Below are 288,358 nucleotides of genomic sequence, written 5' to 3'. Positions count from 1 at the left end.
TGGAGGGCCCACCGTTTTTGCGATGATGTGTGGGGCACGCGCCCTCATGACATTGGAACGCAGTGACCCCCCCCCGCGCCACCCCCTCCCGCTCCACGCAAGCACCCCCTACCCCCCCCCCCCCCACTCCCATCATCCCTTTCGTCGATGACTCTCAGCGACCATTCCAGCAGGGCGAGTGCAGTTTGAAAAATTGCTCTCGAATCTCTGTGCCCCAGTCGAAAGGCTTTCAAGGTCAGCGACCTCAAATTCATTAAAGCCTCCCCGTCCTGATGGGCACACTAGGCGTTGTTGATGCCTACGCCGTTAAGTGTGCAGTTACAGGACACAAAGACCCTTAGAACAAATACCTGGCTTACGTATTACAGTTGATACAGTTGAACGCTACTTGGACTCCGAGAGAGACTTTCAATAACAAGCAATATGTCATTAAACGCTAAAATTAATCATTTGGAATGTCCGGCCAGGACGGCGACTGAGGACAGGAGGAGTTTACTGCGTGCAGTGTTGCAAGCACGCTGCTCTGGGTAGCAGTCTACGTTAAACGCACACGCTTGTCAACTAACACAAAACACGAAATCGGTATGAAAACATACCGGTGGGTGACATATCTTAAGTAACAATATTCATTTGGATGGCCGGGATAATGTACTAACTACACCCAAATTATTTTTTTCTTTTGCTTTTAATCAATGGTTTCAGCGGCATACTCCGCCTTTACGTTATCACTGCGATATGCCGGTCGTGAGAAAAGTTTACAACTGAGCGAAAAAAAATCGAGCTATGTTATGCGAGCCCAGCAGTACAGCGCAGAAATCCCACAGAAATAGTGTGCATGCTTACTCTACTTCTAAGAAAATTGAACTTTATCGACAGTATGATAAATGGGTGAGCCGACGAAACACAAGAGCCACTGGAGGGAAATTGAAGAAACCTTCGACAAGCGGATGTGATATATACCATAGACTTGATAAGCCTGTAGATTATAACGACGACGATCATGCTGCACGAAGTCGTGTCACGTCGGTTATCATCGACGACATAATTGCTACCGTCAACTACTTGCTGCCACCTTTGATTAGGCCACTTAAGGGGGAGATGTGCCGATGGATCTTGCATGTGTCAAATGTGCTTGCGAACAAAATAAATGAAATAGAGGCTTCACCTTGACGCGATAAAAATACATTTCATGAGGAGCACCTATCACTTTTTCCTGCTCTCGTCATGATATACCACGACGCTGACTGAACTCGTCACTAATGACATCAGATTGACTACCATTAAGCTTCAAGAGGTTATTGTGCCCATGGCCATCAATGGCGACGAAAAAGTCGGCGTTAAGAGCACTGAAAATTTTTATTGAGGACAGCAACATTGTTCGTATTTATTAACGCATGTAACAAATGTTTTGTTCATGAGAGGATTCTTTAATTGTACTGTCGTCTGGTGTGTTTGTGACGTTGCAGTTTCTGTTCGCATTGTAGCTTTGAAAGCTTGCTTGTAATAACGCTGTGTTGTTTTAATTTATATGTCGTAATTTCTTTGTGCATCACCCGTCTTTCTAAGTCGTTCATCTAAACGAAACAGATGCACAGGTGTACAGAGTTACAGGTGCTAATGCACCACCTATTAATCAATTCAAGGAGTAGCCGAAGCCGTAGTAGTGCGCGAACATCTACCGTGTCTCCTAAAATCTTTTTTTTTTTAAAGAAGTTGTCACAAAGTCCATGTTGTCAGTGTCCATGGCTATCCTTTCGACCCAAGTACACATTCAAAGAACTATTGAAACTTCTGAGAGTGTTACCGTAAGTTAACTCGTTCCTGCGTACGCATATATAGGTGCATCAGGAAGTGCACGTTAAAGGCACCAGTAACTGTCCTCTACTTCATTCAGGGTGTGTCACGGAGGTCTTTGCTCTCTCGAGTGCAAAACTCCCTTCTATGCGCCTGATCGAAGTTGGTGGCATCTTTGTGTCCACACATAGACGCCCGTTCCATGACCTATGCGCAGGAGCCTCTGAAGCCACAGTTCAAGCAAACCGTGCTCCCGCGAAAGGCACGCACATTCCTGCGTCCACACAAGGTTGTCTGACTTGCAGACGCGCACGGAGGTAACAACACGCGTTTATAGAACACTGCTTCTTCGAAGGCATGCGCGTTGCCCATGTGTGCGAGCAAAAGCGTGGCGACTTGTCCAAAAAGGAAGTATAAATAATAAATAAACGCCCTACTGAACACGCTGCTTCTGAGGGAGGCACGGTCACCCTTGTGTCTGCCCACAAAGCGCGGTGACCTGTACGACGAAGGAGAAAAAGGGGGGACAACGCGAGACGTGAGGTCATTCGGGAAAGAACCACGCGCACTGCGCGTGCGCACAGAGTCCCTGCGTCCGGAACCGGACAGCCGTCTTCGTCTCCGCTTATAGCACGCAAGAGGACTAACGAAAGCGCAGTGTCGTCGCCCGTCGGACTGGATCGTCTCTATCGAAGAACGAGCGGCGCAGAACGGGGAATGCAGCCGTAGGGAATCGGGAGGCCACGGAGGAGGAAGCGGGGACGTACAATGGGACGCCTCTGTATCGGCCGGGTTAATCCAGTTGACGCGGCCATTCTTCCGCAGACACCTGGGGCGGCCCCTGGGTGGCGTTGGTGAAAAAAAAGTGTGGGGGGAGGGGTTACCTAAATGGAGTGGCGCACAATGAACAGGCCCAGCGCCGTCATTGTACCCCCAATCCCTACCCCCCGCCAGGGATGGGGGATGCGCTTGATCATTGTCGCCCAGAGGGCTCTGCGGTGTCGGGTTGCGTCGACGCGCCTGTTGAACGCGCTACTACGTATAGGCCCGGCGCCTGCCACACTGTCTCGCACTTCGGGGGCACTGCCTTACACGAAGTATATAGCCCTGGGACACCGAGAATCGAAGCCACCACGGCTGCGTTTTTTTATTTTTATTCTTTTTTCAGCAGACAGACACGGCGTCGTCGGTTGTGCGTTGTCTTTGTCTGCATTATGTATTTCGCTTTGTACGAGGAGGGACATGTCGCTCGCGCCTGCCGTGCTTGTTCAGATCGCCCTGCTTTCTTCAAGGAAGAAGAGCAAAGGCGGGGATGAAGGCGAGAGACAGTTACGAACTTTTGTTGGATAGCTCACCGTTTTCTTGCTCTTCTTTCACGTCTTTCCTCTCTTCGGTTGCGTTAGTAGAGCTGTCAAGACGTTAAGTGACGAAAAATAAGCCCAAATTCGCGTCCTTTTTAGCGAGACTCCTTCAGTGTTGCTTATCGGCTGTCCCGCATCTTTCATTTTCTTATTTTTTCGTATTGCGATGGTTTTATTGCGGTCCTTATCACGCTTGTTTACTTTTGCTGTTGTTACTATTGTAAAGCTCAGATGATTCAGACAAGCTGCATTGTCCGCTGCGCATGCAGGCACGATTCCGCTACATTCTTCGCTATCTCTTCGGGAATACACGTGAACACGCAGACGCCCGCTGTCCACAGGGAGTTCCCAAGCAGGGAGCAGTACAATGGGCATTCGAAGAATGCGCAACGCAGTTTGTACCATTTTAAGCGCATTTTCGTCAACGTTTTAAGAGTCTCTTGACGGCAGTTTCTTAGCAAGTGCATACCTGCGCACGTTAATTCTGCCATCTGAATTACGTGTTTCAGCGTGCATCCCCGACGTTCTGATGTGTTGACAATAGCCGTGTTGGTTCGATTGATCGATTGATCGATTGATTGATTGATCTATTGATCGATTGATCGATCGATTGATTGATTGATTGATCGATTGATTGATTGATTGATCGATCGATCGATTGATTGATTGATTGATTGATTGATTGATTGATTGATTGATTGATTGATTGATTGATTGATTGATTGATTGATTGATTGATTGGAAGCATTTGCCTAAAGTAAAGAGGATTGTGTGCATGTGCGTTAACCTCTGCTTCAGGAGTGGGTCAAAGATCACAAGATGACATTCGGGAGGGCATACAGCGGGGTAATACACCAGGCTGCTGGGACAGCGCACAACACCCTTATTTCCTAAAACCAAGAGAAGCGCGACCACGATTCCTGGACCTAACATCAGATGCAGGCGAGGACGCTATGAATTCACCAATTCATCTAAAGTACGGAGAGTAGTGAGTGTCAACGCCCTGGAGAACTTGAAACTGCTCGTACGGGCATGAGAGATCACACAGAGCTGAAGGGTGCTCCGTTTGTTCGTGACATGGGCAATCAACAACGTACGATTGCAGCGCGGGGTGTTGTATTTCTATCTCAAATTTCGAGGAACTTGATTGCTGACTCGCTGTTATAGAGCCATGCATTTCTCTGCTGACCCTTTCGATATAGATTACTGTGGTAACCGCTACGTGTTCGTTCGAGTTGCGATGCCCATATTAGTAAATATTGGCAGGAAACTATCATCGTCGAGCTGTTGTGGCAAGGACTAATTAAGATAAATATGCAATATTCGGAAAAGTTGAAGGTCCCACACGCTGTCCGGGAAAACACCACTGATGTAGTCCTTTGCCGTCGTCGCGCCAAGTTTTTGAGAAATTAATAAGTTCCAGTCGGCCACGCACCGCAATTTATTTAATCAACCTCGTCTCTTTCCTAAATCTCTCTCTCTCTCTTTCTCTCGCTAGCTTTTCTCGCTGATTTTCAATTTACATCCCTTCAGTGACTTTCATAATACCCAAGGAAATTTTTTATTGCGTGCGTAACATCTATTTTTTTCTCGCACAACAAAGTTTACACTCACAAGCACAACCATTTCCCTCACATTTCACCCTCACCAGCCTAATTAAGCCCATTACGCGAAGAAAGCCTGTAAGGTTACTCCACACACTTCCCACGTACCGACACACGGCAAGGGATCCAAGCCAAGCACCCCGCAGCCTTCCAATTTTCTCACATCACGCACTACGTCTCGTTCAACCAGCAGTGGTTGTATTTTGTTTCCGTTGGTATCGATTGTGGACCGGTTTCCCTCAAAGTGGTTCGCATGCTAAATTGGTTCTCCGGGACAATTAACGCTGGTACGCAGAGAACGTGTCACGATTACCAAACGGCATTGCCAAATCAAAATAGTCCTTGGACACAAAAGGCTTTGTTCGGTGGTTATCTATTCTGCCCCCCACGACATGTAAGTGATCAATCGGACAGCAGTGGCAATGAGGTGTATTGAATGGTGAAAGAGCAAGATAAATCGGACGCTTTTGGTCTTATTTGAGAACCAGACGTTCTGAAATACGACCAGACCTACATGGCCTCTATACTGGCCAACAGCGGTTTATTTCTTTTTCTTCTTCCTATATATGTCTACCGAAGTGTCATCAGCACAAGACGTTAAATCATTTAAGCTATTAGAGTACCTACGTGACATTTTTATGTAAGTCATGCACGTAATCCTTCATATAGTTCCCCATGTTTCGTGAGTATATAAAAAAGGTTCGCAACTGTACCATATGCGACGCTGTTCGGCCTGATTTTTAATGCCCTGTCATGCGAAATTTATTACCGTGTTACTACTCTGCGTTTAAAAGCGCCTCCCGAACTGTCATGAGCAGACATCGATAAATCGTGTAAGCTATTGTTAGTCTACAATGACGCTTTCATGTCGGTTCTGTTCCTCAGCGAGTACTCATACTACGCAGCTACACTATGTCACATGTGATGCCGGTCGCCTGACGCCATTTCAGGACATACGTCTGTGAAACATGCTAAAATTTTCCAGTTCTACATGTTTATAAACGCTCACAACATTTCGCTACTAAAATCATGCATGATAAGGTATGGCCCTGCAGCTGCGGTATATATTATCGTCCGTGAGTTCCGTGAATCAATCCTCAAACGCTGTTTGTTCCACTCGGCCACACATGTAGTTGCACTTGAAGCATTATTTTCCATTCAGAGTTGGTTCTACTTAACTGACAACAGCCCGAACTCAGCTTCAGGATAACGTAAACTATGTCATGAAACAAAATAATTGCCTTCGAATATCACGAAACATGAAAGGGCGATGTGGAAGCACCTAGTTGGAGCGCCCAATAAAATGCTTGCTAGTTTTCGCTTAACGTGCACCTCTAGCTAAACATCGCCTACACTGCTAACATGTCACCATGTTAGCATCGTGTTAAAACAGCTCAAAACTGCAGCGCCATTATGGTGCCTGGTGAAACCGGTTCGGACCGAAGTACATATAGCTATTTCTAACACGCATGAATGAACTCTTTGCGTGCCAGAGTAAGTTACCACAGCTGCGATGTAATCTTGCAACAGTTACTGTTGCTTCATTACCACGAGCAAATTTTCGTGCAGCTCGACAACTGTAGTATAAGCTGCTCTTATCGAACGCAACTTGACAACATGTTGACAACTTGACAATATGATCGCCGTCTCGGAATCACGGTGTGTACACGGTGGTGGTGAGACTCGGCCCAGGCCAAACGCCAATCAATATCGCAAACGTCCCTCAAGGCTTCCCTGTTCACATTACCTCGCGGCTGTCGGGCCCTCTTGACTCCGGAGCAAACTCACTACTCCCTGCTCTCCTATCATCTGCGCACGTAATCTTTCATGGAAAGCCTGGTATCCCACGTCAAGGTCGTCCGGGAGCACTGGACTGCGCTCCGCCTCTTCCATCGCCGATCAGTGCAGCGAATGCTCCGAGTGGCTATAATGGCTCCCCCATTGTCCGCCTCTGATCGCACTCCATGCGACGCCGACTGAATTGAACTGTCACGAAAGGATTAATAGCTCACAATGAACGTGTTCTACTTGCTTCTCTGTAACAAGCGGCCAGCTCCCGCTACTGATTAGCTGACACGAGTCCTTTGGTGGTGACAAGAATTGGGAAGCTTTCCAATATCAATGAACAAACTAACGCATTAGGCATTCAGTTTAGGGAAGTCGGTACACAAGAGTTTTCTTACAGCATAGCTCATTACATATTTTCTGTCAGCAGCAAGCTTGATCCTAACTTTTGTTCAGAATCAGAATCGGTTTTGTTGTGATGGTTAGAAAGATTACAGGATGTTATTATACAGAAGAAGGTCCCGAAGTCGAAGACTGCAACGGGACCTCCTTTACAAACTAAACGTAATAAAGCACAGATCACAGCAGTTTAAAAAATCGTTAACAAAGAAGAATTACAGGTGTAAGTATAAATAGCATAATTAATTAATTAAATGTGCATAAATAAGAGGCATATAATAAAGCACTCTAGGATAATCCCGTTGAACAATAATGAATTAACAGTATAAATGACATGACGTACAAAGCATAATTGGCGAACCCGAATACATATGCATGACAAGGGGCATCCAACGCCAATCGTTTCCAGTAACATTACAGGCGTTTTTATATACATGCAGGTGTGGACCAAGATGATTGAATTTACAGCAAGGGAAAGCAAACCGGATGAACATCAACAAGATCAACCTGCCAGTCGATTCAACAAAGCGACTTGAGCTCACCAAGAACTGGATCCGACTTATCTCTTATTTAAAAAAAGCAGAGGCTTTCAGCTCTAGTTGCCCCGACTGTGGGGCTGTTAGCAATCTCGCACACATGCTCTGGCGATGCCCCTCGTTACAGGGACCCAATCGGATCACAGAACAAGAATGGAGCTCCGCCATCCGGAGCTCAGAATATGCACGTCAAGCTTGGGCTGTCCAGAGAGCCCACGATGCGGCGGTTAGGCTCGGCCTACCAGTCCCCACGTGGGAGCGACCCGCAGCTCTGCCCTAGGGCAAAGCTTCTCAGGACCTTGTCATTAAAGTTCTTTGTCTGTCTGTCTGTGTGTCTGGGTGTTGAATTTTAGGCATCAACAGAACAAATAACCTGCACCAGGCGTTCAAAAATCTCCAGTAAATCGGCTCCTTCGTTGCACGGCACGAATTTAGTGAGATAAGGCGTTAAACAAAGAAACCCTTATTCCTCTCTCTCTCCCTGTGTCTCTTCAAGCGTCGGCAACGTTATAAGAGGGCCTCGATGTAACGAAGCACCACGGGTCACGTGGTCAGGTGCGGCGACCAGCCGGAGCCGGTATACCGAGTCGTAACTGCGATGCAAGCGTACCCGACACGTTTTCCAGCGGGCGCCGATCGATGCCTCCTCGCCCCGGGCGGTCCCTCTCGGGAGCCACTTACGAGCTCCAGGCTACCGCGTTCTCTCGGCCATAACCGGCGGGACAACGGAGCGCGCAATGCGAACGGCGATCCCTCTTGTCCAAGTCGCCGCGGCTCCGCTGAGTATATCGCTACAACAAGCGAGTGGCGTTTTCTGTCAAAGCTTCTTGAAACACGGGGGTTTACGCAAAACTCATTTTTCGCATATGTTCAGTTGCAACGGAAAGCGTTCACCTTTCCTGCGGGACTATGACACAGAAAAGAAAAGAGAGGTGCGAAATGACTGGCTAATTTGGTGAGTACAAGTGCTATCACATTTGATGAGCACAGGTATCATCGTAACAGAATGCGTCTCATGCCATTGATATGCGCAAAGCGAGAAAGGTACTACATTTAGCGCGCCATTATAAGCATAAGTTGCTTGCAATGGTAGGAATCATTCAGAATTATTACTTTATTTCGGTCACGAATAGCTGAGAGAGCATGAATTAACATTTATATATGTCGTATAGTACACTTTTACTGTGTTAGCCAATCACATATCTTGAAGAAGTGTTAAGGGCCGTTTATAGTCCGAAGTAACGCCCGCGCGCGCGCTACGTCACGTCGGACCATAAACGGCCCTTTAGAGGCAGTCAACCGGCTGCCGGCAGTCGCCAGCTGGCGTTGACACTTTTGCGATATATAAGCTCGCTATTCCGTACTGTATATTGTCGCTAATCACCGCACTCACTAATTTAATATGCTTGTGATCACATCTCAATACATTTACTGCAATGCCTGTTCGCACAACGGTTTCATGGGCCGTTGAGTCTACACCATTCCCCACTGCTGCATGCGTGCACGATACATGAAAAAAAAAAACGAAGACACAAAAGCGTAGCATCACATCCGTACACGCTGCGTCATGGTGCTGCTCGTAGGCAGCAATGCTGCGGCTGCGCGTGGCTCTGCACAGACTCGGTTTCGATGGCGATCGAATCACACCTGCGGAACGCGATGTGCGCCAACGAGAATAGGCTTGGCACAATCATTTATGAGTGAGTTTAAGTGTGAGAGAATGCCGGCGATGCATGCGCACCAACGAGAATAGGGTCGGCACGATCATATATTAGGGAGTTTCTGAGCATGCAAGTTTAAGTGTGAGTGAATGCCGGCAATGCGTGCCAACGAGAATAAGGTCGGCACAATCATTTATGAGTGAGTGCCGGCGAGTGAAGGGTGTCAAACGGAAAACGCACTCCCCGTAAGTGTGAGTGAACGTGAGTCCGAGCGAGCGCACGGCCGAACAAGAAATGCGCTTGTAAGTGTGAGCGATTGTGGTTGGAGACGGTGAGCACACAGTAGAGACGGGAGAACACGTGACAACGTGAACGTTGTTAATCTTCCCAGCCAATGACCGCCGCTGTTCAGAAAAGACGAATTGACGCGGCATGCAAATCTGATCGAGAATGTCGCAGAAATGCCAACAGAAGCGAAAGCGACGACGATAATTTGCCAAGGCGTGTGAGGGGAGAAGTAGGAACGTGTGTCTGGCTTATACGCTCCTATACAGCTACAGCTACCTCAGTAAGTGAGCAATTTAAACTGTATGGGGGAGGATTAAAGTTTACCAAGAAATTTCCTCAGCGACGCGTAATTCAGTTTCTTGACATTTCCTTGATCTTCGAACAAAATCACGTTTGTTGGCAGTACTCCCCAAGATCTTCGAAGCCGTTGCTAAACTTTCAATCCAAGCATTCTAAATTAGTAAAAAACGTAATTGCCATGTCGTGCCTTAAGTCTTCCCTCACAAGGTCCTGCATGCACAAAATGAGCGCCAGTTTGAATGCGCAGGTCCGGCGCCTATTAGAAGCAGGTTATCCTAGTGTAGCGGTGGCCACTGTGGCTGAGCGCCTGAAGAAATTGGTTTCGAGAGGGATGGACGTGATTACAGAAAGCAGTAATAGCAACAAAAGAGTAGTGGCTATTCCGTATATTCATTCAGTGTCGCAAAGGCTTAAAAAAGTTGCTAGTAGATATGATGTTAATGTTGCTTTCACTGCTCCCAATAAGCTAGGTAAGATATGCGCTGCCGTACAGAATAAGAAGGAGCGGGTAAAAGGCAAAAAACGAACAAATATTTGTCCTGTGAAGCACAATAAGAACAACAGTTTTACTGAATGTCGTATGGGTGTGGTTTATAAAATTCCCCTTAGCTGTGGCCAGTTCTACGTAGGGCAAACGGGACGGTGTATCAATCAGAGGCTAATGGAGCATAAAAGGTCGTTAACCGGTGGATCGCCTTCTAATCTTTCGCTACATTGCCGAGATTGTAACTGCAAGCCAGAGTGAGATGAATGCGCGATATTGTACAGGCATAAGAATGAAGATACGCGTCTTATGGTAGAGGCATGGCATATCTATAATGGTGGAAGTGCGTGCGTGAGTCAGCCTTCGCTTACTTTACATAAGGAAGAGATTAAGTGCCTTAACAGTTATCTCTCACGTAGACCAGCACGTATACCCGATTGACACGTGGTGTTACCATTCCTCAACATGCGCAGATGAGTTTTGTGTCTTCTTTCATTTTTCGCCTCAGTGCTCCCTTCAGTTGATAGTCGGCGTTCGTGTTGTACACTTCTCTACTCTTGTGTCCTGTCTGCACGCCTCACATCTATTTTGCATAATGAATCCTTACCAACTAGCTCAGCTTTCTGTCGTTCTATACAGGTATATTGGGGCTGCCATAACGCATAGTTTCCGTACTTTAGAGAAATCTACCCAACTCATAGTCTGCACATGCCGCGCGTCGTGAAAATGAGTAAACTGCCGAGTATAAGTGCCTAATTAACCGACACTCTCAGCCTGACGACATGTGGAAAACAAGCCTACAAAGCTTGATAAACTATCGCGGTAGTCTGTCTATAGACGAAGCAATAGTATCTGATGGAATTAGGCCGAAATGCGATAAAATCACTATAAAATGTATCTTCAAGGATGCAGAAGAATTGAATTAACACAGAATTGAATTAGAATGCAGAATAGTTTAAAAAAAACATATATGAACGCTTTCGTAGAAGTATACCACGGCGTAGCTTTTTTTCTGTACATACGCCAGTGGAAATATTTCCCCTGCTGAGTAGGGTGCAGAGATGGCATTTGCATCAAGCAAAGCTTCGACCTTCCTCAACAAGTGTAAGTATTCAAGTATGAATACCTGCTACGTCGATCCCTCGCGTTCGAATTACAATGAGTAATAGGTGAGATGCATGGAAGACCAAGACGTGGAAGTTAGACGGGACGAACATCAAAACTAAAGTGCTCGAGATACGAGAACCATATATACGGAACTAAGAGACCGAGAATGCCAAGGCCGGCTCGACAATATCAAAACATGGACACGCCTTCTGGAAGGAATTTCTCATGTCCAGCTTTTGAACGCGAATAACAGTCAGAACACCTATAGTGAGGTTGTTTAAACCTGTCAGAAGTGCAACAAGCGTTGCTGCTTCGCTGCCGAACCCCTCGATTCAGTGCAAAAAGTGCTATACGCGTGAAAAACTGTTAGTTCGTTTCCTCCGCAATATGCGCAAACTGCCATTTTATCCCTTCTAATTGTGACTACAACAGCCGAGAGGGGTGCGGGGTATCATATATAGTTCAAATAAATACGTTATCCGCGTGTACTGCACAACGAGCAGCTATTGAACGCTTCGCACAGATCCAGCCTACACATTACATCGCAAGCATTATCGTGATAGGCTGACTAAACGTCCATGTTGGTAAACTTAAACTACCAGGTCAGTATGGAAACCGGCAGTATGCCTCAAGTATACAGTGGCTCCGTACAGTTTACCTAAACGCAAGCCTCTGTACAGACGCTGTGCAATTGATAGACTGATTCAGCATAGCGATTCATAGAGGACATGTACTTATCCTTATAGGTTCGGTTCTATGACAGCGGAACGCAAAACAACCGCACAATTATAGAAGTATACTGTGAAGGTCGTTTGACCATAGGCCGGAGCATTGTGTTTGTCACTTTTCTACACGGTTGAGTTGTATAGGCAGACTTATTTTGTAGTTCAACATGCTGCACAATAGACGCTCCACTAGCGCCATTTTTATTGTCTAGGACTCGATGAGCCATTGATGCGCTCTAGAATAGTTTGCATGTGTTCCAATAGATCGTTCTGTGTTCGAAATTTAGCCATGGGAAATATATTGCAGAGACAAGATATATGCACAGCTCCGTGGTGTCTTCGGAATCTCATCGAAACTCATCTCGACCATAAATTTTTTAAACCTGGATTCGAGACCACATCGCCATTGCAATCCCTGAATACCACTATAGAGGTGTTAGAGGCGCTTGCAGCACTTCGAAATTACAAATGGCAAAGGGTACCCGGCTCAAGTAACAAAGTGTCATTATAAACCGAGACCTCCACCATTTGCTTTACACACTAGGACTCAAATCCAAGCACAAGCTTTGATCCTTTTTTACCCCAAGAGTCAAACACTCTTTGAATCCCTTAATTTGAGCTCTCGTTCATGCTGATGCCGTATTTCTTGTCAAAGGTACATTAGTACAGGAAACAAAGTGGCGGTCTGTTAGTGCACGTTCAAATGTAACCCAATGACGGTACCACTTTAGAAGCGCGCTATAATAGCGTGACTATCACTAATTTACTGGGGTAGTGTACAGCGGCACTGCATCGTTCGTCGAATAGATTATTCACTCATAAACTGCCTGACCTTGATGTCAAACCCTCCGCCATCGCAATTCAAGCCCTTCGCGCGAACGAACGAAATTCCTGAAATCAACGCACGATCGCTCGTAGGATTCGGCAGCGGCGGGCGCCCGCTGGCTTAAATTGGCGCGTGAAACCACGGCTTCTCGAAGACCGCCTGCAAACTTGCAGCCCACTATAGCGACCAGTCCTGCGAATGCGACATGACTTAATTAAATGCGGCCGCTGGCACGCGCGTCTCCAAAGGCATTCGAGCACACAGATCCCCGAGAAGCTGGTGCGAACGCAGAAACTGCACGCTATAACCCCAGATCGCATGTAAAGTGCGTGAACGACGTTATGTACTCGATATCGTTGTGTTTATGGAGACCCTATATAGGTATAGGTCAAATTAGACTTTGGGTCAATGACCGAACACGAGAGCGCGAATTTTCGTTAAAACAGGAAGATGTAACGCAGCTTAGCCATGCTTTGCAAGCCCGTAAGAATTGGTTTCGTGAGGTTAACATACATACGCGGAAGGAACGACCCATCAGCAAGAAAACTCTTGCAGCCTTTTCACAATGAGCGGCGAAGGCTGTCTTCATTCGGATTCCAGCCTACTCTCACGTTGGTGCGAGCTTCGTTTGACCGCTGGACGCATTCCGATGCTGCAGGTTTACCCGTCTTGTTTCGGCGAATAAAGCGCTTAAAATTTAGTGCTCGTCCTCTCATCTAGCTTCTGTCCTGTCTTGACGCGCTAATCCGCCAAGCTTAGGCTGCACTCGCCTCGTACCAGTTTGTAGCGACCTTGCCAAGGATGAATCGCACTCGTTCAGTGGGGCACTTCGTTTCGGATTACGGTGATGAGTGACACGCGACGGCTCGTTCCACCAATCATTGCTGGCCTTTGGCACTTATGTATATTATTTTCCAGTTTACACGAGATTTGGTGTCATGAGTGTAGGTAACATTATTGAGTACCTTTGAGCAGCAAAGCGAGCAAAGCGCGGAAGGCGGGTGCGCAAAAAGAGAGAGAGAGAAACGAAAGACAAGAAGGTTGACCAGAGGCACGTCCGGTTTGCTACCCCGCACAAAGGGAGAGGAATATAAGGAAACAGAAACAAAGATACACAAGGCGTCGTGCGTGTCTGCAACCACATCTTCAGCCGCTGTGCTCCTTTCGCCATGAAAAAGCAACCCAAGTTACGCACCTGGTAACGTGTACGTGCAGTTTAAAAAAAATACATATGTCTACTGACATCTTACTCCATGTTTGCATTGAAAACAATGAATAAACGATATAATTAACCTTTTCAGTCTCATAGTACCCGATTGGGGTACATAGCTTTCATTTCTATTCAGGATTAGCTCAGCTGCAATTACGTATATAATATCCGACCCCGATGTAGAGTCTGAAGTATGCTGAACTGCGTAAAATTGGTTTAGGCGACTTACAGCTGTAAAGTATTGTGAAAATTTCCATCATGTCGGTCTAGTGCGTTGTGTCGTCACAGATGGAAAAAGGCTACCATCAAGTACCTTGCAATTAATGTAAGTTGACACAAAAATAGGGGACGCAGCATCAACAAGTCACCGTACCGCGTCACCAAGCCAACGGACCACTCGATGTAAGATTTTCATATATGTATTTAGGCCAATAAAAACGGTTTTTGTGACAATAATGATAAGAAGGCTACGTTCTCCAGTTGCACGCGCATGCTGCCTCCAGCATCTAAGCGGGGTATTTGATCGAAAAAATGGTATTTTCACGTTAATAATATACAACAAAGGGCAAAAATTGTGGCGGTGAAGACTGATCGTCAGATCTTCTCGAACGGAGCAGGCGCAGCTGCTGGTACCGTTTTCTTTTTTTTTTCTTTCAAGCAACGCACACGTGAAGGCGCACGGGAGGCACTGGGCGAAACTTACTGCGAGACTCACAGTGAGCTCCCTGCAACGCGAGTTTCCTCGGCAGGCGTATTCTGCATCTCTTCGCCTCAAATTATTTCTTTCTTTAGGCGTGCACCTTGTTTGCGTTGTTTAAATGGTAAAATGAACTTGAGAAAGGAGCGAGGACAAAAGCTTTCTACAGGCTTTTTGTCCCGGGACACTAAAGATAGATGCAGTATTCGGTCACTACTTCCCTGATGACTCTTGCAATCAACCCACGGCCCTCAGTCCCCAGAGGCTGCGGAGCCCCTGAACAAGGCCGCTGTCAGACGTGCGACGCGGCAAAGTGTGCTAAAAATTAAATTACGGGGTTTTGCGTGCCAGAACCCCTTTCTGATTATGTGGCACGACGTAGTGGAGGACTCTGGAAATTTTGACCACCTGAGGTTCTTTAACGTGCACCTAAGTCTAAGTGCACGGGTGTTTTTGCATTTTGCCTCCATCGAAATGCGGCCGCTGTGGCCGGGATTCGATGCCGCGACCTCGTGCTCAGCAGCCCAACACTATAGCCACTGAGCAACCACGGCGGGTAGCAAATGGTGCTAAGTATCTCAGGATCCGGACAGGCCGCTACTGGAAACTGAACCTGACAACCTTTAATGTACGAACCCTCTCGAGTAAGACTAGCTTATATCAGGGCTCCGTGAGGAAGTATCAGGCACTACCTGGGATATTATTGGCCTTAGCGAACTTAGAAGAGCTGGTGAGGCTTATACAGCACTGACTAACTAACGATCACGTCCTGTGCTACAGAGGTCTGCCAGGTAAGAGAGAATGCAGGGTAGGATTTGTAATACAAAAGGAATAGCGGGCAACATTGATGAATTCTACAGCATCAATGAGAGGGTATCAGTCGTCGAAACAAAGCTGAATAGGAGATATAGATTAAAGGTAGTACAAGCCTACGCTCCAACCTCCAGTCATGATGATAAAGAAATAAAACAGTTTTAAGAAGATGTTCAATTAGCAATGAGAAAGGTGCAAACTCAGTATGCCGTAGTCATGGGCGACGTCAACGCAAAAGTGGGGAAAAGGCAAACTGGGGAACAAGCATTTGGCAACCACGGCATCGATTCTGGGAACACTAGAGGAAATACTCGTATGTTGATAGAATTCTTGAAATGGAATAGACTCCGAGTAAAGAATACAAGCTTCCTCGGGAAATGCAGTAAACTGGACCTGTAAAATCCCTGATGGAAATACAAGAAATTAAATACATTTAATACGCTCTGCCAATCCCAGCATAGTGTAGGATGTAGAAGTGTCAGGTAAGGTAAAGGGCAGTGATGATAGGTTAGTGAGGTCTAGAAGTTCTCTCGATTTCAAGAGTAAGATTTAAAGAAGAAACCGGCCAACCTAGTAGCAGTAAGGCTAAAAGCACACGAATTCAGGCTGGTGCTCGCAAAGAAACAGGCACCTTTAGAACAAGAAGATGAAGATAACATGGAGGTAATGAATGAAACCGTAACTAGGCAGCTTCAGCAATTGAAATGAGAGGTAAAGCACCAAGGCAACCAGTAAGTAAGCTCTCCCAAGAAACTAAGGGCCTATTAAAGAAACGACAAAGCAGGAAAGTGTCTAATTAAAGAGATTAGATAGAATTCGCTGAACTGTCAAAACTGATCAACAAGAAAAAGTAAGGAATATTCGATAGTATAACGCGATAAAGAATGAGGTAATAGTAAAAAAATGGCTGCAGCATGCAATTAGTGAGAAGAAAACTTGGCATATGACAAGAAAACATGCATCATGGTAATGTCATCAACAATTTCGATGATATAGTAGAAGCAGCAGTAGAATTCTATACTGATCTGTGGAGTACCCAGAGCAGCCACGCTACTTTCATTAAAAGCAGTGATGAACAGGATACAAAGGCTCCTTATTTAACTAGCAATGTAGTTAGAAGGGCCTTGCAAGACATGACCCGGGTGAAAGCGGCAGAAAATTGAACAGTCGATTTATTCAAAGATGGAGGATATATTATGATTGGAAAGCTTGAGGCCCTTTATGCGCAATGCCTCACGATTTTAAGTGTACGAGTGAGCTGGAAGAATGCCAACATTATACTAATCCGTAAGAAGGCAGACGTTAAAGGATTGAAGCCCCACTAGCTTGTTTTCAGTATTGTATAGTATACATATTCACCAAGATAATTTCTAATAGAATCAGGGCAGCACTTCAATCAACAAAGAGGACAGGCTGGCTTCAGGAAGGGATATTCTACGATGGATCACATCCATGTCAACAATCAGGTAACTGAGAAGTTTGCGTAGTACAATCAACATATTTATATGACGTTCATCGGTTATGAAAAGGCATTTGATTCAGAATAGACACCAGTAGTTATGGAGGCATTGCGTAATCAAGGAGTACAGGAGGTATACGTCAATAACTTGGGAAATATCTACGAGCAGTCCACAGCTGCCCTGGTTCTCCACAAGAAAAGTAGAAAATGCCTATGAAGGAAGGAGTCAGGCAAACAGACACAATCTTTCTAACACTATTCACTGCATGCCTAGAAGTAGTATTCAAGCTATTGGACTGGGAAGGCATAGGAGTTTGGGTCAACGACGAATATCTCAGCAACGTTCGATTTGCAGATGACATTGTCCTGTTCAACATCACTAGGGACGAGGTTCAACAAATGACTGAGGACCTTAACAGATAGGGTGTAAGAGTGGTGTTGAAGATCAATATGCAGAAGGCAAAGATAATGATCAATAGCCGGGCAAGGGAACAAGAGTTCAGTATCGCCAGTCAGCCTCTAGAGTCTGAAGGAGTACCTTTACCTAGGTCCAGCAGCGGACATAAAGATAGGCTGATGAAGATGATAATAAAATGTAAAAATAACTTGTACAGTATTAATGAATGACCTTTCTACAATACTAAATAAACAAATTCACTCTTATATCGGGAGAAGCGGTATATACGTTCTTATCTGGAGAAGCAGTATGTTGTATAAGCAAGGGAATGATGCAAAAACGAAAGGCACGTTTCGACACCGCCTTGAAGCTGCAGCATCAGCCCTCCATGACGTCATAGGTTTTGACGTCGTCTGCTCGGGCCTAGTTATCGGTACAGATGAACCACTTTGTATTCTATAATATGGCCAAAGACTGAAATGAGCAAGTTTCAAGAGCTTTTTTACTGTGCCACAAGGGCTCAAATGCGAAACAATGCTTTAAAATTCGTGACGTCACATTGACGTATGGGTGCTGGCGTTCTGGCGCGAAATAAAAAGAAATGAAACTGACTTTCACAAATTCTGTCACATGTTCCGCGCCTCACTGAAGTGTAGCCTCACGTGTATTGCTCAAGAACAGTCGGAAATCGTTCCTCTTAAGCAAGGAGCTCGCCGTAATTGTAGCACTAGCATTGAATTGTGCAGTGTGTTGCCTGGCGGACTTGGACGGGGCAACTCATTGCCTATAAACTAGCGCGTAGGCAAACTAGTCGAGTCATGAGAACGCCGAGATGGTCGTCAGAACACCACGAGGGGACCTGCCTCGTGGACAGTGGCGGCGGAAAACATGCGAGCTTGGAACATCAAGTAAAACATATGACATATCAAATAAGTGGAAAGCAGAACTAATCAACGTGGGACGCAAACGTGGGAACTGCATGCGATCGACTGCCCCGTGTATACCAATCGCGAAAATGAATACGCCTTCCCATTAAAGTATAACGGCAAATTAAATCGCGGGCAAGCCAGTGATGAGTGCTCACTGAACCATCAGCAGGACATTATGCAGAGAATCAATGACTCAGATACCAGTAGCAGCAGCCGCAATGACAGCTAGGGCGCTACATTGTCGCGAGCTGCATGCGCTCTTATCGCCACCTAAATTTAAGCGCCGATCCGGCCATCACCAAGCGGTTTAGCAAGCCGTTTCGGAGACTGTCAACAACGGCTGCCTGCGTGACATATCGCAACCGTAAGGGTGCAACCGGCGGTGCACCCTTTTCCAACAGGGCACGTATAGCGTGCAGCGTGTACTGTTCACACGCGCAGACACACACCTGTGGCAGCGGCAACGGCAGGCGGCGCGGCTGCAGCCAGGCGTCCACCGCCGTGCGGCGGCGGCGACGACGTCGTGGACGCCGGCGAGGGCGACCCTCCGCCTCCGGCAGCGACCGCAGCGGCCGCCGCTGCAGCCGCGGCGTCCCTGGCCAGCAGCTGGGCCATCGCCGCCGAGAACGTGTATCCGGCACGGTGCATGGCCAGCAGCCCGTCGTGGCACCCGTACAGCAGGCTCAGCTCGCGGGCCTCGTTCTCCTCCTGCGCTTGCTGTCTCCGGAGGGCCACCTGTGCCGCCATCACCCGCTGTCTCTCGGCGATCAGGGTGCACTTCGCACAGGCGCAGTCCCGCCAGCGGCAGTAGCGCTTGTGCCCCTTCAGCGCCGACACGACCCCGTGGTTGCGACAACGGGCGCACTTGGGCGTCCTCTGGTACCGCTCCGCAATGGGGAGACCCGCCGCCGCGCTGCCGGCGACCCCGACTCGAAGGCCCAGAAGGCCCGCAGCGGCCACCGTGGCCGGCTGGGGGCCCAAGCCCGAAGACCCGCCGCTAGTGGTGCTCATGGCCGACGCGGCCGTCGAGCGCGGCTCGCCGCGCCTCCTCCTCCTCCTCCGAGCGCCCGGAGAAATGCTGAGGCGGCAGAAGCTTCCAGCTTAGCGGCGGACGCGGCGAGCGACGACCACCACCGCCTCCACCGTGCACCGCACCACACCCAAAGCCAGAGCCGACGGAGGTTGCCGCCGGTGTGTTCGTCGACGTCTCGAGACTGTTACGGGGCTCGCCCTGCCGGCGGCACTGGTTTTTGTGACGGCGCCGCGACGTGTATTACTTTTTCATCCGGCGCGCCGGCAAGATTTTCCCCCCGCAACTGGAAGGAAACGCCCGTTTCTGTCCCCAAGCTCCGCCCAAGAGCGGGAGAGCCCGCCTTTCGAACCTTCCGTCCCGCCAATCGAGGGAGCACGATGGGAACGGTCCTCCCTTTCTCTTCCCTCCCCTCCCCCCGTCCATCCGTTTTTTTTTTCTTTCGTCCTCGACGACCTTCCTGAGCGACACACTATACGACGACGCCGTGTATATATACGGCGGCAACGAAAGAATGGTACGAGAAGCGACACTCTTCTCTTTTTCCCCTTATCACGATGTGAGGAAGGTAAGAATGCGGCTGCGCTGGCGGCGATGGGGATGAAAAGGTTGGCTCACGTGGAAATGCGGTGGATGTGTAGGGACAGTGTGGAAAGGGGAACAGAGGGGGAGGGGGCGACGCACCGTGGGCGGAAACTTTGGCGCCGCCGTCCTCGTCGGAAAAGCGCGTTTGTTTTTCTGACTTTGCCTCCCTTTGTTCTCCCTCGCTGCTTGTCGCCTCCCTGCACCCGTATGGCGCTGTTCAAAGGGTTATAAGTGCGGATCGCGGGGGATTAAGGGAAAAGCTAAATCTGAGGCACCTCGTCGCGCCCCGAGCCGCGGAATTTCTTTCATCGAGGGGGCGTTGTTAGAGTGAATGAAGAAGCTCGGGAGGAAACTTTCAGTTTTTTTCGCTTCATCGTTGAGCGATCGGTTTCGTGCTTTCTTGCGTGTTTCGTTTTTCGCCAAGTATTTTCATTCTTCTCTGAATGTGTTTGTTTCGTTGGGCTTCTTTGTTCAATTTTGTGCGATTGAATGCACGGACTAACAGAGTCATAACTTTTAATCAAGGTCACGGTAATCGGAATTCGTTATGTTTTTACAGTAATTATGTTTCTCCACTTACTGCCTTTTGATATATTTTTGTCGATTCTGTCTTAATGCGTTCTTTTTTTTTCCTCTCTTTCCGGCCTAGTAGATCAATCTTCGTTTAGTCTACTTCTCTTTCTTTAGCATAAGCTATACGTGAAGTGCAATAGACGTGGAATAAGTAGTTCACAAAATTAGTAATTAAGAACTGGCAAAGTTACCATACAACAAAAACGTTCAACAAAGTGTAGACGCTTAAGAAGACAATGTTGACCTGCGTGGCCGTTGAAATTATTCGATGATTAAATGATTACATCTCTCTGTTCTGTCTCTTTCTTTATCTTTTTGGTGTTCATTAATCACTCATTTCGTATCTTATTTTACCGTATTTCACGTGCAATTACGTCGACCTTGTTTTATTTAGCGTTCCCTTCTCTTTTGATCAAGAAGCCAAGAGAGGCGATTCTAGAGATATTGCTGTTCATGGTGCAAAGTGACTAATTTTCGACTATATCGGCGCTTTACGGCCGTACCGTTAATTTTACGTGCTCTGACTAACTCGCGCTTCATAATTGTGGGCACCGGCGAAGCCCTCTGCCAGACTTCATTACCTCGCGCAGCCCTGGTTTGTTCAAGCGAACTCGTTCAATTTCCGCACAGTGTGACGTGCGATGGCTTTGCCTCAACATGACTATATCTACGGCGGTGCACCCTTTACAGGAGTATAATGCAATGTGGTTATTTTTGACTATAATGGCGCTAATTACACCTGTACCGGTAATTCTACTAACTTTGAAACTAATTCTCGCTTCTTGTCTCGTTCGGGCCTTCTTTTCTGAGACTAACTACGGCGCTCTGCAGGCGTGAAAGTGTCGTTATTTTTCTGAAAGTGGTTACAATACACTCCGATATGTCAAATGCGTGTGAAGTCAGCTACGAAGGCTTTTATCTTCAAAAAATATAATAAAGTATATGGGGGTCGACAGATGGAAACACACTGTGGGATAAAAGTTGGACAAACATGGGTAAGCGCCTCAGACAGAGTGGCCGACGTTTCGATAGGTGGACCACTATTTGCCAAAGGTGGCGTTGTCACCCTTGGCGTGTTAGTCTTAACGGGTTAGTACAGCAGATAGCCGCCACAGACAGCAACCCTACGTGCCGTCACTCTAACAACCCGTTAAAACAAACACGCCATAGATGACGAGTCCGTCACGCATTAGACACCACCTATTGACGCCCGCTACTCGGCTCAGCGAAGAGGGCTCGGAATCGGAAGACTTGGAGGGGCCGACTCCCCCGGCGTATGACATGGAAGCCTGCACGACTGACGCGATAAAAACAAGAAATTGAGGAGATTCTGGGATAATGACGATAATAATGATAATTACTGCCCAGGAGCCACAAGAGCCAACGGCATGCCCACATGATGGAGCTAATAACCCTGTGAATAGTTTTCAGCACAAATTTCCTGTCCACGCAACAGCTCGCTCGGTGAACAACTGACAAGCCCATATCGGCATTGTTTTCGTCGCCTTCTTTCTCGTCCTTGTCTTTTCGTACTGTTCTTCCCATCGCGACACCATATGTATCAACAAGTACGTTACAATACGCCAAAGAGCGAGTAAAGTTAATAACTGAGGGGTTACTCTTGTTACGGGCTTCAAATGATCCCTTAATATATGCTGAGGTGGGAGAAAATGGAGAAAAACACGCGGTACGCACAAGCAGACAGACTCTATAATGTCGGCAACAGCAGAGCGCCGTAAAATGAACAATGCAGAAATTAGAGTTATGTGGCGCAGGTAAAGAAAATGCTGTCCATCATAGTTCCCCAGGAGCCACAAGGGCGCATCCTGCACGACAATATCGAAAAATAAGCAAATCATAGCTTAGATTTTTAAATGTAGATAATGAATTTTCCACAAAAAGTTACATATTTGCAATATGTAAGTTACAATGGTACATATTTCTGTTTCACTACAATAATGAGGAGGCATATGCACTGCGAAGGGAACCCCACTTCAGATTCTGTGCCAGAAAATAATGCCATGTAGTTCGGTAGACTGGTAGTACTACCGCAGGGCTCTGCCACTTTTTCGCCAAAACTTACGACTTCAGACTTCAGCAGGTACTGCGTCTGAGGAAAAGGGCGAGAAACTAAGGGTGGGCCCAGGAATACTGTGCATTTCACATAATACCGTGCACTTCACAAATTTTGCGCACTCAAGAAGTCCCGCAAGCAGGCATCACTGCACTGAACAAAGCCTTACGAAGAAGCTCACTCGCAAATTTTTCATCGCGCGATTAGATTGCGTGATACATGGAAATAATTTAGAGTGCAGTGCCACGTAGGCGTGACGCTTCTTGTTTGTGAGAACTACAGGATGCATCCGATATCAACCGATCATGTGAAAGTTGTTTAAGCGAGAAACAGGGTAGGTAATTGAGCTTGTACATATTAACGGCAAGTGAACTTAAATTGTGGGGTTTTACGTGCCAAAACCACAATCTGATTATGAGGCACCCTGTATTGAGAGGCTTCGGATTGATTCTGGCCACCTGGAGTCCTTTAATGTGCACCACGTGCACGGTACACGGGCGTTCTTCTATTTCGACCCCATCAAAACGCGCCCGCCGCAGCAGAGATTTGGTCCCGCGACCTCGTGCTTAGCAGCGCAACTCCAAAGCCACTAAGCACCCACGGCGAGCACGAGAACTTCGCGCCTAACAGAACAGGTAAGAAACCATAAAGGGGAAAAAACATTCAACATTTTTAGACGAAAACCACGGAAGTGAACCAGTAAAACAGACATGGACTTCTAATTAACGTAGGTGCACACTATAGTTAGCTTTTTTTGTATGTGTGTGTGTGCCTTGTTTATATATACGTTCTTTTGTAGGCCCATCATTTTTATGTGTTTGCGATATGCGTGTTCATGTTATATGAAGATAGGGTATCCTCGGTCTACAAAGTGGGCAGCTGACTCGGCCCTGATGCACAATCATTCACCTGCAGTTACTAAACGACAGCGGAAGCAAGCTTCTCAGCCAGGCAAAATAAAGTGTTAAATGTTCTGCAGAGCAGCCAGCTTGTCGAGGGACTCGTGATCGTACACGCTGCCCCCACTTGCAAGGTACACCCATTCGGTGTCTAGCCCTGACTGAGCAGTGTAACGTTGGTCCCCGGGAGCTCCATTTTGCGGGCCAATGCTTTGTCAGGTTTAAAGCCCAGCTTTCACCTGCTGGTGCTCCTAGCCGACATGTACTGAGATAGGCTGAATTGAGGTGCAAATTGTTCGGGCCCCGGACTCACCAAGCCGCAAGTTGCACCGAAGATGGCCAAACGGGGCCTGTAGGGTTGAATGTGACTGTCCTACTGCAGCCTTCGGCGTCGCTTTCGTCGTACAGCATTCCCGTCTTCAAAACATGACTAGCTACCTTCCCGCAGCCTTCGGCGAAGGTTTCAACGTGCATCGTCCCCGCAATCATAACATTAGTGCAACTGCCTTCCTGCACATTTCGGCACCTTTCAGCATCGCTTTCGTCGTTCAGCGTTCCCGTAACCACAACATGACTGTAACTATCTTCCTAAAGCCTTCGGCGTCGCTTTCATCGAGCAGCGTTCATGTAATCATAATATGCCTACAATTGCCTTCCTGCAGTTTTCGACACCACTTTCATCGTACGGTGCTCCCGTAATCATAACGCGACTGTAATGTCCCTTGGGCAGCCTCCACCGTCATTTTTTGTTGAGAGGCATTCCCGTAATCGCGTTACGCTGCTAAGCACAAGGTTGCGGGATTGATTCCCGGCCGCGGCATTTCGATGAGGACGAAATGCAGAAACGCCCGTGTAGTGTGCGTTGGGTGCACGTTAGAGATCTCCAGGTGGTCAAAATTATTCCACTACGGCGTGCCTCACAATCATATCGTGCCTTTGGCACGTAACACCAAGAATTCATCTTTTTTTTTTCATTTACGCAATCATAACCGATTTCGTGTAGCCTTCGCCGATGCTTTTGCAGTACAGCGTTGCCGTAATCATAACGACAGTAACTGCCTTCATGCAGCGTTCGCCTTCGCTATCGTCGCAAAGCGCTCAGGTAATGATAACGTGACTGTAAATGTATCTGTTCAGCCTTCGCCATCGTTTTTGTCGTAGAGCGTCCCCGTAATCTTAACGACTGCAACTGCCGGCGAGCAGCCTGCGAGTTCGTGGTCGCTTTCGTCTTACAGCGTTCCAAAAAACATAGCCATGACTGTCATTGTCTTCCGAGTCATCGTCGCTTTCGTCGCATAGCATTCCGATAGTCATAACAGAACCGCCATTCTCTTCGTTGCGCACCATTTGCCGTCGCTTTCGTAGTAGAACGTTCCATGTAATCATAACAGGACTTCTACTCGCCGTGGGTGCTCAGTGGCTAGACTACGAAGCTATAGAGTTGCACTGCTGAGCATGAGGTCACGGATTCGATCCCAGCTGCGACGGCCGCGTTCCGATGGAGCCGCATTGCAAGAATGTTCGTGTACCGTACATAGGGTTTACGTCTGTGGACGGCAAAGAACCCTAAGCGGTCGAAATTATTCTCGAGTCCCCCAATGCGGAGAGCTTCAAATCATATCGCAGTTTTGGCACGCAATACCCCAGAATTTTATTTTGGTGACAAGACTGTCACTTTGTCTTTGTGTTGCCGTTGCCGTTATCTTCTTTTTCGACTGCCATTGTTGCGAGCAGCCTTCACCATTGCGTTTGTCGGACAGCATTCCCGTAATTGTAGCAGGATTTCCACCGTCTTTCCCTTGCCCCGCTCGCCGTCGTCTTCGTCGTCGTACAGCGTTCTCTTCATCTAATAAAAAATGTCATTGTCTTCTCCGTGCAGCCTTCATCATCGCTTTCTTCGTACCATTGTGTTTTCAGCGCTGCGTGACTCATTTTAACTATACGGTACAACTCGCTTCTCGTAATCGTGCAACTTTGTGCAGCGATGGCATTGCAGCGATCTCATCCCCCTCCGGCCGTCATCTAACTCATATTGGCACCTATATCTGCCTAGCCCTGCCTTATGATTCATACAAGCAGGCCAACGATCAAAGTGTCAAAACGTTGTTGGCTGAAGCAAAGATAGGGATCGAGCTTATCCCAGCTAACAACGAAACAAAAGGCAATCAGAACAATGTGCTAACTTCCACAGCAGCAGAGGTGTGAGGCACGAAATGCGAAAACTTTTACCCAAGTCTGGAAAATAGCTCCTACCGTACCTCCATAGCAGTCTCGTCCTTCTGCGAACAAGTTTCTATGTTAGCAGTGCGTTCAAAGGGGCTGGCTTGCTCATCATTGGAATAAAACAGAAACAGCGCGACACAGGACAGAGCGCTGTCCTGTGCTCTTTACTCGCTCGTCCTGTGTCGCGCTGCTTCTGTTTTATTCCAAAGTTTCGATATCTATAAACGTGTGGGAGGCAAGAGATCGGAGAGATGGAAATTTGTCTGATGTCCCATCGAAACGGTTCCTGGCTCGAATTTCACTCGTGAAGACTATATCTCGACAAAAGAATAGAGAGCGAGAGAAACGGTAATGGCATACTCTTTCCCATTCTCTCTTTCTTACCGTCTTGGAGCTACACGCCCGTCTCATCACATACGCCAGAGCCCGCCCGCTAGCCTTGTCGGTCACGTGACGGCTCACCTCACTCCCCCTAGCGGCGGCCGCTGCAAACACACCGACACGTTCTCGTTGCGCCGGGTGGCGGCTTCGAAGCCAAGAAGCAAAGAGAAGTGATTCTCGACTCTGCGGGCGGGGACCCGGCAGGCCCGCCACGATGGCATTGTCGTGGGGCGGCCAAGCGCACGGGTGCACAAAGTATAACCGCAAAGGAAGCCAGGCGCAGCCGCCGCAGCGACACGACGACGTCGGCGAAAGAACGAAGCGCGCTTAGCTCGGCGGCGGCGGCGGCGTCCGCCAGGGCGCGCTCCGCGCGCTGTCCATGGAAATCAGCTGTCAGCCGCAAGCGGCGAGTTTTTTTTTTCGCGCCGTCCGCGCGGATTACCAATTTAAATGCAAAAGGTTTCTTCGGCACGGCGCACCCGCCTATGAGCTCCGCAGAGGCGACGACGACGACACTATACCGGCCCGCCACGTTATTTATGTGCGCGGATCGCGAGCGCTTGCCTTCATCCTGGCGAGCCATGCCACCCTCTTCCCGCCTATAGCGGTCCCGGCGAGTCGTCGTAATTCGGTCGGAACAAAAGCGTCGCACGCCGGTGTACGTCGGCAAAAGAAAAAAAAAGAAGAAGCTTCTCGATGCGAGGGGCGCGTCGACAGACACCGCAGGCACGCGGCGACGCGGCTTCATCATCGCCAAGTGTATTATGCGGACATGGGTCGCTCTCTCCAAAGCGGATTATTTATCGTGCCCGGGTGCGCCCATTTACGTACATATAAGGTGCGCCGGCTTCCTCATCTCGAGCGGCCGTGGCGAATCGTCAAGAAGCTTTCTCCCATTGTCCGAGATCGGTTCGCGCTGCGACGCGCCGAGTATTTTACGCGGCGCATATAGCTGTGCGGAATATGGACACCGCGCGAATCGAGCCCTCCTAGTGGACGTCGATGTGTTCCGGGGAGAGGGTATCGATGGGCGGCGTAGATTTATTCTCTCGCGGTGGTATATACGATGCAGGTAACGCATGCTTTCGACGTTAACGATACCTCTCTTCTTTTTTTTTCTTTTTTTTTTCGGGCACTTGTTCATTGTCTCCTTGCCGCCATGAGGTATACCCCAGTCACGCAAAGCACCCGAATCCGAACGAAATCGAATTTCTCGATTGCGTTTGGTTTCTTTGGCAAGATGCGCAAAGGATCCAAACGTGATCGAGGAGTTAAATCCCAATCGAGTATCCATCCATCCATCCATCTATCTGTTTTCCCGCCTACCTGGATCACTGGGTAGTCAATGCAAGAATGGGTAGAGCATCGGGCTGCTGTGATAAGGTAACAGGGTTGGAAACCAACTATCGGCCGAACCTGCGTCACTGAGTATGTGGCAATGTGTGCATACGTGCCGCTCTTCAACGAACCATTCACATCGACATGTGTGTCTTCAAGTTGGGGTAGCCCTGACACCTGCTGTCAAATGTGCCTGGGGATCTGCAGGCGACAACTCTACATTGTGTTCTAAGTTCCCGGCACCGATGTCTACGGTGGACAGCCATATTTGGAGTCTGTGTACTAAGAACATTAGGCGGCACAATATGCTTAGGAAGGCCAAAGTTAAGCCGAATGTCTCAGATGACTAGTCGTTGGACAACGGACAAGTGCGTCATTTCAGTGCCCCCCCCCCCCCAGCTGTAACTGCATCATACAAGTTTACATTTATCTCTTTTACATTTACATCTTACATTTCATGATTGCTCTGGTTTTATATTCAAGAAGTGTCATTGTGCCTCGCGCGCATCGAAACAAGGTTTCGCTGTTGGCTGGTAAGTTGGCCTGCCCATTCACAGGTTCCAAGGTTCCAAGATAACCTCGACACGTTTTCGATGCTCCGAAGGTTGAAGTACATCATTTACAGCAAGTTGCTAAAAAAAAACTTAATTTCAAATAGCTTGATTTTACAATGAGCGGACTCGCATCCAGAGCACGGTTCAGACCTGACGCGAGGCTTAGCCGATCAGTAACTCACATTGGGTCGTCAGCGACGAAGCTTCGTTGTCCGCCAGTCATCGGTCCTCCGCATTTGGCAGTGTGTCTAAGCAGCCCAAATATCTGCGACAAACAGCAAAGAAGCCGGTCACTTGACTCAACAGACGCAATCTTGTAAGAGTGTTCGCATCTGCTGTGACTCACCAGAACAAAGAACTGCTTCCTCTTGTCGCTCTTTCCGTCGATGAACTGCTGTCTGCATGCACGATGCAATGCCGCTGCCGACTATCTCGGCAGTACCGCCACACGCTGCTACTGGCGAGTAGTTCTTTGTTAATAAACTTCTTTGTCTGTAGTGTCAACAGCGAAAACATTTCTTCGTGGGCTCAATTAAACTACTTGAATAAAAGCAAAGGACGCTAGTCTGGACACTCATCGAATTCCGTCATATCAAATCCAACAAACGAGTCGTTTCGCGCCAATCAAAGGCCGTAGCAGCTCAGCCAGTCAGAACTGACAAGATGGCGAATTCCACAACATGGCTGAATTTTGACAATGCCCACAGAGACTACCACCCCAGGTACGAGATTTTTAAAAAAAGAAAATGGTTCTACTTCATCTTGGAAATGACATCCAGTGTGTCTGTGACCGCAACCGCCGGAAAGGTAGCAATTTCAATACGCGAATATATGGCAGTCGCTTAAAGTTTATGCTGGAGACAGGTAGTTCATTGAACATCAACGAGTCAAGTGAAAGGAATGTGGTAGACCGTAAAGTGAACTGTGTTTTTTTGAGTCAAGAGTCGTCTCCGTCCGAAGGTTTCGAAAGCGGCAACGCTTTCGAGTAGCGGAGATACGATGACGTGTCGCAGGCCCGCCCAATATAAGCAATGCATTACTTACATTAGATGGACCAGCTTTTAAACGGGCCAGTTGGTTGCCAGATTCTTGATTCACGTTACCATAGCAGTATACACGGGACACAAACAGAGGACGCAGACAACACAAACGATGGGTTCGTTTAGGTTTAAATGATTAAATCGGAAGCTAACATATTGCCCTCCCCCCCCCATTCCAGGCATTTCTCGTCAAAAAATAATTTGATCATCGCATTAGCACCGCTATTGTTCTTTTTTATTTATTTAGCGTACAATCAGGGCCATTACAGCATTACAGAGTGGAGTGGATACAAGCAAAATGGGTAAATTAAAAAAAACTGGAGTTAATAGAAAATAATATATACACAATCACAAATGACACCTAGATATACAAAGTTAGCTATGACGTTCGTGGGTACAGGTTGAACAATGTGAAGAAAAAGGTTCCTAGTTATACAGTATTAGCTACGACGTTCTTCAATATTTGAGGATCTGCGACGCGAGGCTTATAGGCGATTCCACTCATTGGAAGTGCGAGGTACAAATGACTGCAAGAAAGCGTTGGATCTGCATAATGGGGTGCCGACCTTATGAATATGACCTACATTCTGGGTGATACATACGGAGGCGGGGAAATAAGTTTGTTATGTAACAGCGGGTGATGAAATAACTTATGAGAAAAGCACAGACGAAAAAATTTGCGACGTGATGTCAAGGATGGTTATAGTTAAGGCTAGATCTCATGGCACTGATACTCGCCGTTCTGTTATAGTTAGAAAGACTGAAACGAGTAGAATTATTCTGAACCATTTCCAATGAGTGCATCAGGTCTATTTCATATAATAGAAGAATGACGTGGCACACTCAAGTTTTGACCGTATTAGAACAATTTTGAGAAAGAAGGTGCTTTGGAAAAGTTGCGTCGTAAGTAACCTAGCATTCGGTTAACGTTGTAGCGTTACTTATTATAAGTGCGATGTGGATATTCCAAGTGGGATCGGATGTTATGTGAAGACCAAGGTACTTGCAAGTTGTTACCATTTCTATGGAAGCGTTATTAAGGGTGTACACAAGTGGTTCCTAGGTAGCTTAGATACAAGCATAAATTTACGATTGTTAACGTTCAATTCCATTAACCATGAATTGCACCATGCAAAAAACGACATTAAGGTCAGCTTGAAGCCTGATTACATCATCGCAAGTTATTTCGGTGTAAATTACACAGTCATCGGTAAATAGGTGAATTTGACATAAAACACATGAAGGTAAGCAGTAAATATAAATGAGAAGTAAGGGAGGTCCAAGCACAGAGCCTTGTGGTACACCCGAAGAAACTGGACTCACATTCGAGGTTACTTCGCTAGCTGAAACAAACTGTGAGCGGTTATTGAGGAAAACCTCAAGTCAGTACAGAATTTTATGATCGATGTTTAATTGTTGCAGTTTGTAGATCAATAAACAATGGCACACTTTATCGAGCGCTTTTGTGAAGTCTAACAAAATTGTCTGCTACTGAATAGTGGTCAAGTATTAGATCCAGCTTGTGAGTGAACGATAATGGTTGGGTGTCACATGCATACGTTTTGCGGAAGCCGCGTTGAAACTCAGAAAAAAAGTGAGTTTGCTTCTAAGAAGTTGGCAACGTGAGGAAAGAGAATATGCTCGAAAATTTTTCATGATGTGCTGGTTAAAGAAATAGGCCGATAGTTCAATGGGGAATGTTTAGTACCCATTTTGTAGAGTGCGATTACCTTCCCCACCTTCAAATCAACAGGCAGTGAACTTATGCGAGTGATTGCTAGAAAGGTCTTTGTAAGAATATCAGAACAACACGTGTTAGTGTTTTCTAGAACATTTGCATTAATTAAGTCATAGCGAGAAGCAGATGAGAATTCTACGCTGACCGTTTCAATTATTAACAGGTACATTGCGGCGTAGTCGCAAGATTGTGTAGCTGAACGCGTTTCATGAGCGCGTTTAGAAAAGTTGCGCATAAAAAACGTCATTTAACATGGATGCACAATCGGCAGAGGGAATGGCGTTACCAGTGTTACCAACAAGGGCTATGGTGTTGTAATGCTTTGGGTTAATAGTGCGCCATAAATTTTTCGTATCAGTAGTTAGCATGGATGGCAATGCGTTCTTCAAAAAAGTCAGCTTGCTTAAGCGCTGTTGTGTAGTCATGTGTAACGCGTTTGTAGGCTGCCATTTTTTCACTGTATGCGGATGTTTTAGCTGATCTGTACAAACGTTTCTTTTTATTAAAAAAGCGCTTAATGTGAGTGTTGTACCAAGGAGCGTTATTATAATAGGAAAGAGTGCAGGTAGGGATAATTTCTTTCCGTTAATTCACTGCTTTTAGCAATAAACATGTCCCAGTTCGTTTGCGCACTGCGGTTATCGAAATCAGTCAGGAACGTGTCAAGGAAAATACAGAGCTCATTGTCAATTTATTCAAAATCAGCTTTCTTATAGTCATAAATGGTCTTGATCTTCTTTTTTTTTCTTTCTGAGTTTGGCCGTGAAATGTTGACTTTGAAATTGATAAAAGAATGATTGCTCAAAGACGGTAAGTAGGTTCTCACAAAAAAAAAAATTCTCAGTCGAAGAATGAGCAGCCCGCATGCGCGGTAATAATTCATGTGTTTTACGGTTCTTGCATACCCTTTGTGTCAAGTAAATTTCGCCGTTTGTGATGCATGCACCCGCTCTTTCTGTCCCATATAGTATTGCACAGGTATACCATGAATCAAAAAAATCCACCCAATGTACGCCTGTATAAGTGTCTTGTAAGCCCAAGCACGGGTAGCAGACGCGGCCCTTGTAGAGCGGGCTCACACACAAAAAATGCAGCAGATCCAGCGAGATCCAACCCCGCTATGCGAGTGCTCCTAGCCGGAGTTAAGCGTATAACACGAGCCGAAGAAGCCGAACTGCGAGAAACAGCAACGCGACGATGTGAGACGGCACATTACTAAGTGTGTAACAGGCTTTCACCTTCACGTGCTACAGGAGTGCCGAATTTTTTTTAACAAAGTCGGTGTACCGCGCTAACATGAAAAAGCGGACAAAGCAGTAGGACGGGTTAAAAATTTCCTGGCATGTCATTTAGAGCTATCGTGCACGCGCACTTTATGTTTAAAAACTAAGGATTGTATACAAATTTGTAAAAACGACTCTTGAATATAATAAATAGCTATACCAGCAAAAAAAGCTTAACATTTCAAAGCAGTTATTGGTATAGACTTACCCCCGAGCGATATGTCCCGCGCAGTCACGCGACACCCAAACCGAGTTTAAACAGGCGACTTCACAGGCATATAGCAAAAAATAAATAAATAAGGGCATAAGAAGAGTCACCCCCTTGCGTTGTCTAATGCGTGGCTGATGAGATCGTTGTTGTTCTCGCACTATGTGTTGGCACTTCGCTACCACATCAACCATGCCGAGCCCGAAACGAAGCACTTCTCGTGTATGGCATAAAATTTAAGGGTCACGAAGAACACTGTGAATGCGGTTGAGGTGGTCATCGACGCGTACTGCAGTTACTATAAAGTAATCTTTGGTGTGATGTAATAAATAAAAAAGAAGCGGTAACACCGGGCGAAATTGCAATAAAAAAATCCGAGCACACCTAAGCATTTCTTATGAGTTGTCAATGCGAAAGAATTATGAGAAAGTTTTATCTTGTCCGGCATTCCGGTAAGCGCAGGCAGACTGAGCGTTTTACCGGACAAGCTGAAACTTTCTCTTGATGTCTTTGCATTCACAACTCATAAGTTTTAGCTTGTCCGGTATTCCGAAAAACGCAGGCGGACTGGGCGTTTTACCGGAATACCGGACAAGCTAAAACTTTCAGTTAATGCTTTCGCATTCATAACTTATAAGCTTTAGCTTGTCCGGTATTACGGTAAGCGCAGGCGGACCGGGCGTTTTACCGGACTGGCGGAGGCGCAAACGTGGGCGGCCTGCACGGTGCAGCCCCTGGGGGAGCAAAGCTCAACCAGACAAACACAGCTAATATTGCAGTAACCAAGTGTATTTTACATTGCTGCTGGTGTTAACTTTTCGGCAGCGACACGGTTACGCCGCTGGCAATTTTTTTACCCGTAATTGATGCACACACTTGAAGATATGCCTGCATATAGAAATTGAACTGAACAGTGACGTTTTCCCTGACTTCATATGAAAGTTTGCATCTATTCTTGTGTGATTGTGCAGTCGTGTTATTCATGGTCAGCATTGTCCTCGCTCATTTTTCCTTGTCCGCTGTACTAATACTCACTTGATAAATGTATTTCTTTTCTTGCATTATTCTTCTCACACTGTGAGAAAAAGTGATGTACAGTCGCGGACAGAATAAAATGGACCACGGGATCTCCGAAAACGTTCAATTCCCGAGCAGCCTGTAGCAGTAACCAGTAAAACTGCCCACGACAACGTTGTTAGCATATTCTAGTCGAGGTCCAAAATGCAAATACCAGATTGCGTTGTGAGGTTGCGGAGATATTCAGCTTTTTCTTAGATTTCATGGTCCATAATATTCTGTCCGCGACTGTACATCACGTAGTGAGTTGTCACCAACGCCCTAAGGCTGGTGACTGCCACATGAAATAAATCAATCATACCAAATCAAATATCGCCCTTATAAATCTCGTCCCACGTTTCATTAAAATATAAACTTCGCAAGTGCTTACGATCTAGCTTGTTTTAAAAAAATTAGCAGTGGCTTAGCTCCTCTATGCCAGGATATACGTAGCGAAAGCTAAGGCACAGCATGGTTAGCCTTGGTTAATCTTGATCGCAAGTCCAGGTTAGTCTGGTTGTCTAGCTATGTTGCGGCGTTTAGCCGGTCGTTCGGCGCGCTGTTCATCTGTTTTCTGGGCGATTCGTTTCCTCTTCAGCTCATTCCGATGTCGATTCGAGCCCTCCTCCAGCTTATCAGAATTGTCGCCGTCCATACTGCCGCCTCAACTGTAGTTGCGGCGTACGCGAGCTCTCCTTTTCAATCCTCCGACATGTTATCAGGCATGCGACGCAGCTGGCCAAGCGAGCGGAGGCGAGCGCAACGACGAGGAACGCGGTGTTACGTCATACCAAACGGCGGCGGCGGAAAGGCGCGGCGCTGCGCAGCGGCGGAACACCTGTGGCTCGGTGCTATTAGTGGCGCATGCGCAGTAGTGACTAGGAAGTGAGAGAAATATCCACGGAGAGGCGCGCACTGTGACGTCATGTGCCTCCTCGGAGCACCGCCACGGCGAAATCGCAAGTTCGCGGCCAGTAAAGGTTTCGCTTTAAAAAATCACCATGAAAATTGGCATATAACTTTTTTCTGAGCGCTTCTAGTCGCAATAACAGCTTCACCGCAAAACGTTGATAAATGCTGCTCCACATTATACCTTTGCTGCAATGGAAACGGAAACATCGCAGGCCGCAGGCAACGTCCGCTATAAGTAGTCAGCGCTAGTGTAGCTGCATATGCGTTTCCCTTTTCCTCGCACCGCTACTCGACGAGCGGCATCACGTGGTCTAAAATGACGTCGAACGTTCCGCCACGCAGCGGAACGTTTCCTTCAAAGCCACCGTCATAGCGATTCGCAGCTTCCGTAACAAGCGTGACATGACGTGATTGACGTGACATGTATGACGTCACATAACACGCATGGGATGAGTAAATGACGAGCCCGCACGATATACATGTCACGACATGCATGATAGGACTAGAGTTACTGTATATGCTATACCTGCGGTAGCATATACAGTAACTCTAGATAGGACCTCATGAATAACATGTTATGACACGCAAGCAATACATCAATGATACGGATGTAAATGGCATGCCATGAATGCTTTGAAATGCTTTAAAATGAGAAAACAGGCTATTTAGTTTTACTTGAGCTTCTGGCAATTCGGATGCATGGGTGAAATATCACGCTGGTGCTAATGCATTTAACTAGCTCAACGTTCGAACAAAACGCCATTTATTTTGTTCCATATTACCATCTATTACAGAACAATCCTGAGCGCTTTGGGAGGCCATAAATTCTTACCACTCCAGCGATCTCACTTTACGACGTCTTTGGCGCAGCTGTCCCAAAACTATAAGTCATAACTTCTTGAACAACGCATTCCCTTCCATATTTACTAATTAAGCGAGCGATAACCTTTCTGATTTCAAGCATTTAAATTACTCTGTCTTGAATAGCATTAATTTTGATCCCCATGGAATCACAAATGTATTCGATTCAATAAAGAATTCATCATCAACAGGAATGAACGGCATCAATGCGAAAATACCTTAAACACTAAACAAATTTCTAGTCTCTTTCTAGCGAAACTTTTTTCAACAGTCGCTTGAAACAGGATCTGTACCACTTGACTGGATGATTGGTAAGGTCATTACAGTTTTCAAGAAAAGCCCTAAGCCCTGTCATAAGAAGTGTTGTCTTGCTTCTATTACTAGAATCCATTCGAAAATTCTTGCCAACGTAATCAGTTCTAACGTTGCTAATTTCCTATCAACTATGAACTTCTTTCTCCTTCACCATAAATGGCTTCCGTAAGGGCTTCACTTGAGATAACCAACTCACTCTGTTTCTCCACAATATTCACTCTCTCCACAGTCCCTACATTCCTGTAGATCTCCTTTGCTCAGACATTGAAAAGGCCTTCGACAAGGCGTCCAATTCCCGTGTATTACTCAGCTTAAACCTACACAAGTCAGTCGTACCTTTGTTTCGAACGTTTCTAACCACACGTCCACAATTCATCCACGTAAAATCACACTTGCTATGCATGTTATTTCTTCTGTTTTATCTGCCTACCCCAAAGAACCATTCTTGGACCTATTGAAGTAGTAGCTTAGCGCAAATAAACCACAAACACAAGGAAGACAGACAAGGACAAGCGCTACTCACAACTGTTTAATGGAAAGGAAGGATGGTGCATATATATATATATCCTCTTATCAAGAAGAATAGAGATAGATGTGTGAGTGAGCCTTCTATCACATTACTGGATGCCGAATTTAACTTCTTGCGCGACCGCCTTTGATGTGCATGTACCGGCTTCACTTCTGTTTGGTAGGCGCATGCGTGACAAGAGGATATATATATATATGCACCATCCTTCCTTTCCATTAAACAGTTGTGAGTAGCGCTTGTCCGTGTCTGTCTTCCTTGTGTTTGTGGTTTATTTGCGCTAAGCTACTACTTCAAATATGGACGACCAACTAGCCCAACTGTCAACTCTTCTTGGACCTATTGGACCTACAAAATATGGAACGGCGTCAATACAAACTTCTGCCGCCGTGCTAAGTTTGGCTCCTGCGCGCGAGAGTAGCGGCTTTACCGCACAGCTTTGGAACAAAATGGCGCACCTTTGCGCAACTCTGTCCGTTTCTGGAGTTGGCGCCAATTCCAAGTGCCTTGTCATGGCCGCTGTCACGCAAACCAGGGAGCACTTGGACTTAGGTGTACATCGCTCAAATGCGTTTTTTTTTTTTAACGCGAGAGCATTCCTCATCACAACGTACAAGCGCAAGCGACCATTCCACTCCTAAAACGATTTCATTACGGAGGCAGCCCAACGAAGCGAATGTTTCAATACGCTCTCCAAGATAACCTAAACACGTATTTTCAACTTTATACGAAGCTTCAAATACACGTAATTTGTTGTAATTGCCCGAGGAAAACAAATGTCAATTCATGCGGCTATTGTGCTGCTCCCTCAGCACATCCGCCACTCACATTCGGTCGTTTGCGTCGGAGCCCGTGGCTTGAAATCAGTTATCTTGCCTCGATCCTCGGTCCTTCTCAGGCGTCGCAGCATCAGAAGGTTTCAAGCGTGTCTGAAGAACGAAAAAGAAGCCGGAGACATGACAGTCACATTTGGTTCGAATGAGCACCGGCACAGAAAATCCTTGCCCGGCTCGGGAGCCAAGGCGGGAATCGGCGACTTGCGCATGCGCTGACGTAGGCTGTCCGCGTTGCACGCGCGTCTGGTAAAAAAAAACTGCATGCTAACCGTAGTTTCGAACCTTCGTGCAGCCGCACACGAATGCGGTGTTGCGTCGGCATTCAATAGGGCACCGCGCCAGCTAGTTTCAACAGCGTTGATGAGCTAGGATCTCGAAGGCTCTGTAAATGAGCTAGACGAAGACATACTCTGCGCATCTGTAAACGCTGCAGCGCGCTGTATAGACAAAGAAAAAGTTTAACTGCTGCATCATTGCGCATCGTACTGGTGTTCTCTGCTGGCATGTTCTCATGCAGTGCGTTCTCTCGTCGAGAAACTGGCGTGACATACTCGCCGGAAATACGAGAAACTATGTTAAAGTGGCCTAGAATATTTCTAGTACACTCTAGTACACTGTACACGGTCGCGCTGGAAAGAGGAGACCGCATATGCAGCGTTCCGTTGCGTTCAAACGCAGCCGTTACTTCATTAGTTCCAGTTTCGGATTTTGTCGCGCGAGATAAAAGCGGGCTGCCGCAGTGTCATACGCGAGGGCTGTGTTCCAATACTGGCCATATCGACGGCAATGTACGGCTTAGCGAAGGCAGCATCCAAGTCAACAACGATCCAGGCTACTTTCCTGGCCAAACAAGATGGCGGCTGAGCAGGATGCTTGGAAAGCCGAGAGGAAAGTTATCTTCGCACAAGAAAACGTAGACACGCTATTCTACGCTATCATTGTAACCTACATCGTGTCTTTCATAGGTTCGCAGGCGCAAATACTTAAAATAGAGAAATAATATGTGCTTTTCTCAACTTTTTCATGTCGCCGAGAAGTGGTGTCACGTCGCAGAAGCATAAACAACAGATAAAGCAACAACAGAGAAGCCTGAGAGATCAAAATTTAACATAGAAAGTTTTTATTTGAAAAAGCAGAAGAAAATGTCCCTAATAACGCTGAAGCAGGACCCGATGAAACCCCAATACAGCTGATTAAAAACCTCGGTCCAAAGACCAAGGCACTGCTGACTAATGCCATATAGCAAGTGATTAGAACGAAGAAAATTCCGGTTGGATGGCGTGAAAGTAAGATGAACTCCATCTACAAAGTAAACATGATAAGGATAAGACGAGCTACAGTACAGGCTAGTTACAGTAACGCCGGTGATATATAGAATGGCTGCATGGGCCATCCAGCAAGCCCGTGAGGCGGCGAGGAGACAGGATCTCCGGACCTCCTCGGGGGCGGCCTAGGCCCAGGCCACGAATTTGCCGGATTGTTAATAAAGTTGTTACCACCACTACCATGCCATAAAATTGGAACTGTCGAGGTGGCTTACCAAGCGTTTTGTCGTGGTAAGAGTGGTGTTTTTGATATTGTAGAAAGGTAATTTACTGATACAGAAGATATCACTTTTCTCTTTAGGGCCCCGTTCAATTGTGTTTTTAAAAATGTGCCAGATGTTTGAAAAACTCACTCGCCTAAATGTCATCATGAGAAAGATGAGATTGGTTCACGTATGATGGGAAAATGTTAACGCAAGAAAACAGAGAAAAAAATACGTGCCCGCACACATACTTTATACATATCAGACACTAGGTGTTTTAGCTTCAGTCACAGCCTTTATTCATTAATCTATGCCTGCTCTCAGCTTCAAACACAGGCAACACAAACAGTACAGTACCTCTATTCTCACAACTCAAGCATGTCAGGCAAATACGTAATGCTTGAAAAAAAAATTGTCCTCTCAGCGTCATCATGACATCATCAATGTATTCCTGGCATAAAGCCACGCTCAGTGTCATGTTTTCAACGTCGCTTACATACACAAAGACTTCAGTCAAAGTAAGATCCGTGACAGCCATTTGAACCTGCGTTTGACAAAAGCATCTACTGTTTTGCTTCAGCTGCATTGCGTCTTTATCGAAAAAACGGTCTCGGACTGCATGGAACCTTTCAAAACTTCTCGGGCACTTTACCTCGAATAGCCTCGGCGGGCAACACAAACGTGACGATGGCATCGGGACTCCCACCAATGAACGGCTTGCCCCGACGAATGGAAAGGCCGCAGTCCTGAGGCTAGCTGAAGGCCTCTGTGTTGCGTGTTCTGGTTCCTGTAGACCCCCTTAGCGACCGGCTCGAGAGTGATGCCTCTCTACACGTCCTCGTTTGTAACGCGAGCTTCCCTCACGAGCAGCCTAAGTAACGGCCGCACGCCGTGAGGTCCCGCCTTTGTCCGAACACGCGCGAACACTGTAGGCGAGTGACGAAGTTATATCATGCCGACGCGATGTTCTAACCGAAGCTCGCTGCAGCTATTCTCTTTAGTGGCATGTTCGATTATCTTCATATCGCCGTGTTGGTGCTGCTCGCCAAGCTTTTACAGTGAAGCTGTGTGGCGGACCCTGTGCCGTCGTTGTCTGACTTCGCTAAAAAGGGGCCACGTGACCTAGCGGACGGGTAAGAGAAGAGCTCGACAGGGGGAAAGGGGTTGGAGTGACGCCTTTCCCCCTTGCGAGAATGCTATCTTACACGTGAATTTTATACGGTTGTCACACGGTGCACTTTCGGTGGTCGAGCCAGATCGGCATCGAATTTATCGATGATTCAACCCTGCTGCGAAAGAAACGAATGTTATGCTGGCGGTTTGCGGCCAACGAGCACATAGAGAAAGGGATTTATGGAGCAGTGCTCAGCGACTGAAACGCGATACTAGGAGAGCGTGGCTGCCGGCACTTCTTGCGCCAGCAAGGAGTGCCGGCAGCCACGGCAATCGACAAAGCAATCCAACCAATCGTCAAAACGATTGCAGCGCCCGCATCTCCAGTGGTGGGCCTTGCGCCCAATATACGGAGCTTTGGATTACCATGTTCCGCACATTCCATCCCAGCTACAGCTATGAGAAGACCTCGAGTAGTGCGTTCTCCTGAGCCACGGCGGCCGCATTTCGATGGGGGCGAAATGCGAAAACACCCGTGTACTTAGATTTAGGTGCACGTTAAAGAACCCAAGTGGTCGAAATTTCCGGAGTCCCCCACTACGGCGTGCCTCATAATCAGAAAGTGGTTTTGGCACGTAAAACCCCATAATTAATTATTTCTGCTGAGGAAGAAGCCACCTACCGCGAGCGTCAGCGCAAAAAGGGGCAGAGCAACTTGCACGGCAAACAGAAGAACGGCAAAACACACACAGAAACCTCACGCACAACAAGAAAGAAAAATACTGGGAGAACCGCAAAAAAAAAAGAAATAAAGCACTCCTAAAGCATGCCCACCTCGCGAAGCACGCAAAAGCGAAAATGAGGCGAAAGAATGGCGAAACAAAAGATTTACAATATAGGCTGCTTGCGAAGTTTGACTTGCATGGTGCAGCACTCGGTGTAACTAACACAGCTTCGCTGTGCGACCATCTTCACGTACTGGAAGGGGCAGAGATGTTTTGAAGATGCAACTCCACAGACAGCTCTTTCTTGGCTTTCTTCGCCGAGCCTATGAAGGCGACAATGGCGGCACTCAGAGATTTTGTGTAGCTTCTGGTTAACGTTGTTAATTAAGGTACTTCCAAGTCACGAACGGCTTGCGCGTTATCAACGTGTCGCAGCATTCTTCACAAGAAAGTAGCGAGCGCTGAGTTTTCAAGAAAGGAAACGCAAGCAAGGCAGAAGAAGATTATTGTTGTGGGACAACATAAGCCTCAGATGGCGTAAACTCTTTCAAGAGTGTAGTGCTGTGGAACGAGACACGCTCCAAAGGGTGCAAGCTTTTCTTTAAGGGTGCAGAGGAAGCTGTGAGCTTTTATATTGCACAATTAGTTTTGTTTAAAAAGGGACCCTCGTTCCTGGAAGTGAACCCGTATTTTGCGTGAGCGCACTTTCTATCATCTCTGCTGCCGTCATTGTTTATCTCATTACCGTCCTCCTAGCGCCGTCCCGCTCCGTCCATACTACTTCGCACCAATGAAGCACCGACTGCTCTTTCCAAGTGCCGACCTATCACGCGCGTACCTCTCCGAGCGCCATGTCAGGCACTGAAGCCATTTGCAACAAGCAACAAACATTGAGACCAAGGACAACATACGGGAAATTAGTTGTACTTGCTAAATGAATTAAAGAAATTATAAATTAAAGCCAATGGAAGTGGATGAATAAACAATTGACGCTGGCTAACACTCCCAGGGTTCCAGTAGAGAGAGAGAGAGAAACGAGGAATGAAAGGTAGGAAACATAAATACCAAGAAAGTGGATGGGAAAATGGCGCCGCGGTGGCTCAATTGGTAGAGCATCGCACGCGTAATGCGAAGACATGGGAACGTTCCCCACCTGCGACAAGTTTCTTTCATCGACTTTCATTTCCATTGATTTATTATTTGTTTAATTCATTTAGTAAGTACAGGTAATTTCCCCTATGTTGTACTTGATGTCCCTGTTTGGTGGCTTATGGTGTGTGTGTGTGTGTGTGTGTGTGTGTGCGTGTGTGTGTGTGTGTGTGTGCGTGTGTGTGTGTGTGATCATAAATCAAAGTCGTCATAGGGCATTCTCACATACACCCCTATAGGACCTCACATACATGTATACCTGTGCAGCGCATCGTGTGACGTGTTACAGACAGACGGACGGACATATTTCCGAAGGAAGCAACTCTAGAATGCTTACGCATTGAAAGTGACTGGCCGTCGCTTGCAGGACAGCCCTATGCCAGCACGGCAAGTTTTCAATCTTCTTGTGCGTTTGTCAGTCGTTCTTCTAATTTTCGCTTTATGTCACAGGACGCTTCCTGGTCAGGACACCGGTGCCCAGGACGACTCCGCCGCGACCGACAACCGCCAATCGTCGAAACGTGATGACGTCACCAAATTTAAACAAGAACGAGTGTCGAAAGAAATACACTTTTGTTCCACGGGCGTCTAATCCGTGCTCCTTGTTTTTTTAGGATCTAAACGACAAAATTTACCTGCTAGAGAACCAAAAGAAACGGACTCATGTAATACTCGGAAACGTGTGAAAAGACTCGCGAGAAAATCCACCTTTGCTTTTAAAGCGCAGTTCTTAGGCGCCCGCTCCTGCGGCGAGCGTCGCCGTCGGTGTCCCTCGGCGTAACCGAGTGAACGAGCACAGCGAAGGGTGGAAGAGAACGTAGAGCACAGCGGGGCATGAAAGACGGCGATAGCGAAGAGATAGAGCGAGGAGGAAAGCGGAGAAGGGTGCAGCGCTACCATGAGGTGGAAAGTGGAGGAGGAGGAGGATACGGCGAAAGCTTGAGAAGGAAAGCGTAGTGCCGCGCAAGACGGGCTCTGCAACGACGATGGCTACGAGATGGCGCCAGAGTAGCGCGCGTAGGGGGGATCTGTAATCATATAGGTCAATAGTTGTACTGAGGAATGTTTTAAAGCTTTTCAGCACACAAAAAACTCCCAACAGCAGAACTACTGTGAATACAATAACATATTCACAGTCACAAAATGGCTTTCGATTAAACCGTCGAACAGGCGACCACATCTTCACGATCACCCAAGCAATATAAATGAAATTCACTGAAATGTAACAACTACACTTGACCTTCCCAGGCATGAAGAATGCCTATGACAATATCCCCCACTGGATACTGCGAGAGAAACGAAAAGAAATATGGATAGAAGAAGACCTCATAACACTGCTGGCAGAGGTCTACTCAGACGGCACAGCGCTGTACGAACAAAATTAACGACCACACTTCGCAGAAAATCTAGCTAAAATTGGGCTGAAACAGGAATTTCCACTCCCGCCAACCTTGTTTAACTTGTACATACACAGCCTTCTTAAAGCCCTGGACAATGAGGGACCTGGCCTACGACTAAGAACTGTCACAGTTAAACGCCAAAAATAATAGACCAAATTAACGCATTTGCAGATGATATTGTTCTCGCCGAAACAGCCCCAGACTTCCAGCACCTCCTTGACATTTCCTCCTGAATGGCAAAGGGGGACGACTTCATATTAAACTCAGACAAATCGCAATGTATGGCCATAAATGTACACAAAACAGACCAAAATGTGACATGACTACGGCAAGGGAAAGACATCAAAAAACATGAACTTACAAAGATTTAGGTGTCAAGATGACGGGCCAACCAAACTATGACCAGCAAGAACAGATACTGGTAAACAAATGAAATAGGTTGAAAGGTCAAGTCTGGCTCTGGCTCATCATTCGCAAATTCATATGCAGTCGGAAGCACAGAGTTTGATACAGTGTATTGTAAGAAACTCTATGGTCAGAAGGACGCTACGGAAAGCCCTTGCAGTACCGGCCCTAACGGCTGGAGATGTCCTCGCATACACAGCACAAGCGACGAAATGTTTCGACAGACACCAGCACGAGCTGGGCCACTGGCTACTCGGGAGCAACTGCGCAACAGCCAATGCAGCGTTAATTGGAGAAATGAACTGGTTTTCATTGCGAAGCATAGAGGCAAGGTGAAAAATTTAGTACGCAGGACGGCTGAAATATATGCACAGCAAAAGTTACAGCTTCAGAATACATAAATACCTACGGTACTGCGGCCACAGGACGCAGTGGACAAAGCGGATAAAGTGCCTGGAAAAGAAGTGCGGCCGAAACTGTGGTCGTCAAAAAGCAATAACGGAGGCGGACTGGCGCAGAGCGGCGGTAGAATACATCACCAAATGCAGCGCGGAGACCAGGATCAAAGTAGTCAAAAGGAAGCAAAGCTTATCGCTCTACCATCAGCACATGCAAGAACCGGCACAGGAACCATACTACAGAGGGGATAGAGCAGAGCTCTCCTCTTTCAGACCCGGACAGGTGCCCTCCTGACATAGCTGCGTCGACAAGAATTGTTCTGGTAACAGCCAACATGTCGCCTGTGCGGCACCCCGGAGGAGTCAGTAACACGCGTTCCCCAGGAATGCCAGGGGCTACCTACAAATCTCCAGTCACACACCCTGGCCTTAATCCTTGCCCTCAGCTGTCGGACCGAAGACCGAGCCAAACTGGCAGAGACAACGCAGAGGCACCTGCATAAGTGAGAACGGCTCTGCAAACACACCGCAAAGACAACTTGGGTCAGTGACGTGGGCACATCAACCAACACCGCGTCAGGCTTGAACAACCAGCCAACAAAAACACCACCAAAGCAAGCACGCTGCGACTCGTCATGACGCACCAAGCCAACCCAAGCGGCCCAGAAGCAGACGAACAGCTGACGAGCCGCTCGAAAATAACATTGGCTTTGATAAATGATAATGAATGATAAAAATCACCGTAAAAGGACACTAGTAAACAACGTGTACCATACGGCTATAATACTCCACCATAATACGGCCTAACGACTACAAGAAGCAAAGTTCTTTATTAGGTGAACTTGAGAATAAACAAAAGCCAATTCTGCAAGCACCCACCCTGTTCCAAATGAATGAACCTCTCTTTGGGGTTCGGAATACAGATTTGTTGATTGTAGCGCTACCTGTTGGCAAAAACACAAAGCACCTATCGATATTTTCTTGCTACGAAACTGCACGGCCCTAACGACCAAGTTTAGTGGAAATTTCGAGCTCAGAAAATGGGTTTGTTGATTGTAGCGCTACCTGCTGGCAAAGAAATGAAGTATTTATGAATATTTTCTTGCTAAGAAACTGCACGGTCATATCGAACAAACTTACAACCACCTGTCTAAAAAATTCAACTTTTTTTCGAGTTCAGAATATGGATGGGTTTGTTAATTGAAGCGCTACCTGTTGTCAAAAAAACACATTATTTGTTCATATTTGCTTGCTACAAAACATAGAGTTTCCTGCAAAAACTATGCTACAAAACTGTACGGTCCTAATTAACAATCTTAGTACCACCATAGCACCCATTTAAAAAATTTAACTTTATTTTGGGCGCAAGAAATAGGTTTGTTGATTGTCGCGCCACCTTTTGTCAAAAATATTAAGCATACATTGATATTTTCTTGCTACGAAACCACACGGTCCTAATCAACAACCTTAGTAGCACCGTAACACCCATTCAAAAAATTTAACTTTATTGTGGGCGTAGAAAATGGGTTTGTTGGTTGTAGCGCTGCCTGTTGGCGAAGAAATAAAGTAGTTATAGATATTTTTTTGTTAGGAAGCTTAGTAACACCTGTTTCAAAAAAAAAAATGAACTCTTGCAGGTTTAGAATAGGGGTTTGTTTATTGTAGCGCTACCTTTTGGCTGATAAATAAAACATTTATTGATATTTTCTTGTTAGGAAACTGCACGGTCCTAACTAACGAGCTTAGTAGCCCCCGTCTCAAGAAATATAGAAATATAACTTTTTTTTCGGGTTCAGAATGCGGGTTTGTTGATTGTAGCGGTACCTGTTGGTGAAGAAATATGCCATTTATTGGTATTTTCTTTTTTGCAGGTTGCAAGCGGTGTTGCGGTGTAATGGCCGTTTTTCCTAGCGTAGCAGCTCTTTATTCTATGTAGCAGCCGTGCAGATGCAGACTCCAGCCTTTACTTTAGCGGCGGTACGAGCGTAACTTCTAAGGCATGCCAACTTCAAAACGCTTTTGAAACGTTGGCAGCGACGGCATCTAGCTGGCCCGCCCGCGCTCTTCGCTTTTTCTTGTTCTGGATCATTTACATTTCAACAGAAAACCGAAGTTCTCGACGTTAACTCTAATGGGGCTCTTGCATTGCCCAGGGGGCGCTGCGAAAAAGGTGCTAAAAAGCGCCCTCTGCGCTAAAATGGGTCGTACCAAGCTCGGTCGTCTGCTTCGGAAAGCACGTTTACACTATGGACCCGTCACTTTCGGTTGTGTTGTTTCACGGCCTGCAGCGAATATCGGGCGCCGAAGATTTTTTCAGGGGTGGCACGCTGCGTAAAGGCAAGAAATTATGCAGTGCCGAATACGTGTACGCCGTTCAAGAATTGGGCGGCGAAGTTTTAGCACCGTGTCAATCGCAAGTGAAGCGAGTCGCGTACGAAGTGGAACTTCAGGTAAGGTTTGCACGCTAGCTTCCTAGATTCAGACGCACAAACGCGAGGAAAAGCTTGCTAGAAATGAATCCACAGCAGTTCCGTACACATCATGTGTACGGAACTGCTCGAGCGCACGATCGTACGCGCCGCGACGGCAGCGGTCTTTCGACATGCCGCGAAACGGCGGGCCTCCTGCAATCTTTGTTGACTGCATGCCGCTAAACAAGTAGTTATGCCTGCGTTGTAGTAGCGGCCATCTCTCCTTTTTAGTAACTGGTAATAACTGGTGCAATTACATATGAGCTCGCACGTACGTGCGAATCGCGCTGCAGTGCGAGCTCGTACGCCGCTCGCTTGATGTAGGTTTTAATGACAGCGCTCGAACATCGATGGGTTGCAATCAATACTGCCTTGCTGCGTTGCCTCAACGTGCTGGCTTGAGATCAAGGATAAGCGCATTTAACTCTCTTAACCTGTGCTGCTCGTAGTGGGGTAGTGAAGTGTCATCGAATGAGCCCGACCATTTGTGCTCATTTGCACACAACTGGTCACTTCGCCACTTCGCATCGGTCGAATTGTTAATTGTCGCTGTGGCCGGGTCTCGAATCGTGAATTACCAGCCATGCCTGCTGCTATGTCGGTCTGCTGTCGGGACTGTAGGTGCAAAAGACCGAACATTAGAACGCAGATAATCAAGCAAGCTTCAAGACAGGCGAAGCAGTCAGCATGGCGCGAAGTTTCGCTTACTCAGCGCGACGAACTGCAGCTATGCAGCGCGCCCGACGCTCCACTTCGTGAGGCCTTGAAGGAAAACGGCAGAATATGATGTTGGGATTCAGGCCTTCTTGTTCATGGCAGCCCACGACGCAGAAGTAATGACGGTGACGCCTTCTCGAGGCTGGGCTAGGTCTCTCCGGATCGGCGCCACCGATTTCGTCTGCTCCCAGCATTGCGTCCCACGGCACACGGAGAGCCCGTTTTCGTTAAACTATAGGCTGCGGCGAGCTCGCAGCGTGGTCGGCATGGTCTGCGAGAAGTGACGAGCCTTTTCGCACTCGCAACAGGGCAGAAAAAAGTGCGAATTGACGCAATACTCGGCCTAGAAACGTGCTTCGCCACAGCCAGGGCTCAATACGACCCAAGCTGGTACGACCCAGATGTCGTTTCCCGCGCCGCCACCAGGCGCCGCTACTATACCTCAAACTCCAGCGCAAGACGCCCATAGGCCCGCGTCCAAACCGCGAAACTGCTGTACTGTAGCGTGCAAGACTTTACGTCGATGGTCCAGGTATGAAGCTTTCTACAGGCGCAGATAACAAAAAGCAACGGCCCCAACTCAGCTAAGAACGCCAGCTACATGCTCAGTGTTTTTGTTTACCTTGTTCTGATGACAGACGGGCGCCTTGGAGATACCTGCGGTGCGCTATTTTGCACTCGGCAGCGCGTGTTTTGTTCGGTAGACCGGACGTGATGTGCACGAAGTGGAGGAAACTAAATTCGAATGCCAACGGCTTTTGGGTGGCACTCGGACGTTAAAACCGTGACTTTGGCCAGCATATATACCCCCGCTGCATTACCAGAACTGTCATTTGCAGGCGTTCATTATTTTATAACATTCTGGAACAGGCAAACACGCATGTGGCGTGATGCTGACAGCGATGCGACGGCGTCTTGCAGGCTGTCGTCCCGCTGTAAACATTCTTTAAAAATCGTTTGCGGCTTCGAAAGAGTTCGCATTCCAAAATAAGTGTCCTTGATCATCTGCCAAGCGGTTACTTGCACACATGACGAACTAGTGTGTTTCGCAAAGCAACATCCAATGGGAAGGCGGCACGGCGCGTGTTAAAGTGGCGAATGTGTATTAGTATGCTTCACCTCATTACAAACCTGTAGTAAGGTGAAACATAAAGATTGGACAAAGACGAACTTGGCACGTAAGGTTACCGTCCCAGTGACGTCACCCGTGTCCAAACGTCATCCGGAACAGAAAATCAATCCAACCGTACAAACTACCTCGCTGCGGACGAGAACCTTGTATCGTCGTTGCTCCTGCCTATTTTACAGTAAAATTTGGCACGGTGGTTTGTCTTTTGCCCGCAGCACTTTCTCACAGTAAACAGAACCAGGTAATGTTGGTTCGAAAGGTCGTTTGTTTCTGTAACGTGCATATATGACTAGCGGGAATTCGGCGTCCCCCAAACCCAAAGCACCTGGCCCCACCACACCACAGTGAACACTAGTCATCCCGAAATGCGTGGCTAGCCACTAATTAAGCCGTTCTAGCTTTACTATATTTTGTTTTCAGCTCATGAATCTTCGAAGGCCTGACATGTTGTCCACGATGAAATGGCTAGCACTTCAGACACGTCACTGACTTGTGCATCAGTTCGACATTATCTCGTGAACATGCAGAGTAACAACCGCATTCTATTTGCACTTTTCCGAAACACCGGTGCGGCGGTCACTTGAATTCTTTGGCTGTAAACATGAAAATCACGTGGGAAGTGGGAAACCGGCAATCAACCATTTATTACTGTCTGATGACAGAAGAAATTCATAAGTTGAGATAAATGGTCATCGACGAGGAAGGGTATAGCAGCATAAGCAGTGACCATAAACTCATCATTTTGAAAATGGAATATGTAGTTGGAAAAGTGAGCGATGAGTGCAAAATAGCCAGTCCAAATATGAACGCTGAACAAATAACAAATATAGTCACAAGAGTCGAGGAAGAACATTGCAAATGGCCAAGTAAAGAGTGGGAACATAGTGAGCTTCTAAGTGTAATAACGACAAAAATGCAGTTCGTTGGAAAGGAAAAAAGAAACCGAAAAGCTGGTGGAACAGGGAGACATGAGAAGCAATCGCCAAATAACAGAAAGCATGCTGAGAGCACAGGCAGGCATAGAAGGCACAGTTGCCACAGGATGAAGTGGCAAGTGAATGGGAAATATACTGGAAGAAAAAGTCTACGGTTGAAATTCTGGTGCAAGCAAAAATAAAAGGCGAAAGTGAACATTGGTCGTCAGCAAAAGAGGGCCACACCTAGAGTATCTTGGAACCACATAACATTATTAGGCAGGAAGTCAACAACAATACAATAACATATCCCAGATGAAGACGGAAAGAATTTGGAAGGGAAAGCGGCATTAAACTAGATCCGAAAAGTAACAGCCGAATCTTTTCAAGGCAACGACGAGGTTGTACTTGAAGAAAGAAGAGCATGAAAGAGAACCAGAGGGAAAAGGAGCTGGTTCTGACAAATTTCAACTGGAAGAAAGCCAAAGAGAAAATTCCTAAGCACACAGCCACATGGCTAGATCAGGTTCCCGTTAGGCTGATTAATGAACTAGGACCAAAAAAGTAAGGAAGCTCTGTTGAAAGCAGTAGAGAAAAGTCTTAAAGATAGACGAATACCAGACAGTTGGCAACAAAATAGAATGAACTTAATTTATAAAGGTAAGGGGGAGAAAGATAGAATTCACTCGTACAGACCGTTGACCATTACATCGGTAATATACAGGCTAGCAATGCAGGCAATCAAATTAAAGCTGCAAGCATGGGCAGAGAATAATGGTATTTTGGGAGAACTTCAGAATGGCTTCAGAATAGGTAGGCGTTTGGATGATGACTTATTTGTTCTTACTCAGTGCATTGAAATATCAAGAGTAGAAAGCAGACCGTTATATGTGGCCTTTTGAGACATTACAGGATCGAATGACAACGTAGACCGCAACATTTTGTGGGATATTCTGGAAGGGGAAGGCTTAGGTCACGATTGTCTACAACTTTTGAGAGAGATTTACTTAGAAAATACTGCTTGCGTTGAATGGAAAGGGATGAGGAGCGAGGAGAAAGTTGATATCAACAAGGGACTGAGGCAAGGGTGCGCGTTATCCCCACTGCTCTTTATGATATACATGGTGAGGATGGAGAGGGCGCTAGAAGGAAGTAATATTGGGTTTAATCTCTTATACAAACAGGCGGGTACCGTAGAGGAATAGCAGCTTCCGGGTTTATTTTATGTAGACGACATTGTGTTGCTAGCTAATAAGCAAAGTGATTTGCAGCATCTGTGGACAGGAAGGCAAGAATTTAGGTTTGAAATTGAAACTGTGGACCTACAGTGGCAATACAAGTATATGATACTTGTATTATGATTGTATTATTATGATTGTACTTGTATTATTTATATGATATAAATATCTTGGTATATGAATAAGCGAAGGCAATAGATATATGGAAACACAGGAAGAAACAATAACAGTAAAAGGGAAGTGAAATGCAGCCATAATGAAGCACAGAGCGCTATGGGGATACAATAGGTACAAGGTGCTTTGGGGTATGTGGAAAGGCGTAATGGTTCCAGGACTTACTTTTGGAAATGCGATTGTTTGCTTGAAATCACGGGTACAATCAGGACTCGATGGCAACCAAAGGTCAGTGGGACGCCTCACACTGGGCGCTCACTGGAAGACTACAAATTAAGCTATGCTGGTTGATATGGGCTGGACAAGTTCTGAAGTGAGGGAAGCTCACAGTAAAATTGATTGTGAAGAATGACTGAGGAAAATGGGAGAAAATAAATGGGCTGAGAGAGTGTTGAGGTATTTGTACGGAAAAAAAACATTGAATCACAGCGGAGGAAAACTAGGAAGCTTACCAGCAAGTATGCGGCCTCTAGGGTGGGCAACACAGCAACAAAGAACGTCAAGTGGAATGTCAGAGAGGATAAAATAACATCATGGGTGGCAGCAATGGGAAAGAAATCTGCCATGAGTAAATAATTAAGAGGAAAAATAGAAATCAGGAAAGAAACAATTTATGATAACTCAAAGGGAAGCTCATCACTTTTCGAAGCGAGATCAGGATGCCTTAGAACACGCACCTATAAAGCGAGATATAAGAAGGAAGAAGCATGAGCTTGCTGCGATAAAGCTATGGAAACGATGGAGCATGTTTGATTAGAATGTGAAGATATCGGCCCAGCGGTCAACTTAGGCACCACTGGACTTCCTGAAGCCTTTGGGTTCAGCGAGAGCAGGGGGAAAGTAAACGTCCGCAATAGAGATTAATGAGGCGATCGGATGATTGGTGGAAGTAGGGAAACAACAAAAAATGGAGACGTACATCAACAAAGTTCACAATAAGGGTTCAGAAAATTTGGTTATAGGAATTCAGTGTGCATTCTTTCTTTTTTTTTTAACCTAGGTAGGACACTAGGCAGTTAAATTGCAAGAGTTTGGTGGTGCGACCCACTGGGCCCTATGCTAAAGGGGATGCTCATAAGATCCATCCAACCATCCAGTGGCGCCGCCTAACAATGCGCAGTGTGCCTATAATCTCTGATGATCTTTGCTGACTGCATGGCGACTGCTTGGTGTAATGTAGTCTGGCAACTGATACACTGACCTTGTGCTGGCGCTGACCTTGCAGCTGGTGTGTGTGTGTGTGTTGCTAGACGAACAACTAAACACAGGGCATTTTCTGAGCTGGTTCATGATTGATGCATGCTTAAAGTGAAGGAACTGCAGGGAGTCAGCGTAGCTGCCGAGGCCGTCTGCGAAAAAAAGCACTTGCGATGCAGATGATGTGCATAATAAGAATTCCATTTGACTCGGTTTTTAAATGTAGATGTGTAATTAAGTTCAGCACTAGTTTTGTGCACATAAATAGTTGGAGATTTTTGCAAGGAATTGTACTGTATTTCTGTGCCTCTGCCTTCGACTTTTCCTTTGCTGCTGCTGTCATGCATGCCACATCGGGGGGTGGTTGAGAGCATGTACAATCTACATGGTAGAAGAGCGGACCAGGGAAAAGGTGGCGTCTGCAAGACCTTTCCAAGAAGAGCTCCCTAGTCGTTGCCATGACCTCTGGACGGCACCGCCCTAGTACACTGTAGCCTTGTCTTAGCGGGAGCGCCCTTTCTTTTGTGCTCTTCTTTCAATTTTTTATAACATCTCTTTTCTATTATTGCTTATTCCCCTTACCTCCTTTCCCCAGCATAGTGTAGCCAGGCTGTCTGAGAACTGGCTAACCTCCCTGCCTTTCCACCTCTTCCTCCTTGCTTCCTTATTAGCGGCAGGGTGCCGCGCGATGCAGAGAGGCATGCTGCATGAAGTGACATAGGCACCAACTCCCCCATTTGTTATTGTTAGGCTACTACTGTCGCCCAAATGTGAGGTTTCTTTTAAGTTGCCCTAACTATTCACAAGTTAAATCTTTCAGTTGACTAAACCTTGTTATAGTGTTGTTATGGTATACTATTAGTATTCTCTCTCTCTCTCTCTCTCTCTCTCTCTATATATATATATATATATATATATATATAGAGAGAGAGAGAGAGAGAGAGATAATTAGTGATTTTCTGTTAATTAGCCAATTATGCATTTCAATTTTTTTGGCAAACAATGTCCGCCTCTCAGAGTCGACCAGCTCATCGACTAGAGTTGTGCTATCTGCTACAGGCAATTAAAAAAATTTTGTTTGAAAGTGTTCACTGAAACACCCAGCGAGAGGCAAGGATACACACATAGCTTTCTTGAATAAGTGATGTATGCAGCAATGACAATGCACCTATGGGAAATGTGCGGAATAATCTCTGAGGAGGGGCAGATGAACAATTAAGCTATAGGGCTGCTATAAACGATTGATGTACAGGGAGAATGAAGTTCAGGTTTTGCATGAGAAGGTCGGCACATGCAAGAAACAATAAATATTAACAAATAGCTGTCTGTTGTCACTTCATTTTACAATCTCCTTTTATGCCGCTTCTTTTTATGTCACCAAGTGTCTCACATCACTACAAAGTGAAGTAAAAATTAGCTCAACTGAGAACCTTGATAGGGTCGTGCAGATCACACACAAAGAAAATGCAACTTTTTCAGCTGCTCAGTGATCCGTATTGTTGCTGAAAGCAGTAATGCTGTCACTGCCTGTGTTATTCATTTGTCAATGCCTCTGCTGGTCAGCAAGTATGCCACATTAAAAGCTTCTTGTCCCCAAAGTTGCCTTCTGACCCTGCCAGCAGCTTTGCACAGGCGAACGCAACACTAGCCAAAGATGTGGAGGCACTCACAAGTGAAATGCACTTATTCTGCACTTGCTTGGTTCTATTAAAGGGGACAACTATTTTTCAAGTCAAGAAGACAGTAACACTGGCTGGTTTCAATTTCAGAGAATTACCATATTTACACGAGTATAGCACGACTACAAAAATACCGCAGGGCAGAGTTTACGCCCTTAAGAAAAAAATTTGTATTACGATCATAACGCGAGCTCAGGGCATTTAAGGGCTTTAAGGACTTCTTTTTCTTTTTTTAAGGACAATTTTTTTTCCATAAATTATTATTTATGAAAATACTTGCACTATACTCGTGTAAATACAGTAATCACGATAACAGAAAATCGGCCAAACCTTCAGACTTGTATTCATCCAAAAGCATGTTTATTGAGGGGTCACTTGCCGAGTACATAAGCACTGTGCAAAGCATAATAATACAGGCCTCACAAAGTATGCCATGAAGTACGTACACCTTTGGTAGATTCAACTAATGGCTCTCAATATAAGCCATGTAGTCCTTTTCTAATGATGCCATTTGGAAACAAATGTGGTAGTATAACTTTACCACAGTACTAAGCTACTGTACACACAGTATACGAAGTACTCATCTAACCTACATTAACTTGTAGGTTAAACACATAAAAAACACAAATAAAATTAAAACAGTGGGAGCAAAACAATTCCGGCTTGCTACAGATTGTCCTTGCATTTGTTGCTGCATGTTTTCCTTATGCATATGTTCCATAGGAGCACTGTGTCACACAGCAGTACTAAACTTTCAATCGCAGAGCTCGCACACACAAGCCAGTATTCAAAAAGAACGCTTATCACAGATCATCATTGCATTTGAAGCTTTCCGAAGCAACATTTCTTTTTCTTGCACACTTTAAAGTACAATGTCGCATTGTCTACAACCTTAAAGGGACGCTAAAGCAAAGCACTAAATTGGTTTATATGGCTAAAGCATCCTTCGAAAACACTGTTGTCATTAATTTGTTGATTATTAGAAGAGAAACTAAAGGTCAAGGTTTCAGCTTTTGAATTTCGCTCTATATCATTAATGCCAGTGCGCCACTGACATGGATTTCAAAGGCTTTTTCGTATTTATGCTCCGTTGGCTTAACAAAAGTTATTGAAACACGGCATGTTCAATCATTGGCTCCTTTAGGACGCAATGTAGTCGATCCTTTACCGCTAAAGAATTAACTAGGCCCTAGATGACACTGTCAAAATCCATGACATCACAGTGAGCTGGTGCGGGAACATCAAGGAGGTGTCGCCACCAGTCTTGTGTGTCTTTTCGTGGTAAGAGTAGCACTCTTGATATTGTAGAAAGGTAATTCGCTGATACAGAAGAAATCATTTTTTTCTTTAGTGTCCCTTTAAATTGTGTTTTTCAAAATGTGCCAACTGTTTCAACAACTCACTCGCCTACATGTCATCATGAGAAAGATAAGACTGGTTTGTGTACGATGGATAAATGTTAACAGAAGAAAACGAAGAAAAACATACATGAACTCACACATACTTTACACCTATCACAGATTATCTTCAGTGTTTTACCTTCAGTCACAGCCTTTATTAATGTATGCATGCTCTCAGCTTCAAACACAAGCAACACAAGCAGTAAGAACAGTACTACCTCTGTTCTCACAACTCAAGCATGTGAGGCAATACATAATGCTTGAAAAAAAATGTTGCCCTCTCAACCACAGCATCAAAGTATTCCTGGGAGAAAGCCACACTCAGTGTGACATTTTCTTCATCGCTTACATACACAAAGACTTCAGTCAAAGGAAGATCTGTGACCCCCATTTGAACCTGCGTTTGACAAAAGTATCTACTCTTTTGCTTCAGGTGCATTCTGCCTTTATCGAAAACGACCTCGGACTGCAGGAACCTTTCCAAACTTCTCGGGCACTTTACCTCGAGTAGCCTCGGTGAGCAGCACTCACACGTGACGATGGCATCGGGACTCGCACCAATGAACGGCTTGGCCCGAAGAATGGAAAGGCCACAGTCCTGAAGCTGGAGGCCTCTGTGTTGTGTGTTCTGCTTCTTGTAGGCCTCCTTAGCAACTGGCTCGAGAGTGATGCCTCTTTGCATGTCCTCGTTCGTAACGCGAGCTTCCCTCATGAGCAGCCTAAGTAGTGGCTGCACATCGTGAGGTCCCGCCTTTGTCTGAATCGTGTTAACACGTGTAAACACACTGTACGCAACTGATGCAGTGATCATGCCGACGCGATGTTCCAACCAAAGTTCGCTGCAGCTCTGCTCTCTTGTAGCACGTTCGATTATCTTGATATCGCCATGTTGCTGCTGCTCGCAGAGCTCTTTGAAGATGCGCTCCACAGACAGCTCTTTCTTGGCTTGCTTCACTGAGTCCGTGATGGCAAGAATGGTTGCTCTCAGTGTTTTTGGTGTTTCTTTTGACTGTTGCCTACTTTGTACACCTGAGGCAGAATGAAAAATAAGAATAAGTGTAAGGTAAGGTTTGACACAAGAAAACTATGAGCTTCAGGTAAGAACATATTGTACCTGCCTGAATTGGCAATGTTGACACAGAAACTTGAAGCAACATAACTTAACGTCAACGTAATTGTGGGTCACACCATCCCCACCAGCATCATTCTCATCCCAATTTATTCCCAATGCGGGACGAAGACCTTTTCAAGAGGTCTCCAATTACCTTGGTTTTGCATCACCTGATACCATCAGTTTCTGCCAGTTTCTGAATTTACTCGCACCACATAACCTCCTGCCATCCTCAACTGTGCTTCCCTTCTCTTGGCATTCATTTTCTTACTGTATCGGATCACTAGCCAAGTGTGGGCAACTTAGACACAAAGACAGCACGGAGGGTGTAAAAGTGCAGATTGTGACGTGGCCGCTCACTTCCATAGGACATAAATTCAGCATAACACCTCAATGTGAACTAAAAGCCTGCATGGACGATCGTTGCTGGGCATGAACTGACACAATGACTACTGTGGCATGACTAGTAGAACGACAGTTACCAGTGCACCTAAATGTGGCAGTGGACATTCACCGACACTGCAGCTTTTCTTTTCACCACCCTCTCAATGCACTCAACAATTCCACTACATGACAATTATCCTTACAGGAACTGTTTCTAGTTTTTCAACAGTTTCTGCCATCATGTCCATTTCCATCAATTTAGCCACTTAGTACAAAACAAAAGCATCATCCCTGGAAGCTATCATTTGACAATAAAGCCTCAGTTGGTTATTCTCCCCAGTTCTAGACCAAGCAGACAACAAAGAAAAATAAACTCCAGGCTATTGTGCACATATTCGCATATGCTCAAGACCTTTCAGTTCCTCCTAAGGACCCCCAACTTACTTAGGGCAAGCCTTTCAAAAATGCAAGTATTCTGATTGGGGCTACATGGGACATCTAAAGCACTGCTGTAAGACAACTAACAAACAATGCAGATCTAGCTACGTACCTAAATGGTGCTATGAAGTTTCAGTTAACCAAGAGAAGCGAAGCACAGCTTGCTGTCTCTGAATATGCTCAAGATCTTCAAATCATTCTCTTTTCGAAATGGAGTAGGCAACCAATTTGCTTCGAAGAACCCTCCTCAAAATGAAAACATTCTAGTTAGAGCCAGCAAGATATTTAACACAATGTCCCTATGCAAATGCAAACGGAAGCAAGTACTAATGGAACTCATCAGACCAGCAAGTTACACAACTTTTGTTTCTTAAAGGGCCCCTCACCAGGCCCTATAGCAAATTTTGGTTATATGCTGGAAGTTTTTGCGTGTCCTCTAGGGAGCGTTCTGCCGAAAAAATTTTTTCAACTTGGCTCATTAACAGCCGAGATAAAAACATTTCAGTGCCGCGAACCCATGATTTCAGCAGGCAGGCTCCAGTGCATAGCGAGACTCCCCTCTCCAAGCCCCACCTAGCCTTCGCAAGTGAAATTCCTTCCCTGAATTCTTCCATACCGGACCTCGAACATCGCGTGATGCATACACCACAGGCCCCGTCCTCATTTTTTTTTCGGAGCTTCACACTTTCGCCGACGGTGTCACACGCGAGCTGTTGTCTCATTCGTGCAGCGCACGATTTTGCGTGCTGTGCACAAGGAAACATGACTAGCGGTATAATTCAGTGCTACACGAATACTGAGGCAGAACAAGCAGATCGCAGAGCATGATCACGCGCTGGAACACGGTAGAAAATGGCATAGTTTCGGTACCTGCGCACGTGACCGCATGACCGGAGGAACAAGCAGACAAAGCGGAAGTACATTTCTCTTGCTTCGAAGCGACGTAAATAAAGAAACACGCAGACATTTCGTGTGTGTGTTTTATTATTTCTCTAAACTTCAATTCGTCAATTCAAGCAAGAGATCGCACAGATAACAGATCTCTTGAATAACTATCAAAGTCGTGTCACCACGAGCAAGGTCACACTGCGGACACGATTACGTAGGCGCAGGGGCACGATTACGTCACCGTCCGGCTTGGAGCGCGGCGGCCGTGAGTGAAGAGGGAAATGGCGTTCGGATTGAAATTTCAGATCTTTCCGTGGTGCATAGCGATGTAATACTTTGCAGACACGATTGCTATCACACAATGTATGCTCTGCGCTTGTCAGCTCAAAATGGCCAGACCTGGTGAGGGGCCCTTTAAGACTCTTAAAGGGACACTAAAGTGAAAAATGATTTCTTCTGCATCATTAAATTACCATTCTACTACACCACAAACACCACTCTTACAATGATAAGACGCTTGGTAAGCCAGAAAAAGCGCAAGAATGAAATACGGTTGGCGACGCCTACTTAAGTTCCCGCACCGGGGGGCTGTGACGTCTTGGATTTTGATGGCATCTTCTAGGGCCTACTAATTATATATAGCGGTGCAGATTGACTACATTGTGTTCTAAAGGAACTAAATATTAAACATGGCAAGTTTTGGGAACCTTTATTCAGCCAATGCGGCCCAAATGCCAAAACGTACTTTGGAGTCCCTGACGTCACGCTGACGTACCGGCGCTGGGGTTTCGGCGCGAAATTCAAATACTGATACTTGGGCCTTCATTTTCTCATCTAATAATCAAACTATTTTTTTTTAAACGACTGCCTGCAGGGCTCTCAAACAATGCTTCATTAGTCTAAAATGATTTATTGTTTCTCTTTAGTGTCCCTTTAAATTATGCCTGGTCTCATGTACCGGCTATAGTGGTTGAGGTAGAAGTATGGATGCGTCTTAAAGAGCCTCTCACCAGGCCGCACAGAAAATTTCAGTTATATGCTGGAAGTTGTTATGTGCCTTCTAGGGAACGTTCCACCACAATAATGTTTTAAATTGGTGCACTAATAACCGAGCTAGAAATATTTCAGTGCTACGAACCCATCATTTCAGGAGGCGAGCTTCAATACCAACATAGACAATTTCTGCACTTGCCCCGTCAAGCTTCCGCAAGCAAAATTCCTACACCACTTTCTCCCATACTGGAGCTCAAGGATCGCATGACAAATATATCACAGGCCTTGCGTTCATTTTTTTCCCCCTCGCTTTTTTGCTGCATGGCACACTTCCGCTGACGGTATCGTGTGCTAGCTGTTTTGTTTGCCTCATTTATTGCAACGCACAATTTTGTGAACTGTGCACGAGAACACCTGACTAGCAGTACAAGTCATTGCTAAACAAACAATGAGGCAGACACAAGCGGATCACAAAGCATGATCACGCGCGGGCATGGTAGAAAATGACATCGTTTCGTTGTCTGCATGCATGACTGCACAACGTGGAAACAAGCAGATGAAACGGAAGTACATCTCTTGCTATGATATGAAATAAAACAAAAACACGCAGACATTCGGTCTGTATGTTTTATTATTTATCTAAACTTTAATTTGTCTATTGAAGCAAAGATTAAACAAATAACTGATGTTTCCATGAATAATTCTCGAAGTCACGGGTCTCTATGAGCAGCGTCACAGCAGATACATGCACATAGGCACACTTGCGCACATGCCTACGTCACCCCTCCAGCTTGCAGCGCGGGGCTCACAAGGAGAAGGGCAAATGGTGTTTAGTTCGAAATTTCAGCTCCTTCGGCAGTGTGCAGCGATGTAATTCTTAGAAAACACGATCGTGAACACACATTGAATGCATTGTGCTTGTCAGCTCAAGATGGCCAGACCTTCTAAGGGGCCTTTTAGAGGGGCAGCGAAACACCTTTTCTTGTAACCTGAACAATGCGCAGGAACAAGTGAGATACCTTCCAAGAATACATTCCTACAGAAAGTTTTGGAAAGGACCTAACATGAGTGGATGTATACAGAGTGCAATGTTGCTTTCCTTATTATTCCTAATATCATTAGCTGCTCTCAGTTGATGTGGCACCAAACCTTTCTTGGTTGTCACGTGTCTTGTCCTTCATGCCCATGTTATTTACCTTTTTCATGCCGATCCCGTGGGCACCGCCATGTTTGATCACGTGGCGACGCAACCATTGCTTGCCTCAGCTGCCTCCATAGCCTCACACTAACAGTGGATGTGCATGACACCAGTGCCACTCAAGAAACCTCTGTTTTGGCGGATATTGTAGATTCTGACTGCGTGGATGACATGAGGATTTGGCTACAGCTTCCGAGGACATGCATGCATTTTCACGGCTTATTACGCCTTGTTCAAACGACGCAAGCAGCGTATATGGAGCCTGTATTGAAGGGATCCTGAAACGATTTTGTACAAACATACCGAGTCATTAGAGTAGGTCCTCCTGGTCATTAATTGACGCATTTAAGCACTTTGCATAAAGCATGTAGTTTATTATAAGGTTTTAAAAATGTACATCGCTGCCGATCGCAGTACACCGCTCAGCTGAATTTTCAGCCACCCCTAACCATTTGACGTAAATTGCCCTAATGACGCCAGTACAGCGAGCTATGCGATTCACTGCCCAGGGTGCGTCATCAATAATTTTTCCAACTTTACAGTGAACAAATGTTCTTTGTCATAGTTGAAATGTTAGTTAATTTGTTTCTACAAAAGGAAAGTAACAGAATGAGAATGCACAAGAACAATTTCTCACTACACTTAAGCACTTCCGGCACACAGCAAGTGTTGTCTGCCTGTGTTACAATGTGCTTCCTTGTTGATGAGAGCTCCACGGTCGGTGTCGGTCTCAGTCTTTTCGTGAGCACCATGATTCACCTTTGTTGCGTCATGGGCTGCAAACTTAATGACTGGCAATATGTCAAGCTGCGACATTGTGTCCCTCTGCATGGCAGTAGACTAGTGGAGTGGCTTCAGTGCATCGGACTGTCACTATTCGATCAGCGCCAGGATTTGCGCATTTGCAGCCATCATTTTACACCGGAGGATCACTACCACAATAGTGTTTCGAGAGTCTGGTATTCGGGTAAACGCAAACGCAAGGGGACTGGGCCTGGCCGTTTCAACGTGCCGTTTCTTGGGAAGAGCAGAAGCGCAAACGTGAATGTTCTGCATGATGCAGCCACCTGGTGGCACAGAGTTCAGCCAAACACAGCAGCAGTAACGAAATGTATTCTTTGCTACTGATGTAAATTTTTCGTAGGAGCGTAATTGTTAACACACTGTTTTTGTAAATGTTTAAAATGTTTTACACCTGATTAGAGCAACATTAGCTCTTTGTTTGGCTGGTTGAGCTCTGTGCCACCCTGTGGCTGGACCGTGAAGACCGATCAGGCTGCTCACGTACGTCTACGCTAAAGTTCCTTTAATAGCTTGAGTTTATGCCCTCCACCCATCCGTCGCAATGCCCAGCTCGCTTGTGGTTACCGGAATACCAGACACGTTCGGCACTACGACAGAATGCTCGCAATACACATTGCTTTGATAGTTCTCGCTTACACCGTAGGATCGAGCCAAGCCGCTGGCGGAGAGGTTGGAAAGCACATGCTGGTGGGCGAGTTGGTTACACATGATTACAAAGAAGGTGCCAAATGCGCGCCTATGTGGTTGTCCCGTGTCGTCTTCCTTTATCGGTTGTTTTATTTGGCACCTTTGTTGTAATCAGGTTGGCAAGGCTTTGACGCTCGCTCCTAGACAACCGGAAGTAGAAGACACAACTTGTCATCATGACACAGAGCCAGTGAAGACAAAGCTTAGCCCTGATCACTTGGCGAGCGAGTTGAGGAGAAAATGCGTGGCTATGGAGGAGAGTAACTCGTAATCGTCCATAGCTCTCTTACTATGAGACACTCCACACAAATTGTGGTGCGAATGAATAACTTTAGTTGTACCGTAAGCATCTACAAAATTTTCTGAACCATTTCAGCAGCTCTTTAAATGTAGGCTAGAAATGCATTCCAAGTTGTCCAAACTTTCCGCTTATGATTAATGCAGGATCAGTGTGTTTTGCTCATCGTTATTTATTTGGCAAACACTTCAAAGAAGCAGCTTGTCATGTTTCTGGCTCAGTAACGTTTCCCGGTGCGGCTGCTATGTGATTGTTTATTTTCTGCCTAATCACTGATTAGGCAGAAATTAAATGAGTCATAAGGAGTCATAATAAGTCATAAAAAAAGTGAGGATTTCAATATGTAAAGGAGAGAACACGCAATCTATCATGCAAGATTGCGGGTTCACTGCGGCATACAACAGAATAAATATTTGGCCTGCACATTTGCAGCAGCTTTGTCTACAGGTAAGGAATGGTTTTCTACTTTCAAAATGAGGTTCCAAATGCCTTAAAAGCTCATGTACTGGGGCTTTCCTTTCAGCACTTTGTACTGAAAGAAGTATTAGTGCAGCTACTACATGAATAAAGTGGTGAGCTTTTTCTTTGCCCAAGATGTTCTCACAAAAGTTTTAACTTGTTCATATACACAAAATTGAGCTGCAAGAAAGGACTTACCAGGCTGAAATATGTAACACCGGCAAATGCAAAATGTGAAGATACGCAATTATGGCTTCCACTTAACTCGGACAAGGCTGGTTTGTTGGACTTTATTAGAATGATGTGGTGGTTTTCATCTCTCCCAAATTTAGCAATGCACTACATATATGTAAATGAAGTGCAGGAGTTTTTTTTTTTCTTTTTTTCACCACACTTTTTCATGAAAAAATAACATTTTTGGCTATCTTAAGACACAATGGATAACAGACTGCAGGTTTATCTTACAACAGGGCATAACAGAATCATAAACATCAATGGTGCAAATGCACTGCAGCTAGAGATCAGTCATTAGGGTAAAGTTAGTGGATGCAACAGAAGTCATTAGCCTTCAGATTTTCCAATTAACTAGGACAAATGAGGCAAATGAAATGAAAATAATTTGCTCAATGTTTGAAAACACTGCCACACACTCACACCTGTAGTTGCTGCAGAATGACAGTCCAACAAGCAACACCTAGCAGCCAAGAATTGTAAAATCATGCCTAATTTAATATCCAGGTTAATTTAATAGCATTTTCTTTTCCTGGTATATTAACCTATGTTTTCAGTGCACTTTAAAGATGCTTACCTTTGGCAATTGAAACAAAGGTTTCAGTTAATTCACAATTCTGGCTTTTCAGAGCACACGAATGCAGCATAAATGGCTGATTTTGAGCACATTAGTGAGAGCTGGGTAGTTGAAACATGGCTGTGAATGATGCTGGCCTGTTTCCTCAAGCGATATCCTGTCTTCAGTTCTCATATCACAGCGACCAGCTTACTTCATAGGTCGACACACTCACTCACAAGCAGACTGGGTCATACTCGCTCGACGCTCATTTCACAGGTGTGAGATGGAGCGTTGGTCAGAGAGAAATAGTGTGTGTGGACGCGGGTATGGACAGGAATGTGTGCCAGTGAGTCTGAATGGACGCGAGTACAATCAAACGCTTTTATAACAAAGTGCTCTGGGCCTCTGAAATCACTCATTATACAGGTCACTTCATTGTAATAGTCTCACACCGCACAGCTCACAATATAACCAGGCATAATTATTCCTTCGTTATACAGGTCATTTCATTGTAGAGGCGTTCATTTTAGGGCCGGTGGACTGTATGAACGGGGGTGCTGGTTAATGTAAGTGCAGACGAAAGTCAATGACGCTGATTTTAGGTGAACATGAATGTGAAAATGCATGACAGTTGGCTAGTGTGAGCGAACACGAGTAATGTATGAGTTGCCAGTGAGTGGAAGTGACTGTGAACACCACAGGGTGTTAATACCGTATTTACTCGCATAATGATTGCACTCGCGTAATGATCGCACCCCTAAATTTTGTCGTCAAAATTCGTTTTTTTTTTATTTCCCGCATAATGATCGTGCCCCGAACTTGTCGCAGCGATATGTCGTGTGCTAAGTCTAGCGAATAATGATCGCGCTTACCACCTGTCGAATGCTACGCGAACGACTCTTTAAGACAAGCCAAGCGGCCTGCACGCACTAAACATTCTTAAGTAGATGCCTCATTTCATTACTTTCATCACTTTCCGCACTTCTATGACAAAATGAGGTACAACCAAACTTGCCTTTATTATGGGTTGGCGTTATAATGGCTGATGTCAACAAAAACAATAAAGGCCCATTTCGATTCTTTTCATCTGCTTTTGCACTCGTGAGCACGCAACAAATCGCGCGCGGCAATGATATTAGCCACGTTTACTCTGATACGTTAAAAGTGTACCCTATTCATACGCCGACGCTTGTAACACAGCTAAGATATTCACCCACCCTTAGCGGAAACGTGCCGTATTAGCATAGTAGTGAAGACAGATGCCGCAGTTTCCGCAGCATGCCCGTCATGTGTTTATATGTCACTGGCTGCTAAGCGCGCCCACCTGTTTCTGTCCCCTCAAAATGGACATGGCTACGTTATTGCCGCAAACTTGCCGATATTAACGATATTATTCATCACTGATACGGAAGAAAGTGTTTCAATGCACGTAATGTACTCACGAGAAAAAAAAACATCGCGTTCGGCGCGTTTGGCTTGCTCCGCCAGCCGCCATTTTTGTTTTGGTGTCCCGCACCCGCAATCTCACATCTCGCAGCAAACGCGGAACGAAAAAAAAAATTTTTTTTCGCGGGAAATTTAACCCGCGTAATGATCGCACCCCTGAATTTGCGTCAATTTTTCTGACAAAAAAAGTGCGATCATTATGCGAGTAAATACGGTAAATATGAGTAGGAAAGTGAGTAAGTGCCAACAAGTGTGATGAGTGTACATGAGTGAGTACATAGCCTAAAAATATATTAGTGAGTGAGCGTGAGTGAGTATCCGCTTATTCTGCATAGCTATGCCTATAGGCGCAGAACTAGTGACAATGTTTGCGACCGCAATCCGTTACTCTAGTAAGATTTCATAGTGTTTGACATTAGTGTCCATATCAGTATGCATAATACTTACATTTAGGCACATGCTTTGTGGGCACTGGTGAGGTGGACTTGTGCGAATGGTTGCGAAGAGGCCTCCCTGAGACGTCATCCGCTACGTCTGGTGCATCCTCAATAGTAAGCTGCATAAAAGCGGTTTATGGCCATAAGTGCTCCGAAATTAATTCCAATAAATTTTAAATTAAATGTCATCCCCCTGACAGGTCTTCATTAAATAACATCATAAAGAACTCTGTCTTAAACACTCTCCCTTTCTTCTAGCAAAAAAGTTAAAGTGTGGCATTAAACATTCTAAAGCAACTTTTGACCTTGGGGGGGTCACCTTAGTGGAGGGCTTTTGATTGATTTTGACCACCTCAAGTTCTTTAACACGCACCCAAAACAAGGTACACAAGCATTTTTGCATTCTGCCACCATCAGAATGTGCTTGCTGTGGCTGGGAGCCGAATCCCTGACCTCATGCTCAACAGCAGGATGTCATAGTCACTGAGACACTGCAACAGGTCCCTGTGAACCCAGTAGCACACTGAAAAAAACCCAGGACAGCTACGCAGTTCTTAGGAGTTGTGAATGCAAATGCATTAATGTCCAACTGAATGCCAGTGAGCAGTCCTTCGAGTTTTGTACTGTGAGTAATGTTTCAGAGTTTTTCTGCGGGGCGTGTTTTCAAGTTTTGTGATTAAATTGGTGCTGGTAATTTTTGTTACATTTTCTACATTAGCATATTGACTGTAGACCGGAATCATTCGGACGAAAGTGCTGAGAAATCAAGGACACCACATGCCACCGTTGTCCTGCACGTCTAGAGACCAAGGAAGCAGCAGCAGCAAGGCCGGCAGGCACATGCAGCAGCTAAGTCCAGTGGGAGTGATAGAGAGATACCAGCATGCTAATGCGGCAGCAGGTGTTCCGATTCGTCTATTCTGCTCTGTCAAGCCACGCTCATGTCGTGGCATCACACCAAACGGGAATTTAGGTGCCGTTTCACTGCTAGAGATGCTGCGAGCTTTTTCACTCAATGGGCCATTTGATGCTTTCGCATCAAGCTGTTTACACCCTTTGGCGATGTATCTTCTCCTCAAACAATAATCCTCATCAGTCTGGCTTGCGTTTAGTTTCGCGAAAGCTCAGCGCTCACTACTTCCCTGTCAAGAATGCTTTGTCCGGCTGATGATGCACATGTGCTTAAAGAAAGAAAAGCCATGCTGCAGGTTAGATGACGAGGACTGTTTGGGGACATGATAAGTCCAAAAGGGTTCAAACATTTTATAAGAGTGCAGGCTAGGAGTTCTGCCTCGGGCCAACCTCTCAGACATACCTCAAACAAATTTACTCTCTCTCTTAGCTTTCAGTCCAACAGTAATGCAAAAATTGTCCGTGTGCCACAGTTGATGCTCACCGCAAATGATATTGCTTGGAACAGCATATGCCTTACCGTGTGTAATAGTGTCACACTGCGCAGCGTCTAACAGATGGGATGGGTTTATTTACAAGGTCATGTACGGTTAGCGTAACACGAGGGACAGGACAATTAAGCAAGACTAAAAGGCAGCAGCCAGCTTCTGATGTGCTCTTTAATTTTCTATTTTTTTAGGCTGCACCACACAGCAGGGCAATATGATAACAGCAACCACCGCAATAAACTGCAAACTCTATTTCCATACAATCTGTAGCGCAGCAGCCTCGCTATGAATATTTCGTTTTCTGCTCTAACTTCAGATCTTTCGTTTCAATTTATGAGTAGAACTGCTTCCTAGTTCAGCCCAATGTTTGCTCCATAAACGCACGGGCAGTACTGCATGTGCATTTTATTCATTATTTGAACAACTTCACAGACAGAGATTTTCAATGTTTAAACGGGTCCTGAAACACTTTTATAACTAATCATAGAATGATTGCCTCAAACTACCCTCCCCACACTACCTATTTCTGTTACTCTAACAGACCACCGTTTATCTGTTGTACGACTTACACGGCCTACCCCTCTCCATTACTTTCTCTTGATTTCAATAAGAATGTCAGCTGCACTCATTTGCCGCACTCTAATCGACACTGACTACTTTTTCCTATCTCTTAACGTTATGGCCATCATTCTCCACTTCTATCACAATGAGCATAGCTCCTAAGTTTCTGGTCTGTTCTGGCCAGAGTGTCCAATTCATAGTGCAAGCAGGCCCAGAGGCTGCCACATGATGCAATGTAGGATTGCTGTTGCCTTTGCAGCCCACAGCTGATTTCAGTTTGGTCAAACAGCATTCACTACCTGCTACATCATATCAAACCAAGATGCAGCCAGATAAAAATGTAAAAAATGCTAGGATTCCCTGTCAAGCCTTCATGGCTCTCTGACTGTGCCCCCAGCATATGTATTCTTGTATTTATATTGAAATAAATATGATTTAGTTGTCCACGTATTTTTATCTGCGCTACTGCTACATGAAACCATAAGATCCCATAGAACTGAGAGCCTGCATGCTCTAAGTCTAAGTTGTACGAGAAATCAGCATAACGTTGAAAGGAGGCCAAAGATACCTCTTGGACCCAACAATAACAAAGGTGCCCAAGACTGCATGTAGTTTGTAGTCAGTTGCCTTGCTCAGGCCACGATCATTACTTTTAATGTCACAAAATTTTCGTTGCTTTTTTGCCAAAGTATACAGGCTGCATTGTGACCTATTTAACTAAGCATTCACACAAACCAGGGCAATGTTCTTCAGCAAAGAGGAATGTCAAGAGGCATGTGCTAAATCAATGGCAGAAGGTAAGTGTTTAATCAACATGATGGAGTTTGAACAAGGCAGGTCGAAGATAACAAAGGGTGTTATGTGCATGCCAAAACAGACCCTGTCTGGCCTTGTTTTAGGCTACAAGCACGGTGAGTGCCTCCGACATGTCAGTACATGACAAAGTGTTTCAAACCAGTATGCTGGACAAATAAAAAAAATTAAACTTCCAAACGTGGCACATGCGAACATTACCCCAGAGTTCCACCTCTTGCACACCTTCAAGTGCAAACAAGACAACATTTTGGTTATCTTGCACCGAAACTATGCCATGCAAAAAAAAGAAAAAAAAAGAAAGAAAAGAAAGACTAGGATGAAAGAACGAAGGGGGTAGGTGAGCCAGACTTGATCCAGGCTACGCTTTTCTGGTTCACATCCCATCAATGACACATTGTCTGCCAGCTTTTATGCTCACACAGAGGAGGTACACAGAAAGATGGCCTACTTACTGCCGATCAGCTCTTACAACTGCACCATCAGTAGTCTAGGTTCAAGGCCACGTTCATAAACAGTATCCTTAGATGCGCCACCCTACCACACAGCGAAGAGAGAAGTGCCGATCACAATGCCACCATAAAGAAGCGCCAAGCAGCATAACTTGAAGCCCTGAAACTGTGCACTCCGAGTTAAGCACGCATGAAATGCTATAAAACAGTTTCTGAATCCCAATGCTGCCAAAATCAGTCATGGTTACACCACATCTCAACAACGCATTCTGTTAGAAATGCATACCTTGTCAATGCGGGGAAGATCCAGAGCTTCTTCCAACTCATTCTGCTTCCTCGGCTTTTCCTTTTTCACTGACTCATGCTGCTCTTGGCGCTTTGTCGACGGCTGCGCCAGCGATTGTTGTGCATGCAGGTGCAGCAACACAGCAACCACATGTCCACACTTGTAGCTGCTGCAGAAAAATAACAGCCAGTGAAAAAGCTGAGCAACCAAAACAGAGTATGTTGAATGAACACGACATAGCCACATACAATTCCTTAATTATGTGTTCAGTACTGCTGTCTGGGGCCTAATCTCAAGTTTTGCTATACTGCTACTCATTGTGTGCCCCAACATAGCCATGTGACAGACAAACGAGCAAGCTGGAATGAGTGCAAAAGCTTCATGATGTTCTGGTCCCACGTGACCACCTTCTGCGTCACGACATATGCAACTCCTGGGAAACGAAACAAAAACTGCAAGACAAAGAACTGTATCTTTTGTCTTTTCTCTAATATGTACATTACCGGTCCTATTATTTTTTGTGGAATGCTCTAATGTTTGTATAAGAGGTTGCGTATACCTTTTTATACTGCCTATTAATAATGTGTGTTATGTTTGGTTACGTGTTCATTATATACACTCTTTTAGTCCTTCTGTGACACCCCCTTATCGAATGCCTCATGTGATGCCTGTAAGGGCATTTTAAATAAATAAATAAATACCTATCGTAGCAAATCATTTGGGTATTCTGAGGCTTGCCAGTATTTCTCCTAAGATTTTAGGATGGAGGACTTTCACTTATTAAAAAGAAATGAAAAGTAGGAAATTTTATATTAGTACTCCTTCAAGTAGCTTCCAACTGTTTTGAGATCCGATATAGGAGAAGGTCAAGTGCTTAAAATTTGACCAACGTGATATGCAGAAAAGTAGTGTGGAGTGATTCACAGACCACACCTGGCAGAAAAAAATATGTTTGGCATTGCTCACCATGTTAAACAATATGCTTCACTGAACACACACACACACCACCTTACAGCGGAGCAAACAAATAAATACTTTCTCATGCTCAAGATTACACTGAGCAACATATAAGGCAATCAGATGCTACATTTTAACTGGTACAATCTAAGCATCCCAAACACCATATTTATTCTAATCTAAGCAGGTACATATTCAAGGTAATATGAAATATATTCTTAAACTCTTCGACAGATAACAATAAGCCAACCATGCAGCATTTGTATCACTGTTTGCCGCCTAGCCGAACAAAAGATTAGGCTGTTACTAATGAATACTTCTACAGTAGCCATCACAAGCCAGAATATGCCATTTTCTCTAACAGGAAGAGTGCATCTGATTACACGTTATTACACTGCCTTGCAAAGACGACAATGTACAGATGGATCTGTTGAGTGAGAACTGATAATGAATTGATGCCCACAAGGAAGATGAGTGATTCTGTGAGGTAAGTAAATTAAGTAGGGCAAATGTTTCAACAAATATACTCTTTCTGATGTCAAGTGTTTTTGTTTTTCCTGCTTTCTTTTTCTTTTTGGGGACACTTTCTTCTTTTCTTTTTCTCATTCTCTTTCAAAGGTATCAGCTTCAACTGGAAGCCAAATTAGATGCGTATAAATCAGTAGTTCATAAGAGCAGTTGGCATTTAAACAGGTGAAATGACAGAAACAGTATGTTGTGCTGTCCTCATCATATTCACCATACCACCATCATCCTTTCCCTTCACATCCTATCTCTGTTATTCCCCCAAACTCCTTCCTTAGCATGGAGTGGCAGGCTAAAGGCACGTCTCTCAGGCCGACCTCTCTGCCTTTTTGCCATTAAATATTATCTCTCTATAAATAGGTGGAATGGGAGAGTTCATAAACTGCACATAGCCAAGCTGCCTGAGTATTGTGAAAATATCTTCACATTATGTGACCACCATTCCCTGAGCTTTTCTTTTTCTCCAGCCAAAGTAGTAAGCATACCAGCATGGGCTTTGTCAAGACCTGTGGTGCATCTCTATATTTCGGCAGTTACTAAAACATCATGTATACCTTCATATGACCTAAGGCAACTTGCCCTATTTCTCCGGAATTTGGCACTTCTATACATGCACATACCGATGGGTTTGTTGCCAACTACTTCCACCGGGGCATTTGTGTTAGCCTAATTTGATCATCAGAAAGTACTTCTGCCTCTACCACAAAACTGCATACATCATTAGCAGCGAAGATTGTAGCCATCTGGGAGGCAGTCCATTTTAGATAGATGGAACCGCGTCAAGTCTGGACTGTACTTTGCGACGCAAAATCTGCACTAAACGTGTATTTGGTTCTGTCGTTAAAGTTGTCTGTATTAACAGCGAGCAATAACCTGTTTTGCAAATGGTAGTTATAATACGTTTGCACACTGTAATGTTTTGTTTACTTTTACTTGGTATGTGTAACAAATACTTGACATCCTATCATTTCTCGTCTTTTCTGTATTGCTATAATGCAAATGCTGCGTTGTCTTGCGCATTATACCACGATAGCATCATGTGTACAAGTTTTTCTTTTCTTTGTAATGGCTGCTGCATTGTTTTTCCACTGCTACCATGTGTTATGTTTGTCTGTCCTCAGTCACTGCTGAAGCTGCACCGTTTTTCTTTTAAAGTCTTTTCGCTTCCTGTACGTGTGGAGACTATTAACTTTCAAACTGAAAGCAAAAGCCTACATTCTTTCCTACGTGCCTGTTATGATGCTTTTAACTGGCTTCGGGTTTCAACTTAGCGGCATCAAAGTATTTTGACGTTACGGTCTCACCCTGTTTTACAAGAGCAACAGGCCTCTGTCACTTCATTTTGTTCGATCGTTACCGCAACCTTGTGCGGTGGGCTCGAAGGGCTGCTGGGGTGCAGCACACGGGCACCGACGTTGACTCGGTTCCCACGAGCTGCCTCCACGGCGCACTCGATAACGTCTCCAGCTTCGTACGCCACCTCCCCATCGCGTAAGCACCGCGATCGCTCGCAGGCTTTGTTCACGTACTTGCAGATGCTCGAGACCGGTACGGTGACTGGAAATCAAAGAATTAAAACATTCCAGTACCAGTGAAGCACGGAGTTCGCATGCATACTTTCGCTTTCTTACCCGCGACGCGACCGGCTGTTTCGACTTTGGCAGCCATCGGCAACTCCTGTTTGCGCTGTTGTTTGGCGTTTTCGGAAAGGCTAACAGGCTTTCGCATTGCAATACGTGAGTTCGGTGACCATCGTCATATTGCACGTGGGCAGGGCTCGGAGCACGGACGGATAACTTGATCACCCTCGCATGAGTCACCATAGAATAAAGAACAACTTGAGTCACCGGAAGCAAAACCAAAACGGAGCAACGGAGTTGTTTCGCAGTTGACGACGCGCGCGCCAGCGGCCAGAGGTCGCTCGCGTAGCTTGCCAGCTGAGGCGGGTCAGCGCGTCTACCATGGCATCGAGTCAAGGTCCGCATAGGTTGGAAAAGCTAGGTTATGCGACGTCCGTGGCCTGTGCTTTGTAGTGTGGCAGAGCGCGTAGCCGGCGTAGTGGCTACACCAACAAAATGTTACACTAACAAGCCCAAATATCTGCACTGATGGTCTTATACCCACAGTGTTAAACATTTTCAGCTTTTGCGTGGCTCTGAGAGCATCTTTCTCTCGCTGATTGAAGAAAGCGTCGCTGCAGTTGCCGCTGTTGCTAATCGCATTGAACTGGCTCCATTTCTCCATGAAACCTTAACTCATTAACAGTTTTTGGTTCATTCATTACAATATCTGCTCCGGTCAGCGTGGTATCAGAAAAGTGAATAACAAAGGACACCCAGCCACGAGGGCAAGCGGACCATCAGGCGGTCGTTTAATATCGCACTTTTAATGCAAATGGCGGAAATGCGTGCGAAGCAACCGAAAGAACACTTCCCAAGCGCGAATGTTGCCCTGACCTGGGCGAGGCGAACAGGAGAAAGTACGGGGGCACGGGGCGGCGGCCAGGCCAGCCAAGAAGGAATTAGACAAAAAAAGCAACAAAACAAAACGCGCTTGGGACGGTGGCACCATCTATGGGGTTTAGTAGACGGCTTTACCGCCCTTTGTGCTCCTTAATCTTGAAAATACATTAACTTTCTCCACAGTAAAGCTTGTGCAAAATTCAGCTGTTGCAGCCTCATGAACTTGTTTCAGGCCTCGCTCGGAAATAATAATTATGCTCTGTTAGTGTGCGGAAAAATTTGCATAATTGCGTCCGCTGCGCCATGGCACGGTTTTCAACACAAGCACATGCGCGAGCCGAAGAGCTGGGAGCGCCAGTGTTTTAAGCGATGTTCTCCAGGCGGCGACAGGAACGCCTTTTTGCCGGGCTGTTTCCTGTCGGGCTCCCTCCGGCATAGATTTTCGGGGAGAGTCGGCGGGTAGTCGGCGGCGCCGCCGGAGAGGAGCGGCTTCGGAAGGCCGTGACGTCACTCGCGGCCCACCGATCCCAGCATGCTCAGTACACTGTGCATGTCCGCCATACTGTGCCAGTGGCTGGCGAGACGGTCACGGAGTTGGCCTGCTGGGTCGCTGCGAAGTTTTTGTTGTACGGCCTGATGCAGTGCTCGCCCTACGAAATTAAGGATAAGTTGTTGAAAGCATTAGACGAGGACAACAATGTAAGCCCCGCACGTTTCGTCCCTTCTTTTCATGTCTCTCCGAGCCGCGGTATGTGCAGCGTCGCCGCTGGCAGAGCCCCGGAAAGCCAGCCCCAGCGGTGCCTGGCCAAAACGCAAGCGTAACCTGCGGGCGGCTACTAAACACGGGTAGCGCAATACACGAGCGTTAGGCTTAGAGTCGATTTCGTGCCGTCGCTGGCGCGACCGGCAGTGGTCGGTGAGCTGGCTGCGGTGCATTGGCGTGTCCCGTTTGCCGTTGTGTCCTCGTTGGGCCGAGCGGCGCACCGCGGCTCGGCATCGCCGACAACGCGCCGGCGGCGGCAGTCATCGTCTCCGGTGTGCCGTTCTCGTCGGCCCTTGCAAACGTCACAAGTCATGCGCCGTAGATGCAGTCCGTGGCGGGTTTTACAACTAAAACGCTCTCCTTCTGGAGTCGCACGGGAGGTGTCTAAGCCTAACCGTCGTTTCATTCCGGCCCGTGATCGGCGGCTCGTGGACGCTTTGTTGGCATGAGGCGGTCCGGGGCTCTAGCAGCGCGTTTTCAGTCGATGTGACGGTGCGCTGGCAGGCACCCTTTCTTTGCACGCGTAGCGCGAGCCTTTCTCGCTTTTGTGCCTGCAACCCGCGTCTGGCGCCGGCGCGCTGCAAAAAAAAAAGTGCGTCTGTCACGCTCATTCGGCGGCCGGGTCTCTTTCGGGGTCTGCTGCATCGGATTTCCTTGTGGCGCATGGTTAGAACAGTGTCAGGCTTGCGCGCCCTGCCCGATGGCTACCGCCGAACTTGCGAGAGGCCCTGGTTATGTTTCCTGCACCGAGAATGCAACACGCTGTCCGTCTTCGTAACAGATTGCCGCGAACGCGCCGACTTTTTCACCGATCGTTGTCGTCGCCGTAGTTCACGTTGTTCTGAAGCTGCGTCTCTCTTTGGGCGACGTCGGCGCAAGCTGCATGTTCTGCATAAATTGCGCGCCGAAGCGTCCGCCACTGCCGCTTGCGTTTGAACACGCAGCACATTTGCAGCGTGCGACGTTTTGTGCACAGGCACTGCGGACAAATGTTTGCACCGGAGTATGCGCAAAGCTTGTCCATAAATGTTAACACTAAGTAAATCATTTCGCTTATTTTTTCTTTCTTTTCAATGTATCCGGTAGCGTGATGTGAATGCCCTCGATAGTGCCATCTAATTCGGTTTCGATGCCACATTACCTGCAGCGCTCGAAGTGTTTGATAATGCTATATTGTGGAAACAACTTACTGATTTAAGCGAATAGTAAAAGCTACCCAGTTACATAACGTATCAACGAGCTGTAGTAAAATTTTAAACTTAGACCATATAAAGCGTGGGGCTGCAGAATCGCCCCACTTTCTGTGGCAACTGTCACCACTGCAACATGATATTGCACAACCCATGAATGAGCATAGCCCATGTTTCCAAATTGTGTAAGGTTCATTATTCGAACAACACGCTTTAGATTATCTTGCTATGGCTCGGATTCTCTGAAAGAGGTCATTGCCTGCCTGGTTGTGAAAGGTTCCACCTTGGAAGAGGTTCTCATCCTTACTGTAGCTAATCTTTTTTCTTAATGCACATAGGGCAATGACATAGGACATACAGCAATGACCTTAAGGACTGATTGTTATTAAGCTCCCACTAAGCCTTGCCAACTGCATTTGTTTACCTAAGAGCAACAGTACCTTTTCTGTACCCTGGTTACAAAACAGCATGTGCTCAAACATCTGTCACATTAAACCTTAAAAAAAAAACATGGTGCAGCAAATGGGGGCAACTAACTTGCTTGTCAGAAGAATAGATGTTACGCTTTCTTTGAAGCACTAAAATGTGAGAAAAGCAGAAAGTGTCTGCAGGGTTTATCTGCTGAAGTTTATTAAATGGGCCTTCTGCTTAAGGAGGCAATACTCGAGCTGTTTACTTTTCCTCTGTGCAGTGATTTATGTACCTTCCATTGCTTGAAAGTAGCGCAATTTTTGTGTGTGTTGGATATGTTGTAAATGGTGTGTGGTGCTCACAACAATCTGTATCCAGAGAATTTCCTGGCCGTTACGTTCACTTTGTCCTTTGTGTGTGTTGTTTGCTGCTGGTTTGTTTTGATTACTTGTTAAATTGATGCATGCAAAAGACGGCGCTTTTCATAGAGTCATCCGTTGCAGTAGAAATGACGCTTCAGTTACAGCAGAAATGTTTCAAGTGGATGGTTGGAGTGATTGGAACTATGATCTCATGGTCTGTGGATTTCTAGCTTATAAACCTGTATTGAGGGTCATGGCTGCCCCTGGTGCTGATAGAATAGCAAGACATTACAATGCAGCACTTCAGAGCTCGGCAAGTTGCATAATTGATTGTAGCCTTATGATAACGGTGGGGTTAGTTGATCCAATGTACGGAGAAACATCTGTTTGAGACTTGGCTAGACGGTTTTTACTAAACATATCGGTATTCTTGATATTGCATGCAGCTCCACAGTGAAATTAGAATATAGCATATAGCTGATACATTTGGTTGTTTGCTCAGCCATAGCGTTCAGGTTGCCCATCTTACCTGGCATCTGTTTTTCTGCAGCCCAGCACAGGCAATGCACATGATATGCAGCATTCTTCAGATAATCACTTTTGCCCAAAGTACTTTACTGCCACCTGCTATAAACATCCTCAGCGTGCCCTCTTACCTGCCTCTTCTGCGTCCTTGTATATACATGGGCTGCTCTTTCTCCTCTTTGCCTCGTCGTTTGCCGATTGCTCCTGCGGCTTCCAACCTTGAGAACATCCTCAGGGCTGTACTGTTGCTTTTCCTGAGGATCGCATCATTTCTGTTTCAATCTTATTTCACTGCTCTCTTGTCAGTAGTTCCAGGACACTTCTCATGATTAGTGCAATTAGCATTCTTTGGGAATTTCGTGCATGTTTTGGTATGTCTGTACCTAGCCTCTTTCACTCCACTGGTCTAAGTACCCATGGTCTAATGGGTAGAGCATCTGGCTGCTGTGCTGTGGAAACGGTTCGAAACCAACCATCGGTCCAACTTGGGTCACTGTGTATGTGCAGTCTTCAACAAACCTCTTTCTCACCAACTTGGGACACTAGGTATGTGACACTGGGTATTAGCCGCTCTTCAGTGAACCGCTGTGACACCAGCTTTTGTCACTGGTTATCTGCCGCACTTCAGTCAGAAAAGGAAATCCTTTAGAATTTTGAGCCTACGTCATACATGCTCTCTTGTATACATAGACATACATACATGCATGCATGCATAATCTTCTCTGAATAGAAATTCAGGCATGTGACACAAGCGGACCTTGTGGTGGGTGGCAGCACTAGATTGCACAGCAGGTCCAGAAGGAAGCACAATAGGAGCCTTGTGGCAGTACCACTAATGTGAACAGTCATACTGAGATGGTTTCTGGCCTCATTTCTGTTGCTGTGACTGCAGGTGTTGGAGAGATTTGGCACATTGTAGTTGCTGTCGCTGAGGGAAGTAACGTGCGTTTGAGGAGCGTAGATGTTTTGGTGTTTTGATGAGATTGGGAAGCCTGTGGGCACGGGTTGGAGTCGGTTGGCTCAAAAGAGGGGTAATTGAACATTTCTGGGAGAGGCCTTTAGCCTATTGTCCACACAAAACAGGCTGACGATGAAATGCCTAGCATTCGTATATGTCAGAATAGCAACATGCCTTGGCACAATGGGGCATAAGGTGCATGAGTAGCCAGCACTGATGTATTGCGACAGCATGATTAACTGTCCTGCAGCTCTTCTTGCATTGAATTACTCTCTCCAATGGAAAAAAAAAACATGCTGGTTATGGTGCTGCAAGCAAGTTTATGGCAGCAGATGAGCGCATACAGTTTATAACTGCAGTAATAGTTATCTGCACTTTGGGTAAACTCAAGTGTCGGAGGGTGTCACTGCGGGCGCATCTCCACCAAGCGGTCTCTTGTAGATGAGCATGGAGTCGTAAGATTAGTGACATTTGGTTAGCGAAGGGAGCTAAGACCTTGTCGAGCCTATCCACTTCTAGTCTTCACTTCCTTTGGAAGGCAAGGAAATGGTCCTCCAAATGTTGGCTTTTTTATTGAATTGCTGTCAGTTGTGCATGAAAATATGTAAGTCTGGTTAGTGGTTAGTCAGCACGTTTTCTCAGGGCCCATGAAAATGCATCTTTTATATCATCCAGGCAACGTACTCTTGTGCACCCAGCTCCGAGATTTATTTGTCTAGCCTTCTAGTGCATTCTGCAGTATCTAATACAGATGTCACATAGACGAGAAGAAAGGGGATTAACCAAGGGGCACGATTTTTATTATTCATATCGTAAGAAGCCAGCAAACACTGAAAGCAAAGACAACACAAAGGAAATTACTTGTGCCTAATAAATGAAGTAAATAAACGATAAATTAATGGAAATGAAAGTGGATTAAAAAAACTAACTGCATGCTCGCTGACCTGGATAGGCAAAGCAGAAGGGTGGCTCTAAAGATTAATCTGCAGAAAACTAAAGTAATGATTAACAGTCTCGGAAGAGAACAGCAGTTTACGATAGGTAATGAGGCACTGGAAATACATCTACTTAGGGCAGCTAAAGACCGTGGATCCGGATCATGAGGCTGAAATAATCAGAAGAATAAGAATGGGCTGGGGTGCGTTTGGCAGGTATTCTCAGATCATGAACAGCAAGTTGCCATTATCCCTAAAGAAAAAACTGTATAACAGCTGTGTCTTACCAGTACGCACCTACAGTGCGAAAACCTGGACGCTTACGAAAAGGGTTCTGCTTAAATTGATGACGATGCAACAAACTACGGAAAGAAGACTGATGGGTGTAACGTTAAGGGATAAGAAAAGAGCAGATTTGGTGAGGGAACAAATGCGAGTTAATGACATCTTGGTCGAAATCAAGAAAAAGAAATGGGCATGAACAGGCCATGTAATGAGGAGGGAAGATAACCGGTGGTCATTAAGGGTTACGGACTGGATTCCAAGAGAAGGGAAGCGTAGCAGCAGGCAGCAGAAAGTTAGGTGGGCGAATGAGATTAAGAAGTTTGCAGGGACAACATGGCCACAATTAGTATGTGAGCGGGTAGTTGGAGAAGTATGTGAGAGGCCTTTGCCCTGCAGTGTGCATAACCAGGATGATGATGGTGGTGGTGGTATATACGATGAACGGGACCCGATTGCTGTTAAAGAATGCATTAGGCGTGCTTTGGGAGGTGGTTACTTAAGAAAACTCTCTCTCACTAAGTGTTATTTACGGGTGGCGCCCACCGAATAACCGTGTCCTACGGTACGCGGGAGCAGTATAGCAGGGTGCGGCAGAAAGTTAGATGGATGGATGAGATTAAGAAGTTTGCAGGGACAACATGGCCACAATTAGCACATGACCGGGGTAGTTGAAGTATGGGAGAGGCCTTTGCCTTGCAGTGGCCGTAGCCAGGCTGATGATGGTGCTCTACGAATTCAGCTACCGCGGCACCGTTTCCCCATACACTTTCTTGGGTATTCATGTTTCCTAGTAGAACAAGGGGAGTGTTAGCCAGCGCTACCACCCACAATGCGAAAGTTGTGGGATCGTTCCCCACCTGTGGCAAGTTGTTTTTCCATCCATTTTCGTTTCCATTAATTTAACGTTTATTTCATATATTAAGCACAAGTAATTTCCCCTATGTTCTCCTTGGTGTCAGTGTTTGTTGGCTTCTTGTGAGGTTTCACATAAGGCACCTTTTATTGGGACTGAACCTGATCAGGAGTGATCGCTATCAAATATGTGCACTTGACACCTGTACAACACAGCTATACGTAGATAAAATACCAGGCTGCCAGAATCACTTTAAGTGAAGCCTTGCCACTTATCATTAGGATGCTAAAAGTTACTGTGAGAGACAGTTGTCTCTTGCCTGAGGCGCACGCTGGTTTAGTGCAGACGCGTAATTCTCATAATGTAGGTGGCACTGATGACGAAGCACATTGAGGGTTTAATCATTCAGATGGACCTGCATGAAACTGCAGTAAGCAGGCTGCAGTGCAGGTATCTTTCGGTAAGATTCTGACTATGTTCATGAGTGGCTCAGTCACCATCACTAATAATTGTTGCTGTGTGCTCCAGCCGCGGGCACAGTAATTTCATAACCCTGTCTTCAAGAAGTGAAGCCAGCTATAAAATTGGCCCATGATCTTGGCTGTGAATTGGGACTGCTTTCATGGCTTCAGGTTGACCTTATTCTCCTAATTATTGGCCATGGCAGCCGCATTCCAGTGGGAGGCAAAATGCAAAGACTCTCATGTACCATGTATCGCCCATGCGTTAAAGAACCAGGATGTTGTGCCTCATAATCATACCCCAATTTTGGCACATAACACCCCAGAATTTGAATTTATTTTTTAACCATTGCTCACGTCTGCTGCAGGTGGTCGACATGGCTGCTGTCATCGAGGTCATTGGCTTGTTGGAGCGTACGCCCATTACCAAGGACACGCTGGAACGCACACGCCTTGGGAAGTACATCAATGAGCTGCGCAAGCGCACAAGCAATGACTCCCTGGCCCGGCGGGCAAAGGAGCTGGTGAAAAGCTGGCGACGCCTGCTGCCCTGTGACCCACAGCAGCAGACTCCTAATGGTGGAGGCCCGCCGGTTGTGGTTGTGGGGCCGGGTCCCGGTCCGGGCATTGGGCCCGGACCGGGACCCGGCCTACTGTCGGGCCCGCGTCGTAGTCCAAGCTGTTCAAGTGTCTCCAACAGCCCCGTGCCACCTTCGCTCCTGGCGGCCGCTGCAGCCGTGACCACGGCAGGCGCCGGCCCTGGCCTAGGACCTCGGCGCAACGGTGGCTTCAAGCCAGTCAGTCCTGCGTGCTGCCCATCGGCGCCGTGCTCCCCGGGCTCACCGCTTGCCCACCCGCACCCACGCAGCCCACCACCCTTGGAACCTGTCGCCAAGAACAATGTAGCCAACAAACGTCTCAGGAAATCTGCCGCCTCCACGGATGGACCAGGTAAGGGAGCACTGTCCCATGTCCTGAACCACATTGCTGCTTGAAGTGCCCTGTTTGGGGACAGACTCTGTGGAATACTTTTTTTCCTCACTGCTACATAATGACTGCCAGTAATCCCAATGAATTGGATGAAAGCGTTGCCTTGGATTGATGGCAATTGAGCCAGGGAAAGCATAGGGAAAGTTAACTGTTATTTTCGGTTGAAATGTAGAAATAGTCATTAAAAGGGAAATGAAAGTGGACAAAAAAAAATCTTGCTGCAGTTGGGAGCCAAAGCTTAACCTTCCGCATTATGCATGGTGTTTTACAATTAAGCTACAGTGGCTGGCCGTCATCATATCAGTCTTTCTTGGGTATTTGTTTACATTTACAAGATTAGTCCTGCGAGTGTTAGCCAGCACCACCTGCAGCCATGGCAGCGAGAGTGGAACGTCCTTGCGACTGCATGCATCGTATAGCATCTGAACTAAGAAGAAAGCAACTAGCCAATCAACACCTCGTATGCTACCTTGTGAAATCTAGGCTGCCAATGTGGAGGCCCTCGCTATGTAAGAATACTAAGGGGCACAAAAAGACAATCAAACAACACATACCATTTATTGGCCAATCAGCCTGTTTATATTAATGTGATAGATTCCTTTAGCAACTTTGTCCAGTTTGAGTGGACGATGGCCGTTCTCTTACAATGAAAACTGGAGAGGGTAGCACAAACGAGGAGGTGTGTGGAAGAGTCGAGAGATAAACTGCAGTCTTAACTACAAAGGCCAGAGCCCACAAGACTTTGCAAGACAGGGGTACTAGGGGTAGTGGGGCTTGGTACAGTTTGAAATGGGGTGCTGTGATTACAAGATATACTGTGCCATAGTATCATTTGGCAGCAGCGAACTTTGTGTGTCTGCTGATGTGTTCATAAAGTGTCGCGATTCACGGACGGCATGGGGATATGGAGCAAGTTATATAAGAAAACTGTATCGCCAACTCTGATAGTAATCTTCCATGGTGTCTGCCGCAATTGTTCTTGTGCTGCTCCGAGGTCTTCACGGTAAGCAGCTAGTTGAAACGAGGATTCTGAGCACTTGTTTTGTATCTGGCTTCTGATAGAACAAAGCAGCGCTCTGAGCATTTTGTTACAGTACATTGAAGTGCCTGCATGCAATACTTGCAATGTGGGGAGCGAGCTTGCACTGCTCTTATGCAGAATAGATTTTCTGGTATCTCTGTGCAATTTTGCACAAAGAGAAACCAGTTTGCGCGACATTTTGTAATGACTAAACTGGTCCATAGTACTTTTACTGAGGAACTGTTGAAGCCTGGTTTAAAGTTGACACTGCAGCTGATTGTAGTGTGCTTTGCGTTGTTCTCGCAGTCTCTGTGGGAAAAATTAAGACATTGAAATTTCATACTTTAAACTCTTGTAAAAACACTAGTTTTAATGCAGCGCTAAAGCTGAGAATACTCTTACTATGATGCTCTTCTTATGATACTCTATGATGCATTGTTCAGTGTTTTCAAAGTTGTGCTTTTCCATCTTAGCTTAACATTTTTGCATGCAACTGGCACTACTACTGGATGTGCTGCTTCTGACAGATTGGACATGTTTCAGGTGTAATTTATTTTCTTGCAAACAATCTTCCTGCTACATGCTCGTTTAGTCTGTCTGCCTTTTCGAAGTCGGTCGTGCTCACTTTTCAGCCTGCATCTGTTTAAGAAAACAAACTGGAGCATGCCTTACATGTTTAGGATAAGTCCACTAATAAACAGACTTGGAGAGATAGTTGGGTTGACCCTGCTTATTTAACCATGTGATCCATGGTCCTTTTTTCTTATCCCTTTTAATTCTGAATTTCACTTTCCTGTGTTCTGATATTAGCATATAATCAGCTCTCAGAAAGTACTGTTCAGATAGAAAAGGTGCCGGCAAGACTACATTCACCTGCTGAACATATGCACTCAGAGTGACTATTGCAGAGTACTACAATGACTTTTTTCTTAGTACACTCCACACCCAGTTTTAAGTCTGCTGGGGTCAATTTTTTCTCAATATAAAAACTACATATTGGTTTGCACGTACCTAACGCATAGTCTACAAAGATCAAATCTAAAGCTTCATGTATCTGTTGTGGAACTTTGGTGCCAATTATTGGCTGTTTGCTCTTCCTTTGAAGCACAATGTGTGAGTAATATTTTTGAAAAAGACTGCAACCAGTGCCAGTCCTCAGGTGTAGACCGTCACTTGCACGATGGCAGCAGTACAACCTTAGAATATGTGTAATGCTAGATACATGCTGAGCCTGCCAGGTTAGAGTGAGTCTGAAAACAAGGTTACTGAACTGTACTCCCCATATGGAGGCTGCAAAATGTGGCATTTTACCAATGTGTCTGTGTTGCACAGCTGAGCGTTCCCAGGGGGCATGCGTGTTGTCAGGGCTCTAGCCACATTTGTTACTGACTTGAGAATTGGCATTGTTTTTTCCAGCAGATAGCGCAAAGAAAGCAGCCTGGTCTCCGCCCAACGGTGTGCATCCGTGGGACCCCATCCCAAGTGGCAACTCTGCCTTCGAAAGCGTGCGCAGCCGCGTCGCTACCACCACCACCAGCACCACATCTCCGCGGCTGCCCAAGGTCAAGACTACGCAGCAGCTCATAGCTGACCTGAAAGCCAAGAGTGGGCTCAGCCTGGATGGCAACACAGCTGCGGCTGCCGCAGTTGCAGCTGCAGCCGCATCAGCCACACCTCCGCCCGCATCCTCGCGGCCGAAGCGGTCCGGAAACTACAGCCTCCTGGGCACGGACGACGAAACGAGCCGCACCAAGTCAGAGTTGATGGACCGCTTCCTAAAGTCATCGGTCCCCAACGGACCATCCTCTTCCTCACCCACGACTACCACCACCACTGCCAAGGGTGGAGCGCCAGGCGAGGTGGCGGCCATCTTGAGTGCCCTGCCCGAGATCGGGCCAGAAGTTGAGCTCGAAGAGGAGGAAGTCCCTGTAGTACCACTCGAAGTGACGCCCGAGGTTGAGGAACGCTTTGCGACACAGCAGTGGGAGTTTGTCAATGGAGTGTACGACCACGAGAGCCAGTGGCGGGGTTGGCACGAAGTGACCACGGGGCGCTCTTATGGGGGGGACCTTCTTCACATGTTGCCTTATGTAAATATAGACTGGTGACCCAGGGGTCGTCACGTAACGGGGGGAGCAAATATGGGGAGGCACATTCTTTTTGGCCTGTGATCTACGTGGTGGGTGCGTGCATGGTGCGCGTGCATTGCCTCCCCCTCCCCCTTTTTTTTAGTCATGAACTGTGCACGTGGACATGTGCTTCTGCCGCCACCACCCGGAGGCGTGGGAGTAAAGGGGAGGGTTTGCATAAAGCTGCTTTCCATTTTTTTATTATTATTATTATTATTTGTGGTGCCCTCTCTGGGATATAGACTAAGTTACTGTTAAATGTAAAAGGAAGAAGTTATTCAATGTCACAACAATTCCATTAATATATTGGGTATATAAAACTTGCCAGCGGAGAGTCGTTGGTTCACGCTTTTTTTTTGTGTGTGCATGCATGGCCTGCTGCTGCTGTGTTAAGCCCTCTCCTAAGCAGGTGTGTTGACTCATCATCGTCATGCTTTGTGAAATTTAGTGCCTGCCACTGCTTTCAGTTTTCCCTCAGGCATATGTTTTGGTGTAGAAAGAAGAAAAAAAAATATTGTGCACAGGTTGTATGTGGTTGCCAAGTGCCATTAAGCAGCAGTGCCATCGGGGTTTGTGCGTTGGCCCTGTGGCCTCTTCTGGTCCCAGGGAGGAGAGAGCGTTTGGGGGAAGGGGGACGTGTGTGTCGTGTATGTTGGGGAGACCTTTCGTGTCGGGCCGGTGGGGGCCGTTTGCCTGTTGGGGCCCCGCTGCCAGCTTCGACCATCAAGAAAGCCGTGCGTTGCCAGCATCACACCATCAAAAACGCCAGGGGAACAAGTGCCTCGCGATTGGCTCTTGACCTTGCCGGCATGTGTGCTTGGTTGCAAGGTGCAAAGGGAGTCTGTGCAAACACTCGTCGGGACTGCTTTTTTTAGCGTGGCAGTGTGTTTTGTAGTTATTCCTGTCGGAAGAAAAAGTGTGGATAGCCTGGGGGCTAAAACCAGGCACAAGTCTCTTTTTTTTTTTTTCCTAGGAAATAAAACTGCCATGTGTGCACATGGTCATGTTTCCGTAGTGAGTGCCAAGAATGTTCTTTCTACTGACGTGTCTGGCAGGTGTGCATGCTGTCGGCAGCTCCCTGAAGGGAACACCGAGGGTGCCCTGCACTGCTGTACGTCAGCTGCTGTGAAGTTGTGTACATCCCGTTTCAAGTATTCTGTTAGAACTAATGTCAGAGTCTGCAAGGCACACAAAAAGCTCACTTTATGCATCTTGATGGACCTCATAATGTGGTTTTCTCGCATTCTGCTTTGGCAGTACTGCTGCTGTGAGCTTGGGCACTACCGTTTCCAAAGCTATTTCATCCATAACTACGAGGGCTCACAGTAGCCTTGCCTTTGGCGACCACTGTGCTTGCTCGGACAGCCTGTTCAGCTACAAATAAGTAATCTATTGCAGAGTTACCGAGAATGTGACTTGTTAGTCCACAGATGCAGTCTTGTCTGCTCTTAGTCCTGCATATGATATAATGTCCACCGCAACAATTAATTGTACCAGTTGCTGTTTTGAACCATCGAAGCAGGAGGCACATAGCACTATGCTGTGTCCAGCAAAATGTATGACATAGCTGATGGACGGGTGTTCCTGCTGTTAGGAGCTCGTCAATTGTTGATCTTGGCATAGTCCTACAAAGAGTCACTAGAGGGTGCTAGTGTTTACGGGAGCTGAAAGTATGCTGTTCAGCCTGAACTGCCCTGGCTTCAAACGACCTTTACTTTACAAATTACAAAACAAAACAAATTACAATTACAAATTTACAATTACAATTACAAACTTTACAAATTACAAAACTCTAAATTGAATCACTCGTAATTATATATGCACGCAGATATTGTTGTCTTGCTATGTTTAGACAACTGTGCTTGAATATGTAGAAAAATAAAGCGCAAAAGCTCTCGCTACGACTTCTAAAGCCACAAGTGCAAAGATTAAACAGTCATGTGCTACCCATCGTTCCTGTGGTACCCGACAAATGGCAGCGCCAGTGTATTTAGTAAGGAGCTCTATGGCTGCTGACAGAGTAGATAAAATGTCACCCTTGAAATGGCACCATATCTTTAATGTAAATAGTATTCTTTGCCTACTTCAGCCGTTTTGAGCTCATCTATCTAGCCTCCTACACTGGCCTAGTGACCCAAGTTGTATACTTGCTTGACCCACTGGGTATGCTCGTTGTAGGGATGGCATTGTGGTGGTTTCATTGTTTATCATTCCACATTCGTGAACTTGCTTTCGTCATGCCTTCAACCGCAACCCAGCTTGGGCCACTAGGTATGGATTCGTGATAGTGATGCTGTCATGGTTGTCGTATCGTCGTGTTTCCAGCTTCGTCATCCTACTCTTGCCATGCTATCATCATTACACAGTCATGCATTTCTTGTCGCACCGCCATCGTGATGCTGTGTACGATTATTGTACCAACATCGTCACGCTGTCATTTTACCATCGCCACTCGGCAACTTCGTCTCATTGTCATTGTTGCAGTGACGTCAGTCTTTGTATGCCACTTGATTGCAGTCGTACTGCCACTATTCTTTTGTGACTATGCTACCCCTATCATGCTGTCCCTGCGATCCTTTGTACGACCGTGGTCATGCCATCACACCAGCTTCGTCATCCAACTCTCGCCAAGCCATTATCATCGTATAGGTTTCATGATACAGACGTTGTCAAGCCATCATTGTCATGTTGTCGTTTCACCATATTTATCACTTCGGTAATGTCATCGCACTGTCGTCCTAACACATTTGTCGATCCATCAACGTCGCTCCTTGTTCATCATTCTGACATAATCATGCTGTCGTCAGTCAATCTAGATTATGATGCCGTAGTTCTGTCCTCGTCCCCATCGTGTCGTCGTCAAACAGATGCTATCATGCATTCGTTGTCATACCATCGTCGTCATACAGTCATCTCATTTTCCTCACGTCCTAGTCATCATGCTGTTGTCGTTTCACCCAATCATAATTTAAGAATCGACATCTCGTAGTAGTCATGCCTTTGCCATTACACCGCCTTTGTTGCTCCATCGATATCATTCCTTCTTTATAATCTTATCGTCAGTGTGTCGGTGTCGTGCTGCCATGCTCCTGGGCAACCTTGGCAAGCGACTGCCAGAGCAAAGTTAGATGATATTGGAGCATGCCACATTTAGTTAAAGCAACAAAAGTATCTCAGAATTACCACTACATGTGCCTTAATAAATGTGACCAGGAAAACAGTCTCGCTGCATTGCTTGAATGCTATTTGCAGGCCCGTCGGCAGTCGTCATGAGACAAATTCTGCTGTAATTTATTTTGAGCACGACATCTACACTCTTGAAAAGTTTGCACCTTTTGGAGATAAGATGCTGCAAAGGCTGTAAACTCTTTTTAGAGTCTAAATTGAGAAGTATACATTACAGTAGGAGTGGTGTCGATATGTTATGCAGAACTGTGGAATTCATTCGTAGAGAGAGAATGGGCAGTGACACCATATAGGTTATTGAAAGGAAAAATTGATGTCCACCGTATGTAGCACAAAGCTACAAAGGAAACCCAGACGTGTTTCTCGGAAACAAAGCTTCGTAGTTGAAAAAATTCGTCCTGGTTGGGGTGTTGAACCTGGGGCCAGTGCCTTTCCAGGGTAGTCGGCTCTACCACTTGAGCTGACCGGGAGGCTAGCAGGTTGCAACGCGGTGGCGAATGGACAATTCGAAATGCAAGGACGGTGAATATAGCGACCACCCTGGAAATGCGTTGGTCCCAGGTTTGAATCCCAGACCAGGGTGAATTTTTCTTCAACTACAAAGCTTTGTTTCGGAGAAACCCGTGTGGGTTTCCTTCCTACATACGAATGGATGTCAATTTTTTCTTTCATGAACCTTCCTCCACCTTGTGATATTCCACAGAACTGATTTGCCTTATATTAGTTATCTATGTACTGTATTATAGCGAGAGTATGTCCGTGCCACTGCTGGCCTCAAATTTTCATGTTTCACTTTTCCATCTGCTTTAATGCCTAGGCAGCCTAGCGATCATGGTATGAAGCTTTAATTGAAAACAGCACGCAAAATACATAGTCTCTGAGAGAGAGGTGGAACTTGATTGTCACTCAGCGGATTGATGAGCAGGCAGCCTCCGTAGGCATACATACTCGACAACGGACAAGATGTACGCTGCCAGGTACTCTTGCTCCTGGAGTGTGGTAGCTCTAGTCAGCCACCCAAGGTTAGGGAATAGGAAGGTGGCATAAGGTAGTCTAGGAGGCAGAGGGTGGCATATCCACACTATGTGAAATCAACCGGTTGGCCCACAAATAGATGGTTACATAACGTGCAGGACCAGAATGGTAACATGGATAGCATGTAGCGATATTTTACTTTACAGGTACACAATGAAAAAAACATGGGGCAGAAGGCAAATTACTTTTGAAATTGCCAACAGTTGGGTTTATGAACGGAAAGGGTCATAATTATTATAAAGTATATTGTTGCTCTTTGACAAACCTTTAAGCACTTGTAATCCTATAAGCGTCCCTAGGAGCTACTCTAGTAGAAAGGTTGCATATTGTTATAATGCTCCCATAAGTTATCTTGAAGCTTGGAACACATGCCGATATTGACATCTGTGGACCAAGTTCTGAATGTCAAACTTTGCTCTTGCAATGCCTCATCCCTTAGCCAACAATACTGAAAAAATGATTGCTGCTATAGTGAAAGGGAACTGAATTCCATCCAGCACACAAATTTGTAGCTCATATGGACCGATATCTGATGTTCCCAACCTAATGCTATGTAGCAGTGAAAATTTAATGCAAATAGTATTCTTGACATTGTCAGAGTAGATTTTAATAGAGAAAGGAGTAGAGGTTAGCCTACAGAGCATATCTGTAAGCCTGCTACTCCTCACTATTTTAACCAGTGTATCAATTGTGCCACTGCGAGTTTGATAACCCGAAATTCAATATTCTGGAGTGAAGTTCGATAGTTCAGACACCTACTTTGTAATTATTATACTAATTAGGTTTTCTTACTCATATACGAATTCATTGTTTTGTTTTGCAGAAATGTACTCTTTGTGACAAGAAATCATTTTGAACAAGTCCCAATTTTTCTTAAGGAACTGTGTTCAGGCACTACAGGGTTAACAATAGTGTTATGGGGAAATGCACCTCAGAAAAAATTTACCGACGATTACAATACTCCCTAATGCGAAATTTGAGTGCAGCTGTATGCATGTTTTAATTTTGTGACGTATTGGCTGGCACGGACAATTTGTCTAGTACGGCACCCTGCAAACAGAGCGAAGTGTGGTGCGACTGCCTGACTAATCGATCGGGAGATTGCGAGAGGCAGCGTGCGGGTGATGCGTGGGCGCGATTCACAGCAGCAGACGCAGACAGACCTAAGCTCATGCAGTGCTTTGTTTCCATACATGGTATCGGTGGCGTCATCGGTCAACAGACGACATCGACTGCTTCGGCGCCATATCATCGCCATCGTCACCGTAAAGCCCGTCTTGTGCGGCACTACGCTTTCCTTCTCACTTTCTCGCCATACCCTCCTCCATTTTCCATTTTGCACACTCTATGCTATCGCTGCGATTCATCTGTGCTCCGCATTGCTCTTTCATCCTTTGCTGCACTCATTTGCTCACTTAAGAGGACGCCGACACTCGTCGCAGGAAGGGGTGCCCAAGAGCAGCGCTCCAACATCTATTTTCATGAACTAAAACTAGCAGGATTAAATTTATGTATTGTACAGAGTTTAATGTCCCATTTTTTAACATATTTATGGTTTATCAAAACCCTTAGCATTTTCTGTGCCCCCTGAAAGTGGAAGAGGAATCGTTTCTTGTGAAAGTTCAATTCTGGGGTTTTACGTACCATATGTTATGAGCTTTCATTGCTCCACACAGAGCACAAATTACAAGGAAGCTAAAAATTAAATTTGTTTACCTTTATTCTTTAATGAGAGCTGCCATCAACTGCCATCTTCAAGAACGTTGAGTGGTTTCCCAAAACACACAACCAAAATTGCCAAAAACTATATACTCACCGATATACTCGCGTAACGATAGAAATTAAGCTCCAGACTTGCAGAATAGACCATACGCAAGAACTTAAAGGTGGCTCCAACACCATTATTTCGATTTTGCATCTTTTCTGGCTTTAAGAAGCTTCTCGTGGCACAGTGGCTTTTTTGGTACGTTGTGGAAAAGGCAATTTACTTATACAGCGCAACTCTATTTTTATCTGCAATGTCCCTTTGAATTGCAGAAGAGTACACATATGGGCTGGTTGGTTAACAATTACGAGCAGAAAACATCACCAGGCGACGGGACAAAGAGGACAAACCACAGCGCTGCGGTCTGTGTCTTCGTCCTGTCACTCAGCACAGTTTTCTGCTCGTAATCCCCTTTGTTTTGTAGGGCAGCTTTCATTAAGAAAACTGCTGTTGCCAGCAATCTCTGATGTGCACTGTTAGCTGTAATTCAATACAGCTGGCATAACACAGCTTCGAAGTTCGACATAAAACACCTCACACTTGTGTGAAAAATAGACTGGCTTTATTGTATGTAGTGACACATCAGAAACAAAACAGAAGAAGAGTTCATGACAGATACAAACACATGCAAAATAAAAACGTCACGCTAGTAATACAAAAGGTTGACCTGGAGCCGGAATCTCCAGTAGAAAAGAGGTGGAAGACCTTCCGCAGTTTGCAATGCAGACAACACCAGCTAGCTTGCTGGCGAGTGAAGATGAAGTCACCAATAATTATTTTGTCCATCATAAACAGTTTCTGCAAAAAGTGCAGGAACTTGGCGAGGACTACAGAGTGTGGATGCATGAAGAAAAAAGGTGGAATGAGAGACCGAAGAGACAAAAATTTAGAATGCCAACTGGGGGACGGTCTCAATAAAATGGCAACACCTAGCAAACAAAAGAGGTTAAAAAGAAACAAAATGGCAGTGGCCTCTGAAATGTATTAGGCTACTTAGCATAAATGATCGTAAACTGTATCCAGACGCAAAATTGGATGCAAACAGGAGTGTAGATGCAAACATCTCTGAGTATGTACTACGTAAGTATGTTGCAACAACTAGGTCTAACACAAGCCATCCCAGTCGTGCACAACAAGGTGACCCAAGGTCGAGACTTGGTGCTGGGTTATCATAATGCCCTTCCTTGACCGCAGCCAACATGCACAAGAAAGCAGAAGAAAAAAAAAATGCATGCGCGTGCAACAAAGCATGTGCTTGCGACAAGTTTGACTGCCATCGTGGAGACCTACGCAAAACCTGTATATGCCCATTGCGGTGTCAAACTATCTTGCGTCAGCCGTGGGTTTCTCCAATGATTGAGTGCCTTCAATGACCTGAAATTTGCAAGTTCCATTGGTATTATCATACTAGTTTGCACAATAGATCTGATGAGGTTCGTGGATTTCAACAGTCATGGATGGCTATAATGGTCAATGAAAGTTTTCGCGTCTGATGCGGGTACTGGACTGCTTGATGAGGGTTAGTATTCTCGTGTGATCACTTTCAGGAATATCATCACTTTCAGAAAATGGTAAGTGATTTGGCACCAGACTTATCAAAGTATACGACCCACAGCGTTCTGTGCCAAGTCACACAAACTCTTACAAAAGTGACAGTGTCCCCAAAAGTGATTGCTCGAGAATAACGCCCCCTAGTTGCCTATTTTGTTACACCTGGCTTGCAACAAAGCCAGATATTCTGGTACATTTATGTACAGAAAAAAGGTGCTCATATGAGTAGCCAGCCAATCGTACGGCAAAGCACAGGCTCTTTGGAGTCGGTTCCACCTGTTGGTCCCACGTGGTACAAGAAAGTAAGGAGCCATATGGAACAATGCCCGAGATCCTTGTCACCATCTTACACAAGATTCACTAGCTGGACCTTGCACACACACTGGAGGAGAGACCAACTTGTGTAGCCAACTGACTGGGGCAAACCACTGGTGGCTCTTTGGACAATGTCCTTTGGGGTTGATGCTGCCTTCTCCCTCAAAACAGGAGATGAAAGCTTGTAGGAACAATGCCCAAAGTTCCTCTGGGCAGTCAAAACAGCAGGTGCAAATGCAAACGGACAAAACGAACGCTGAGAGGAGAGGAAGGGCTTCTTTGGCAACACATCAGCCAGGCATGCCCATGACATGACTAGGCCAGAACGGGCTGCACCATGATCGGCGGCCTTTCTCAGACATGTTGCACCTGTCCTTCGAGGAAGAAATGTTAGGGAATGACGAGCCGAACAACTTTTGTGCTGAAACATTACATAAACGAGTCATCCCTGTCAAAATACTTCAAATGCAACCTCGCAGTTCTGCTAGTTCTGTATAGACCACATTTTTTTCTTTGTGCAATCCAAAGCAAAACAAAGTTCGGTAATGAACTGTTTCTCACTATTAGTTGCAGTATTTCACTTTATGAAGCTGTTACAAAGCAAGATAGTTGACGATCTGACATGCTTGTTGCCATGGAAACCTGCCTATGACTACAGTGTTCCTTCAACTGCTGGTTTGAGCCTTTCCACAGCAACATGAACTTTTCAATACTTGTACCTTTTCCCAATGAGAAGTGATGGGCAACAAAAGTTTCAGTACATTTTGGTTTCAACACAACACCACCAGGTGTCACCACCTGTGTTGCTGAAACCAGCTCAGCCTTTGTAGCCCAGCAAAACAAGAGTATGTTTATGCATTCAGGCAAAAAATTTCTATGCTCATAAAAGATTACATGGGACTGATACGGAGTTAGCTTCGTTGGTGCGAACGTAACACAGACAATACAAAGTTAAAAGACTGCATATAAAATTATTTTGATAGGGACGATCTCTGCTCACACTTTTGAAACAAGATGTGCCACCAGAACCTTGTTAACCTGTGAACTCCCAATGTACAGTGCAGGTCATTGGAATGAAAGTTTGACATCTTGATTGTGTAAAATAACAAGTAAACAGCAATGTTCACTCAAGCAGAAATATTGTGCTCTTGAATTATGCGGATGCTGTAATGTTGATGAGCAATGTGCGTAGGTCATTTTCCTAGTGACTTTTTTTTTTCTTTAGTGAATTTTAGTGCAAAAAATTGTGTAAAGAAAGTGTATAAAAAGTAAGTATTGTTAGGGCTACTAGTCCATGCTACGTAAAACCACGTCATACGAAAACTAAATTGCATTTCTTTTTAGATAACAATCAGAACTTTTTTTTTTTTTACAACCTATGAGTGCTGAAACACCCTAGATTGAGAGCATTACCAGAGTGCTTGACATTTATAGAAACTTCAGCACTTGGGCAGATGAGCATATGTTACATAAAGACGAGGTCATGCTACCTAAAACCACGTCATATGAAAAGTAAATTACATTTTTTTAGATAACAGTGAGAACTTCTTTTTTCAATCTGCAAGTGTCACAACACTCTAGATTGAGAGGATTTACAAAGTGCTCAGCATACGTGGGAACTTCAGCACTCAAGCAGATGAGTGTACAGTAAAAACCGCTCCACTAGCATTAGACAGCCATGCTGAGACAATGCAAATATGACAAGCTTGAATGGGGTTCCTTCTGTATGTAGTTGTGTGGATTACCCTTTGGTTGAAGCCACATTTTAAAGCTCCCAAACCTTGCCTACATTGCTAGAACAAAATGGCATTGACAACATGGTTCCCTCATTATTGAGAACACTGTAAATAAATTATCATTCCCCTCCATTCACCACTATTGAATTATGCTCACATAGACAGTCAAACCATTCATGCACGGGAACTTTACCAAGTAGTCCACATTTTTCCCTTCCCTTTTCAAAGCAAAACTTCATGGCCTTTCAAACTGAAGGTGCCTAGTCAGTGTAATAGAGCTGTCACACCAAATTTTTTCGGGTAAAAAAATATTGCACATCACGAAATATCAAACTCGACATATCAAAGCAAATTGAAATCGTTGAATTGGCACTTTAAGATGCAATTTGTAAACAACAGCATGCACATACAAAAAAAAAAATATACAGCAGCTGCTCAGTTTACGACAGACAGTTTGCAAAATTTGACCACAGGTGATGACAAACCATACATCCATTACAATGGCACAACATATTTCACATATTCCTTTCTTAGCTGCTGCTTCTTTTACCTGCAAAGACCTCATAACTGCAAACAGATGCCTCAGCACACCACAGTCACCAGTTGCAACCCCCATCGACTGCTATTTCAAATGTGCTGTTAATATCATTGAAGAATGCTTCCTTCGCAGTTATGACAGAATAGCATTGTATAAAAGGAAGTAGCATAGAATGTTCAAAACTAAACAATCAACACAGAGGCAAGTTGTTGACAGTCTTGAGGTCTTTACTTCACATTGCAATAACTGACAAGAAGCTGCAGCTGTGCAGATAGTGCAATAGGCACAGTTGCTTTGGCCCAAAAAAAGGTAGACAGCAGAGTTGGCCAGCACAGGTGTCTAACAGAAACTCGCAGCACATGTCAGCGCACTAGCTGTACCTGCTTCCATAGTTCTATTACCTTGCCCTGTCTCTACTACCTAAAGAAGTGATTACCATACAGATGCGGGCAAGTATTCTGTATAAAGATACCTTTCACCCTGATTCTAATTATCATTCCCTTCTCACGACCAGCTGATTGTGGTGATACAATTGGTGGAGCACTGTTCAGACAACCGATTACGTGCGAAAATGAAAAGAAATGGAATAGAATCATATCATCCCAGCCACAGGCTCTCTCGTATGTCTGACAAATGTTATAGAAGCTACACGTACATGAGAACTAAACTGCATCCCACTGATGAAGTTTGTGACATAACGGGACGAATGCCAACACAGGCAAGAATGTGACAGGGTTCAAACGTAGCCAGCGAAGAACTGGTACTTGAAACAAAGAGTCTGCTTAGCAGTAGACCTCAGCTGCATCGAGTGGAGAAGTGGCTCACACAAATCCACATGCATCTCCGCAAGGAAGGACTGTGCCTAGCCTGCATTGGCAGTCTCAAGATGGAGTGCCTTTGGTATTTTTTTTTCTCAGTTACAATGAACCATACCTTCAGTACGCTGCTTCTGGAGCCATTTCTGCCCATTATGCGAGAAAAGACCCTGATGCCATAAAGCTGGCGACCTATCGGTGGCCCTCTTGCTGCTTTGACTAAAGACTTGTCCTGAGCTCAATAGCGCGAGCGAACTAGCGTGTGCATGCAATGAACTTGGGTAGTGAGTGGCCTTTGGGCAACGTGGGCTGGCTTTGAAGCGCAAAGCTACAGACAAGTGCTTTCTGTTAAGGCACCTTCATAAGTCTTTCACAAGTTGCATCCTTCAAGCTGCCATGAGTACAAATTTACAAGCATGCACTCTTTTCAACGTCAAGAATAAAAAGTGGAAGCAACGCAACACTTGCAATGCCATATCAACAGCTTGTTTCTGGAACCAATGCTTCGGGCACATTGGAAATGGCAGCACTGATCTGCAGCATGTGGGACACCGTCAATGAAGTAGGTGCTGGCTGAATACACCACCGACAAACTTGTCGCTTTGGGTAACTTTTCTACAACCCTGACGTGGTTAACGAAAACCACCATGAAAGCACCAGACTGGCGATACAGCTACAGGAAGGGGTAAACAAGGGGGCAGGAGGGCTGGTTTTGGAAAAACCTAGCCAACAGAAGCGCTTTCTGACTAATTGCTTTCTGACTAATTGCAAATTGCTAATTGCTGCACGCTACTGATCAGGTGACAAAGACAAATTGACAGCGCTCCGCAACAAAGGCAGAAGAGGGTACACGCAGATGCAGCACTTACACATGCATCCGCTTTCTTCTGCTTTCATTGTGGTGCACCGGTAATTTGTTAACGATTCCACTAACTATCCCATGTCATTACTTTGATTGGATCAAGCATTTCGGCGTGGGTCGCGCTGTTCCAGCTCGGCAAACTCCTGCAGAGCACCCAGAGCGAAGCGTAGCCTCTCCTGGAGAGCCTCGTCGCAGCCAAAGCGGGCGATGGCGGCCAGTGTGTAGGCCGCCGTGTGCCGCCGCTCATCAACGTACAGGACCAGGGGACGCTCCGGTCGCTCGGCGCTCAGCACCAGCTTAGTGTGATCCCCAAAGAAGTTGACCTGCGAATCAGTTTACAGACCAGTGCAGAACTTGCAGGAGGCTGGCGCATGCATACATCAGTTAGTTTCGTGAAGGGTCTGACACAACTAGAGGGACTACAATGTAATGTAACTCGCTGCAGTACAGCAGCAGTGCAGTTAGCGCTGATAAGCCACACTTGACCAGCTTTACAGAAATCGAGTGCGTTCTCTCAAGAGCCCCGTGTATGCGAACAAACTGCTTATTTGTTCCTAATGCTCCATAAGTGCTTTTTAATAAACAACACTTCATAATGTACAACGTGATGACAGATATTTGCTAACAATTTGAATACTAGGATGTGAACATCCTTTTATATCACTTGTGAAAACGGCTGCTAAATATTGAAAACTATTCTAAAGATATTCAATGTTTGATTCGGTTTGCTTCTGGCACTATTCAATTCAAATATGATTTAGTCTAAAAATATTAATATTCGCACACCCCTAGTCGCAGCTCTTTAGTATGTACTAAAGCCGCACGTAAGGTGGCGTTTTGGTATACAGTTGAACCTCGCTACAACGAAACTGACGGGGCGCGCGAAAAATTTCGTTAAAGCGAAATTTCGTTGAGGCGAAAACAGGCCAAAAACACTGTCAGGTTGGACCACATAGTCCCAAAACATCATTTATTTCCAAAGAAGTCGGTCAGCTTCTTCTGCTTCTTTTTTTTTGCCACGAGTGCAGTGGCGCGGCTTTCGCACTCGGTGAACAGTTGCATCGCGACGTCGTCATCGTGAGCACCGAAAAATCTGCGGATCACATCAAAAGCATCCATCACTTTTATTGCAGGTGGTGGCGCTAAGTCCTCCGCGTCGCTGTCATCATCCGATGATGCGTCGTTGTGGCGAACGCCCTCAATTATAGCTTCGTCACTCAGCTCCTCGTGAGCTAGCACTTCACTGTCAACAGCGATGTAGTCGCCGATGTGAACATCGGCCGGCACATCTCCGGAGTCCTGAAGGGCTGCCCATGCCGCATTGGCCTCTGTGGAGGGTGGAGCAATTGTACTGCAGCCTTCCTCGTCCGACGTGGAGTTCGCTGCCAGTTGAGCATCGGAGTGAAAGCCGGCGTGCACAAAACAGTTGTAGATGATACTGCGACTGGTTGCCGTCCACGCTGCTGAGACCATCTGTACAGCCATGTACAAATCCACTTCGATTGCCCGACCGGTGTCGATGTTTAACACCAGCCGCTGAATCAGTCGCTGTCGATAAGCGCTTTTAACGCTATTGATGATACCTTGATCCAGCGGCTGGATTAAAGCCGTGCAATTCGGCGGGAAGAATCTTACTTCCACGCTTTGAAGCTGAACGTCTTCAACGTTATGCGCTGAGCAATTGTCGATGAGCAAACAAACCTTACGTTTCTTTGCCGTCATGTCACGGTCGAAAGCGGTTAGCCACTCTTTGAAAACGGCCCGTGTCATCCAAGACTTCTTATTGGCAACATATTTGACGGGCAGGCTCTTGCCACCTTTGAAGCACCGCGGCTTCGCACTTTTGCCTATCACCAGTGGGCAGCGCTTGTCAGACCCGTCCATGTTGCAGCACAGGAGCACAGTCACACGCTTTTTGCTATGCTTCCCTCCGCTGCATGGCTGGCCCTTCATGTGAAGCGTCTTGGAGGGGAGGAGCTCGAAGAAAAGTCCCGTTTCATCGGCATTGTATATGTCTGATGTGGCATATTTCTCCATTAATTCCGGCACAGTAGCTGATGCCCAAGCAGATGCAGCGTCGGCGTCTGATGAGGCCGACTCCCCACACAGCACTTTAGCGACGATTTCATGCCTGGCCTTAAAACGGGTCAGCCACCCTGAGCTGGCTTTGAAATCATTGATGCCCAGCATACAGGCATAGCCAAGTGCCTTTTGCTGCAACATGTTTCCGCTGACCGGCATCTTCTTTGCGCGCACGTCGAGGAACCACGTGTACAGAGCCTTCTCAAGGTCCTCATGAGCCGCTTGCGTCAGCTTTTTCTGCTTCGCGGATGTCCCCGAAGAAAGAGCTTGCGCTATCGCGTCTTTCGACTTCAAGATCGTTGACAGCGTGCTCTGTGAGATGCCGAAGTCCGCTGCAACATCTCCCTTTTTCCTGCCACTGGATGCCGCGCTGATAATCCGTGCCTTCTCTTCAAGCGAGAGGAACTTCCGCTTTCTAGATGAAGTCGCCATGCTCGCATTCATTACAGCGCACTAGCAGCACAAGCACGAGTGAAAAAAACTAGGGCAAACGCGCTGCTGTTGCCAGGCTGCTGCGTCCTTTGGCAACGGATTGGTTGCGGCTCTGAATTGGATTGGAAGAAAACGGGAGCTTGCCCCCGCGCCTTGTCGCAAGGCAGCCAGCCCGATAGTCATCAACACCAAGCTATGGCGGTGATCATGTGCGTTTCAGTGAGTGGATTAGTTTGGTCCAGCGAATGTTTAGCGAAACAAAGCAGCGTGGGCCTATGGAAGTACATAGATGGGCGGCGATATGCTTGTTTTATTGTAAGATATATTTTTAAATCGAGCTTCGCATAGCAAAAATTTCGTTGAAGCGGAAACGCGCCCCAAAAATGGTTCGTTGTGATGAGAAATTTGTTCCATTACTTTGTATAGCGAGCTGACGGGGAATTGGAAATATTTCGTTGAAGCGAAAATTTCGTTGAAGCGACGTTCGTTGTAGCGGGGTTCGACTGTATTATTATGCAAGTATTTGTAAAGTAAAACAAATGTACCTACAATGGGGACTGAAATGTAAAATGGTAGCACTGGCAGCTCATAAAATTTTTAGAAAGAGCAAGGTCTGCATTCAATGTGCGCTGGTTTTCATCATCAATTTCCATTTCCTTCAGCAGTATTATAAGCGAGCAAACCTAAATCCAAGGCGTACTATTTCCTAAAAAAGTTTCATTAGCGAATGTTTTGACCACATGTGTGGCCATGCCAAGTTCAAGGCATCATGGTATGCCCATGGTGTCACAGTACCCATTAAGAAGCTTGCATAAACAGCAACGGCAAGTTTCCCTTACGTAGTATTATAAGAAAACCCATGGGTCAAGCCAAAGTACACAACTATTATTTACCTCTAAGCACAGGCATATAAATAGGCATATCAAAGGAGCTTCTGTGTTGCACTAGTAAGAAAATTCTAAGAGCAGAAGCAGGCATCACAGTTACACCTTCCCCCTTCAGAAACAGGGGGGCTCTATGCATGTAGCACACAAGTGTGTGTATAAACGAGTGTTTCTGAACAACATGCTGAGCTCACCTGAAGCATGGAGCAGCTCAGCTGCATGACAACGGCTCGATCTGTGCGCATCCAGCGCTGGAGGTACACAAGGGGTTTCTTCTTGCGGCCAGAAGCTTTTGGCACATCTCCACCCTGCAGTGAAAGAATTGTCCGTTAGTATGTTAGTGACTTGCCTTCACCTCTTCTCTTTTTCTGCAAAGCGGCACGTCTTGAAATGCAGCAAAAGCACCAGAAAACGTTTAACGCAGTAGATCTATGCATATAACACCATACGCGGCGGCTCAGAGAATGCAAGCGCTAGAAAACTGCTAAAATGAGCTGACGTGTGTGTGTATATGCACCCACATGTGTGCTTTTGTCAAACCTTCATCCATTTAATATCGAAATTGTGCAAAAACCATTTTGCAAAAAAAAAAAGCATGACTGGCTCTTTGCATAGAACTGTGATGACTTGCGGCAGCACGTTCAGGTCTTTGTCTGCAGACAGTGCAACTGATCGCCTATCAGACAGTGCAATGCTTATCAGTTGTCGCTTCAAGTGCTCGTCAACACACTTGCACTAGCAAGTGTGGAGATGCTACACACCTTGTTTAAGCCTCTGTGGGTGTACTGCAAAATAGTATTATGGCACACATAGGACACAGGAGAGGTTTCAGACAAAACAACCTGAACAAGTGCAAGTATCAGGTGTGACTTGCTACTGCAAGTAAAATTTTTCATGATTACATATCTCAGAGGCACATATGACAAAAAAGGCCTCAGAGACAACTGCAACCACTATGTATTACTTTTTATCACAAGCAAAGACAAACAAATAAAGCAGAACTAATGATCAGTTACCTCAGTCAGGTTTTCTTCCATGTAGTGAGCGAAATACTTGAGCAGTCCATACTTCTCTTGCAGACTGGCTGGCAGGCTAGACGGAGCATGGGTCTCCATTGATCCATGGCTGTCTCGGTATTCAAGACGCCTGCAGAAAAATTACACAACCTTAAACCTTAGTTAAAAAACATGCCACTCGAATACCGCGGAGCGTGACTATGCTTCCAGCCACCGTAGCATGGCGTTTCCTTTGAGTGTACAAGAACACTATATATACACAAGATACATCATTGTAAATAAAGGGCATAGTGCAGGATAAAGAGCAAACAACTATGTTAACGCTAGCCTCCACCATTTGCCATTTTAAACGACACGGCAATATTTTCGATCCGCTATTAAGAACTTGGCCGAATCTATGAATCTTGCCTTATGAGAAAAGTCACACCAGCAGAGGCTGTTTTCTTTTTTTTAGCTGTACAGAATATGACCATAGTGCTGCTGCATCTTTGTTATGGAACGCTCTGCAGGTTGTACAAGCACTAACAAGCTTCACTGGTACAGAACAGCTCTTGTTCTGCGCCAGCAATGCTTGCCATAGTAATGTCTCTAGCAAAGTCCCTGTGGACACCTATAAAGCCCTTCGAGGAACCGCAGCGTTTGGCTGAGCACTATTCGAGAAACACAGCTAAGCCAATAGATGCTCACACTGGCGAAATAAGCTTGTGGGTAGGCACATTACTTGCTAGTGCTCATTTCACACCTCATTCTTTTCATGCACTGACAAGATGTGCCGAAGAGCGTCATGACATCAAGAAATGCCCCCGTGACACAGTGTGCCAGAACACGATATGCAGAAGCGCAGAAGTGAAAGTACTGCCAGACGTAACTAACTGAGAATACTACTGCAACAGGGTTTTCCAAGTAGAACAGGCTACTTACAGGCGGTCTGCTGAGAAGCTCAGGTGTGTGGCATCGTTGAAGAGAACACCGACCGTACGATCGGACAGCTGGAAGCCAAAGCCAAACTTGTTGGAGTAGTCAATCCACTTGGTCACGAGCAGTGCCGAACCCGCCCACGGAGGTGGCACGCCACAATCTGCAATTTTGGAACACACAATCCTGTGCTTTATTGATGCATGACAGCCCACTACTACAGCAAGCACTACAGGATGCAGCAACCACTTTGATAGCACTGCTTTGATAGCAATTTTCATGGCAAAGCTCCATGTTAACTGTAGAGCTACATTGGCATGCACTTTGATATGTCAGCTGGTATCTACCTAAGGAATGTTTTCAAGGCTACAGACTTCTGCTGTGCGAGATAAAATATAGTGTACTAAAAACATGGCATGCATTACCAAGGGCACTAAAACTAAAGAAGTATCAGATGAAAGGATGCCCCACTAGCACCAAGAAGCAGGTAACCAGATAAAATGCCAGAGAAAATTCTTTTATGACTTTCTAGGTTTGTCCTTTGGACATAAAGTGGGGAGAATTCGCAGACGGCATGAAACAAATGCACTCGTATGCAAAACTGCAACACGACAGTCCTCCTTTCAGTAGACAGATAATGATACCAAGTGACGGACACAAGTAGGCAACATTATTTGGCCATGCACAAGAGCAATGTTTCTCCTCTGATTTAAATTCATTCCACAAATAAAAATATGTCAAAGTCAGCTCTGAAGATTTTCACTGGGCCTCTAGTTGTGTACAAATATTCAAGACTACTTCAAATATTCAATTTGAATAGAGTATGTGCTATTCAATTTGAAGGACGCTTACTATTCAAAATATTTGAATCCTCAAAAATTTCTAAATATATTAAAAAGACGTTTTAACCGCAATGACGTAGAGGAATGACGTCTTTTCTTGGATGGTGTTTACTGGATCATCTAGTTTGCTTTCACAACGGCTGTACCGGTGTTATTTCATACTCGCCAGCGCGCAACAATATGCATAGGTCAGTTACTAAATGAGCTTCGCCGTAGTAAAGCAGTGTTACGCGGCGAAGTATACACCATGCATTGTGGCGAAGCATATTGGTTATGTAGTGAAGCAGATAAAAAGTGGAACAGGGGTACTGTCACGTGGCCATTGCTGATGGCTACCCAACACTATCAGCTGAAGCATCCATACTGTGCTGCCTCTTCATCTATCTGAACAATGCCAACCACCAGGTGGAAACCTCTGTGCTGCTACTAATCTGGCTACCAAGTGCTTAAAAACATGGTTTGCGGACTACAAATTCGACCTAGTAGCAAGCTACACAATGTTTTTAGACTCTTTCTCTAATGTAGTGTACAACCAGGATGAATGAATTGCAAATTGGGTTAAAATGTGGCTTTAGAAGAAAGAAGAAAAACTTCAACACCAAGGAGCTCAGAGATGTCCACAACAATGAGAACTCCTGAAGAAAGCTCCTTCCACATCAGCACTGTGGAAAGATTTTGATAAGCTTGTAAACCAGCAGTCTTTCACTGCCAGAAGCACAGATTGAAAGACATGTATGTGCATGATAAAATATGTGCCGAAAAGAAGATACACGTGAGCATGGTGCTCGCCACCTACTGTTGGCTCTGCTTGGTAAGAGGTACCTGCCAATACCACACGCTACTCTTTCTGGTGCCTGGGGGAATTGTGACATGCGGGAGGGCATCAATGCTCCACAAATATGTCATGCAGTTATCCTTCCTTCATGTCCACATTCAATAACTGCAGTTGTAATAGTGTCAAGTGTTGTACTAGAGAACTTTGTTGACCACAAGGCACAATTTTTCTGCACATTATTTGTTGTGCAATAAACTTGCTTTTTTTCGTACCTCTGGTTGGTGAAAAAAATTGCATTTTGGTAAAAGCAAATAGTGTTCATATTCAAAAAATATTTTATTTTTTTCACTTGGTTTCCGATTACTTGAATTGGCTTTGAAACTAAAAATTTGATATTGGTGCACCCCTACATGCCTCTTTTAAAAGTCACTTTCAAATCTCTTTTGGAACATAGGCCTAACATAGGCATTCCCTAGGAACATAGCATTCCCTAGGATCATTTGCGAGACCACATTACTTTCCCGAACAAGACATCATGCAGGATGCAAGCAATGCAGTGCACACTGTCATGGAGAGAAGTGCTATGATGCATGCAAGGCAGGCATGCAGTCAGGGAGGCTGCAAGTGCCGCCAGCACATAGCTGTACTTACTCGAGGTGGGCATTTCATCTAAGCAGGCCTGCAGTAGCCTATGCAAGAGTTGAGTGGTGCCAAGTTTGGAACTCCCTGCAAGTGGAGACAGATGGCATGCAGATGGCTGAAACAACCATGACAAGCGTAGTACTGACCACTCTTGAGTGCATTCACAAAGTAATCATCAGCACACAAGGGCAGTTACCGATTCCAAGAACTAGAGTCAAGCTCCCTAACCCAAGCCATACTCCCAAAATCCATGTATACCGAGGCATTAGAGCACAGTTTTTTCTTTCAGCCACGCTTTCACTATCCTTCCAGTTGCAACTAAAAGCCAGCTATCACAAATAGTGCGTTTTCTCAGCCCAGCCCCTACGGCAAAACCACAGCAGCTTTAACAAATTAAATTCTGGGGTTTCACATGCAAAAACCATGATATGATTATGAGGCATGAAGTATTGAAAGAATTCGTATTAATCCTGACCACATGGGGTTCTTCTAATGTCCAGAAAATGCAAGGTAGACAAATGTTTTTGCGCTCCATCCCCATTAGAATATGGCCACCATGACCTCGGCAGTTAAACGCCATAGCCCCTGAGCTGCCGCTGTGGGCACAGCAGGTTCGGCACGGAGCCCATTAAGAATGCTCTCTTTAGTGTGACCAGATGTTTTCAACAGAAGCTCACGTTTGTCTGGGCAAAGAACCCGGCCAAGTGTTCCCAAGAGGCCACAGTCACCAAGGGGCACGGGGGAGTCGCGTGCTGAACCCTGTACACTGCTGTGGCCAGACGTTCGTGTCGTGGAGTGGCTTGCATTCACCCCAGACTGCTCGATCCGTAGCCGTGAAAGCATCCCCATCAGATGCCCGGGCTGCTCACGAGGCGGCCTCAGGAACGGGTGCTCCAGCACCTCATTCAGACTTGGCCGCTCCTGAGGTTCCGGCTGGAGCAATGACACCAGTAGACTACGGCCCACATCTGAGAGTCCAGGCGGCAATGTGTATGCACCCCGAAGAATCCTCTGGTACGTCTCCGTTAGTGTTGACGTCTCGAAGGGTGGCCGGCCAACCAAGAGAGCATACCTGTGTATAGAGCACCACGACCTTGCATGGTCAGCAACACTGCAAACACAAATCGCAATCAGTGCACACACAAAGCTTTTCTTCGTCAATCAAGGAGGTTTAAGAACAGCCGAGGTAATCACTACAGGCGATTAGAGCCTCTTTAATGAAAATACAGTTCAGAATGTGTCAGTGCTGCCGCCTGTTGCTCTGTTTAAAAGTTTAAAAGTGATTATAATTGTTTTCTGGAACCATTTCACTTAAGTTGCTATCTTAAGCATTTGTTTAGTACCAGCAGCTGCTTACCCGACTTGGTTGCTTAGTGGCTATGGTGTTGGGCTGCTAAGCACAAGGTCGCGGGATCGAATCCCGGCCACGGCGGCCGCATTTCGATGAGGATGAAATGTGAAAACACCTGTGTTACCTGATTAGGTGCATGTTAAAGAATCCCACGTTGTCCAAATTTCCGGAGTTCCCCACTACGGCATGCCTCATAATCAGAAAGTGGTTTTGGCACTTTTTGTATGCATATCATTCTGTTTCTGTAACGTACATGTACTTCGCAACTGAAGTAGTTAAGCACAACACAGATGACCTGTTTCCATGTGTCATCATGTTTGCTATAAATTAATACGGAAGCACTTCCCATGCATCCACAAAAATGACCAATTTTCAGGGCACCTCTGCAACGGGAAAGGGTAAAGATTTCAACATAGGCAAGGTTCTGAGTCTGCAAATTAATTTATAAAGACCATCCAAAGCCATGCCTATTACCTACCTATTAAACATACCTATTCACATACCTATCAAAAACGTGTGCATACACATATGCGTTATGTGCAAACAAACACAACAATGACAATGTTCTACTCACATGATGCAGCCCATAGCCCAGACATCCGCTGCAAAACCGTGCCCTTCCATGCGAAGGACCTCCGGTGCCAGGTAGTTTGGAGTTCCACAGACAGCCTGCCTCGGCGGCTCGTCAGCGACCCGCGCAGCCAAGCCAAAGTCGGCAATCTTGAGCTCCATGTTCTCGTCGAGCAGCATGTTGCCCAGCTTGAGGTCACGGTGTACGACACCCTGGCTGTGAGTGTAGCGGACCCCATCAGCCAGCTGACGCATCAGCAGAGCAACCTCAGCCTCGGGAAGCTGCCCGCCACGCTGCTTGAGCAGGTGTACCAGTGACTGTGAAACGATGCATCACAGGACAGAGGTTCAGCACAATCGTAACCCTAACACTGCCACTCCCGAGTTAACTTGGGCACTCACTCTCACTAAACCCCTGATTTTCTCGAGTACAGTCATTTTGTGTGTTCAGCACAGTCCCTGCTTCTTTCAAAGCAACTGAAATCGTGCAAAAGCTTGCGTACCCATTGCGTCATCTATGGAGAGTTAATCTAAAGACAAAAAATATCCAAGTTGAATCTCCGCGTGGTGACAGAGCATGTGTCTCAGTGCCACATCATTCTGTTTCAGCAAGCGAGCCATGGCGAGCCAGTGTGACAGATCCATCTATTAATTAAGTATAAGAGATTAAGTAAATACGAATCCTGAATCGAGAGAAAGTGATGATGAAAAAACAGCTTCTATGCAGCACGAAATGTTTGCTGAACCAGCACATGAAAAAAATGTGGCAGGGCAGTCTGAATATAAACACAGCAGTCAAAGGGTTAAAGGAGGGAGTAGTAACATATATTTTTGAATTTGCACAACCTTTACTATAAACTTGTTACATGTAAAACACTCTTAGCAAGTACAAAGAGAGAGAAGCACAAGACAACTTAATTTAATGCTAAAGTTTGTCTTCAAATGCCATCCTTGCATAATCGACATTATAATGACATCATGAAACAAGGGGAACTTTGCTGACGTCCCGTAGTGACATGGCTGGGTATGAAGACATTGCTCATGAAAAATAGACTGCAATGCAGCAAATGCGTCTTCTAGCTGTGCTTACATGTGGCAGTTACAGCAAGCGCAGGGATGATTTGAGTCAATGCATTGCGACATCACGACGCATCTGCCTAGCAAATCATATCCCTACTGAAACATTCCATAAGCCATTCTAATGATTCGTATGCTTTCCCTATAATTCTTAGAAATCTTTACGGGTTCCATATAAATTCTGTGGTATTTGTGTAACAAATGAATGAAAATCGTATGGAATTATTGGAGCACATACGGAATGTTTTGTTAGGGATTAGGGGTTCTCCTACGCTTCCAAATATTTTTTCAAGGGTTTAGACCTTCATTCTGCACAAGAACATTACAAGCCATAAATGTCAAATAACTATTCTTTTAAGTGAACTCAAAAGGGAAATATTGAAGGAACACTAAAGCTTTCCCTTGATAATCTCAAATGGGATACTACCTAGCGGTAACGCTTGAGTGCAAAAGATACAATGCTCGGAATCGGAGTGACAGAAATCTCTTGTGGGAGACATACGGCCACATACAACAGCATCCGGATTTTTACGAAACCCAACCAGCACAATTAGTGGCACAAGCTGACACAAGAAGTTCAGTTCAATATGCTCAAATTTCGACATGCACACATTCACCTGTTTCACCAAAATTTGACTTGGCTATATGAGCAAGCCCCCACCTTTCTCGGGCAGTACTCCAGAATGATGTAGATGTTCTCTGCATCTCCAAAAAAGTCATGCAGTCGTACTACGTGCTTGTTGACCAAGGGTCTGTGAAGGTCAATCTCTCGAAGAATCTGTAAGCAACAGGGCATATAGGTTAAGCGTGTGTCTTCACTATGGCTACGAAGGGATAGCCTTAGCTCGGCAGCTCCTATCTGAACACATGGGAGTGAATAACTTTTTTTATGGCAACAACTGCACCACCTTTGATGAGATTTGTTGCATTTAAAAGCGAAATAGTTAAAATCTGACAAATGTAGGAAGCAGACTTTGTTTAGGCTGCCATTTCTTTATCTTTCTTATTTATTTTATTTATTATTATTATTATTTTTTTGTAGTTCTAGAAATCTCAACTATTAATTTTACAACTCTTACTCAGCAATGAAAAATCATATCACAATTTTGTAAATTGCACCTAATAATATGTCTAAAGCAGACAAACTTAATGTTTTGTACTCTGTTCTGTAATATATCACCAATCCTGAAGTAGACATCTTGCCAAAACCCATTGTAGCAATTTTACCAAAGCTGTAAATTCATATATCGAATTTGCCTGCTTTAGATGCTCTAACAAATGCAGTTTACAGAGCTGCAACATCTGTTTGGTGGAGCTATGAATTTGTAAACATTATGCTTCGATTTTTTCAAGTTTACGAATTTTCGGGATATCTTACAAATGTTTACAGGCTTTCAAACAAAATTCTGTTTATAGAGTCACTAAAATGTAACTTTGTCTCTCAAATGCAACACATTTCATTCAAATTGGTCAAGCAAGCATTTCTGCCTGTTACGCATTTTGAGTAGGGAAATAGAGTTGGTCCCAAGGAAAAGCTTCCTGTTAACAAAAACCTTCCAATGCTTTTTTGAACATCATAAACAAGCCCTCCCACTTAATACAGAATGCTCTCACAAACACATGAGCCGAATAGCACTCCTATGCATGCAGCTTACAATTTCACACAGACAGCAGCCTACCCTCACCCTTAAACAAAACATATGAGATTTGGCGTCCAGATACTGCACAGAATTGGGGATGTTGTAGTGGAAGGCTTCCATTACCTCCACTGAAATGCTCCGCTTGAGCCACCGCAGTGGGTGCCTTATCCTTCAACGTTTTAAAGGAGTACCAAGAGAAAATTTTCGTCTTGTTTTTATTGCTTTCATTGGATAGCCGTCAAACCAGTAATTATGCTATGAAGCCTCAATTGTTCGAGAGCAAAAATAATTATTTGTGTTGCCTTTCAATACAAGATGGAGACACATGCCAGGAACAGCATAGCTTCGGGCGTGAAACAGGAGACCCGACAAATCACCAAAACCTGTTGTCGCAGTCTCGTGGTACCAAATACCGCTGCTGCATACCCACACACTGTGATTGCGCTGCCGTGCTCCATTCATACCTTGATGGGACAAGAGGGGAGAGCATGTGTCTGCTTGCATTTCCAACAGGAGCAAGCAATTAAAAAATGGCAGCTTGGCAGCTTTCGGCGACGTGGTCCTTGTACAGCCTTCAACAGCCACACTCTATCACATCCACTTTCGATAGTGTAATGAGTCTTCTTTTCTAATGCCACACACATTTTGAAAGGGTCGTAAAAAAGGTGCTGTAATCAAATATCTGTGTTGCTCTTGAGCAACTGAGGCTTTGTACCGTAATTATGTAGTTGAAAGTTGTATAAAAAAGAAAAAAAAGAACTATAATGAAACAAAATTTTCATGTCACTATTCCTTTCAATCTCCACAAGATTTTTGCAGACATCATGGCTAAGCAGTGCCTCCAGACAGGACAATATTAAGACTGGTAAAGTGATGGAACCATCTAGTGGTAGAGAACTACTGCACTGATACTAAAGACCCTTAGGCAGGGCAGTGCAGCAGACAAAGTGGCATAAAAAAAAGTAAATGGAACACCGTGGAACACAGAATTCTATCTCACAACTGGCAAGACACTGGCACCATCTTGTGGCACAGAACAATACCAATGCACTGATAGCATGGCCTCCAAGATTGGGTGGTCGGCAAACCAGGTGGCACAAGAAGTAAATAAAACACAGCGGAGCACAAAAGCGCTGTGACTGATAAGGTGGTGGCACGCCATCTGGTAGCAAGAAACAATACCACTGTGCCAATACTATAGCCTCAAAGTTTGGGCGGCTCGGTGAAGTAGGTAACACAAACAGGGAACTGCAACTTTCTCAGACTCAAAATATTGTGCAATAATGGCACAAATTGGCAAAGACTTCGTTCACTAGTAGCTCAACCACTCGCGCACCTATCCCTTATATAAGAGAGGAGTGGTGTGTTAGCCAATCTATGTGTGCACTGTGTCCTTGTACAGACAAGGCAGCTTACCTTCTCTTTTTGGCCAGGCCGGCTAACTTGGCATCGAGGGATGATCTTCCCAGCATAAACCTGCTGTGTCCTGACATCAACAAGCTCGTGTACACGTGCAAAGCCACCCTGTCATAGAGAAAAACACAACAGCTTGGAGTGTCTGCATGGTTAAGGTTAATCAAGCACATGGCAGGTGGAGGTTGTCGTAGGCAGTAATAGCAGACGGCGGGAAATTTCAGTTTTATGATGGGTTGGGTCACTTAGTGCAGATTTATCACCAAACCAGAAAGCCATATTAACATCTTAAGCAATCACTTATATCACTCTCACCTTGCAAAGTGTCTGAACAGTTTCTGCACTTGTACCAAGGCAGCAGAAACAGAAGGCAAAGCGAAAAAAAGATTAATCTAAAATAGATACTCCAATTTAAATAAAACAAAACTGTCAAAAGTTCTGGTTAAAATGCTCAGATCTCGTGAAGCTCCCATTCATGGATTTCCCAAGGATTGCAAATGGTCTTGTGAAGTAGTAAAAAACTGTCAGCCTCCTTGGTTGAAACACCCAACAAAATTAAGAGCAGCCACCTGCCTTAACATGAGACCTGCAGCACATCCGAATCATGGAATGTTGGGTTAGTAGAAAACCAGCAGTGCGCTCGGCAGGTCTAAGAAATTTTTGAAGCCCGCAGGTGCCAATAGACCGATATCACAAGCAGTTTCACAATGCCACTGCTTCGGTGTTATAATTTCTTTAATTTCTCATGTACATGCCGGACAGACAAAAATTTTAAGCACTTGACTGAATGATGCAGATATTAAAAATGCAATTTTCCTGCAATATGCGAGTCAGAACAACGCAGCAGTGTGTGCTACTTCTAGTACTATACTTCAGTTTGTTATAATAGAAACACCTGCCACAGTATATCTTATCGATGAGCAAAACGAGAACAAGGTAGAAGCAGGAGCCAATGTTTTGACAAGTGGACTTGTCTTTCTTTCTTTAAGTCCACTCGTCGAAATGTTTGCTCCCGCTTTTACCTTATTCTCGTTTTGCTCATCATCTTGAACTCCTATCTTCCACCTTCCTCATGTTTTCCCAATATATCTTATTGTTACTTTTCACAAATAATACAGCTTTCTTAATGCAGCCATATCACATTAACATATAGAAGGTTATACTACAACATTTTATTATCTGACAGCGCTGCCACATTTAAGGTAACATTCTTGCAAACGGGATCCAACAACAACTGCGGCTAATGAACATGTGTAGCTGGCACTGATGTGATCAGAAGACTACCAGTAGGATGTCGGCGCATAACCTAAGGAAAACTCGTGCGTGCATGCAAAGGCCAGTGATGTCCACATTGACCACAGACACACACTATCTGGAAAACACCTATGCCATGGCAGCCAAATGACTACGTGTTAATGCACACGGCTGCTATTTTTCAGCCATGTGTCAGATGTCCCTTTATTAATTATGCATAATCAGTGTCTGCCGAAATTTATGCAGTTCATACAAACAAAAGGTCCACACAATGGCCAGAAGGATCAAAGAAAATGGTAGGCATATGATGCAATAACCAAGGGATCCAATGGAGACATTCTACTGCATTTTTGTTAATCACATGAGGCGATAGAATAAGGGCAACACTGGACTTTAGCCAACCAAGGGAACAGGCTGGCTTCAGGAAAGGGATACTCTACAATAGATCACATCTGCGTCATTAATCAGGTAATCGAGAAATCCACAGAGTACAATCAGCCTCTCTATATGGCTTTCATAGATTACGAAAAGGCATTTGATTCAGTACACACACCAGCAGTCATAGATGCATTACGTAATCAAGGAGTACAGACCGGTTACGTAAATACGTTGGAAAATATCTACAGAGATTCCACAGCTACCTTAATTCTACACAAGTAGGAAGATACATATAAAGAAAGGGGTCAGACAAGGACACACAACCTCTTCAATGCTAGTCACTGCGTGCTTGGAAGAAGTATTCAAGCTGTTAAACTGGGAAGGTTTAAGAGTAAGGATTGATGGTGAATATCTCAGCAACCTTTGGTTTGTCAGTGACATTGTTCTATTCAGCAACACTGCAGACGAGTTACAACAAACGACTGAGGACCTTAAGAGAGAGAGTGTAAGAGTGGGGTTGAAGATTAATATGCAGAAGACAAAAATAATGATAAACATCCAGGCAAGGAAACAAGAGTTTAGGTTCGCCAGTCAGCCTCTAGAGTCTGTGAAGGAATATGTTTACCTAGGTCAATTAATCACAGGGAACCCTGAGCATGAGAAGAAAATTCATAGAAGAATTAAAATGGGTTGGATCGCATACGGCAAGACATTGTCAGCTCCTGAGTGGAAGCTTATCATTACGATTGAAAGGGAAGGTGCATAATCAGTCCATTTTACCAGTGCTGACATATGGGGCAGAGACTTGGAGACTGACAAGGAAGCTCGAGAACAAGTTAAAGACTGCACAAGAGCAACGAAACGAATAATGCTAGGCATAACGTTAAGAGACGGGAAGAGATCAGTTTGGATCACAGAGCAAACTGGTACAGCCAAAAATCTAATTGACATTAAGAGAAGAAAATGGAGCTGGGTAGGTCATGTGATGCGTAAGTTATATAACCGTTGGACCATTAGGGTTACAGAATGGGTACAAACAGAAGGGAAGCGCAGTCGAGCACGGCGGAAGACTAGGCGGGGCAATGAAATTAAGAAATTCGCGGGCGCCAGTTGAAAGCGGCTTGTGCAAGACAGGGGTAATTGGAGATAGCAGGCGGCAGCCTTCGTCCTGCAGGCTGATGATGATGAAGCTTGTTTCTGTTCGTATTTGTGAACGAGGATCAGGGGCAAGAAGTACCAGGAATAATTACCAGAAGCTATCAGACACGACAATAAAATGAAATGGAAATAAATAATTGCATCCACTGACAAGCAGATTTTTCATGTTCCATCCATATCAGTGGGCATGGCTCTTAATTATTCCAAAGCCACACCATGGTTCAGGAGGGTAAACACTATTGCACCTTTTTTCTGGCTGCGCAGCATCATGAGTGACAGCTGCACAGATGTCTAGGTGCGAACACACAAACACTCCTTAGAACCTACCAGCCTGTTTGCTTATATAAGCCGATATAAGGCAGCCCATACTGTTGCCAGTGAAACGCAATTATCGAGCTAAGTTTTCACAAAACACGTAGAAGATATCCGTGCAGCAAGTGCAGCTTCGCGATTTGTACCTTGGGATACAAAATCTTTCTAACCAAAATCCCCCACATAAGAAACGGTGCCCTTTGTGTAGCCTGTTTAAGGGTTACAATCACGCGCGTGCCCCCTCTCCCACCTTCCCTCGCCCTCATGCAGATCGAGTTTGCGGTCAGTGCTAGGCTTTACATGAACACCACGAGAAAGCGAGCACACGCACGGGAATGGAGATCAGTCGATCAAGGGGGCAATCGCAGGAGTGATGGTAAGGTATGAAAAGCAGATCATCGACGTCAAACAGAAGGTAGGGATGTGCCCTTAACCAGAAAAACCTTCCTCCGCATGGCTATACCTTCCGCTGGGGGAGGGGAACAGGATAATATAAATATGAGAGGGAGGGAAGACACGCAGCAGATAAGCGTTTCGGAAGGCTTGAAACTGCCCTGAATTATAGAAAACAAAGTAAGGTTGTTACTAGCATTTTTTTCCCCTCTCAAAAGCGCAGATCGAGAGTTGCCTTCAAATCTCATGATTTTCCAACATTAATTCCTGCCAGGCTATTTTTCCCAACTAGAAATAAGTTGCACGTTTCACCGTAAATATATTTTGCCATCTCTTATTTCGAAAACTGAAACCTGCGTTTCACACTCGTGCCTGTATCGACAAGTTGATGTTCCAAATGTTTTTCTACAATTGAGCATTTGATAGACGAGGACACAACGGTACACGAGTTGCAGACCATGCACACTCCATGCTGCCGAGAAGCGAGGCTGATAGAGCACCATTATCGTACAATCACTTTAGCAAACAAAACAGACAATTGCTTCCAGGGGCACGTATCTGTTTCGCGGTCGTGCAGAAGCGCTACGTGTACGTACTGAACTTGGCTACGACGAACCCCGAAAGAAAGATTAAAGAGGGAAAAAGAAGTTATTTGTTTATGATACCAACTGTTTATACGCGTTCGTGGACTCCTGGAGCCTAGCTGTTGCCGAACTACGCCTTCCGCGCTGCGCTCTTTGTTGCATAAGCACGGGAAGCAGAGAAGAAACAAGAAACACAACGGTGCACCGAACACCGACTATGCGGCAGCAGGTGCCCCGATGAATTTTTTTTTCAACCACCCCGGCATATACACACAACAGGCGTCGCACCAGAGCGAACAAGAAAAAAAAGGGGGACGCAGGTGGGAGACGGTCACGCGCAGCGGCGCAGCTTCACGTTCGCGACGCTGATGCGGGGATGCAACGCGTCGGCGGTGTTCGGCATCGCCTCGGGCTCACCTTTCCGAGCAGCTTTCCCTTGCGATATGTGACGCGGGTCTCGGGGTCGACGATGTAGCACTCGTTGTCGACGACGTGCTGGGCGCACGGGGCCCGAAGTCGAGTCGGGCTCGTAGCCGGCGGCTCCAGCACGGCGCTCATTGTCGTCGTCGTCGTCGGCGCCGCGTCTAGGACATATTTTCCCCGGTCGCAGGGGAGCGCCCCGTTGCCGCTGCAGAAGACGCAGCAGCCGCAGCACCCACAGCCGCCGCTCGCACACGCGCACGCATGCCAGAGTGGTGCCTCCGATTCCGCATGTAAACAATGCGAAGAACACAACACCCCCCTTTGTGCATGGGAGCCAGCGGCGAGCGAGGCCACTTCGATTTGCCGTTCGGGAACCGGAGGAGAGAGGCGCGGGAGTGTGCGAGGGAGCATGAGAGGGAGCTATCCGGTATTTTTTCGCGACTTGCCCGGCTGGCTCCGCCCACCAAAGGGCCCCCAAGGAGGGTAATTTGGGCGAGGAGTGAACTCTCTCTTGGCGTTCGCTTTCGACGACGCCGTCCCGTCTTCACCGGCTGAACTACATCGAAAGCGCACATTAAAAGGACGCCCAAAATATGTAACGCGCATCTGGCGGCCGGATTTTATATCGGTGCGACCGGAGAGACTGTTTCGGTCAAGTGGCTCGGATGCTCGAGCGCACACAGTTCATTGATCCCCGCGCTGTGTTTTACTACCGTAGCGTAGGCGGTGCTGATCGAGAACAGCAGCAGACGACAGAGCCACTAGTAGATTATGCGCATCACACGCGGCGCCGAAGAAAACGGAAGAGGCGTTCCTCCTGTGGCACATTCTTTCGCCGTGGTCTGGCCGTTCGAACACATATGAGTCAATCTGGCCCAGCCTTTACGGAACTGGTAGTGATGACACGCATTTTATCTTGTGTTATTCCCCGACGTCCTAGAAGTTGCCTCAGGAAACACGCGTACGCGGGACATTCGTCGTGTGTGGGAGTCTTGGCAGGGGGTCCGCTATCATGCAGCATGTACAGATATATGAAAAACGACATGTTGCGCGCCTTGAATTGTTGCGCCTTGTGAAGTGACTGCTGTGTATGCGGCGTACTAATGAATACCAGATTAAACAAATCTGAGATCATTATGCAAATCACAGAGGTAGAAAATAATACGAAGTTCTTATTCTTCAACAGTTATTCTGTTTTTGTCAAGTGAATTTAGACCAAGACTCACGCGGGCCGAAGGCTACTGAACATTCACCGTCAGTTTGTTAATTGAAGAAGTTTACGCAGCGTGAGGGCATAAGGTCATATTTTCTGCAAAATCATCTCATTGTGTGTGCTCTTATCTATAATTCCCACTCTTCAAGTAAATATGCATTATGAAGTGCACAACAAAAGCGCAAGCGTGCTTGTACGTGTTGTGTACAGACCAGTACAGGATAATCGGTGCTATTTCGATGAAGCATACAGCAACGCTAAATCTCGGTGAAAGAAGCCGAAATTTATTTTAAGAAACTCACGAAGTTCAAACGCGCATGATATAGAATCTATGCGAAGCGAAGCTTGAGTAAAGCGGTTAATTAAATTCTTTACAGCTAACTGTGATGCCAGGCTAAAGTTCAGGACCAGTTCCAGCCTCTCGGGACCACGGATCACTTGAGCGAATTCACTATCAACGCAACTTGTACTATCAGCGGTTTTATACACGATGCGCAGTACACGCAACGTTGGCTATAAAATACTAAATACTACTTTGCATGATCCATAGCGAGCACCTTTTCGCTTTATGAAATAACCATCCTGAACGCAAACTGAACGTACGTTTCGAACGATCTCTTATCGCGGCCCTACAAACGAAACGAGAAGCGAAACTGCGCCACAGTTAAAAGCATGGTTAGAAGTGTGCGCAGTCAAGCCCGTGGTCAAGCCAATGCAATATGCGCTTTTTCAGAAAATTCTTGCGTTGCGCTACCTTGTGTGATTTTTGCCAACACAAACATGCAAACTAACTAGAACAATGCTGCTTTAGTTATATTGTCAGTTACAAGGTTGCGCTAAAGTCGTATTTATTGCTCAAACGCCCGGCATGTTGAAACGACTTTCCGCAGAAGAAGAGTGGTTTGACTGGGGCTCTCGCATGTTCCACTAGTTTTGTTAATTTTATGATCGAGCGCAATGGCGGACGACGAGGTAGGTGGTTTACATTTTCCGAAAGTTGTCGATGTTGTCGTGCCGTTAGTCAAAGAAGAGAAAGTTCGTCATCTCGGGGGCAGTTATGATCATACTTAAGGTACACACGGTGTGTGAGAGACGGTGTGCTGAGGCGAACAGTGGAGAGAAAAGGAGTTCCGAGCTCGGTGAAACTGTGCGCAACTTGTGCATACGCCCCGACTCCACGGCGATTGTTTCTTCCTTGATAAATTCTGCTGAGAGACACACTACTAAGAATGGCCGTTGTTGACACTATCAAGGCGTTAAGCTCCCGTCTTCTTGCTGACATCTTGGTATCTGTGTTCGCGTCACTTGTTTATTCGTTTGCGTATCAGTTGTTCGAGCGCAGTGTATGGACTACATACGTACAGTTTTGTGTTGTTCCTATAATCGCTCTTCGGTTTCTGATCCCGCAGGAACTTGACGCTGACGAAGAAAACAAGATGAGGTAAGTGGCCTCAACACCATGCGGCCGATCTTTGCTTTCACATTTGCGTAACGAAACATTTCGACGCCTCCAAATCTGAGCTTTCGTTTTGGCGTTGTGAGTCAGATGACTGATTGCGCGTCGAAATGTCGCATCGACCTAAGCTCTTCTCTCGCTCACGCATGCCGTGTACTCACTGTCGGCTTATTTCCCATTCGCAGGCAACCGTTAGAGGGTCAGCTGTACAAGTACACAAACGTTGTCAAGGGCTGGCAGTATAGGTGGTTTGTGCTGAATCCGGACATAGGAATGTTGGAATACTACATGGTACGCTCATCTGACGCACTTCCCGTCGTTTCTGCGATTTGTTCACGAGTGTTGTTGGCTTTGTGCTTTTTCAGTTAGACGAAGTAAAGAAAGGCAAGCCCCGCGGCGCGGTTCATCTTGCGGTAAGTTCGCAAACAACCGCTCATCATTTTGGGCTCATATACTGCGTAACTACATGCGGCATGCACTGCCAAGTTATGACTGGCAGGTTACTGGTATTCCTAAAAAATAACACACACAAAAAAACGCATGCACTCGCATCACAAACGATTCCACAACGAGCGATGGAAAGAAATATACGGTATGTGTAAGGCTGAATTACTTGAAGGAGGTGCGGTATTTAAAAGGCAATATTCGATTATTTTAATTTGTTTATTTACAGAGTGCTGCAGGCCTTGGTAGTCCCAAGCAGGAGTGGCAAATTAGCAAAAACAGGGGGAAAAAAACACACACACACATGAGTTTTGAATATATAAATTTATAAGTTAGGCACATAACGTTAAAGCTTATGGTAAATGCGTGTAGCTGATACAGTAGTGATATTTTAATTAGTATAGTGTATGCTTGGAGCAGATAACCGGTGGTCTGCTATTGTAACAGAATGGGTGCCAAGGGCAGTGAAGAATTGGATGGCATGGGGAGAGGTTGGGAAATTTCTAGACGTACAATGGAAGTCGGCTGACACGAGACAAGTTAATTGGAGGTAGCTGGGAGAGGCTTTCATCCTACATTTCACATATATGATAGGCTGATGAACATGATAGATATTCTTGTAACTCTGCTTGGCTGCAAATGCCGCAGCCTCATTTTGTGTGTCAAATAAGTTGACGTGCCTGTTCCCTCATGCAGTAGTGCTACCATGTGCAGGGGGCAGTCATTTCGCCGAGCGATGAAGATGGGCAGATGTTCACCGTCAGCGCAGCCTGCGGAGAATTGTACAAATTAAGAGGTAGGCACTTTATCGAGCGATTTCCATGCAGCTTTATTCCGTAAAGTTGGTGCATGATGGTTGTTGCTACACAGTGGTGTCCTGCGGACGTTCCCGTTTTCCAGGCCAAGACGCTAAGGAGAGACAATTCTGGATCAACAGGCTACGCAAGGTCGCTGAAGACCACACAAAAACAATAGCTCAAGTAAGTGTTCATAACGCAGAGAATAGATAGAGGTTCGAAAAAATGACAGTAGCTTGTTCTGGGGAAATATTCTCAGCCAATCACTCTTGGGGGTACAATAATTTCTGCAAGATTTCATATGCCTGGCACCAGATGTCTCGGCATGTACGGGTGACAGTTTTCATAGCGCGGTGCCGCGCATGCTGTTGCACGTCGACCCTAATTTGTCCAAGCGTAAGTCATGCAAAATATTGCAAAAGTAATTTTCTTCCTAAAAGTTTACAGCTAAAAACATTGTCCATACCTTCATACATTTCTACTTTTTTCTTACAGCAGATTATCAAGGCCTCGAGTAGCAACTAGTCTCCCTTGTCGTCAATCAGTCGTACAGAAAGATAGCTGCAACACACAGCAGCTTGCTGATATTTTATGTGTCTTTTCTGTGAAATATATGCTCTGCGATTAATTTGCTGTACTTGGTGGATGAGGGCTTTGAACACCTTTGAGTGCTCTTTTTGCATTAAGAGTAATCTAATTTATAACACCAGCATGGGTTTGTTAAGATGGGCTGTGATACTGCTTTGAAGGCATCTCTTATTGCATGCCTGGCAGGGTTCCTGAACACGGTGGGTAAAGACTGCTTCCCTTATATTGGAGCAACAAATCAAGGCAGTTTTTATAACATTCTGCTGTTTCTGGGCCAGTTCTAGCTATAAACCTATTGCGGATCAGCAGTACAAGTTTTGGAAAAGTCAAATATCACTTTGAAATGCTGACACAAACTTGAGCACAGTTCTAATACTGATTTGAAATGGAAAGGAGGCTTGGAGCTATTGTTTAATGATTCTGTTTGTTTTCCAATATTTTTGTTCATCACTGGACGGAGGCCACTGTACCGTCGTTATTTGCTGTGATTGGGCGCTTGATGAAGTAAATACGAAAATAAAGATTGAAGCGAAATGTTACAAAACCTGGGCCTTGAGGCTACATTACTTAAGGATCCATTTTAATTTCCATTCTTCCTGTTATCCATTGTTGCTGAATGGCCATTCTCGGTCATAATGGTGGTATGACGACATCCGAGACAATGACGAAGGTCAAACAGCATGGAAAATTAAAACAAATTGATACAAAAAGCAGCCCCTGCATTTATTATTTGTACTACAATTGCAGCTGACAAAACAGAAAAAAGAAATGTCTGTAATAGGCTAATGAGAAATTGAAAAATCTTTATTAAAATATGGTGAGTGATTACACTCCTCACTTGAGTCACTGGCCGCTCGTGTCATAGCTGATTGTATGTAAGCAGCCATGTTCCGTGATACTCGGTGGATGTAGTCGGAATGAACAACCTGAGTGATGGAACTAGCACAGCTAAAGTAACGCATTCATTTGTCCCACACTGGTTTCTTACTCTTGTCTTTGTGCACTTCATGGAGAGCAGACTCTGTCTTAGGGGCAGACAAGGCCTTTAGGAAATGTAGAACAAGCGCATCAGCCACCTGATCGGCAGTCGGATTCTTCACCAAGTCCTTGGCCGCATGTTGCATGGAATTCACACTCCTGCCACGTCTTGCTTCTATTCCCCACTCATTGTAGCAGATGACACTACCTTTGAAACATGCATTTTGTCCCACATATCTGCCTTTGAATATCTTTCAATGTGTAGTTACAGAATTCACAGAAGAATAGGAATGGGTTGGAGTCCTTACAGCAGGCATTGCCGTGTCATGACCGGCAGCATACCGCTATACTTGAAAAGAAGTGTGTAAGCATTGCATCTTACTAGTACTAACACAGGGACCAGAAACTTGGAAGTTAGTGAAGAAGTTTGAGAAGTTAAGGATCATGCAATGAACGATGGAATGAAAATGTCAGGTGTAAGCTTAAGAGATAGGAAGACAGCGGTGTGGATCAGAGACTATGCAGGGATAGCCCATATTCTAGTTTACATTAAGAAAAAGAAATGGAGCTTGGTTAACCATGTAATATGTAAGGTAATTAAGGGGTGTTAGAGTTACAGAATGGCTGCCGAGAGAAAGAAAGCACAGTCAAGGGCCTCTGAGAGTTGGATGGCGATATGAAATTAGGAAATTTGCAGGCATAAGATGGGGTCAGCTGGCACAAGACAGAAGTAATTGGAGATCACTGAGAGAGGTCGTCGCACTGCAGTGGGCGAAAATGGGCTGATGATGACGATGAAGATGTGTTCATTGTTTTCAGAAAAACCCTCCACTACTACCGCGGGAAATCCGTGGCCCCCACGAAGGCGTGGTACCTCAGGACAAGGGAAGCGGTTCCGGTCAGGGGGCCAACTCGCAGACGGTGTGGTACACGACTGGGATGGGCGGGCACACCGAAGCGAGCGCCACGCCTGCCGAGGCCTTCTCCTCAGTTCGGGAGATACTGGCACGTGCAGGGAAGCTCTACCACAACCTGGCTCAGTCCATTGAGGTTCGTGGGAAGCGCCTTCAAATGTTGCCGAACTGAGAATGTTGTGCAGATGAACCTTTACATAACAAATTACAGAGCATAACAAAGTAAACCTAACATGTTGTTTCCCATGCTTTATTTCAAATTCTAGTGCCAAAGAAGAAAAAAATTCAACATTTGAGACACCATCAGCTACAACGAAGTAAATATTTGTTCGCTAGCAGATGAAAATATTGTTATGGGGAGAACTGAGGTTCAAAATGTATTTACAGGCTATTTACAATGCATTCAGTGGCATGCATGATGAAAGACAGTCTGCTGAAAGACATTCTGTACTGTCTTCAGCTCTGTCTCTGGCAGTACTTCGTAACAATATACATTCTGGTAGCAGGATCATCAGACTCTGCAAGAGCAAAGCAACTTAAAAGGGCACATTCTGGGCGCCTTTGTATGTTTTGGCCAGCGGCTTGGTGTGGCTTGCTCGCAGCCAGCTAACAAGCCGATCTCAAGTGATACCAGATATAACGATAGCATCTTTGTGTTGGTTGTGAATTCGTTGTGGTGAGGCTCGACTATATCAGCTTGAGTTGTAGGATTATTTTGATAGCTATATCTTAGTTCAGCAGCAGACTTCTAGCAGTAACTATGTTTTTCCTTAGTGTCCTCTCTTCACTACCATTGCAGAGCCTTCCAAGCCATGGGGCTGGTTTTAAGTATTACGATCGGGTGAGTGTCCATGCTGCAGATTTGCCACTTCTGTAGCATTCTCTGAGACGCAGCAGAGCAAAATGCAATACACTTTGAGCATGAAGTCGTGGGTTTGATTCCCACTTACGGTGACGGCATTTTGATGGGGACAGATGCAAAAATGCGTGAGTACTGTGCTTTGGATGCGCATTAAAGAATTCCGGGGGGGGGGGTCAGGAGTAATCTAGCGACATCCACTATGAAGCCTCTCGCAGCCACTGTGCTCTTTTGGGACGGTAAAGCCCATTGGTGAACTGATTGATGAAACATTGCACTGTTCGTTCGTTTTCCCAGGAGATGTTGTTACTGAAAGCAACATCGTGTGCCACAGTCATGTGCCTGGAACAGTGCCTCAGCATCCTACAAGAAAGCAAGGTACGCATTGGTACACAAGCTAATGTTAAGACAAGTGAACGTGGTACTATTACCGCATCCCTTTCTATCTCTTGCCTGGGTTTGATGCCCATAGCCCACTGAATGCATGTGACTGAATTGGCAGCGGTGACGTAACACAAACCTCCCAGACATGAAGAAGGTGCTTCTGGCATTCCTGGCAGTAGTACTGCTCACTTTAGGTCCAGTCACTATGACTCTGTCTGTCTTCAGCACACTGCACAGTTGACTGACTGGTTTGTTCTGTCAACAGGCACACTGCAATCCCGCTGGCTTGCCCAGCAATTCCACGGTCGAATGGTTGGAGCCATCACATTGCGGTGACAGGTGAGTAAATTTTTCAATCACCCATCTTGTTATTTTATTTTTTTTCTCATTGTACCCATTGTAGACATTAGTTAGTTACTTATGTAGGGTGTTATGGCACAAAAGTAACTAAGGCTATAATGCGCTATCCACACAATTGTAGTGGCTCAGTGGCTGTGGCATTCAGTGTGACACCCACGCATTTTGTTTTTTTCTTTGTTCCTTGCATTGTTCTGCGCAGCAAGATTAATGGATTACTATCTAGCAATGTCCTGTGGCTGTTTGTTGTGCAGTCTCAGTCAAAAGTGCACAGTCCACACCATGTGGGCTCGCTGTAGTCTGACGAGGTGACATGTGGTGAGCTTTGAAGGATGCCTTAAAGTGCTGTTGAGCTGTCCTGTTGGGTTTTATTTTCACAGGAGCGGTGTACTTTGTAAAGTCTGCCTAGTGGACTGTCCATTGTGGCTGCTGCTGAAATGCTGATTGACTGGCCTGGGCCACAACTGAGAAGGAGGCAGGCGCCCCGAGCCTGCCTCCGTCTTGCCTATGTAGCTCCAGCCAATCAGTGGTGGCAGAAATAGACAGTCCACTAGGTGGACACTTACAGAATACCCTTTCACTCCACCCTCCGATCTGAAGCATGTTATCAGCATCTTGCTCTGAAGTCATTAGCTCATCGATTATGAGTACTGCAGAAAATGGAGCGCTGGTTTGTGTTAACTGGAACATCAACGCCCTTTGCCACATATTTGAGGGCATATTTCTCGAAACTGTTGCTAAAGGCAGGATTTCTACTAAGTGGAACTTACTTCATCTCTGATGAGCTTCACTTCTGCAATTGGAACATGTTCTCTAAAGTGATTAATGACAAATTTAGTTAGTGAAGTTTATTTAGTTAGCTAACACAACTCATGCAATTTGTCTTCTAAGTAGTATCTGCCCTTTTAAGTAATCCAGCTGATGCAACAGAATGGTGATGCCTACAATAGGAGATGTTTAAAGTAAGTCTGTTTCCATGAAATAGATGGCCCGATACTGTAGACTTCCGTTAATTCGATCTTGACCGAAGGTTAAGGCTGGCCTGCGGCCATGCATATTTATGGGCCCAAACCTTTGTTATTTCTATTGCAAAATTGACCTTCGCCGGATCACCTTCAAACTTCACCAGTCAGCATGCATGTGCCTGAGCTCTATGGTGACCACAATAGTGACCTCTTTTGTGTCTGTATCAGTGGAGCTTAAGGGATAGCGAATGCGTTAAACAAACATCAACTCCTGTAGAAAACGCCTATTTTTGGCCTGCCCTAGTAAGATCATCAAGTAAAAGATTATCAAGTAATGACTGTAGCTCACAATATCTGATTACGGTATTTGCCAGATTCTAAGTCGGACCTTTCTTTCTCGAGAAAATTGGGCCGAAAAATATCCGTGCGTTGCAATCAAATACAGAACCAAAACTGCATTCGCGGCATTTATATACTTTACTGCATAACACGGGCGTATTGCGGCGAAGCTGACATTAAAAACAGTGCGGCGAAGCTGACTTTATAAATCCGACTACCATTGTGCCACACATATTAGACCCTTGCCCATTTTTCTTGTTAAATAATTGGGTGCGAGTTTGATTTATAATTACTTTAGGAGCATTAATGTAATATATCTGTCAATTTTCTGCTTTGGACACATAAAGAGTGGGCACGTGTGTGTGGGCACGTTCAGGTGCGTGTCAGGAAGGTGCAAATATGTACTGCCGAATGAATCGGTGGTGTGTTTTGGCATTTTTTGTGCATCTCGTTTAATTCAACTCACTGTATAGTTCAATCAATTTCGTCGGTGCCGTCAGGGTCAAATGAACAGAATTCGACTGTGTATATATATCCAAGCATTATGAAGAGGGAAGTGTGCGTGTGCACCTTATAGTCCACAACTTTGCTGGACAGTGAGGTTCTAATTGCCAGTATCCTGTTTTGATGAACGATTTAATGTTCCACTAGAGGCAACACTTTGTTCCATACATAGCAGGCAATGCTACCAAGGCTAAAGAATTCTCTCCCTGCTTGAATTTGCGACTGAAAAAATATGATGTGTTACGCATGAAAGAAAGATATAGATATACGTCATGCGATTTGACGTAATGTCAAGTATCATGCTTTTATGATACAAATCATGACTTATTATTAAATGTGACTTGTTATTACATGTAAGGCGTCGCAGATCTCTACCTATTTGCCATCAAACAAACAGAGTAAGATATTATTGCTACCAGCAACTATAGCACATCATTTTCGCTTGTGACCAAAACATATTGTGTTGCATACTGTAAACACAAGAGTACACAAAGAATATGTAAATTGACGTAACCTTATGGCCACAATTTGTAGTTGTAGTAGTATACGAAGTATGTATTCTGTAGAAAGTGCCGCAGATAAGAAGTGTCTGCTGAAGGGATAAGAAGGGAGTCTTCTGTGACCACATTATTTGCACAGCTTCAGCAGCATTGCTTGCCAAATGTCAGTTGAATTATAGAGCTTAAAATTTTGCTGTAGACTAAGACCTTATTGAGCATTTAGAATCTCAGAATGGTGCGAATCAATTCGGTAAACTCAGGAACATGAGGTCGGTTTCTATCTCTAGCTTTCTCTCTCTTTTCAACCTTTTTGCAGTGCACTGGACGGCAGCGGTAGTGAACAAGGCTCCTCCTGTAAGCTGGGCCACACAGCAACCACTTCGGGCAGCTGCTTGTCTGGCCCAGGTAACGTCGGCACCCTCAGCTGACGGAAGTGTCGCCTACTGTGAGGTTGCCAAGGAGAAACGTCTCTCATACAAAACCCCTAAAAAGAAAGTCTCGAACAACAGTGTCATGTCGGCACGGTCATTCCAATTGTTCACAGTGTTTCGAAAGGTCATTTGGACAGTCCCGGGCCACAAAAGCAGTTGGGAGGAGGAACCGCATCATCGGCGGTACCGCATGTTGGAGAGAAGGAAAATCAGGGCATGCACTGTAGGACATCACAAGGGGCGTGGCTGGGAGCCCACATGGTTCGTGTGGGAACCCCCCTGGAGTTTCTTTCCCAGTCAGATCATGCACCTAGGACTTTTGTTAGGCTCACGAGGGGTCAGTTTGTTGGCATGCACTGGGAATCATTGCTAGGAAAATGTCAGAGGTCCTGCTGTGTGGCAGTCCACGCTACCAGGATTCTCGTGTCACTTGTGACCACACCTTGCTTAACCAGTATTGTGGTATTTACAAGCATTACTATTTTTCTGCCATGTCCATGCCTGCTTTTGTCAGCAGCAGGAGAGGCAGATTCACTGCGCTGACCCTTCTGAAGGTAAAACTGTTGACGAAGCTGTGCTCTTCAGTATGCACAGCTGCTATTACATTGCCACAAAAGTAACCTTGCTCATATGTGCAGGAGCCTTAGTTCACGTGCAGTTGTGTTGCTCAGTGACATACTTTGCTCTTCCATATAAGCTGCTGGCTTGTTTGCAGTCAAGTTTTACGCTAAGATCAACTTACCACTCCATTTAGCACTTCACAATGCCTTTTTATTGTCACACTTATGTGCAGCACGTTACTGTTACACCTAGAACAAACCAAAAGTAAGCATTGTTTGCAGTGGTGCCGGTGGCCAAAAATAGGAATTCTGCAATCCTTCACATTGTTAGCATGTGTGGACAAGACCGGCATTAACCAAGATACGACAGCATTATAACGGTGTTGAAGTTTAAGTAGTAGTATTTGACAAGTATTCAACTAGTATTTGACAGTGAGGCAATAATACATAACCTATAATACTTCGCGATATTCATCATGATCAAAATCTTTAGAATAACATTGTGTGAATTTTCCACACCTGCTGTGAGAAATGTTTGCGTATGGGTTATGAGTGTCTCTGCAGCACGCTCCATGCATTTTCCGCGTCTTGTCGCATTTTGTGGTCATTCCAACTCGCTTCAGTGGCTGTACGGCTACAGCATTTTACTGCTGAACTTGAAGTCCGGGTTCAATTCCCGGCCACATTGGTCACATTCCAATGGAGGTGGAATGCAAGAATGCTCATATACTACAATGTTCATTACACATAGCCCCAGCTGGTGGAAGTTAATTCAAAGGCCCCCACTAGGGCACACATCATAGCCAAATTGCCTTACCAAGTTAAGTCCTGTGGATTAATACAGTCATTCAGTCTTTCACCATGTAATAAACTTAATTCTATTCTTTTTTTTGTATTAGTGCTTCAGAAGCAGTAAGGTTGCAAAAATTATGGGGTTTTACGTGCCAAAACCACTTTCTGATTATGAGGCACGCCGTAGTGGAGGACTCCGGAAATTTCGACCACCTGGGGTTCTTTAACGTGCACCTAAATCTAAGTACACGGGTGTTTTCGCATTTCGCCCCCATCGAAATGCGGCCGCCGTGGCCGGGATTCGATCCCGCGACCTCGTGCTCAGCAGCCCAACACCATAGCCACTGAGCAACCACGGCGGGTAGTAAGGTTGCAAGAGTGACTACAGAGGCCATTAATGGTATGTCATACTAAAAGTCCACATAAATGAACTTTTAGCATAACACGACACCATTGGTGCAAACGCAATCAGTAGTACCACCAACTGGTTACTGTAGTGCAGGTTGTTCCTTTTTCAAAGAAACAGTGCCGTCTGTGACCAGAAGAATGAGGTAAACTGCTTAACAAGGGTGCGATCGGAGATATTTTGTTCGATACGCGTTCTGTTCAGTTGCTGCAACGTCACAAAGTTGCAGTATGCAAAATTTGTGACAGCGGGGCGGAGAGAGCAGCCAATCGGGAAGCAGTCACCTCCCCGGAAGTTTACCTCCGTCGTTTGTCGTCTGCTTGCAAACAGTATACTACAAAGCCAAATGTTTCTCGTCTTCCAATTGAATGAAATATTTATCTAAATAAATGTATTTTTTCTTCTCAAGTCCAAACACGTTTTCAAATAGTAGTACGTGTGACTACTGCAATTTATAACTATTAGGTTCTTTCCGTCTTCCCTAGGTGGTGTCGCGCACAGCGAGAAGGAAAAAGAAAAAAAAAAGGCGGGAAGAGTGGCGCACTTTTCAAGAGGCAGCGACAACATCCCAGTGGCTCGCTGGCACCGATGATGTTGTCGATTTCTCTGTACAACCAACGAATTATTTGTTCCGAGAAAGAAAAACAACGCCGGAATTCACTTTCTGTCATTTCTTCAAACGCGTTTCGCACCGCCACCCGCTCTCCTCCTTCCTCTAGAAACGCCAGCACAACAACCTAAGTTTCCAATGGAAGCGCCATTTTCTAGAATTAAACTATGGATCGGATTCAAACGTGCCATTCCGCAGCCGAAAAGGCCGCCTGTTGGATCCAATCCAATCCACCAGACGCGCTATGCGAAGCCGTATGATCGCTCTAAACTTCTCAACTCCCGTCGCGTTCGGATGAAATGCTCGGTGGGCGGATGATTGACAGGAGCGTGTCGTCATTTTGACATCACCAAAGAGGGGGCGGCGCCCCGCGGCTGGCGACGTAGGCGCGAAGTAGGCCAATCGTGCACGCCGGTAACCGAACAAACGCGCCAAACAACCATCTCCGATCGCACCCCAAGTGTCATCCCACTGATACAAGTTTGTCCTTCTTCTGACAGATGGCACCACATTTATTTACTATTAGGAAACCAACCAGTCAGAACCAGAAGCACCACCAAGTGCACCTCTTTGCGAAAATTCGAGTGTGAGCAGACCAGCGGTTTTATTGGCAGAGCGATTTACGCATATTTCCCTGAGCAAAAGCTAGTGCCAATTGCTAGAGGGGTTTATTGCACTTGTACCAGCTCCCTGTTGTGATTACATACGAATGTGATACATTAGCAGACACGGTGAAATTTGTACCCATTTGCACAGCAATAGTTATTCTTTGCACAAGGCTCCACGTAGTTGCTGCGAGGTTGCTTCAAGCGAAGGCATTGGCAGTAGCCTTGCTAGAATTGCTGCCACTGTTCTTCCATAGTTGTAGTACACTGATGCAACAAATTTCTCGAACAACATTTTAACATCCTTTTGACACTGCACTGCTTGCAAGAAATGCTAAGAGCACTCCAGTTCTAACCTGATATAACTATTGCATTTATTATTTTGGCTGAGTGCATGCAATGAGTCTACCTGCTTGTTAAATTTCCGTAGGTGCACAGCAGATGATCAGTATTTCTTTCGGCAACTCTTTAGCGGCTAGTGTCATAGCACAGTATTCAAATCCTTGAATTCTTCAGCCTAATCAGACTTTCTGGTCTGTAGTCTTTTGACGCAGGATAGAATACTAGCCCAGGCTTACCAACTCATATTTGACAGTGCAGCCAGTGTCACAAGTGCTGCCAAGCCACGAGTTCTCGCCTGCCTGCTGCGGTGTGTTACAAGCAGTTAGGGGGGTCACAACGGGCACGTCATGCAAAATGCTTGAATGTGAAGAAGGCGACAAACCGAGGGGTTAATTTTTCTTTACTGACGACCATATGAAGCCAACAGATAATGAAGCCAAGGAAAGCATGGGGGAAATTAATTGTAGCTTTAATTGAAGTGTGTAAAGGGAAATGAAAGTGGACAAAAGAAAAAGAATTTGCTGCCGGCGGAAGCTGAACCCACAATTTCAGCCTGTTCACTAGACCCATTCGCTTCCACAGCTAGCGATCCACCGGCCGCGATGGCCAAGGACAAAGTCGAGGGTGACTGGCGATATGCCAGCCACTCAAATCAAAAAGTGACTGTTTCTGGCTATTCTTCATAGATCGCAGCACATTGGAGGCTTTTTTCTAATTGTTCTTGGTTTTGCACACCAGATGGATTTATTTGTCTACACTTTGAGCAGGAGTTGTTTGTAAAACAATGGAGTGCAGTATGGAAATGCGAGAAGCATTCCTAATTGCGAGTAAGAAAAAAATAGATGCTTGAGCATTTCGTGATTTGCCTCAACAAATCGAGAATTTTATAGCACACTTTAAGAACCGTTGCACTACTACACGTAATTCGTCCTCTGGCGAAAGCACCTGTGCAGCATAATGGTCAATTTGATGCTAGTGACACCAGAAATTCAGTTGATAGTTTGCACTTGTCATGTACTGTATTTCTTTTGTATATTTAGCAAGTTGGGGAGTCATAGTCAGTGAAATAAAGTACACTGACTAGCACTTTTTGCTCCATTGCCGAAGCCTGCATTGTTTTGCACTTTGCAGCACGGAGCAAGCCAGAACCGTTGATTGGCAGCCGTTGTAGCTGATGGCACAGCCCACATTCCCAGTTTTAATGGCATCTCTCATATTCATAATGCCATGGTCAGGGGTAGCTTAAGAAAGCTTCTTATATTCACTCTCTCTTGGAACACATCTTTGGAACACTACTACTCCTAATTGGTAAGCGGGCATTTTATGTGCTCATATTACGCATCGCCAACCACATCACAACTGCTCAACATTCTTTTCGAAGCAGGGTTTTTATCGCATTGACCGAGAGGTGCAGGTTCTTCATATCTAACGCCAAAGTGTAACGGGGCCCATGCTTTTGTTGTGTCTAGCAGCGAACCACTGTGACCAATAAAAGTTGCTTTTTTCCATTTCAATTTCACCGTGTCTGTTGGCTTCATGGTAGTCGTAGGCACAGGTCCCCTCGCATGTCAAAGTGGGCCGTCTGTGATACAGTAAGTAGCATGCATATATGCTGAATGCTTTTTGCCTGACACACGCAGCTTGTAAACTGCACTGACAAAATTAAGTTTACTTACGCGTTAGCTTTAATTTTTGGTCGGTTATCTTGAACCTGTAGCTGCTGCTTTTTCCTTTTCTTGTGCGTTCCTTTATTTTTGTTAAAATGCACTACAATATATATATATTTCTCTAACTTTTGGCTAGACATCTTGTAATGCCACTCAAGGTCACGCATTCCAAGTTTGTTATAAAGTCTGTTATATGGTGGTTTCTGAACAATTGCATTGGCAGTAGATGTGCACAAAAAGAAAAAACAAAGAAAAGGACAAATTGAATCTTGAGAGATGATTGTGCCAGGAACAGCAGGTTCGCACATTAGCAGCATGTTCTCCAAACTCGCAGGCTTTCCTGAAGCTCTAATGTGACAGTTTTTACATCGCGTAGTGAAGCAATGCCTGTGCCTTCTGTACTTCACTTATCTCATTATGTAATTACATGCATGATTACAGCTGCCTTGGAACTCTGGCCCACCGACATGCGTACAAGCTACTCGATGCATCTCTTCTGAGATTGAAGCACTCACCATCATGATTAACTCGAGCACTTACTGTCTAAGATTTTAGCTTCAGCATGGACTGTTTGAAATGAATGTTATTAGTTTAGCCATGCTTAAAATATTGATTCATTAACTTTGTTAACTTGCGGCAGAAAATCGTGCATTGTCATGAGCGGTGACTGCAGAACAAGCCACATTCGTTGGCTGCATTTCACTGCATCTGCAAATGTTCTGGTTTTCAGCTCCAACGACTCATTGCAGAAATAGCCACAGATGCTACAACATCTGCTTGAAATGCATCCCCACTTGTTTCACAGCATCCTAGCCACCACAGTAAATCACTGCGTAGGACAGTCGACAAATGTAATTTCGAGCACAGCTTTCAATCAGCCAGGATAAAAAAAGAAAATCCCATCTATTTCCTTTTTTTTGTGTGTGTAGCAAATGTGTTCAAATGTGATACAGCCTTTGTGGAAAAAAAAGAAGCCATTAGGGAGATTTACCATTTCAGAGTCTGCTGCATCATGTCATGTCCGTGAAACATCTGCTACTGGAAACCCCTCTGGGGCAGTACTTTGGAACGATTTTTCTTAAGTTTTTCATTTTTTCATTTTATCTTTGCTTTTCAGTAATGGCTGGCATTATGTCATGCCTTTATCATCTCCAGCATTTACCACTTGCTGTGACATTTGATAAGGGAATGGAATCAAAGGAAAACAATGTGTACTTAAAACCGAGCGTGGAAGGTTAGGCCAGGTTGAGAGCCCTCGAAAAGTGCAGACACAACAGCAGGCTAATTGACATAACTGCCATCAGCTTCAGTCGCACACACATTGGTTTCATATGTTCTGATGGATGTTGTACATGTGCTTTTGTGAAGAGAGGAGGATGCTCTTAAACATGGAAAGAAAGCTACCAAAACAAACCATCAAGTCGCACACTGTTTTTCAAGGTTAGCCAACAGCTGAATTATTTTTTAACTAACGTTCACGAGTACAAATTTATACTGTGGTTGTTTTGTCCTACTACAGGTCTAATTTAACTTGCTCACTTATAGTTTGGATAAAACACTGACAGTAAAATGTATTGTCTCTGTAGATTACAATTAGTAATATTTTAATAACCGTACCCATTGTAATTGCAGCCAAATCGTATTTCCATCCAATCAGGATGAAAACACATTGCTTGATGCGGCACCATAGACTGAAGATTATCTTCTGAGGAGTAGTATGGTTCAGGTATCAAGTTAGAAGGAAATGTGAATGCTTAGATCGCTATAGAAGGGGCTTATCATTTTTGTGCATTGCGATAGTGCTGACCGTAAAGACAAATATGGAAATGTTCATTCTCTGCTGAGTCCATTGAAAGGAAACGTATACCATTGTGTCATGGAAGCAAGTGACAAATATAAACGTGTTATCAACCAGAAAAAAGGTTAGGACATATGCTAAAGAGTAACTTATATTGGGCAAGCATATATACTTAACAATGTGTTTTTTCATGTCATTATGTGGCAAAGCTATGATGCCTGATCAATTTTTTAGCACACTGTTTCCCTTATTGAAACGCCACTGCTCTACACACTGACCAGCAGTGAGACATGCTGATTGAATACATCGATGATGTGAATATGCCATTTGTGACGGTACAGTCTGAACTACTTTGTATACTCGACTGTGGGGCTGGAAGGAAATGTGTTATGAGAAGAAAACTAATCAAAGCGTCTAATGTGCATAGTTGCTCTGAAAAAAGAAAAAAATCAAATACAGCCAGTCTGTAAACATTATGTTGCTCCAAAACTTGCCATTCAAGTAAAAATAACTTTCATAAATCTCATGCTGAAAAGTGAAGGTAAAAGTGCTTGTTCTACTTTATTATTTTTCTTTCCATGTGTTATTACAGCTTTGTAGTGCACCCAGAACGGCACAATTAGAGAGGAATTCGTGGTATAACTAGAATTCATGAATTGTGAATTTCATGATTATGTGAATGTGTGTTAAGGAAAGTTGGGATAGTAGTTAGTCAGCTGGGCTTGTTGGTGTCCTGTATGCTTCTTGTTCCCATGCGACCTTAAACATTACCCGTTAAATATTACTCCATTGTCAAAACAGCTGCTTGTGTGAGACTGAAATTATGAGAACAGAATATACCAACTGAATGAACACTTCTTGTAACTAGTGCTAGCTACGACTGTGGGTATTGCCTACAACAGCCTGCATTCATATGGGTAAATCACAACTGCATGAACTGCTGCACACACACACTTGTGCACAGTGTTGAATGGTGTGAACGTTCATGGTTGTGTCTGCTTCTGTGCTACCTGGCTTTGCTGGGCTAATCCACTTTCTTTTGAAAGCTAGGCATTGAAAAGGTAGCATGGAAAAACGTGCGAGCTAGGCTGCCAAAAATGTGCAGAGTGCACAAACATCTGCACAGGTTTATATGTGTAGTGCCCTATGGAGGGGACATTAGTTGCAGTGCTGTACATGTTTCCTGCATTCTTCTGTTACTTTTAGAGTGTCAGTACTTTTGATTCATAGCCAGGCCGTGTAAACGCAATGCGGCAGAAATAATGGCACAGCTCCTGAAGGCTGTTTATTTTCCTGCAGGGGTGGACAACAACAACTCTGGCGAGGTACTCGACGAAGATGACAGCGATGATGAGGATTCCTCAATACCAACCGAGGAGAACAAGGATGCCATACTGCAGCTGCTGTCCAAACTCAAGCTTGGCATGGACCTCACAAAGGCACGTATGGCATGGAACACCGTCACAAGGCTTGGTCATTGGGCCACATGCACAGCTTCAGTTGGACTACACTGGGACATTGGTATCACATAGCTGGAAGGAATGCAGGAAAAGGGCATGTAATTGTGAGTGCGTGCTAATTAGCATCAGTGATAGCTGTAGTTTGTGTTGAGCTCGATTGTATTGGCACCAGAAGTATACACCTTAAGTAGGAGCATGACATAGGAAGAAAACTGCAGCACAGTTTATCTTATCATATTACATTATCACATTAAATATATTGCACAGTTCAGCACTCATCTGCAGCTGCAGCAGACCATATTTTATGTAGTTTTGATAATAAACTGCCATATCCTTCAATTTTGGTCATCATGATGTGCTCATACTGAAAGAGGTGATCTTTTTATTCGCATTGCTCTTGCGAATGCCCTGTGATTTTTCTAGTGGGTATAGTGTTTGTTTGCATGGTCTTTTTCTTGTTTGACACAGCCACTGGGACCAATTTTTGTTGATTTGCAGTGCCTTACTTCATGTCACTGCTGCTTTGTAATGCATCTGGAGCCTTGTGAAATTGTGTGTGTTGACAACTCACAGTATAGCATAGTTCCCGTTATGGTAGATTTGCTCCATGCTAAGTTTGCAGTATGCAAACATGCACAACTTCAGTGTTGCCAGAAATGTTTATTGTACACTTTCATACAGGAAGATGTGAGAAGTTTAGAATGGCTGTCTTAAATTTTGCCATCATGTCACTCACAGAAAATATTTGTTTTTCTCTGAACATGCAGGTGGCGCTTCCAAGCTATGTTCTGGAGCCTAGATCACTTCTTGAAGTGTATGCTGACTTCATGAGCTACCCTGATATGTTTCTCAGGTGAGCTGAGGATCCCTGCCGCCATGTGTAATATGTTCTCTGTCATGTTCAGTTGACACAAACGATGTGATCGTGTTTCATTCTTGCACGAGATGTGCCTTCTTACCGTTGGGTTATTCTTCTGCTTGGTACCCGTAGCACTTCTTGAAGTTGTGTCAGTGACAGGCACGTCAGCTGGCTGGGACCAAATGCAATCCACAAGTTCTGTTAGCTCACAGCCATGTTTGTCATTCTTCTGTGTCTGTTTCACTATGGACACAAGTTTGCCCAGTAAAATGGTGTATTCTCTGGGAAATCCTTGCCCGAGTCGAAATAGTAGGGGAGCTGATGCTTTTTGGTGATAGTTAACGTTTCTCTTGAGGGTGTGCTGCATTTTTTTTTTTTTTGCTTGATCTGCTAGTAGTTGTAGGAGCTTGTTGACTTTCATTGTCTCAGTTTCCAGTGTTCATGCTGAATGTCTGTGCATAATGCTTTGGCATGCAACATATTTACTCAGGATAGCTGACGGTGAAACACCGGAGGAGAGGCTGGTCATGGTTACAGAATGGCTTCTCTGTTCACTCTATGCAACACGCAAGGTAGGTTGATTATGATGATGACGATAGCGCAGCATAAGCCCTTTAAACTGTGCAGTCACACAAACGAAACCTTTAAATTGCAGTGTTGCCAGTTCTGGCTACATGAAGGGCACATCATCTAGAAAATTTTTTTCTGTACCATGCTGCTTGGCCACTCTTTTGCTAATGTTTAAATTCATGGGAACTACTTTGTTAGGTCCATAAGTGGCAGACTGCCCTTCGACATGATCTGCCATGTGGGTCTTTATCCTAACTGGCAGCCAGACTCAACAGGATTTCACAAACGCCATTTTCGCTCTTTGTGAACTTCATGTGGGTGGCAGGACTATGGTATCATGTGTAGATTAGAAATATTTGATGCTGAAGGGCAAACTAATATTAAAAGAGAGAGGTCTATAAATTTGTGAGCAATATGATATTTTTTTATAAAGTCATGTTCTGCACTATATGAATAGGATGCCCTGCACCACTCTAATTCTCACTCTAGAGCTAGTGCTATTTACAACAACTTGATTCACAGACTGTTAGTCTAAGGTTTATTATATCCGTAATTACTGGTATGAAGTATGGTATAATCATGAAGTCATATTTTCACTGCTTTTTTAATTGAGTGCTTGGAAACCCTGTTTGTGAATATGAGAACTATGACCGCATTCTGTAACGATCAACATCATTGTTCTTTTTCTTTTTTTCTCATCATCTATTGTGCTGTGTGGTGAATCTAAGTGACAACAGCATCGTGGTGGTGTCTGAGCCAGTTATGGAAAGTAAAAAGAATGGAAGATGAATAAAAAGGGTTGTCAACAAAATACAGGTCCCTAGTTCCTTTATTGTTTCACATGTTGAGAGAGATTAGAGTTCGCCAATGTTTTGCAGAGTCGTTCAGCCAGAAAACCGTACAACCCCGTGCTCGGCGAGATGTTCCACTGCTCGTGGCAAGTGGCAGGCATCGGCGAGACCGGGACGCAGGTCACATTTGTGGCGGAGCAGGTCTCCCATCACCCTCCAGGTATGTAAGGCCACACAAGACTGTGTTTTAGAATTTGCATCTTTCAAAGATGTCCGTGCCATAAGTTAAGTGCAAAATGATGAACTGTGCAGACAATGGCACAAAAGATGCAGTTGAGGCTTGACATAAAGAAGTAGATAAAATCTGAAATTTGCTTCGTTATATCGAAATTTCGTTATATTGAAATATGGCCTTTCATACAATTAAGTACAATCCCCGATGGATTTTTCTTGCACAGCACAGGAGGGACCGCAAAATTTTCCAAATTATCAGGGTATCAAAAAAAGTAAGCTTGAATAAAAAAAATTATTTTGTGGAATTTCACAGCTGGTGACGAAAGATACAGTTTCATGCTGTGTCAACGATATCTTCACATCGGCAGTAGGAAGTGAAGCCAGCCACGCTTTTTTATCCACTCTGCTCCCACGGCTGATAGTGTTGCCCACAGTGGGATGGTGCTAACACGGAAAGTACTGTTGGTGGGGAGCGAATACTTTATCTGCTTCGATTTAATGCATCTCCAAAACTGGAGGTTACGCGACCTCCAACACTAAACGCACGGAAAGACACTGCACATGATGCCACGCCATCTCAGCTTGGCCACTTCTTACGCATACAACAGATCACCTCTTAAACAGGGCGCATAGGCTGCGTACACACTCGGCCGCACTGACAGCCATGTGCCGCCACAACCGCGATGGAAAAGGAGATACCCGCCATGGTTGCTCAGTGGCTATGGCGTTAGGCTGCTGAGCACGAGGTCGCGGGATCGAATACCGGCCACGGCGGTCGCATTTCGATGGGGGCGAAATGCGAAAACACCCGTGTACTTAGATTTAGATGCACGTTAAAGAACCCTAGGTGGTCGAAATTTTCCGGAGTCCCCCACTACGGCGTGCCTCATAATCAGAAAGTGGTTTTGGTACGTAAAACCTCATAATTATAAGAAAAGGAGATGCGTGCCTACTGGTCCCCACTCTCCTCGCGCGCAGTTGACCGCCATACTGTGAGCTCACTCCCCTCCCTACCTTTCCTCTTGCCCGCACTGAAAGATGGCGCTCATCAAGCCACCATCCTTATGGCTCATCCTCACATGCTTTCACTCGTACCCAAAGCATACAGCATGTGGGGCACAATAAAATCTTATCACACATAGACTTTGTACGGAACATAACGCTACTCCACTTCGGCAGTTGCTCTTGGTCACGCAGCGTGTGATTTGAGAGGTGCGATTTCAAGCAGTCGCTTATAATTCAACAATTTAATGATCTGCATCTGTGCAAGTTTCCATTTATTAGACAGATGTAGTTGGGCGTTTGCAACAGCTCTACGCATGTAGGCAGCCCTCAGAGGCAGCAGTACGCATACGCAGTACACAGAAGCATGCCTGGCGTCTTGCATGTGCTCACAAGGAGCTGCGTAGTGTCCTCTGCAGGCTTTGCATGATGATATTCTTGCTTGCCCACGAGAGCGAATTTTCGAAGATGGTTCTGAACAAAGGAAAGTGCGTGAGTTGGCTGCAGCAGTTTCTGAAGTTGCTGTGTGGTAGCGCTGAGCAGCATGCAACCAGCTTCTGTGTGTGCCAGTGTGCAATCCACCTCTCAGTTATTGTCAACTATAGCTGCTTTGTGGGTACACACTCTGCTACGAATGCATGCTTGTGCATGCTGCATATGTGGGTGGTTGCAGACACTGTAACTGCCTATTGTCTCGATATTCCTTGGCAACAACAGTGAAATTTCATTATACTGAAATTGTGTATAAACACATTTCATTATGTTAAAGTTCTAAATACATGGTGTTATATGTGCAAGAAGTTATAAAAAGTTCAATACATTGTTATATCAAGAATTTGTTATGTTGAAGTTTGTTATCGTTTCCTCATTATTATCATCATAGGTGTTACAGCGCATACGCAAAAGTCTGTTGGACCCAGTAGGTGCAGGCTAGTGGATGGGCCCGGATGTGAAATGTAATAGACATTCTGTAAAAGCATAGCGGGATAAATACAGAGGATGAATGCAACAAATTAGCACATAAAAGCTTTTTTACAGCAGACATAAAAATTATGACCAGTTACATAAACTATAAAACCACAAAGAACAAAACACCATGCAAGAATACAGACACCAAATCGGCGGTTTATAGCTAATAAATATGATTTTAGTGCTTTGCCAAAATTTTGTGTTCCTTTATTTTGGAGGGTATGTTGTTCCATGTCTTAACTCGAACAAATTCACGTAATCTTTTTCCATATACATTACGTGCAGGAGGCAGGTTGAAATTTCCAGCGGCAGTACTTCTGGTAGAACGTGATGATGAAAAATATGGACACAAGAAAAACATGATTGCGTTTCACAGCACTGTTTACGTAGATAGCTCTGTTATGCTCACACATAAGATCGAATGGCAATATGTTTAGTTGATTGAACAGTGGCCTGCTGGGTGAATCGGTGCTCAAGTGCGTCATGATTCTTAACGCCTGTTTTTGTATGCAACGAAAACGGTCATGATAGGTGTTATACGTCCAGCCCCAAGATTCAATGTAATATGATAAATGGCTATTAAATAGAGCAAAATAAAGTATTTGCAATACATCACAATCAAATAGTTTCAAATTGTTTTATACATACTAAGTCATCCCTTGGCACAAAAGAAAACGCAGGTTTTTCAGGATTCTAGTTTACTGCTCTAGCTAGACTTGCTGTTTGCCTACCCCGTTCAGAGGCTCAGCAGATGTTTCTGGTTCAATTCTCTGCCAGGATGGCTGCATTTAGGTGGGAGCTGCATGCAAAAAACAGTTGTGCACCACACTGTGTTGTTTAAATAACCACAGGTGGTCAGAATAAATCCAGAGCCCCCCTTTGCAGCGTCTATCATAGCCCCTGTCTCATTTTGGGATGTTAAAATCACTGACTCACTCAATCAATCAGTCAGTTATTGACTGGTCAATTTCTTGACTGAATAACTAATTGACTGATCAGTCAATTTAACTGGCTGATTGATTAATCAATTGAGTGACAAGTTGATGAAGTGTTAATCAACAAATTGATCCATCAATTGGTTAATCAATGAATCAACTTTTTTTTTCCCTTTATCACTTGATCAGTTAACCAGTTGATCTACCAATCGATTGATCAGTTAATCGATTGGTCAACTAGTCACTTGATCAATCAATGTTTGCCTTTAGTGTAAACATTGATGACGGTAGTTTATGAGCTCTCCTGTGAAATTTGCAGTGAGTGCCTTCTACGTGGAGTGCCTGGAGAAGCAGATGTGCCTTCAAGCATCACTCAGCATTAAGTCTAACCTCATGGGAAACTATGTAGGACTGCAGTTCATGGGGGAAGGTGAGCATTCAGCATGAAAGCTTCTATGTTCTCAGCTTTTTCATCTGTTGAATACAGAAGTCCGGAGATAGGCGTTACAGTGAACTCGCCTCTTTCATTTCCCGGTCATTTTCTGCTGACAGAAAATCTATAGGCTGTCAACGATGAGCATTCTACCGCGAAGCTATTCCAACAACTTTTATTGGCGTAGCTAGCTGTGCCGGTGTTTTGCAGCAAATGGGAGGCAACGAAAAGTTGCTTTCAGGATAGGAATTCTGAGATATAAATTTAGTGTATACGCAGCTGGCAGTGGGTGTGACCTATAACTAGCTGATTAAGAAATGACTATCACTGTGAAATAAAGTCATCTTGTTCAAAAGCAAGCAATAAAGAGTTTAGAAAAGTTAAAATGTACTGCAAAGTTATTACAAAAGAGGTAAGAGTAAGAAGGCTCGTCAAGTTGAAGGAAAGTCGTGAGGCCGTCAGTTAACTGTTCAAAAGATTCACTTTCAAAGGATTGTGCAAGACTGTCAAACCTTATTTTGCCTCTATTCATCCCGCCTTGTTTTCAGTGCCAATGTCTCATGATAACAGGATCACAGACATCGGTGCACACCTTGCACACCCAGTCTATCATTGTTGATGAAATGAAGGCCTTGCTGTCATTTCAGTGGAGCTGCGTCTGTTGAGTTTGGGCGAGACTTACAGCATCGGACTTCCCACCATGTATTGGCGGTCGCTGCTCAGCCAGCCATACATCGAACTTGGTGGTAGAGTCACAGTTGCATGCGGCGATACCATTGCACCCATCACATTCCACACAAAGGCAAGTAATGGCCAGCTGTTGTGGCCCTGTGTTGTTGTTATCATTGTCGTCATTTGTCATAGTCTTCATCAGTCTATCTATGTCCGCTGCGGGACGAAAATCTTTCCCCGAGATCCAGCTCTAGTAACCTTGTCTTTCGTCAGCTAGTTTGGTTGTATGCCTGTTAATTTCCTAATCTCATCAGTCTACTTAATCCTTTGCTGCCCTCTACTGTGTGGTACACAGTGGACTGGCCATTGTGTAATGGGCTTCGACAATTTAAAATCATAAAATCAATGATCATATGGCAAATCAGTTCTGCTGAAACTCGCAAGGTGGTGCGAGACGAGCAAAATTATTTGCTTGTTTTTTCTCGAAATAAGTTGTTCTGCAGAATTTAAATCTGCAATAAAAAAATCTAACCCTAGGGAGATGCTTTTTTCCAGAACTGTGACCCTCAGTCGGTAAAGGAGGACTCGGTGATTAAGAACCCTTATTTTTTTTCTTCAGCCATTCTACGGAGGCAAGCTTCACTGCATTTCTGGTGAAGTCAAGTCTGCGACAGGAGAGACGGTGTGCAAGATTTCGGGGGAGTGGGACACAAGGCTGGAGCTGCAGTATGCAGATGTGAGTTTATTTTTTTTTTCATTTGCATTCACTTGTCCGAACAACAAGCGCCTCTTTATGAAAGTCTCGAGCATCTCATCTACAATACTTTTTTGAAGTTGTCTAACTTTGTACCATATTTCCTCCTGTATGGATATCCGTTGTAGCAGTGCTATTGCATGAACTCTGCTCGTCTCGCAGGGACGCTCCAAAGAGTGGAAGATCCGTGAGCTGAAGCGCCAGCAAAAGCGTTGTCGACCCATTGATGCCCAGGACAACTTTGAGTCCCGGCGCCTGTGGCAGCCTGTCACGCAGGCTCTGCGCTCCGGAAATGCAGTGCTGGCATCGCATCACAAGTGCAAGGTGAGCCGAGGGGAACGGGTAGCTTTACGTAAACATGGATGAAAGCAAAATTTATACGCACCAAGATGGATACTCGTGCAAGTTGTATGGGTTAAGGATAAAGATGCATAAAAAAGGCGAGTTGAAACTCATCGTCATGTAAAGCACTAAAACCCTTTCGTCGCCTTGTTGCCTGCATTGTGTAGCAGCACTTCCACTAGGTGTCACATGGCTATGACGGCACACAGGCAGGCCGGCAAACAAAGATTGGAACAAAGATTGAAAAGGAAAAGGACTGGGAAATCCAGGAATAGAAAGTTACTTCACGATCCCCAATTTTGTGCTGCACACTCTGGATGGCATGCCTTAGTTGCCACTCTCTGGTCTCTCCTTCATCCCTTCGATGGAGGCGAGAGGGTCTAAGAGAGACGGGAGAGGGGCACAAGGAAGGTTTACTGTGCAGGGTGCATGGCAGAAAGGAGAGTGTGGCAAAGCCCCCTCCTATTTTCTTTAAAAGAAATTCTAGGCAATGAGATGAAGGGAAGGTGCGCACGGCACAAGGACAGGTGTCGCAAAGAAGCTCCGTTCTTTTTTTTTTTTTTTTTCACCTGTGGTGTTTCACTCCTTTTTCTTTCGGAGCACAGAAATTTAATTGTTATAACTGGTAACACCAAATGGGACCACTTTAGTAAGTGGTTTAATTTACCATAGAACACCTACAAAAGTTGACAGTGCATTGGCTGCTCATTGTTATATTCAAGCATTGTTAAAACCTGTAATGCTATAAGTGGGTCCAAAAGTGGATGCAAAATGTGGATTTTGGACAATTTGGCTGTATAAGTGTTAAATTACATCAGCTAAACAACAAAGTCCGTTGTGTTGCCCAATTTTCCCTCTGACAACTAGACTGCTTTCATCATCATCAGCAGCAGCATCACCATCATCATCTGGCTATTTTATGTCCGCTGCAGGACGAAGGCCTCTCCCATCAATCTCCAATTACCCCTGTGTTATAGCTTCTGGCCTCATAATATGCTTGCTGGTTTAAAAAGGCCTTGAAAGGCCAACTGGAATGAAATTTTTGGCTGAATAAAGACCCTAGCTCCAGATAGTGTAGGCACAGAGCACCCTTTATGCAAAAATTTTACATATTAAATACAAATGGATGCATCACAAAAGTCTCGCAGAAGCTGATGTCTTTGATACCAAAACTGGAGAAAAAAAAAAGTCCTCATTACTGCGTGCTCGAAGTAATGCATGACTCAAGGAACTAATGCATGCTTAAAGCGCGCCTCAACTCCTTGGTATGACCCCTGACATTAGGCACCACCTGTACAGCGCGCTGAAGAAATCTCGAAGGCAGTGTGCCGGAACTTGCATCATATTTGCTAACCACTGGGGCAGTATGTCCTCTACTTTGGTGCTGTTAAAAATAAAAGACTGTTAAAGATAAAGTTAGACACTAACCAGCCCAGAAGGTTGAGCAGGATTGTTTAAGTAGTGTACAGTGCTCACGGAATGAAACGTGTCAATTTAGGGCTAAGTAATGCGCATACTTTTGTTTCAACCGGCTGCAGTTCGTGTCACATCGACGTAATTCTGGCGCGTACACTTACATCACAGTCCTCGTCACTTTTGGTGACCAAATTCCTAGCGACATGACATGGCGCTCTGGCGTACTTTGCACATATGTAGGGTTCTACTAAATGCTCTGTGTCCCATTTCATTCCGTGAGCACTGTACACTATTCATTTATAACCAATTCAGCCAAAGTGAAATTCCATTGCGGTTGTCTTTTAAGCTTAGGCATTCTCTGGAATGCACTCTGCTTTTATTATTATTTTCCAGTAATGTCCAATGCTAATATTTCATTTTTCCGCACAGTTAGTTGCTTTGCGAACTGTCGTCCTTCTCTGTGCGAGAAGCGCGAGTTTCCACAGCATCAAAAATATATCTCGTAGTACTCCTTTAAAAACATTCTTTAGGATGTTCTAAGATTTGGACAAACTTTCCTTCTTCCTTTTCTGTTCTTGTGCAACAGATTGAAGAAAGACTGCAAGAGCAACCTGGAGGAAAAGGTGACCCCGAGCAGGGAGAGATGGCGCAGCAGACACATGATGCCAAGGTAAACTTTGCCGGTCTTTAATTGAAAGTTTATCTGGACATGAGCGCAAAGTACTCACGATGCGGATGCTGTTGTTGTTATATTGCGTAACAAATAATTTGTCAAGCATAAGAAAATACACTAGCCAAGAATAAAATTAGAAAATAATAATAATTTAGATTCCTGGTAATTTTTGCCGATTGTTCTTTATTTATTTACTTTTGTGTTACTTTTATTTTACATTTGACAATGTTGTTCATGCTTTGTCGCAGTCTTGACTGTACTAGCTGTATAAACCACTGAAAGCATGATACGATATAGGGACGAAACTACTCTGCAAAAGTTACCCATCATTCTCATTATTATGTTCAGTGTATTAGACAGTTAGGCATCAGAACTGCTGCTATTTCAGGAAAAGTTTTTTTTTTTAGACAAAATATCATTCTAAAAAAAAATTTTGCTGAATTCACGAGTTTTCAATCATTTCCTGCTACTGGAAACTGCAATACAAAAAATTTGCCACGGGGTCATGGTCTGTGAAAAATTTGACCTTTATAGTGTTAAACGTGCCGTTCTCTCTCCGTTGTCCTTTTTCAGCTCTTCCGGCTTGAAGGAAACGTGTGGAAGTACAAGTACCCCTTGGGCAAGCCAAGCTAGTCTACACAGAACCTGTGAACGAGAGGTTACTAACCGGTCCAGCAGAAGTGCTGAAGAATGACCGCGAAGTTGCAGCAGCATCTTGTAGGTGGCAACAACAGCGCTTGACGCCACAAAAATGCTCTCTTGAGGACAAACACCAAAACCCCTGCACAGAGCAGCAATGCCATCCCCTTGCAAGGATCAAGCCTGTTTATCAATTTGTGGAGGATGCTGCTGTTGTGTTTTCACAGTCATTCCGGCAGCCTGTGCAATGAGTAAAGACAATGTTAGCCATTCCTTTGCGTGAAAAAAAATAAGAAAGAGCGTGCCACCATCATTTCTCCTGAACTATGTGTCAGGTATGTTGTACAGTAAAAACAGATGAAAATGCAAGTGTAATATTATTATGTATTTTGTAACAGAATTTTTTATTTAAGAAATGAATAAATAAAACCAAGAATTTTGCATTTCTGAACCTCTGCATTTTTTGTTTGCTTTTTTCTTGCACAATATATAATAAAACAATAAAGACCTGGCAACTTGTATACTTCAGCTCAAATTATATTTCAGTTTCTTTTGCAGCTGATCGGCACATATAGTTTCTCATTTTTTAGCATTATATGACAGGTGGAGAAGTTGTAATGGGGATTAATGAGCAATTGTGTTGCTGTATACATTTGGGCTCTCCATATGAGACGTATGTCAGCTTTGACTGTGTACTAGGGGTAACACATTAGAATTCATCTTGAAGCATGTAAACATTCATGGTGTGAATTGTCTAACTTCATCCAAGAAAATGATCACTTGTTCTTGGATCAGCTTTTACTCCACATGACAGATGTTTTTCGAATGTTTCTAATAGCCCTAATTCAACATATCTAAATTCTAGAATTCACTTTTCAAGAGTGCCAGCTGTTACAGATTTTTGCAATGCCATTGTAGAACACGAGGATTCAGCAGATAGCACTTTTTCATAGCATTTTAGGAGAATTTGTTACAAATGCATTTGGACAAACATACCAGTTTAGCCATGAGACCGGGCCTTACGTCTCACGAGGGAATGATTCTTGGCCTAGTTGGTATTCGTTGGGAGAGACATTTGCCGCTAAAAGCATCTGCACACACAGGAAGTTGGACACACTGGCAACGTGGTGAGTGTATCTTGCTGTTTATCGGTGCAGTAGGAGTATGTTGCATCGTGAGGGAACCAAACATTCAGCCTAGGAATGTTCAAGAACTTTTCCAATGCAAAAACAGCCCCAAATGCAAGAAAGTACTTTGAAATCTATGACCTGTTGGTAGTGAGGTTCTGGCATTAAATTCGAAGAAGTAAAAGCTCTGGATTTTTTTTTTCTTCACTAGTAAACCTTTTCTGACAAAGTGAAAGAATACTTTAGTAGTCCTTTTTTTAACTGTTTAGTGGCCTTTCAAAATAAAACATCATATGCCACTTAGGCGTGCACATGCAATGCATTCAAACTTCCTGTTGTGTTTATTTCTGAATGTATATAGTGCCTTATAAAAGGTCTAGCAAAACTGTGATTCTTGGAGTTTTGAAGGAGTGCTTTGATTAACAAGGTGAACTATCTGAAGCTATAAAGCTTGAACCCAAATTTAATTCTTTCTCCGCGTACAATGAAATATGTTGGTTGGCAGGAAAAAGATTTCACTTCCTCTTTTGAGAAGACATATGGGTTCAAATCAGTCAAGTGCACTAGACAGGGCAACCCTGCAACATGTCCTAACTGTACTAAGCATCTGCGTCTGCAATAGTGATTTGTCACTTTCTGTGCTTGTGCCCTGGTACACATGGATATTGGGCACAAGATGCTCAAGGAAACCAAAACCAGAGGATTTTATATTCCATTGGATAATGGACAACAAATGGGCTAACTCATTGCTGTGGAACCTGCATAACAAAGGGCTGCATGTGTTTATATTATGCCTTTTTTTCGTTCTTTACTACATATGCCTTCTGGCAAATACCCTAAATAAAAAGAAAAGAAGAAAGAACTCGTGCGACTTTCTGGGCTGTAACCTGTGGTAGGTATGTCAGGAGCAATGCGAAGCATTGCAGTTGCAATGTCCATTCGACTTGCCTGCACTTTCTGAACTAGTTCATGAGGCGCTACACTTCACTATACTTGTTTCACTAGCTCAACACGGTGGCATCGACATGCCGCCATTAGTTTCACTTAGTGCAAACTTTGTGCAGGATGAGCATTCCCTGCACTCGTCGGAGATGTGGTGCAGCATTTGTGCGGTATGTGCCATGCCATTTCCACACAAGCAAAAACTGGCACTGAGGTGGTAAGGAACTAGTTCACGAAGTGACACAGGGTGAGCTAATTCAAACGGATGGTAGTCATGGTTGCCACATGGCTGCCACTTGGCAATTTTATTTCACGTAATTGCACTTGTTAGTCTTGTGCGTATGTAAAATATAACTCTATATATGCCTGCAAAAAAAGGAAGAAATTGTTGGGGTATGTAAATGGTTGCATAGCCTCAAAATTAAGTAATACCTGAGGGATGTGATTTCATGCCATTATTGCCTCCCCATCTGCAATGGAAAGGCCTCGTGCACTGCTTTTTTGAGCTGGACATGCAACGCCACCTGCGGCAAGTGGCTGCAAAAAGCTTATGTTCCCGGCGCGCAGTCGTGCACTGTTCAGCTTGGCACTTGGAAGCGAAAATCATACTATATGTGACCAAGAAAGGCACAGACTATGCACACACTAAGCACTTTGTGCTGTTGCGGCTATGAGTGTCGCAAAGAACACATGAAAACTGCCTTAAAGCTCGTGGCAATATCATTCGAGCTATAATGCTGTGTGAATAAGAGCTGTCTGGCTCGGACATTTGCACTGATAGGCGCCGTGTAAGCATCTCTAGAAATTATTGTCTCTTATACGATGTCGATTATCATGCCGAAACGTTCTGGGTGCTTTTCTAACCTTTCTTTTTCACAATCTTTCGGGGCTGTTTACCTCGAAACTGATACATAGATTAATGCATCTTTGCGTGATTGTGGCATTGCAGAAACTGGGAAGCGCTTAAGAAGTTCGACGAAGCACTCCAGCTCACTCCTGGTGATGTCACAGTACACGAAATGAGAGCTTTCTCAGGTGAGAGTGACGTTGGACAACAATAAACAATTAAAAAGAAAATGTTTCAGCAATCTTTTATGGACAGCACACATACACTTTGTGAAGTTGTGAACAGTCCTGTCAAATTCATTGTGTCATATGGCAGATTATTGGCACTAGGAGGAAGGTGGTGTTAACAAAAAGGAAATCTTAATTAAGCCGGCTATTTGTGTGTGTTTTGCCAGCACTTAACACGCTGTTTTTACCATTATATCATGATGCCGGCAAATGAACACGTTTATCGTACGTGATGCACTTTTGCTATAAAACGCAAACTTAATTGCATGCCGAAAAATGTCGCAGATGCAATTGTCTCATTTACCTATAAAGTGACTTCAATATTTGGTTACATATATAGAGTTCGGTTTAGTTACTAATGTTCAAACACATAAACTACACTAAATATTTATCGACTAATTTGCCCAGTTTTACTACTGACGCGACTCGTACATGCTTCAAAACACATGGGGAAGTGATAACATGCAATTTTTATTGGTTTTCAGGAGTTACGAACACGGTGACCATTAGCGTACAGGTTACCAACCTAAACAAACGTGATTTATGTGAAGCGTTTACTAGGTTATTGAAGCGTAGCACGACAATATTAGTGGGGTCGAATCAGTCACTGCCAACTTGCGCCCTTGCGTGTGCTAGCTAACACACGCAGCGCATTTTAGTATATACACTGCGCGAATCAGCTCGTGCTTATAAAGTTGGCACGGCGACAGTAATACGATTACGCTATGCTTAAGAACGTTACCGACGTTTTCTATTCCCCCAAGCCGAGAACTGTTGGCTGCACCTGCAGCTGTTGCGCCTCTGACCAGTACTGGTACGTACTTATTTTCGCTTTTCATTTATCTTTATTCTTCGACAACTTGCGTTGTTCCTGTTTTCGCTTTCGGTTTGCAAACAAACGTGGCATCGTCATCGCTGCCAGTTCAAAATGTCGCCAAGCTTCGCGTCTGAGTAATTCGCGTTTGCAACAAGTTGGGTTGTAAATATCCTGGTTCGACGACTTTTATTCGTCTTGGCGCTTCGCAGTCATGAAGGCTACCACCTTCGGATGGAAGCGTAAGGCGAGCGGCAAGGTGGCACCAGATCTCTCGGCCGCCTTTGAAGATAATTGCGCTGATGAGAACGCCGATCCCCCGGACGGCGTCGACTGGCTAAGCGGCTACAAGCGCCGCAGGAACCTTCTACTCGAAGACTGCGCGCAGAAGAGCCGTCGCCTCCGACAAGAAGGGACAACGTTGGCAGAGCTCGACAGGTGTGTCCCGATCGTGGGTGACGATCTGTATATTGTTCCCAGCCAGTGCCATTGACCAGAACGGCTAGAATGCGCTTTCTCGGTCAACACGCACTAGCCTGCAAAAAGCGAGAATCGTGAATTGCGTTTAGTTTATCCCACTGACCACCTTCGTGTGACGGAAATGCGTTCATGGCTTCGCGCGAGCAATCGTCCTCTGTATCGAGTGCTCTACATTTGTATCGAGTCCTACAATTTTTGCCTGCAAAAATGCATATCAATTGCATCCCTATATCACAAATTGTGCGGTAATTGCCTACAGGATTTCACTAGTTTTTAATTAATGTTCCTTGCACTCATGCCCACTTTTGAGTTGCCCGTCACTGAATTAGGCGATGAAATATCCTGGTTTTCCCATTGTTCTGTCCCATGTTTGTGGGAAAATGTGGGGAATGCGAATGGCGTTAAGCCGCAAGTTCGGGGCTGTTTACCTCGAAACTGACGTATAGATTAATGCATCTTTGCGTAATTGTGGCATTGCAGAAACTGGGAAGCGCTTAAGAAGTTCGACGAAGCGTTGCAGCTCACTCCTGGTGATGTCACAATTCATGAAATGAGAGCTCAGGTGAGAGTGACGTTGGACAACCATAAACAACTGAAAAAAAAAAAATGTTTCAGCAGCACTGTAACACAACACTCAACAGTGTTTTATTCATTGATGGATTTAAAACAAAGTGGGAAGCTATGTTTTTCCTTTGAAGTGCTGCATGTGATGTTCGTAGCCTTCTTAATTCCCACCCAGTGCAGCCGCATTTTGATGGTGACTAATTGCAAAAGCGCTTGTGCATCGTTCATCATATGCATGTGAAAAAACCCCCAGATGGTCAAAGTCAATTCTTCACTATGGTGTGCCCCAAAATCATATTGTGATTTTGGCACCTAAAATCCTGGAATTTATTTTTTTAATTTTCTTATTGCGGCTTCATCTGTCATAGCTAGCGTCGGGCTAGTTGCTGGTGCCAGGTTAACATATTCTTACACATTCACGAAAAACTACAGACAGACTCAAGAAAGACGACAAAATGTAGGCTGTGAATTAACTACCCCAACAGCAAGTGCTGCTAAGCCATCCCTGCACATTGCATCTTGCTTTGGCCAGTAGGTTCCACTGAGCAACTTGTGAAACGAAATTGTTGTATGTCTTCCAGTTGTTCTAAGAAAATTTGCAATAAATGAGAGCATGTGACATTAGCAGACGTATTAAAGATATAACTGAATGTTCTGGTGCCAGTCATACGTTGAAGAAGCAAGACAACGTTTACTCTTTAGGTTCTGATGTTGCTGCGGGAAGACTTTGCAGCAGTCCAGGAGGCGGAGCAGGTTGTCAAGCTCGACCCCTTGTGGTGGGTTGCGTACCAAACCCTTGGACGAGCACAGCTCCAGCTGGGCGAAATTCAAATGGCAAGATTGTTTTTTTACTCACAGCATCTTTTTCTTTAGACTCTTGTGTTAGTGTGTGGTGTGTATAGCCAAGAGCATGTAAGGGCAGGCTGTGGAGCATGAAGCTTCTGTGAGTGCGCATAGTTATTACTTGCATAAACTTTATCCTTAAAACAGCGGTGTGGATTAGATAGCAAGATGGGGTAGCCAATATTCTAGCTTAGATCAAGAGCAAGAAAGAGCTCCTGTTATGATTAGGGTGGATAACCAATGGTCTATGAGATGGAGTTACAGAATGGCTGCAAAGCTAAGAGCAGCATGTTCGAGGATGGCAGAGAACTATGTGGCATGATGAAACAAAAAACATTTACAGGCATAGGATTGTGTCAGCTGGTGCAAGACAGGGGTAATTGGAGATCAATGGGAGAGGCCTTCATTTCGCATTAGCTATAAAATGGGCTGGTGGTGACGACGATAAACTTTGAGGCAATTGCATTGCAGTCTAAATACACCGCTTTTACTATCAGCGCAACTCTTGGTCTTCCTCAGGCACTTCGAAGTTTCTGCTTTGCGGTACACCTCAATCCCACGGATGAAGAGCTCCGCACAGAAGACCTCCTGTACACTCTGCAGCTTTTGAGAAAGAAGCAGGTCGCGGAAGAAAGCGAAAAGGAGGCTCCAGTCTGCTTTGATGAAGATGGCAATGTCGTTGAGGTGCAGGACACCGAAGCTACAACACCAGAACTGATTCGCTGCCGTGAGATCAGGTGACACGAAGCGTTGGGACCAGACTGTGCTGGGCCTGTACTGTGAGAATCTGCAAAAATGCATGGTGCCCTCTTTGTGAATACATTGCACCGAAGTGACTAAAGAAAGCAAGTTGTCAGGCTTGTGCTTTTGGTTTGAAGCTGCAACTTAATGTGTTGTGGACTTTGCAAAAAAAAAAAAATGCTGCCTGTCTGTGCTCGTGAATGTGAGGTACTGATGTACCGTGCAAGAACTGTTATTCTGCAACATTGTTTAAAAGAAGGTGCATTGGTGGTGGATATTAAATGTTCAAAACAATAAAGCCCTTCTTTGTGCTCACAGCTGTGCCCTTTGTTCAGCACTCACCGTCAGCTCTTTGTGAAGTGAGAACAGACTCTGCATTCTTTCAAGATGCTAGCCTGCATCAGAACATACACTGAAGTTCCATAACATGAGTGTGACGTGCCCTCACCCGCACGTGAAAGAGTGATGGCACCTTTGCAGCTGAGCAAAGTGCACTCACTTAGGTCCAGCTGGCATGCACTAGATAATACATTGTGGCAGTCCAGAGGGTAAGCAATGGGTCGCATAGCCTTGGCACACAACAGTGTTAAGCAAGAAATTGTCATCTACCCAACTGTAGCACGAAGCTACAGTCAGGTAGAGCCATACAGGTTGCTGAGGAACTTGCATGGGTTTCCCTTGTAGCTTGGCACTAGAGTTGGGTGGATGACCATGTTTTTCCTTTTCCAAACCTTTCCTCTGCCGAAGTGATTCTGAATATTCCTCCACAGAACTGATTTGTTGTACGACGGTGCGCTTGGCAAAGTGGATTAACTTAAAAGTGAGAATGGTGACATCATGGGAGGGTTTTGTCAGTGCTTGAAGGAGTACAGTGCTTGGTGGAGTACAAAAGATTAATGGGAACTGAGAGGCACAATATTTATGCTAGTTACAGCTGCACAAGCTAACAGGAGCTAAATGAGACCTTCACGTGCTTTAACTGGGTCGCACAGAAACTGCAGTCAGCAAAACAGTTGTTTCAGCATCTTTAATCTGATTTGCTTTTACAATTAGTGTTTGCATTTTTGTGATGCTTCGTTTTTCTTTTCTTTTTTTCTCTTTTATTGCTGTGATGGCGGTTCTCGTTACATGTGTCTCGAGGAAGCAGGCCTCATGAAAAGCAGTCGTATCACAATTTCAATTCCTCTACCTCGGAAAAAGAAATGGAAAAGAAAAAAAAATATTTCCAAAATACTTGTAAGTCTTGACGACCCGTTATTCCACCAACAAGGGAGCAGTTGTGATTATAAATAATGCATTCCCCAACACCCATAGAAACAACATAAAACAAATGCCCTGAAACCAGCAAAGCACTTGAGGGAACAAACAAAAAATTGCTGGCTTACAACACTAGTTTGTGCGACAAAGGGCAAGGTAGACCATCAAATGCAGCTATGCAACCCTGTTGTAGGGTCACCTAGTTTTTTGCATCACAAACAGCCTATGGCATAAATTTTCTGCAGTTGCTTTTTTAAAACCACTGATGATTCTTGCACAAAGTACCAAAGCTCATCTAAACGAGCCCTATTGGTTTCTTGCTTGCAGTTCCGGCAAGCAAGGTGACCGATATGGCTGATGTGAATCATTCCATGGGAATAATCAACGGGCGGCATAATTGCAGTACATGGACTCCTCTAATCATTGTGCTTGTAGCTTCAGACATTGTTGTGGCCTTATCACAATTTATCTTTCCACGTTTCCAAGCAATCATTTTTCCAAATACGTGAAGGCAATAAGCTTTTGTGCACAATCGGACTCGTTGCAAATTGTAGCACTTATAATGCAATATCTTGCTGAAAACGATCAATTTTAGAAGTCGTAAACCAGTTTGAAGTCGAAGCGACAAATTTTTTTCCAAATCCATGTAACTACCAATCATTCCCATGCTGGCTGTTCACTCAGTGTTTGCAGCTCCCCCAGACACTAGCGCGAAGTTCCCTCTAGTGGTTTTTGCAAAAAACTCAATGGCATGTAGCCGTCTGTAAACTGCACATGACACCTGCGATGCAACCATCGACTTTATCGCGTCCTGACGTTGGAGAGGTAAACCCTGTCAATATACGTATTACCATTTACAGGTTACCGAAGTGCTGGATACACAGACATGGGCAGCTTCAAGCCCTTGAAAAATAGGGCAACTTTGCTGGCAGTGCCACCTTGTGGCACTTAGTTCAACTACAGTGCACAGAACTGTTGCAGCAGTGGCAGAGTACAAGCTATGTAGCTACTGCTGCAAATTCCTTGCCAGCAGTATAATCATTGATGTGCACTTTGTGGCTGTCTTTCTTATTTTCCGTTGGTGAGAACGTTCATGGAACACAGCAATGTTTCTAATGCACTGTGGTTGAACAAAGCATCACAAGGGGGTGCTACCGGCCCTGCTGCCACCTATGTCTCCAGTGTTCTGTAATTCTGTCCAACAGTGACAGTATACAGACTCACTGAGACATTAATTAACAGGGTACTGTACTAAAGAGTAATGCACCGGGTAGCAAGCACATTTCATGTTACGCCGTGTCACGAAGACAGTATCTCGACACTCTGCAGAGTCCATGTGAAGAGTTCTCATTTCGGCAGTATTCACTGGGTAATCCGAGCAGGCTGGCACGATCTACGTCAGTCATCCAACAATGCACAATGCAGTGAATCCTGCTAAGGGGGTATTACATGACAAATGGTGCGCCTCGATGTCTTCTGTCTGTGACATTCTTTGCGCAACTTGGATCACAGCAAGCAAGCAACGATGTGCAAGATGACAAAATGATTCAGCGATGAGGAATTTGCACAAGTATGACTAAGTCTTGCATCACTTCAGAGTTCATTTTCTGTTTAGTCGCAGTCAAATGAAACATAATGTGGGGACTTGACTTACATATTTTTTGTGCTGTGAAGCACACTGGATTATCTATTAAATGGAAAACAAACAAACACAATATTTAATTGAACGTAACTACAGAATTTCCTTAACCAGAAAAAATAAAGCTGTTATGATTTTCTGGGCCACATGACTATCAATGAAGGATAAGTCTGAGTAGCAGTGAGGTATTTTTCCTGGGAGTGGACAGCTTTGTATATGCTTCTGAACCCTGTGTGTAGTTATGAAGATGGTGAAAAATGCACCAATGACTTGCTCTTATACCTCTCACCTCGAGCTTGGAATGAGTAGAATGTCGCCCTCTAAATGAAGCTGAGTCGCAAAATTTACCAAGCGATGTGCGCTTTGATTATCGCGTTTCATTCAGCGAGCACTGGACTATATGAACAAATGGAACATGAACAGGAAACTATAAAGTAGACCACTTCTTAAGAGTAATAACTCAGTTGTGCTGGCACGTATCTGGTCACCGAAAATGCTGCAGGACCTAAATGAAATGTACATCTGAAATTGTGCAGGCATCGCATGAAGTGGTGAATAGGGAAATGAAAGGATGTGCTCTAGTTAGCTTTAACTTATTTCGTTTGTCTGTTATAGTACATGCTGTGCTCAGTTCCATTCATGTTGAGGCAATGTAATGCTTTTTCAACCCAACTTGACATTCACTCGAAGGCTCGTGGGTAAAAATGATATTGTGTGCTCTCACTCTAGACAGACGTGTGCACATTTGTATTAAAGTGAACCAGATGACAGGTACTCACAACCAAGCTCTGGGCAACATGAAGAACTGCTTTGCAACTGGATGCCCAAGGCGCTTTTTTTTAACAGTAATGTCTATGTCTTCTGATAAATATTTGACTAAAGAAACGGGAAAGCTGGCTACTTAATATGAACACTGAAAACCATTCCTGGGCGTGCCAGCACTGAAAATAAAAGCAATGCGCAGGATAGCCGACGGCTATGTCAAATGTGCAGGGTTGTCGACTACTACGGGAAATACTTCCTTGGTATGTACTACTACATAACTTCAACATTTCTTCTGCATTACAGGAAAATTTCGCCGATATGACGCCTCATAGAAAGTTAACGAAACATTAATATGTGGGCTTGTATTTCAAATGTAAGCTTTCTGTGAGTGCCTGAATGCTAATGAAATGTCAAGCCTATAGGATGACTGAAAGCTAAAAGTCATTATTGCGTTCTTAATTCACTTGTCGTATGGAACGCGCCATTACTTCTTGCACACCATACTTTTCCACAATCTAACGACACCGGGAACAGCTCCATATCAACATTCAAGGACCGAGGCTTGGAGCGGAGAACAGATGAATCTGACTTGGAAATTTTACGTACAGACAGGGCTCAACCAATCACTCTCTAGCACTAGAGATGGCTGACTAGATAGCCAGTCTGTGACTATGCCCTTGACAACTTTACTCAGTGATATCTGTAATCCTGGACTAAGAGCAATCAATGCACTAGCGATGTGTTGTTTCTGCATCATCTGCCCTCAACCAACCAGCAAACACATACAGAGAAAGGTACGTTATAAGTATTATGTTAATGCACCTCCCTGGTGTTTGGAAATCACTCGGTGACTTCGTTCATTTGTTCACTGACTTCACTACAGTGACATTTCAAACATGCGCATTGTTTGTGCCTCACTGCTTCACCCAGTGGCAAGCATCCCCTCTTTATAAGTTTCACTTCCTCTTCATTCATGCATTATTTGGACAGGACTGAACTGACAATCTCGAAGCAGTCTTTGAAATCACCAAGACATCTTGCGGCTCATAGGGCTAAAACGGTTCAAGCAAGGTCTTGTGGTGATTAAAACTTCAAAACTTAACCATCTTATGTGGTACCTTCCCCACCAGATGAACTACCATTGAAGTCTTTTGACCGAGTGATGTAGTCACACTGTCACTCAAGCTCTAGATGCAGTTCAATGATGGCCTCCAAATACAGCAATTACCATTTCCTTCAGAATGGAGAAAGTATTTACAATCATGGACTTGGAACATGCATCGTGCTGGACACATGCTGGACACATGTACATCTGTTGCAGCTCTTCACAATAAAAACTGCACAAACGACATGCAACTTGCCACAGTTGTATGGGAACAGATCCAGCACAGTCGTGTTTCATTGGAAATCGGTGTTTTTTCAGGAACCGTATGGTATACAATATTATATCAGTCAGTGCTAACTACGCATTTACCAGGCACCTGGTATAAACAACAGCGCACAATGAGGTGCACAAATCTTGACACTTTAAGCAGCAAGCGTCATTAAATGCAGCATGACATTCTCGCTAGTTCAAACTTGCTTCTTGCGTCAGTACGAATGTTCCACGACGCTCCGCGCAACAGGTTACACTGTCGGCACAATACCTTAAGTTCACAGCAGATGCCTTGCCTTGCTGTCGTGTCGGTTGGCAAGGCGGTCGCAACGTGGCTAGAGATCAAGCTAACAAAAAAGACAAATTGTCATATAATCCATCAAGCCGAAGAACGGATGACACATAGTCTTATGATGTCCCGTTTGGCCAGAAGTTCCAGACGTGTGGCGCTTTTAAATCAATGCAGTACCGGGGTTAACACTATTGAGTCAATACAGCGTCCCGCGCAAACCGTACTCCGGAACCAGCCGCTGAGAGAGAAGAGGAGAGGGCAAAAAAAAGAAAGAAATCGCACTACTTCGACGTTACTCGTCGCTTTTCCTGCATCTTTGCTGCGGCTTTCTTCTTCATTATTTGCAGCCGCTTGTCCGCAGACATAAGTAGAGATGAGGATGCCGACTTCCCATTGCCACCTGCAGTGCTCACGGGGACGAGTGCTGGCGGCGACGGGCCGGAGGAGTTCGATGACGAGGAATTGCCATTGCCTCCATTATTTCCTCTGGAGGATCCGGCGGAGGAGGAACCGGACTTTATGGCGGTGGCAGCCGCGGCTAGGCTTGAGAGATTCTGGAATGCGGTGGGCAGCGGCTTCTGTGGCTGCGCGGTGGAACCCATCGGCTTCAGCGGCTTCGGTTTGCTCAGGTTAGCGGCGAGGCCAGCGAGTCCGATGGGCTTATTTGGGCCAGTGGAGGAAGATAGTGCAGGAACCTGGATGTAGAAAAAGGGTGGGGTGAAGAGAGGTTTGTGCGAAGGTGGGCTAGTTGGGCGAAGCAGCTACAGAACCACATGATGATAGCCAATGCAACCTGATGTGCCTGGTTCGCTCTTGCTTGCAGCTTTAAGTAAGGAAGGCACGACTTTTGAAGCAGCAAAAAGAACCAGAAAAAATTAACTTTTCTAAAAAAAGACGCAGTAACTTGACCTGACATTTTCTCTTGAGAGACCCACGGTGTCCTCTTTGCGAAGACGAAATCATGCCACTCTGAACATGCAGATGAGTGACACGTACAAGATAGCACTCTCATTCAAAAGGGCTGCTCGCATTTTCATTATTTTCGCCTTTCTATACCTTGCAACATAAAAGTATGAGATTTAATTTTACAGAGAATTACATGATGTGCACCTATAACTTTCTTTAATGTGTGGTGCACTATTTCTTGGTTGTCCCTGCGAGCAGTAACAAAAGTATCTCGCCTTCGTATCGTTTCGTGCTGCGTATTAAACAGAGTACAGCAATAAATGCTCTGCAAATTATCATAGAGCGCCACTATTGTGTTAATCTTTGGCTGACTACACTGGAAGGGCCAAGAATTTTTAGATCACCTGAGTGCCAGTCAAATCACATTGGTATGTCACCTCAGGACCAGGCACTCAGAGTGTGAGGCCATGCCTGTTATGCCCATTTCATGCTTGCAAGGGTGTGGTCTTCTCAGAGTGCTTCTGCAACAGCCTTTCATTTGCAGTGCTCCAGTTACGATCGTGCGCCAGCCCTGGCTCACCTTCAACTCGGCGCGCTTGAATGGCTGAGATGTCAGTGGTGGAGGTGTGTCTGGTTTGCTTGGTGGCGTCAGCTCTCGTGGAACTCCAAAGGGTACCTTCGATGCTGGCTTTGGAGGCTTGATGGTCTGAAAGGAACACAGATGGGCAGACAGACAGACAGACGAGGAACTTTATTGATGGTCCTAAGAGCTGAAAGGAACACACAAAAAATTCTCCCTTGAAAGAAAGAAAGGAAGAAAGAAAGAGGCCAAGATTGAGAGATCTGTTTCTTGTTTTTCCAGCATTCCATTGTTTGCCCAAAATGCTAGAAGATTCATACTAGGTTTGGTAACATCGGTGAACGATTAATCACTTAAATGTATCCCGCAAAACAATTAATTGTCACCGATGTCCACCTTTAATTTAATCGACTTAATAGATGGACATGTTCAATTAATAGTTTTCTAGAGTTTGACAGGAGTGGCAAAAGAATTTTGAAATTGTACTAGAATGGCGGAGCACGAGCATTGACTGTGGATTTGACAGAGCGATTGCCGACTGCTTTTGCAAGTCCCGAGTGATGCCGAGCGCTTCCCTCTCTTCCTCCAGATGCCACCATGCCGCCTGATACCGGAGGCTTGAAATGTCCTCGCAACTAATGCCATACTATGGAAACCCAGTCGTTAATTGTCATTTCACTCTCAGTACACTAAAAAAGTGGCACAAGATTCGCATTTCCGGTTTGGAGCATGTATTTGACACTGCAATGGAGTTCATGTCAATTCCAGCAAATCTATACCTTCCAACTGTCTATTCCCGCATGTTGGTTCTGTGGCCATTCAAAGAAGGTGTCGGTTTCACCCGAACAGCTCAGCCAATTGACATTCCTTCGCTCTGTTGGAAAGAGCATGTGGCTTAAGATCCTAAACCAGTAATCGTTTCCCCTGTGCATACTGCAATTTCTTGCGTATTTCAGTTGGACTTTGCCTTTGACTTTTGACATTTTTCTTATTTCTTGTTTAACTGTACAGTACAAAAATTCGCTAGTGCCATATAACTTGTCTAATTCTGCTCTAATAGCCATGTTATAACATACGTTGTTTATCTTTTCAAAGGCCACTAGTGCCGACTCTATTTAGTCTTTAACAAATTAAAGATTATTCTTTATCAAACTTTATTAGCCTCATGCATGACCGACGGCAGTGCTGGGGAAGGCGCTTCGATGAGGCAAGTCGGGGGACCCGCCTCTGTCGCCTGCTACGCTCCGGCTATACTAGTGTGTGTATAGCTTCATTTTTACGCATTTTCTCGCACTCTGACTGAATTTCGCGTAGCACGACGCTCACCAATTACTGTCTGTATTCTTTTTTTTTCTAATTTTAGGTCTATAAATGACAACATTAGGAAGACAATTGAATACTGTAACACTAGGGTTTTACGTGCCAAAACCACCATTTGAATATGAGGCATGCCGTAGTGGGGGACTCCGGATTATTTTGACCGCCAGGAGATCTTTAACGTGCCCTCGATGCACAGGATGCGGGTGTTTTCGCATTTCACCCCCATAGAAACGCGGTATTAGCAAGGCAACAAACGTTGTATAATTAATGTGTCTGCCATATTACCACACATTGTGGTAGCCCAGTGGCTGTGGCATTGCAATACTAAGCTCGAGGTCGCTGATTTGACCGCGCCTGCGACGGCGACATTTTTATGGGAGCGAAATGCGAAAATGCTCGCTTATACTTAAATTTAGGTGCATGTTAAAGAACCACAGGTGGCCAAAATGAATCCGGAGTCCTCCATCACGCCGTGCTTCATTATTATGTAGTGGTTTTGGCACGTGAAATCCCGCCACTTCATTTTTTTAATAAAAAAATTTTTGTATAACAACAGCACTCGCGGGCAGGGACAAGATCTTGTGACTGGGTCATAAAACATTGTGCCGAGCAAGCAAATGGGAGTCTACGCAGCTTGTGCAATGAAGCACGATTGCAAGACTCATTCACAAGATTTTGCGTCGGTTAAGTGGCATTGTATTTGAGTACAAATTTTAAATTTAACTCACAATTCTAGTTACTTGGTGTTGCATATATAAAACCTTTTCCGAGCAGAAAAATCTATCTATTTTTTTCAGTGACAAGTGGTTTATCTCGAACACCAGTTGCATCGCGCTCTAGTATCATGTTTCACAATCGTCAAGCATGCGTTACGCTATATTCTTGCAAGTAAATCTCATTACCACTTTCTAATGCAAAAGTATTGTTTGTTTAGGTTAGCATCTGTTCAGTGTACTTTTAGATTACCGGAGACCACTCAGAAGAGATTGCTTCATCAGCATAAAAATAAAGATATTGCTATAAAAAAAGGAAAACGCAGGAATGCCAGTGAGCATCTTATTAAGCTTTGTATGTCTACCTTTGCTTTAAAAAGATTGTCATAAGAAGTACAAAATTTGAACCTGAAAGCTACAAGTCAAAACGGCAATTTCTTGACTACTAGACCACCCCTCTTAAGATGCATCCACAACACCATAGCGTGATTATGTAGGAATTTTTCAGTGTTATGTTATTATATTTGTCATTTCAATGCTCTTTCTTTGGTGCAATAACCTGTGTTCATTTCTTTATGCTGCTGTGAATTTATATAATAGAGGTGATGGGCTTGTCAAGCTGCCAAATAGCAACTTTTAAGCGCCACTCCTTTGTCCGTTTGTTGAAACAGATGGAAATCTATTTCATGATGGAAATGCTAAACCTTAATATCATCATCATCATCATCATCATCATCAGCCTGGTTACGCCCACTGCAGGGCAAAGGCCTCTCCCATATGTCGCCAACAACCCCGGTCATGTACTAATTGTGGCCATGCCGTCCCTGCAAATTTCCTAATCTCATCCGCCCACCTAACTTTCTGCCGTCCCCTGCTACGCTTCCCTTCCCTTGGAATCCAGTCCGTAACCCTTAATGACCATCGGTTATCTTCCCTCCTCATTACATGTCCGGCCCATGCCCATTTCTTTTTCTTGATTTCAACTAAGATGTCATTAACTCGCGTTTGTTCCCTCCTATATGAACCACACAATCAAACCTTAATATGCCATATAGTAAAAGTGGCACCAGTGTCTCGTAAGGTCGAACAATTTTTAGAACCAAGCACCTGTTCGTGAAAGGCATAATTATTTTGTGTTATCACCAGGCCACGCGGAAGGAATGCTTCTATACAAGAGAAATGGAAACGAGGACAACAAAACCTAAAAGACAAGGACGAAAAGCTGGTGCATTGTACTACTGAAACCACGTTTTTCAAAGTGAGAGTGATGAGACAGAGAAAAATAAAAAATAGTACTTAGCAATGGTTCTCCAGAGTTTCTCAAGTGATCTCAGTCACTTTTTTGCACTTTGGGTGAAAGAGTTGAGAAACTGTCTTTTTTTTTTTTTTTCAATTGCCACCAGGTCGACTCACCATTTTCTTCATGTTTTTCGTACACCGGGCGCAGTACCAAACGAGGCGAGGGTCGTTGACATCATAGTCAGTGGCTGGCGGCCTATGGCACTCCTGTATTGTTAGAAAGAAAGGAAAGGATTGGTTGGCTGATTGATTGATTAATTGATTGGTTCAGTGGCTTTACCATCCCAAATCAACACAGAGGCTACGAGGGACATTGTCAAAGAGCTCTGGATGATTTGGATCAGCTGAGTTTCTTTAGCATGCACCGAAGTTCTGCGAACAAGGGTACTTGCAATTTTACAGGGGGAGGGCCTCCATGCTTTTATTTAAGTACACATATGCAGCAATGCGAGCTGCTCAGAAAAAAAGAAAATGTATCTGCGCTTTGTCTGATCGAAATGTGGCTGTCATGGCTGGGAACTCAAGCTCACAATTTCATTATCAGCAGCAGCACACCATGACCACCACAGTTGATTAGAGAAAAAGAAAAAAAGGTGAGGCCAATGCATACAACAGCGGAATAGGAGAAATAGCTTGTCCTGCTGAGCCAACTGTCACAGAATTAGCTAATCTGCAGACAACGCCTTCAAGTTGACAATAACACACCTGGTGGTAGAGGCAGTGGCACTCTTGGCACTCGATCAGCTGGTTCTTGGCAGTTACATCCTGTTGGCTGTGAAAGGTAGGAAATGCAGCTTTGAAGTGAAATTCAGCATTGCAACATTTGTCAGCTTTCTTGTGGTGTGCCTTCATGTTCAGTCCTTAGGTCTTTTAACTCCACAGTCCAGGCTAAGCCAGTGCAACTGTCCACTACGACATCTACTTGCATGGTGTAGATAGACTGTTTTATGATTGCAGTTCCTTGCATCACAGCTGTGGCCATAAAGTGTGCTTTTATCACAAGTGTGTTTCTTGTGATAAAAACACGAAAAGGGAAGGTGACCTGTAATTGGACACATTACATAATGCATTGTTTTCTTGCAAAGTCGTGAATGGGACAGCAGGACTGTAAGCTTTACAAGAGTGCAGACGTGGCCTCTGCATACTTTGATTGATTTGATTTGCCCACCAATATGAAGGCCAAGAGACTTCTAAGCAAATAAGGTTGGTAGCATCCCACAGTTACAAGCTTGCAACTAGAAGGGAGATGAACTGCTCAGGCAGGATTAAAGGAAGGCTAGTCAAACTATGTTTGCCAAAAAGAAATAAAAGAAAGACGACAGTATAAAGGTCAGAATAAGAAAAGCAAAAGAAGTGGGAGCGAAAGTTTAGACTACCATGGCATTAGCAAAAAACTTAAACTGTTCTAATGTATCAGCCATGCAAGATGAAATCCTGTCAATGCAATGCATTGGTTGATCAAGAATTAGGACATGAGCTGTGCCATTTGAGTTCAAGCTGCATGTGTAGGCAATCAAACAAAAAAATATTTTTCGCAGCATCTCTGGTCTGCACAATTTTGCCTGCAACTGTGAATGCATTCTTCGCATCCCATATTGTGCTTAGTATCTTTCTGTATTCTTGCTGACATGAAAATACTATTTCAAACAAAGTCATCAGACCAGAGATAACATGAAGAAACAGCATCTTGTGTTGCTCACTTGCACATCACACAGACTTGACCCATGTCGACGGTGAAGTCATCTCCATCGCTGCTTGAGTCCGGGGAGGAGGATGAGGCGAGACGACTAGCTGGCGATGCAGACTGGGATGAGGCTAGTTGTGGCGACTCGGTGCGGGCTCGTTTGGCTTCTAACAAACCACTCACCTGTACAAAGAAATAGTTTACACATTTGGTGATGTAAAAGTGCACACACTCGTATGGTAAACATTCAGTCAAAATCAGTCTGGCTGGAGAATGCTTTCAAGTAGAGCAATAGATGATGTCCGAGGCCATGACGTTCTTCTAGCGGCTACAGTATGCAAAAAGCATGGCCTTCATGATCAATCTCCGTTATTCTGGAAGTTTGCGCTGGATGGATGGATGTTATGAGCGTCCCCTTTGGAATCGGGTGGTGGGTTGCGCCACCAAGCTCTTGCTATTATACTGCCTAATGTTCTACCCAGGTTGGAAAATAATAGGAAAAAACTAAGGTTAAAAAAAAACATGATGAATTCCCATAACCAAATTTACTGACCCCCTATTGTGAACTTTGCTCTTGTACGTCTCTGTCTTTTGCTGTTTCCCTACTTTTCTTCAAACAATCTTCCAATCGCCTCTTACTAATCTCTATTGCGGACGTTTACTTTACCCCTGCTCTCGCTGAAACCAAGTGCTTCAAGGAGGCTAGTAGTGCCTAAATTGACCGCTGGGCAGATATCTTCACATTTTAATAAAAGTGACTGGAGGGAGTGACATGGACACCAACTACTAGAAGAGCACCAACCAATTAGGTTTATCAATATTCAATCCAATCTTTCAAAGTCCTTCCAACTACTTCATCAAGGGTAAATTTGAGAAGCTGCAGCAGCATTTTATCGACCCCGATTACGACCCTGGTGTTATTTTTTTTTGTGGGAAGTGACCTTGTGAAGGCCTCTGCATGTAATGTAGGTGACAAAGCTCCTAATGACTGGCTACTGTACTTCCTGCAAAAAAACACTGTTCAGATCACAAGTCAGATTAATAGAAAGCTGCTGTAAACTTCCCAATGTCAACTCTGGTAAAGAATTCAGAATGACTCTGTAAATTTGGGCGAAACTTAATAAAACTAGTTGGTTGGTGTTTGCATTATTGGTCATATTTTAATAGTGCAAATGCAACAATTTTGGGCACCAATAACAAAAGGAATGCTTTCATTCTTCCTATAAATTTGCAGTTCAGGTGAACAAGTCCCAATTGATGCGAGATGAACCACTAACATGAATTGCTGCGTTTCCTCATGTCTACATACCTGCACATCTGAAAAGTTTGTAAGCTGTCATGCTGTCAGAAAAACTTGCCTGATCAAATGCAACTGTAACCCAAAGCGTCATAGAATAAGTTCGCAATAAAACATGCTAGCTTGTTTTCTTTAAGAAGGAACATAGCAACATTGTAAATTTCCAGGTATTGTCAAGTGTCCACACCCACGGGGGACATGAAAGGACACACCAGATTTGTGGTTGAGCAATCATTTCTAGTGACATGGGAATTCAAACATGACATGAACAAATACGATGTTGCTTTCCAGCTGAGCATTTTCTCTTGTGAAACACTTTTATGTTCGGCTAAGATGTTTTGTTGCTACGGCCTTTTCAGTGGAAATTTGGCTGTCCCCTCTCACACCATTCACGTGAGTGTAGTTGTTTACTAATGTTTAAGAACAGCATCAAGGCAAGAGAGAGATGCTAGGAATCTTCCTTGCCTCTCCCCTCCCACCAAAAGAAGAAAGAAGGAAAAGAGAAAAGACTCCTTCCCCCCTCGACTACTGGCTCTGGTTCTTAGGTACAACTATTGCTAATACTAGCTAATACTCATTAAAAGGTAGCAGCGTCTAAGTTCCGCAAATACTTGCCTCTAAGACGGGTGATGGGGTATCTGCCTTTGTCGCCAAAACAGGAAGAGGAGGTGGCTTGCACTCTAGAGGTGGTGGGTCTTTCCGTCTCGGCTCATCACTGGATAGGCTTCGGATAGCCGACAGGGCGGGTGGACCTCCATTGTTGCCAGTTCCAGGCTCCTGTTTTGGCGACTGCCGCCGTGCCAAAAGGTGTGCCTTGCCATCATTCTCCTGTGATTATAACAACAACAACAACAACAAAAATGCATGTGGAGAAACACACATACAAAAACCATGCATGCACATCATAGACGGCAATGCCAGGAAAAGGATAGAAGTCAACTTTTTTTTTTAATGGAGAAGTTGAAATAAAAATTCTGGCAGAAACCATCTTAGGATGACTGTCGATGTTAATGTTACTAGCATTGAAGCAACATAGCGACACGCCATACTGCCACCACCGAAGTATCTCATGTATGAGGTGTGCTGCAGTCGGGCTGTAGCGGTGCTGCCACAAGCGTTAGTCAGCGCCACTCATGAATTAAACACACACGCACACATGCACACAGGTATAAGCTCTTTCCACTTTGAAACACAGAGACGGCTGCCTACCAGTGCCTACCACTGTCAATGTGCTGCAGCCAACTTTGGGAGGTGCGGGTAACTACTGAGTCATCTTAATCTCCTTACTACAGAAGACTAAGCTGACTGTTCGCCATGGATTGTCATGTTGACTATTTGAAGTGACTCTGACAGAAAGAATGGCAGGTGGCATTCCCTGCTCATGCTCCTGTGCACTAGCAACGTCATGGTACATGGTACTCATGTTGCCAAACGTGAAGAATATCAACAGACAGCTTGCATATCCGAAAACAAAGAGACTGCTGCAATGCACTGAGCACAGAATAGGGGCAGCCATCTTTACTGCTTGTTTCAAAACTGACTGTAGTACTGCCGCATGTTCGTGATGTGAGGTGTGAGGACTTGTGCAAAGCTGTGGAGACTGCAGAGGACTTGCAGCACAATCAGTATTGTGTTATCATTGGGATTGGTTACTCAATGCTACAAACGACAAGAAAAACAAAAGAATCAAAGGGGGGAAAAAAAATTGGAGACTCGAGTCACAAGCCCAGGTGTTGTTAACAATGACTGGGTTGCTGGTGCTATCTCCGGGTGGCCCCCACCAATACACGCAGCAGCCTGGATATAAAAAATGGGCATGTTTCTGACTATTAACGCCTTGTGGTTGTGACTATTGATGCCTTATGAACTCTGCCCTCCCTGAATGTTTCCTGCTGCTCTGTTCTGCCCTGGAAAAAAAAAAGAAATTCGAACCTTGTATGAACAAAGTGGCTTAAAAAATTAGGTCAAAACATAGTGGGTCAACAAAAAATTTTGAGATTTCTTAGAATTAACCAAGTTTTAATTATGGTGAGGTAGTAGTAGATTAATAAGTAAATAAATTAATTAATCAGAAAAGGACACTGACCAGCTTGATGGTGGTGAGCAGCGTCTTGGTATCCCTCCCTGTAGAGCCCCCACTGGCGCCCTGGCGTTGCACGAGCGTGTCTTCGATGAGCTGCCGCAGCTGCTCAGCCGAGTCCTTGGCTTTCGAGTGTAGCAGTCGCAGGGCCTTGAGGAACAGCGGGTCGAGCTCTAATTGGGCCATGGCGATGACGACGATTTCGCCTCGATCTACCCACAGAAGTGGCACTCGTTCCTGTCAATAAGAGAAATTAAGATTGACCATTCCAGTTCCAAACATCAGCAATATGATCAGCAAGGTGGAAAAATTGAGCCTTGGGCCAAAAAAATGTTATGCAAGCGCCCATTACTTGAAGTAACTTAGAAGAAAAAATTGCGAAAAATCAGTTCCTCACATCAAATAAGGCCAACCATGTTGCTTTGTCTACCCTGGAGTAAAAGCTGCATGACTTGGAAGTTGACACCCAGAAAAGTGTTCTTCTGGAAGTCATCTTCATTCGCAGCCTCACATTGAATGAAGACTTTATTGCTTTGTCTATCCTAAAACGATTTGTGAGACTTCAATGCTGACACTCAGGAGAGTATTTTTCTGGAAGTCTCCATTCAATGTGAGGCTCCGAATGAACATGACTTTCAGAAAAACACTCTCCTGAGTTTCAACTTTGAAGTCTCACAACTCGTTTCAGGATAGTCAAAGTGATAACGTTAGGCTTGTTAGATTTCTTGAATCGCACAGAGGCCACTGATGGATGCCCTGTTTAGTAAAATCTGACGAACTGATTTCTCATATTTTTTTTTTCAGAAGCAAAGGAAATATAAAATTAGAACCAAATGAGACAAACGAAAATGGGCCTCATATTCAAGACGAACACATAAAATTACATATATCTACCTGTTGTAACTCAAAGAATAATGATAAGACCCGGTTTTAATCCAATGATAATCAACATGTGCTGTATTTGTCCTTGCCGCTTGTACAAATATTGCCAAAGGAGAATTGTACTCCCAAAGAGACGTGCAATTGGTGGAATAAAAAAAGAGTGGTATATCATGCACACCTTCGAACAAAAGAACATGGAAGCTAGAGGGTTAAAATGACATTTAAAAGATAAAGGCGAGGGAAACACAGTCGAGACTAGCAAAGAATTGAACAGATTAGGTCAGTGATAAAATTGGTAGCTGGAGTGTGGAATTGGTCGGCAGAGGACATGGTAAGCAGAGGCACCAGGTACAGGCCTTTGTCCTGCTGTAGACGCAGGGTGGTAATGATGATAATGCAGGCACACAGTAAATGAGGTTGAATTGGTTACCACCCTACTGGAAGCCACTTGGCACTTTCCAGTGATGTTATCCCTGGGCGGAGCGTCAAACAGGGCCACTCGTGAATGCGAAAATTGCCGAAAGGCATTTGGGTCGAGATAGGGATCACTACAATATAGCAGCCCTGGACACTGCCCATTTCCATTATGTTTGCTGCTCTTTGATCCAGAGAGGGTGGAGCAACCATGTGAGGCACTCGAAGAAGGTAAAATGGTAGGTACAACAGAGAACTTTGACGTCACTGTTTTAGGTGAATACCAGTATGGAAATGTGAACAGCAGGACTGGTGGAGACACCTGGTGGCACAGTGCTGAACTAAACTATGTGGGCCTGCCATTGAGTTTTAAAAATTGGTTAAATTATGAGGTTTTACATGCCAAAACTACGATCTGATTATGAGGCATGTCGTAGTGGTTGACTCCAGAAATTTGGACCACCTGAGGTTTTTTTATGTACACCTAAATCTGAGTACACGGGTGTTTTCGCATTTCACTCCTATCGAAATGCGGCCGCCATGGTTGGGATTCAATCCCATGACGTTGCACTTATCTGTTGTGTTTTGTGGCTGTAAATCTACCTGCTGCCAAAAAGGCATTTCTTAATGTGAACTCCCTAACAATATAGTTTTTTCTAACATGAAGTCTCACACAAGGGGAGAATGTTTCAGTGCCTTCCAATTTGAATGTATTGTCACAAGATGCCACCACCAAAGCTGCTGTTCATGTCTGCATACTGGTATTCTGTTAGGGTAGCTGGTATGGATGGGTGTGTACCCCTGGGGTAGCCATATTGTGCTACCCCGGAGGGGGAGAGAAATTGAAAAGCTGCTCATGTTTACATACTGATATTCTGCTAAACAATAGAAGCTGATACAGGGCTACCCCCGGGGTAGCCCTTGGCCCATTCGGAGGAGAGAAAAATGGAAAGCTGTTCATGTTTGCATAATGGTAGTCTGCAGAGTGGGCAGCTGGTGAGGGGCTACCCCAAAGGTAATCCTGTACCAGGCTACTCCTGTGGAAAGAAAGCTGATGGATGTATAGCTATAGACAATATTACTTGAGGTTAAGGCAACGAAATGGAGTTGGGCAGGCAATGTAATGCATACGACAGATAACCAATGGTTTTTTTAAACTCTCTACTATGGTGGAATTTGAGATTGTCTTGAATACCACATTTTGTTTAGGGAAACTATCTTGAACCTATGATACAAAAAATTGTAAGCATGGATTGAATTGCCCACGCTTCCTGAACTAGACCTGGGAATACTACTTGATTTTGCTATTCATTGCACCGGTGCAGCACCTGTACTTTGTAATTCGTTTCACACAATACAGGTTCCTTTCTGAACAGGTTGCACAAGTACAAGGAGTGCACTTGCAGAAGAGGTACTGCACGCCTCTTGCAGGAGCTGCCAGCCCTGTTCTGCATGAGGCAGCACTTTACAATTATGCATGAACTGGCTTACAAAGTACAGCGAGACTTGGACAGACCTGAAACACTACTTTTAATTGCTAGCCAAGCAACTCCATCATAATGAAATGTGCACGCCACACTGTTCTGGCTTTTTCCTGAAGCATGGATATGGATGAGTTAAATAAATAAAACAAAAACAATAAAGCTCAATTTTTTCCAACATAAAAAAAAGTATTATGAAAAAAAAAAAGGAAAGCGTGCTGTTGGAATTCAATCTGCAATTTATGCAGTAAAAAAGTGCAGTTCAACTAATTAAAAACTTTTTTTCTTGCATAAGTCTCTACAATAATGTAAAGGTAGTAATTATACTGTGCTATACATTAATAATAATAATAATAATAATAATTCCAATGCCAATTTTTTGGTAGCTCGTGACTGGACGATTAACTATGGGACCACTTAAACTTGTACACGCAAAAAAAAGAAAAAAAAAGTTATCGAAGTGCGCAATTAAAAAAAAAAAAAACGAGTAAGTGGACGGACGTCAAAAACAAACCCGACAGGGGCAAGCCACGGAGCACTGACTGAAAGAGGAGAGAAGGATGGACAGATGAGAGGAGGTGAAGGACGCGATGCAAACAAAAGAGAAAGTCTGCTCATGGCGGCCGCCCAGCTATTCATAGGGGCAATAAAAATGTCTGTCACCGACTGTGACGGGCTGCACTTACGTTCTTGGTGGGGAAAAATGAATTTGCCGGACCTTCCTACGTTTATTTGGGGACTCACACCACTGTGCAACCCCTCCGATTAAGTTTTTTCGGCAATTTTTTGGCGAGCTCCGGCACGTCCGACTTGACGGCGATTGGCGATGCCGATTGCGGTGCGACGGCCATAAAAGTTGAACGGCCAAGGAAGGCCGCCCTTGGATACGTATAATGTTAAAATATTTTGCTCGAAAGCATTTCTAAGCTACAACCGTAGCTCTACGCTTTTACTGAGACCATAACAACAATTTGTACAGTTGTCCGAAAAAAAAGTGGCACACACAGAACTTTCAGAAGCTGAACAAAGCTGAACAAAGAGCCCTCTTACATGCACCATGCCAATACATGTTGACATCTTGAATTTAAAATTATCTACCGTTGTCAGATATCTGTGGATGCTACATTTATTAATTGAATCAATGTTTGATTGTTCAAATTTATATGTATTTGCTACTGGTTTTCGTTTTCGTCGTGCGACCAGTACGACACTGCGGCGCCGGACCCGACAACGGCCGATTCGACAAGCAGCGATGACGATTTCTCGTCGAGTCTCGTTTCGGGCTCTCGTTCGCGTTGCCTGCTGGCTGCTCTGCCGTTGTGGTGGCTGTGCTGTCCTGTGTGTGATATTTGGCCAACGCCATCGGTGAATCGGAGCTCGACCCCCTTCCCCACCCAACGACAAGACAGCGAGGAATTTTCGCGGTACCCTCACACCACCCCTGCCATTCCCATGACTCCAAAATGACTGTGGACTTCCGCGACTACTTCTGGGTGCGTACCGATTTTGCCAAACTCGACCGCCGCGCGTTCGCGCAGCCCGCTAAGCGGGACACCACTTCCCCGATGTGTCGTTCCGATCACCCCTGACGATAGTGGCATCGCACAAACCCCGGCGAGTCCGCGCTCGCTTACGCCTAAATATTCAGCCGAAAACGCTGCCGGACAGCGAGCCGCCGGCGCTACAGTGACAAGCGCGGCGAGTAATTCGTCCTGTGGCTTCGCCGCGAGCATTGGGTGCATACCACGGTGGTGTGTTGCCGCGGGTACGCGATACCATGCTTCGGGAGTGCTGCTTTATTAGTTTTTGCTTTCTGTCGCCCGCCCCGTCTCGCGTTGAGCGCCGTCGATGCGTGTAGACGCATCCACACCGCGATTCGAGAGAGGGTATACGTCCCGTCGTCGGAGTAGGGAAGGACGAAAGTGAGCTCGCAACGGAAATACATAAATGCACGCTTTACTACGCGAGAAGGCACGCAGAAAGTAACCGCGAAGAAGTCGTCGGACGTGATTAGTGCAAGCAGCATGTATCCTCGCAGAGTTGCCCAAGAGATCCTCGTTAGTCGAACGGTGTTTTGGGTCTGCTTTCGTGAGCACGGAAGCATATGCTTAGTGCTGGCGCAAATCACCCTGCGAGAATGCGGTCGTGTTTGTGTGCGCAGTCGGGGTCTTGTCACACCGCACTGATTCGTGCTTGGGGCGACGGCGTGTTTGTGTGTGTGTTGTTTTGGCTTGTCAGGTGGTCGACCTCTTGGTCCGTGCTCGAGCGTGCTTGCGTGAGGTCCAAATGCGCACGGGATCGACCCCTCCGTGCAGATAGTGCGGAGACAGGGATGGGCTGTTTCCAAGCGCATGTGCGGCAACTCCGGGTCTCGGCGGCAGCGGCGGGGTGTTAACCGCGTGACTCAGCTGTACGCGCGGTTTGTTTTTGGTGCTCATTCTCATCGGCTGTAAATGGGAGCGTTTACGACTGTGAAGCGCGTTTGCTCGCTTGATGCGGGTAACCGAGGCCGCTGAAACGCCTTGAAAGGCGAAGCTATGTTGTAAAGATATCGCCGTCTCCATAAAGCTCTATGTCCGCTCACCGCTGAGGTGAACCTCGCGCTCTATTAGGTCATCGCGCAGTAAAACGAAATGCCATATGTCGTCTGCTCTCGTGGCACGAAAAAAACAAAACAAAAAAACACTCACGCACGTACAGTGCCAAGCGCGTCGCACGCATCCTGTGCGAGCGCGCTTTGGCTACGACAAAAGCTCGCCACGATTGCGTCGTTTCACGCATCGCATGAACACAAACCGCGGTTCGTGACCGGAGACGGAACCAGGCCGTCGTGGTTCGTTGAGCCGACGGTTGTGCGGACACGCACACCCGTGTTGCCGGCACGGAGGCCTGTGGCAGGCGCAAGATGTCGAGGTTGACGCTTGCCGAGCACCTCAAACACGCGGTTTCGATGTTTGAGCCTCTGTCCGCCGTGTCCCGAACGTTCCGCACGGGCTACCGATGCGGTGTCTTTTAATTAAAAGTGCAGTTCGGGCGCCGGCGCTGCTGAGTGCGATAATTGTGAGGGCGATTTGGGGGCTTGCGTCACAGTGGCGAGTCACGGCCTTCATTATCGGCGACGCATTCCGCGCGATCGGCTGCCGAGAAAGAAGGTAAATGATAAAAAAAAAAAACAACAGTAGCGATACAGAAAGAAGAGGCGCGCATGTGACGACTTGCCGACACCGTCGTCGCGTCGCCTAGTTTTCTCCGTTCGTGCGTGATCTCCTCCTATCGCGCTACCACGAGCAGTCGTGCGAAAAAGAACGAAAGAAAGGGCTACGATCAACTGCGTACTAGCTCGACTGCCGCACGGCGTCGCGAGAAAGTCGATTTCCGCCCGCCGTGCCCCCGGCCACGACCGTTGGAAGAGATTCGAAGGCCTTCCATCGCTGCGATAAACGTTTTGAGCGGCAGTGAGGAGCCTGCTGGCCAAGTGACGGCGGTGAAACCAATTACTGTGCGCGCGTTAACCTCTTTCGTAACAGTCGTGCAGCCAGCAGCCTTTGCGCACTGAGGAGCGAGAGAGTCGTGATGTTGAGCCTAGCAACGGCGGCGTGCCCGCGTTCCTAGGACACGCGGTTTTTTTTTTTTTTTTTTGCACGAAACGACCGTGCGTGGCAGCTAGCGTTGACTGTCCCCTTACCGCGCCTCCGGTATTGACCAAATTCTTCGTCTTCTCTATTCACGCAAGTGGCGTTTCCGTGCTGTGTTTTAATGCGAATTCAACCTTTCTTGATGACTCGTCGCGTCTCCTCTTGCAGCAGGGCTCAACTGCTGGTAGTACGGACAAAGAAATCCCGTTGCTCCGTCATGTTTCAATATGCAGCTGTAGGACATCATGTTGCTTTCTTTCTTTATGTAAACATCTGCAGACAGTAGCTGACCGTACCCTTTGTTAGGCAGTTTTTGTGCCTTGGGTTGGTTCTTTAAATAATGCACCTTATGGTCAGTTATGTTGGTAAACATTCTTACCTCATTTTAGGTGGAACTGTTTATGAAGTTCATAACACCGTCTTTCCTTTTTTTTTCCTTGTGCATATGTACCGTATAGCTGCATGTAAACAGGACATCATTATGTCATATTATTCGTCCCCACTGCTGTCAGGCGGAATTGCATCTACTCCAGCGGGGGCCCTCGGGTTGTTTCATCGCTGAACAGAGCCTTCGAACAGCCGAACATTAAGAGTAACTGCGTGCTTGGTAATTTTCACTGCAGCAGCTCTGTTCTTCGGATTAAGGACCAGCACAAGGAGCTTCCAGGAACTGATATAATGACAAAAGTTTAGTTTGTGTCTGTAAAACTTGGGCTTAGCATTTGTATTTATCACGCCATATGGGTAGAAGCGCTGTGGCGGCAAGTTGTGAGTGAAGGAGGTTCTCGGCGGACTCTTTTGCTTTCCGACAGCTCGAGATAATGAAGGTTCTTGAAAGCGATAAGGGATTTGTGTCAGCAAGAAAAGATACTGGAAGATTCTGTGTCACTGAGTTTTTTCTATGATGCAACTTTGGGAACAAGCGCACAATGGGTCTCGCTATCGACAAAAAGCTTTTTTTTTTTCGAAGGTCGTTTGATAACTTTGCAAGTATGCATTGTTTATAGGCATTTATCAGTTATTGCAGGAAAGAAGCCTGGGATCGTAGATTGAAAGGATATTCCTTCATTTTCCATTCCTTTTGCTTTCATCTTTGACTGGCATGATGCCAGGTCTTCACTCATGCCATTGTTGGCCACTTGCTGGCCAACAATGGGGGCTAAAAATGAATAAAATTGAGGTAAACGAATCCTTGCATGATACGACCCATGATGTGCACTTTTTTAAAAACGCAGCAAATTGGAACATATCCATATAGTGGCATGCAGTAAAAATGTGTACCAAAAGAAAAAAAATGCACAGATAGGGTAGTGCATTTCTAGTATATTTTTCTTGTGTGTGCATCCTTTACTGCACACTGCTACAATTTATGTGACCTTTCTTGTCGACAAAGGGTTACATGCTTAAGCTTGTGCAAAGGCCTTCTTGCTAGTTTTTCAAAACCATATGTGACCACTTTCTCCAGTTTTAAATCTTAGAAAAGTGATCTGTTACTTTGGCAAATGTCTCCCAGAAGAGTAGCCTTCCCTTGACGGATTAAGTAAGCAATAACCAGCCTTCGTGGGCAGATAGTGACAAACAGAATGGGGGCAAGGCAGAGTCATTCATAATGTCTATGGTTAAAGAACTGGCATTGTGCCCAGAAAGTTCTCGACGGAAGAGGCCTCGAACACCAACGTCGAGATAACGGTCTAAAGGCGGAAACCTCCATGACGTAACGTGTTTGTTTTGCCCTGCACATTGTGCAGAAAGTTTTCTGTTTTTCTTTTCTCTCCTGCGTACTGACTGACATTTGCAACAAAGCAAGGTTTAAAAAGGGCTTTTCCCGACGTTGCCATGTGTTGTTGGCTGTTGGGTTGATAGGGGACATGTTGTATGTTGGCTTAGCTTTAGAATTTGTGCTATTGTGTGATAATCAAATGATCTTAATCAGACCCTAGAGGGATATGCATATTGTGCCAGACTGGTATGGTGTTTCTTCAGAAGTCTCTCAGTGTTTGTTTAGTCAAGAAGCTGTTAATTATGGCTGGTTTGTGTTTCTTTTCTTTCTTTTTGTCAAGAGCCAGGTTAAATAGGATGGCAGAAAACAGACGCATGTGTGTGCTAACTTTAAACTGAATTTGCCTGTAGTCGACAGGAACAATATATAAGAACAGAAGCCGAAGGAGCAGTGAGGAAAAGTAATGCGTGAAACAGCGTAGCATGACACCTAATCTTTCATTGTCTTGAATACTATTCTTGTTTGTTCATGAGGACATACAAGTGCACACTTCATACGGGGCATAACAAAAACGCATGCAAACCAAGTTTTCATAATACAGAAGTTTGCGAGAAAAATTGAACATGTTCCACATGACTTTTAAATGCAGAAACTCTTTAATAACTTGGAATAATAAACGTAAATGACCATTATGACTATCATTTGCTGCAGTCTTATTTCTCGACCATAAATAGGACAATTAATTTTACACTGAGATTTCACAGTTAAGAAAAAACATTACCATACGCAATAGGCTTTGTCCCAGTATTTGGCACATACCTACTCCTCATAGCACCTACACTGAATAATCAGTTTTGCTTCCAGCTTTGCTTAGTTATTTTGCAAATAAGTCTGTAGATGTGTCACAGTTGTCCAGAAAGGCAGTGCGACATTACTTTCTGTGAAGCATGTTGTATACGCATGCTAATTTTAGCTGCGTTTCTTTGTGTGAAATGCAAATTATTTCCTGTAAAAAATTTGACACTGTCTATTTAGCCGCCTGTGTCTTCGTGCTTTCATGGTAGTTTCATTAACTTGGTATGTACCAAAATTGATACGGTATGACAAGAGTGTATGACGAACATAAATGATCGATCATGACATAAATATTACGTGTGTCATGTAGGTCATAAAACAGCTGCCTACGTCTTGGTGCTCTCATGGTCGTTTTGTTAAGTTGGTAGGTACCAAAATTGGCATAGTATGACAAGAGAGTATGATGAACATAAATAATAGGTCATCACATGAATATAATGACATGCGTGTCATGTAGGTCATGAAACATCCGCCTACGTCTTGGTGCTCTCATGGTCATTTCGTTAACTTGGCCTGTACCAAAATTGGCACACTATGACAAAGAGTGTATGACGAACATAAATGATAGGTTGTGACATGAATGTCATAACATGCAGATCGTGTAGGTCATGAAACAGCTGCCTATGTCCTGGTATGTACCAAAATTGGCATAGTATGACAACAATGCATGACGACCATAAATGGTAGGTCACGCTATGAATGCCATGACATTTATGTCATGAAACAGCCGCCTATGTCATTGTGTTCTCATAGTCGTTTCGTTAACTTAATAGGCTCCCTGCACACTGCTTCGCATAACATTGATTCCCACATGATGACATGAGATTAAGAAGTTTGCAGGGACGACATGGCCACAATTAGTACATGACCGGGGTTGTTGGAGAAGTATGGGAGAGGCCTTTGCCCTGCAGTGGGCGTAACCAGGCTGATGATGATGATGATTCCCACAAGGCATGGGATCTGCTGGCTTTTTTTTTTGTGAAAAGTCAGTTCCCTTATGAATTCTTTCACTGTAAGAGTCTGTAGAGTACTTAGTCCGTGTGAGAAGTTCCTGTAAATTACTGCTACAGTGTAAAAGGACAGCTGCCCACTCAAGTCGTCAATCTCGATAGCTACTCTTTCCTGGCATGTCTTATTCAAAGAGAATACATTCAATATGTACCCGTTGATCATGAATAATGTGAAGTGCAGTTAATGCTTGACTTTTGACAACAAAAAAATGAGACCGAGGCTCCCCTGCCTTTCTAAAGTATTGTACTCAAACCATGCCATCAAAGACAGCAGTACATGATGTCGCATAGATTGCAGTACGTTGACTCGGGTCCTCTATGCTGGAAAGGTACCACAAGAGTTGCCAGGTAATTAATAGTTGTCAGTATAACCACATACAGATTTGAAATGATTGGGCAAAGAAGTGCTGGCGTGATGTGTAATGATAAAATTTACTTGCATAGGAACAGAAATGCCACATAACTGTGTAATTTGGTGTGCGTGACCAGGGAACAACAGATCACACAGTAGAGGTTTGTTTCCCTGATATAAATGAGCCCTTTGTCCATCAGAAAACACCGTAGTTACTAAGTGACACTGATTGCAACATATAGAAAGGCTATTTTCGGCTGGCACTTATGGCAGATGCCATGTGATGTGCCAAAGGAACAAAGAGTGTGGTTGTTTGACACCACTCATGGTGTTGTTCTCGAGCATCACGCAGACTGCTGATAACTGTTGTTTATCTTGCTGACCTTGCTCTTATTATTTGTGTCATTCTAAGTATCTGTAGACCGATGGCCTTTCAGTTCTAATCTAATAATAGGGCACATGGGAGTCAGTGCAGTTTTAGTGACTTATGCTTTAATTTTAGAGCCATTTTGGCATACTCCCTTGTAGTATGGTTGAGTTACTGATAAATCAAGTTTGTTTCTTCAAACTGTCCCTGTGTTTAATTTCTTTAGTCATTAAAGTAGGTAAGTTTTGAAAGCCAAGTAATACTCGTGCCACACCCTTTCATAAGCACAACGCCACACAAAAGGGTCCCTCCACTCATCGGCAGCTTGCTGACGCCCGCTACCTCCTTTAGCCATCCCTGGGCCCACACAGGCACAGAAAGTGATGCTAACTTGGTAATGCCTTAAATTTTAATGCCATTTGCGGATTGTCGCACGGACATGCTTAGCCATTTGCAGTGCAGTGCGTATTCATCTCACTTGGCCATCAAATGTGTACTCTCGTTCCCAATGTCTCCACATTCTGACCATGCTTAACGAATTTGTAGTGAAAAAAAATTAATACTGCCTACACCAAGATGTTACGTGGAGGCATGCATAACAGGACAACACATTTACAATACACTTACAAGGCAATCAAGTGCTGAACCATATGGTGAAAATTACATGCCAGATCAAAAAGTGTCTTATTGACACTTCTCTTGAGGGATAGTACCGTGACAGTATATTCTTCACTTTCCTTTAAAAAAGAGCTGTTCTTTCGCAGTGTAGTGTGTTCTCACAACCGTCACAACTCACTTGGCCACAGAACGCATCGAAAGCCTCAGCTTCAAACAGCTTGCGGCTGGGTGCAAAAATGACATTCCTGAAGTAAACTACACAAAATATGCCCAATAATGTTTTTCACACGCTTTCTTAAACGTTTGCCCCCTAAATAACTTTTTTTTTAATTGCATTATTGGCAAGCAACCTTATACGCTTCACCGCAGCTATCGCCGTCAAGGTATTTAATGTAATTAAGTATGCATACATAGAAGCGACCAAAATATAATGGCATGAAGAAACTTAAGGCCCTACACTTTTAATAGAGCTAACCTTGCCCGTATGGCATGGGTATAAGTTACAGGTATGAGTCGGAGGATGTGCAGATGCCATGCAAGCATCCTTCAGCCTAGCTGGTATGAAATCCTGCCATTATAAAAATAGGAATGTGTTTTTATGCCTCTAATAACGGGTATTTATAATGTGTGAGCATGTGACATAGTTTAAACTTCAAGGTACTTATGACATTTCCTTTCATAGGTTCATTTTTTAGAAACAAAGCAGTTGACCAATCAATGTGCTGGCTGGTTGAAAGCTTGCAGTTGTTTAAGTATTTGTCTTTTGGGTTTTGAGAAGAACGAATAAACAAACAAACATTAGAAATAATTGCATCTGTCAGCATTTACAGTGACAGTCAACACGTATTACTATTGGTGGTTGTGTTGCACGCTGAATTGGAGGTTTCAGTCTTATCTGTGACTGCCTCTGGTCTTGTGGGCAGGTATAGAAGCTTTGTTTCTGCACTTGATAAGCCTGACAGCTGCCTGCTTTTTAAATGCCGAGTTCTGGCCTCTATGGTAATTTAATTTTGCACAGCAGGCTCCAAAGGCCTTGCCTGCTCCATTCTGTATAAAAACAGGTCTATGTGACAGCCTTTGATGACGTGCCAGTATAACTGATCTTTTTTTTTTTTACATATGGCAGCAAGCCACATTAGTTAAGTTGTTAACCTCCCTGTATTTTCATTTGCTCTTCTCTCTTGAAAGGAATGAAAGCTTTAGCTCGGGACAAACTTTGTCAATTCAAGTAGTACATGTAAAATGCAGAAATGCTTTTATCAGACAACTGCTGGGCCGATTTAAATTAAATTTGCATTTAAGAGAGGAAGTTAAATTCCAATGACTCTAGGGAGCATAAGTTTGATTTTAAGGCCTGGAATTTTTCTATAAAACTTTCCCAAAATCAGTGAGTTCAAAATGTATGAAAACACAAAGTTTACAAAATCATAACTGCAGTAACAGCAGATATAACAGTTCAGTAAACTGCATCTTTAGGGCATGTCAAATTGACAAATTTAAAATATCAATTTGCAGCTTATGGGAAGTTGTAGGGTTGTTTACAAAAGTGTTGCGAAAATCCTACATTGCAAAGCAGTCGTGATGTCAAATAGCCCACTTTGCAAAACAAGGAACAGAATAAATGCGAAGGAAACAAGGACACATGGCTGATCTTCCAACTAAATTTTATTTAGTTGGAAGATCAGAAAATAAGAAAGAGAAAAAAAATGAATGAAACTTAAATGTTTGTCAAATAAAGTTTAGTTAAAAGACAGCACTGTGTTCTAATTTCCTTCACATTTCTCCCATCCCTTGTCTCTCGTAGTGCACTGTTCGCCATCATTACTCAACTGTTACAACTTGCCCAAATTACCACCCTACAAATTAGTACTTTATTTGAGATACATCAATTTTGTCCATTTTAAATTTTTACAGAATTATATTATTTTTACCGCTGAGTTAGAGTTGTGAACTTGGTATTAGTTTTGGAAATTTTGCAATAGTTGTATGATGAATTATAGCATAAACTGAAAATTTATTTGCTAGTTACTAGATTTTAATAAAATAACAAAGACAGGTTCAGTGGTTACTGAGACAAAATTTCTCCATTGCCGTGTAGTCTTCAAATAGGAGCTCCCGAGCTAAAGCTTCTTTTTATACCAGTGTCGCAAGGCCTCTATCAGAATGAAGCCTGATCCAGATTGCAATTCTTGATTGTGATTGGCTCTCTCCTGTAGATTGCGTAAAGGGAGGCCAATAACGACCGAGAAATTTGATCGAAATGGCGCTGTGTAACACCTGTATTAAAGTATGTTCATGCTTACAGTCAATAATCTGTACTATCTGCAACTGAGCATTCGAAGTATGATTGCGTGGCACAAACAAGGAAGGACAAAATGGAACAATGGAAGGGAATGGTTTTTACTGACAAGGTACCTTCCTCCAATTCTTCGCAATTTTTAGATATCAGCATCACCGTGCAGATGAGTCACACCTGCTGGCTTTATTTGCCTTGGACAACAAAGGAATTACAGCCATATGAGTCGGCACATTCCAAGGTTGTTAAGAGAACTATTGCTAAACTTTGCCTTGAATCCGCTCTTGTACAGTCGTGCCCTCACGCATTGCAGGCAAGCTTTAAGAATCAATTGGTTTAACTGTCTTCCACTGGGTTTCCCTGCGCGCTCATTACTACCGTTACTGCTGTTGCCGAGTCACTCCTGCAGAAATTTAAGAGCGATGAATACAGGAGAAGGGCTGAGCAAGCGCAGAGGTTGGTGAGGCCGGAGGTCTTACCTTATATGCACTGTGTAACTCGTAATTTAAAGAAAGTTGCAGACAGACATGGGGTGCCAGTCGTATTCTCTGCGCCACGCAAGCTCTCCCAGCTGTGTCTATGCATACTTTATGACGGGAGTAAGAAACGTGGTTGTTGTAAAATGCATGCCAAGCCGTACACAAAATGGGCTACCGGAGTCGTCTATGTCTTGCTGTAATACATGTCAGCCAGACTGGGCGTTGCGTAAATGAGCATGCGTGGGAACATGAGCTGTCACTGAAAGGTAAAGGCGGAGCACATTTGTCTAAGCACTGCAATTCACGTCCATGTGAGCCACGACTGGACAAGATACGGACTCTTGGAAAAAGCAGGAACACCACGGCACGTGAATTGTTAAGAGGCATTTCATATTAAAGAGTGAGATTCATCTTGTATTCGCCACACATCAGTTTCACTTTTGCATGCAGAAAGAAGGTTTTTTGATAGCCAGGTGTGATTAGGATGTTGCACGATTGAAGCTGTTCTGTATGTTGTGCATTTGCTTGCTTTTATATATTGGATCGTATACAGTATAGAATAAGCAGTCGAAAGTTGGCGCTCCCTTTGTTCCCTCCCGTCCTTCCTTGTTTGCACCAAGCGATCACATTTATGGTCTACTTAGCAGAATGAACAGACTAGCCCAGCAACATGTACTTCTTAGCATAAGTCTGTGGGTATGTCCTTCTGTAGCATTGGAATGTGAAGACCTGTTCATTATTCAAGCAACCTAGCCTATTCTCATTGGCCTCTCTGTTTTGCATGTTACTATTACCCACCGTGATGGTTTACTAGCTGTGACGTTGCACTGCTGAGCATGAGGTCGAAAGGTTCTATTATCAGCTGTGATAGTTGCATTCCAATAGGGCAGAATGCAAAATAGTTCATTTATCGTGCCTTGGGGTGCACCATAAACAACCCCAGGCAGTCGAAATCAATCGATAGCCCTCCACCGTGGCGTCCCTCATAACGCAGTTTCAGAATGTTAAAAACCATAGTTTAATTTTTGTTTTAACTGTTGCAGAATTTGGTTGGTGGGTTCACCACCTCCTGTCTTATATATTCAATTCCTTTTCTGCTTTATTGAGCCTTTGTTTTGGGGGGCATGCTAATGGAAGTGCAGCCCACTAATGTAGCCTAACTTTTCTTTAGTGTCCCTCTTCAGTACTTGAAAACCATTCCAGTACCACCAAAAACTCTAAGTTAAATCGATTATAACTTACTGAAAGTGCAGTCCACTAACTTAGTCTATCTTTTGTTTAGTTTGTCATTATAGATAGTCAAAGAATCATGCCAGCCCAGTAAGGGCAACTATAGCTCCTTCAAACAGCTCTGATAACCGGCGAACCTCACTCTGGGAAATTTGCGTCATTGCAGCTGCATAAATCGCAGGCGGCACTTTCACAAGCTCGTTTCCTACGACTTTGTAGCGTTTCGTGGAATCTGACAATCACTTGGCAGCTGTTTGGGACTCTTCGAAGGCACGTAGACAATGGTGTGAGTCACATACGTTGCTCGTGCTGTCACATGCACAGACACAACAGTGTACACATGCTTTGTGTCACGTGTATAGCGGAGTGAAAAAATAAAAGAAAGAAAAAAGATTAGTGTTACGAAAGCGGAAGAGAAGCCCGCAGGCCGTGCAAATGAATGACAGGAGACTGTCACTACACTTACTCGTTCCACAGGATTGTGCAACAGGGCGAGGGTAGAACTTCCCAGGGGTGAAACAGATTGCAAAAAGAAAGAGTGAGCACTTGGGCAGCTGCTGTTGCACGTGCAAGTCCGTGCTTGGCTTGGGAGGTTTTCACTGTGGCCTGACCAGCTCAAACTGTGAGAATGAGAAAGAGAGCACCTCCCTAGGGGCAAATGAGATTGCACTTTTATAACGCACAAGCCTCGTGCCCGTTTCGTAATCTGAAAAGGACGTGTTTTGGTTAAAGAACACGTGCCTGTGACATGGGAATGTGTGGGGCATTCTAGAAGGCTTAACTGAATACCCTAGGGAATGCTTGCAGCTATCACCAAGCAAGGAGGAAAAAGTAATTGTGAGAACAGTTGCAGGAAGATTGTCAAAGTCAAGTGACAGCTTCCTAATTGACCTGTTGAGAAAAGCTGCTGAGGAGCTTATATTGGCTGGCTTTTTTTGTTAATGCTATGAGGTGCGGGGGGGGGGGAGGGGGGTGCTGCGACATTGCATTGTCTGCAGGATCAACCCATGTTACAAACCACATTGAAATATTTGCGAGGGCACATATCGTGTACTTCAGTTCGGTGTCCTAATTTTATTTAAGGCACCTATGTTAGGGGTACTATATGATTGCAAGATCTGTTAGCATTTGCAGAAACCTGGATGGACAACTGTTAAATGCAACTTGGTGGGGAAGCCCTATCCAGTTTGATGGTGCCCGCAAAAAAAATTAGCCTGGAAAAGTGATAGAGTGGGAGTATGAAAGTTGAAGTGGATAACCGGTGCATTGTAATATATGTGGGCGGCGTACAATGTAAGATGTGAGATGCAGTGAGCTTTAGAAAAGCTCATGGGGAAGACAGAGGCTGCCATTATGACGACGACGAGAAAGCAGTAATAACTTGCTTTCAGCTTTCAAAAACTGGTATCAGGATGGGCCCACCAAGTCACCATCTTTGATTATGTTACCTCTGGGATCGGCCCAGATTGTTTGACCGGACAGCCATCTGCATGCAAAGTGACAGGAAAAGTAAAAGAATGTTGCTCTTAAAATAGTCTGTGCTGGGCTTCAGTAATTCTGTGCAGCATTACGAACATTGAGAGTGGGAATATAGCTACTTTGATGAACTTTTTTTTTATTTAGCAATTTGCTTATGTTTGAGGGTACTGAAATGACTTAGCATAGTTGTATGAGAGGTGCTAAAGAGAAAATAACACTTGGCAGGAGGCGGGAAGTGATAGTCCACTTGAAGCTATTAGAGGGGCTGATTTTGAGTCAAAGAAGGTGTCTTTCTTTTTTTATTGGTAAAATTTTTTACTGCAGTATTCAGCCGATAAGGGGCTTAACTTAGTCATTTTTGTGTCTCATGCTGCAAATCACAAACTGAGTTACAATATCTTTTTTCTTCTTACACTAGGGAGAAAGAATACATACACAGCCTACCATGCAGGAGTGTTTACTTTATTTACACATGATAAGCTCCAGGACTCTGTATGCAGCTTCCTTAGTCATAAGACAGCTCGACTGATATTGCAGGCTAAAGTTGCAGTTTTTGTTCATGTGACTCTTGTACCTTCTGTTTTTTTTTTTTCCCCTTTTGAAGTGCTGTGTGTAGTGCACGTTTGCTGTAACAGGTAAAACATGTAGTCTGCATTCTTCAGTGCTTTCCAGGCTTCAGATCGCAACATTTCAGATTTCATATGCGAAATTTTACACGGTGACTATTCTGTGTCTGCACTACTGTATCAGACCTTCTTATATGGTCTGAATTTTCATTGTAGATAGCCTTTAACCTTTTCAGCGCTGATGATTCTCGTAGGAATCGTGATGTTTTGCAGAAAATGTCTGGCATCGAGAAAGTCAATCAACAAGACTATTTTCAGAAATGCGAGTGTCAGCAATGCTAATTACATAATTTCTCAACTTTGTGCCCTAGATAAATACGACTTTCCGTGACATTTCACATGTGTTCATGCATTGCATGAAGCGGATGTTAGGCCTCTGTGCTCAATTTTTGGAGCCTGCTGAAGCCTAATGCATGCCTTAGGTGGCACAGAAATGTTTTTCTAACAATCCGGGGTCCCATTTCACCCCATTATGATTGTGAATTGTCAACTCTGAAGAACACAAAAACAGTAGTTATTGGCATTGGCAGTTAATGAGAAAAAGCTTAGATTCATTGCCAGAAACTCTAGCGGTAATTTTTTTATTTATTTTCCCCTTTCTTTTGTCATTGAGGTGCACATATTGTAAAATTTTCACTTAATTGAAACAATTTTGGACGAAGGAAAATGAGAGGGGCCCCCTGCATTCCAAGAAAAATGGCAGCAGCAGAGCAGAGCAGGCTTTTAGGTTTGGGGCATGTAAAATGCAGATGTGCATAGAATAAGCAAGGAGGGAATTGCCAACACGGAGGCATGTGGCCAACTTCGGTGACGCCGTCATTGTGTGACCTTTAACCACATTTTCAAGCCAACTGGGAGCCATGGGGTTTGCGACACCACGGGACCACCATCTCCGTTTTTATTGATGTATCCACTCTCTAGCTTGACGTCTGAAACCACGCTCCACTTGGCACACATTTTGAACTGGTTTCTTCAAAAGGCAACATAATGATTGTTGTGTTCTCGAGCATTTGAGTCTTCACATCATAATATCACAGCAGGCAGCTGCATGAACGTGAAGCTCAAAATTTTCCTGACAGTATTCTTTTATGTTGAACCAACCACCCAGCTGTCAGACTTTTGATACTGCAGGCACGTAGTAGCAGGCATGGGCGTTTCTCTCGTTTGCACGCGCACGAGAGTCAGGATTGCGTGTGCGACTTCCTTGGACGTAAGCCAGCTGCAGCCTTGGCGGAAGGGGTGTGGGGGCGGGGAAAAGATTACCTTACGGTTCTTTCGTCCATCTTATGTGTACGGCATGCCTCCCTTTTCTCGAGTTTCAGAGGCTGTCTTCTTTGTTCTAATTTTTATTAGGCCTGTCCTTTTGCTTCTTTTTGAGACACCGCATATGCAAAGGGATGGGGAGGCACTCAGCACGTAGGTTACAGTGCCCCCTTTTGGAGCATGCGCGTGTTCTGTATTACCGGTACGCTTCCAATACATTGCCAAGGCTTTCTTGTGTCTTCAGCAAAGCGTTTCATTGGTATGCGTGCGCGACGGAGCTTTGCATTTCTGAGGCTTCATAGAACAACCGTTTGGAAGAGTGCTAGTGGGAGGAAGGTAATTGCCTCGCATTTGAAGAAATCTAATTGCCTAAGGTTTGAAGGAGTATGACATTTCAACGGTACTGAGTTGATTGGCAGTTTATGTGCCTTGCACATAGGGTTGTGTAAATTTCAGGGTAGGTAAATAAGGTTAATTGAGGTCTCCATTTAAAGTATGGCATAACAACTGCAATGTTGGAATTCTGATTCAGTGGCTCATTGGCCATTATGCAAGTGTATGGCATCCAGTTAATTAGCTTAAGTAAACTTCGTTTGAAAGCAAATTGTTTTTAATAGGTTGTGTAACATGTACATTTAAGGCCTAGTTGTTTTTTGTCACAGGTTTGATTTGCTTTTTTGACTGGTTTACCTTGTCTGATTAAAAATAGGGTATTCAACACAACTTGTGGTAGTATATGAATGAAGACGTGATTAGATTGTGAGATTGGTTGGAATTTGTTTCACTTGGGCTGCTTAACTGTGCCTCTTTGTACAACTAAGCCTGACGCTGAGCTGTAAGCTGCATCAAATGTTTAACCACTAAAAATACCATAATATTGTTTTTCATTGTGAAATTGTTCACCTGTGTTCACTCTCATTTTAGCTTGTAGACACTTTAAGCAAAGTCCGATTCATACCCTTCATTTCATGTATTCCATCATAGTGAACTTGAAACTGTGTCGCGATTCGCCTTGGCGCTCTACGAGGCCATGCTGCCTCATGAGAGAGCGAAAAAAATAATGAATGCAGATTTGTTCAGGCTATTCGATGCGCCTATGTGCACCTATTAACCTCATTAGGAAAATTGGTGCTGAGTGTGTTTTCTGGGCATACGCTGTAGTGTGCCCGCTGTGGTTGCTTAATGGTTTTGGTGTTATGCTGCTGAATAGGGGTATGCAGATATTCAAAACTTCAGAATAATGAATCGAATAGTGCCCTAGTCAATTCAGTTTTCGAATCGAGTAGTCAATATTTGTAAATGTATCCGCCGTGGTTGCTTAGTGGCTATGGTGTTGGACTGCTGAGCACGAGGTCGTGGTATCGAATCCCGGCCATGGCGGCAGCGTTTCAATGGGGGCGAAATGCGAAAACACCGGTGTACATAGATTTAGGTGTATGTTAAGGAACACCAGGTGGTCGAAATTTCCGGAGTCCTCCACTATGGAGTGCCTCATAATCAGAAAGTGGTTTTGGCATGTAGAATCCAATAATTTAACTTAATTTGTAAGTGTGGATATTTTTCTAATACATTTCAAATATTTAAAGACGTCAACTGCACCCGATTAAACATAACATCGGAGCAAAAGTACAGTAAATGTTCACCCCACCAGGCATAGTACAGGCATAAAACACGAGAACTCGCATAGTGGAGCAGGCTACGTTACTTAGACAGCCATACCTCACAGGCAATACAGCGATCATTCGTACTCTCTGAAGAGTCCTGTGCATGTGAAGAAACTATTGTTCGTTCTTAGTGCTCCCTTTGTGCTTTTAATGAACAGTGCTTAATGTAGTACTATGTAATGACAGGAACTTGCTAACTTGTTCGAAAACTATTTGAAAACTGTTCAAAAACTATTCTACATTTGATTCTATTTGATTCACTTCTTGCATTTTTCTACTCATATTCGATTCGGTCTCAAAATCTCTATTCGCACGCACCTACTGCTAAACATGAGCTCATGGGATCAAGTCCCGGCTGCGGCGGTCGGATTTTGATGTGGGGAAATGCAAATACGCCTGTGTACCATTTACTGGGTGCATGTTAGAGAATCCCAGGTGGTCAAAATTAATCCGGAGTCCCACTACACTTTGCCTCATAATCCGATTGTGGTTTTGGCATGTAATACCCCAGAAAAACATACGTTGCAATATTTTGCATGCATGCTTTCTCACTTGTGTTGTATTTTACAGCCCTCATGTTCATCCTGACCTGTTGACAAACATTTGCTGTATTCTCCACTAATTGTAAGGTTGGATGTGTTTACTATTTCTTTACTACAGGCAGATTATGTTGTGCAAAATCGAAAATTTCCACCACATTATGCATGATGGATCATTTTATTGCTCGCTGATTGACTGAAGTAGTTGAGCTTAGCATGGTTGAGAAAGTTGTTGTAGAGGGGATACATTGTTTGTCTGCATCAGCCAAGCTAGAGATCCTTTTGTATTTCAGTTGATGAAACACTACAACACACTTGGGGCCAATAACCTAAACTAGCTTGGTTTCGATAGTTGAATGTTATGGTAGCGATTTAATTACAGAACAGTTCGACTTGAAAATGATCAGGTTGTGTCTTTTTAGAGCTGTGAATGCACCCAGCAACTGTGTCTTTTCTATTGTGAAAATGCATTAAAGCAATTAGCCCCACAGCTCATCGTATCGTCTTTTACAAGCTGAATTTGGTACCTCAAGATTATTATTTAAGTGCAGGAAACTTAACCAAAGCTCACAGTAGCACTTATGATTGGCTGGAATGACACATATTTATTTGATAGTTCAGATAAACAATTACTAATTAATTAGTTATTATACTAGCAAACTTTAACTCAAATAGTATTTTTTTTTTTTGGCACGGTACTTTTCTTCATGAACAGAAATAATGGTGAACAAGATCTAGCTTTCCTTGATGTGGAATAGTGTTCTGTTTTGTGCAGCTAACAAAGCCACATTCAAGGTCAAAATGAAGATTTGTCATGCTCAATTCACTTTTTCGCACATATTATGTTTACAGAATTCTTCGACCAAAACAGTAAATGTAGTTCTTGCTGTTCACTCCAGCAAGACGCTGCAATTGATAGTCTGGTGAGTGTAACAGGTATCATCTTTGGAAATGACTGAAGATACAGACCCATATTCTAAAGGATATGGTCCTCATGAGATTATTGCAAAGAGGCATTGGCTTCGTGGTGCCATGTTGTCATATGCTCATGCTTCATTTTTTTTTTCTCTGCAGGGAGAAAAGAACAATGGCTTTGATGTGCTCTACCATAACATGAAACATGGCTATATCGCGGCCAAAGACTTGGCGGAGTTCTTCCGCGAGAGGTAAGCCAGCTTTCCTTTCTAGTCAATGTAACAGTATTGCCTACACTAACGGCCTGTTATTGTTTAGAGTATGAACGGAAAAAGATTTTCTTGCTGCATTACACTGAACTGTCTATTAAATTAAGCTGCGTTAATAACTCTTGAAGCCATGTGACGATCTTAGAAAAGCCTGCGGGCGTTTGCAAAGCATGTTCCAAAGGGAAACTTGCTCCTTGCAATGCCGGTAAGCAGAAGGGACTCCTATGATGTTGTCTGTTGAAAGTTGGGAAACATGTTGAACATTACTGGATGCTTGCTTGCAAAACACCTGTTTTGAGAGTTTCTATAAAGTGTTTCCTAGTTAAAAAGTTTCATGTGCATGAAAAAATTGTGGTTTCTTAAGCCTCTTATACTCAAGACTTGCTTTGAGACCTTTTTGTTGGCAGAGTTATGAAAATCCATAAATTGTCCCATGCCACCTTTTGGGCTTCTCCCCGGTCCTTTTGTCATTTGTAGCACACCAGAAACTGCAACCTTTGGCCACGTGCGGCATTCTTTTTGTTTCTTGTTCAGCTTGCAACTCAGTTTGCCCATCTAGATTGCTTCTGCACTGCTCTGCGAACCGTGACACATTTTTGTTCCAGTTATTTAGTCTGTTCTGGCACTGCCCTTAGCCATATTTTTGCTGCTTGCTCTAAAGAATTCAGAAAGTGTGTCAGTGACGGATTAACTTGAGAACCAAAAGGAGGGTGGGGTAGTCAACAATGCACACTTCAGGGAACGTACAGTGGCACTGAAGGTTTTTTTTTTGTCAAAGGGTGTCATTAATTTAAAATTTTTGTTTAAATTGATAGAAAGTGCAAGAGGTAATCTTATCATTTCGTTTAGAATGATGGAAAATGCAGGAGAAGGCGAATGGTTGTTGGAAAGGATCCAACCCATGCCTCACCTAGTTGTGTGCAGTGCTTAGTTAGTAGACTGTGCATTGTATGCCTTGGTTGTTGTAAGTGCTATACCCACTCAACATCTCTTTCTTTTTTTCTATTTCTGTTTTATCTTCAGTTTAGGTAAAATCAATGATTAATGACTGCCTCAGAACAAAAGCACCCGCTTCCTTCCATTATTTCATTGGTTGTTTCAGTACTAATCATCTCTCCTCTTGAAGATGCGGCTACACATCCTTGTGTTGCTATAGATTCATAGGAGCTCCATTCTATGTTCATTAGTTTCTGTAATTCAGTTCTATGCAACATCACATGGTCTTTATGGCATTGTGACGTGCACTGGGCCAGTGTTGTCAATGAAAGCCGCTAACGGTGCATTTGCTTGATAATGTTGAGTACAAAGTGGGAGTTGCTTCATTGGGTTAACCAGTGCAAAAAATGGAAATGAACTAAGTACTGTTTCTCAAGACTAGCTAAGTACTGTGAGTACTGGATGTGCTGTATCGAGCCAGGACAAGTGTGTGTTTAATATGAAGTAACAAAAAGGACAGTGTTTGGCAGGGGAAGCAAAGAACTAGCCATGTCGACAAGAGGCCCTGCAGAGAGCCTCTTTGATGCAGATCCTCAAGCAGTAACAGTTGCAGTAGCAGAGTGCTTCAAAGCTACCAGGCCATTTCAGCAGGCCTGTTTGTTCTCCCTGCCGGGCTGTCCATCCTCCGTCACCGCCCGATTATTATCTTTGGGCACGGCCTCCTTCCCTCTTGCATTGCCCTGTACTTCCATTCAGGAGTTTCATTTTCGTTTCTTTGTCTGCCCAATGGCCTTTGACGTGTGGTGGCTGGAAGAACAATGGGCCATCTGAAACAATGCAATTGCTTCTGAAAGGGGGCTGGCGATTGGAGCTGCTGGGTTGACCGGGAAGCGTGGTGATTGCTTATTGGGAGTGGTGGCCGCTTTGTCTGGGAAGTGAGTCTGCGTGCTTTTGTATGTACTAGTCGTAGACAAGTGGGCATGGTGTGTTGCAGACAAGAAGGCTGTTAATACTACTGGGGAGAGGGTGTTCGTGTGGCGGGGCTTGGAAATAGTTACTTGGAGCAACAACCTTTCTTACTTTTGCGTGCAGTGAAAAATGCTGTTCTCTGTTTTGGCCACGCTGTAACGCTTGCTGCGATGTTTCAGACAGATGTAGCAAAAAATAAAAAAAATAAAATATGAGGTACTGTTAGTTGCTTAACTCTTAACGTGTTTAAAACAATGAAAAAAGACGGTGGTATCGAAAAAGAAAAGGTGAAGGGCACCACACCTATAAACACTGCCTTTACCAAAGGCCCAACAAGGTCATTATTTGTACTAAAGTGCTGTGTCTGTCATCTATCTCGCTTTCTTGTGGTCCCATCTGTTAGTCTTGCTTTTCAATCTTAACCTAATTCAATTCAGTTGTTTTGCCATCATATACAGTGATACAGATGTTGCTTGTTTCTTTTTTTCCACCAGCTATTGCCATTAATAAAAATTAAAACTTTGTTAACATTGTCAAACAATACATTTTTCTGTCCCATTTTGTTTAGTTTAAACCTTCTGGAAAGCACATGAATCTTTTGCACTTGTGCAAAAATGGATGCGATCGACCTTTGAAAACTTTGCTGCATTGAAGCAACATAACTGGGTGCAAGAGAGTGACATCCTGTCAGACAAGTGTGATGCTTGTCAGCACATAGGAATGGACTCTCTGACAGGTTTTATTGCAGTTGTGGGTAATGCATTGTGGCAGACACATGTGCTATCTGACAGTGACGTGTTACTATTCCATCTGTGCGTGACTCACACAGCTTATCCAGCCAGTTATATATATATATATGTTTTTTTTCACTGCATGCTTCTCATTGCTTGTCCAGCAACAGGAAGTATGCTTCAATACGCTTGGAGTTGTTGCATTCACTGAACAAGAGCTTTTCCAACCAATTATTTTCAATCTCTGCGGCTTTTTCAGCTCGCAAATTCATATCTTGTCACTGTGGCCCAGTGGCTATAGCATTCTCAACTGCTCAACTAGAGGCAGTGGGCGTGAATCATGGCTTCCGTGAGTGCTTTCTTGATGGCGAAAGAATGCATAAAACATTGTGTACTAAGCTTTGGGTGCACGTTAGATGATCCCGGGGGCCAAAGTTAAATGGAAACATAATCAATTGTTCAATCAATCAACCATTCAATCAACCAATTTGTTGCATTTTTTGTGCCAGATTCTGTTTCGTCGTCTTAGAGTGTTTGAGTATGAACAAGCTAGCCCAGCAGCATGTCCTTTAAGCTTCAGTGAAAGGATGAATCAGTCAAGCAAATTCTGGTTGCGATCCTACAAAGCTGGCTAAATGAAACTACTCTTCATCAATAAGTTTTTGCCGGTATATGTACATCTTAAGATGCATTACGATTATGGCGAAATAGTGGTATGAAAAAATGAGCTCCAGCGCTTCTGGTTGCATATAGCTATGCTGTGTTCAAACCAGAACATGCTGAAATGTTCTTCTGTTGTGCAATTATTCTTGTTGGAGGAAATTCTATTTCTACAAACTGCATCGCTGCAAAAGCATTTATGTCAGCATATAAAAGAATATAGATATATAATGCTTTAAGATGCCCACAGCAGTTTGATTGAACACAGCATTGCAAGGTGTTGCCATGAACGCCATGTTATGTTCTCCTGGTCTGCATAAGTGGTAATGATGAAGTGTATATCTGCTGATTAAACCTCTCTGTTTTGGCTGCTTGCGCTACTCTGAGCAAAAGACATGCTAGTGCTTTCAGTAGACCAGAGTACAGTGCTCACGGAATGAAACGCGTCAATTTAGGGCTAAGTAATGCGCATACTTTAGCTTCAACCGGCTGCAGTTCGTGTCACATCGACGTAATTCTGGCGCGTACACTTACATCGGAGTCCTCGTTACCTTTGGTGACCAAATTCCTAGCGACATGACATGGTGCTCTCGTGTACTTTGCACATATGTAGGGTTGTACTAAATGCTCCGTGTCCTATTTCAATCCGTGAGCACTGTACAATGAAAAATACAAGTACTGACAAGACAAATATGAAACGTTGACCTCCAACAAGATTTCATTGCCATGCAATGCAAGTGTATGCAAACTAGTGCAGCTTGCACCTGCATGATGGGCCAGTTGCCATGAGACAAGCAAAAAGTGAGTAACAAACAGATTACATTAGAGGATAAGAATGTGTAGAAGAATGCCACATGCTTCTTATGTATTGCAGTCCAGACAGACTCGCTTCTGCCCATGGCTGACAGCACATTTAACTGGTTGCTTTTGAGCACCTAGAGCTCTGTGCTATTGCATTTTGCATTTAGCTGGTTGTAATTAAGTGCTTGGAACACATTTGCCTGGTTCATCCAGACTAACGCTCCAGCTCAGTGCGCTCGGAGGCGTTCTCACCTTTGTGCTGGGAAAATGATCGAGATCCTACAGAACTCCAGCCACGTGGCTCCTCCGATTACCCTCGGAGCAGCTGAAAGTTCAGCTTGGGCAGGCTTTCTATGGCTCTAACCTTGAGAAGGCTTCACATCACTGTAAACCGAGTCGGAGCACTGTAGGAACCACTCGAACGTTTTATCAGATAGCCACGCATCTTCTCTGACAACTCATTCAGAGGTCCACTAATCTCTGTTACCAACACGCCCAGTCTTACGTTCAGACATAGTGGTAGTGGTCTATGTAGAGGTATTGTGTTGGGGTTGGTCAACAGAACTCATGAGCGTCAGTCTTTGGGGGGTCTGACTCCTGTGGCCACACTCCTGCGCAGGTCCCTGGTGGAGGAGTCCCACTCGAAGTTGCTGTCGAAGCTTGCCCGCCAGGCAGCTGGCTCCTGCTCGACGGGCACCTTCGGCCCCCTATGGGGGGTGCTGCGCTCTACCTCCGAGAAGCTCTCTTCACTCCATGCGCAGATGGTGGCACAACTGCAGGACCTGGTCCGGGAGGTACATGTATTTCCTTTCAAGCAAAGCTTTCTTGCCGAGTTTCAGGCACTTTTTCATGCGGATCTGGCCTCTAACGCCAAACGCGTTTAACAGGATGGTGCATCTAGGAACGGTGCAGCAAAATAGTTTACGAGTTTGCCATTTGGAGCATGGAGTTTCATACAATAATTACTAGAGGGAACTGTGGCGCTAGTCTACGTGGGAGCTGCAAGCAGGGTAATTCAGCTGGCATGGGATTGACAGTTAGTACATGGATTTGTCTAAACTTCATCCATTTGCCTTCAAACGGCTTTGTGACTTTGCAAGCTCATCATTTTCAACAAAGTATGGTGTTATAAATTATTAAATAAAGATTAATATAATGTCCGACGGCTGGATTTGAACTTACAGTTTCTAGCACAAAAGCCTGATATGAAAACCATCACACCACGGTCACATGCATCGACAAGTGGCTAGAACACCCATTCTTGTGGGCAAGCCAGTGCGTTGAGACGCTTGGCGCATTTCGATCCACAATTGCACAAGAAACCAACGCATCAGAAACACCGAGAGTGCAACATGATACTGTGGACATCACTGAAAATTTTAATAAATAATTCATATATATATATATATATGATGCATTGCATATAAGTATGCATATATAATATCCAGCCTTTCTATAATTCACTGCAATCTAAACTTACAGTGGCGCGTCAGCAGGCATTTGGTGTGTTGTGGCACCATGTACCCGAGCACACAAGGGTATGACCCTCCCACGTCTAACCATGCGCAGCTTGGCCATGTCTGGGGAAAAGGGGATCCTGGGGGTTGAATCAATGCTGGGTGTTTGTAGCTTTAAAGCCCCTCGGGGAAGGCAACACACCCCTTTGGCCTCGGCTTCACGTAGGTGGCACCCCCGGACTGGCCCACCAGGGGGAAATAAGTAGTTGCCTTTTTCTGTTGCTCTTTCTCCAACCTTCATCTCTCTCTTTCACTTACAAACTTTCTTTCTTCACTTCTTTTTACTTCCGATCTTCCCAGCAGTAATGGTTAACCTTGAATGGAACAACCAACCTTGGCTGTGCATGTTTGGTTCTAGCGGAAACATACAGTTGGCATCCGCACAACTTGTTTTTTAAAAGACCTGTGGTGTCCCCTGGTTGCGCTCCATGGTGGGTGGCTGGCGTTACTCCTGTAAACTAAAGATTTCCTATAGATAGTTCCTTCCTCAAATATCCTGATTGCCCTCAGAAATGAGGGCGCACTGAAGAAGTTTAAAATTTTTTTGCCCGAAACACTGAAAACTTCCCCCACCATCAAGTAGTTCACTCTTGAGAAACCAGGAAAGACACTGAGAATGATATTGCCTTTCCTCGTTTCCCAATGTCTAACTCAAACTATTGGCCCAGGCTATAAGGCATTGAAACTGGCTAGTGGCGACCTCTTCTTGGAACTTTGTGACAAACAGCAATATGAAAAACTATGTAACCTAGTGTCCTTCGAGGTTTCAGTGACCCCACACTGCACCATGAACACCCTCCGTGGTGTCATTTCCTATGGCGATTTGATGCAGCTGACCAAGACTGAACTTCTGGAAGAATGGAAAGAACAAAATGCTATCAATCTAAAATGCGCCAAAATAAGCCGTAATGGGTAAGAAATCGACAATAAGCACCTATCTCATGGCAAAAGCAGCGCAAAGATAACAGCAACACAAGGCAGAGAGATACACTGAACAGGCACTGAACTCACAACTGGCTTATTGCACACAGGAAGAAATAAATACTGACACGCGCACTTAATTATCCTTTTGCTCCTTGAAAATTTTTCCAAGGTGCTAAGAGATGGTACCGCAACACATAAGACCAGACATGACATGACAAGAACTTTGAATCCTGGGGGAATGAGATCTAAATGAGCAGAAGGCTCCCCGAGATAAAATTGGTGGCTCCACCCACGATGGGACTGGGAGACGAAGTCATGCCATAATGTCGTGGGCCCTCCGGACAGCCTGGAGTTGAATGTGGAAATTGCTGCTCTTGAGGGATTCCTCTCATTGTTCTTTCATGATAGGTGGAGAGGCGTTAAGGGCTGGGCACAGCCAGAGCATGTGTTCAAAAAAGCATGAGTCATGAGCAGATTTGGGGCACAACTGGGCGTGGTCAGGGTCTATAATGTTAAGGGACCGATGAGTGTGATACGAACGCATTTGCAGAAGTCTAAGTGTTCTAGCCTGAGGTTTGTTATGATAGGGGAAACTTTTGAGCTGTGAAAAGCCAGAGCGATTGCCACTTCCTCCACCACATGGGCAAACTTCGTTTAGACAGGCTGCATTAGCCAGAAGCAACAGTTTTTTTTCTCCATTGATTTCTAGCAGGGGATGTCGCTTGCACACTGCAGGAAAGGCCTGCACAGGGGAAATAACTGCTGTGATTATTACCTGAGTAATAGTGAAGGTGTTAAGCATAGCGCCCACTTTTTTTGCTTTCGTCGTTGTCCTTGATTGATCATTGACCATTTTTTGAAGTTTGCGTCAGTGGGCAGTTGAGTTTTGAATCAGTGCCCTAAGAGAATGGATGTCGGCCACCATGTGCAGGTGCAGCGCTACTGCGAGGAGCAGCACCGGCGGCACAAGCAGGTGAAGGAGGAGGAGGCGCCAACGCTAGAGGTGGTGCAGGGCCTGCAGCAGACGACAGGGGCTTTGGTCAAGGCCCGCGAGGCCTATGCTGCCCGGTGCCTCGAGCTGGAGAAGCTCAGGAGGGAGTCCTCTCCCAAGGACCTAGACAAGGCAGAGGCCAAGGCTCGCAAGGTGAGGGGCGGTGGCGAAGACCGCCTTTGTCCTGACAGTTCTCCATGATTCACAATATCCTCAATTGCAAGATCCCTTGTTATGGTCTGGCTGACTTCTGCCTTTGCCTTCTTTCTACTGCTTTGGTGGTTGGAAGTTTGAAACTAGGTTTGCAGTGTCCATGCAAACCGTCAGTCCGTCCTTTGTGTTACGCCGACGACTATCGGCCCACTACATCACGCACAGTTTCACTGTGATCTTTGCCATAGGGCGAAGAAAAACAATCTTCTGCTTGACTTCACCACTGGGTATTGAACATGTGCCTCTGTGGTAATGTGCAGTTGAAAGTCAGCCAACTTCGATTAATTAGATCCTGACGGGACAGTCGACACTGGTTGAATTATACAGTGGCTCGAATTAACCCCTTCTCTTCTGCCCATTCAGCACTCTGCTGCATCTGGTGTTCCGCAGCACATTTTCCTGGTTTGTTGAGAGGGGTCTGCATTGTAAGGAAATTGCTATGAAATCTGCTACAGACATTGTACTTACAAAACATCTGGTTTATTTTGTTTGCAAAAGGCTTCTGTATCCATTTGCAGTAAACCAACCAGAAAGTGAGCGTAAAAGAGATTAAAACATGCGTGAAGGCAGAGTGCACTTTTGTGCTTTTGCACTCGGAATGCCTCATGGGCTTTCGAACTTGGCCCTTGAAAACTAAGCACAGCAATGAATGGTTCTGCTTCAGTTTTCGGTGGTATGTGGTGAAAAAAAGTGAGCCCACATGCCTGTACGCTTCTTTTCGAGCCTGATACTCTAGTTGCAATGGCTACAACAACAGAGAGGAGTCTGGTGAGCAGGAAGCTTTCCAATGCTTTACAAACAATTCTTGCTGAAAGTGTAGACAAATGTGTCCATCTAGTGTGTGAAACCCAAAGCAACTAGAAAATATCTTGCAATTAGCTACCATCTCTGAAAAATAGCCAAATACAGCCGTTCTTTAAGCTGTATACGAATCGTCAGTTACTCGAAGGCTGTCGCGGCCTGTGGACCACAGTCTGTTTAAGCGAATGAGTTGAACAGAAGGCAGAAAAATAGGCGAACACATGCCGTTGAACTGCTGGGCGGTATTTGCCTTTAAAGTTTGTGTCACCGCAATACAGTCGTGTTAGGCAGTGAAGAGAGAGTTAAAATGCATCCAAAGAAGAAAGAGCTAAAAAAAAAAAAGTGGAAGGCAAAGTGGCATTTCCATGCTCTCTCAGCGAACGTGGAAATGCACTGCGGATGCAACACCGATGCAGTGCACAGCCCAGTTAGTAGAAGATGGTGCCGACAAGCGCAAGGCTGTGCTGCGTGAGGCAAAGCTGTAAATTTTTCAAGACTCAAAGAAGTATGAGCTCGCACAGGGGTGCCGTGATCATGACGGCTGCAACCAGGGGCCATGCTGAACAACTGAATATGTGGGCTTTGTGCGCTAGAATGAAACCCCCCATGATAGTGAAACCAATATGATGGAAGCCGCTGACATTACCGAGCTCTGGGAGCATGTTGCCACTGATGATGAAACAGGGTGGTGCTGCCTTGTTCTGTGAAGAGAGATCCGACGAGGCAATTGCTGTTGCGACAGACAGTGGCATTGTGCTGTGGAGGTGATGACAGCAGTGGCAGTGACGACGAGATTGACAGCGGCCCGTTTTTGACACCAATACCCGACTGAGTCACTTATTGATTTCATGCAAGCTAAATTCCGCCAGTGTTTGCACAGCAGCTGGACGCAGTGCCCACCGTGGTTTTGAACCTGAAACTTTCGCGAAAGCAAGTGCAGATTTCTGACTATTTCAGCGCTCCTAATGCTTGACATGCTGTTTAGAGGTATAAATGTTTTATTTTTCACTGCCTATTTTCTACAGTGTCTATTGTTAGCACAAGGGGCAAATTTAATTTAGTTACAGGGCTACAGAGGTATTTGGTAGTTCTCTCTCTTTATTTTCTTTTTGTGTGGGTTACGGAAGTCCAGATATAGCAATGATAGGTTATAATGATTAGATTTTTCATTCTTCATGATATCATTATAAGTGGATTGCTCAGTATGCTGGTTTGTTCAACACACTTTATTTGAGGCGACTTTTTTCTTACCGGAGTATACATCATCACTTTATTTTTGTTTATTTTAAGTATCTTGCTAGAATTCAAATCGTGGTGTGTAGTTAGTTTATAGACAGGTGCTTTAATAAATTAAAGTGATGTATGCTTAAACTTCATTTGGTTTCGTTTGTTAATAGTTTTCTGTCCCAGCATTAGTGTTACTAATGGTTTAACACTTTCCTGTCTGTGCCTATACCCATCGATGGTGTCACTTCAAGCTTTGCTGTACTCAGGGCACTTTTGGAAAGCTAGCATCATCTAGCACATAAAAGAGGAACTATTTCTCTAGTTACGCTTTTGTGTTTCTTTTTCTCACTGGGGGGGGATCTTTAAAGCGCTTTTTATAGTTGGGCGTGACAAGCGCTCGTAGCTTCCGACATGGCGTCAACGTCACGTACAGGTGCCCTTACAAAATGGAGAATTTCGATTGATTCCAACGAGTCTGCATCAGAATTTTTTTATGGCGGTAGTAGCACGGTCTCGGAAGATGATTTTCATTCATTGGACTCCAGCACGGATGGCAAAAGTGCGTCAAATAGCGCCGAAATGCCAACAGGTATCTGCCGGAAGATTTAGTTTTCTACTTCAAGCTGTTTCATCGCTGCGACGTTCAGACCTAAAGATATCTGGTGTGTTTTAAAGGTCACGGTTCTCATCCGCAGGATGTCAATGTCGTTTGAGCAGAACCGCTTGCTGGTGGCAGCGGTCCTGCTCCGGACTGCTGCCACAGGCCGCTGCCGCAGACCGCTGCCACAGGTCCGCAGGCGTCACGAGAACGTGGCGCCTGCAGCGAAAAGGACGTTCTACGTCCGCCGCCAAGGTCTGTGAGTGGTGGTGCTGGCGAACACTTCCAGGGTTCTACTAGGGCACATAAATACCCAAGAAAGTGGATGGGGAAATGGCGCCGCGGTAGCTCAATTGGTAGAGCATCGCACGCAAAATGCGAAGGTTGTGGATTCGGTTCCCACCTGCAGCAAGTTGTTTTTTCATCCACTTTTATTTCCATTAATTTATTGTTTCTTTGTTTCATTTATAAAAAGCACAAGTAATTTCCCCTATGTTGTCCTTGGTGTCAGTGTTTGTTGGCTTCTTATGAGATGACTAATAAAAATCGGGCCCCTCGGTTAACCCCCTTTCTTCTCATTTATTACTTATGGATTAGTAACATGCACCATCTGCCAGACACCATCTTTGTGTGGTGTCTGGCACAGTCGATGATCCTGTTGAAGGGAACTTGGGCTTTGCATCAAACACCCACCTAACCGACAGCCAAGGCTGCATGAACACCGAGTGGCCCATGGCGTCACCTCAAGGTGTTAGCATGTGCATGCGATATTGAAGCGACACAGTGGATGGACCCTGTCATGGTTTCACGTTTCTGCTTGGGGCAACCACACGGATACAAGATTGTGATAAGAAATTGGGGAAAAGCTCACACCATTATCCAATTAGATATAATCGCATGCCCATAAAGAGTTGCAAATGTGCCATGACAGCAACACTTTAACTATGGCATACTAAATGTAGCTTTAATACCACGCTTGTGCTCTGTGAAAAAAGATTTCCACATTGCCAGCGTCGAATGCGGTGGTGCCATCTGATGTGTAGAAATCAAGATACATTTGTAGCTCAGCAGCATCTTAAGCCTGACAGTGTCAAAACAAACTGCTGATCTCTATAATATTGAGAAAAGATTGCTAACACTTTGTCCTCAGTGAGAGACAAGACTAAGCAAAGCCAGTTGTGCCATTTGTGTTTTGTTGTCATGACAGAAAGCAAAGTAGCAAGGACAAATTCAGATCAATGCAAGCAGCCTTGAGGCTTTCACATTGTTACGCAGTTATGGTAACTGGTGGAAGCCATGCCACAGGCTTGCCCATGCCCATGCCCATGCCACACAAGCGACAGATTGCCCTCTGCAACGGCCAAACTTGTCGCTTGAAGATCGCATGCCTGTGGTTGAACCTTCATTCATGGATTGACGTGCTCTTCTGATAACATCATGAAAACAGGACACCTCATCACCTTTGTGCTTGTTTATTATTTTCTTTTTTATGCGTCCTGCTCAACTCGTTTGCCACATTGTGTGTCCGTAGGCATGCGAGGAGTATCGGCAATTGGTGGAGCGGCACGGTGCGGTGCGGGCAGACTTTGAGCGGCGCATGGCTGGCTCCTGTCAGCGGTTCCAGGAGATTGAGGTGGGCCACCTGCAGCATATGAAGGAGTTCCTGGCGGGGTATGCGCGTGTACTCGACAGCAGCCACGCCCTCGTGGGACAGGTGCATGCCGAGTTTCGGCAGCAGTGCGACGCCCTGGATGTCGACGCGCTGCTGCGTCAATTTGCAGCTGCCCGTCAGACGGGCTCCGAGAAGCCAGGTGAGGGACTAATGGCTCTGTTTTGCTTTGTGAGTCAGTCACTGGATTAGTCACTAGTAGCTTTTCAGTGACGGCTCCTGGGTGCTTCCATTATCTGCACCGAACTGTTGCGATGAGTGACGCCTCGTACTCTTGCTTAAAATTGTCCGAAGAGCTTGTTCCAATGCTTGAATGTATGCATTACAGAATTGGGCATCAAGCTGTGGTCATGTGAATTCATCACCATCATGAACCTATTTACTATGTGAATGTCAGGACAGAGGCCTCTCCCACTTATCTTTAATTTCCTCGGTTTTGCGCAAGCAAAACCCCTCCTGTGACTTCATAATCATGCACAAATAGAACCCCATAACTCAAGTTTTCACTCAATAATGCCATAAAATCTGAATTCGACAATAAATCGTTACAAAACGTTCTGAATTTCGAAGGCCACAAAATGAGATGGAGGGGAGTAAAGAGTGCAGCTGCTGACATATGCACAGTTTAGGAAGGTAATCTGATTCGTCATTCCATTCAACACTTAGTTTTCTTTTTTCTTTACATGGAAGGCTGCTGGAGCAGCTAGCAGTTCATAACTAGGGGTCTGCGAATATTTGAATATTTTTGATATTTGTATTTTATAAAAAACCTGGTATTAGAAAATTTTGGAATATTCGGCTCAATACAAATATATGGAACAAACCGAATATATTGATGGCTGTGCAAAAGCAAACACAGTTCTTTGTGTTTGCCTCTGTTTACCATATTTACTTGATTTTAACGCTCCCTTGATTGTAACGTGCACCCGTTTTCCTAGACGAAAAATGGGGGGGGGCTTGCGATTGTAACATGCACAGCCATTTGTTGTGACCTAGAAAAAAAGAAAATTCCTTTACAGTACCGCGTACCTTCTGCTTTCATACAGAAATGCAACTTTCTCTGATTTGTAAAAACAGATTTACTCCCAATGCACTGAAGTTGCAATGAATAAGAAAAGTCGCAGGTTCACCCGGAAGGCAAAGCAAAGATTGCGATAGTAAATTAGTGGACAGCAATATGAAGTAAGGATAGTAGTTTTACAGGCTGTATAAACTTGTAAAAATTCGCTTACTAAGTTAAGAAGCATGGTGTCATGCGCGCAATCGATGACCGCGGATACTCGTCAAAACATAGGAGTGAGGAAGTGCGGTAGCAGGAACCTTCATGCTACCTCTCGCTTCACCATGAACCAAGTGACAAGAAAACCCCGCTGTGTGCCTAGACGCGTAGACTCTGTCCCCATCGCAGATCGCTTTTCAAGATAGGGTCCGTGCTGCAGCACCGTATGCAGCAGCTGTCGAAGTGGAACACCTCTCCTTCTGTTTGTGCCAGTTCTGCAAGCAAGTTTCGGGAACTCCAAAGGCCCATAATGCGGCCGGTTTTCGTCCGTCTCTGCACACGTGATCACTTTCCTTTAATTGCGGCATCATGATGTAGTCTGCATATCTTAGCTGTCGACACTTCCATGCTAATGGAGCAAACACAGAAGACGGGAAGACAGACGGTGAACTAACCTAAGCACATGTACTCATTGTTGCCAAATGTCAGCGAGCAAAAGTAGCTGGATGGCAATGTGAAAGTAGCTAGAAGTAGCTAAAAATCTAGCAAGGAGCTAAACTACCTAAATTTTTTTTCAAGTGTGTTTATAACATATCCGGGGTCTATAACACATGTATTTGCAGCTGTATTATAGTAGGAGGTTAAACACAGCTTTCAAGTCACGTTTTCTTGCAGACAACTGTGCAGAACATGTATGAATGAATAATAAATGTGCTCCCATTTTGATTTCAGTAATTTAGGGCAGGTGCAGTTTTCGCAAAGCGTCAAGGCTTGCGAGCTTACAGAAGACGAGCTACGAATACATCAATTCTCTGTACACATGTAAAAAATTAACTGCTTATACTTTATGGACATACCCAAAGGCCTATGAAATCAAAGCTGAAATTCTTAGCAAAATGTACAACTATAAAAAATTAACAGAAACAAAAGCTGCCTCGTCAACACTGAGAACTTCTTTAACAAAATATAAGTTTTTGGGGCCTACTCAGTAGCCCTATGCCAAGCATTTCAATACAGTGAAACCTCGTCAAACCGCAGCTTGCCAGAGCTTGGAAAAAGTATGTACTAAACAGTAGTACTCGTAAACAGTAGTACAAGTAGTAAGATTCCCCACTTACCTGTCAAGAACGAAATTACGAGAGAGTGCGATGAAAAAGCAGAAAACATGCAGTATTTATTCACTTCACATGACAAAAGTATGTCATTTTCGTTTGATGCCGCGGCGGGCTAGCAGCAACAACGGCAGCCTCAAACTCGCTCTAGCTACGAGCCAGCTTTTCCGCCAGCCCCCTGTACTCGGCAAACACCAGCATGAGGCTGACGTAACGCGCAGCATCTGCCACTGTCAGGCCCGAATCGCCCGTGCTGTCGGTTTTCATGTCGTCCTCATCACTGTCGTTGGGCGACACTTTGGCATTAACAGAGGCAACGATGGTGAAAAGTCAAACCTCGAAAAGTTGTACCTCGTAGCTGACGTATTTTCACGATCGCAACAGACTAACTTCTCCTTCGCATTCCAAATGCCACATACCGTATTCAACGGTACCTAGTATAGATCCCTCTCGCATGCTTCATCAATTTTTCTTCTATGCTGAGCACCCGGTTTTTGTTGTAGCTTGTACGACACCACCACATGGGCCACAATGCTCCGACTCTGGCACGGCGCCGAAATGATGCTAATGTTTATGTGGCTTCAACCTTCCAAGCGCCCGCTGTGTTTCTGCTTGGAGGCCGTTACGATCTCTGAGGCTTGTTCTGCGGGGCCGACATACCACAGTGATTTCGCAACGAAAAGTGGAAACACTGCGTGTTAACTGATATGTATGCAGTAAGCTTGTACGGTTTATGCAGATACAAAATGCATTATGTTCAATGGTCGCTGAGTCCGGCATTTGACTTTACTACGTTTAAACTACTACGTACTGTTTAAGCGGGTACGATTTAACGAGGTTTTACTGTATTCTATTTTGTTGCCATGTTTGCAAACCACCTTTAATTACTATGCAGTGGCATGGAAGATGGCCAGTGGTCTGGTTGATTCTTCAGATATAAAAATTACACTGCTAAAAGACACCTAAACCAAAAGGCTGACATTAGTAAACTAACATCAACTTCAGACTGATGAACCCGAAATTATCACAAAAACACTTGAAAGCTTTTTTGTATATTGATTTTATTAGCAAAAAGCTTTTGATGAAACTGCAGATAAAACCCATGATAATAAAATCCCGCGACAACGAAATTCTCCTGACGAAATATTTTCCTATCCCCGGCAAACGGCCATAGTATTTAATGCATTTCATACCTCTCGACAACGAAATGTTGCTGTACTACAATCCCACATCAACAAAATTTGCTGTAACGTAACCCCACTTATTACCTACTTGCACAAGGCTAGCAGGCCCCAAAAATCGCTCAAATGCGACTGCTTTGCACTAAAATTGTATAAAACACCACCACATTACACTGGCGTGGTCGCTGCCTTTTTTGTTAAAACAACCAAGCGCCGGAAGCGACCGCATGTACTGGAAACACATCATGGCCGCCATCTTGTTTGTTGATCGTCTGTTTGAAGCTGAACACATGTTGCTACAGACATGTGACGGCAGTTTTCGCACACCTTTTGCAGTGTGTGATCTGCGCCTTAGTGTGAAAAATGCAGCAAAAACAAGGGAATCCATGTCCCAGCTGTGTGGAATCATTTATGGCGCTTGAGATGGTGGCTGCTTCATGGAGTGCCACGCATTGTTCCGCGATTGAGCGATTGTCCGGGAATACGCATCCCTTTCTTCAAGAATGCTGGTTTTGGGTGCCACCCGACAAGCATCACGTGCGGATTCGGCGCCGGACGTAGATTTGCGCGAAGTGGGTGTAATCTCGATCGATTGGCTTGCTGTATACGAGATACGATCACTTCTGCGCTCAACACCGGACGCATCGGCATCTACGGGCGACAGCGTGCGCTGGGGACATGCTGCTGCGTGCGTGGAGCGCTGTTGCTCGGTGTCCTGTGCCAAGTTAACGCAAAGTCTAGCAAAAGTGATCGCATCACCGAAAGCAAATGACCGAGAAGACTGCTCCACAGCAGTGCTGCCACTGCTGATCGACGCATGTTGCGCACTTTTTACTGTGTCGACAGTACGGTTCTATATCTTCGAGCAGAGCTTGCCAAAGTAGGCTAATGGAATTGTGACAGCAAAGTTTCATTCTGCTATGCATTACTTATCTGTGCGGTCTCATTTAACAACAACAAAATTCTCACAAAACTGATTTTTTTCGCGTTCCCTGCCGATTTTGCTGTTGTGAGGTTCTACTGCATACATATGCGGACACGTGAAAGCCATCATTGCCTGGCAATAAGGTTCACCAGAGTGAGATCGTTAAGAACATTGATTTAAACAAAACCTAACAGACTTGCTGAAGAAAACATGAAAAATGCATGTTTCACTGCATCACGTGTTGATAAGCAAAATACAATACAATAGAAAAACAAAGCGGGGTGCAATCTTCCGCACCAGATAAACAAAACGGTGATGTAGACCAAGGCCGCGCAATTCATCTGCAGTGCCAAATATTTCCGTACATATTAACTGCAACATGCGATCAGATTTGTGAACTTGCACATTTGCAGTGAACAAAACTATCGAGAATAGCATTTGATACACATAATGTGCAACAGAGATTTTGGCATACTTCTAAGCATACAGTCAACCACATTGGAAAACAAAAAAGCACTATTTTACATAACAGTAATTCATAACATATGGCAAGGCCAAGTGATAAAGATCTGTTTGCAAACTTGAGAAGAACAAAGCAGTTATACCGGTTGAGTACAATATATACAGCACAATACACAAAAAACTTACCATATGCACTACACTTAAACCTGCCTATAACGGATATCCATACAACAAATTTCTCGATATTTCGAAATTTTTCTATTCCCTGCCGTCACTCCATAGAAGCGCATGCATTTGTGACCTCTGTGTAACAAAGTGGCTGCAGGAGACACCCTGGAAATAACAAATTCCCTCTTCTGATCACCCGAATTTTGTTATTTTAGTGCAAGCTGCAGCCGCATGCATTTCTTGTGGTTGCCCCACCGACGACGGAGCGTGAAGTGGTGCTATCGCATTTGATGCACACGTAGTAGCCCTGGTGACAGCGAGGCTTCCGCAGAGTGCCGCTGGTTGCAGAGAGTACGAGCGACGACGCTTGTCCGTGCGTGTCTGTGCATATTGAGGCACCCCCTGCGTCCCTTGAGCTGGTTGGCAACACGATTCTTGCCGCAGTGACCGTGTCCTTTTTTCCTTCGCCCTTCAAATATCCCGCCGCTTGCTCTGAGTAATGTTGCTGCTGCTTGCGGGTTGCCGGCGGCTAAAGCCCCTTGATAATTTCCGTCGGTGCGTCAGCAGCGCCACTCTCTTTGGTAGCTGCAGAAGTCTCTGCACTTCACTTCGTTAACCAGACACCAAGTGACACTGCTGAGAAGCAAAGGACTGTAGCTTTCCATGTCTCGTGGTCTCCCTTTGTCTCTTCCTTCATTTCTGACGCCATATACATGTGCGAGCTGACTCCTGTGTCCACACATTCAGTCATTTCGGTGTATCATTCCAAGGATGAGTGCCTTGACAAAGAAACATAAAGTATTGACTCTTGAAGACAAACTGGCTATCTTGGACGCTGCTTCTGGAGGAGAAAAAAAGAAGGCTGTAGCAGCGAGAGAGGCCACTGCTGCATGTGCGAGGGGTGTCAGCCTTCGCCTTCACATTCTTAAAAGTTCTAAGCATCCCCGTAATTTTTGTCAGTGAGCACACTACCTGTAAACACATAAGGGATTAAAAGAAAATGAAATTTTTTGCAGTCTTTTACAAGATTTTGGGAGTTTAGAGTTTAAGGTGCTATGACAATATTGTCATTAAAAGAGGCACATGCGAGAATGATTGGTTCCCTGCTTTGTTGTGCAGAGGCGATCACCTTCGAAGAGCCCGACCCGAGTCTGCAGTTGACGCCGACGAATGCGGGTACCACGGGCTCACCGCCATTCTTCACGACATCCACGCCTGCACCAACCGGGTCTGGCTCCGAGAACGGGCCTGTGCTGCCAGCCGACTTCTGCCCGGCTGCAGCAGCGGCGGCGCCGGCGCCATCTTCAGCTGCGACCAACGGTCCGCAGCCGCCTGCGGCTAAGAAAGAAGGTAAAGGGCGGCGTCACCGCGCCATGTCTCTCCTGGACCTGTTTTTTTTCTCTCCGTCCCTGTCGGCCACGAAAACGCCGGCCCCTTCTCCTCCCCCCGTCGCCAACAACATCAACGCCACTGCCACCACCACCACCACCACCGCTGCACATCCTGCTGCTCCCGCCGCGGGTAGGTTCTAACTGTTCCCCCACCTCATTGACATCGGGACTGAAAGGAAAATGCCGGACCTTTGCGCATATACTCTGCACCCAAAAATTCTAGATACGGTTGAACTTTGATAGAAACGAGCACAGATTAAGGAGGTATATAATATATTGAAGTAAATAAAATTTTCCTCTAATATGTGCTTATATTGAACATATGATATAAATGATATAACAATTTCGCTTCTTTCTTTTTGTGTGTCGGAGGCGGATTTGCCTTAAATAATTAGTATTTCCCAAGTAATGCTCTGTATCGAGTCTGGTGAGCGAATTTTGCCTTGCTGTGCGGCTTCACGGCAATGATCGAGTTGCTGCCATGAAGCTGCACCAAAAGGGAAGGTTTGCGTTGCTGTGAAGCTGCATTGTGCTTCAACAGAGACCAGCTGTAAAAGCTTTGATGACGGAACATGCAAAACAAAATAATCATTTCTACAGCTTTGCTTTGTGTCAGCAAGTGCGCTGGCTTGCTTTTATATAGAATAGAACATTGCTTCAAATAGATGGCTTTGTGATTGTGCTTTCCTATTGCCCACCTCCCCCCCCGTTTTCTTTTTCAAGGGTTGGTACTAGAGCTAGCTATTGGTCACATGCATGGCAGGAGTATATGCACAAATTACGGTATGTCATCCTCTGAGTTTTTAAGCAGCATATAGCTGTTTTCAAGCGGATGACAAATTTTCCTTTCATGAAACCTCCACCTCACTGATTTCCACTCAACTTATTCCAACATCCCTGTTCCTTTGTCTCGCCTGCAACACCCGTGAGAATTGAACTCCTGTGGGGCTTGCTACCATGCAAAGGGAACACATGAATACAATAGAGCGGGCCACAATATTGTTGGAGATCAATTGGTTCCCACGTTTGATGACTCTTGCAATGGTTTGACATATGCCATTGCCTTTGCAATCACACACCGTTGTATTGAATACCAGCTGAATCGTGACGGTCTAGCAAATCCACTAAAACTATTTTGCAGTTTTCCATATGGACTTCATTGCAAAAGTTTTAAACTTGCCTGAAGTTCTTCGTCACTTCCTGACACTTCCTTCTCTCTACTCATCAGCATGTTGGGCATTTCTATGGTTTTCTGACACCAGCAGGTGAACAACTTTCAAGGGCTAACTTTACCATGGTTCATGAAAAAAAAAAAATTTGCGAAGTTTCACTTGAAGGGCAAAGCATTGAAGGCGATACTAAGGGTTTATGTTGTGCTGAAGCTCCTTAGACGGTGTTCTAACAATATGGGGGGGTGACTTGTCGTGACACAGCATGTGAAGCAGGTGCTGATGTACTACAGAAACTACCTCGGCGGCTGTGAGGCGTGTGGGAATACTGGCAGAATGAGGAGTGCTGTCAGCGACGTTGCAGGTGTCGCACCTTGATGATGCATGAGATCAGATGAGATGGAAGGAAAACCATTGGCGTTTCTAGTTCAAAGTTTGCCGTCTGTTCTGTTCAGACTATTGTACACTACGGAGCGGCCTGCACACAGCTGCTGGGCAGGAACACTAGTGTTTGTTCACACAACACTCATGCCAGTGGCAGAAAGCAGAACGCTGCCCTGGTTTTGTTGCATAACTGATTGAATGGAGCGTGACAATCCGTCCACTTGGCTTTGTCATTTTTGCGGCCAAGCACACTGTGTGTCTGTCGTGTCTGTCATGTCTCAGATAAAAAAAAACCTTCTAACCCGCCACGCACGGACCGTGCATGAACTATTGATACTGCAAACAGCACAACTTCATTGCTATCGCAGTAGAGATGTGGCTAGGTTTTTTGTTAGAGTGAGAATGCAGCAGAACCTCGTTCATACGTTCTGACAAAAAAAAATATATGAGGAAAACGTACTGATTGGGATAACGTACGATCCGAAATAACTAGAAAATTATGAGCCATTCCACTCTGTGAAGGTGGATGACCAGCGAGGCTGTGCAGCACACGACAAAGAGGTGACACAGAATTTTTAACAAAGGGGCGAACACATTTATTGACTTGATCGGCTGTCATCGTGACGAAAGGTGCGTACACACATTTATTTTTATACATTCACCTTCATTCGTGTTGTACATTCGTTATACACATTCATTGTATACATTTGTGTTTTCATTCTGCGATATGTCGAGGCAAAGAATTTGAGACTGAAATCGCCGCACCGACTGGCAGTGGGTCAGTGTCATCAACGCATTCGCACAGGGAGGGGAAGTATGGGAACACTGGCATGATGAGTACCATCGGAGCCAGCTGTTAAAGACGACAACGACGAAGGCACGAGCTGGGGCCTGAGTGTGAGAGGCAGTATGGGAACGCTGGCATGTTAAGTGTCAATGGACCCAGCTGTGGAAGAAAGTGATGAACGCTCGAGCAGTGGGACGAGCCATTCCTGATGATGATAGTTTTTGCTTCCACACGAAAATATCATGGAACCCTAGCCATAAACAGCTTTGCTGTAAAAAGTTGAAAGACTCGGTTGCAGTTGTCATCTACATAAGGTGGAGCACTACGCGAATCACTGTGGCATGAGACACCAATGCGTGTCGAGCTGGTGGGGCTCGGGTGACCCAAGATTGGTTGTGTTATTTCCTTATTGCGCAAACAGCGACGAGAAATCGCAATAAAATCGTATCTGGCAGGGGATGTCGGATGCCCATCGCGGTGTCTGCATCAGGGAATGGTGGTGCGTTTGGGCTATCGCCTACTAAAAAGCATGCAGTACGCTTCCAACGGCACTACACCCCACGCACTGTGAAACAGATAGGTGAAAATGCTTATCGCAATAGGGTTGGCGGCGATAGCTGTGAGTGTGGTGTGCGACGACCCGGGAGGAGATTTGCTGGTACTGGAATAACAAACAGAGGGTGTGCCGGCATTTTCATGTGCAATGAGTGCGTGAGTATTGCGGGCAAGCTGCCACGGCGGGTAACTATTATTCTTGATCACGCGCATGTCTCGCGCATTTTCTTGTTTACATGAGATTTATCGGCTGGAAAATATATCATAAGATTTACTGGCGATACACTGAACGTTAGAGCCGAAATATAGTGTTTTCCGGGAATGTATGAACTGGTAAAAAAATAAACGTAACTAAATTCAGCCATCTTTTTGTGTTCTCAGTCGTGAATGTTGGCTCTGGGAAATTGGTGCATAACGAGAACATATCAATGAGGTTCTACTATAATTGCTATACACCATGACTGAGGCTTAGCTTAGCTTTTAGAGTGCCTGCGTAACTAAGACATTACTGCTGCATTTTCACTGGTGGAAATTTTGGTCAAACAGTTCAAGAAAAGCCTTGACTAATATCTAGGAATTTGGAAGGAGCGATTTGCAAGGCAACCCTCGTGTATCTCAGAGGAACATTTGGTTGTTTTCTTTTTCTTTGCAGTCATTATTACTTTGCATGCTGACTTGGCTGTTTCGACACTTTTGTTTTAGCAACTTGGTACATTTCTACATTCACTGATGTTTGCTGCAAAATACCCCTTGCATAGTGGCAAGCCCTATAAATGTTCATATCTCACATCCCTGCCTTAACCTGCCTGTTAATTCTTTTCTTTTTTTTTCTGCCTATCAGTTATTCGAAATTTCCTCTTCACTTTTTTTCTGCCACCACCAAGTGTAGTTTAAGTCACTTTACCCCACTGATTTTTTGAGTTTTATAGCACTTGCTGATTATTTTGGCACTTATTATTATTATCACACGTCATTGTCAAGTTGAAGCAAGTTTATTATGGCCTTTCTGCTCCTGGTACTAGCGCTAAAGATATAGTAAGATGTAAGGTGAAACAAGTCACGGTACAAGATCATTTGGCAGTGGGAGGCTGAAGCTGAACCTCGTTCAGTCTCGTTAATCCAGCCTGAAGCTGAATCCGATTCCATTTTGTAAAGAAATGCTCACTGTATACACTGCTCATCTGATTTCACTCAGGTGCCACTGCATAAATAAAAGATTGCTCAAGGTTGGTGCCTGTTGAACCTTTTACTCTTTTATCAGTAGCACCAGAAAAAAGATAGCAAAGAACAGTTCAGTCTTTCTGCACGAAGTCAGTGTAATTGCACAATTCATATGTAATATTTTAAAATTGATGAGATTACAGTAATGAAGCAAATTTCACTTGTGTGTGAAAGAGGCAGGATAATTTTTTTTCCCCCACACTACCATTGTAGCACGCAGCGCTGTCATTGCAACTGAGTTTTCACGATTCATAATGGACATACTGCATAACACTAACGTGAGGAATCAAGAAAATGAAAAGAAGAAGCCTTCTTTTTCTTGTGTCCTTTTTTTTTACACATCATTTTCATTACGACATAGTACCAACTCACATTTTCACCACTCTCAGATTTTTATGCTCCTACTTACATTCTGACTTGTCTTTTTTGTTTCTTGCATGGTCCTGTATCCATCTTTGTTGCGCCCGTATATATACATGTGTGTATATATGTATATATATATTATTTCCTAAAAGCAGCAAGGACATATGGGCAGGTGTTATGTAACGAGTATCCTATTGCTACTGCTTGGTTCAAAAGTTCATTAGCCATAACGGTTGAGGGGGATGCACTTGGCTTGTGGCCTCCACTTGAGACATCCATTCTGTGTATTGCATGCATCTAGTAACAAAGGATATCTCAATAAACATTTTATCCCATTAGTAACACAACATTCCCACACTGCTTCTTGTAAAAGAGTAAAAATTGGCAGATTTTGCAATTTTGTTTCTGAACTCTCTTGAGTTGAAGGGCTAAGTGCTAATTGTATGTTCAGCTCTAGGGCTTTTTTGTGTGTTTTGTGTATTTGTAGAGCCTGACATAGATTGTGTATGTTGTTTATGTCTGCCCAGCTTTAGTGATCAATTTAGTGAGCAGTTTTCCGGACAGTGAAGCTATGCTTAAATGGCCAGCATGATATTACAGCATGAATAGGCCACAAGGAGATTGTTTATTTTTTATTACTAAATAATTTCCATAGTTACATAGAGCTGTAAGCTTTTGTCCCCAATAGCTTATTCTGCAGACAATTCTTGCTAGTAAACGTGTTGAACTTGAAGTATAATGTAGCCACTTTCTCAACAGCACCTTGAAACTTTTTCCCAACCATAAAGAAATGTTGGGTTCTATGTAATATTTTTTTTTTCGTTTACAGGAAAACTGCATGACGTACAAGTTTATATGGCAGACAGAACTGTTGTAAGATAAAGTATGAATAATGTTTGGTAGAAATAGAGCTGGTCGCACGAATGACAAGGTTAAGACGTGCCTGAAACATGAAACATAAATTTCTTTGTAAAAATGTATGAAACAGTTGAAGCAGGGGGTAATCTGCAACGAATACAATTTAGCAAGAAGCCAGTTTCAGATGCCGTTTGCGCACAGAGATTAACGAATAAAAGGAGCAGATTGTGCAGTGAAAAGTGCATTCAACCTTACGTTCGTAATGCTGGAACATTTTTAGTTTCTGTTCAGCCACTAATCTAAAACCATGCACTCTGATAGTTTGCAACAGAATAACCAGTTGTGAGTGTAGTGCCTGTCTTTCTGTCTACTCTTTCCTTTAACTGGTATTCCCTTTTCTGAATTTTCGCACTACAAAAATCATGTCTTATCGTACACAATGAGTTAGGAAAAGACAGAAACAATAGAAAATTAACTCTACAAACGCCGAAGTCTGCGTGAGCTTGCAGTACACATTAGAATCTCGTATTCCTGTCATGCCAGAGAGCGCATTACCATTGTTAATTCAGTTATTTACCACATAACAACTTGTTGCTTGTCTCCTTTTTTTTTCTGTCTTTTAGGCCTGTTTATTTTTGTGGTGTGTTTTGTTTCAGTGCTTGCGTGTGCATTCATCTGTGCCATTGTCATGCATGGAAATTCACTGGCTGTGTTAAAAGGAACACCATGTTTACTTCCTTTCTTCCTACGATTTGTTTCCCCTTATTTTGTTCCTTTCCCGGGTGGGCTGTTTGTATGTTCGTTGTTTCTGCTGTCTTTCTGTTGCACTATACTTTGATGTGCTTGGTTGGTTTTTCGTGTCTCACTTCCTGTTGTCTGGTTTTCTGCCCACTAGTATGTCGACAGAACTGCAGTGTGCCTTTACGTTCATGTTTGCAGCAGACTGCTCTTTATTTTTTTCTCCCAACCCCCCTTTGTCGAGCAGCGTGCAAACACGCAAACATGCCGCTAAGCCTGGCTGGCTTCTCGCTGGCTGCATTGTTTCAGCTTCGGTCGCTGCGCCTCCTGTTTCACATTTTTTGGCTTTGGCTTTGACTTGGCTTCTCGCTCAGCCAAGCCGCAGGTGGTGAAGGCACTTTTTTAGAGCAAGATTGGGAGAAGTTTCGTTGAGTGAGTGGGCCCAGACTTGTACAGGCCCTTGTGCCTGCACTTTTTCTTTGAATTAGTCTATGTTTTTCAGCTTAATGAGTGCAGAGAAGAAATTAATTGTATGTGATGTTGCAACACTTACCAAATTGGATAATTAATTCACTACATTACTTTAGGCTTGACACTAGGCATACTTTAGAATGGGATAAAGAAAAGTTCCTGGGAGTGAACTGCCCAGACATTTACAGGCCTTTGTGCCTCTGTTTTTTTTTTCTACTTAGTCTTTGTATTGTAACTTAGTACAGAGAAGGTGTCAATTTTACGTGATGTTGCAGCATTTAAGAATGATAAGTCAGTGCAGTTGCTTTAGGCTTAGTACAAGGCATACTTTAGAGCAAAATTGTGAAAAGGTTTGTAGGAGTTCCTAGGCTTAGACATTTACAGGCCCTTTTGCCTATGACTTTTCTTTAACTAAGTGTTTATTTTGCACAGTGAACACCGAGTGGAATTTAGTTCAGTGTGATGCCACTTATTTAACCTTTATAATTTAGTCACTGCCCTCACTTTAGGCTTAGCACCCACAGGATGTGCGTGGTGTTAATGTTCAGTTTCCCTGTTAACAGTGCAGATCTCTCGAACTTGAGTTGTTAACTATGTTCACTAATGATTTTAGTGCAAATTGCAACAACTCTGCTGACAAGGGTAGGTGTTATGTACATGTTGTGAACAGAGCGTTCACTTAGCCATTTGTTTGTGTGAGGCTTAATAAAACCACACGGGTCAAAGCAGGCATGATAGGTATTACACAAGGTGAGCTTCAACAGTAGACGTGGGCTGGGCTGCTTTTACTTCTTATCTCGGATTTGTGTTGCTTTCGAGGCCACTAGAGACACTGGTCAATGAACAGGCCCTCCGGTGCAAAAGAAGCAGCAACATCAGCAAGGGAGCAACGGAGCGTCTTGTGCCGGCACTGTTGAGGAAACGGCCAAATGTGACACCAAAGTGTACCGGTGGTCTCTCTTTCCCCCTCAGGCGCAGGAGTCGATGCCAACGGCAGCCAAGCCAACTCCACAGCCGCTCCCAAGAGAGAGTCACTTGCCCGAACCTCGCTGCGATCATCTAAATGTAAAGTCCATAATTTAGCTACCCCCAGTTCCCTTAATCCTCGTATTGTAGCAGTAGCAATACGTTGTAGAAAAGAGACTTTAAGAAGGCAGGGATGACATACCGCTGGACCTGTTGCCGCTGGTATGACAAGTCGCAGAAACTATCGCAACGTAGCTGATGTAAGCGTGGCTTAGCAGGGCAGGAAAAAAAGCAGTAGCAGTGATGGCTAAGGTCAGTGCAAGTGAAAAGCAAAGCAAACTCTCGCTGCATCAGGTTCACAATGCTTTTCCTGTCAACTGTGTTGGCAGCTGGCCTTTGTGCAGTTCTGTTTCCCAGGTAGGCAAGACTTATTCAGCATTCACAGTAGTCCTGCATGGACACCTGTGTTGTGTTTGCAAGCTCAAGCTCCTGCTTATTGTGTGCTCAGGGCATAATGTTTATTCGGACATTGCCTGTGGTGTTTTCTGCTGTCCGTTTACTGCAAATTTGGATGGAGATTGGCCGGCACACAATAAAGTACAATATGTGCCACTATGAATGGGTAGATAGCAAGTAAATGAATATGGAAACGTGATTGAAACCAGCTCGAAATGAACACTCTCGTCTTCCTTCAAAATTTAGTGACCCATTGGTACTACTACTCACATTTTGTTTGGCTACATTACAACAGGGTTGACTGTACTTCAGCAGCAGTCACTGATAAAAATATAACAAAAGACAGCATCTTACAGGCTTTTGTAGAGGGGGCTAAAACATTGTGACAGACTCAACATTGGTTGCCAGATGCACCTTCAAGTTGCCCTGAGTCTTCTGAGAGTGACACCCATTTGCAACCCTATTTCCTGGCATTCTCACATGTTACAGTGCTGCTTCATCACTTTTTGCCTTTGGATAATCGTGAGGAAGTGTACAGTCCCCACTGTGCAAGTAGTGTTGTTGCATTTCGGGTTTGATGTATGACCCACTAGCTCTTGTTGGCAGTACAAACCTGCTAGCCCTGCTAGAGACGTTGCGATTGTTTCTGCGTTTTTGTCACTTGATGCAACATTGTCAGTGTCTCCTCTCTTCGCAAAACATTTAAAAAAAAAATTTTTTTTTTCTTTGAGCGATGACATCTGCTCCCTGCCACGCACCCTCTGTCCTTTGGAAGCACCCCACGCCACTCGCCTCCTTCACCTAACACACGCAAACGCTTTTGACTAACCCGAAATGCTCCTCTGCATGCCTTATTGGAATGGGAACGTGCAATGTTGGTCTCTCTGGCCTATCTGGCAAAGCGCACGATGAACCATTAACTGCTCTAGCCAGCAAGTCCGGTTACTTCAGAAGTTCACGGAACACACTGTTGGAGTAAGTAATTTTGTGTGTTATCTGAAGTTCGCCTGTTTTTAAAGATGTCCACTAAGGATGTCTGCATTCACTACAATTCGATGCACTATGACTCCTCAGGAAAAGGAATAGATTCAGCTCGCACGCAAGTTCAAACTGTCAGAGCTGAACAACTTTGCCAGCGCTAAAATTAAAGCAATTTATTAACTTAATTATAAACTTTAAAGTTATTTTTAACTAATGCCTTCTGTGGGTTCACTTGCACACAGTAATTGTAAGAATATCTGAAAAACTGTCAGCCATGCTTCAACTCTCGCAAACAGTAAGATATGGCATGTGCATTATGCAATTTTACTGTATGGAAGTGATGGATGCAGATGTGAATGGTTTATTGGGTGAACTTGTGCCCTAGAATTATAGTAAGAGCTAGAAGGTCTCGTGTATAGTGCATTGGGTGCATGTTAAAGAACTCCAGGTGGCCAAAATTAATCTGGAGCCCCTCACTATGGTGTACCTCATAATAAAATCGTGGCTTTGGCGCATCAAATTCCAGAATTGAGTTTTTAGTAGTAAGAACTAGGCAGGTGATGGCAGCAATAGTGTCAGTACCCTGGTTGGTAGATTGGATGGTGCTGCTATCAATCAGCCTCTTGCTTACAGGGTGCTGTTGTAGATTCTGGACCAAACCAGTGGTGATTTCAACAATCTTAGGATTTGCACTCTGCATCTTGCGTGTTTGTTAACAATGGGCTAGGAGCTACGATAGTTGCAATGTAATAGCACTCCAATATGTCCACCACCATGAGTATTCCTGGCACAAGGACTACATAGTGATCTAGGAGGCAGAGCAGTAAAACATAGATGGCACAGCAAATACTAAAAATTAAAACAAGTCGCATGGAAGTATGCGCAGTGCTGTAGGGGATCTAAAGAAAGCGTTGCTCTCTAGACAAGCTGTAAATGTAGGGCTACACAGTTCTGGTTAAACATATAACTAAGTTACAGTCTTGGTAAAAAGTTTTCAGTGCCACCACGCACATAACTCGACTTAGTTTCGAGAACGCTCATGCAAGTTTCATTGCTGCAAAGCCTTATACTTTTTCATATGAGGGACAGGGCTTCTTGCACTGCAGGGGAATGAAAAATAAGGTGTAATATAGTAAGCAGCATTTTTAAAGTGCGTAGTGCATTTAGAAAGTTTCATGACAGTGATGTTGCAAAAGCTGTGATAATGCTTCCAAAATATGCCAGTTACAGAGTGGCATTTGTTTGTCAACGACTACAGCTTACAGTTTGGTGAGGTCATAGTTAGGATGTTTTTTTGCAAAGAAAGCACCAGAGCAGCATTTGTCATAATTGCCTGAATATTTTCGTGAAGTTGCCAAGAACTCGCCAATCAGAATGCTAACCAGAATAAAGCTGAAATATATATATATTTGCTATAAGCAAGCGAGAAGAACCACGAAAACTGAGTAGCTCAATTTATTCTTAGCAACAACCAAATGGCTTCTGTTGGCTTCATTTGTTTATCCACTATAAGTGCATTTCTTGCTCTAAATAAACATAAAATCAGCTAGATATACAAGCAAATTTGCTAAAACAGGAGCGCTTGAGTCCAGTTTAGTGGCCGATCTTCTTTATTTATTCATTTTCAATACCCTAAGGGCCTTAGAGGGCTTTACCTAGGGAGGAATTCAACTGAATACGTATATGCAATTTCAAAACAATAAAACCCAGCTACAGAAACACTAACAAAGAACAGGGTTTCAATAAAAAGGAAAACAAACAGTGTGTGCTTGCAAACTAGCTTTAAAATTTTTAGCAATAGCAAAAACTGCATGTGGGCTAATCTGAGACTAGGATGATTGTTACGCCTGTTGTAGTACCTTTGTACCTGTGTTCACGAATAATAGCTGCTTCTTTATTTTATTAGACTTAGAAAAGGGCCTGTCAGCTGCAGAAATATGTTCGAAGTTGCATAACTGAACAACTAAAAATCCCAACAATGAAGCATTTTAACACTTAAAACAGTGTCTAGCTATTGACCTGATATCATAATGTGAAGTGCAAGAATGAAGGCATGAGAACAAAGGATGGATCCTGTTCTGTTCTTGTTCTGCCCTTGTTTGGATTTTTTCTGCACTGCAACAATTTTGTTCGGTTTGGCCAGCTTGGCCAGCTTAGCCAAATATTTATTTTTACTTTATCTTTCTAGTTTACTTCATAGAGTATGAAATACCAATCAGTTGCATGGCAGCATACAGGTACATTGCAAGTACGAACGTCTTAATATACTCATTTGCCAAATGAACGCAATAGCAGCAGTTGAGGAGCCTCATGATAGGGCTTACTGTTGGAACACGAGCTAAACAGTTGTTAGAACTTAGTATTAGAAAGCTACCATAGTTACTTTGTCATGTTAATGTCATTGGCTATCATGTGAACTTGTAGGCATTTTATATGTTGCTATGGCATTAGTACCAGTTGTTACGGTATCCACTGAAGCAGCTGGTTTAGAACAGTGTCTGTGCCATCATATCACCAGTTTGGTTTTCTTTTTTTGTTATTTAATGCTGCTCTTGCAGTCAGCATTTACATAATCAAAATGAGTATGAAGTCATGATTCCTAAGCAGCTTGTTATTGTAATATTAGAGTGATCTTTTTCTTTTTTGGAGATAATGTGCACGTTTACCATGTTACAAACACATACATGCATTCCAAATGCACCTCACACCTCGCCTCATTTTTTCTTTATACTGGGGTTTTCCTACCACTAATGTTTTCTCATATTTGTTAACACTTTCCTCTTACCACTATTCGTTAATAGTATGGCATAGTTTGATGGTGTACCACTAGGTAAATTGGGGCATAAAGAATGGAAATGAGTAAAAGGTGTTGCTGCACAACCAAACTATAGAGATGCTGTACTGTAATTAACGATAACCATGCCAAGACTAGTGTCAGTCAGTCAGTCAGTCAGTCAGTCAGTCAGTCAGTTTTTATTTGCAGGAAAATCACATCATCCTGCGGGTGGCAGAGACTAAAGGCATGATTGCCTGACGAGGTCTCTGCCCCCGTAACAAAAGGAGCAGTCTGCAGCAGTACAGCAGAGAGCTGGTAACAAAAGAGAAGCGGCGTTACAAAGAGTACACGCATACAGCCTACATCATACATTCTATCAATATGGGTGTACTTAAACACTATGGACAGTTTATTATTTTTTTTTAAAACACATTGAAGATTCGCTCATGTCACAAAAATACTTAAAAGGAAGTCAACAATTGAAACGGAAATTTACATTTGTCATTGTAACTTAACACTTTCAACCAAAAACAGTGTTACACCAGTGTCACACATATACACTGGTGTATGGGGTAATGTAAAGGTGCATTTCTCTTTTATGATGACTTTTTTGCATTTAAATTTCAGTGTAAGTTTTATCACACTTATAAGTTTGTCAATACATACTAGCACCTGCCCTTGCAGGTCAGGTTATTGAAAAATGGTTCATCCCTTCTGACCTGCTTTTGTTTCTGTCAACACAAAAAGCTCGTGCTTTTTGCACTAGGTGCACGGTAGTGAAGAAGCATTTCATGAATGGTGGTGGCAGTGCTTTTTTGGTTCATAAATGCTTGGTTGCTGCGGTGATGGTGCTTCTTGCCATCTGGCATAGCTGACTTGTAGATGCTAAATTGCTTCTTCCCTTTTACCTCAACTCTTTTTCTTGTCAGCACTTCACATCGCCACCCACCTCACCATCCTTTTTTTGCACCCTTTCACCATCTCTTGCATCACGCTTTTATTTTTTCACCCTTTGGGAGCAGCAGCAGTGGCAGCAGAAGCAGCGCGCCGGCGGTCACGGCGGTGGCAGTGGTGGTGACTCATCGCTTTTCTGTTATTCACATTTTTTTTTTTCTTTGAAATGTTCTTTTTTAGAGAAACAGTAAGAGCATTAGCAGATGGGTAAATGTGACAGTGGTGATGTGCTTTCAAGCCATGCTCTCCTCAGTCTGCACTCGAGGAATAAAAGCTAAAAATCTGTCAGCATTTCAAGATGTGCTGGTACCAGTACTTTTGCACTTCTGGTACTGGGATATTGTCAGTGTTAATGCTAGCAGAAAACTTCAGCATTGTTCAAGCGGCAACTGGAAGTGCAGCCTTATTGTGTAGTCATTGCTAGAGGGTATGTGCTGGTATCAGCATCTCTGCACTGTTGGTACAGGAATCTAACTGGTGTTGGCACCGGAATTTTTACACATGCTGGTACCAGTGCCTGCACTGCTTGTACCAGCAAGTTACACTGCTTCCACTGGCCACACGTACTAGTTTTGTACGTGTGGCCAGTGGAAGCAGCACTACCGTCTTTGTGCTCAAAGATACTCGAGCATTTGTGCTGTGGTGTAGTCATTGGTACAGCGCAGAATGAGTCATTGAGGGCGGGGCATTATTACCTCTCATGAGATCTTTGGTGCTTTGATGAAGCATTTAAGTAGATATTACACTGAAGCAAGGTGGTTGGAAGGGATTGCCACTGTTATCAGTTGGCCATCCTTGGCGTTTGTTCGAGTTTCTTGGGAAAGAAAGGAAAAGCAAGTTACATTGTCTTAGATAATTTTACATGCCTTTTACAGAATGAATTGGTACCAGCCTGCCCTTACCACAACTTCTTTTTATAGCGCTTATTGCAAAAGCGCTTTGAAAGTGACTTCTGCCTCAGCTAGCTGATTGTCTGCTGGGCAATAGGATAACTGCACAAGCTGTTAAAAGCAGAATGGGCTGTGCTGGATAATGTTGCTGACTAGCTAAATGAATGGTTACTCTGATAATTTACACGTACCAACACACGAAGGAAATGTCCAGCTGTTATACAGTCATATTTGTATTGCATCACTCACCTTGCCTTGTGATTTTTTCACATTATGTTGACATGATGAGATGTCATTACATGGGCAACATTCTTAGTAAACATAATAAATTCTGGGGACATTTCAAATTGAGACTTGATTTATTAATAAAGTGGTACTGCTTAAATAATAGGCACATGGGCTATGACGTTGGTCAGCCATGCTTGGCTATGTTTCTTTCAGTAGGCAGAAGGAGAGTTTGGCTTGCAAACATATCACCATTTTTTAAATAAACGTGCAGTTTCTTTTTATGTGAGATTGAGTTGATCCTGTAACAGAGAGCTTCTTGTTCAACCCCAGTTAAGTTCTTTACCAAATACAGAAGTGTACAAATGCTAAAGCCAGTGCGTCTTTTTACCCCTGTCAAGTTTTTCTCAGACAGTGTGATTACATCTCACAGCTATGCTGGGCCTTAGTTAAGGAAAGTTAACTGCGGTGGATGTAGTCTTCATGCAGCTATGAATGTGTTTTTAATATTTTCTAAAGCAACATTGCCAGCATTGCAGACATTTAGTGTTTAAATTTTGATTCTGTAATAGTTGTCAGATTTGTCTTTGACAGCACCAAAACAGTTACTGTAGCATTTCATATAGATAAGTAATAATCTGGCATGTTGAAATAGTGTCAGTGATGCATTGTTGCTTTTCCACTCAACATTTGATATCTGTCATTCATGCAGTAATAGTTTAACCTTCTGCAACATCTAGATGTGCTTGAAGGAGTTGCAGAGAGAGAGCTCTTTGTTTTTGGTCAGAACCCAGTGTTTTTCGTGCTTACATCCCATACAAGTTCTTTTAGGGTCAGCTTATGCATGCCTACATCTTTAATACTGAGGCAGCAAGTGTTTGTAAACTCAGTAATGCCTGAAAATGAAAACTACGTCTCTAATGTTCATGGATAGCTTATACGTCGGAAAGGGACAATTTTATATTCTGAATCCATGCATAACCATTCACAGCAAGCGAGAAATGGAAGTTAGCAGCAGGCTAACATCTTTTTAACTTGCGCTGGCATGTGTAGCCCGCACTATTGATACCAGCAGTTAGTCAACTGACAAGCCATTATTGCAGTCTTAATTCACTGCAGTGTGATAGCAAGCCATGTGACATTTACAGTATGTAATGCACTTTTTTTTCCATTATGTTAATTACAGCAAGAGTGCATCCAAATTTAAGCATGGCGTCAGAAATTCAAAAGAAACATAAACCTATCTTAATCATGGGACTGTGTACAGCTTTTCTGACGCCTGAATTTCTCAAACTAAATGACCAAAAATGGAGGTCTACCTCCATAATGCATGCAACTTAATCTAATTTGTGCAAAAAGATGAAATTGTGTTGCATGCACAGTTGTCCTGCGGACTACAGCGTAACTGACCCAGAACAGCGTAATTAATAATGTCACTAGTGCCTACATGAGTGTTAGCGCAGGTTTCGATATGTATCACATTGTACTGGTTGGTTAAAGAGGCAGGCCTTATGTACATGATAAATATTTTTTAGTATGCATAAGAGTATGCAATGCTTGTGTTTGCTTTTAATCTACAGCCGCTAGCTATATTGTAGTGAGTAGTTCCACCATGCTTTGCACTGGCGCGTGCTGTATCTGTAAGCAGTGTCCGTTGTCACGTCCTGTCCTGTTCAGCTTAAGTATGCCCACAACAACCACGAAATACATATTCCATGGGAGGTAGTGCCACTATGAGTTTGGAAGCTGTGTGTTTGTTTTGTGCAATACGTATATAGTAATAGCTGAGCATACATGGAAGTGTCCAGAAACTTAAAGGACCTATTTGACACAAGTGTAACATGTAGAGGTACTGTATACTAGCACTAAGGACTGTAATTGGGTGTGTTAAACGCAGGAATAATTACATAATGTGCCAAAACCAATAATGCAACTGCAGTTGCAGCATGCACGTAGAGGCGTTTCCGCTGTTGTTGTAGACTCAAAGAAAACAGGAACACTCACTGTGGCGCTACTTAGGATAAGCAAGAGGGACAATGTTCGGGAACTTGCTCATTCAAATTTAGAAACAGTAAATGCAGAACACAGGTGCACTGAGATATAATAGGAGAACATCTTGGAAGGCCTTTGTTCTGCACTGAACTGGATTGCTCTAGTGACAACCATTGTCACTGCTATGTTGACGTATTGGAGTAGTAGCAGGAACTGTAAAGCAGCGTAAGAGATGTGGTCAGAAAGGAGGACGTAAGCATCCACACAAATTCAAACTAACAAATTCACTTCATTTGCTTGTGTGACATTGTTAGTCAGTGCCACTTTGTATTCATACGTCTTCCCTCCTGTCCACATCTTTTGCACCGCTTTACTGTTCCTAATGTCGAACAAGCTAGCTCACTTGCTTCCATTCTTGTAGCAGCAGGCGCATTTTCTGGCTCTGGGTTTCAGTGTGCAATGTTTAGACAAAGGAGATGGCCTTGATGCACTTTCAATATTGAAATAAAATAGGTTAAAAGAAAAACAAAACCATCAGAACTACACTCGAGCATCTTGGCCTAATCATTTTGTAGGCTTAAGAAAAGAGGAGCTTCTTTTTTTCCAGCTTCATTTGCCGTTGCAAAAGGGAGGGACAAGATGTGTGATGGCGTTGTTCTTTGTGGGCGACTGGGTCGGCAGGGTTCTTGAGGACCAAGTGGGAGCGGCAAAAAGAGAAGCGCAAGCGCAAGAAGGAGATGTCTTCCAAGGATGCGTCGACCACGAGCGGAGAGGCGTGAGTGTCGGACTTGTTTTTTTTTTTTTCACTTCCTAGTTTTTTTTCTCTTTCTTTTTCTTCCTGCATGGCTGGCTTTGCATTGCTTTGTGTGCATCACCTCTCTTATCGTAGAAGGGAAAAAAGTACTAACTTGCAAATGCGCCTGAGGCACACATCTATTCAAGCTAAGGACAGGATTTTGTTACTGTGTTTGTGTGAAATTAGGCACCCCTTTTGTTTTTACATGCAGTGAGCTGTATCTTTCTGAAAATGGCCATCGTAGACAAAGGAGTGCTTAGGTTTGCAGGGTGCTTAATATTGCAGACGTACAATAAAATAGGGTAAATTGTTCTACAGTTGTGCATAGTCTTCAAAGAATACAAGCCTTAAGTGTGTGAGGGCCACCTTTATCTGTACCAGCGATGGCTAAGTTTGTCTGTTAGTAAATGTCACTACAGAATTTGTGCGTGTGAAAATTGGGGAATGTGTGACTGTCACACGGAGTTGGCCATGACATGCACCCTCTCAATGTCTTAGTATCAGTTCGTAGAACAGTTCATAAACAGGTCTTTCTAAAAGCAATATGTGACAGCTGTTGTTGTACTGTTTACTAAGTTCTCAAGGCTGCTTGGTTTCTCTATTACGTTGCATTGCTTTTTCATTTTTCTTGGTACATTTCAACTTTAAATTTGGTCATGTACCTCTTGCTTTAGTTTACTAGTGACAAGTTTTATGGCGAATAGCTGGCAAGGGTTCATTACAGTAGAATCTCGGTGATACGTTCATGTCTGATATGAATTTCGGGATGGTACGAATTTTTAAGAAGTCCTGGCTGAGGTCCATTAGCTTAAAACAGCTAAATTTCAAATGATTTGAACTGCTTTTTGTGCCACGCCGGATGGTACGAAGAATTGAGCTGCTGTGTGATATCTGGTGGAGTTGGCAAGGAGGTCCCGACGGGACGGTAGCACCAGACACTTGACTCTTGTCGGGCTCGCAGAGTGGCTGCGCTGATGTGCTGGCTGCATCACTATTGCCAGGGTGACAACCTATGTCACGCCGCCTTGACTTCACCAACGTGCATCCCCTCTGCCCCTCAAAAAAAGAAAGGAGGAAAAAATACTTGTGCTCTGTGTAGTATCACGCAACTTGTTGGCTGTTTTTCAAACACCTTGCAAGTTTATCAGGAACCGGCATTCACATGCAACCCAGTCTTGCTGCGCCAGCAAGGTCAGTGGCATTCACTTCCATGGGTAGCTTTATCTGCCGTTGTCTTCGGTGCCTGATGACAATTCGAAACTTTGCTACCTTTGTACATGTCAGATGCATGATACATAGTAACTTTGCCACTGCAAAGAAAAGCACTTAGATTTCCTTGCACAAATTGTGTACTTATCACCCTGAGGCAGCAGCTAGAATGCAGCAATGAAATAAGATAACCAGGCAGGTCTTGGAATGTCGACCTTGGAACATGCGGACTGCGCAGCTTGCTGCTGCTGAAATGGGCTCGAAACAAGCGTGCCAGTGATTCAAATTCGTGCCCGCCAATAGGAGTGCTTCTTGCATGCCAAGTGACTGCAGTGATAAATTGTGAAGCCAGTTTTCTCTTTTCACGCTCGCTTTTGTAGCTTTTATATCTGCATGGAGAAATACAGCGCTGTGGCTATCTGAATTTTCCATGTTGTGTTTACGGCGATACCAAGATGGCAGCTCTTGGAAAGCCGTGCTCGCGCTATCAGCGGTGCGATAGGACCTCCCGAAGCTTGATTTTCTTCCCAATTTCAAAAACACCACTCTAAATATGTGCAGGTTTCTAAAATTCTGCTGATATTTGTTCCAAATATTTCGCTATAAGATAAAGGAAGGCCTTAGGACTGCAGAAGAATAAATAAGTGAAAAAATCTGAAATTTTGAGCAAGTTACCCATTTCATTGCAGCCCCCCCCCCCCCCCCTACCTTTTAGATTTTTAAAAACATTCTTGGGTGATACGAATTTTGGGGGTTATCAATTTTTGCACCGTCCTGAGAGGTTTGTATCATGGAGATTCTACTGTAGTTGGTTTTCAGTTTCTCTTCTCGTAATTATGTTCTTAACTCACATCACTAAGTGCCCCGTGTTAGTGATCGGCATAGCTCTCATATTGGGAAGTCGTTATCTTGCAAGCGTGCAGTGGCTGTGAAATTAATTGCCAAATTTGCTTGCTCTTGGAGCTGCTATTATGAGCATTTATGAAATACTTTGACAAAGGTTGGTAAGAGAACTAACCGGGGTTCTGAGTCATAGCTTACTGTGGAAGCACTGCAATTTTCGGCTCCTCTGAGCAATTTGACAGGATTGGGATTTGGTAGGTGTAGCACGAGCTTGAGTGCATTTTGCACTAAATTGCACATTGTTGCACAAGGTCTAAAGCAACTATACATTATGTGTTCGACTTTGTAAGTGCTAACACATGTTAAAAATAAAGAACTGTGGACCTGTATAGCTGCTATAACACTTCACCACTTGAGAAGTATGTGTAATGAGAAGTAGGTTGAACTTGCAAAATCTCTACACTTTCCACAAGGCAGTCGTTTTTCAGTAAGGGTCTTTTCACCTTGCACAGCTCAAAAATTATTCTTACACCATTTATGTAATATGTGTTTTTTGTAGCACTTCACTATTGCTCATGTCTAAGATGGTGTTGGTCTGTTTGGTGTGCTGTGCAAAAGCTAACTGCACCCCTTGTGTAAGTTTTGCCACTTGACAGTTGTCTGTGCTCACATGCGCTTGCTCTGTGTTCACTAACACTGCTTGTTGTGCCAGCTTTGTTTATGTAGTGCTGTACGTGCTCAAACGATAGTAGACCTTGAATCTGAGTTGACACCCACATGCCGCAAGCTTTTCTGCGATGATATGTCACAAATGCGTAAGCAGTCTGCCAAGTACAGCCGTATAGCTTCGCTGTAAAAACGAAAATAAAGCGATTTAGCAGCAGCACAGCTTATCATGCAAGCACGCCTACAAGGTCAACACTACAGACAGAAAAAAATAACAGCACTATAGTATAGTGTTATTAAAAGCGAATCAATAAAACTGAAAAGTCTTCAATATGGTTGGTTGTGTAAATAAGTTGATACTTTTATTTGAAGGATGGAACTGGGCAGGCCATGTAACACATAGAATGGATAACTGGTAGACCGTTAGCGTCACAGAATGGGTGCCAAGAGAAAGGAAGTGCAGTTGAGAGCGGCAGGAAACTAGGTGCGGTGATAAAATTAGAAAATTTCCAGGCGCAAGTTGGAATCAGTTCACGCAGGACAGTTGTTATTAGAGATCGCATGCAGAGGCCTTCATCCTTCTGTAGACATAAAGATATGATGATGATGACAACGACGACAACAACTACTTTTATTTAAGATATGTGTTAGCAACAGCAGAAAACGAACTCCAGGCAGAGTGGCAGGGAGGGTACAAAAGGAGCACTCGCATTGAAGGCAGGTCCGTAATTGGGGATGATCGCAACTTGTCTCAACGTAAACTCTCAAAGCATGCCCTGCGAACATATTTAATCTTTTTAGACAAATAAAACAAAGCAACCTTAATTTTGAACTGTGTAAGTAAGTTAATCAATCTTTTATTTTGTAATTTTACAGCAGCATTTAGCAGTGAAGGCAAATAAGCTTCAAGCAGGGCACGGGTAGTTACAAAATTTTTGGTTATATATAAGTTGGGGCTGTAATATAGGATGATCACTACTCAAAAGGAAATTAAAATGGCCCAGCAACACTCTTCTTTAATATCGTAAATAAACTTGCGTGATAGCTACAGAATACTGTCAGGAATGCCTGATCACAATGTTATTCCCAAACATGTGCCTTGGAATCCACAGTTGCGCCTGGAAGACTGCCTGCCCTTTCCTTCAACTTTTCGAAACCTTGTGCCACCCTTTTCTTTTTTTTTACACAAGTGAAAAATGCATATTAGTATGACTTCCTTAATTATTACAGCTAAGCAGTGCTTCCAGCAGAAGCAGATAAATCTTATTATTGATAAGGCAAGTGGCAGCATCTGGTGGTGGCGAATGATAAAACTGTGCTGATACTATGGCCTGGCAGATAAGCAGTGCTGCAGAGAATTGCGCCACTGGATCTTGAGCTTGTGCTAACACGAAAGCTTGGTCCAGCGATGTACAGAGAGCCAAGGGCATTGTTCTGCGTAGACCTGGCACACAGCATTGAGCATGATAAGGTTGACCGCAATAAGGGGAATGGTTTCAAAGGTTTGGAAGTGGCAGCATTTATAACTGCTCATACTCGGGACACTTAAAAAACATTTTGCTTGAAAAGATTCATGAAGTCGTGCCCTTTGTAGTACCAGATGCGTTGCACACCTTCTGTAGACGGGTGTTGCAAGGCTCCCGTAACGTAAGTGCGTGAGAATCTCATGTACAAAGCAAATGCTGACCCTGGGCGAGTTTCAGATTGAGCGCAAAACACGTCTTCTCCTAAAGCAAGGCGGCCGCCTGGGTGGCGCTCGCTCCTCAGGGCACGAGCCGCTCTGGGCCGAGCCGGCGGCAGTGGCACTCTGCACGAACCGTCGCCGCCATGCGAGCGCAACGCGCTCCGACGGCTTTCTGTCGAGCAGCCCCGAGCCACCTCCGACCTCGATTCGCTCTTCCACGTGCCGGTCCCCACGGCAACCACCTCAGTTGCACCGGTGCCCACCAGGTTAGTGGCTCTGGTGCAAAGACGGTGGCAGCGAGCAGTAGTTGGTATGCAAATGCGGTTCGTGCATGTAAGACAAAAATGGTAGGCTTAATGTTTGACATGTCCATCAGCAAAATTTTTGAACTTTTTTCTTCTTTGAATCGTCCTGTTCACATGCCCTTTTAGATAAAATGTAGCATACCTGCCATGCAGGCTCACTAGCAGCACCGTTCCGCTGCCGAGCATTAGACCTTCGGTTCGATTCCTGGCTGCCACAAGCACATTCTGATGATGCTGGAATGCAAAAACGCATGTGCAGTGCACTTTGAGAGCCCCAGGTGGTCAAAATAATCTGGAGTCTTTTGCTACGGAACCTCTTTTAGCCCTTGAGTTTCTTCGGGACAACAAACCCAATCAATGAATCAATGAATCAATCAATAGTAAAAGTATCTGAAATTGACATCTTCACTGCAAAGAATAGCTCACATTGGTACATTATCTACCTTCTGTATAAGAAGGTAGGAGTGCACACATAAGAAGACACTGCTACAGGACTTGGTGTTGTTGCTGTCTTAGGTGAAACTGTATGTGTGTGGTGTTCACACTGGTCCAGTGAGATGCCCCTTCACCTAGCGCTACAAAAGTTCCATCGGTATCGGTGCGTATTGTGTGGTGATGTGAAGTTCATTGACTAGTGGTTGTGTTGGCTTTGCCTACTAACGTTGCTGCTACGCTGCTACTAACAAGCTTATTGTGTACCACGGCTACTGCACGTTTTTCACTGTGCTTGAATTGGTGTGTTCACCACTCTCCACCCTACTTTCTCACTTGTCTGCTAACTGCACGTTTCACATGTGACTACAGATTACCTGTTGAACTGTGTTCTGTTAATTTGGACGTTATCTCAGTGCACGGAACAAGGGAGATGAAAGTGTTTGTTACAAACTTTGTACTGTAAGGAGCCAGCTTATTAAGTTGTTGCAAAACCACCTTAGTGCATATAGCAGCTGTCTCGATGCTGTGTTGGCACAATAACAGACATGTGCTTTACGTAAACATCATGCAATGTATGTAGACACAAACAGAGTTCCCATGTTCGTTTCCCCCTATTACTACAAAAAACAGTGATACAATGTCATTTGATATTTTGTTGCGCAAATTGCTCCTTGTAAACAGCTTTCAAAAGAGCGCACCAGCTAATCTTCATCATTTTCTCAGGTAGTCATCATAGGTCATGCACATGATGTGTAATTGTATTGAACCATGCCTGGCATTTCACTTAAATGTCTGAAGTTCATCCGGTTTATAAGGCATCGACTACACGAGGCATTCATAATGTATTCACACTGATTTTACATCTGTTCATTTCCCTGCCTGGCTGGCCTTCTCAGAGACAGCAAAGAATCTGAAGAACAGGTGAGCTAACCTTTTCTGTTTTAACTCTCAGCTATGCAGAGGCTTGACTGTTCATTGTCAGTACAGACTGAGTGTCAAAAGCACTCCGTAGAGCTTTAGGGCAGGCATTTTATATGGCGCTTTCTTCTGTAGAACGCCGAAGTCGACGAAGAAGGTTACACAGTACGGCCATCATCGGAGCGTCACAAAGAAAGTATCCTTTCTCTCGTACGGCGATATCAAACTTTTGTTCTTTGCGCTGGTGGATAGTAACATAGCAGTGCGCTGCAAGTTTGAGTGGTGCACTATCCTGTCAAAAAATATGCTACCTTGTGTTAATATTTCCTTAACCACCGGCTCCTTTAGATGACAGGGACAGTTTCTACTCAAGTTCAGACGGCGATTCAGGTGAGACATTTTTTTCTTCATTTATGTAATCCAATGATAATGCAACACAAATCTTTTAAAGTTAACACTTGCATGTGTGAAGCTACAAGTGTTATTGCAATTTTGGAACAAGTTGCACATGGGATATCAGTAGACCAGTGATAAAAAGCTCGCCCTCTTTGGGAATCAAACCTAGCTATACCTTGCGAGAGACAAGCATTCTACTTTGAAGCTGGTCCCAAACCTTCTAGTAAAATGTCATGTAAATTGCTATGACTAACTGGGGTACCACCTCCACAATTTTTGTGTAGCACATGGCACACTGCTCATAACCTCTTTAGTTGTTCTACAAGAGATATTTCGAAGTCTCATGCCTGCTCAGGTTTGAGTTGTGCTGCTCTTGCTGCCTTATCACAGCACTATAAGATGAGCATAAGTGCACTCTACCTGCAGCTTTCCATCATTTCAACTGGCAGATCCAACGGTAAGTTAAAATATAAATGGTGCGAAGCACGGCCTATCTCATGATGATGATGATAAATATGAGAGAATTACTCTTTGAAACAGGGGCACGGCATGTGCCAACACACTCCAGCATATGCTGTTGAAGTTCACATGCAACTGTTCTATCATTACGTAGTAAATCCCAACGTTGGGATTGAAGTGCCACTTGCAGTTTTGTTGAGGCGAACTAAGAATGATTAATACCCCTCCCACATGCTTCGGAGATTAAAGACACTTGTATGTTGCAACGCTTGTTTCTCAGCATATTGTTACCATAACCGCACATTTCGTTACCACAATTATGCTCTTCTTAAAAGAGCATGTATGTTGCTAGAGGATACTTGCACACTGTTTGTTGTTTCATTGCATCATTCGGCAGAGAACATAGCTGCTCAGCAGCACGTCTGTGGGACCAATACAGAAGGGTCTATAAGACGATGTGACTAACTTTATTATGGTGCAGTACACTCCCTTGTGAGTGTTTTCTCTCCTTACGCTCCTTCCATCTATCATGCAGCTATGCCTCTCTCACACATCGTCAGGCAACCGCTCAATCTGTCTAACACCAGGGGAGAAACATACACACTCGCACCAAGCAATGGGGTGTTATAGTTCTGAAGGAATTTTCTTGCTGGAAGTTTACATACTCTTCAGATATTCACAAAATTTTGGAAACTGGCAAAAAGAATCCTAGCCTTGGTCCATTGACTGAAACAGTCACTATCAACATCTATGCAGCAGCATGTGTGGTATATTTTTTTAGGTATCTTGGCAGCCACATAGTACTACAGAGTTCATGACAGCATTTCTACCCGAATTACCATAGCCACATCAAAATGAGAGTCTCGAATTTTCAACATATGCATCTTTCCAAGTATATACATATGAATGCATGCTTTTTGCTCTGTTGCAAGCAGGTGCTGTTGATTTTCTAGCTTTTTCGAGCAGGTGCCTGCAGCAACACAGAAAATTTATGAGCGTTCTCTTGAATTTTCTGTCTTCCATTTGCAGTGTTTTCGCTGCAAAAGGCTCATGAGATGAGTTGGCGATTTTTGCCTTCTGTTAAAGAAGAAAAGCTCAGCATTCAGTTGTGTTAGTTCGGAAGAGATCTGTTGTAGTTGCTACATTTCATTTAAACATGCCTCTGCATGGTGTACTGTAACATGCAGACGATGAAGAGAGAGACAGGAGGATCCACATAGAAATCAAGCCCTTGAGCAACGGTGCACCAATGAGTGCAAGTGTTGATGAGCTGCGCGCCACCATTGGCTCACTATCACTGTCACCAATTCCCCAGCATTCTGTAAGTCTGGCATTTTTCTTTTGCATCTGTGTGTGTGTGCACGCACACACTCTTGCTTCTGTTTTACTACTATCATGACATATAGCAGCTATTGCACTGTAAGCATTGTTTTCACACACGCCACTATGACTCAATGTCTGTGATCTTTTGCTGAAGTACAAGGTTTTATTCCTTGCCACTGTGGCCACATTTCACTGAAGGTGGAATATGAAAACGCCCAAGCACTGAGTTTGAGTGAACAATAAAGAGCGAACATTAAAGAACCTCAGTTCATCAAAATAATATGGAGCCCTTTTCTGTGGCATCTCTTGTGCTCCCTCTGTTAAGATGTTAAATTTCATCAATTGATCATTCCGTGTTGCATAGTTCTTGAAGTTATTTGACTGAATGCTTGTTGCTCGACTAATGGTGTCATACATGACATAACACTTCCGAAATAAGAGTATTGCAAAACATTTGAAAACTATCGCCCCTGAAGTCTTATTGAAGCTAGCAGCTATAGAGCTATGGCTGTCAACTTTGGAAGTTGGTGCTGCTGTGTGGAGTTGGTTGCAACTTTATAATTTGATTATTGGCGTGTATACATACAAAACTTTGCGTGTCATGTCGGCAGAAAAAACAAGTAGGATGCAGTTCAGAAAGTAAACTATCAGATGAACTATCAGACCAACTAGATCAACTGCACTAGCACACTAACTGTAGCTCAATTACTGCATGTCATAGTTACATGCTGTTGCACAAAACATTTGACTGCATTTATTCCATCAGTCATGATTACTGCATATGCGGACGCACTTTCTTGTGAGTGTAACTTCAGTAAGCCTCAGATGAGGTTCAGCTTAATCAAATTTAATGCAGCCTACATAACCACGGTAATTGACAACTTCACTGGTTTGGCTGGTTAGCTTGCCAGCCAGCCACTTGCGAAGTGAAATTTTGGGGCACTTGGCCTGCTGTCTGATATGCGTCGCACACATCATCAAAGAAGAGTTCTTGTCTGCGTCTTCTTTCTTATTTTTCCCTTTGCCTTGTCCTTTCTCCTTTTCCCACCGACGCCGTTCTGCAGAGTCGGAGGCCAGAAACGCTGTACATCAGGCACAAGGTAGCTTGTAGTTGCTTAGTGGCATGCGGCTGGGAATGAGTGTGTGGCCATGGCTGTGCCTGTGTTTGCCCCAAACCGCTGCCCGAGCAGTCAAGAGACCCTTTTTCCCGTTTGTAAAGCAGGCTTCTTTGCAGGGCACTGTGCCAATTTGATGGAAGCATAAGTCGCTTTCGCACTCGGAGTGCTTGTAATGCTCGCTTTTCTGTAAGCCAGTTGACCAATCTGACGACAGTGCAGTCAGTTTGCATTTGACTTGTTTGTAAAGCTGGATTTCCTGCAGTGCACTTTGCTGATTGGATGGCAGCATAGTCAGTATTGCATTCGATTTGTGTATGAAAAGATTGTGCTTCTTATGGGATGAAAAATGTAGACATGGCACTTTGGTGAATCTATGCAGCAAAGCACCACACACTGGCTGCGTTTTGCAGTCATCTAAACTGTGATTGGCACCGCCATTAATTGGTTAACAGTGCGTTACAGAGGAGCATTTTTTGTCAGCGCAATGTCAAATTAGGAAAAGGCACTGGTGTGGCTGTTTTTGAAGATGCATTTCATTTACCATTCTTTTTCTGATGACATTTGCTCACCTAAAAACCTGGCATGTGGCCTGTAATGGAGCTTGACATGTCATGAGCTATGCATGGTCACTTACAGTGAAAAAAACTGCTGCTAAGTTGTCTCATCACACTCTGTCTTAATGCAAGTGTGTATGTGGTTGCGCATTAACATGTCAACTTATCATTGAGAGCTTGTGATTAGTAACTGCAGCAGTTGATCTTCTTTCCTTGCTCAAATATTTTTTTTTTATGTCTGTTTACCGTGTGAACTGTGCATGTATATGTGCATGCATCTGTGTGTATATACCATGAGTGTGTATGCATCTACAGGTGTGCATAAATTTGAGCCTCTCTTCTTTTGGTTGGAAAAGGGAGAAATTTAGATAGGTATTATGGTTTGTGAGACAAGTTCTCTGAAAGGACATCTTGATTGCAATGTGTGTTCTTTACATTAGATATGGCATACTTACACAATCTCTTTTCGAACTCATTGCTTATTGATCCTCATTAGAATACTGTATATTCTCGCAGTTCCCGGTAATAATATACATAGTAGTTTCTCTACAAATGGAGAATGTGAGTGGGTACTAACTAATGTGCCATTAACAACTTGAATGAATGCCTGTTGCATGCTCATGTGGTAGGAATAAGAAAGAGAGGGCTCAGTTCCGGACTTTGCTTTGTTTAGCCTAGGTATCGTACGTAACTTGTCTCTCCATCTGTGTTGGATTAAACCCTAGCTTTTTACATGAGTTGTCTGTGGAGATGTTGGAAAGAGGGAGCATGGTATATCTAATGTAGGTCATAAATGATGAACGTCTATAAGTAGGTTGTGAAATAGTGAACGAAACAAACAAGATTCATAATTTAGTTTTGGGATTCCTACATCTCAGTTATGTGGAAGGTGTTCAGGCATAACACTCATGTTCATATTCAAGTGCAATGTGTGAAATCCTGCAAAAAGATGTTGACACTCTCTAACGCTTGTGATTGGGTTGTTTCATTCATGCAGCTTTGTCTCATAGTTTAGTTAGCTGAAGCAAGGCTGATCCTTGTGCGATTTTCTTTTTTGCAGCTGTTTTTAGTAGTGGTTAACATTGCACAGACACATGGTAGTACATGCACTTGGTACCACCTACATAAACTTGGGAAGATCACGAACCTTAAAAGACAGTGCTGTTTATTTGTGCAAGGCTCTTGCTCACTGATCTCAAATATAACCTGAACAGGTCAGTCATAGTGGTAGCAATAACAATGTCTGACAACGACGAGGTGAATGATGCAGCTCACAATTAGCGCTGAATTCTGGATTGCAGGGCATTCCAGATTAAGTGTGAAAAGAATATGATACTGTGAACGTGTTGCATAGGTGCATGACATTAGTGATAATGTGCCAGAAGCAATAAGTAAAGGAAGCACATGACAAGCATTGCATACATGCATTGATCAGCAGTCTGTACAGGAAGATCGTGTTGCATGGCCATGTGCTTGGAGCTGGACAATTCCTTTTTACTGTCTCCCATGCAGCAGTGGCTTGCATGACAGCTGTAGTTTATCCTGGTTTGTGAATGCGAGATTGACATTGCTAACACTGCAGGCACGGAGAGCGTACAACAGCGCCTCGTCGACGCCAGATGAAGCACCCAAGAGACCAGCAAATCAAAGTTCAAAGTGAGCCTACTTTTCCTGCATATTGGAATCATTGCCTCTTGTTCTTGGCTGGCAGTTTTTTTACTGTTTAGAAACTTATTTGTTTACAAGCTGCTGCAAGCCCTAAAAAATCGGATTGCAATTGCAATTGTAATTGGACAGGCAACAATGGGCTTCGACATGGAGCTGACAGTCATAGGTGGAAAGTTTTCATATTTTCCGGAGGGGGCTGAGGCCCAACCAGCTTTCCAAACCCATTATATATGTATATATAACCTTTGGTAACAGTTGCACTTGAAGAATGGTGCACTGAAAAGTCATGGCCTTATATGAGCATTTACGAGACCTCATGGTAGGAAACAGTTTAATTTCACAGCCAGAGTCCTCTTTCACCATCAAGAATCTGGCGTGTCTCGGTGGTGTAATGTTCCTTCGTGTAATTGTCGTATACTTCATTATCACTAATACTGCTACGCCTTTCCGGAGAAACTGCAGTCTCTCTCTCTCTCTCCCTGTGTGTGTGTGTGTGTATACACACACACTTCTTTTTTTAACTGGGAGTTTCAGTATAAGCGCTGCTGCACATATGACTGCTGTTGATTCTGATTTCGAGTGAATCCGACTTGGCCTCATTTTGGCTACTGAGTTAATTATACACGGGGTCCCCGCTATCATGCACAAGTCTTAAATAAAGGGCAATTGCGCTACTCGAAGAAAACCTAGTGCATATTGTTTCCAGTACAGTATAGTAGCCGCTGAATGGACCTGTGACATCAAACTGGTCATTGGCCATGAAATGTGCTGTAAGGTAAGCTTGTGAAGTTAGTTGTATTGGTGGTCGCTCATGTAGCAGCTTCTCATCTGTCAGTGACTCATGGCATCGTGCAAGTTTTTGAAATAGTAATGTGTCGTTTCGATGCGCTGCATTCGAAATGTTTAATTTCATTCCAGTACCTATTTCTTACGTGCCTAAAGTGGGTGCCAGCATTCGTGGAACTGTTGTAACACTAAATACATTTTTTGCTCTTCTTTTTTTTCCCCAAGGGCTCATTTCAGTGAAGTCTCCTATGCCAAATGTGTGTTAAAAGGATACTAAAGAGAGAAATAATTCTAGCTGTGTTAACAGGTCATCCTTCTACGACGCCAATGATTCCTACTGTTACAAGATGTTAGGCAAGTCGGAAGAAGCGCAAGAACTAAAAGTGTGCAGCGATGCCACTATGGAGTTAAGGCACCAGCTCGCCTTGGCATTTGGGATTTTGATGGCATCTGCTCGCGCCTGGCTTATTGTTTACCTTTAACAATGGACTACACTGTGTTTTAAATGATCCAAGAAATGAACTTGGCAAGTTTGAAAAATATTTACTGAGCCACAATGGCTCATATACAAAAAAAAAACAAAAAAAAATAAATCTGTGATGCCACACAGACTGACTGGTGCAGAATTTAAAAAAAAGAGAGCGATAAATTACCTTTATTTTCTCTTTCAATAATAATGAGCATATTATTCTGTAGTTAATGAAAATGTAGTTTTACAAGAAATATATTCATTATCAGCCTAGACTGATTTAGTGTTTCTGTTTAGTGTCACTAAAAAAAAATATTTTTGGCAGGGCCCGCGAGAGGGCCGTCAGGTTTCACTTCATGGTTCCCGAGTGGGCCTAGCCAGGTGACACTGAGTTTACTCGCATCTATTGTGGACCCAATAAAGTTGTTTCACTCACTCACTCACTCACTCATTTGAAAGGCACAGAATCGGAACAAAAGAATTGTTACAGAACACAGGCCCTTGCTGCTGTGTTTGATGGCCCCAGTGGGTGCATTAATTTTTCTTTTTCTTCTTTTATTCGCAGGGACAGTACAGGCATAGGCAGCGGCACGGAAGCTGACATGCTCGGCTTGTTCCCACTGGACACGAGCGCATCAACGCCCACCACGCGACTTCAAAGTCCGCTGGGCCAGGGTGAGCCAGCATCGCAGCCTTCTGCGTCGAGCAACGTTCCCTCCTGGGACCGATATGCAGGTCAGTGCAAGCATGATTACACATATGATTAAGAAGAAAAGAAAAAAAAAAGAAAACATGCTTGGAAATTGATATCAAGATCCAGACAGGGCTGAACTGCTGAGATATCTGAAACAGCCTGACTGTTCAAAAATATCTGGTGCCTATCACATTTGCAATCACATGTTACATCAGGTCTTTTCGAGCTTATTTCTGTTGCGTCTTGTCTTTGAGCTTCACCTCTGTTGTTAATGTAGCCATTGCGGCCTCCATTGTAGCCTGCTTGATATGAGAAACTCTTGTAAAAGTGGCATTTTCTTCTCGAAAACGCTTGCAGCATTGAGTGACTTATTCAACGACAAGGCACCGGCCGACTCGTCGAGTTCAGAGGCCAGCAAAGGAGCGACCACCAGCAGAGGAGGAACGCCAACAAGTGCCTTCACAGGGCCTGCGCTACCAAGGCCACCGTCTAGACGATCAGAGGTGGGCCATCTTTGCGGCCACTGTATTTTCTGTGGGCTTTCTGAAATGCCTTGCTTCTTCATTCAGTAACTTATGGACTCCCTCATTTACTAAGCGGAGGTCCAAAGGAAGATGGAGGCTTGAAGTGAATAGCAATGGTCGAGCAACAGATGTTGCTTGAGTCAACTTTCAAAAAAGGGACTCGTCTTCTTGTCAAAACATTGACTCAAGCGACATCCCTTCTTCAACCACTGTTAATAAGTTCACTCACTTACTGTGTCACTCATCCACCCATTCATGCATTTGCTTATTTATTTTTATTTTTTTCATTTATTTATGGATTCATTTATTGAGTGATTGCTCACTGTCTCACTTGCCCGCTCATGAGTTCATTTACTTATCTGTTTGTAGATTGGTTTATTTGCTCGTTAGTTATTTTTCATTTGCTAGTTTATTGTATATATTTTTCTGGTTCCTTACCCTCTAACACATTCATTGATGCATTCCATAACTAATGTGTTCATTAAATTATTAATTCATTCACAAATTTATTGTTAGTTCACTTTGTCTACTCGTTCATTGATTCACTTGTCTATTGATCAATTGAGCAATTCAGTGGTTAGTTCATTCAGTGATATGTTATTGATTCATTGTAATACAGAAACATGAATTTGTGTTCTTACAGTACCTATCCTGTAAATTGTAAAGTCAGCTGCATAAGTTTGTGTGACGCGGGCTTCACAACAAATGTGGATTTGCGCTCTGTTATGGCATGTCTTTTCTAATTCAACGGCTCCCTGGGTATATCACAGAGGCTACTACATATTGAAACTTTGGATTCCTAGCCATGTGGCCAGGCCTTTTGGGAATTCAGCTTTTTTCGGCTAGTTCTGTCTCCCATGAACTGTCGTGGCCGACTGTACATGCTCCCTCTTATGTGTGTGTGTATACAATGTGATCAGGCCGTACGTGGTCGGGCGTCACCACTGCCCATGAGCCGGACGGAGAGCGTGGGCAGCCTGAGCAGTGACTTCAAGACAACGCCCATGCCCCTGGGGTCGTCACGGGGTCCCTCACCACTCACGATTGGCCTGTGCGACTCCATACCACTGGCCATCGCCTTCCAGGAGGTGGTACATGCTCGTTTCCGAGGAACTGACGAGACCCTCTGCCAGGTACTACATGGCTTGCTTCAAAGTTTATGTAGTACCATATCGATGCAATTACAGATTCGAGATATCTTGGGCACAGCAAAAACAAATTTTGACCAATCGTGGAAAGCTAATAGCGGGTTTTGAATAAAACAGAGTAGAATATAGCCTTAAATTATTGCGTGGCAGTATTTTGCACAATATTTTATGTAATATTCACCCAGAGGTAAATGAGGGAGTAGTTTACTAAGGCCCGTATTCACAAACCAACCTTATACTTATCTTTTGCCTTCCTTACCTTTTCAGCGCCTTAACGCGTTTCATAAACAAACCTTATGCTTAAGTCGAACCTTTCCTTAACCTTACCGGCTCGGAAAAGGAGCGTTCCTTAAGGTAGCCCGGCAGCTACCTTAAGGCGCCACTTATTATGGCCGACCACGCAAGCAGCTTTTCGGAGCTAGTCGATTTTGTCGCCCTATTAAGGGAAGCCGATGTTCGCGAAGCCCTTCCTTATGTAAAGCTCATCCGGCGTGTACTCAGGGACCGTCAGAATGTCATGGAGATGTACAACGACGGCGAGTTTCTTGGCAGGTTCGGCTTTTCAAAACGAGCGGTGGTACACCTTCTCTCCATCCTGCCACTTGCTCCGAGCCCAGACGATCGCGGTTCGCCCGTGCCGCCACTTCTCTTTCAAGTTGTCCCAACACTTGCGTAGCTGATGCTCAGTGCGCGGGTGGACTCTGTTCTTACTGTTGAACTGTTGTTCTATCTGCTGCCATTTCTTTTTCTTCTCGCTCAGGGACACCGCATCAGTACGCTTGTTCTCCAGCACGTTGCTCTCTCTCGTCACCAAGTCAATCAAAATTCCCCGCTCCTCCTCCGTAAAGTTGATTTTCTTCCTCTCAGTGGCCATTCCCACAACAGATCTTACAATAAGCAAACGAACACTTCAAAACACAGATAAATGAACAAATGAGGAAATAAATAAATAAATAAATACGCGCAATATTTACAGCGTCTAACGCAAGTTATAGCTAACACAGAAGAGAAAAAGTGAAGGAACTGCGCTCGAGCACCGCAAAATGGAAATGGAAAATGAAGCACCGCAAACGGAAAAAAAAAAGACGGCAACGCGTGTTGCCATGGCAACACGCGTTGCCGTTCTTTTGCGCGTCTCTCATCTGCAGATGAGAGACGCGCAACAGCTAGAACTCGCTCTTTTCACATTGCTTTTTCACAACGCGTAATAATGCGCCATCCAATTTTTATATTTATTGTTGTCAGCGACAAAAATATGTTTCCTTTTTAATAACTGAGCGGTTTAAGGCCAAGAAAAGTTCATAGCCTCGCACCCATGCTCATCTCTTATGACGATAAGGCCGCCTTCGATAAGGACGCCTTTTCACGCAATAAGGGACGCTTCTGAATCATACCTTGGCCTTTTCTCAACCTTATACTTTCCTCATCCTTATAAAAGGGCGCCTTATAGCGTTAAGGTAAGGTTGGTTTGTGAATACGGGCCTGAGGCGTTGGGCCTTGACCTTATGAAGGTTGAATTTTTTTAGCAAAAACTGTGCCCTCATGGTCTTTTGCACCTTGCAGTAAACAAGTCGGGTTGTGCACCCCGGTTAGCATAAACCACAATTTCAAATGGCTTTGGGCGGCTTCGTAAAGATGGCAATGCCTCTACAACCGGTTATGCCGAACACGGACGAAATATTAAACATAATATTAGCGCTGTACATATACATCAAAAACCATGCAGGACAGCTCAGTGGCGCTGTACACATATGGCACTAACCCTCAAGGAGTTAAGAATACAGTCAAAACCTTGCAATAATGAAATTGGCAGAGAAAGCAAAAAAGTTCACTTCCACAAAAATTTTGTTGCGAAATGAGACAGCACAGACTGGGAATGTGCTGCAAAACGAAACTTTGTTGTCAAAGTTCTGTTAGCCATTCTCACCGCATGCATCAGTCAGTGATGCTGGTACTGCCAGGGAGTGGTATTCTCAGCCGATAGCTTTTGGGAATACTATAATTTGTTCAAGATTTTGCATAACTCGGCACCGCACCAGATGCGTCGGCATCTGTGAGCATTGTCATTCTGCACAAAGATTGGCCCGAATTGAGCTGCATTCTCGATCTATAGCTTTCAGAGGTACAGTCGCTGTGACGAGATTTAACTCGACACCGGACGCGTTGGCATCTGTGGGGAACTGTAAGCACTGGAGAAATGCTGTCGCCCATAGACGCCGAAGCATACGGCATGAGCAACAATGTTCCACGCATACAACAGCGCTCCTCCAGTACATGCTGTTGCCTGTAGATGCTAATGACAAGTTCGCACACAATGCCCATTGGGCGGTAATATAACCAGCGTGGGACCCATATTCTTGGACAATCACATTCGGAGTCACAATATGGCCCCAGTGCTCAATCATGACCGAAGGTGTGACAGCCCGTGTTGCGGCCACCATCTCAAGTGCCATAAACAAGTCCATGTTGGCGGGATGTGGATACCTTTGTAAAGGGATGCGGCCATGCCATTGGAATTGGACGATTAACAGACAAGATGGTAGCCATGATGTGTTCGCGGTGCACACGATCGCTTCCAGCACTTTGCTGTTTTTGTAAACAGAAATGACACTGGCCTCACATGTGCTTTAATGGTATTTGATGCAATTTAAGTGGGGAGAAAGTGCATTTGAGCACATTTTTAGATGTGTTAGAGTTACATGGGTGGATATTATGGGATCTAATGTTGTTTCAAATTTCGTTGATATGAGATTACAGTTTGGGGATGTTTCATTGTCGAGAGATATGAAGTGCATTGAATCCTATGGGTGTTCGCTAGGGATATGGAAATGTTACATTGTGGCGACAATTTTGATGTCCGAGGGTTTTGTTATTGTGGGGTTCCACTGTAGAGTAAAGTTTGATGAATCTTCAATCCATTGTGGTGACAATTTTGAATTCTGAAGGTTTCTTTATCGTGGGGTTCCACTGTAGAGGAAGGTTTGATGAATATGCGATTGAGATAGTAGAACACTGGAGTTCTAGTGACTTAAATGGAGAGAACACACGGAGTGAAGGGACAGTTCTTTCAGGGCAATAAATTTCTTTTAGGTTTGATGGTTTGTTAACCTGAAAGACAAATCTGAAGGACCGATAATAAATGCAGACTAAAGGCAGAAATTACGAGCTCGGTGGCATCATCCACCACCATGTTTCAAAGGGATGCTCATAACATTGATCCATCCACATGAAATTGAACTGACTCCTTGTTTTCAGGTGAAGCTCCTGGGCGACATGAAGGTGTCCTTCCCTGCGGGTATTGTGCACGTTCTGACAAACAACCCATCGCCAGCCACGCTAACCTTCAGGGTCAACACAGCTCGCTTTGACAATGTCCTACCCAACAAGAACCTCATCACATTGTAAGTTGCAGTTGTAGGGTTTTTGGGGAGTCTGAACAAGGCAACTGCTACAGATTTCTCAGAAAGGTTTTGCTGGCGCATGTTGAAGGAACATGCAAATGCTAACTCAAGCTGAATTGACAGCATCTCTGAGATAACTTAGTTGACTTGTGACAATTGAAAGGGCCCTGAAGCACTCTTTGAACATAGTAAGAAACATTGCCGATCTGTTAATGAGGCTCCTATGAACATGTGAGCCAAATGGTATTTCACTGCACGCAGCAGGAAATTTACAATTTGATGTCAAGATCAGTGAAAAATTGGTCACCAAGTCTGTCGTGCAGCGTCATGCTAAGCAGGTGCATCCACAACAGTTGTTGGCTGTCTATGCGATTGCAAGAATGTTCTCAGTACTAATACAATTATTGCTTATTTGAGTTAAATAAATGAAAAATATATGACTGCGATCTCAAAATGACAGAAAAACCATTTCATCTTTGCACTGTTGCTCTACACACAACATTTGTGCATTGCTGTGTCTGCTGTACATGGCCACGAAGATAGTACATCTGCTGTACATGGCCACCAAAGCATAGTGTAGAAATTGCGACCCCCACGAGGTGCTGTCACAAGCTATCTTGCTGCCAAGACTTTCAGCCTTTGGATGAGGCCAGCAGGGCATTGCTCCCTTGTGACTCCTTGCTGCCTACCCTGTGTATCTTCCAGCACGCCAGTGGAAATGAAAGGCGAAATAAAGCTGCTCATCAGTCGGATAACTGCGTCTAACTTTACTTGTACTTTAGGGATTGGAAAAACTTTTGTAGCAGGAGATATATGAAAGTGACATAGTAATTTAGTAGTGAGGTCATTCTGTGAGTAGATAGAAAAATGTTCCTGTGCCCCTTTAAAACTCAAGTAACTGTAAATTATTTTTAAATCAAATTTCTTGGGCTTCTCACGACATAGCAATGCTGTCGTCGCTGTTGATGAAAAAAAAACTTGGCTGATGAGAGGACATTGACACATAAGAGTTGTCCAAGCATACTTGTGCATTACATTCAGGCTGCTCTGTGTCACTGTGAGATGACCACTAAACCAGTTGTACCTTTGCAGATCTGATATTGGGCATGTTGTAGAGAGAGAGAGACACTTTCTTCCTGCGCCTCTTCTTAGGAGTATTCGTAACTGTAAGTCATGAGCCGATTTCATTTAAGGTGCTCCAGAAAGATGCGCTAAACTGCCTCACACGTTTATCTATTTTTATAGCGACCTCTTATGACTGTTTTGGAGCACAAGATTCAGTAAGCATGAAAATGGTGTAAAAATGTAAGTTAAGTGGATAGCTCGAACGGTGAAAACTCATGAACTGATAGATCGATGGGTGGAGTAGTTAATTTTGGGGCTTTCGCTATAACAACCTTTCAGAATAACGAACGATTTTCGGTGCTCCCATGTGATTCATTACATTGAAATTTGATTGTATCTGGAATCTAATTATTATCCGAACGCATAATAATGAGTTATGTAAACTCGCTAACAGGATGAATGAGAGTCATATCGTAAGTTCATGAATTGAAATGCGTTGAATTATGGTAAGCAAACTGAAAATAGCTGCGACATGGGTAACTGATTTGATGAAGCCGATACACACTGGTAGGACGAATAAGCTCCAGGCTTCGGGACTAAAGAGTTAAAGGGACACTAAAGGCAAATATTACGTCAAGCTAAAGTGATAGAGTAGGGCTCGAGAATTTCTAAGGCGTCAACGTAATTGCAAGCAGAGCTTTAATAATAGCAAAATTCAGGTAAATGCAGGACATGATTAGACTCCCCTGGGACATTCAAGTACTTGCTCAATGAAGAAAGCACTCCTCAGTTATATTCTGTCGCTAGTACTCAACCACTCGTTGCAAAAGAACATCCTTGTATTGTATTATAAGACGAAATAAAATGCTGCTTGTACAGTTCTATTTCAGTTTTAGAAAAAATAACTTTTGAAATTACCCTTGACAATGACGTGGGCGGTCTAAATGTTTCATTTTCGACTCCGCGCCGCCCACGCTTTCACATCTCAGCAGTTTTGTTATCGGGTAGTGCCGCGCTCATTTTACTGGCTCGGGGGACTCTCACAAACTGCAAGTAGCAGAGAATTCCATGTGATGTCGCGGGGTGCCCAAACGGTCTATGCCACTTGACGAAAAAGCAGCTGCAGCGGCGAATCCGCCGCTCTGTTTTGGCTCCGTACCGCCGTCTCTCGGGTGCCGTTTCACTCACTGACAGCAGCAAAGGGTGGTGATAGCGCATGCAACGTCACCACTCCTCAGCTGGGTGGCGGGAGAATCGAATTTTGAAAAGATATTCGGACCCTGCAGACGCAATTTTCTCATAAACTAAGTCTTTTCTTGGCACGAAACAAGCGTTGCGAGCTTTCTGGAATGGTAGTTAAACAGTCCACGTCGACTTAGCATTTGCCTTTGTTGTTAAGTCTTTTCTTGGCACGAAACAAGCGTTGCGAGCTTTCTGGAATGGTAGTTAAACAGTCCACGTCGACTTAGCATTTGCCTTTGTTGTCCCTTTAAAGGTTAGTGCTATGGTGTGCACTTGGTGGTACAGGGTGTCTACCAACCGGGAAAACCGGGAAAACCGGGAATTCTCAGGGATTTTGAGTAGTCTGGAAAAAGTCAGGGAAAACTCAGGGAATTTGGGGCTTTATCAGGGAAAATTAGCGGCAATTTTGTTGAAAGGGTCGAAAGTCGCGGTAATGCTGGCTCGAGTAGCAGACAGGAATCGTAATGAATCGTCTTTGACGCCCTGTCGTTGGCAGGAGGAGTTGCCAGTGTACAGTCAACGAGCGGCTTTCCGGATTCCCGATAATTTGGACGACTTCGCGGCGCCACCTCGTACCCCATAGTGTCAACGTATCAGAACGTGTGAAATTTCCGACGCAAGAACTCTTTGCCGTCCGATTTTCCGGACGTTTTGCCGCGACCGCAGGTCCGAAACGGCATTAATCAAAGGCACCGCCACCCGTTGCCACAACTGCGGCAACACTAGGCCTAGCTGCTTCGACGTTCGCTATGAAGCTTCTTGCCATTGGGTGCCGAACTTTTTATTGAAAGAATTCGCTGCTGTCAGGAATGGCACGGACTCCACCTTTGTGGTCCTCGCGATTGGCTTAGAAACTTGGAAAACACGGTGCGTTGCATAATGCCGCTTCGTGAAAGTCAGCTTCGCCTCTGTACAAAAATGTTACTCGGTAAAGCTTACGGAAAAGTACTGCAGTGAAGCATAACAAGCGTGGGAAGGGGCTATTGCCACAGAATACACTATGTATATCTTAAATATACACGCGGGCACCCGGCATTTCCTGTCACAGTACGAGCACAGGTATGCCTAATATGTGTACCGACAGGCCGTCAGAGTGTTTTCGAACGTGCCTGTGGCAGTTTGAGCCCCTAAGGGCAGTAAATGACACGCATTTATTTTTTTTCCAACTGGCCGATTTTTCGGACGTTTTCGCGGCCCCTAGGGAGCTCGAAAAATCGGTCGTGGACTGTGCAACTGATCAAGATGCTTCAAATGGTCCTTGGGGCGAACGAGTGGCGGAAGGCGGTCAAGAACAGAAGTGACCTACGCATTGAGGAATAAACGAGAAAGGAAGCTTGTTGCCGCCGTTTTGAAAGAGCTTGACCTCGAAATGTAAAGTTTTGGCTGATGCCGAGATGCAGGTGTCCCTCATCCAAACGAAAATACACTCTTTGAAGCAGTGCAACACAACACTTAGGCGTCGTGCGCGGGTTGAGAGTATGTCAGGACTGTTGAGGTTGACTTACGAGCTGTTCAGAGAGAATCTCAATTGTGACAGAGTTCAGGCCTCATCCCACTGAGATTGCTATCAGTTGATAGAAATAGCTCATATTAGAAAATATTTGCCTTTGTATGCATCTCGTTTTATGCGTTGCATACTGCAATCACTCAGTTCAGCCCTTGGGCGCGGCCGGGCAGCCACCATTTAATCACGTGACGTGACGTCATGACAGCGGGAGGAAAAGCTGGGCCCCAACTCGCGCAGTCGCGCGCGGCCGCAGCCACCACCTGACTCCCGCTCCTCCCGCTAGGGGCGCTGCGCCGGCACGTGACGTCAGGGAGGAAAAGCTGGGCCCCAACTGGCGCGGTCGCGCGCAGCGGCGCAATATGCAACGCATTCTTGGCTTAACCAAGCTAAGCCTGGCCATTTTTATTCGTATTTGATAATGTCCGACTCTATTTGCAATATTTTTCGAAGACACTTTATTTGCTGTGCATTTTACTAACCCCTGCCCTCTATTCTCTTTTTGAATAACATAAACACTGCTCCTTAGTATTCAAATTGGATTAAGTTGCTTTTTTTTCATGTGCTTACTAGAGAGTGGCAGCATCAGGTGATATGGTTTCAGCCCGTGTTGATATAAAACATAGTACTGCATCACTCAGGGAAATTTGCAATGACACTCAGGGAAAACCTGGAAAACTCAGGGAATTTGGAAATCTCAACTTGGTAGACACCCTGTGGTAGTATATTGTTGGGTCTACGTCATAGCCAGCTGTCTCACTTGTTTCCTCCTGGGGCCTTGCAGGGACGCGAGTCAGTCAACGAGCGACCGATGTGTTTACGAGTTCAACATGTCGTTGCTGACGGGCTTGCTGCGGCGGCAGCACGAGCAGACACCGTCGGCGTCCTACTTCAACATCGACATCCTCAAGTACCATGTGCGGGCGGGGCCTGGTGCTCGGTCGGCGCCCCTGCACCTGGTCGCCTACTGGAAGACGCAGGAGGACAACACCAACCTCAAGGCAAGTTCCTCACCATACACCATTAGGTCTTGGCACGCCAACATACCGTAATTATTCGAATCTAGGCTGATAGCTTTTTTCAAATAATCGTGTGCCAAACTCTAGGGTCGACTTAGATTCGAGGATATTAAAAAACGCTAGTTTGTAATCGAAAATGATAAATATGATGCATAGCTAGCGCCACCTAGAAAAGTCAGTATCGCAGCCACTACTAGCTGCACCAATAGCCAACTGAAGCACACGAGCGGCGTCGCTATTTTGACCTGTGTTGTGTCGTGTCGGTGGGCGGCGTGGCCCGTAGCGTAACATACTGTGGCCCATTACAGAAGAAGCAACAAAATCGAACCTTTACCATGCAACAATTTGCTGCGCTGCAACAATGTCCCTTTATTTGCGTGTGTGTAAAGTGGGGGCACCGAAATGAAAAAAAAATAAAAGCAAAGGAGAGCATGTTGGCCACAATTTAATGCCTACTTTGGGCACCTAATGTGGCTACCAAAGAATGTCGAAGAATATGTGTAAATATGACATGTAACGTAGCAAACGGTCGCTGATTTTGCTATTTTATTTATTTTTCCCTCTTGAGTGCTATTTACTGTGTTTGTGAGCTAATGCGCTCTCCCCTCTGCTGCAGATTGACTACGAGTACAATGCCAAGGCCCTGAGCCTGCCGGCAGGCACTGGGGCCACTGGGGTGAGCCAGCCTGCGTCAGCAAATCCGGCACCATCAGCACCAGGGCTTCCGCCATTGACAGGACTATGTCTGGGTGTGCCCATGGACGGTGGTGTAACGAGTGTGCAGGTCTGTAACATTGAACTATGCATGCATTGGAGAACTGTGCGGAGTTCTTCAGTGACTTTGTGTGCATAAATGATCAAACTTGCTGCCTTTTGCTTTGATTAGCGCAAGAGAACAGAAATATGTATCTTGCCTTTGGCACTCTGTGCAAGGAGAAATGACTCTGCTGTTGCACTTTCAGAGTGCCAGAAAGGTCTCAAATTCTCTGCACTGCTTTGGCATGGTAATCAATTAATAGAGCAACTTACCAATCAGTCAGTCAACTGAGCAACTGACAAATCAATCAATTTATCAACCAACCAACTCGTCAATCAGTCAGCCAATGAGTCAACTGAACAATCTATCAGTCAACAAACCAACCGACTAACTGATCAATCAAGAAATCAATCAACCAGTCAACTGAGCAACTGACAAATTAGGCAGTCAACCAACCAATTAATAGATCAGTCAGTCAACCAGCTGATCAACCAACCGATCAATCAGTCAACCAAGTAACTGACTAATCAATCCACTGATCAATCAATCAACTGAGCAACTGACCAGTCAATCAATAAATCAAGCGACCAACCAGCCAGTCATCCCGGCAGTCAACCAGTGGACTTATCAAACAGCCAGTTAATCAGTGACTAACAGGTCAATTAGTCAACATAGCAACTGACCAGTCAGTAGGGCGACAAACCAAGCAACTGATCAATAATAAAAAAAAATGATTCAGTCAATCAGTCAATCAGCAGCTTTGAGGAGGCCTAACAAGTTTGTGCTGCGACCTTGCGTGCGCACAGGCCAAGCCTTCGTGTGTGTGGAACGGGGAGACCCAGCGGGCCCTGTGGAGGCTGAACGACCCGCTGGGTGGAACGGCAGGCGGTCAGCGGGGCGGGTCCGTGCTGGCACGCTTTGCCCTGTCACGAGGCCCCTCTACGCCTCGGCCCCTGGAGGCACGCTTCCTCTGTGAGGGAGCAACACTGTCCGGTGCCAGCTTTGAGCTGATTGGCCAGGGCTATCGCGTGTCTCTAGTCAAGAGGCAAATATTGTCGGGTGAGTAGCCATTGAGCTGTCTTTTATGTTGTGCATGTGTGTGTGTGTATGCACACAACTTCAAGCAGCTGCTGTTAGTGTAAATTCAGAAAAGTTGAGAATGACTAGAGAAACAACAGACCATTTTTTAGAATAAGAAAATGTACGGGATATGCTATCTATGGAATTAGATGGAATTATGTACTTAATTTTCACGTGTGTTGTAACTTATGCTCTGTTATTCTTAAAATGATGTATAATAAATATATGTGAGCCCATCCCTTATGTAATGCCCCTTTTTGGACTTTTAAGGTAATAAAATGAAATGAAATGAAAAGCATGCTAGTGTTTCTGGGTTTGCCTGCTCTTGCGACAGTGACCTAATTTAGGCTCCTAAATGTATGTCTGGGACTGTGCCATGCTTAGAAACCGGCTGCAGAGCACTATTGCGCGCATGCAACATGCATAACAGGGTATGCTGCCCAGACTTTTTTTTTTTTTCAATTTCAACATGCATTGATGGTATTCCTCCTGTGACTGCTTAATGCATGCAAGTTTGTTTCCACGAGATCTCAAGGTTAATAAAAGATGTAGTGAGAAAGATGAGAAAACATATTAAAATAAACGAACAAGGTCTCTTAATAGAAACGAAAAAGGAGATTTTGGGTGGTCGACGCACGTGGCAGCTTGGCTGTGATGGTTTCCCGAGCTCCCCATGGAACCCTGTAAACCAATTTCAATGTTTCCGCATTTATGCACATGTTACAACGTTGTGGCTTCTGCACATCCGTGCTGGTCTTGTCAGTTATCCTTTCTTGAGCTTCCGCACCACTTTGTCCATAAGGTGTGCAAGAGGCTCAGTTGCTGTTAGAAAATTACTAATAGAAAATGTTTTTACTGCAAATGTCAGGTCAGGTGACAGAATCACTTCTGCCTGGATTTATGCCATCTCCATAAAGCACGTCCCTAGGCAACCTTCGTTGAGGTGTATTCTCTGATAATTTTAATAGTTCAGGAACCTTCCTTTGGTTTCCCAAAGATACAGTGCACCAATGTTAATGTGAAATTCTTGTATGATGAATAGATTTCTAATGCCCATTCGTATTTGACCCTAGGGGTCATCTGTATGTCCTATGCGGAAGTGTAAAAGTAATAAGGTGTACTTTCACATGGCGCCTTCACAGTTGCGATGAGCACCCATCGATGCTCCCGCATTTCTGCGGCCTGTCCTTATCAGTCAACAGTGCAAAAGTGCACGACATGCAAATTCTTGTCACAGTGCGATGTTCTACAGTGAAGTTTGTCAAGAATGCATAGTGCAACCGTTTAGTTCCCGTACTACTAAAAACTGATCCTTTTCGTGCCTCATATACGCTCGGTTTACATGCAGGCAAATACCTATGTGAGCCGTGACATTTGCCCGCGACGGCGATGACGGGCCGTCCCCTACCACCTGTCCCCGCTTCCCCGCCGTCAAGCCCCGACGAACAAGACAGCAGCGCTCCACAACCAACCATGGCAGCGGTGGCGGCGCCTGTGCCGGTCGCTGGTCCGACCGACGAGCGTGTCGCCACTCCGCCTCCCCCCTCCTTTGATCCACCTCCTCCGCCCCTGCCCCCACTTCTCCTTCGGAGACCTTCCTGTGAGGTCCTCCAGCCTCCTGTCACTCAAACCCAACCCGCCCCTGAAGCTCCGCCTCTTGTCGCTCAAACCCGATGTACTGCGCCCGATGTCCCGTCCCCACCCCAGCAGCAGCAGCAGCAGCAGCACCAGGCCTCGCCTCCCCCTATATTTGCCCCGGCTCACATCTCGGCCCTCACCGTCACCGTCGTCGCAGCCAGCGTCTTCTGCCTAGCCTTGCAAATTGTGGCACTCTGGCGACGTAGCAGTTAGTAGGTCAACGAGGAGAAAACTCTATAAAAGCGTGCACGCGCGTGCCCACCACTGGGTGTGAGGACAGAAAATGGCGCACTTATTGCCCTTCTCGACTTTCCTTCACTCCATGTCCTCCCACTTGCCGAGACGAGAGAGAGTTTGACAAGAGCCGACGAATGTTCCCTCTTGTAGACAAAATGTCGAAGCGGGCTATCTTGTGTCCGTTTACTTGTGAAAACTGGCAGTCATTGCATCGTGCCCATCCTATTTCATGCTGCGGAAATGACCTCTGGAAGGTGCCCGTGGTACACAACGGTTGTGGTAGATGCCCGGTGGATACAGACCTTTCTTTCAGGACGACGCGAGCCAGAACATGTTTTCCCCGAGTGGCGACGGTGGTGGCGGCGGTGACGGCGGCAGCGCAGATGTGACCGGCTTCATGGCAAACCTCGTGCAAAAATGTTTTCCTTCTCTTGTTGGCTTGTTGCCGACGGTGTAATATAAACTGACTGACGGTCGCACCTGCCCTGCTGTGTTTTCACCGTGTATTGTGTACATAGAGAGGATATTTTTTAACGAGACTCGATCCCTGTCTTTTTGCCTTATGCCTCCTTTGTGCTTTGCCTCCTGTTCTGCCTGCAGTCTGCCAGTTGCCATTGCAGACGACGTGCGTTCGCAGACTAATTACTGCTGCGGTTACCGTTGCCTCTGCCGTCGCATTGTCTGTGTTTTCCCGCGTGACCTTGTAAATATTGCAGTTAAAGAGAGACCACCTCAAGAACAGCCTGAAGTTGCTGCTTGCTCTTTCTCCCTCGTTTTAATTAAATAACTTGTCGCTTGTTCGGCAATTACTTGTTTGCTCTAGCCTTTATCTTTATTTTTTGGAATGAATGCGTTGTTTAAATGTACCATCCGTTGTTGCTTGACATTTGTCTAACCTTAAGTATATACATAAATATATACATTATATATATATATATTATATATATATATATATACACACAATGTTGTTGATTTGATGGAATGCTTTGCTTTACATGAGCAACAAAAAAATAAAACTCGGAAAACAGCTTGTGGAGGAAGCAATAAAATTGCTGCCTTTCAGAGCAAAAACTGTTTTGTGTTATTTTTTTTTCCAAGGTCCGTTAGTAGAGTGTGAAACCCTTGAATGTGGAACTGTCATTCTTCAAGGCTTTGAAAGCCCTCGAGTTTCATGTCGTACTTGAAAATTCTTGAATGCTAGTTTGGGCTGAGCTTAGCGAATTTCATTTGTGTATCTGACAACGAGGTCTGTAGAAGCCAAGAGCCAGTCCAAACAAATTAGCATCTTGTTTGTGCTGGCCATGGCAGTATCGCGCAACGTGATTGAGGCCAAACTTGTCGACCCGACATGTGAACGCACGTCAAAATACACGGTTGGTTTTAGCGTTCCCGCTCTGCAGAAGGAGCCACGGCAGGGCAGCCAAACAAGCGGGTGCCGAATAAGGACTACTGGCATAGCTACTGGGAACCAAACGTCTCGGCAAAACTAGATTCTTGCTTCATGATCTCGACGCTAGAGGTCACTCGTTGGGCTGCCACTGAGCAAATGTGTGGGCTTCGCGGACTGTTCGTATCCATGCCAGTATCCATAGAGCTTCCTACAAAATTTACTGGAGGGAACTCTGGTGCTAGTTTCTATAGGAGCTGCAGGCAGGGTGGGTCAGCTAGCATCAGAATGGTGGTTGGTACATGGATGTGCCTAAACTTTGCCTTCGAATGGCTTTGTGACCCTCAAATCAATCATTTTCAACAAGGCATTTTAAATGCGATAATTCATCATGATCTGTATGTGCACTCTTGTTGTGGTCTGCATTGAGAAATATAGGTCTGCTTTGAAATTTGGGCCAGTACAGGCAGAAAGAGCTGCACAAATAAAGCCACAGGAATGTTTGAAGCCGCAAGCTCAAAGATCAGATCCATGTACTACAGATCATTCCTGTGGTAGCTGAACAATCTCGGTGCCCTTTAGTAATTTTAACAGGAATCTCCGTGGTGGGGGTTTATGCAAAAAGGGCTTGGGAAACATCTCGTTTTCGCTGTGAAATAAAAAAAAATTCTGATTGTTCAGGGCAGTGCTCAATTTTCAAGATGTATGGCATCTTAGTGCTTTAATCCTTGAAAATACTTTGAAAGGTCCTTGAATGTCCTTTAATTCTCTCCAGAAAGACTGCTACAGGCCCTCTTTTACACACTTGCTTGGAAGCAGTGGGCAACTGGTAGGCGTTGCAGCTCAAGCTGGTTGCTGTTCCATGTCTTTGTATTAATGACATTAGTTTCGAAGGCTGTAAAAATCAAGTGCCATATGAAGAAGCTTGGCACTTCCAACAAAAGGTGCTTCCAATAAATGAACCCCCCCCCCCCCCCTTTAAGGGACACAAAAAGAATGTATGAAGTTGAGCTGGACTGAAAGATTAGGTTTCTGCAATAATGAATTTGTCATTCATAAAAAGAAGAGAGCTTTTGTAGGTGAGAAAATGGCGCAAATGGAATATCGGAGTAGTGACACCTATTGTGGACTATGGTACCTCTCGTGTGACGTCGGCACTAATTCATAGGGCAGCAGCCTAGAGGGAGGCCGCAAAGAGATTCCATCGGCTTGTCTGTTTTGGCTTGGGCGGTTCAAATTAACTATGAGCGGGGCCTTTGTTGGCAATTTTCAACGCAACAGTGCATCGGCACACAGAAAACGTGGATAGACTTGTAGACAAGTAATCTATTGATCTAGGTTGAATAATATATTTTGTTTGCTGTCCCTTTAAGCCATATGATGTAGAAAAATTCAGAAAAAAAGAACAGCTCAAACTATTTTCACTACTGTGTCGGCAGTGAGAGCCTCTTTGGCTGAGCAGTTTTTTCCTTCCAATCTTTAAGCATGCAAATACTCGACAAGCTCAGCTCATATATACCAGCAGAATCAAAAGATTATAGATGCGGGATCTGAAAAAAACATATTTCCAGGGCCTGTGCATGTAGCTTAGATTTCAAATGTGGTACCTGTACTAGTGTATGCTACCAACATAATGTTGTACTGCTTTAATGGCTGCTGGCTGAAACTTTGACATTGAACTTTCTTGCAGAACCCACATCCTGTAAACTTAAGACCCCACCTGTACAAAGAAGGTTCACGAGCTTTTGTGCATGTCACAATGGGCTTCCTTATGGTTGCTTACTTTTGTTGTGTTTCTGTTCTTGTTTTTGGCACATAATCTCTATTTGAAATTATTTGCTTGCAACTTCAAGCACATTAATTTTTTTGTACTCGGAAGTGTGTGGGGTTATTATACACTTGAGAAATGGAGCATTATGTACCCCTAGAGTATTGGTGGCTTTTTTCAAGGTTGGAATGTACGTGTCAGTTTGCCTGGAGCTAGGACGAATATTCAGTGGCACATCAGTAGCTTTCCTTTAAGGTAGTGTCAAAGTATCTCATTAAATGCCATTCTGATCACTTGACTCTGGAAAAATCTGTTGGCACACTACATATTCTTGAGGTGGCCCACAGTACTTGCTATGCAGCTATGATATTTTGACGACAGAGCACGAGTTCTTCAGAATGCAACTGTCAAGGACAGGGATCGAACTGATTGGGGCAAAATGCAGAAGTACCTTAGATTTAGGTGCATGCAATAATGAATGCCAGGCAGTCAAGATTTCCAGAGCCATCTGTTACAGTGTCCCTCGCAGTCCATTGAGCAGCTTTGGGACGTACCATAAGTTGATCTCGGCACGAAAGTTGGAGAAAATTTTTTTTCACGAGTGTAACCCTGCCCTTTGTCTGCGATTGTGCTGAAGCTCACTTAGTGAAGTCTTCAGAAGGTGTGTACTCAATGGCAGTTAAGGCAAATTTGACTGGCCATATTATAGTGCTTTGGCAGTGATTCAGTGGTTATGCAAGACAGCAACTAAGTTTTACTGAGTGCATAAATGTGGGCTTAAATTGTGATAATGAAGCATGAATTTGAGCCGCTTATTTTTATAATACAGCTTGAATGCAGTATTTCATGGTCTTAGTACCTCTACCAGAGTGCTCTGAAGTGACCACTCGAATATGGGTCATTAATTGTAGGCATTTGTTCCAGTAACATTAGTTGAAGGGTACTAAAAGACAAGCAACAGTACCTGCTGCTTTCTGGTGTGATCCGGTGTGCTTTCCATGTGGAAATAAGGAATGACATTGATATCATGATATCGATGCTACTTTATTTAGCGAATGCCGCGCGTACTGCGTTAAAAATAATGAAGTAGTTCAGATTGGTAAGGGCGACACAACAAGCACAACAGGGAGATGGAAAGAAATTTGATCGCAACCACTTCATAGGGTGGTGGGACAGCTGACAAGCAGCGGCGGCGGCGATTAGGTGGCAGTTAGCGGAGTCAAATGCCACCGTAGTGGAAGCAACGTGGCGATGTCTACCAGATGCCGGATGATCGTCCTCCCGGTGGGTTGTGCACACGGATGGCGGCTCTAGAGCCTTTGTCGTCATCGATCTGGGCACCTGGATTGAAAATGAACACACTATTAGAAGGAGAAAGAAAGGGGAGCTCTTTAACAAATCTTAATGAATTCTGTCCTGTCCCAAGACCTTTTTGCTCTCTGTACGTTCATCATAAATGCTATGCTAACCATGCAACTCGCCGAACTTGCTGTATTGCTGGAGTCTTCAAGAGGTTGAAAGGAAAAGGTAACAGTTAGCTTTTCAGAAACAAAACAATCTTTAAAATTTCTATTTATATAGGGCTGCTCTGGTACCCTCGCCAATTTGTTCTTTTCACAGAGAAAATGAGACCATAGAAAATTTGTTTCCTGTCGAAGATTTATAACTAAGAAAACAAACCTTAGAGACGTCACTCTGCTTTCTTGGATTAGCTTGAACTGCTCTGAACTTGCTATCCTAGGGTGCCTCGACTCTTGGGCACATTGACGGGAAGGTTACCACTACACTCCAGAATTTTATTGTAGGATCAGTGATATTTAAACGGTAAATGCAAAATTTAATGTTTCCTTTCAGCAAAATTGATTTCAAATTGTTTTATGTTTTCCACCTAATCCTACATTCTCCTAAAATCGTTCTTCCACCACTTCTCTGTTGTTTTAACATATACCTATACAAAAGGTTTGTTTTGTAATTCCTTACATTTCATATCTGGCCATTCCCCCAGAGTGGGTGTGCCAACAAACCCAAGGATCTACATTTACAAAACCTACATATATGTACGGAGCACTAGAAAGTATTCTACAAATAAACGGCTATATTATGCCTAAATTCGTGCGAAAATTTAATTGGATCCTGTTTAAATCTGATGAGTCGGCCTCGCCGTTCTGTAAGAGAATCGAAATAGGCGAAATTCACAGTTAAAATGAGCCGTGAAGATTGACGTCAGAGTTTCACCACGCTCCGCAGGCTCCGAGACCGCTCGCTAAGCAGCACAGTTAATGTCAATAAAACCACGACTGAGTTCTGCATTTCACGGTGCTGCATATTCAACAATTCTGTTGAACACCGAGATGGCAGTGTTTCGCTTTGCCTCAGTCGATCACAGCGACGTGCGCCATTTTTCCGACGCTGTGCACGAGCTGAAACGCGCGAAAATTACTCTAGTTCAGTTCGGCCAGCTTCTGCAAGGGGGCACCGCTTTCTCACATTAGAATAACAGTTTCATGGCGTCGCTAGTGCAACGTCAACTTGTTGAACGCTATCGCTAACGCACACGAATGACAGCAACTGCAGCCGGCAGGACACGGCGAAAGTTGTCCATGCTCTATTGTTTTGAAAGGTGGCGCCTCGGCATGGCGCTGCAGTTCTTGTAGGCAGCCCTGTAAATATATAGGGGGGTCTTGTTCTCTTTTGGCGCCTTCCGCTTTCGCATTGCGCGCCAAAAGTCAAGTGAGTTGGGGAGGCTGTGGATCGAGTGAACGTGGAGAGCGAAGCTTCTGGGCTGCATGAAGCGTGAGGTACTGCAACAGCGCCGCTTTATTTTGGCAAGTAGCTTTCGTTTTTACGTGAAACAAGTACATGTATTCCTTGAAAGCCGTGAAGCGCTATTTGAATCGCCGCAACACGTAACGTAATTCGAGGTTTCGGATTACCATGTTCCAGGCACGATAATTGATGTAACCTGTTTGAGACTCATCTATTTCGTTTGTGCAAGTTTATTTAAGATTGTTTACAGCACTTTCCACCCTTTTAGAAGGTGGTATCGGGGCCACAACTCTTTTACGAACGCGAACTCTGTGTTCTAGGTGCCAGCGGCTCGATAGCGCAGTGATCAATTCTGCAGTGATAGCGCTTTTTCGCGGTGTATCTGCTCTATAAAAGACGTGATTTATGTAAACAGCAACTAAAAAACTGCTTGGACCAGCTTAAACCGTGTTAGTCGATGTAATATATAGGTGTTTTCTCCCTTTTTAATGGCAGCTGCTAGGCACACTTCTGGAACCTTGTAGAATTGCAGTTTCTAGCTAAACTTAATTTAATATTTATCAGATAGTCAAGTTAGTTTTTATAGTTTTCACAGAGTGTAGTTGCACGGTACGTGTAAAAATGCAAGCATTATGTCCTTTGTTATTTACAAGAACGGTCTTCGCAGTGTTGTGGCAATGTGTTAGGTATATATAGATGTCACATGTTTTGACGATATGAAAACTTTTCTTGTATGATGGCACACAAGACACATGCCTATATGTACTGTCACTGATAGCATTTAAAGTTACTTGTATTAATTTGCCAGTCCGTGGTGTTCAGCCTACAAGTTTCGCATATTACTTCTGCTCATCATAAGTTTTTCAAACTCGCATTATGTTCAGTGTTGTGCGAAATTGCAAATACAGAAGGTTATTAAGTTGGAAGTTTGAAACAGTGGCTTTTTTGGCTGTTATCTGAGCACTCTAATTCCTCAGTTATCTAACTAAATTTATGTGCTCCTCTTCATAGGCAGAGGCTCCAACAAGTGGAAAGTGCTGAAAAGTAATTCACGCTGTTCAATACACAGATTTTGTTTCTTTGGCGCCGTAAAAGTGATGGGTAGACATGCATTATCCAGGAAAAGCAAGTAAGCAAAAGCAAACAGCCGAGCCAAAGAACACTTATGCACTAGTAGGCATCATCATCATCAGCCTGGTTACGCCCACTGCAGGGCAAAGGCCTCTCCCATACTTCTCCAACTACCCTGGTCATGTACTAATTGTGGCCATGTTGTCGCTGCAAACTTCTTAATCTTATCCGCCCACCTAACTTTCTGCCACCCTCTGCTACGCTTCCCTTCCCTTGGAATCCATTCCGTAACTATTAATGACCATCGGTCATCTTCCCTCTTCATTACGTCTCCTGCCCATGCCCATTTCTTTTTCTTGATTTCAACTAAGATATCATTAACTCGCATTTGTTCCCTCACCCAATCTGCTCTTTTCGTATCCCTTAATGTTACACCTATCATTTTTCTTTCCATAGCTCGTTGCGTCATCCTCAATTTAAGTAGAACCTTTTTCGTAAGCCTCCAGGTTTCTGCCCCGTACGCGAGTACTGGTAAGACACAGCTGTTATAAACTTTTCTCTTGAGGGATAATGGCAACCTGCTGTTCATGATCTGAATGCAATAGTAGGCAAATATTTTTAAAGTGCAAACCAGAGACACGGCACAAAAGGAAAGTCATACACAGGACCTTTCTTTTGTGCCATGTCTCTTGTTTGCACTTTAAAAATATTTGTCAAATATGCACCAACTAGGCCCACAGAAAGTTCTAAACTAGTAGAGAGTTCTGAGAATTTCTGTAGAATTTTTCGTAACGTGATTTCTGTACCCTTGTGCTTTTATACAACCCCTGCAGTACGAGAAAGACGTTTCACGTAACCCCACTGCTGCTGCATTCCTTATAGTTTCATTATTTGGAGACATGAAATTTATTTCTTCATGTTTGCATGTAGCACATAACACTCAAGTATCAGTGTCCTTTCGAATGCCGAAAAGTGTGTTTCAGTTTGCCCGGAGCTAGGATGAAAATTCAGCTGCACATCAGTAGCTTTTTTTGTAGTACTGTCAAAGTATCTCAATAAATCTGATACTGACCACTCGACTTTTGAAAAATATGTTGGCACACTACATATTCTTGGGGTGACCTGCAGTAGTTGCTATGCAGCTATGATATTCTGATGACTGAGCGTGAGTTCTCCAGAATGCAACTGTCAAGTACAGGGATCGAACTGATTGGGACAAAACGCAAAAGTGCTTTGGCTTTATGTGCATGCAGTAATGAATGCCAGGCAGTCAAAATTTCCAGAGCCATCCACTGCGGCATCCTTCACAGTCTAGAGGGCAGCTTGGAATGCACGCTCAGCCTATCTCGACACGAACGTTAGCCAGAAAATTTTTTTTTGTTAGTGTAACCACGCCCTTTGTCTGCGATTGTGCTTAAGCTGACGCGGTGAAGTCTTCAGAAAGTGTGTGGTGGCATGTGGAGGCACGGTGGCACGCACTTGGTTGTGTAATCTCGTATCAAGAATGTGAAGTGCATTCTGGCATATTTTTGTCTTGCACTTTGCACGTGAAATAAATGTGTTTTTTAAGTTATTCGGTAACAAGGTAATAATGACTTTCTGTCAACTTCCATCAATTCGACCCTGACGGCAGTGACAAAATTTGTCGAATTATCTAGCAAGTAGAATTAGACAAGACGCAGAAAAAGTGCCCCACGCACAGCTGATTAACTTGGCAGTATGCGCCCGTATCTAACGTACCCCAGAATCAAACATGCGCCCACTTTCTATAGTCCAAAGCCGAAAACTAGCATAGAAATGACATTCAAGCTCCTAAACAAAGTAGAAATATAATGCGCACCTTATATATTGGCAAGAAAAATGGGCAAGAGTCCGAAGTTGTGTTGCACAATGGCAGCTGGTTTTCTGAAGTCAGCTTTTAAAGTCAACTTCGCCGCAGTACACTTCTTTTATGCGGTAAAGCATACGAACGCCTGAGGGTGGTTTTGGTTTCATATCCAATTGCACCTTTTCGGCCCAGTTTTCGCGAAAAAGAAAGAAAAATGTAAAAAGGAAGGCTCGCTTCAAAATCAGGTAAGTACAGTAATCAGACATTCGTGAGATATGGTTATTGCTTGAAAAAGCTTCCTAGGGCAGACTGAAAACGGATGTTTTCTATAGGAGATGACGCGTGTTGAGAGCATACACTGACCCCCAAGGTCCACCTAGACAGATGCTTCCACTAAAAGGGGTCGCTATTAGGGTCACTATAGAGGTCAAGCACGTGCATGCTGACTGGTGAAGTTTGAATTATCTAGCGAGAACCAATTTTCGGATTGAAATAATGAAAGTTTTGGCCTATAACCGGGACCTTCAGGTGGAATAGAATTAACCGAAAAATCGAATTAGCCGGAGTAGAATTAACAGAAGTCTACTGTTGTATCTAAAAGGTAAATGTGTCTTGTGCGGAGCTTACATATACTGTATTTTTTGGTGGCAGTGTGCAAGTCATTTTCCTACTTCAAGAAATGTGATTACATGCATGGAACCAATGATCGCGGGTACTGCAAATCGTTTGAGTAGCTTCTTAGTGGACTGACATTTTGATTATCAAAAATTGCTAAGTTCTGCGGAAAGTTTGCCAGAGCATTTAGCAGGTGGTGGCATGTACCCTTTCAAAGGTTAATGCCACCTTAAACATAGCAGAGGCGTGTATATGATAGTACCCTATACTGTGCACTTCTCTGTTTCTGGTGTTTCAATATTCCATCAACTGTAATATGCATACAGGCAGGCTACAACTCCTTACCAAGTTTCTATAGCCTGTGTTCTAGTGCAGCCGTCAGCAATGCTCTGCGCATTGCGACATTATAACGGCATGAAACTGCACTCGCTGCCAGTGCTGAAAAGGCAGCCTTGACAAAGTTTGGTGCATTCATAGAAATGTTGGCCTGCCTTACCAAGGTAGTCTCATTTTGCCCAGCAGGGTGTCTACCAAACGGGAAAACCGGGAGTTCTCAGGGAATTTGAATAGTCTGAAAATACTCTGGGAAAAATCAGGAAATTTGTGCTTATATCAGGGAAAATTTGCTGTAATTTTATTTGAAGTGAACGAAAGTTGTGCTAATGCTGGTTCCAGTAACAGGAATCGCAACAAATTGTATTTGGCGCCCTGTCGTCAGCTTGAGGAGTTTCCAGAGTACAGTCAACGACCGATTTTTCTGACATGCCCGATAATTCGCATGGCTTTGCGGCAGCACCATGTACTTCTACGTTCGCTGTCAAGCTTCTTGCCATGCGGTGCCATGTTTTTCATTGAAAGAATTCGCCGCTGTCAGCACGGGCATCAACTCTGCCGTTGTAATCCTCCAGATAGGCTTCGAAGCTTGGAAATCACAATGTGTTGCCTAATGCCAATTCTTGAAAGTCAGCTTTGCCTCAGTACAGAGATGTTACGTAGTGAAGCATAGGCGAAAGTATTGCAGTGAAGCATAAGCGTGGTAAAGGGGCAATTGTCATGGGACACAGTATGTATTCCTTATACACATGTGCACCCGCCATCTCCTGTCACAGTACGAGCACCGATACGTCTACTTAGTGTATTAGCAGTTCTCCAGACCTTTCTCGGACGTACCTGTGGTGATTTGAACTGTTAAGGTTGACATGCATTCATTTTTTTTTGACATTTTTGCGATGCTTAGGGAGTCCGAAAAATCAAACATTGACTGTACAACTGACCAAGAGGTTGCTTCAAATGGTTCATGGGGTGAACGCAGGGTGAATGTGTAGTAGAAGGAGGACGAGAACAGAAAGGATCCGTGAATTGAGAAATGAACGGGAAAGTAAGCATGCCGCCACCTCTTTGAAGAAGCTTGAACTCAAAAACCAAAGTGTTCGCCTGCGCCAAGATGCAGGTGTCTCTCATCCAAACCAAAATAAACTTTAAAGCAGTGTGACCCAACACTGAGCCCATACACTGAGCCCATATTCTCAGCCCATACATGTAGTTGAGGCTGACTTTCCAGCTGCTGAGAGAGAATCTTAGTTGTGCCAAAGTTCGGGCCTCATACCAATAAGCTTGCTATCAGTTGATAGAAATAGCTCATATTCGAAAATATTTGCTTCTTGTGCATCTACTTTTCATTGGTATTTGAAGATGTTCGACTCGATTTGGTATGGGGTTTGCCATTTTTTTTTTCAGATATATCTTATTCGTTGTGCATTTTACTAACACCTTGCTTCTGTTTCCCTTTTCAGTAAAATAAACAGTACACTTTACTATTCAAAGTGGATTAAGTCATTTTTTGTTTCAACGTGCTTACTAGAGAGTGACAGCATTGGGCAACATTGTGTCAGCCCGTCTCGACATATAACAAAGTTCTGTCTCATTCAGAAAAACTTGCAAAGGCACTCAGGGAATTTGTAAATGAAATGTCTACTTGGTAGACACCCTGGGCTGGCCCAGTCATACTTCCACTTGAAGGCATACTAAGTGTGCCGCTTCAAAAGTTTTTTGTTCTGACAGGTAAATGGTATGTGTTTGATCATGGCTGCTCAAAATGGTGTAGCTATGTTACTGTAGTACTGACAATGAGCAAAAAGAATAAAAGGAACCAAGGGGTTAAACTTATTGTTGCAAACACATGAAACCAAGTAAAGCATGAGGGAAATTAATTGCTCTTTTAAATTGAAAGGCAGAGTCAATAAGGAAAATGGAAATGAAAGTGGATTATAAGACAACTTGCTGCGAGTTGGAATCGAACACATCTGCATTACATGTGCAATGCCCTGCCATGTGAGCTATAGCAGTGGCTGTCCCATCATCTGACCCCCTGGGCATTTGTGTATGTGCGGACTTGGGAGTGTAAGCGCTACTTGGGCCACTTGACAAGGAACTCAATCAATGTGTGTCGGATTCGTACGGAGGATACAAAACATCTCTTGTTCTCTCTTCAGCACTGCTCTCACTTTGCTTTCAGGTATGGATGTATTCAAATCACTTCTATCACATCTCTGACATTCCACTTGGCATAAGCAGGGGGCTACACATATGTATGCCTGTGAGCAAAAATATACGGACCGCAGGCTCACCAAAATAGCTGAATTCATTGGCAATCCACACACACAAACTAAATTGTTCAGTGCACTGGAAAATTTGCAATGCCAAGGCTGTACTGCAGTACTCAATTTCAAGTTGCATCATAGGCAGAGAAGCTAACTGGCTTCATTGCAGAATTCCCTGGTTCATATGCTTTTCCTCACAGCAGTGTCATATTTACTTGCACGTTGCTCACACCCTCCACATTGGCCATCAAAAATTCAAATTTTTTTCCCGTGAGTAATCATGAGAACCTTGAACATTGCTGCAGCAATAGTTGTCTGCTCGTTCTGATGTCAGTATTGACACCGACTTTGAACAGGTCGGGCCAGACTATATTTATTCATTTAGTGACTAGCTTCAGCTAGTGCCTGTAAATAAAGGACGTTAGTAGTTTCTGCTTGTGCAGAACCTGTGCTCGTATGTACTACAAAGGTATGTGCTATTTGGAAGTTATATTTTGTTTGAGTTCACATTGGCTGACATGAAAACCCTGATTTACAGCCACTGTATATTTCATTTTTCTATTTAGCTCCGAAAATGTTCTATCGCCAAATTTCTTCCGCGTACTTATTGCACCCCCAACTTAGCATCAATTTTCCTCAACCAAAAGTGTGAGCATTATGAGAGTAAATATGGCACATCAGTCCAAAGCCAGATGCCATTCAGCTGCGCTTGACGACAAATAAGAAGCCACTTCAAATGAAATAAAGTCAAGTAATGAAATAATTGCTAAGGAAAGGGGAAACACGTTGTTGAAAGCAACTAAGGACTATGTAGACAGTGTTAGGCGACTAAGAAATTAGGCACAGCATGATTCAGTTGATGCAAGAAAAGATACAAGTGAACATCTCTGGGAAAGGTCTTTCTAGGTATTTTCTTTTGCAATGTTCAAGGTCTTTGCTTTTGCAGTGGACATTAAGCAGGAAGCATTGCGAGTGAGTCAGTTGGTAGGAATTCATAGCTGTGTTAGTGTGGACAAAAAACAGGAATGTCTGAAAAAGCTTGTGTTTGTTCCTTACTAATGCGAAAGCATATTTCTCATGAGGCAGAAAATTGGGCATAATCAAGTGATGGTAAAAAAACCATCATCATCAGTGACGTTATCGGTGCCTTGTGTGTCATTAGTAATACAGAAGGTAGTAAATTGCATAACAATGGTAAATATGGGCAATTAATGTGTAATAACGTTACAAGTTAATAGTAAGGTGACCTATGGTGGAGTAAGGTGAATGATGGTGGGTAAAAGTGGATTAAGGTCAGTACAAATTAGAGCAAAGTGGATTAAAGTTGAGTTGCGAAGCATGTGACAATTTATTTGCCAGCTGTGATTAGCCCCCTTTAAGATGGTTACCTACAGGCAACACATGAAAAAAAAGATCTTTTTCTTGACGAGTTTTGGTTTGGAGTGCAGAATATTAGGCTAATCATCTTTGGTAAGCACTTAATGACAGGCTGCAAGTGTCATTTGTAGGATTGGAGAAGGAACAGAGGACAAGTAAAAAGAGATTTGGCACACAACCCGCTTTCTTTTGAAAGCACAGACAGAGGAAAAAGACTGGTGGAATTTCCCTGGCTGCAGAGGCATCACACAAGTAATGTAGAATAAATGCAATTTACGCTGTTTCACTTGCTGCAGGAACTGTCTGTACAAGTTCCACATGAAGTCATAGGTGGCTTGGGGGGGAAGCTCACTTTCTATGTTGTTTGGTGTTGATCACAGGCAACAAACCTATTGCTGAAAAAGATTCCCACAAATATTTTACAGCAAAGCTCTTAAAAAGACTTCCACGACCATTTTTCTTCGTGGCATGTTAGGTATCAAATGTCAGTTAAAGAAGAGCCAGCAACATAGCCTGCATCAGAACCTCTAATTCGCCTTGAAATGAAATGATCAAGAGTGACAGAATAAAAGTTACCATGCGTATACTTTGCATGAATTGACAACTTTTGTGCCTGTTTATTTTACCCATTAATTAATCATTTTTGGTTCTCACGTCGCATTTAACCAACTCCACCTTGGAGGTCAGCTAGGAAGGGTTCAAATTGAGAAACATTTTGTGGGTATCGCTTTTGGGCCTTTCAGTCTTAGCACCTCGGCTTCACGTTCCCATGCGATACGCATCCCCGTCAGCATTTCAAGGGCTTTTGCTTCTGAATCCCAAGGGCCTACCGGGCATTCTGCCTGCTGCTGATAAAGGTGCCTCAGCCCATCATCGCCAGATCCTGCCTGGGGATCTGTGAGGATGGTGTCGAGACCTCTGCCCCCGATGCCCCTCAAGGAGCACTGTTTTGCATTTGAAAGGAGTGAAAAATTTTTTTAATCGGCTTTGCTTTCCTTGATGTATGAGTTGCTTGGATCTGCGAACATTTTTTTCTTTACATCAAATATCCTTGTTCTAGGTGTATTTTGCACATTTTGACAAAAATTAAGCATTTCTTTCAGGTATTTTTTATGTCCTATCCCTAAAGGGGTAACTAGGTGCGATGAAGGCAACATGCTTACCAGAGAGGCTGAAGGTGGAGTCCTGGAGGTTGCGGCAGCCACTGCGTGTCAGAGGCCGACTGTGGAACTCTCGGGGCGTAGCTGGGTACAGCGGCTCCTTGTAATATGGTGCGGGTGGTGGAGTCGACTGTGTCGCAGGGGCAGCATTTGCGGGCGACACGGGCGGCTCTTCTACAGTCTCCGGTTCTGGCGTTGGGGCCGATCGATCGATCTTGCGTGGAATTGAAGCCTGTAAAGGACGTCAGCGTCAATGGGGTTAGAAGGAAGCTGCAACTCAGGTGACAGAGGAAGATAAAGTACTTAATCATGTAAGGCACACCCTCGTGTAAGACCTGGCATGGGGCCTCACTCTGGAGCACAAAAATGTAGAATAAAGAAAAAAAAAAGGTTTTGCGAAGTGCATAACATGTACCATAGTGCTACAGGATAACTGAAGCAGATATGTGTTGGTGAAGCAAAGCAACAAAATTATTTTGTGTGAGCCTTTTTTCAGTTTGCTGAGCGCTGTACTCCTGCAAATATATTCTGTAAATGCTCCCTCGCCTCTTGCCTCCTTTCACAAAACAACTTTAGGGGAGGTGCTGGTTAATAGCCATAGTAGAAGCTGGGTACGATGCAGATCAAGTTCCTTTGTCAGGAGCAGTGGTGAAAACGGGGACACAGCTTCCACTGCTAAGCTCTGTCTTGGGAATGTAAAATGTGCACCTCCCCCAAATGTGGACAAACTGAAAGAGATTAGGCTGCATTATTGCATTTTCTGCTTAGCAGGAATTTGTGACAGTGAATTTGTTCAAGCTCCATCATGTCCGTTTTGGTCCGCATTATGCTTGAAGACTGGTTGTGGAACGACTGCACATAGCACATCCTTGTGGTTACAAGGAACAGGTGTTCATATCGCTTTTTTCTTTCTTCAATTCCATTTATGCTGATAGTGCCTTTGTTCTGGTTAATTTCTGCAAGCCGTTGCACACTATCGAATGTGCAATGTAATTATGAGGTATTACGTGCCAAAACTACTTTCTGATTATGAGGTACGCCGTAGTGGAGGACTCGGGAAATTCCGACCACCTGGAGATCTTTAACATGCACCTAAATCTACGAATATGCAATGAGAGATGCTTGAACCACGAGTTGATATTGACACAAGGACTTGTTTATCTTCTTGGTTGAGCACTTTTCACCGTCTGACAAATGTTATCACTCAGCGTGGGACGTACGTATCGGAAGTTTCTGGAGTGTTATCGATGGTTCTATCCACTGTCTGTTGTCACCGAACCTTGAATGTATGCGTGACGGGAATGGTGTACAACTTTCTGGAAGACACGTGGGCACCAGCGATTACTCTGGAAAGTTTGATAGCTCGTGTAGAAAAGCCGACGGGCTTGACCGGCAGATCAGGTTTTCGCCAATCGCCGACTGTGTTCGCCATTATCGTTGTGCTTTAAGTGTAGCCTGTTTTTGTGGGCACAGATTAGCCCAATAAAAGTTAGTTTCGTCATTTACAGTATTGCTACTGTGTTCTTTACTGTCACTACGTGACAATATTACTTATAACATCATGTAACACAAAGAGAGATTATTTGTCACTCCAAAAAGCTAGTGCATGCTATTGGTAGACTGTTTATGCAAAATTGCAGTGTTACTGGAATTTTTTATAGTACTGTGACATCTAATATTTATTTCAAAAGTAGCACAACACTAGAGGGACCAAAATTTTTGTTGCTAGACATTCTAAATTGGAAACCACATTGATGCAAAACCTGCTGCTACAGCTGCTGCTGGGATTACTACTACAGTTCTGCTAGTCTCAACAGCAGCCTCTCCTCTCATGGGTCAAGTCTGTCTGCTATTTATACATGTATCATGGTACATTCCAGAATAGTTGCTCATGCTCACTTACATATGAAAATGTACTACGGCATTTGCATCACATACGTAATCTGACCAGGCCGCTTTGCTACAGAATCCGTGACAACATTCAAGAACTTCCCAGTATGGTATGCATGTTTTGCACCATATGATCCTTGATAGAAGTAATAATCTGGTGAAAAACATTCACCGGCAAGAAGTTAAATAATGTATGCAAGACATATTTTATTTCACAGCAGTGCTGCCAACACAAGTACATTACAGCACATTCAGCTATGAGTGCTCAGTTTTACTGCATGTAAAAAAAAAAAGGGAGGGAGAGCAATGAGATGTGTTGTCTCTGCAATATGTTTATGTGGACAGAAGGTCACCACTTGCCTCCCTCTGCCGGACAGCTGAATAGACGTAGCTGCAGTTGGGCGCCATCGGGATGAACTTGCCAACGCCCTTGGCAGCATGCACTTCTCCATTTTCAACGACGACTCGGCCCTGAGATATGACGAAAACCGGAGCACCTCGGCACCGGAATCCCTCGAGAATGTTGAAGTCACTGGCAGACTGGTGAGTCTGGGCCGAGAAGACGTGCTCCTTCTCGGGATCCCAGATCACAACGTCTGCATCAGAACCAGCCTGGATCCTGCCCTGCAATGCGGAGCCAAAAAGAAGATATCTTGTTGGGGGTGCTGTCGGGCTAGTTCATCTTTGAAGAAACTAATAAAAAAAAAGCTGAGGCAGCACAACTAAATGACGACAAGGAAGCAAACGCACATTTATGATCTGCGTTTGCTTCAATTTCGGTCCTCGTCTAGTTGCTAGGTGTGTGTGAAAAGTAATTTTTCAGACCAAATTGAATGTGAATTGAATAGTGCCAGAAGTGGATCCAATTCCATAATGTCTAATAGTTTTCGAATAATGATAAAGCAGTTTTTCACTATTAATATAGAACTAAGCTCACATCCTTGTATGTACATAATCACAACATTAGCAAGCTTTTGCCATCACATTGCGCATCATGAAGTGTTGTCTAATACAGGAACAATTAGGCAGTTTGTTTACATAGTTACGAGTCTTTGGTGAGTGCAAATGATGGTGGTTTTGCCAGAATAACTTGGCTCCCTGTGTAACCTAACAGCGCTCTGCTATGCAATTCCTTGTTTCTTTAGCAAAGTACGATGTTGGGCTTGTTAGTGTATCTTGTTTCTTAAAAGGACGTCTTGTTGGGCGAGTTGGTCACAGTTCATCTTGGGTTCTAGGCGCGAAAACACACACGACACAAAGAAGGAGACGGGACAGAGCGCCACTTACAACTGCTTTTATTTGGAGGCACACCACACACTTATATAGGTACCCGTCTTAGACGCAAGGACCACAATCACATCAAGATTGATATGGAAGCGAAATGGTTAAATATTTCTTTTCAGCCATATATAAAGATATTGACGGGTCGCTGATGCACCCCCCCGACTGAGCGCTGCGACTGAGCGAGGGAACATGAAAGAAATGTAGAGCAAGATAAAGAAGGGCCAAACATACCCAAGTCCTGCCCGTCACGCTCTTGTGAGCCATGTTTTGCAGGGGCGTGAATTCTGGCAAAAAGTAAAGATCAAAAAGCTCAGGAAGTAATTGAAGCTTCCTTTATCGGAAAGAAAGGAAGCATGTGCGTCAGCGACCCGTCAATATCTTTATATATGGCTGAAAAGAAATATTTAACCAGTTCGCTTCCATATCAATCTTGATGTGATTGTGGTCCTTGCGTCTAAGACGGGTACCTATATAAGTGTGTGGTGTGCCTCCAAATAAAAGCAGTTGTAAGTGGCGCTCTGTCCCGTCTCCTTCCTTGTGTTGTGTGTGTTTTCGCACCTAGTACCCAAGATGACCTTGTTTCTTGTCTATTGTGGCCGCCAAAGTTACATTTATCTTACTTTTGCTTCAATTTTATGTTTGATTGCACACAACTGATAATTCAAGATATTAAAAAACTATTCAAAATATATCTGCATTTAAGAATAGTAACCACTTTATTTGAAGGCCAAATCTAATTGGGCAGAATTCTATTCGTTATTCGAAAGCTGAATATTTGCACCCCTTACTAGTTGCACTGTTTTGGCTTATTTTGGGGAAACAAGACAGCTGCAAGGTTAAGAAATCAAGAAATGAATTTGTCATCAACTCGAAGCAAACTTGAAGCAACTCGAAGCTTTGAGTTGTTGACAAATTCGACTTCGTCCTGCCATCTGCTAGCCGCCTGGTTAGCTCAGATCGTAGAGTGGCTGCCCTGGAAAGGCAGTGGTCCCGGGTTCGAGTCCCAGACCAGGATGAATTTTTCTTCAACTGCAAGGCTTTTCTTTTGAGGAGCCCGTATGGGTTTCCTTTGTAGCAGTTGCAACGATTGGGTGAATGTCTCATTTTCCCTTAATTAATTACTTCTCTCAACCTTGCGGGTTTCCGCAGAACTATTATGTCATACAATAAATTCCTTGAAAAATCACTATTTTGCCATTGTGTAGCATATAACTCAAGAACTATAGCAACTACAGAGAAGCTAATATATTTGAAATCTTGTTGAAATTCTCTATAAGTGTGGATTTTCAGATTTCTAGTACAAATATTTAAAAATGTTTTTTCGAGGAGCATTTCCCCTTTGCGAGCACCTCCCTTCGTTACTTTTGTACGGCTGTGTGTGTGTTTGCCAGTGTCACATTTTGCTTACCTTCCGTGGATAGATGTTGAAGATCTTTGCAGCATTGGCACTGGTGACGGCCACAAATTTGCAGGGATCCAACTTTCCGGTGTTCTGAAATAAATGTAATATTTCAAAGTACAGTAACATCACAGTCCAAATTTTTTTCTGACAGGTGACAGTACCTCTTCTTTTTTTGTGTGTGTGTGCTCTAGCGATGTATTTTCTTGCAGCATGTTTGGCAGTTCAATCTTTTGCATCTGTATTAACAGTTCTCCACAGCTCAGGCAAAAACGGCACTTCAAGCAGCAGGCGATGCTACTTTCCGAACTGGCTGCAAGTTATGAAGTTAAGAATCACATCACGAGGGCAACATGGACTAGTCAGTCCCTTCTCATTTAAATGGTAGCCACTACAGGTAGCGTTCTGACATCATCTCATTGCTGTAGTTAGTGCATTTGCCTAGTGTAATTAGAATTTCTTTTTTTACGATTCTTGAATGAAGCACTGTCGCGTCTTATGTGTCACTGTGCATTTGAGTGATGCTACAGGTGGAACCCTGTTATCCAAATGTGCCTTATGGTTTGCTTTAAGCAATAGAAAACATCACTCAGGCTTCTATCATATCCTTCACCAAACAGTAAGTACTAGATGAACTTAAGCATTGATGCTATACCCCTGTCACATGTCCCTTATCTTCTCGCTCCCTTGAAATGCCTCTTATTTCCTTTGAGATGAGGGAGCATTAATTAATTAATTTAATTTAATTATGGGATTTTACGTGCCAAAGCCACAATCTGATTATGAGACCCACTCTAGTGACGGATTCCAGAAATTTGGAGTATAGGCGTTTAGCAGTTAACTGTGCTCTACAGGTGAAATTTCGCCAGCATCACAAAAATGTCACATGATTCAGCGCAAGATCTCCCCAGTATTCTTAGATTAGATAGAAACAAATGCTAAGAACCGTGTTTGCTCCCGCAGTCAGCAATATATGCGATATGATTTGAATATTCGTATCCAGCCGAATACTCAAACATTTTCAAATATTTTTTAATTGCCTATGAATATTAAAAATATAATAAACTTTTTGAGTATTCACACACCCTCAATAAATACAGATACATACAAAGGAATTAAAAGGAGTGCATGGGTGCCCATGCGACTGTGGTATTAGTCTAAGTGCAAAAAAAAAAAAGGTTGGTGAAAGTTTTCTCACCACTCCATTCTCCCAAACAACACCCATTCGTTCTTCAACGCCGTTGACTCCATTTGGAATGCGGGTGAAGTCGTCCTGACCAATCGACTTCTGGGTGGTAGTGAAGGTGCAGTGGTCTGAACCAGTCGTCTGCAGCTCTCCGCTGGCAAACACACACACAAAGAAGAACAAATGAAAGATGGCCTTACCTTCTTTTGCAATAATTCATGCACAGCTTGTGATTCTCTCCAAGTGTAATGCGAAATCACTTTGCTTTGTTGCAGTTTGAAATGAGAATTACACAGTTTGCATCAGCTACCAAGTAATAGTACTTTGTATTACTTGGCAATACCAAATAATCACATCATTCTCTCAAACGATACCCATGCGTTCTTTGACTGGCGCCTTCTGCTACATCATATGGGTAGACGTAAGCCATGTGGGTGGCGGCAGGGTTTTTTTTGTGCCATAGGTGTCCGTTTCTCAGCACTGGCATGCCTTTACCTCGAAAGAATAAAAATTCTGCAAAAAACTGCGAATCAAATGATATTTGAATGCCAGCGCGAAACAGGAAAGGGCAAGACACGCAAGCTGTGAAAGCGGTTCTTGAGTCAGCTTAAAGGGAAACTTTCCGTCAAAATCGTTTTAAGTATTTCTGTAGTATAGATTTTACCTTGCAGTAGAGTGAACTGAACACTTGGTGTCCCTCAAATATCATTTTGAAAAAAATTTGAAGGAACACTAAAGGTGAATGCTAAATTTGTTCAAGCTGATCAAATATTCTTTCATGGTGGTGACAATGAAGGTAGAATTTTCCCATTTTTAATTTCATACTTACATTGCGCTGTCAGAGTCAAAGTGACATCGCAGATTTCAATGCATTTTCACATTTTATGCCATTCTTGTGCAAAAAGTCTATAAACATTCGCTAGATTGAGCCTTCAGTTTCTTTAGTATGCAATGTACTCCTTGTTTATCCAGAGACAATTAACCCACCCTGAGCAGTAGCTGTCAAAATCCACAATGTCATGGAAAGCTTGTGCGAAAACTTTGAAGTATGTTTCCACGTGTCTTTCGTTTTTGCATCTTTTCTCATTTACCAAGATTCCTCATGGTGGTACTGCCAATTTTGCTTATCCCAGAAGCATAATTTACCAATCCACACTAAATGAATATATTTCTTATCAGCATTGCCTTAACTGCATCAGTTTTACTTATAGGCATGAGAGCAAACAATTAAGAGTGCCACCTGGCAAGCAGGTCCATGAGGTAACCTCGGGTGGACGGATCAGGCCGCAGAGGGGGCGAGAGGACGTGCGCGGCTGCATGCTTCCAACATCGATTGAAGTAGTGGCTGCCGTCAGTGCCCAGGCTCGCTGTAATGGGCTCGCCGAACACTACGCAGCCTTGAGCGCGCTTCCGCAGAATCACCTCGGCGGCGCTTTTGCTCATGACGTGCACCACGTACAGCGGGCAGTTCACCTGGTTGGCCAGCACAATAGCCCGGTGTGTTGCCTCAGCCTCCACCTGTGTTTACAAGGGAATGGAGATTGATTATTGATTGATTAGTCGTTGTGAGATGCTCGTAGCATTTCGCTCTGTAGTTCCAGGGTGATGAATAAAAAACCACATCTCCGGCAATAGCAAAGGTGTTTGCCTGGCAAGACTTAACACAACTTTGCAGCAGCTTGCCTTAACTATGGAGTGAACAACTTTGGAGAAGGATAAGCAAGCACATTCTGTCCTCTTGGTCTACTTTCACTAGCATCATGGCCATCGCCTTCAGTACGAGTTGACTGCTTGAATCATTGCTTGACTGCTATGAAATACTCTTGAAACCAGCTAGCATCGGCCTTTACCTGTCTCACAGAGAGCATTGATTCATTGATTCATTCAGTCATTATTGACTGATTGGTTGGATCATTAACTTATTTGAAATTCAAAACCTGCTGCTAGAGGGGTAGGAAGGTTGAGGTCAACAAAAACATTGATATGGCAGCTTCAAAGGACAGTTGGCCAGGATTACAGGCAGCCTAGTGGGGAGGATGGTTCCAGGAAGAAGCTGTCCTTGTTAGGAGAGAATGCAAATGTGTTCATGTGGCAGCTTGGAATCTGTATTGTAAGGTAGAAGTTGGGGATAAGAACAGGTCCAATTTTAATTCAGTGTTGATAAAATGGAGTTTATGAAAGTGTCATAAAGATTGATTGATTTGTTGACTGGGTTTTTAAGCCCCTATACTATACTCTGACTGCGGGGCAGTGGAAGGCTCCAGAGGCTGGACAACTGATTAAAGAAACAAACATTACCAAACACTCCCTGCTGCGATAATATATTTGAGGAAGTGAACACCAATAATAAAAATATGATACAAATAATTTTATGTTGAGCTGGTGATCATCAAGTCAAAAGGAATGCAAAGAAAGGTGCTGTGGAAATTGTGGGCTCATTATTTGACTTGTTAATTCTAGGAGTGACTAGGTAGTGGCTGGCTTTTCATGCCTTATTGCTCGCATGGTTTTTTTTCAGCAAGTAGAACAGTTCTGGGGCTTTACATGCCAAAATCACTATTTAATGATGAGGGATGCCATAGTGGGGGTCTCCAGATTAACTTTGACCACCTTGGCTTTTTTAACGTGCAACCGATATGCGGTAACAAGCAGTTTTGCATCCCACCCTCATTGCAATACAGCCGCTGCAGCTTGGATCGGACCTCGAGCTCAGCAGTGCAACGCCATAGCCACTGTGCTGCTGCCGAGCTTTTTCTTTCTATTTTCTTTTTTTCAAGAACCAAAATACATACCTCTTCTTCTCTGCTGTAGAGATGGCCTTCTGGACCAGTAACCTCCATGCAAAGCAGCTTGCTTTGGTTCTAGAAAAAAAAAATTTTTTTTTTTTTTGTAAAATAGGAAGGCCATCATTGTCCTACTCCACTCCTTTTGCAAGCATGACAAGCTCAGATGAAGTCAGGGCACATGCCGTATGACCATCTTTTAACTACTGGAATCATGAGCTACATGGACTGCTATAATGCACACACATATAAAATGATGCACTACTCTTCAGCAGTGACCCTAGTCTCAGTGCACAGGACACTGTAGTCGTGAACAACTTTCTGTGACAAGGAAGGGAAAGCTACATAGGCAAAGTGTGCCTAAATTAAGTGCGTTTCCGAAAGAATTCCCATGTTTTCATCTATGTGAGTTTAAGCTGGAGAAGGTAAAACTTAACATCTTATTTACATAGTCTAATAAGAGTAAAAGCACAAAAGAAAACCAGACGACAAGAAAAATAGTTGAGCACTTGTCCATGTTTCTTGTCGTCCTGCCTTCTTTTGCACTTTTGCTCTTATTGTACTATGGAATACTGACTAAGCCCAAACTGCTACCCTCCCACCTTATTTGCAACAGCAAAATAAGACGACAAGAAAAATACACCATTGAGTGTTAAATTTGACTTATTTTTCTGCTTTTCTCTTCCAAATGTAAAACCGTCGACAAATGTGAAACCGTCCTACCTGGAAGCTACGCTGGCTCCGTATCTGTCCCAAAAAACCTAAAGCACTGTCAAACTCTGCTACACTACTTGGCATAGTAACTAGTTTGCAGAAACTCTGCCCTCGTAGGTTTCCCTGCATTGCCATGAAAACTCCGCGGATATAGCTGTGACTGCACAGCAAGGGCAAGTGTAAAGCAATATGTGGACACCACCGGAGAGGTTATGACATCACATGTGATGTGGTTATATTTAACTCATAAACAGTGAATTCGCAATGTGACTTGTTGATTAGTCTTCCTACAGAATAGTGCACAAACTTTAAGAAACATTGCTTTTCCCTAGTGGCTATACTTCATAAAATGATACAGAAATACTGACTTTTCTCACATGCATAATAACATCTTTAATGAAAGTAAATACTAAATTTCAAAATCACTTTACAGTTGGCTCTTGTTCATTAAAACTATTAGAGACCACATGTTCTTTAATTATAAGTATGAATTGGGCAAAGTTAATTTTAATGTGGTGCAAAACAGAATAACTTATTGGTTATTTGATGTAAAGGTACGCACTGCTTCATTTGTGCAGATATACAATCAGGACATCAATGCAAATGCATGCACAACCCAGTCACTCATGCTGCAATCAGTCAATGGCACAATTTGCTAGTGGCGCTCATCCAAGATCCACATTAATGTAGCCTTGGAAAACAAACGTCTGAAAACAGTGAGTGAACTAAAATGTATGAATTTCTTTGCATTAGATCAAAATTTTGAGTCGTCACAAGCATTGTGTATTTAAGAACATCATGTCAGTGGTTTAAAAGGCAACTGGACATTCTTCTAATTGGAACAGAAATTCAGTGCCACTCTATACATGTCTATGTATTAAAATATGTGGAGTGCAAATGTCAATGAATTGCCTCTTCAGCAGTACATTAAAGGGACTGACAACTGGCTAGGATGTGTTGTGAAACGTTGATGAAAATGAAATGACCATGATTTATAGTGATAGATTCCAGCATCCTGTCTGCAATTTAAGTAGGAATTATAATTTTACATTGGCAAAGAAAGTCAATAACCAGTAAGTGGCGAGACGTGGCGGTGAAATCTTCGTACATCAGATGGATTCTACGAGATTACTGTACATAGGTCGACTGTTATTAAGTACAGCATAATTATTGCTTAAAGTTGCAGTTGCTATATTATAAAACACTCGCGCATTATTCTATGCTTCGTAGATCAAAAATGCACGCATGGCTATGGCAACACGCTGAACTTCGTTTCACGTGTAAAGGCATCGTTTTGTTTTCGATCCAATTGATTTCATTTTTACTGGTTAAATACCAAAGCAGTTGGACAGGAAACAGCAAAAAAACGTAGCTATTATCGCAGAAACCATTTAACAATTTGGTAAACGTGAATCACAGGAACATCGACTTGATAAACAAAATCATGCTTTGTTACACCGGCGGCCACAGCTGTCTGCCTCCCACTAATGCCTGCGCATAATTGCTATCGCACTCACCTATCACCATTTTCAGCATACTTCCAGTGAACGACTACATCCTCACTGCAGATTGAAAAATTCTGATCAAAAATGTTCCATGGCATTTTCCATGTTAGCACTTCATGATTTAGACACTGACTGGTAAGCTTTCCATTGCACTAAAGAAAATGGCTACCATGAAAATTGGTTGTCAGTCCCTTTAATGCTTGAGTCGGCATAGGCACACTGGTCTCGTCCACATTATGGAAAGAGTTGATGGGAAAGGGCACCCCCACAGCATAAAGTCGGGTATCATGTCTCGCATACATCACACAGACCTCGTAAATAATGTCGCCATTCTCGGCATGGATGCGAGCCAGCGCTCCCAGTTTGCTACACGCCTTAAGTGCCTGGATGAGCTTGTGATCCTCCATCATGAGTGTACCTTTGTAGGCCATGAACATCTTGAAGGCATTCACACCTGTGTAGGTCACGAAAAGAGAAAGCAATGAAAACAAAGCTAAAAGTAAGGCAAATCATGTTTAGTCATCTGTATGCATCAGTGAGCTAAAAGGCACTTCGAAGCAATGGCAGCTGAGATAAATATACATTGTAAAACGGAAGCAGATTGAATGTTTTTATTTGGCCAGGCAACAGAGAGAGCGTGCTAAGAAGATAATGGAATGACAACTAACACATGGAATTGATGAAGTGTACGCACACCATTCACAATATGTATGAACACTGCACTATGAGAAAGGGGCGAGATACAAGTTTCGAACACGTACAGGTGAGAAATGTGTATGGGCTTTTTTTGGGGCTTTATATGTTTGCGAGTGGACAACACTCTTCCCTTTCTCCACTTTGTGGATTTCTGCAAAAAATTTAATTAAATTCTGGGGTGCTACATGTAATAATCATAATCTGATTATGAGGCATGCCCTAGCGAGGGACTATGGATTAATTTTGGCCACCTAGTGTTCTTCAGCGTGCACCTCATGCACTGCAGATGGGAATTTTTGCATTTTGCCCGCACCAACATGCGGCCGCCGTGGCCGGAATTTGAAGCCGCATCATTGGGCTTAGAAGCGCAATGCCAAAGGCACTATGCCACCGTGGCCGGTGTCCTGGTTAATTCGAATAGGAGAATGACTGCCCCCAACATGTAGTGGCATAGGTTTTGACCTTCAGTTCAGAATTATCCCCTTTTTTTTTTTTTCAACTGTGAAGCTGTCTTTCTATGAAAGCCATATGGGTTTCCTATATAGCTTTGTGCTACCTTCTGGAGGATAACAGTATTTCCCGTTTCATGAAATACAATGCACATGATTAAAGGTGGCTGCAAATTGGTGCAGGCAACATGCAAAAACACCCATGTACAGTGTATGGGATGCATGTTAAAGCACCCTAGGTCAAAATTTATCTGTAGCCCTACACTAGGGCGCGCCTCATAACCATACCCACGTCACATCCGGTGTTCCACAGGGCAGCATGCCAGGCACTTTACTTTTTTTAATTTACATTAATGACCTGCCTTTTAACATTTCCACATGCATCCGACTATTTGCTGATGACTGCATCGTGTACCGCTCTATTGAAAGTGATGATGACCACCTCATCCTCCAAAAGGACCTTAACCTTGTTTATGCCTGGTGTGGTAACTGGTTTATGGTGTTGTTGAATAAGTGCAAAACAGTTTCCTGTATTCATAAACAGCCACTTCCTAACTTTACGTGTTCTATATAGAATGTTTCACTGCCCCATGCAGTGTCATGTAAGTACTTAGGCTTGCATCTTACATCAGACTTCTCGTGGAAATTGCATATCACCAACATTTTTGCTAAAGTGCCACAAACACTGGGTTACTTACGTTGAAATGTGAGTCATTGCTCAGCTCATACATGCAAATTGACATATTTAACCTTCGTCCACCCACAGCTTAAGTTTTCTTCGTCCATCTGGTAGCTTCGTCAAGAGTAATTTAATTTCAATACTGGAAGCCGTACAAAATACAGCCGCTCGATTCATTTCATGTCACAATATCCACCATTCCAGTATAACAAAAACTAAGCTAGACATTCCGCTCCAGATGCTAAGTAATCGTCGATCTGTTGCTCTTTTCATGCTCATCACATAAATTTGTTGTATAATCCCTGATCACTCAATGCTCCGACCAGAGCCTGTGATGTACCTTTGAATAAATAAAAAAACTCGTAACATTGTGCTATGTAGCTTGCATCTTTGTTTGAGGCACTCCTTATCTTCAGCTTATAATCCAGGTAAACTATAATGCCAGCAAGAAGCAAGGATTTGAGCAAAAATACACTTTTGATTATTTACTTTGGCCAAATTGTGATGTGCAAATGTGCAGACACAGAATAAAAGGGTGCAATTGAACTTGTATGCATTGTGCATGATCACTTGCACTCATCCCGAGCAATTTTTATACTACCACACTGAGCAAAGTGATTAGCAACTGGCTACCAAAAGCAACAGCTCTCACCAGTTGCTTTTAGGAATTGCCATCGGAGTGCTCTGAAATGACCAGTCGAAAATGCCATTAAACTGCCATTTATCAGTGACTGCCAGTGCCAGTGACTGCCAGTGAAAATGCCATTTATCAGTGACTGTATCAGTCTAAACTGATTAACTATTTTTCTTTAAGGTAGTGTTCCAAAAAACCTGATATTTAGGGGTGTGCGAATATTCGAAAATATAGGATATTATCGAATATTATATTTTTAATATTTGTACTCGGTTTGAAAACTAGGTGTTTGAAAGCTTTTGAATATTTGATTGGATACAAATATTCGAAACAAATCAAATATATTGCTGGCTGTGTGGGAGCAAGCATGGTTCGTAGCGTTTATTTCTGCCTAATCTAAGAAAATGTGCGATTTTCTGCTGATTTTTGCAATAATGCCATGCTGCTGGCGAAACTTTGCCTGTAAAACACGCTTAGCCACTGGACGTCGAAGCTTTGTAGCAAAGCCAGCCCTCTCAGTGGCAAGGGGCACGGGTTTGCGAACAGCAAGATTGCACTCGAGAGCGCAGGTCCCACCCCCAATTCCGAGCTTATCGCTTGACAGCAAATGCGATGAGTGACGACTGGTACAAAGCCAAATTCCTCTGAGTTTACGGGAAATTGATGCGGTATTGTAAGGCACAAGTTGGTGAGAACAGGCTAGCGGAAATTACTAAACTTTTCAAAGCTAACATGAGCCAAACACACAATCTTTTAATATAACTGCTGAGTAGTTTAACTTTTTTACCAATAGCAATGTAATTTCAATGTTCCAACATGTTTAAGTAATTCAACTTGCTAACAAATGTATGTGCATATCATTATTTGATATTCAATTTGATATTCGATGCGAAGTATACATAGTCGATTCGTATTCGAAAATTTTGATATTTGGACACCCCTGCTTATTTTTGTTAATTTCTCGGTAAGAGGGTGACTGCTACAATAGAAAGTGAAGGTCAAAATTTCTTTTTCCAAGCTTCGAGCCAACGCCCCAGTGCCAGTACGTCAGTGTGATGTATTGGATTTCGAAGTATTTTGTCCTATTTCAGCTGTTGTGAGGGGTTATGAATCTTGCAAAGTTCAACGATTCTCTGGCACTTTGGGAGCATAATGTAGGCCACATCAGCTGGAAAAAATTTAACTAGGCTCAAGCATACACTGTCGAACTTTGTGGCATCACGACAAGCTGGTACGGACACTTAAAGGCTGTCTTTCATTTTTGCACATTTTCTGGCTTAGCGAGCCCCTTCTCACAGCAGAAGTGGCTTTCTTGGTATCGTAGCTGAGTAATTTGCTAATGCAGCGAAAATTATTTTTCTCTTCAGTGCCCCTTGTATTCAAATTAAACTGCTATGTATCAATAGGAAAAATGATAACAAAGCAAGCAAGGATAGAAACACAAAAGTCCTGTACCTTTCTCCTTGGTCAGTGTTTCCATCTCCCTGAGGACATTCTCGTTATAGTCATCGAGGACAACCGAAAGGCCATAGTCGCAGCAGATGCGCTCGTCAGCCCTGCTTCGGTAATCTTCGTAGGCTTCAAGCAGGCTCATGCTGGGAGACTTCTTGGTGACAAAGTCGACTGCATACAAGCGAGGAATAAAAATTAAAGTATTAAATGCTGGCGGTTTTACATGCCAAACCGATGATTTGGTTATGAAGCATGCAGTAGTGGAGGACTCCAGATTACTTTTCTCCACCTTGGTTTCTTTAACATGCACCTAAATCTAAGTACACAAACGAGCGTATTTGCATTTCATCTGCATCAAAATGTGGCCACCGTGGCTGGGATCAAAACACTCTCTCAGTGTCAACAGTGCAACACCACAGCCACTAAGCTACCATGGCAGGTGTGAGAAAGGGAAAATAGGTACCTCTGTGCAAGGATGCATCAAAGAAATTATCATTTGTGAGGTCATAGAGACACGAATGAGAATTACTGAGCTGTTAGCGCTGCATGAGAATTTAGACTCAAGATTTGTAAGCTTGTAACAAAGTGGCCACCTACAGAGCTACCATAATACTATATATAGCGTGATAATGTACTGGCTGTGCCAAATAATTTCTAGGCAGTTTTTTTTAAATTTAGGGGCATGTTAGCTGTGTTTAAGAAATGCGAGGGCACATGGAAATAGGCTGAGCAAATGCTGCATATCAGTTTAAAAGAATGTCGGTGAATGTTGCACTATGTGCGAAGCATACCGATCATGGTGGTTCCTCCGGCAAGTGCTGCCTTGCTGCCTGTGTAGAAGTCATCGGCAGTGCGTGCTCCCATGAAGAAGAATTCGAAGTGGACATGGCAGTCAATGCCACCTGGTGGAGAAAAATGGCGTGCCTTCTGCTGAACTATACGTTAGCTGAAATATTTCACCAATAGGGTTAATTAACTTTAATTTGATGCAGCAAGCACCAAGTCTTGAGCAAAATGTGCAGATCATCTAAAATGCAGCACCACTGCTAGAAGCAGACACACAGTACTGGAAGACGTTAAGAAACACTGACAGCAGTTCACAAAATGACTACTTGTGATATTTTCAGAAGTATCCCTTGCTGTTCTAAATTTATTAGTTCTCAAAATCATTTACATAAAAATTCTTTTAATGTCTGCAACTTTTTTTTTAAGTGTCTCATTGGCAACTGTATGCGCATACTGTTTTCTTCTAGCTTGTTTTGATTTGCAAGTTATTATTCAGAAATCATTTTAAACTGCCTGCTTCTTGGCCTGGCCTCCTTAGTGGGGAAACGTCATTGATTGGGAACAAGAATAATATCACTTCATTATGACATGCCAGCATGCAGGGCCTCCACATCAATGCAGGCAACTCGTGAACCTTGGTCCCCCTGCTGAAGTGAACAATTACTGAGGTGTGCACAGCAAACTTTGGTACATGCTGTACGTAACCAGAATATTAGAGTAGCTCTGATCGTATGAGATAGACTATTGAGATAAAATGTACAGGGAGAAGCTTTCAAAAGCCAATGTAATAACACAGAAAACTCAAAGAAGACACACAGAGAAGAAATCCTGTTATATGTGTGTCTCTGTTAAGTCATTTTACGCTTACCTGGCATGACGTACATCCCATTGGCTTCTATAGTACGAGTCCCAGCGGGCACAGACAGGTCCTTGCCCACCTGCCTGAAAGGGGAAGGCGTTTTAAGTTTTTGTTTTGGACACACACCAATGATTTATGCCAATAAGTTCCACAAGATATTGCAAAGCAGACAAAGCTTCGCGTGCACTAAAGCTGCCATTACTCATTTATAAAAGATATAACACAGGGGTACACTTCGGTTACCAAAAAGCAAAAACGCCAGTGTCGACGAAAAATTTGAAAATCAGTATCTTCCTTCTACTGTGAAGTTTGTGTTCTGGAAACACTGACAACAATTTATCTAAGCGCGAAAGCTTCCTTGTGCATTTCGGCAGAAACGTTTCAAAATAATGAGTGATGTAATTCATTATACCGCTTGGCAGAAGTGCATAGTGTCAGTCATTGCCAACTCACTTAATGACGCCATCTTCAATGAAGACGTCAGCATCGGCCATCATGTCATCGTTGACAACCTTGCCGCCCTTGATCAGCAACCTTGTCTGTGCACTCTGCAGAGAGAACAGCAAATTTGTTTTCACTTACACAATAACAAGTTTATTTTAGTTCCAGATAAGACAGCAGGTTGGCAAGAAAAAAGCAACCTAAGCGACTGCTGAACAGATCAGCCATGGGAACCTGATGGATAAACATGCTCTTCAGATGCTAGGTGCACAATTGTGCATGCCAAGGTGATTGATCGAAATTAAAAGCATTGATGAAAATAATTATATTCAGAACATGTCGCATACATGTTCCAGTTGGGTCTGAGCTGCAATTTTGAATAATATACATGTAGTGTTTTAGTAAAACGAGTTTGAAAGTAGTAGGCAAGGTGCTCTCTCTTGGAGTCTGTAAATCGCCCTGTATGTGTTCACTTTAATTATTTTTTGCCATGTTTCACATCAGGCATATTTTTTTCAAATAGCTAGATAGGTGCTTTCTAATGCTATGAATGAAATATTTGATGCTCCCACATCTTACATTCATGTTGAGAGTTCTTGCATGGAGTCTGCATTCTGTAAATTTTAAGAGAAAAAGCTCACTGAAGAAATCAGAATTATTAACCTTTTTTACAGGATGTACGCTTGTAATTATTCTGGAGATGCAAGAAACGCGGTGAAACTTCAACTCTTAATGGACAAAATTAATTGGTGCACAAAGGGGATAATTTATAAAATGGCAACATGGACTTTGAGCTCCAATCAGAAAACAAATAGGAAGAAATGGTGCAAAAACCACCGACGATGATCGTCCGTGTAAAGCAAGTCAAACGAACAAACGTTTTAATTGCCGAGTCCGACCAACCAAGGAAACGGGGAAACTGGCAAATAAATTTGTTCGCTTTAAAATATGACCATTCCTGGCGTCTTAGAAAACGCTCCGGGACGAATCCTTTTTTTTTCCTCATCTCAGAATAAGTTTTTCGTCCGAGCTGCATTCGGCAGTGAAGGAGACTTGCGGCCGTGACGGAAAGCGAGCTTCACGCCGCGCAAGGAAGCGTTGGGAGAAGCAGACTTTAAGCGACAAAAAAAGAAAAGAGGGAGAACCGGTTATTACTTTTTTTTTTCTCAACCCCCCGCCTTCCGACTTTTAGTTTCAAAATCGGCAGGTGTGCAAGAGGGGAGATTCAGCAAAGTAAAGGCAGACAGCCGAGGCATACGGCACGAAATGTTGGCTCAGCTAGTGAATATGTGAAGCTTTAATTCCAATTTTGTCAGCCTCCTGCAATGTCCTTTTTATGTCCCACAAATACGGTTTTCTCGAAGCTGATATGCATTTTCCAAGCGTCACACCAAACTGTTACTTTCTGAAATAGATTTATTGAACAGCATTGCGTCTCTCGGGCTTTACTGCTTCAGAGTAAACAACACAATCGCCTATATCGTGCACAGCGTCACTTATATACATAAGGTCTTTAGTCAGCAATTATGATGAAACTGTCGATAAACGTGTCAGAATTGTATAATTTAATCGTTTCAATATGGCAACCTCCGCAAAGGTGCACATTTCTAAATATAAAGGTAACTTTAATTTGAGTTACAAGCTTGTAGGTAAAGCTTTTAAATTCCCCTCAAGTGATCGGAACAGGATTTGGAGGAGCGCAATGGGCTGCAGCGCCAAAAAAAAAGGGGGGGGGGAACAACTTGTGTTGTCCGGCGCCGCGGTTAGTTCTTGCGAAAGGTATGCGAGAACGTCATCATATCGTCATCATCAGCAGCAGGGATTGTCCATAGTGGGACGAAGGCCTTTTCCCAGAGGTCTCCAGTCACCGCTGTGAAATGTCACGCAAGTTGCCGTGCCGACGTTCCATTGTGGAATTAACGTCATATTGCGGCATTTGAAACGTACTTCACGGCCCTCCTCTTCCCTATCGGTTCTGCTCTGATGTTGAAACAACATTAAAACTGATGCGTCCACTGTGATCTGCAATTAAAGTGCGAATTTTGGGCCGGTTGGTACATGTGTTGCGTAAAACAACGAGTAACCGCGCAATACACAGGGCGTAAGAAGGAGAGGGACGATGCGCTGTCAGCCAATCATGTTGGATAAACGGTATGTTGGGCAAACGTGGCATAGTTCGTCTCCTTCTTATGCCCAGAGTGTTGTGCTGTAACTGGATTTGTATGTCCGTTATGATGCGTAGAGGGTCCTAAGTTTACTGAACGATATTCACCGAAAAAAGCGATCTCATTACATCTCATTGCACTATCGTAACAATTAGTGTCATAGCCTAAATGATGTTCTAACAAACGCTTAATCTGCTCCTTGGAAAGTTGTTGCGCATTACAAACGCGCCTCACTGTACATAACGCCACTAGCTCGATTCGGGCCAACGGCCCTCATCTGGAAATTAAGGGCACCGCTTCGCGGCCAAGGATAGCGTGACACAGTAAAAAAAGACGGCGTTAATCCACCTAATCAAACCTGTCTGCTTCTTATCTGAAGTCGTTTCTGGCTGCCTCTTCCAAATGATATGCACAGTTAGCCAGTGTGCCAACACATGCTTTTCTTGCCGTCTGCGAAGCGGCTCAAGCGGCGGCGTCGGGCTCCGATTCTCATTGTTGCCCTTGGCGGGGGCAATAACACCCTTGTTTCTCGTCCTGTCTACCGGACCCTGTGTCGGTAACTTTCATGTGCGTTAGCCACTTAGCGAGATTATTAGGTTACTGAGATGATAAGCATGGTCGTGCCAAATAAAATAACTGTTGCATAAACAGCGCGAGCATGCACTAAAACGCGCAGTGTAGTGCAAATCTTTACTTTCGTCCGTCCCCAGCTCGAGTTCGCATCCCCGATATGGTCTTATCATGAATATTCCATCTGCATGTTAGAAGCCAGCCAAAACCGAGCTAGTCGATTCATTTCCCGCAATCACAATAGGCGGTCAAGCATAACTCAAAGTTCAAAGGTGATCTTTCGCTTCATGCACTAAGTAGGATCATCGTGACGTGGCATTGCTGTCCTCGCTCCATAAATATGTTCATCAACTGAAGTCATCGTCTTTGCTGCTGGAACGTGCAAGTTGCATATCACGACGACTGAAAAATAAGTCCTGTGGGGTTTCACACGTGCTCTTGGGACAAGGGAACGACAACACAGTAGTGCAAGCAATCAGAAGAGCATTTATTGCACCTTTCATACACTAATGCTTCCTAGCCGGCTCTGAACACGCAGACCATGCCGATGGGCGCGCGACAAATCCGAGGACGCCAGACTAACCGCGACCGGATAGTGAGCAAATGTGTTCGCCCGCCATGCTGGACACCAACGCCTAGTAATCGTTCGCGTGACGTATGCGCGAACGGTGACGCATTCGAACGATCATGTTCGTCCATTCCGGTGTCCGGCTCCCAAGCCTTTCCCGGGGCAGTACCGCAAAGTGGGTCGGCGCATGCGCAAAACATACGCACCGCTCGCCGATCCCACGCCCAAGAGCAGCATCCCCTTTTGCGCCCAAGTAACCCCGCCGTTAGTTGGTACTAGCAGCTAAAGCCCTTAGGGGCTTTACTAGCAGCGCAACACTCGCGCCATCTCTCGTAATATGCCGCAACCACGGCAACCGCCGCCAGCGCTTGGCTGCGGAGAGAAGCTGGATTACAGGAGACGCGGGAGTCATGCGGGGAAAACAAATAACATCGGGAGACGCCTGAGAGTCGCGCATCTCCAGTTTCAATCGCATCTACGGAGAGACGGACGAATTTGTGGGCTTTGCCGGCTTTGCCACGAGCACTGTCATGCAAACGGACATAGATAAACTTAGGCAACTCCTGAAACTGCAGTTTCTGTCCCAAAAATGTGTCATTCTGTATGCCACATGTTCTGTATATCTATGCAGCGTCACTCGGATTTTTCTTCCCTTTTCTCTTTCGTGCTTTAAACTAGTTTTTTTTTATGTGCGCGAGCAATGTGCGTAGTAAAATTTATTATATGTTTTGTACGCTACCCCGAAGTGCAATTTCTGTTTATCTGAGTATTGTTAGTATTTGTTTCTCCTTCTCATGCTTTAAACTACACTTTCTTTACACAATGTTTGATTATGTGTGCGAGATGAAATTTATACGATGTTCGGTACTGCTTATTTATTAGTAACCCTGTTTTGCAGCGATGATTTCTACTCATCTTGGCGGTATTCACCTGTACAACTGTCTTGTAGTGATGACCCCCTCCTCCCCACTTGTTCATTGCTACACTCATGGGGTCAATCTGTAAGATTTTGAGATGAATAAAAATCTATAGACGTTAGAACAAACGTCAGACTGTATGGATATAACGGAAACCAACATTAGGTTATACTAAATCCAGTTATTTAGCAGACTGATTTATTCGTATCGTGTGGCGGAAAAAACAACGAAAGAAAACCGTCATATGTGCTGTCCTGCGTTGAACTATTCGGCAAGACACGGTCAGCAAAGTTAGTAGGCAGGGCTTACGAAGAAAGATTCGGTCGCCCTAACCGTCTGATGGGGTAGCGCTAAAACACAAATATTCACGACCCGTAGAGTTTGTCCAAAATTCCTTTGTTCCTGCACAAAACGTGACGGCAGTGTGGCCCTGCGCCTTCGTGACGTCACATGCTTCACAACTTGTCCGACGCATACAGCAAAATTTTTGTCTTCGACCTCGTTTTTTTTCTTTTTTTTTTTTGAAGCGTTGCGTCAACTTCACTCTTTACTTACAGCGAAGCAGTTTAGGGGTGCCCAAACCAACGCCTCAGTGACGGTTGCCCTATGTGTAACAAAAATGGATATCGAAGGCTATGGTAATGCGGGCAGCGTACGCCGGATGTGACTGCGGAGCCGGAATGGAGGAGGCACATAGGTAGCCACCCTAATACAGGCGCGTTGTAGCGGAGCCAGCGCTGCGTGTAAGCAACAATACCTTGATTTGGGCGGGTTGGTTCATCTTGACGGTTTGCATAAAAAAAGCGCTAAAGACGAAGTCGAAGGAACACATACGACAGGACTGGCACTACTTAACACTGGCGTTTATTACAAACGGTCATCTATTTATTGTCTGCGCATCACCTACATCATTCACTCTTTGTCATACGCACAAAGATTGAAATCAATCGTATCATACATACGAGTGTATGGTCGATCAGTTCAAGTGTCTAGATATCTCCACAGAAACGTCACTTTTTCTTGCAAACTCAAAAGATGTACAGCTGACGCACTTGTCGCCTGCTTTCCTTATAAAATATGCCTCAACTATTTCTCTTTCTGTTGTTGTGTTTCCTTTCCTCCATTTCCTTTCCATGTAAACGTTCTCAAAGTTTCTCGGGTAGATTCCGCGCGGTGGTAACGGTGGTAAAGCCAAACCGAACCGAACCCTTCCGAAGGACATGCCGAAAGCCCTCGTACTACAGCTTCCCCGTCCGTGACGTGCGAGTCGCTCGGGTTAGCATACGCGTCTGCGAGGGTTTTTCTTTCCTCCTCAGACTCGATAAGCTCATCGGCCTAAACGCTCCGCCTGCCGCGCGACCGTCCGTTCGTGAAAAAGACGGGCGTCGACATCCGATCGACCGAACCCGCAATTCACCGCGCACCGTTTCTACACCGTTGCGTTCTAGTGTAGGCGCTGCGTGGCGATCGCGTTGACGGGAGGGCGGAAGCCCGAGAACGAAGTCGGCGACGTTTAAAAAAGAAGCGCAGCGTGACCCGGGAGTAGTATAAGAGCTGTCGCCCCCGTGATGACCCGGGGTCATGACCTCTCGTCTTCGCCGGAGCACAGCCGAGCTAGTACGCACGCATAAACACACACACACACACACACACACACACGGGCGAAGGCGGAAGAGGATATGTGAAGCGAAGAAAGCGATGGGCAACGGGCCGCATCGGGCGGCGGAACTCTGGCATATGGGGCGTGGTCGCGTCACATATCGAGCGCTGCCTTCGTGCGAGTTCCGTGTCGAGAACGCCTCGCTAGAAGCCGCGCTGCATTACGAGAGAGAGAGAGAAAAAGAGGTAGAGAGAGAGAAAGAAGACACTCAACCGTTTCCTTCGGTCACGGTGCATGCATTTGCATACTCGGCTTGTTTCTGCTAGTTCGATCGGATATTAAGGGGGAGATGCTAGTCGGAAAAAAAAAATGTACTAGTGATTTGAAAATACTGCCATTCAAAGAGTTTGTCATGTAGATTTCAAATATGTCAGTACTTCTTGCGTAACTACTGTATTATATTTTATGTCCTACACAACTACAAAATGTAGTAATATCTTTGGAGGCACTTTATTGCGAATAAAATTTTCACAAAAAGCATCGTGCTGTAGCTTATTTAGCTCGTTCTAGATCGCAGTGTGCCGATATCTATCCTAACAGCGTGTGCAATTACTGGAACTATGCAAAAGAAAAGAAAAGGACACTTTAACAAATTCAAGAGCGAGAGAAATATTCCCGGGCCAGCGCTGACATATTTTGCTCTCGTGCACATTTACATCAACTTCATATTTACACTGACGTCTCCGCCACACCTACATCATCTGCCATTGGTTTGTGGATTCAGTCTGCGAGTGTTACCATCTCTGCCGCTCTTCAGCTACGGCCGCTGAGCCAGCTGCACTGCAATTGTATCGTCATCTCTCTCTCTCTCTCTCTCTCTCTATATATATATATATATATATATATATATATATATATATACACACACACACAATAGCCGTATATGCTTAAAAATGTGCGATATTCGCCCTCTCTCCGCAATGCCGTGTCCGCTGAATTTTACGCAGTTCAATGTTCACGGGTCGGCAGGCACGCATTTGGACATATTAGCAGTAATGTTGAAAAACAGCGGTCGTTGGCGGCAGTGAACCTGGAAACACCTCCCCCGTGGAACAAATAGCGGAAGGCAAAGAAGGAAATGTCACGAAGTGGTGCTTGACAGGCTTCAAGCATTCAGCGGCGCAACGTCTACGATGCGTATCGGCGTCATTCTGCTTCGGTGCAAAGATATAAACCAGCCAACATACGAAATAGCCGACAAAAGGAAAAGACGAGAAGTCAGGGAAGTTAAAGAAGCACGCCTATGATTTTCGATATGCCACCCTTACGTTTAATTCCGTTATACGCGCACGCGCACACGCACACGCACACGCACACACACACACACACCATTTCGTGACGCGTGGGAACGTAGAGTCCGCCGGAACCCCATCATCCGGCACGTCAAAACAACGACGCGCGCGAATTCGACCGGAGACGCTGATCCACGGGGGAGAGAAACGAAGTAGACAGAGAAAACGACAACAACGTAGAACACGCACAGCACACCGCCAGCGCGATCCTCAACTGTGACGTGCGGCGAACTCCAAGCGTAAATGACGCAACTGCAAACTTCCGAGGGGAGGGGTTGACAACACCGCACGAGTAGAAAACGCAACGCGGCGTTGCGTAGGCGAGCGGGCGGGCGGGACCAACTTCACACGTCGTTTCTATCTGCCAGCATCGACCACTCTCGCAACTCGGCTCACGTTTCCTCTCCTCAGCCATTTACCACACGTCCCCCCCCCCCTTCCCCCCCAAACCCCGCATCGGTTGGAACAGTTGAACGGCGGCGAGAACACTTCCTTATTGACGAGAGCGAAGCGTCCGTCAGCTGTAGATAGAGCCTCCCCGACGAGCGTGTATATGCGCGTGTCGGCATCTCCGGCCTGCGGGGATTCGTGCCGGAAGTCGAAAAGCTGGCCTGCAAGAACTGTAGAAGATGTGAGCCTATTTGCCTTTACAACGGAGCAATAAAACCATATAACCGCCGTTGATGACGGGAGAGAAACAAAGTATACAGAAAACATCAACGCCGGTGTTTCCTCACGATTAAATTGATAAACCAAAAGGGTCACTTAGGCTGGGTGTTTGGTAACCGTGGCTCGTTGTCATGTTCGTATTATCACGCGTCGGTGTGGACGAAGGTAATTGAACACGGGAGCTGTGGCCGATCTGCATTCGACTGCTCTCGCAGCATCAAGGCTACTAGAGGGCATTCGGATTGAACTGCTATATGGTTGCTGGCCTGAACACATGCGTAAGCAAATTTCTTGCTCGCCCTTGAGGCTGATACATGGCATTGTGGTGCAGTCCGCCCACAGCTATAGCTCCCGTGTTCCAATTACTTTCGTCCGCAACTACATTGCTTTGCCTTTTGGACGGTCACTATTTTTCACCAGATTGATACTGCCATCGGTATATCTCCGAAACAAGTTCTGTGGGGATGGGGGGAAGGCAAGTTTTCTCGATGCGTTATTTGCACGGTACGAGGGTGAATCAGAAAGTGTTTGCCTCTATTTTTTTAGAAGCCAAAATAAGGTACATACAGGTAATTACAAATATACCCACTATTCTGAGTACCTTACACTATTTTTCCACACAGCCTTCACACCGGTTCAGACGTTTGTCCCATCGCGGGACTAAATTTAGATACCCCTGTCGTCAGTCAGCGGCGCACGTGGCATCTCCGAACGCTCGTTGTCATGCAAGACTTCGCGGCCTTTTGCGAACTCAGCACACCACCACCTCACACTTCTCAGAGCGAGACACCTTTCTCCATACGTGGGCTGCATTACCCAGTGTATTTCTATGGGTGGGTGTTCGTCCCTTGCTCCATAGAAAACGAATCGCACTCCGTTGCTCGTACGCCGTGGACGTGTGAAGCATAACTGCCATCTTCAACAACTGACAGCAGCGCCTTGCCACGGAGCTACCGGCAGATAAGGCCGGGCCGGTCCAAGAAAGGTCTACCGCTGGGAATGGATATGTTGACTTCGCATTTACAGCCGTAATTTTGTTAAAAAGAAAAAAAAATGGGGCTAAGACTGATTCGCCCTCGTATACATAATACGAACGTGGTGGGCAACACACCGCTGCACAAAGAAAGTCAAGGAACATTCAGACGCCTACAATTTTGTCTAGAGC

At 44.3% G+C, this 288,358-nt stretch overlaps 12 protein-coding genes, 2 long non-coding RNA genes and 1 other non-coding gene across 33 annotated transcripts in view; 9 read left to right on the top strand and 6 right to left on the bottom strand.

Annotated features, from left to right (window-relative positions):
* LOC135901952 (doublesex- and mab-3-related transcription factor A1-like) overlaps positions 1-39,266 on the bottom strand; it is a 159,046-nt gene extending 119,780 nt beyond the window's left edge. Inside the window, exons 1-2 of one of the 5 annotated variants that reach the window (XM_070525463.1) lie at positions 38,988-39,266; positions 36,800-36,900 (exon numbers count right to left, since the gene is read on the bottom strand). In XM_070525463.1, the coding sequence (XP_070381564.1) occupies positions 36,800-36,881 (82 nt within the window). In that variant the 5' untranslated portion in view covers positions 36,882-36,900; positions 38,988-39,266. Of the gene's footprint in view, positions 1-36,799; positions 36,939-37,076; positions 37,112-38,987 lie in introns of those variants that run through there. The other 4 variants (XM_070525464.1, XM_065431793.1, XM_065431794.2 and 1 more) reach the window with 4 other exon arrangements.
* LOC139049770 (doublesex- and mab-3-related transcription factor A2-like) lies at positions 18,805-19,489 on the bottom strand. Its single transcript, XM_070525577.1, has one exon. The coding sequence runs from the start codon at positions 19,384-19,386 to the stop codon at positions 18,805-18,807; it is 582 nt and encodes a 193-aa protein (XP_070381678.1). The 5' UTR covers positions 19,387-19,489.
* A 14,116-nt stretch (positions 39,267-53,382) lies between the features above and the next one.
* LOC135901954 (uncharacterized) lies at positions 53,383-71,566 on the bottom strand. The gene is made up of 5 exons (XM_065431798.2): positions 71,003-71,566; positions 70,676-70,928; positions 67,890-68,058; positions 64,388-64,496; positions 53,383-55,473 (listed from the first exon to the last, which is right to left on the bottom strand). The coding sequence occupies exons 1-5, from the start codon at positions 71,097-71,099 to the stop codon at positions 54,671-54,673; spliced, it is 1,431 nt and encodes a 476-aa protein (XP_065287870.1). The 5' UTR covers positions 71,100-71,566; the 3' UTR covers positions 53,383-54,670.
* A 706-nt stretch (positions 71,567-72,272) lies between these two features.
* LOC135901955 (proline-rich protein 36-like) lies at positions 72,273-83,730 on the top strand. Of its 2 annotated transcripts, none has more exons than XM_065431801.2 (3): positions 72,273-72,532; positions 78,945-79,527; positions 82,007-83,730. In XM_065431801.2, exons 1-3 carry the CDS (start codon positions 72,470-72,472, stop codon positions 82,693-82,695), a joined length of 1,335 nt encoding a protein of 444 aa, XP_065287873.1. In that variant the 5' UTR covers positions 72,273-72,469; the 3' UTR covers positions 82,696-83,730. The 2 variants fall into 2 exon arrangements, with proteins under 2 accessions (XP_065287873.1, XP_065287871.1); XM_065431799.2 differs by having other exon boundaries at positions 72,278-72,532; positions 82,004-83,730.
* Positions 83,731-89,242: 5,512 nt separating this feature from the next.
* LOC135901961 (serine/threonine-protein kinase PLK3-like) lies at positions 89,243-113,437 on the bottom strand. Its single transcript, XM_065431823.2, has 10 exons — positions 112,655-113,437; positions 108,162-108,269; positions 105,767-105,883; positions 104,033-104,346; positions 102,785-103,179; positions 102,117-102,191; positions 99,855-100,011; positions 98,934-99,063; positions 98,112-98,225; positions 89,243-94,842 (listed from the first exon to the last, which is right to left on the bottom strand). The coding sequence occupies exons 1-10, from the start codon at positions 113,069-113,071 to the stop codon at positions 94,618-94,620; spliced, it is 2,052 nt and encodes a 683-aa protein (XP_065287895.1). The 5' UTR covers positions 113,072-113,437; the 3' UTR covers positions 89,243-94,617.
* LOC135901960 (oxysterol-binding protein-related protein 11-like) lies at positions 111,585-142,377 on the top strand. Of its 6 annotated transcripts, none has more exons than XM_065431818.2 (21): positions 111,585-111,675; positions 115,283-115,314; positions 115,515-115,620; positions 115,695-115,742; positions 116,488-116,569; positions 116,644-116,753; positions 118,956-119,186; positions 119,850-119,891; positions 120,207-120,287; positions 120,559-120,632; positions 123,275-123,363; positions 131,469-131,608; positions 132,397-132,482; positions 132,979-133,060; positions 133,937-134,069; positions 137,309-137,419; positions 138,070-138,224; positions 138,714-138,830; positions 139,011-139,172; positions 141,193-141,276; positions 141,853-142,377. In XM_065431818.2, exons 1-21 carry the CDS (start codon positions 111,634-111,636, stop codon positions 141,910-141,912), a joined length of 2,067 nt encoding a protein of 688 aa, XP_065287890.1. In that variant the 5' UTR covers positions 111,585-111,633; the 3' UTR covers positions 141,913-142,377. The 6 variants fall into 6 exon arrangements, with proteins under 6 accessions (XP_065287890.1, XP_065287894.1, XP_065287892.1 ...); XM_065431822.2 differs by having other exon boundaries at positions 111,616-111,636; XM_065431820.2 differs by lacking the exon at positions 111,585-111,675 and adding an exon at positions 114,714-114,845.
* LOC135901964 (uncharacterized) lies at positions 123,370-128,218 on the top strand. The gene is made up of 2 exons (XR_010564331.1): positions 123,370-124,866; positions 125,111-128,218. It is a non-coding gene; the product is annotated as an uncharacterized lncRNA (long non-coding RNA).
* A 3,341-nt stretch (positions 142,378-145,718) lies between the features above and the next one.
* LOC135902010 (tetratricopeptide repeat protein 33-like) lies at positions 145,719-148,820 on the top strand. 2 transcript variants are annotated; one of them, XM_065431903.1, is made up of 5 exons: positions 145,719-145,875; positions 146,088-146,313; positions 146,836-146,917; positions 147,622-147,753; positions 148,282-148,820. In XM_065431903.1, exons 2-5 carry the CDS (start codon positions 146,090-146,092, stop codon positions 148,501-148,503), a joined length of 660 nt encoding a protein of 219 aa, XP_065287975.1. In that variant the 5' UTR covers positions 145,719-145,875; positions 146,088-146,089; the 3' UTR covers positions 148,504-148,820. The 2 variants fall into 2 exon arrangements, with proteins under 2 accessions (XP_065287975.1, XP_065287974.1); XM_065431902.2 differs by lacking the exon at positions 145,719-145,875 and having other exon boundaries at positions 145,967-146,313.
* Positions 148,821-149,504: 684 nt separating this feature from the next.
* LOC135901957 (integrator complex subunit 12-like) lies at positions 149,505-167,334 on the bottom strand. Its single transcript, XM_065431809.2, has 8 exons — positions 167,174-167,334; positions 163,717-163,947; positions 162,246-162,458; positions 160,350-160,516; positions 159,355-159,421; positions 158,764-158,856; positions 155,318-155,443; positions 149,505-154,526 (listed from the first exon to the last, which is right to left on the bottom strand). Exons 2-8 carry the CDS (start codon positions 163,894-163,896, stop codon positions 154,113-154,115), a joined length of 1,260 nt encoding a protein of 419 aa, XP_065287881.1. The 5' UTR covers positions 163,897-163,947; positions 167,174-167,334; the 3' UTR covers positions 149,505-154,112.
* A 407-nt stretch (positions 167,335-167,741) lies between these two features.
* Positions 167,742-249,000, top strand: LOC135901956 (F-BAR domain only protein 2). 7 transcript variants are annotated; one of them, XM_065431803.2, is made up of 23 exons: positions 167,742-167,980; positions 185,695-185,786; positions 190,521-190,695; positions 193,274-193,486; positions 197,704-197,983; positions 204,028-204,258; positions 211,818-211,910; positions 220,767-220,860; positions 225,367-225,549; positions 226,920-226,944; positions 227,077-227,137; positions 227,290-227,331; positions 228,984-229,117; positions 230,184-230,219; positions 232,374-232,447; positions 234,280-234,449; positions 234,766-234,911; positions 235,853-236,065; positions 239,336-239,481; positions 244,077-244,293; positions 244,928-245,095; positions 245,875-246,127; positions 247,497-249,000. In XM_065431803.2, the coding sequence occupies exons 1-23, from the start codon at positions 167,951-167,953 to the stop codon at positions 247,517-247,519; spliced, it is 3,099 nt and encodes a 1,032-aa protein (XP_065287875.1). In that variant the 5' UTR covers positions 167,742-167,950; the 3' UTR covers positions 247,520-249,000. The 7 variants fall into 7 exon arrangements, with proteins under 7 accessions (XP_065287875.1, XP_065287874.1, XP_065287878.1 ...); XM_065431802.2 differs by having other exon boundaries at positions 225,337-225,549; XM_065431806.2 differs by lacking the exon at positions 211,818-211,910.
* LOC135902011 (uncharacterized) lies at positions 168,404-185,544 on the top strand. Its single transcript, XR_010564363.2, has 3 exons — positions 168,404-168,897; positions 184,652-184,710; positions 185,473-185,544. It is a non-coding gene; the product is annotated as an uncharacterized lncRNA (long non-coding RNA).
* On the top strand, positions 196,511-196,583 carry TRNAL-CAA (transfer RNA leucine (anticodon CAA)). Its single transcript has one exon. It is a non-coding gene; the product is annotated as a tRNA-Leu (tRNA).
* LOC135902018 (uncharacterized) lies at positions 247,538-247,999 on the top strand. Its single transcript, XM_065431909.1, has one exon. It carries the CDS (start codon positions 247,538-247,540, stop codon positions 247,997-247,999), a length of 462 nt encoding a protein of 153 aa, XP_065287981.1.
* Positions 249,001-252,203: 3,203 nt separating the features above from the next.
* LOC135901962 (dihydropyrimidinase-like) overlaps positions 252,204-288,358 on the bottom strand; it is a 54,982-nt gene continuing 18,827 nt past the window's right edge. Inside the window, exons 2-13 of the mRNA XM_065431824.2 lie at positions 279,365-279,459; positions 278,921-278,994; positions 278,058-278,168; positions 277,270-277,437; positions 273,668-273,810; positions 271,147-271,215; positions 269,595-269,872; positions 268,367-268,508; positions 267,178-267,261; positions 264,846-265,109; positions 262,599-262,827; positions 252,204-252,519 (exon numbers count right to left, since the gene is read on the bottom strand). Of these exons, the coding sequence (XP_065287896.1) occupies positions 252,434-252,519; positions 262,599-262,827; positions 264,846-265,109; positions 267,178-267,261; positions 268,367-268,508; positions 269,595-269,872; positions 271,147-271,215; positions 273,668-273,810; positions 277,270-277,437; positions 278,058-278,168; positions 278,921-278,994; positions 279,365-279,459 (1,743 nt within the window). The 3' untranslated portion in view covers positions 252,204-252,433. The remainder of the gene's footprint in view (positions 252,520-262,598; positions 262,828-264,845; positions 265,110-267,177; positions 267,262-268,366; positions 268,509-269,594; positions 269,873-271,146; positions 271,216-273,667; positions 273,811-277,269; positions 277,438-278,057; positions 278,169-278,920; positions 278,995-279,364; positions 279,460-288,358) is intronic.
* LOC135901959 (serine-rich adhesin for platelets-like) overlaps positions 253,915-288,358 on the top strand; it is a 184,422-nt gene continuing 149,978 nt past the window's right edge. For both annotated transcript variants that reach the window (XM_065431816.2, XM_070525667.1), the window contains exon 1: positions 253,915-254,003. The gene's annotated coding sequence lies outside the window, so the exon portion shown is untranslated. The remainder of the gene's footprint in view (positions 254,004-288,358) is intronic.

The sequence above is a fragment of the Dermacentor albipictus genome, chromosome 9, assembly GCF_038994185.2.
Source record: "Dermacentor albipictus isolate Rhodes 1998 colony chromosome 9, USDA_Dalb.pri_finalv2, whole genome shotgun sequence".
In the NCBI taxonomy this organism is placed as follows: domain Eukaryota; kingdom Metazoa; phylum Arthropoda; class Arachnida; order Ixodida; family Ixodidae; genus Dermacentor; species Dermacentor albipictus.
Note: the sequence above shows the minus strand (reverse complement) of the source record. Positions and strands in the feature narration are given on the sequence as shown.

Excerpts from the sequence above, each read along its gene's own strand:
- LOC139049770 (XM_070525577.1), bottom strand. The coding sequence starts at position 19,386 with ATGAGCACCACTAGCGGCGGGTCTTCGGGCTTGGGCCCCCAGCCGGCC.
- LOC135901954 (XM_065431798.2), bottom strand. The coding sequence starts at position 71,099 with ATGCGAAAGCCTGTTAGCCTTTCCGAAAACGCCAAACAACAGCGCAAA. Across the intron at positions 70,929-71,002 it reads AACAGCCGGTCGCGTCGCGG|TCACCGTACCGGTCTCGAGC; the intron begins GTAAGAAAGCGA and ends TTTGATTTCCAG. Across the intron at positions 64,497-67,889 it reads ATCTTCCCCGCATTGACAAG|CTTACTATTGAGGATGCACC; the intron begins GTATGCATTTCT and ends GCTTTTATGCAG.
- LOC135901955 (XM_065431799.2), top strand. The coding sequence starts at position 72,470 with ATGCAGTGCTCGCCCTACGAAATTAAGGATAAGTTGTTGAAAGCATTA. Across the intron at positions 72,533-78,944 it reads CATTAGACGAGGACAACAAT|GTGGTCGACATGGCTGCTGT; the intron begins GTAAGCCCCGCA and ends CGTCTGCTGCAG. Across the intron at positions 79,528-82,003 it reads CGCCTCCACGGATGGACCAG|CAGATAGCGCAAAGAAAGCA; the intron begins GTAAGGGAGCAC and ends TGTTTTTTCCAG.
- LOC135901961 (XM_065431823.2), bottom strand. The coding sequence starts at position 113,071 with ATGCTCCCTCGCACACTCCCGCGCCTCTCTCCTCCGGTTCCCGAACGG. Across the intron at positions 105,884-108,161 it reads GGCCTGGCCAAAAAGAGAAG|ATTCTTCGAGAGATTGACCT; the intron begins GTAAGCTGCCTT and ends TGTTGCTTACAG. Across the intron at positions 104,347-105,766 it reads TGGAGTACTGCCCGAGAAAG|TCACTGGTACACCTGCTCAA; the intron begins GTGGGGGCTTGC and ends ATCGTTTCACAG.
- LOC135901960 (XM_065431817.2), top strand. The coding sequence starts at position 115,103 with ATGGCCGTTGTTGACACTATCAAGGCGTTAAGCTCCCGTCTTCTTGCT. Across the intron at positions 137,420-138,069 it reads ACTGCAGTTCATGGGGGAAG|TGGAGCTGCGTCTGTTGAGT; the intron begins GTGAGCATTCAG and ends CTGTCATTTCAG. Across the intron at positions 138,831-139,010 it reads TGGAGCTGCAGTATGCAGAT|GGACGCTCCAAAGAGTGGAA; the intron begins GTGAGTTTATTT and ends CTCGTCTCGCAG.
- LOC135902010 (XM_065431903.1), top strand. The coding sequence starts at position 146,090 with ATGAAGGCTACCACCTTCGGATGGAAGCGTAAGGCGAGCGGCAAGGTG. Across the intron at positions 146,918-147,621 it reads TTCATGAAATGAGAGCTCAG|GTTCTGATGTTGCTGCGGGA; the intron begins GTGAGAGTGACG and ends TTTACTCTTTAG. Across the intron at positions 147,754-148,281 it reads AGCTGGGCGAAATTCAAATG|GCACTTCGAAGTTTCTGCTT; the intron begins GCAAGATTGTTT and ends GGTCTTCCTCAG.
- LOC135901957 (XM_065431809.2), bottom strand. The coding sequence starts at position 163,896 with ATGGCCCAATTAGAGCTCGACCCGCTGTTCCTCAAGGCCCTGCGACTG. Across the intron at positions 162,459-163,716 it reads TGCTCACCACCATCAAGCTG|GAGAATGATGGCAAGGCACA; the intron begins GTCAGTGTCCTT and ends TTATAATCACAG. Across the intron at positions 158,857-159,354 it reads GCCACTGCCTCTACCACCAG|GAGTGCCATAGGCCGCCAGC; the intron begins GTGTGTTATTGT and ends CTAACAATACAG.
- LOC135901956 (XM_065431802.2), top strand. The coding sequence starts at position 167,951 with ATGACTGTGGACTTCCGCGACTACTTCTGG. Across the intron at positions 190,696-193,273 it reads TGCAGGACCTGGTCCGGGAG|GTGCAGCGCTACTGCGAGGA; the intron begins GTACATGTATTT and ends CACCATGTGCAG. Across the intron at positions 229,118-230,183 it reads CACCAATTCCCCAGCATTCT|AGTCGGAGGCCAGAAACGCT; the intron begins GTAAGTCTGGCA and ends GCCGTTCTGCAG.
- LOC135902018 (XM_065431909.1), top strand. The coding sequence starts at position 247,538 with ATGACGGGCCGTCCCCTACCACCTGTCCCCGCTTCCCCGCCGTCAAGC.